We start from the raw sequence: 288,358 nt of genomic DNA, 5'->3' as shown, positions 1-288,358 counted from the left end.
GAGATGTGAGACGACCAAGCATCTGGCGCGAAGGCGATGGCTTGTCAGGGAATCGTCTTCTGAACAGTCGTTCTGCCTGAACAGCATTTCGTCCACCTACAACAGGGTACAGTACAGGTATGTAGAGTAGGGTAGAAAACAGACATATTAACTTAATAATCATAATGTTCGCTAACAGAACTATCAACAAACGAGCAATCTCATAGCGTATTTCCCGTCAACGTACATTCTCCATAGATCAGCAGCATTTCTACCATATCTTCATGTGTGTGCATTATACTGCACAGTATAAGTTCCACAACACAACGTTTATTCACAGTGTGTACTACCTCCGTGCCGTCACTAGATTACTCTGATGCACGACTACACTGGCAAGCGGTGTACTGCACGCCAAAGCAACAACAAATGGGATGCTCGGAGGGTGGTGGAGTACAGGAGTTTGCATGGGTCGCAAATCATAAACAAGGCGAAGTGGTAACTGTGGCAGTAGTGGGAACTACGTTGGACACTTGACTAGGTAGAGCCAGGCCCTGCACGACAGGCACAATGGGTCATATAATGCATTAGATAAACCTTATTTTGGGTGTGCAGCATAAATAAGACAACCTGACGGGTGTACACCGATCGGTACTGGTTCATGTTGTGTACGTAGATACATAAAACGTGCAAGAGGGAAACCATTATGTGCTTATGAGAGTTGATGGCAGCAGACCGCATTATTCGTTTCGGACCTCTTGATAAGTATGGAGGTGTGATTACACATGTCAACCACATCGCGATTACGGGCAGCATGTGGTTCACGTCTGAGCCTCAGGTCGTGCGCTAGCAGCGCATGTCGGGTGTTTCAAGCGTCAACTTCGCGTCTCAATATCTCGGGATGTAATGGGAATATTGCGATGCAATCAACGCCATTGTGTATGTGCTTTGTCATGCTATGGATTACTGAAGAAAAAATATAGGAGGTCCATTTAAAAAAAACATAAGTTTGTGTTAAAAAACACATATGCTTTCGTTTTAGAATGTTTCCAAATATGTACATTCATGGACCCCAGCCCTACATTGATACCGGTGAAAGTCGTTTTCCAATAGCTGTTATTGTTCCAGAGATATTTTGGGTGGACAAGATAGCTGGGACACCCTGAATATGTAGGCTGCAAAAGATTGCACGTGGACAAATTCGACATCGATGTGCAAAGCGTTTGATATCTTACATTATATTCAATTCAAATAAGCTTTCGATGTATTCTTACTTCGTTTGTATTTTGAGATGATTATGGAGGTTACGGAAAACTATCTCACGTGCTTTATGCTGAATGAGAAACACAGAATCATCCGTTTTGCTTTCCCTACATTGAAATGATGTAGTGTCGGCGTCACAGCCTTCTTCCACGCCAGAAGATGAAACTTGTATCATTCTGGATTAATGATAATTGAATGCCTCAGATGTATCATAGCCCACAAGGCGGCGTCAGAAACTATCAGGGGAGAACTCCGCAAAGAAACCAAACGTGCGAGCGCGTCTCCCCTCTGAAGAACCGTATCTGACGATCACGACAAGCATTTCGCTAAAGAGCTGCCTCGTAAGAGAGCCGAGAATTGGCAGCGTCGTAGCAAGTATTTGCCAGCACAGTGATAGTGCATTTACTTCCGGGTGTAGCCCGGCATTGCCTCGCTAAATTCATTTGGCATTCGTTTTTCACATCGAAGACTCATACGATATAATCCACTGTAAGATGAGACACTTAGAAAGTATATTTAATTTCTGGACACTAAGAACGGCGTTCTTCACATACGTAACATATGTTTGTGTGTTTAATGTTGCGTTTTGAGGCTCAGGCAATATCGCAATGACTATAGTCCGCCTATTGCCGGAAGTGTGTCGTTAGCTCAGTGGTTCCCATACGTGTTGCGGTGCTAGTGCTATATGAGAGGCAGTTCCAACCTCGCTGAAAGCCGCTGAACGCAACCTTATATTTTACATTTTAATTAATGGAGTTGCAAACTGCCAGTAAAAATTCCTTATACGAAATCTGAAGAATGCCTTTACACATAAATCTTCGTGCAATTTCGAATTATGTTAATATCATGGATGTCTGCTTTGCAAATGCCAAGGTGCTTCACTGTAAAATAGTTTCTGGAAAGATTCAAACCGACTGTCAACGATATGAATTTGAGCTTTGTTCGTCATATAGGTCTAACATGTCAGGAGGTTGTTTATGAAGTGAAGTGAACATGTTGAATAATATAGTTCCTCTCTTCTAAATTTTTGCAATAGCATTTAACTGTTGTCGTTTTATGACACCGGCGTTAGCAATTCGTTTCTGTTCTATGAAACGTCAAAAACGATACATTTCTCTGGTTTAAATCTGATGACCTTAACTGTCACTTCCGATCAATGTTAAATATCTTTTGGATCCATACATGGAACTCCAAGTGTTCAGTGTTTCTGCATTGCTACAGAGCATGCATTGCACGGTATTCACACAGTTTATCGCATACACTTACCATGAGGAATGAAACAAAAACTGTAATACACTTTGGGGACTGATGACCTCAGAAGTTAAGTCCCATAGTGCTCAGAGCCATTTTGTAATACACTTTACACCGCAGACGTTCACTCTCGCTTGACGAAAGAATTCAAATATTGGCCAAAATTTGCACAAATAATGGACTTTGAAAGGAAAGGAAGCGAGGTATGAAGCATTTATAAATTCATCGAATGTAGTGAGGTGGTTTGATTTCGTCCCAGTCTAAATTAATTTCGGGCCATACTCAGCTCTTGCCGATTAATGTAATACAGTACCCATCTACTAATCAGGGCGTCTGTCTCCGTTGCCTTCGAGCGAGAATGGAAATCGTAGAAATTTTCTATGGAGCAACATTTAATAATAATAAAGCGTTTTAAATTATCAAAAGCGAGGAGTGGTAGCAGGCGCCTTCGATGAAGAACGGGGGAGCGCAGCGCCGCTGCTCTCGCCACGGCCGCTGCCGGTAGCCAGCAAGTGGATCCCGGAGCTTTGCCGCAATACGGCGTCCAGAGGAGGACAGTCTGCAAGAAATGTGCCGCAAAATGGTTACTGGATAAAATTTGTTATCGGTGTGTCAGAAAGTGAAATAGAGTGAATCTGTGTTACCATTACATTCACGTCTTCAGCATTCAGAGAGAAGAGGCTATAAAAAAATTTTGCGCCAGCTGGTCTCGATCCACAGACATAGTAGACAGACACAATGCGCGCTACCGCTTTTTTTTTTCATTTTGTTCGTTACTGATCGTTGGGTTTGGTCGTTGCGGACGTCGCAAGACATCCTGTTCAAGTTCGGTGGTTGATCCTTCCACTCAGTTTTTTATTACAGAGGCCATAGACAAGACTTCCGCCAGGCAGTGCCGCAGTCTACAGTGTTGCCAGATTGTGCAGAAAGAAATAGCGAGTTGATCAGTTTATTTGTCCCATGTCGCGATCGGCGCGGACTTAGCCTCTGCAGCGGCCGGCCGCCGGTCGAGTTTTATGTCAAAGAGTGTACATGCACGCCTCGTGGAAGGCTCCCAGGACCGGCGGTAGAGGAGGGTTAACGTTCGAATGTGGTTCCGCCGCGAGTTATATCGGGAGCAGTGTTCAGATGCGGATCCACAATACGCTGCGCACGGGGTAATGTTTGAAGGTGGATCCGCCTCGCGCAAGATAGGAAGCTGTATTCGAATGCAGATCCACAGTATACAATACCCGAGTTAGCGTTCGAGCGTGGATCTGCTGCGTACTATATATCCGGAGCTGTGTCCCGGAGGTGGATCCAACGCACGAAGCATCTGTGATAGGGTTCGCAGGTGGACCAAGCACGCGTTACGTCCGGACAAGTACTCTATGCTCGAAGTTTGGTCCACCAGCCGATGGGACCGGGTCCTGGGAGCCGTTCGCGAGGTGTGCATGTACATAGAGATACAGAAAACAGAGCACGCACTCTCCCAATGTGGAGGTGACTGGATACGCCTTGGTTACATTTACAGGAAATTTTAGAACACAGAACGATAGCTCACGTCATGGTCGCAAGGATGGATCTGACATAAAATCGAAAGAAATGCGAAAACTGATTAGCGCATAGGTATAAACTAGCCTAATATACACCGAAATGCGGTGAAAATGAGAACGTACTTGCTTATCTTCTGTTTCGCAGGGGTGAATTTGTACATGGAGTCAAGTATGCGGCAACAAGAGGAATGTAGGAATACGATGACATCGAAGCGAGCGGAATAAGGAAGGTAGTCAATTTTTTCTCATTGAGTTCGTATTATAGCGTATGTCTACTGAGGTAGCAGTGATACACCCGAGTTGAACACTGTATTTGATGCTTTTCAGGACGAAAGAGAATCATTCACGTTCTTAACTTACTCACATCTGTGTTAAATGATAACAGAGAGTGTACGGGATGATCGATTGAGACAGAGCTGCAACTAGGTACGATTCAAACGTTGACTCATTTATTCTAGAGAACGATAAGTTGCTGAAGGTCGATTTTTTTTCCAGTGTTCTATTTGGATGCTTTAGTCACGTGATAGAGCCTGCGTTCTAGTTGTATGTGGCTACGTGTTCCGTATGCGGTTTAAAGCACTGTCTACATGTGATCGTTAACGGTGAACCCGTCGGTCATCAGAGGACTTCCATCTCATGTGTGATGAAAGTTGACACATTCCTCTAAACGCACTTTAATTTACGGGATACCCACGCTGTCGCATGCTTGGTGTAAAATCGAGACTTCAGCGTCATAACTAAGTAAGCTGCGGGTATTTGTGAGGGTCTGTAATCACTGTGTACACTCTTACCCGACAGATGGGTGTTTACAGAGCTGCTAATAACTATCATTTTTATATAGACTTGATGGAGTAATAGTATAATTTCTCAGTCGTGATCGGATGTGATTATTCGACACTAGGCGTGTCCGCAGGGCTATATTGGGCTCGTATCATAGAAAGGAAAAGTTTTACGATTGGGGAACAGATAGCTCAGCGTAGGGGAACCAGGGAGAAGGATGTATGTCTAACAGGACGGAAAAGTAAGCGATCTAAGGTTATCACCCGTTTTTAAGTGCGGAACGTTCTAGTCTTAGGAGTGTGTGTGTTTATGTTCTCTCTCTCTCTCTCTCACTCTCTCTCTCTCTCTCTCTCTCTCTCTCTCTCCTACTGGAACCTTCAATGCACCGATCATGGACTCTAGAACAATACTTTACACATGATAGATTGGATGATTTGCTTAAAAATCTATCAAGCTACGTTGTGTATAAATATCGCTCCGTTCTTGTTCTTCTTAACTGTATAGTATTAAATTAAGGCATTTTGAGATCTGTTGCTATAAATCGATATTGTGTGCTAAGCTCCAAGACTTGGTTACATTTAGAGAAATGTGGTGCACTTGGAGGGGTTAGGACTAGGAAAGCTCTATTCAGTCAAGAGAGGTGGAGTGTAGCTGTATTCGTCTGCTCAGTTGAGGAATAATTGGGTAGGGATGTTGCGGGGTAGGTTGGTCAATGTGAAGGTGAGGATGGTCTTTTAACGTAAGAAGGCGAGATAGCTCTGTGACCACCAAACGCAGAGAGATTGATCGAGTACTACGCGCGAGGTCTTAGAAATATGTATAGCGTTGTCTGGTATAATTTGATCTTCTTTATGTGTTTCAGAATTAAGTGTGAATGGACGTGCTGAGCAGTCATCTATGAATGTTCGCAATGATACTTGCAAAGTAGATGATGTATGGTTTAGCTATGATACTGAAATTACGAAAACAAGCTGTCACATGATTGGCTAGTGTTGGACTTATTGTAAAATTTTTCGCGATATCAGCTGTGATGGGTAATATTACAGTAGATCGGTGGTGTCTTATCCATCGCATCTGTGCATTGGGTACGACATAATAATTGACTGACAATGCATGCTTGAGTTGGGGGACAAATTTTGGTTGATGGACCGCAACTTCTGGGGTTGCTAGCACCGAAAACGGTGATCCCGTACTTGTGTGCAAAAATGACCAATCACTAGAAACGGAACGCAGAGTTATAAACTATTCCGTCACTGCGACATATGAGTTTAAATGTAGAGGTGGTCAATCACTTTCGAGGGAAGCCGCAACAACGCCACCAGGCTCTTCTAGTTTCGTTGTGTTGTGGCTGTCCTTTATTAAAAATCATTCAATGCTATGCTATCGACTGTAGAAATATGATTTACAAGGTGCAAGGTATAGTTTCCTGTGAGAGGCCGTGCATCAGTCTGTGTTAATGTCTGTTTAGAATCAGACAATGACTTCGAAGTCGTGGCAGAAAGACGAAATCCTCGGCAGTGTGCAACAGAGTGTTAGAAAACACTGTTCGAACAAGGGCCAGAGGCAGCTTCTCATTCGCTTAGAGTGTGGGTGATCAAACTTTAATGCGGTCTCTGCAGCGTGTGTATATTCGATATGATCTTGTTCATAAAGGCATCTGTACTTTGAGGTGTCGGACTTCACGAGCTGTTAGGATTTCTTGGATGGTCGCAATCTGAGTTATTCGGGGAGAGTATTGTGAATTCCATTTGTCTGTTCTGGAGGGGGATCGCATTGGTGCCTTTGTGACTTTTTCACTCTTTGATGGTAGAGAATAAAGATGATATGATGTTGAGGATCTGTTTTACTTGTACCTAATTTGAGGCGTACAACATTGCGCACATTTCCAGCGAATGGTCAAAACAAGGTCCTGTTACAGTAACTGAGGTCGTCCTGTTTCTTTACAGGTTGCAGAAGGTAATACACTCCTGGAAATGGAAAAAAGAACACATTGACACCGGTGTGTCAGACCCACCATACTTGCTCCGGACACTGCGAGAGGGCTGTACAAGCAATGATCACACGCACGGCACAGCGGACACACCAGGAACCGCGGTGTTGGCCGTCGAATGGCGCTAGCTGCGCAGCATTTGTGCACCGCCGCCGTCAGTGTCAGCCAGTTTGCCGTGGCATACGGAGCTCCATCGCAGTCTTTAACACTGGTAGCATGCCGCGACAGCGTGGACGTGAACCGTATGTGCAGTTGACGGACTTTGAGCGAGGGCGTATAGTGGGCATGCGGGAGGCCGGGTGGACGTACCGCCGAATTGCTCAACACGTGGGGCGTGAGGTCTCCACAGTACATCGATGTTGTCGCCAGTGGTCGGCGGAAGGTGCACGTGCCCGTCGACCTGGGACCGGACCGCAGCGACGCACGGATGCACGCCAAGACCGTAGGATCCTACGCAGTGCCGTAGGGGACCGCACCGCCACTTCCCAGCAAATTAGGGACACTGTTGCTCCTGGGGTATCGGCGAGGACCATTCGCAACCGTCTCCATGAAGCTGGGCTACGGTCCCGCACACCGTTAGGCCGTCTTCCGCTCACGCCCCAACATCGTGCAGCCCGCCTCCAGTGATGTCGCGACAGGCGTGAATGGAGGGACGAATGGAGACGTGTCGTCTTCAGTAATGAGAGTCGCTTCTGCCTTGGTGCCAATGATGGTTGTATGCGTGTTTGGCGCCGTGCAGGTGAGCGCCACAATCAGGACTGCATACGACCGAGGCACACAGGGCCAACACCCGGCATCATGGTGTGGGGAGCGATCTCCTACACTGGCCGTACACCACTGGTGATCGTCGAGGGGACACTGAATAGTGCACGGTACATCCAAACCGTCATCGAACCCATCGTTCTACCATTCCTAGACCGGCAAGGGAACTTGCTGTTCCAACAGGACAATGCACGTCCGCATGTATCCCGTGCCACCCAACGTGCTCTAGAAGGTGTAAGTCAACTACCCTGGCCAGCAAGATCTCCGGATCTGTCCCCCATTGAGCATGTTCGGGACTGGATGAAGCGTCGTCTCACGCGGTCTGCACGTCCAGCACGAACGCTGGTCCAACTGAGGCGCCAGGTGGAAATGGCATGGCAAGCCGTTCCACAGGAATACATCCAGCATCTCTACGATCGTCTCCATGGGAGAATAGCAGCCTGCATTGCTGCGAAAGGTGGATATACACTGTACTAGTGCCGACATTGTGCATGCTCTGTTGCCTGTGTCTATGTGCCTGTGGTTCTGTCAGTGTGATCATGTGATGTATCTGACCCCAGGAATGTGTCAATAAAGTTTCCCCTTCCTGGGACAATGAATTCACGGTGTTCTTATTTCAATTTCCAGGAGTGTAGATATGTCTTTCTCCAACTTAAATTGCACAGATCAAATGGGTGAAGATAAATGCATAATCATCTATGCTTAGAAAGGGAGAATGCTTTTTTATTATTAAGTGAGTTTTGGCAGGAGTGAATATGTTTTTATATATGTGAGTGTTTAAGATTTGTGAGTGGAAATTGCCAGCGAAGAGTGAATCACGTCGGGTTCGCTGGCTGCGGGAGACACTGTTTACATGTCCTGTTGGAGATGCAAAGGGGAGATAGAGATATGTGCTATTCAGGAATCCATTTCTGCACTGTATGTCGCTAGACAATAGCTGGAGAGCAAGAGCGGAAAAATAGGTACAAATCGAGCGCTGGCAGAATGTTGCGGCAATGGTAATAATATTTCATTCAAGGTGGAGGTGGTAAATATCGACCAGGCTTTGAATATTGGTGTGAGTGTCGTATGTGCTTGATGCTCTGTATAAAAGTTTGAGTCTTTAATTGCGTTTGGTATTTCTGGGTGTGTGTAAAATTAATTTTACTGTTAAAAGTGCATGAAAGATGAGTTGATTGGTGTTAAGATAGAGGCTACATTTGTAATTCTAAGAGAGCGGATGAGAATGGTAAATTGATTGATGGACATTTTTTTTTAAATGTTGTAAAGTAACAATAATATTGAGAAGGTTTTAGATGGCTGGTCAAGCAACGAGGTGAGAGTAGGGATGTGTAATTACGTTTAGTTAAAGGGCCGTGTAATATCGTGTCAGGAGCAATGCGCAGTGTGTCAGAGGAGGTAAAGACATGTGCTGCTAAGATGTGTCTAGCGTATGGACGCTGCGCTTTGGAATTATGCTACGTTGATATAAAGTTGACTTTCACCCGTGTTCGGTGGTCGCGGCTGGGGATTGTGACGGATCGCGGTCCTGGACGGACGTATGTGTGTGCTTTGACCGCTGATGAGCGCGTTGACCGCGCCAACTCACGCTTGTGGAAGCCGAGCAGGGGCTGTGCGAGGCCTGAAATCAGACGGCTAGGTGACTTCAAGATCCTGTGGGCAGGGTGCGGAGGGGGGGTACCTGCACACGTCTGCTGAGTTATTTTGCGAGCGGATCTGCAGGCTCTGCTATGCGTTATTAGGATAGTTTACGAGTAGTGAGCGTATCTACACATATGTGTGAGGAATTATTTAGTGGCAGTTTGCTATAGTGTGTACTGAAATTATGACTGGGTGCGTGTCTGTGGGCTGTGTAACATGGCCCAGGGTGATTGTGTGATAGATATACTGCATGGTTAAATAAGTTGTTTGAAAAAATAAATAGAGTGTTGTCATTCATTACACCGAAGCGGCGTTATTCGTGTGTGTCGACGAGCTATGCACTATTCTGACAATAGGCGTGAAAGCAGGTCCAGACCTGAGACGCCTGTGGTAAACATTAGAAGAACAATGCAGCTTTCACGTGTGTCAGATGAGAGTGCCCTTTCTGGTCGGCTGTCACGAGCGCTCAGAAGCTGAACTTGAGTGAAAGTTCTGGAACGCCCTCCCCCAGCCGACCGCACGCACGCACGCGCGCTTGCTGGGCCTGCCTTGGAGCGTAATCTAAGTCGCATAGGCGATATCAATTTGTCCGGTGTTAGGCACGAATGCGACTGTGTTGAGATCATGTTTGGGGGAGGCCGAGCAGAGGCTTTTGGTCGGTTTGGAAGCTGTGGGTGTTTGGGCGCGTCTGTTGCACTATTTTGCGAGCGTGTCTGTGCACTGTGCTGTGCGTTATTGGAGAGTTTAAGAGTACAGAGCTCGTCTGCTGATTTTGTGTACTGCATTATTTAAGAGCTGTTTGCTATTGTGTGGTGAAATTAGGAGCTGTTTACGTGTTTGTGGGGTGTGTCAGATGACCACAGTCGGATCAGTGCGGGTGTTTTGTGACAAATATACTCCATTACTAAATAAAAGGGCTTGAAATAAATAGAGTGCAGTCCTTCCTTACTTCCCCGAGCAGCACAGCGCAGTCTGAGCTGTTTTTGCACAATAACGGCAATCTGGTCAGACTGTGAGTGAGTCGACAAATAACTAGACAAATTTATCTGCAGAGGAGTTACAGGTCTGGATTGGAATGAATATCTTGATGGGTGTGGTTGTGTTGCCAAGTGTAGTGCACTACTGGAGTTCAGAACATGCCTGAGGTCAGCCTTACATATCTAAACCTATGAGAAGTAAAAGTTTCAAAAAGATATGTCACAAATACATAAAATACACTCGTTCCTCCTTCCATCAGCCTATGCACTGAAATTATTTCCGAAAATTAGCAGTTGTTTGGCTACTTGGACGTAAATGTTTTACATTATTTACGAGCGGTTCGCATGTCTGTAGGTTGTGCTATGAGTTATTCTTAACTGTTTAGAATTAGCAAGCGTGTGTCTAGAGCATTATAAATGAGTTATGTAGGAGTGATTTGGAGGTCTGTATGGTGTGGAACAAGTCGGTGTGATACATATACTACATTCCTAAATAAAGTAAATTGGTTCCTCCATCCATGGGCCTAGTGCAGGGTGAGTCCTTTTACCCGAAAAGTGTACGAAGAGGTTGAGTGCTGGTGGCTTAGTTTAGCGGCGATGAGCTTGGTTTGCAACAATTTTCTTAGGTTGGTGACAGGAGCGCCAGTGAGCTTTGTTTAATGGCAGATTTCAAACTTGGCGCTGGTTCCTAGGAGGACGTGGCGGTCGGGTGGCTGAGGTTAGTACAAGTGCCCTTTATTTGCAACAATTTTGTAGGTTGGTAGAGAAAGCAGAAGTGACCTTTCTTTACTGCCAGAATTCAAACTCGGCGCTGGTTCCTAGGAAGAGGTGGCTGTCTGGTCCTCGAAAATTAGTTGAAATTAGGTAGTTGAACACCTTTGCATACGTATATGAAATTGTAAATTGAATTATTTAATATGATTAAAAACTAAATGGAACTAAGTACTTAGGTATTTACAGAAGACTATGTCCGTCACGTGTATGGAGGGCGTGTGACGTAAGCGGGGCGGCGGCGCAGCGATTGTACAGTTATTACGCGCGCGCCAGAGAGAGTCAATTAGCGAGCGTCCTAGTGCAGACCAAACGCGCTGTTATATAGTCATGGCGGATTCCAGTGTAGAGCAAACTTTGCCGCCAAAATTGTAGCACTGCGTTCTCGCTCGCACGAGGACACGTGGTGGACCATGAGTGTTCGGCATCGACAGGTTTGAACGTGCCCAGGAAAACAACTTTGGCGCCAAAAGTGTGGCAGGGAACGGCCGACCGTTGTGTGATTCAGCTCCGAGGCAAACAATTTTGGCGGGAAACGTGTGGAGGCGACGAATACACGTGGTGAGCGGACAAGAGACCACTGTGACGTCAAACTCGGCAAGTTCCAGCGTGTCCAGCGAAAACATGTTTACGACATGGGAGCGATCACTGGGCTCACCCCACAGTGTACCGGCAGTGCAGCGCAGGCGGCTGCGTCACGTGACAGGCGTCGGCAGTGTCTCTGCGCGCTGGCCAGGAGGTGGCGAGGATTTGAGCTAATTCAGTTGGAGCGCGGACGTCGTGGCGACTGCACTCCGATATCAAAGATGTGTGTGCTGACTTTTCAAAATGGTTCAAATGGCTCTGAGCACTATGGGACTTAACAGCTATGGTCATCAGTCCCCTAGAACTTAGAACTACTTAAACCTAACTAACCTAAGGACATCACACAACACCCAGTCATCACGAGGCAGAGAAAATCCCTGACCCCACCGGGAATCGAACACGGGAACCCGGGTGCGGGAAGCGAGAACGCTACCGCACGACCACAAGCTGCGGACTGTGCTGACTGTGTTGGAGAACAAGTGATGACCATACTGCTTGAAATAAAGTCTTCAGTCCTTTCCCCCTTGCAAAATGAAAGGACGTGAATTACGTTACTATAAGTGCAGTTTATTATTTGACGCAATTATGATAGGCTACCACTGAAAATAGATGAGTGACGGAGAAAGTTCATACGTGTGATCAATTAAGGTGTTGGGATTTGAACTTGTGATAGATTTTTGTTATGGATGTAAGGAAAACGGCTTTCTCACCGAGAAAATCGGACATCTTGAAAAAATAATAAATGATAATAATAAATAGAAGTACAGGTTTCGAGACATTATTGTGTTGGAATTTGGCGCAATTTTCTAGTGGAGATAGGCCTATAATAATAAATGATAATGAATAATAATAAATGATAATGAATGATAATAAATGGCAACGAATGATAATGAATGTTAATATCTGATAATGAATAATAGTAAACAAAAGTAAGGTTTTGCAGCCATTATCGTGTTGGAATTTGAATTTGGAGGGGATTTTCTAGTGGAGGCAGGTATATAATAATAAATGATAATAAATAATAATAAATGATAATGTATGTTAATAAATGATAATCAACAACAATAATAAAGACAAGTACGGTTTTGCATGCATTATCCTGTTCGAAATCAAACTTCCAGCCATTTTTTTCTTCTGGAGGCTTTGGTTAGTGGACATCGCACAATTGGGCTATTTTCCCGCCAAAATTCAAAATTGCCGCCATGTTTTATGGAGGTTAGGTTAGTGGACATAGCACAATTGGTCTATTTTCCCGCCAAAATCCGCCATCTTGGATGACGTCATGCGCTGTTGCCAAGTCTACATGCCGCCGCCATCTTGGATGACGTCATCCCCGCCATCTTGAATATATTTGGCAACAATGCAGTGGGGTGACACCCCCCTTGCTCTACTACTTTTGTTGGCCTTCATAATTTCTTTATTGACACACAAATCATTTTTGAGATCATGTTTATGCAGTATTCCAATGATGACCATTATTTTGCTCTGATTGGTATCCAGTATTACCTTCAATTTTTCGACAGCACTCGACAATTTGTATTTATAAACATCGTTGGCTACCCTCACTATTACTGTGCATTCTTTGGATTTGAAGAGGTTTTGGCTATTATGGTTTTTGGAATTTTGTTCGTAGATGTCTTGTACTGTTGAGAGCCAAGGGACGTCAGGCAGTAGTAGCTGACCGAGACAGACGCAGTAATAGGGAAGTAACCGCTTATATGTCATTTACGAGTTCCTAACCAGTAGCGAATTTTATTGTGTCATCTGTGTGCTTTAATAGTTTAGTTTCTTGAGTTTCTGTGTGTAAATTTAAAATCTAATAGCCACAATTCTCGCGTCTTTGTTTGCGTCGGAAAGTAAACCGATTTTGTGACATATTACAAGTTCCTAATCAGGGGCAAATTATTTAGTTTCACCTGCTTTGGTAGTTAGGTTTTTGAATATCTGCGTGTTACTAGACACAGTTTGTGCGTTTTCGTCAGGGTACACAGTAGAGTTGCACAGCACATGCCGATAGTCCATTTATCTGCATAGTTTAGTTTCCCACGGTCTTTAGTATTGACAGGGACTGAGGTTGTTGTGTGCAGATGCCAGCCGAGTTGGTGACACTTCGCTCTCAGCTTCAGGCTGTGATGGCTTTGGTTAGTCCGCAGGTCGTGGTCGTGCGGTAGCGTTCTCGATTCCCACGCCCGGTTTCCCGGGTTCGATTCCCGGCGGGGTCAGGAATTTTCTCTGCCTCGTGATGACTGGGTGTTGTGTGATGTCCTTAGGATAGTTAGGTTTAAGTAGTTCTAAGTTCTAGGGGACTGATGACCATAAATGTTAAGTCCCATAGTGCTCAGAGCCATTTGAGCCATTTTTGGCTTTGGTTACACAGCTTGAGGCTGCAGTGGATGGGCACCATTGTTGTGGGCCGGCCGTGGGTATCCAACTGACGTCCAGCAGGTCAGTGTCTTCCGATCGGTCCTCACCAGTGGCCAACCCAGTTGCTGCTCGTACTGAGGCTGACCCCTCACCAGTGGTCGAGTGGGAGGTCGCCCCGGGGTGAAGCAGGCGGCGAAAGACTTCCCAGGCGGCCGCACGTAAGGCCTCCCCGTTTTGTCTGACAAACAGTTTCCAGGTGCTATCTGTGGCTGACACTGTCACTGCATCACATGCTGTCGCCTGTCCTGTTTCAGAGGAAACCACTCAGCCTGCAAGATCTGGGCAATGGCACAAGGTGGGATTATTGTTAGTTGAGAGCTCCAACGTTAGGCGCGTTATGGGGCCCCTTAGGGACTTGGCTGACAAGAAGGATAAGAAAACCAATGTGCACCCCATATGTGTACCGGGTGGAGTCATTCCATAAGTGGAAAGGGTCCTCCCGGATGCCATGAAGAGCACAGGGTGCAGCCAACTGCAGTTGGTTGCTCACGTCGGTACCAATGATGTGTGTCACTTTGGATCAGAAGAGATTCTCTCTGGTTTCGAGCGGCTAACAGAAGTGGTAAAGGCTGTCAGTGTTGCTTGCAAGATGAAAGCAGAGCAGACCATTTGCAGTATAGTCGACAGGACCGATTGCGGACCTCTGGTACAGAGACGAGTGGAGGGTCTGAATCAGAGGCTCAGACGGTTCTGCGACCGTGTAGGCTGCAGATTCCTCGACTTGCGTCAAAGAGTGGTTGGGTTTCTGGTTCCGCTGAATAGGTCAGGTGACCACTATATGCAGGAGTCGGCTCCAGGGGTAGCTGGAGCTGTGTGACGTGGACTGGGCGGTTTTGTAGGTTAGAGGGTCTCGGGAAAACACAAGGAGGGCTTCACTCACAAAGGGTGCAGGCTGAACACAGGAAGAACGTAGATGCAGGAACCATTGGTATAATAGCTGTAAATTGACGTAGCTGTGTTGGGAAAATACCAGAGCTCCAAGCGCTAATAGAAAGCACTGATGCTCAAATTGTTATAGGCACTGAAAGCTGGCTAAAGCTGGATATAAACTCAGCCGAAATTTTTGCGAAGAACCTAACGGTGTTCCGAAAGGATAGGTTAAAAACGGTTGGCGGTGTTGTGTTTATAGCTGTTAGAAGTAGCTTACCTTGTCGCGAAATTGAAGTAGATATTTCCTGTGAGTTACTATGGGCAGAGGTCATTGTTGGAAACAGGAATAAAATAATAATTGGATCCTTTTACCGACCTCCCAATTCAGATGATACAGTTGTTGAAAGGTTCAAAGAAAACTTGAGTTTGATTTCAAACACGTAACCGACTCATACGATAATAGTTGGTGGTGACTTTAATTTACCCTCGATATGTTGGCGAAAATACATGATTCATCCCCGAGGTACGCATAAAATATCATCCGAAATTGTGCTAAACGCATTCTCTGAAAATTATTTCGAGCAGTTAGTTCGTGAGCCCACACGAATAGCAAACGGTTGTGAAAACACACTTGACCTCTTAGCAACAAATAATCCTCAGTTAATAACCAGCATCAAAACCCTTATAGGGATTAGTGAACACAGGGTTGTCGTAGCGAGACTGAATATCGTAATCCCCAAATCCTCGAAAAATAATCAAAAAATATACCTATTCAAAAAAGCAGGTAAAAATTCTCTTGACGCCTTCCTGAGAGAACCTCCACCCATTCCAAATTAATAATATAAGTGTAGACCAGATGTGGCTTACATTGAAAGAAATTGTATCGGCAACAATTGAGAGGTTTATACCAAATAAACTAACAAACTACGGAGCTGATCCTCCTTGGCACACAAAACAGGTTAGAACAGTATTGCAGAAACAACGAAACAAACATGCCAAATATAAATAGACGCAAAATCCCCAAGACTGGCGATACTTTACAGAAGCTCGAAACTTAGCGCGGAGTTCAGTGTGAGACGCCTATAACAGTTTCCACAATGAAACTTTCTCTAGAAACCTGGCAGAAAATCCAGAAAGATGTGAAGTATGTTAGTGGCAAGAAACAATCAATGCCTTCTCTGCGCCATAACAATGAACATACTATCGAAGACAGTGCTGCCAAAGCAGATTTACTAAACAGGGCCTTCCGAAATGCCTTCACAAAAGACGACGAAGTAAATATTCCATAATTCGAATCGAGAACAGTTGCCAACATGAGTAACGTAGAAGTAAATATCCTCGTAGTAGTGAAACATCTTAGGTCACTTAATAAAAGGAAGTCTTCTGGTGCAGACTGTATATCAATTATGTTCCTTTCGGAGTATGCTGATGCATTAGCTTCATACTTAAGAATCATATACAACCGTTCGCTCGACGAAAGATCCGTACCCAAAGACTGGAAAGTTGCACAGGTCACACCAATATTCAAGAAAGGTAGTAGGAGTAATCCACTAAATTACAGGCCCATATCGTTAACGTAGATATGCAGCAGAATTTTTGAACATATATTGTGTTCGAACATTATGAATTACTTCGAAGAAAACGGTCTATTGACACACAGTCAACATGGGTTTAGAAAACATTGTTCCTGTGAAACACAACTAGCTCTTTATTCACATGAAGTGTTGAGTGCTATTGACAAGGGATTTCAGATAGATTCCGTATTTCTGGATTTCCGGAAGGCTTTTGGCGCTGTACCACACAAGCGGCTAGTAGTGAAATTGCGTGCTTATGGGATATCGTCTCAGTTATGTGACTGGATTTGTGATTTCCTGTCAGAGAGGTCACAGTTCGTAGTAACTGAAGGACAGTCATCGAGTAAAACAGAAGTGATTTCTGGCGTTCCCCAAGGTAGTGTTATAGGCCCTTTGCTGTTCCTTATCTATATAAACGATTTGGGAGACAATCTGAGCAGCCGTCTTCGATTATTTGCAGATGACGCTGACGTTTATCGACTAATAAAGTCATTAGCAGATCAAAACAAATTTCAAAACGATTTAGAAAAAATATCTGACTGGTGCGAAAATTTGCAGTTGACCCTAAATAACGAAAAGTCTGAGGCAATCCATATGAGTATTAAAAGGAATTTGTTAAACTTCGGTTACACGATAAATCAGTCTAATCTAAATGCCGTAAATTCAACTAAATACCTAGGTATTACAATTACGTGGCCGAGCGGTTCTAGCCGCTATAGTCTGGAACCGCGCGACCGCTACGGTCCCAGGTTCGAATCCTGCCTCGGGCATTGATGTGTGTGATGTCCTTAGGTTAGTTAGGTTTAAGTAGTTCTAAGTTCTAGGGGACTGATGACCTCAGAAGTTAAGTCCAATAGTGCTCAGAGCCATTTATTACAATTACGAATAATTTAAATTGGAAGTAACACACAGAAAATGATGGGGGAAGGCTAAGCAAAGACTGCGTTTTATTGGCAGGACACTTAGAAAATGTAACAGACCTACTAAGGAGACTGCCTACATTACGCTTGTCCGTCCTCTTTTAGAATACTGCTGTGCGGAGTAGGAATTTCACCACATAGGACTGACGGAGAACATCGAAAAAGTTCAAAGAAAGGCAGCACGTTTTGTATTATCGCGAAATATGGGAGAGAGTGTCACTGAAATGATACAAGATTTGGGCTGGAAATCATTAAAAGAAAGGCGTTTTTCGTTGTGACGGAGCTCTCACGAAATTCCAATCACCAACTTTCTCCTCAGAATGCGAAAATATTTTGTTGACACCGACCTACATAGGGAGAAACGATCATCACGAAATAATAAGGGAAATCAGAGCTCGTACGGAAACATACAGGTGTTCGTTCTTTCCACGCGCTATACGAGATTGGAATAATAGAGAATTGTGAAGGTGGTTCGATGAACCTTCTGCCAGGCACTTGAATGTGATTTGCAGAATATCCATGTAGATGTAGACATGAAGGGAGAACAAGCCGAGATTAGGTAGTGCAGTTTTGGCAACGTGCTTGCCATCACAAGATGCGTTGACAGTGCCATCTGTTGGCCACCATAAGAACTACTAGCATTGCCAAATGCCGCAGCATCCACGAAAGTAAAAGCAGAGAAAGAGATTGGGCCGTAACAATTGCTTACAAGATTCGTGATATCGTAATTGATAGTATCATTTGCAACACATTGTTATAAAATATATAATAATTATAAAACACATAATAATTACAAAACCACTCTGAATCTGTGTTATTGAATTCCTCATTTGTGCAAGAGTTGCTGCTATTACCGCTACCATCCAATTCGGCAGGATCGATAATGAATTCGAATATAGTGGGTTCCACAACACCGTCACAGTTTCAGTAATCGTCTTCCAGTTGCTGTACTTTCCTGCAGTATGCTTCCCAGTCTTCAGAAATTATTGCCTAGAGGGATTCGTGGCACTCTTAAACAAACTTTCGTTTGACATATCGCCACAAGTATTTCCATCCCTAAACAATCTCTTTCCACCGCATTTAAGTCACAGTTATATTGAGGCAGCGGACAACCATGTGGCTTATTTTTTTGCCATTTCGTCGACCAAATACGACTTCTTCACAGGTTTACTTTCTTGACTTAAAGAGAATAGGGCCTGCTTTCTCATGCTGTCATTACACTCAGCATTCCTCTTCTGAAACCATTACAAACCCTGGTTTCTTTGTGCATTGTTTGTCCACCTGTCTGTTGTGGTATGGAGTGTTGTCCATCATAATTACTGAGTTAGGGGGAAGATTTGGGATGACCATATTCATGAACCATCTCTCAAAGTTTTGTGAGTTCATCTGACCATGGTAGTCACCTGTGGATGAAATTGCCCAAGATTTTAGTTCGGCTTCCCTGATGGACACCTGCTTAGAACAAACACTTACAACAATAAATTTTTTTAGAGAAGGTTCTCTATTTCATCATCCTTTTGCCAACATTTCCAATTGTCATTGTGCTGCCAATCCATGTCTCATCAAGATAAAATATTTCACTCCCTGCTTCCCTAATATGTTTCATTTCTACAATGAAAAGTCACTGCCATCTATAATGTCTCCACATTCTGACAATAAAGTCCTCTTACTTTGCACCTCTTTCCAAGCAAATCCCATCAACAACAAAATGTTCCTTGTCATGAGGTAAAAATCTTCTATCGTTTTTCTCACAAAACCCCTGTCAAAATCATGCAACTGGATTTTTCCAGTCGATATTGGTCTAAAGGACATATAAATGAAAAAAATACGTCAGAAAGTAGGGCTGCGTTCTACTCAAAGTGTATAGATGCAATTAACAAGGATGTTCCCCTGGGCTGGGATCAACTTCTTGAAACAACATTTGTGGTTGTGTGACACTCCACATAGCTACAAACAACTGAATTAAAGTAATAATGACAGTCTATAAAAGAAACTGCTTGCGGCAGGATTCGTACCCACCATCCTTCGAAGTTTCACTTGTTATTGCAGCTGTAGTCCGCCAGCGGCTCACAGGCCTTTTTTGTTTCTCGCAAAAACGAGGGATCATTGACGTAATGACTGTAACGTGTGATACAATACCCAGGGACATAACCTCCACAACTGTGTGTATACAGAAGTTCGAAAAAGTCTATCTCTCCCCTTGGGACACTATAGGAACATTGGCAAAAAACGTTCAGAATGTGAAAAACTGAACATTTATAGTGAAGGAAAGTGTGTTACATGTCATATGATAGCAAACATATCAGAAGAATGAATGGGGAAATCAACAAATTTCCTTAACACAATCGCAAGTATAGCGTCCACATCGTTTTCTGATCAACCTCGTGGTGAACGTTATTATAATATGTACTCAGACGAGTGGTACTGCAACAAGCAAGCGGCGAAAAGTACTGTGTATTATAAACGCAAAACTTTGCACGCACCATTACAGTTGTGTAAGTGCCAATCCTAAACAAAAATTTTGAATTTTTCGGAAATGTTTTGAAGACGACACTGAAAAAAAAAACTTATCATTGCAGAATGCGAGAGTGAAGTGATAACAATGTTGCCAAATGAAATGGGTATTTTAAAAAGAAAATATTACGCCTTAACACAAGAAACCTATTGTCTGACGTCTTAAAATATAGAAACGAACTGCAGGATGCAAAAACAATGATAAGTACGTTAACTAATGAACTACAAAGACAGGATACACATAGAAAACACTCTGAGACTGATGCGTTTCAACAGAAAATGCATACGGCGGATCGGCACCCAAGTGAACTATTTGTCTCCAAGAAAAAATAAGAAGCCCTTAGGAAATTTCACTGAGCTAAATATCTACTCAGACAGCCGCGGACGCGGACTGGTGGAAGTAATCCGAAATCATTACGATCTGAAAGTATACAGTCCTGTGCAATCAGGAGCATCAACGTGGGAAATTATCACTGGCGTTTTATTGGACAAACAAAAAAACAAAGATCATCGTGTTGTATTGACTGGAGGAGCAAATGACGTGTATTGTAACGAGTTAGCGAACGCTATTCTCAGTCTAAAAAGTGCTCTGAGTTCGGTAGAGAACCAAAAAGGAACTGTTATTGGTATACGACATAGATGTGACATCATATCTGCTTCAAGTGTGAACGCCGACATTAAGGAAGTAAATAACCATATACAAACAGTATACAAAGTGTGCCCAAACACAAGATTTCTTTGCACCGATTTCCTGGAGATACATAACTTTGGCACGAACTTGAATAGAGATAGCAAGTCATTGCTGCTCAAAGCATTTTATGAAATGTTAGAAACATATGAAAATCAGAATATCTATAAGTCAGTACCGGCCATTGTAATGAATCACCAATACGTTGCTGGAAACAACCATACAAGAAGTGACTCTGTCTTGGACGCATCAACTATAGCAGCTGCAGAGCTACAAATGGCTACAGCATCACGATCAAATTCTATAACGTCTGCAGAACCAGCAACATCTGAACCAGCTCACACAAAAGGGCGAATAAAACTTGCAGCACAAGCAACAGAAGCAGAGGTGGTATGAACAACAAATGTAGAAATTCTATTATAGCCACTGGCAGAAAAGATGAAAGAATCAACAGTGAGTACTGAATCATCACATCCATTCCATGCTAAAATGTTGTCAAGTGACTCCACCCAGTCTGCCCACATAAATTATGTAGCATGTGAAACAAACAGGAACCTTGAGAAACAAGCAACAAAAATATCACTTCCATTAGCAATAAGAAGGCAGCAACCTCAGTAAGTACCGTACCATCTCCATCCCACAGTGAAGTTTTACCTAGTGAAACATATCAGCCACCCCACATTAATGTGTTAAGAGATGTATGAAATTACCCATGCCAGATAAATTATGCAGGAAGTGCAATAAAAAAGGCTGCCATCCGAGCCTCAAACAGGACCAAAAATTACCACAGAGAAATAATGATTTTGTATAGCTTGCCTCAAGAAAGTCCAGTTATTACCGAAACATAACACCATCACTGCACCAAACATGACGCCCAGTAAAAGGCAAACCACCGACAGTGCATCCAAACAGGCCCAGGACATCATGCATCTTCCCTCTTGCAGTGAAAAATCAATTTTATTTATGCACATAAGTATTAGACCTCTGAAATATGAAGCTGATGAACTTGGTGTTAGTCGGCCGCGGTGGTCTAGCGGTTCTAGGCACTCAGTCCGGAACCGCGTGACTGCTACGGTCGCAGGTTCGAATCCTGCCTCGGGCGTGGATGTGTGTGATGTCCTTAGGTTAGTTAGGTTTAAGTAGTTCTAAGTTCTAGGGGACTGATGACCACAGATGTTAAGTCCCATAGTGCTCAGAGCCATTTTTGAACTTGGTGTCATACATAATGGGAACAAAAGAATAGTTTATGTGTTGATGAGCACTGGTTAAGAGAAGAAGAGATAAAATTGTATGTACCACCATGATTTAATTACAGACCCAATGTACGTTATTGGGTTTCATCAATATATACAGGGTGGAGAAAAATTGTGTCACGAAATTTCGTGACACAGCTTTTCTCAGTATTAGGGCAAAGAGGGTCCCACGCCAAAGTAACGTTATCCAAGATGGCTTCGATGACGTCATCCAAAACGGTGGGTGTGAAGTTTGAATTTTGGCTGGAATATAGGTCACCTGCGCTATCTTCACTAACCTAAGAAAATAGTGGGAAAGAAGGGGCAGTTGGGCTACCCCCACTAACCTACGTCATCTGACTGCCAACTCTTCGTAGGAACTGGTGCCAAGTTTGAATTTTGGTGGTAAAGAAAGGTCACTTGGGCTATCTCTACTAACCTAAGAAAATGGAGAGAAAGAAAGGACAGTTGGGCACCCTCCACTAACCTAAGTCATCTGATCGCCACCTCTTCCTAGCGATTGGTGGGGAGAGTACTCACCTGTGCTTGACATTAGTCTTTATTATTTTGCATGCACCATTTTATTTATACATTTAGAGGCACTACCATCATCCAGTGTGGTTGCCAAGAGGTCCAGACATCAATTGACCTAGTACACAGTACCACCACCACAGGGTGCTGTCATCTCTCGTGTGACATAATCCAAGATGGTTAGGGGAACCGTGACATAATCCAAGATGACGGTCTGGGGTGGGGGAAATGGCAAGAAAAGGACTCTGCCTGTGCTGGAAATAAGTCTTTATTTTGCAGGCAGTGTCTCCACCACGAGATCTTGAGTCCAACTGACCTAGTAAGCAGTACTGCAACCAGAGGGTACTGTCATCCATCCTGTGACATAATCCAAGATTGTGGTCAAGAGGGGAAAATGACGCAAAAATGACTCAGCCTGGACTGGGATGCTGGAGAGGGTAAGGAAGGAGTGTACTTTATTTATTTTGGAACAATTGATTTAGGGATGGATTTTGAAACATAGTATATTTATCACACTGATACAAAACACATACTCTGACATGTTTGGGGTCACGCCACAGAGCCCACAGACCTGTAAACTACTCCTAAATAAGGCTCTGCAGACACGCAAACAACTCCTAAATTACCGAAATAATTTTAGTACAGACACGCAAACTCCTCCTGAATAATGCAATAGACTGATGTGTAACACGCTCAGTACTCGTATACTGTCCATATAACGGATAGTGCAGCCTACAGATCTGCTCACAAAATAGTGCAACAGACACGCGCCAGCACCACCCACTTCCCCCTGTCCACTGGACGACACAGGAGGCTAGCAGCAGCCCCCGCAAAGTGATGCACAGCCACGCGGGATTATCCGAGTGGTCTAAGACTCTGCAGTCATGGACTGTGCGGCTGGTCCTCGTAGAGGTTCGAGTCCTCCCTTGGGCATGGGTGTGTGTGTTTGTCCTTAGGATAATTTAGGTTAAGTAGTATGTAAGCTTAGGGACTGATGACCTTAGCAGTTAAGTCTCATAAGATTTCACACACATTTGAACATTTTCGAAGTGATGCATAGGTGCCCATTCGGGTTCCGCAAGCAGGCATTGGCGACATCCCTTTCATACTTGGTACCTGAGAAATTCCTATCGAAATATATGTTCACCTAGGCACCGCTGCTGACGCAACCAGATGAGAACGAAGACCTATTTGCAGAGCGCGCCGCCACCGCCAAGTGCCACCGCTGGACCCAAGCCAGTGTGAGCCATTGCTCTCACTGTTGCTGCCTACAGCGACCGAGTGAAACTTGCTTCTATTTTCTAGTATAAAGTTAGAGTTCCTTGACTGTTATACTAACATCACAGAAATACAACACACGCTCACGCCAGTCCCATACGTGAGACACCTCTGGGCAGCATGTGTGTTTTACAATTGCTGATGTGATACCTGGGGATACTGAAGTCACTGAATAGCACAGGGCCGGCCGAAGTGGCCATGCGGTTAAAGGCGCTGCAGTCTGGAACCGCAAGACCGCTACGGTCGCAGGTTCGAATCCTGCCTCGGGCATGGATGTTTGTGATGTCCTTAGGTTAGTTAGGTTTAACTAGTTCTAAGTTCTAGGGGACTAATGACCTCAGCAGTTGAGTCCCATAGTGCTCAGAGCCATTTGAGCCATTTGAATAGCACAGGGTGCACTGTTCCTAGCACGACATGCAAGACGCATCTAATGGTGCTTACTGTGCAGCTGATCCCGGCGGAGGTTCGAGTCCTCCCTCAGGCATGGGTGTGTGTGTTTGTCCTTAGGATAATTTAGGTTAAGTAGTGTGTAAGCCTAGGGACTGATGACCTTAGCAGTGAAGCCCCATAAGATTTCACATGCATTTGAACATTATCTAATCGTGCTTAACTGACCAACGTGACTGAAGCAAAACCACGAAGTGCGTGCATCTAGCTACAAACCATCGCAAGCACATCTGACAAGGATGTAACTCTTATACTGATGTCACATGGCTATGCAAAATAAGAGCAAAGTCGACCTCTCGGAAATTGTATAACGTCCGGGAAATAGTTAACATTCCCTTTCTTGATGTCTCAGTTAGTATGCACCTAAATTCTTGCCCTAACAGAATCTGTTTATGAAAATAGCGCAGAATAAATTTGAATGCAGTCTTCCTCCAGGTCCTAATGTGGCACCCCATCCATCAGGTGTTACCCTTCCTGCTCTAAACATACGCAATCATTCTCACTGCTATGTAGAGACTCCTATACCCCAGCACAAAGGATGCCTAGTGAATGAATCGAACATTATGATTGGCTCTTATCGAACTTACCGTCCAATTACTGATGCCATTGGTGTGGAAGCAATGTCCGCCTTTGCTTTCTTTCTGCAGACGGGACTTTCAGAGGTAAAAAACTGTTTTACACAGAGCGCCATATTGCACCAACAATTAAATCTTACAAACTATCCTACATATTGTCAAATACGGAAAGACTCTTACTCAATTACACTGCTCTCGCACTGAGGCAGGAGCTTGAATATTAGAGCGTGAAACCAATCTCCGCCCTAGCAATATATCACAGCCTACCGTCTCGATGCAGTAAACATACAATTCATATCCCGCGCCATACAAAATCATCCATTTTACATCACTCGTACATATACTGCTAAGACAGAGAGCGTCATATATACCCCTTGCAGCACAAGATAGTTACCACGGGGTCGGGTGAGCATCCACCCCTAACGCATGACCAGAGCACCCTCAGCAGATTGAAGTCACTCTCAGAACTGTTCTACAAATCTTGCTCACTTCCCCTGAGCACAAACGCATTACTGTTTCTGTTCCAGACCTGATTGCTTGCTTGCGTTTCTACACCTATCTCCGGACTCTGGTATTACAAGAACAGATGTATTTTCGTATGGTAATATTATACCATTTTCGCGGTACGTCTCGATATCAAGCACACAGCAACATCCTACCGATCGCTTGTGCAACATAATTCCCAAGATATAGACTGGAAATTATTTCTCTACAAACCCTAAACTTTATTGAGGTTGAATGAGCTGTAGATCACTGAGTAACTAGAAACTTATCTTGTGTGCGAGGACATTTACGTGAAAAAAACTCGACAAAAGAAAAATAGAGGAAACTGATATTTCCACTAGCTAATACCGATGTCAGTTGTGTAACAGATTCCAAATCATCCCTATAATTTACAAAGTCAAATAACGTGTTTCTCATGCCTAGAGAACCAGCAAACGTGTCTTCACCTGCTAGATGCACACACCACAATTCATGTTCCCTCAACTAAATAAAGGCGCGAAATGTGCAGAAGCAATGAACCGAACCATTTATATAAGCAGGAATAATGGCCCACTGCAGACACACGTCCATATTGAATCTTCTCAAATTTCCACGCAATCACGAAAGCTATCCAACACATACTAAGTATTAGTTCGCTATTCTGACGTCTAGAGGACGACAAAGTTAACTCAGCTACATTCCTACGATCCAACAGGCGTCTCTATTCAGACAGATCCTACCGTTAATGGGAAACGTGAATCAGACCCACCACAGACCACGCATTGGCAGAATCACCCTAGAAAACAGGTCACGAATATATTTTATTGCTATACTTACAACTAAATGTTACGATCGCGGTCTCAATTCAACGACATTCGACAATGAGCGAAGTGTCGGAAATACATGCTGCTGACTGCTGTGGCTCTGGAAATAGAAATATCCGTACCATTCTTATGACTTGACATACTCTTCCCTCTGCTATCACAGTATTGCACAGTCATCTCCTTTGCACATATCGGAACACAAACACATACTTTATACGTCTGATGCTCAAGGTGAAGCTATCACGCATCCCTTGCTACTACTAAGTATAGTAGTTGGCTAACAAATGATTCCATATGATACACACCATTGCTTAAGCCCGGTCCACACGCAACGATCTGTCTGCGCAGACATCGGTGCAGATGTCTGTACATGCAAAAGATCGCTGCAAATGTGGTGTGTTCACACGACACAAACCCCAATCTACTACTCGCTCGCCATCTGTCGGTGTAGAAAAGAAATATCAGTGGCAAGCGACTACGCTCCCCGTAAACGTCAAACATTTAATTCAGTTATTTTGAAATATAGAAATGGAGGAAGTTCTGTTGTGGTCTGTGTTCGCAACTTGTGTTGCAAAAAACATTCCAACCAACCGCAGGAAACAGAGAAAGCGGGCAAAATGGTGTAGACAGTGGCTGCTAAAGCGAAAGCAGTTTTCTCACGTAAATTTACTGAGAGAGTTGCAGGACGAACCTAACGACTGGCGAAATTATTTGCGGATGGATGTCGAAACTTATAATTATCTCTTAAAGGTTGTAACCCTTCATATTATGAGGAAAAATACTTGTATGAGAAGGGCAATTTCTCCTCATGAACGGCTGGCGGTAACATTGACACTCCAATTTCATCTTCAATTGCACTCCTGCTTGGTCTTGGTGTTTCTTGATCACTAAGAAAGCCAAGCAGATCAAAATACCATAACGTTGGCTGGTATACTTGATCTACTCCTACACCAGATCTAGATTTCTGAACTTTGGATAACTCAATTAGAGCATTGTATGCTGCAATCTTTTTGTCTCGGGCACTATATTCTTTACTTTTAATCTTCCACAAACATGGGTGGTTTCTACAAATTCAATGAATTCACTTACAAACTCTCGAGAACACTGACGAGTATCAGCCAATTTAATGCCCTGTGCGCACAAATACAAACACTAGACTGAGCAAACAGCTGTTTCGCGTCAGATTTGCGGCGATCTCCTGTCCACACGCTCCAACTTGTCTGCGCAGATGTGGTTTGAACCCACAGATTTGAGAGGTTTCGCTCAAACCTCCAACTCCAACTTCCAGGTTTGCACACACCTCAGGTTGGTGCAAATCTTCTGTCCACACGCAACGATCTGTCTGCGCAGATGTGATGTGTGCAGACATTTGCGCAGACAGATCGTAACGTGTGGACGGGCCTTTAGAGAAAATCGGCTATGGGTAGACATGTATCATGAGTTTTTCTTGCGGGTGTTACAACTGTGTCTTAGAAAGAGAGGTGTAATCGGCCAGATGTTAAAAAAGCCGATCGCTACAACTACTGTATATTACTGTCACAAGCAGTCTTGGTTCTACAGGTGCACACACTTATCCATGTTAAAAGCTATACTGGCTTTATAAATCGAGGTATGTCATTACCCCCGAATGAATTGGTTTTTCCATACAAATACCGAGAATGTGATCGTAGGAGTGTGTATTATCAGACCAGCAGTCCGCTTACATATAACCCACGATGCAACCTCATCATAAAGTCGCGAAATTTTGGACGTGTTTTGGCCAAAGAACGTGGTATGAAACCGCTATCTGCAACCCCCTCACGCCACTAGATATTTGTCCAGTATGTTCATCGTATTCTGTCTCGATACCATGTCAGAGGTTCTGTGATATATCCACTGAGTTATAGGCGATGACTGATTGAGAAGGATCACAAACAGTAGTAGATGGTGTGGTGATTTATAGCGTAAGAAATGTACACAGACATACAGAAAATAGTGGAATTGCTCTCCAAATGTGAAGGTGGCTGTATACCATCGAGTACAATGCTATACTACACCCCACGATCTGTGCATCTGGGCAGGGGGTTGGTAGCTGTGCTACATTTACAAGCAATTTTAGAACACGGAACGAGAGGGTATGTCATGATCATATGGATAGAACTGCGAAAAATGACAGGGAATAGATATAAATTGACCGAATATACACCAAAATGTGGGGAAATTGAGGATTTACTTGCATATCTTCTGGTTCACATAGAACAATTTGTACATGGGAACAAGTATGTGGCATCAAGAGGAATCTGAGAAAACGTCGACATGGAAGCAAAGGGAGTCAGGGAAGCAGACAATTTTTTTTCCATTGAGGTAGCATTATACTGTATGTCTGTTGAGGTACGAGTGATACACGTGAGTTGACTACTATATTTGATGCTTTTCAGGAAGACAGAGAACCATCCACCTCTAAACTTACTTGCGTCTATGTTAAAGGATAACAGAGAGTGGACGGAGTGATCGATTGAGATGGAGCTGTAACGAGGTACGATTTGATGGTGGACTGATGATGCATTCTAGACAGGGGCAAGTTGCTGCAGGATAATTTTTCCACTGTTCTGTCAGGATGCATCAGTCACGTGACATCGCCTGTGTTCGACTCGTATACAGCCACGTGTTCTGTATGTGATTTCAAGCACTGTCTACTTGCGATCGTTAACGGTAAACCTGTCGTTCATCAGAGGACTTCCATCTCATGTGTGATGAAGCATGACACATTCCTCTAAACGAACTTTCATATGTACGATGTACTCCCCCCCCCCTCCCCCCTGTCGCATCTTGGGTGTAAAATCGAGACTTCAGCTTCATAACTAAGTTAGCAATAGATGCTTATGAGGCACTGCAATCCCCGTGTATACATTTGTATGACGTATGTGCTGTTTACAAAGTTAGTGATGGAATGACTTGTAATTTTCACATGTCGGACACTGCTGCTATGCGTTTATCTGTTTCCAGGAAGAGGTATTCGCCGTTACTAACGATCATTTTATATAGGGCTGATACAGGCATAATATAATTTCCGAACTGTGATCAGATGTGAACAATGGGCGCTATACATCTCCAGAAAGCTGTATTGTACTCGTATCACACAGAGCCAATGTTTTAAGGAAGTAGTGTTTTCGTTTTACCGTTCGATGACATAGATTATCATAGAGAAACTGGGAATAAGGATTTATGTCATCCGCTTGAAATATGTTTCTTACATTGGAATATTCACAGAGCCACATTCCATGACACTGATAGGTCGGAAACGCAAGCGAACTAACATTATAGCCCGTTTTAAGTGCAGAACGTTGTAGCCTTAGGAGTGCGTGTTTTTATGTTTTCTCTTACCAATACCTTCCAGGTACTGATCCTAGACTCTAGAACAATACTTTAGAGTTGATAGCTTGATTGCTTTAGTGTAGTAACTTACTTCAGGCCGGTTGCAGAATAAATCGGTAACGGTGTTGCAGGGTGGTTTGGTCAATGACAGAGTGAGGAGAGTCTTTCACTCTCTAATTTTACCCAAAGACAGCGAGAATGCACTGTGACTCCCATATGCGGAGAGATAGATCGTAAATTAAGCACTATGCTCGAGGTGTTAGAAATATGTAGAGCGCTGTCTGATATACTTTGATGGTTTATGTGTTCGAGAATTAACAATGAACGGACGTACTGCACAGTCATCTATCCAAAATTGACAATCTTGCTCGCAAAGTGGAAAATTGGTGGTTTAGGTATGATACTGAAATTGGGAAACGTGCTGTCGCACCATTAGTCGGTGTTGAAATTACTATAAAATTGCTAAAATTGCTCGCACTATCAACATGTAATGCTTAATAGTAGAGTACATCGATGGTGTCATTTACATGCCATCCGTCCACTGGAATGCTGTTGGTTACCACATAATGATTGACTGACATCGCTTGTTTGAGTTGGAGAAAGAGTTTTGGTGAATGGACAACACCTTCTGGGGTGGAAAGCTTCGAAACACTGATCACGTACATGACTGCAATATGATGAATCAGTCGAAATGGAACGTAGAGTCATCAGCTATTCCATGTCAATGACAGATGAGTTTAAATGTAGAGCTCATGAATCACTTTCGGACTGTAGTTTGGAAACCATCCACAACGCCACAAAACTCTCCCAATCTGCTTATGTTGTAACTCTCTTTTATTTAAAATCGTCAAGTGTTTGTGGCGTGTTATAGTAGCCACAGTAACAATATGATTTACATTGTGCGATGTGTAGTTTTCTATGAGGGACCATGAGTCAGAACGTCTTAATGCCACTTTAGGACCTGACACAGACCTCGAAGTCGTGGCAGAAAAAGAAAATGTATGGCAGTGTACAAAGCGTGTTAGAAAACAATGTTTCAAACAACAATACAAAGTCACTGGGAGCGTCACTTGCGACTTACAGTATAGTCTGTGGGATACAGTCATCCTCCTACAGTACGGGTGATGAAACCTTAAACTGCCCTCTGCAATGGATCAAAAGCTGTATATTTAATAGGATTGTACCACGTCAGCAGCAGCAGCAGTTTGACAGGTAAATTCGATGACAGATGGAGTGTCCCATTAGGAATGCTCTTCTGGGAAACATCGCAACAACTCTCTCTCTCTGCACCAGATCCACATCGCAGCTATGCATCATCACGTTTGCAACGGCACCTAGGTGAGTTCTATATCAGATGAAGTTAGTGGAGCTTTTATAGTTCGTAATTTTTCTCTGTTGGATGGTATAGAATAACGATGACAGCATGTTGGGCTGATAGATGTGAATGGACGCGGATCTGATTTGGACTGTAGTCTCTGTATCTACACTTACGCTCATAAATTAAGGATAATGTTGATACATGGTGAAACAACGCTCTGGTGGACGGTTTGCGGGTTTAAATCACCTCAGGGTATCACCATGCGGTGCATTCTACCTGCAGTCGTCAGAGGTGTGTTGGTCGAAGCCAGAGTACGGTGCAGCGAGTAACTGTGCAGACGTTTTCAGACTTGCTAATGGTGACAGTGTGTTGATAATGGCTCAAAGAACGCATATTGATGACGTTATGAAGGGTAGAATACTAGGGCGACTGGAGGCTGGTCAAACACAGCAGGTCGTAGCACGAGCCCTACATGTGCCACAAAGTGTGATCTCAAGATTATGGCAACGATTCCACCAGACAGGAAACATGTCCAGGCATTACAGTACGGGATGTCCACAGCGTACAACAACACAAGAAGACCATTATCTCACCATCAGTGCCCGCAGATGGCCACAGAGTACTGCAGGTAGCCTTGCTCTGGATCTTACCGCAGCCACTGGAACAGTTGTCTCCAGACACACAGTCTACAGACGACTGAACAGACATGGTTTATTCGCCTGGAGACCTGCAAGGTGTATTCCACCGACCCCTGGTCACAGGAGAGCCCATAAAGCCTGGTGTCAAGAACTCAGTACATGGTCATTGGAACAGTGGTCCCAGGAACAGTGGTTCACGGACGAGTCCAGGTATAGTTTTAAGAGTGATTCTCGTCGGATTTTCATCTGGCGTGAACCAGGAACCAGATACCAACCCCTTAATGTCCTTGAAAGGGACCTGTATGTAGGTCGTGGTTTGATGGTGTGGGGTGGGATTATAATTGGTGCACATATACCCCTGCATGTCTTTCACACAGGAACTGTAGCGGGTCAGGTGTCTCGGGACATCATTTTGCACCAGTATGTCCATCTTTTCACGGGTGCAGTGGGTCCCACCTTCCTCCTGATAGATGATAACGCATGACCCCACCGAGGTGCCATTGTGGAGGAGTACCTTGAAACAGAAGATACCAGGCGAATGGAGTGGCCTGCCTCTTCTCCAGACGTAAACCCCATCGAGCACATCTGGGATGCTCTCAGTCGACGTATCGCTGCGTGTCTTCAAACCCCTAGGACACTTCAGGAGCTCCGACAGGCACTGGTGAAAGAATGGGAGGCTATACCACAGCAGCTTCTCGATACCCCTGATCCACAGTATGCCAACCCATTGTGCAGCCTGTGTACGTCTGCATGGTGATCATATCCCACATTGATGTCGAGGTACATGCGCAGGAAACAGTGGCGTTTTGTAGCACATGTGTTTTGTGATGGTTTTCTCAACTTATTACCAATACCGTAGACTTATAGATCTGTGTCGTGTGTGTTCCATACGTGACTATGCTTTTAGCGCCAGTTTTGTGTAGTGCCACGTTGTGTGGCACCACATTCTGCAATTATCCTTAATTTATGAGCATGAGCGTATTTTGGAGATGTACCACAATGCTCGCATTTCCACTGAATGGTAAAAACATTGTCCTGTTGCACTAACTCAGGCTGATCTGTTCCTACACGGGATGCAGAAGGTGCTGGATATGGCTTTCTCCGACTTCTGCTTAGTTCCAACTTAAATGTCAACGATCACATGCGCAAAGCTGCAGAAATTGCAGCAGTTGCAGGATGCGTAGGGACAGACTAAAACCATGAAAGAATATTACTGTAGCAGATAGGTTCGAGAAAGGTGACTCGTTTCGAGTTATGAGAGTGATAGAAATATGATTCACTTGTGGCAGTGGTCCTGCGCAGATATGTGGCTGAATGGAAGGACTTGATTTCAAATCATAGATATCATTTCTAGCGGATAGCGTAACACTATAGATCTGAAAAGCTAGTATACATTTCGTACGACCTCAATCAGCACACCTTCTACTATGTTTGTGATCCTTCTCAATCAGTCATCGCCTATTACTCAGTGGATATATCACAGAACCTCTGACATGGTATCGAGACAGAATACGATGAACATACTGGACAAATATCTAGTGGCGTGAGGGAGTTGCAGATAGCGGTTTCATACCACGTTCTTTGGCCAAAACACGTCCAAAATTGCGCGACTTTATGATGAGGTTGCATCGTGGGTTACGTGTAAGCGGACTACTGGTCTGATAATACACACTCCTACGATCACAGTCTCGGTACTTGTCTGGAAAAACCAATTCATTCGGGGGTAATGGCATACCTCGATTTATAAAGCCAGTATAGCTTTTAACATGGCTATGTGTGTGCACCTGTAGAACCAAGACTGCTTGTGACAGTAATATACAGTAGTTGTAGCGAACGGCTTTTTTAGCATCTAGCCGATTACAACTCTCTTTCTAAGGCACAGTTGTAACACCCGCAAGAAAAACTTATGAGACACGTCCACCCATAGCCGATTTTCTCTAAGTAATGCTTTGTATCATATGGAATCATTTATTAGCCAACTACTATACTTAGTAGTAGTAAGGGATGCGTGATAGCTTCACCTTGAGCATCAGACTTATAAAGTACAGGGTGTTTCAAAAATGACCGGTATATTTGAAACGGCAATAAAAACTAAACGAGCAGCGATAGAAATACACCGTTTGTTGCAATATGCTTGGGACAACAGTACATTTGCAGGCAGACAAACTTTCGAAATTACAGTAGTTACAATTTTCAACAACAGATGGCGCTGCAAGTGATGTGAAAGATATAGAAGACAACGCAGTCTGTGGGTGCGCCATTCTGTACGTCGTCTTACTGCTGTAAGCGTGTGCTGTTCACAACGTGCAAGTGTGCTGTAGACAACATGGTTTATTCCTTAGAACAGAGGATTTTTCTGGTGTTGGAATTCCACCGCCTAGAACACAGTGTTGTTGCAACAAGACGAAGTTTTCAACGGAGGTTTAATGTAACCAAAGGACCGAAAAGCGATACAATAAAGGATCTGTTTGAAAAATTTCAACGGACTGGGAATGTGACGGATGAACGTGCTGGACAGGTAGGGCGACCGCGTACGGCAACCACAGAGGGCAACGCGCAGCTAGTGCAGCAGGTGATCCAACAGCGGCCTCGGGTTTCCGTTCGCCGTGTTGCAGCTGTGGTCCAAATGACGCCAACGTCCACGTATCGTCTCATGCGCCAGAGTTTACACCTCTATCCATACAAAATTCAAACGCGGCAACCCCTCAGCGCCGCTACCATTGCTGCAAGAGAGACATTCGCTAACGATATAGTGCACAGGATTGATGACGGCGATATGCATGTGGGCAGCATTTGGTTTACTGACGAAGCTTATTTTTACCTGGACGGCTTCGTCAATAAACAGAACTGGCGCATATGGGGAACCAAAAAGCCCCATGTTGCAGTCCCATCGTCCCTGCATCCTCAAAAAGTACTGGTCTGGGCCGCCATGTCTTCCAAAGGAATCATTGGCCCATTTTTCAGATCCGAAACGATTACTGCATCACGCTATCTGGACATTCTTCGTGAATTTGTGGCGGTACAAACTGCCTTAGACGACACTGCGAACACCTCGTGGTTTATGCAAGATGGTGCCCGGCCACATCGCACGGCCGACGTCTTTAATTTCCTGAATGAATATTTCGATGATCGTGTGATTGCTTTGGGCTATCCGAAACATACAGGAGGCGGCGTGGATTGGCCTCCCTATTCGCCAGACATGAACCCCTGTGACTTCTTTCTGTGGGGACACTTGAAAGACCAGGTGTACCGCCAGAATCCAGAAACAATTGAACAGCTGAAGCAGTACATCTCATCTGCATGTGAAGCCATTCCGCCAGACACGTTGTCAAAGGTTTCGGGTAATTTCATTCAGAGACTACGCCATATTATTGCTACGCATGGTGGATATGTGGAAAATATCGTACTATAGAGTTCTCCAGACCGCAGCGCCATCTGTTGTTGCAAATTGTAACTACTGTAATTTCGAAAGTTTGTCTGCCTGAAAATGTACTGTTGTCCCAAGCATATTGCGACAAACGGTGTATTTCTATCGCTGCTCGTTTAGTTTTTATTGCCGTTTCAAATATACCGGTCATTTTTGAAACACCCTGTATGTGTTTGTGTTCCGATATGTGCAAAGGAGATGACTGTGCAATACTGTGATAGCAGAGGGAAGAGTATGTCAAGTCATAAGAATGGTACAGATATTTCTATTTCCAGAGCCACAGCCGTCAGCAGCATGTATTTCCGACACTTCGCTCATTGTCGAATGTCGTTGAATTGAGACCGCGATCGTAACACTTAGTTGTAAGTATAGCAATAAAATATATTCGTGACCTGTTTTCTAGGGTGATTCTGAAAATGCGTGGTCTGTGGTGGGTCTGATTCACGTTTCCCATTAACGGTAGGATCTGTCTGAATAGAGACACCTGTTGGATCGTAGGAATGTTGCTGAGTTAACTTTGTCGTCCTCTAGACGTCAGAATAGCGAACTAATACTTAGTATGTGTTGGATAGCTTTCGTGATTGCGTGGAAATTTGAGAAGATTCAATATGGACGTGTGTCTGCAGTGGGCCATTATTCCTGCTTATATAAATGGTTCGGTTCATTGCTTCTGCACATTTCGCGCCTTTATTTAGTTGAGGGAACATGAATTGTGGTGTGTGCATCTAGCAGGTGAAGACACGTTTACTGGTTCTCTAGGCATGAGAAACACGTTATTTGACTTTGTAAATTATAGGGATGATTTGGAATCTGTTACACAACTGACATCGGTATTAGCTAGTGGAAATATCAGTTTCCTCTCTTTACTTTTGTCGAGTTTTTTTCACGTAAATGTCCTCGCACACAAGATAAGTTTCTAGTTACTCAGTGATCTACAGCACATTCAACCTCACTAAAGTTTAGGGTTTGTAGAGAAATAATTTCCAGTCTATATCTTGGGAATTATGTTGCACAAGCGATCGGTAGGATGTTGCTGTGTGCTTGATATCGAGACGTACCGCGAAAATGGTATAATATTACCATACGAAAATACATCTATTCTTGTAATACCAGAGTCCGGAGATAGGTGTAGAAAAGCAAGCAAGCGATCAGGTCCGGAACAGAAACAGTAATGCGTTTGTGCTCAGGGGAAGTGAGCAAGATTTGTAGAACAGTTCTGAGAGTGACTTCAATCTGCTGAGGGTGCTCTGGTCATGCGTTAGGGGAGGATGCCCACCCGACCCCATGGTAACTATCTTGTGCTGCAAGTGGTATATATGACGCTTTCTGTCTTAGCAGTATATGTACGAGTGATGTAAAAGGGATGATTTTGTATGGCGCGGGATATGAATTGTATGTTTACTGCATCGAGACAGTAGGCTGTGATATATTTCTGGGTTGGAGATTGGTTTCACGCTCTAATATTCAAGCTCCTGCCTCAGTGTGAGAGCAGTGTAATTGAGTAAGAGTCTTTCCGTATTTGACAATATGTAGGATAGTTTGTAAGATTTAATTGTTGGTGCAATATGGCGATCTGTGTAAAACAGTTTTTTACCTCTGAAAGTCCTGTCTGCAGAAAGAAAGCAAAGGTGGACATTGCTTCCACACCAATGGCATCAGTAATCGGAGGGTAAGTTCGATAAGAGCCAATCATAATGTTCGATTCATTCACAAGACTTCCTTTCTGCTAGGATTTAGGGGTCTCTTCATAGTGGTTAGAACGTTTGCATATCTTGTGAGCAGGAAAGGTAACATAAGATGGATGGGGTGCCACTATAGGTCCCTGAGGACAATTGCATTCCGCATTACCCTACGCTATTTTCGTAAACAGATTCTGTTAGGGCACGAATTTCTGTGCATACAAGCTGAGTCATCAAGAAAGCGAACGTTAACTATTTCTGGGACACTACACAATTTGCGAGAGGTCGACTTTGCTCTTATTTTGCATAGTCATGTGACATCAGTATAAGATTGAGAACCTCGTTAGATGCCGTTGTGATGGTTTGTAGCTATCCACACACACTTCACGGCATTGGGTCAATCACACTGGGCGGTTAAGCACGGTTAGATGTGTCTCTCATGTCGGTTAGGAACAATGCACCCTGTGTTATTCAGTGACATCAGTATCCCCAGGTATCGCATCAGCAATGGTAAAACACATGTGCTGCCCAGAGGTGTCTAGCATATGGGACCGGCGTGAGTACACGTTGGAGTGCTGTGACGTTAGTATCACAATCGAGGAACTCTAACTTTATACCAGAGAATAGAAGCAAGTTTCACTCAGTCGCTGTAGGCAGCAACAGTGTGACAGCGATGGCTTACACTGGCTTGGGTCCGGCGGTGGCTCTTGGTGGTGGCGGCACGCTCTGCAAGTAGGTCTTCGTTCTCATCAGGTTGCGTCAGCAGCAGTGCCTAGGTGAACATGTATTTTGAGATGAATTTCTCAGGTACCAAGTATGAAAGGGATGTCACCAATGCATGCTTGCGGAACCCAAATGGGCACCTGTGCATCACTTCTCGAGGGCTGCTGCTAGCCTCCTGTGTGGTCCAGTGGACAGGGGGAAGTGGGCGGTGCTTGCGCGTGTCTGTTGCACTATTTTGTGAGCAGATCTGTAGGCTGCTCTATCCGTTATATGGACAGTATACGAGTACTGAGCGTGTTACACATCAGTCTATTGCATTATTCAGGACGAGTTTGCGTGTCTGTACTAAAATTATTTCGGTAATTTAGGAGTTGTTTGCGTGTCTGCAGAGCCTTATTTAGGAGTAGTTTACAGGTCTGTGGGCTCTCTGGCGTGACCCCAAACATGTCAGAGCATGTGTTTTGTATCAATGTGATAAATATACTATGTTTCAAATCCATCCCTAAATCAGTTGTTCCAAAATAAATAAAGTGCACTCCTTCCTTATTCTCTCCAGCATCCCAGTGCAGGTTGAGTCATTTTCGCGCCATTTTCCCCCTCCAGACCGCAATCTTGGGTTATGTCACAGGAGGGATGACAGTACCCTCTGGTGGGTGTACTGTTTACTAGGTCAGTTGGACTCAAGATCTCGTGGTGGAGACACTGCCTGCAAAATAAAGACTTATTTCCAGCACAGACAGAGTCCTTTTCTTGCCATTTCCCCCACCCAGGACCGTCATCTTGGATTACGTTATGGAATGGATGACAATGCTCTCTGGTGGTGGTACTGTGCACGAGGCCCTGACCTCATGGCGAACACATTGTTTCCCGTCATCTTGGATAATGGTACTTGCATCATGAGCTGACGTCATGGCAGCAATCTTGGATTACATCACGGATGAGAGCGCCCTCTGGCAGTTGTAGTGTGTACTATGTCAGTTGGAGTTTGGACCCCATGGTGAACACTCTGTTTCCCGCCATTTCCCCCCACCACGTTGGATTATGTCACAGGAGGGATGACAGCACCCTCTGGTGGTAGTACTGTGTACTAGGTCAGTTGGAGTCCAGACCCCTTGGCGACCACACTGAATGGTGTTAGTGCCTCTAATTGTATAAAAAAATAGTGCATACAAAATAATAAAGCCTAATGTCAAGCAAAGGTCGAGTCATCTCCCCGCCAATGCCTAGGAAGAGGTGGATATCGGGTGACTTAGGTTAGTGGAGGTAGCCCAACTGCCCTATCTTTCCCGCCATTTTCGTATGTTATGGGAGACAGCCCAAGTGACCTTTCTTTACCACAAAAATTCAAACTTGTCGCCAGTTCCTAGGAAGAGGTGGCTATCAGGTGACTTAGGTTAGTGGAGGGTGTCCAGCTGTCCTTTCTTTCCCGCTATTTTCTTAGGTTAGTAGAGACAGCGCAAGTGATCTATCTTCCAGCCAAAATTCAAACTTCCCACCAATCCCTAGGAAGAGGTGGTGGTTGGATGATTTAGGTTAATGGAGGTAGTCCAAGTGACCTTTCTTTCGCGCCATTTTCTTAGGTTGGTAGAGGATGCATCGTCCAGATGGAATGTGAACTGGGGGCTGGGAGGTGAGGGGGTGGGGTTAGGTTAGTGGCTGTAGCCGAATTGACCTATCTTTTCATAAAAATTCAAACTTACCGGCAAAATCCACCATATTGGATGACTTTGGCATGGGACCTCCTTGCCCCAATACTTTCCTCCACCCTCTATAAGTGATAATCCAGGGTTAAGGTATACTGCGCTTGATATTAGTCACTTAGTGTTAAAGGTATTCTTGGAGCAGCTGTCATGCTACTACCAAATCAAAACTCACAGCTTTTCTGTATACCATTCTCCTGATAGTGATGTTGAGTAATTTCTTCGAACAGAAAAAATACCAAACACAGTACAGTAATTTTAGGAGATTTAAATTTTGATGTAAGGAAAATTATACCAAAAAATGCCAATTTGCTACGATCTCACAATCTCTTCTGTGCAAATTACAGTCCTGCAAGACAATTTTCTTGTGTTGAAAATTTTATTACAAATTTTCATAAACGTGATTTTGAATTCGGACAGATCACAATGGTATAGAGGTAAAACTACCAATTAATGAACCAAAGGGGGATTTTGAATCAACTCATTATTTCAGTATTTCAGGCTATTAAATGATAAAATCATAAATAGCATCATGGATAAGCTGAAGGAATGAAACTGGAATAATGTAGTATATGTTTCCAACAATGTTGAAGACGCTTGTAGCGGTTTGTTAGTACTCTATCTGAAATTTTCAAAACCTCCTGTCCAATGGAGGAAACTCCAATAATAAATTTAAGGCTGCATGGAGGGTCATAAAGCAAAATTAGATACATGTAGCCATTGTGTAAAAGTTACAACCAATTTAATGTCACTCCAGATGAATTTAACCTCTTTTTTATCAATGCTGCGAATCCAAATTCCTTATCTCCTCATAAGAAAGAGTTCGCAATCTAATTCACAATCTACTTGTACAAACCAGTTTTTCCAAAACTTTGCTGATACCATGCCAACTTGTCATTGGGGAAAAGTGGAAGTATGTGATTGCATTAACTCAGTAACATTTAAGTTGCTCCAGATAACAAAATATTTACGGTCTTTCAAATTTTGTGATTAAAAAAAAATAATCGACTTGATATCATTCCCTCCCTGCACTCTCATAAACTGGATATTTGTCAGTGGTACTTCTCCCAAATGTCTAAAAAAGACAGTAATCATTCCATTACACAAAAAGGGTGATAAATCCTGCACTAATAATTTCCATTCAATTTCTCTGACACCCATTTTCTCAAAGATAATTGAATATTGTATATATATAAAAAATTTGCATGCATTTGTCAAGAAACAATAAATTGACTAAGTCTCAGTATGGTTTCATGTCCCAATTATCAACAATAGAAGCTGTTGAAAATGTTGTTTCAATTGCGAAATCCTCTTTTGAATCCAAATTATCTGCTGAGGCCACAGTGGTGGACTTGACCAAGACATTTGATTCAGTAAATCACAAAGTATTGCTGGAAAAATTATGGTGGTATAGCATTACAGCTCTGGAACTCTCCCTCGTTAACTCACATCTCAGTAATAGGAAACAAATCGTAAGCTACAATTATCAAAAGTCACAGTTCGTGCATGTTCTTCACCTACATCTACATCTACTTGATTACTCTGCAGTTCACAATTAAGTGTGTGGTAGAGGGTTTACAAACCACCTTCAAGCTATTTCTCTATGGTTCCACTCTCTTACAGCGAGCGGGAAAAACGAGCACTTAAATCTTTCCTTGCAAGCTCTGATTTCTCTTATTTTATCATGATCATCATATCTCGCTATGTAGGTGGGAGCCAACAGAATATTTCAACATTCGGAGGAGAGAGCTGGTGACTGAAACTTCACAAGAAGATCTCGCTGCAACGAAAAACGCCTTTGTTTTAATGGTTGCCATCCTAATTCATGCATCATGTCCGTTGCACTCTCTCCCCTGTTTTGTAATAATACAAAACGATCTGCCCGTCTTTGAACTTTTTCGATGTCCTCTGTCAGTCCCATCAGTTGAGGACCCCACATCACACAGCAGTACTCCAGAAGAGGGCGGACAAATGTGGTGTTTGCACTCCCTTTAGTCGATCTGTTGCATTTTATAAGTGTCTACCACTAAATCACAGTCTTTGGTTTGCTTTACCTACAACATTATATGTGTGATCGTTCCAATTAAAGTTATTTGTAATTGTAATCCCTAAGTATTAGGGTGAATATACAGCCTTTAGATTGTGTGATAAGAGGGCTGCTCAGATTGTCTCCTATGTTGTTTATGTAGATCAGGAACAGCAGAAGGCCTATAACACTTCCTTGGGAAACGCAAGGTATTACTTCTCTTTTACTGGATGACTTTCCTTCAATTACTATGAACTGTGACCTACCTGACAGGAACTCACGAATCCAGTCACACAACTGAGACGGTACTCCATAGGCACGCAGTTTGATTAGAAGAAGCTTGTGAGGAACAGTGTCGAAAGCCTTCTGTAAATCTAAATATACAGAATCAATTTGACAACCCCTGTCGATAACATTCATTACTTCGTGAGAATAGAAAGCTAGTTGTGTCAAACAAGAACGATTTTTCCTGAATCGGTGCTAACTGTTAGTCAATAAATCGTTTTCTAAGGGATAATTCATTATGTTCCAATACAGAATATGTTTCAAAATCCTACTGCAACTCGATGTTAGCGACATGGTTCTATAACCCATCGGATTACTCCTGTTTCCTTTTTTGGGTATTGGTGTGACTTTCCCAGTCTTTAGCTACAGATTTTTCGATGAGCGAGAGGTTGTATATGATTCTTAGATATTGAGCTACTATATCAGCATAAGTTTCTAGCACTTGTGGACTTAGAGAAAGCTTATGACAATGTAGATTGGAAACTCTCTTAGAAATTCTGAAGGTGGTGGGGTAAAATACAGCGAGCGAAAGGCTATTTACAATTTGTACAGAAACCAGATGGCAGTTATCAGTTGAGGGGCATGAAGAAGGAAGCAGTGATTGAGAAGGGAGTAAGACAGGGCTGTAGCCTATCTCTGATGTTATTCAATCTGTATATTGAGCAGGCAGTAAAGGAAACAAAAGAAAAATTTGGAAAAGGAATGTCAATGGAGAAGAAGTAAAAACTGTAAGGTTTGACGATGACATTGTAATTATGTCAGAGACAGCAAAGGACCTGTAAGAGCAATTGAACGGAATGGACACAGTCTTGAAAGGAGGATATAAGATGAACATCAACAAAAGTAAAACGAGGATAATGGAATGTAGTGGAATCAAATGTGGTGATGCTGAGGAAATTGGATCACTAAATGAGACACTTAAAGTAGTAGATGAGTGTTGCTATTTGAGGAGCAAAATAATATGACTGTCGAAGTAGAGAGGATATAAATAAGATGTAGACTGTTTATGGCAAGGAGAGCGTTTCTGACTAATAGAAACTTGTTAACATCGAATATAGATTGAAGTGTCAGGAAGCCTTTTCTGAAAGTATTTTTATGGAGTGTAGCCCTGTGTGGAAGTGAAACATGGACATAAATAGTCTAGACAAGAAGAGAATAGGAACTTTCGTAATGTGGTGCTACAGAAGAATGCTGAAGATTAGGTGGATATATCACGTAACTAATGAGGAGGCACTGATGGAAATAGGATAAGAGGAATTTGTGGAATAATCTGACTAAAAGAAGGGATCAGTTGGTAGGACAAATTCTAAGGCATCAAGGTATTACCAATTTAGTATTGGAGGGAAGTGTGGAGGGTAAAAATCGTAGAGGGAGACCAAGAGATGAATACACTAAGCAGATTCAGATGGATGTAGGTTGCAGTAGTTACTAGATAGAGTAGCATGGAGAGCTGCATCAAACCAGACTCTGGACCACAACAACAACAACAACATCAGTATATTCTGAAAGGAACCTGAATGGTAATCAATCTGGACTGGAAGCCTTGCCTTTATTAAGTGATTTAAGCTGCTTCACTACACCAAGGATATCTATTTCTAAGTTACTTGTGTTGGCAGATGTTCTAGATTCGAATCCTGGAATGTCTGCTACGTCCTCTTCGGTGAACAATTTTCAGAAAACTCTGTTTTGGTGCCACTGTCATCAGTGACATAGCCATTGTTATCACACAATGAAGCAATTGATTGCGTCTTACCGCTGATGTACTTTTCATATGACCTGATTCTCTTAGGGTTTTCTGCTAGGTGTCGAGTGAGAGTTTCGTTTTGGAAACTATTAAAAGCATCTCGCACTGAAGTAGGCGCTAAATTTCGAGTTTATGTAAAATTTCGCCAATCTTGTGGACATTTATTTCTTTTAAATTTTGAATGCTTTTTTCATTGCTTCGGCAAGAGTGTTCTTGACCCTTTTAGTGTACCAGGGGGGATCAGTACCATCGCTTATTAATTTATGTGGTACATATCTCTCAATTGTCCTCGATACTATTTCTTTGAATTCAAACCACATCTGATCTACCCTTACATAGTCAGATTTGAAGGAGTGGAGACAGTCTCTTAGATAAGCGTCTAGCGCATTTATATCTGCTTTTTAAAATAGATGTACTTTGCGTTAATTTTTGGTGGGTTTGGATGTTACGATATTCAGTCTCGCTACAACTGCCTTGTGGTCACTAAACCCTGTATTTGTCTTGAAGCTCTCTATTTGATCAGGGTTATTTGTTGCTAATAGGTCAAGTATTTTTTCACAACCATTTACACTTCCAGTTGGCTCCTCAACAAACTGTTCAAAATAATTTTCTGAGAAAACATTAAGTACAATTTCGCACGACGTTTTATGCCTACCGCCAGCTTTAAACATGTATTGTTCCCAACATGTCAAGGGCATATTGAAGTTCAAAAATGGTTCAAATGGCTCTGAGCACTATGGGACTCAACTGCTGTGGTCATAAGTCCCCTAGAACTTAGAACTACTTAAACCTAACTAACCTAAGGACAGCACACAACACCCAGCCATCACGAGGCAGAGAAAAATCCCTGACCCCGCCGGGAATCGAACCCGGGAACCCGGGCGTGGGAAGCGAGAACGCTACCGCACGACCACGAGATCATATTGAAGTCATAACCAACTAAAATTGTACGAAATGGGTACCTATTTGAAATGAGTCTCAAATTTTCTTTGAACTTTTCAGCAACTGCGTCATCTGAGTTGGAGGGAGGGGGGGTCGGCAAAATGAACCACTTATCAATTTATTCCAGTTGTCAAGTACAACCTCAACGCATATTAACTCACAGGAACTCTCTGCTTCAATTTCACTACACGGTAAATTACTTCTGATAGCAATAAACACTCAACCACCGACTGTATTTAATCAGGCCTTTCTGAACACGATTAGGTCCTTTGAATAAATTTCGGCTGAACTTATATCTGGCTTTAGCCAACCTTCCGTACCCCTAACGATTTGAGTTTCAGTTCGTTCTATTAGCGTTTGGAGCTGTGTTTTTTTCCAACACAGCTACAGCAATTTACAACAACAATATCAATTTTTCCTATATCTACCTTGCTGTGTTTGCCCTCCGCCATTTTAGACTGGCACACTTTCTGTAGTTTCTCGAGACCCTCCAAACTAAAACATCGCCCAGTCCCCTACACACAGCCCCCACGACCCATGTAGCTGCTTCCTGTGTGCAGTGGACTCTTGATCTACTGAGCAGAACCTTGATACCCATCACCCAATGGCACAAGTTGAGGAATCTGTAGTCTACACAGTTGTAGATCTGGCTGACCCTCTGATTCAGACCATCCACTCGTCTCTCTACCAAATGACCACAGTAGCTCCTGTCAACGATGCTGTAGATGGTGAGCTCTGCCTTCATCTCACAAGCAAGACTGATAGTCCTTATGACTTCAGCTAACCAGCCGAAACCAGAGAGAACCTCTTTTCATCCAAATAAATACACATTGTTGGTACCGACGTAAACCACCACCAGCAGCTGGCTGCACCCTGTGCCCTTCATGGCATTTGGAAGCACCCTTTCCACATATGGAATGATTCCACCCAGTATGCACACAAAGTGCACACTGGACTCCTTCCCCTCCTTTGCAACCATGTCCCTAAAGGGCCCCTTTACGCGTTTAACATTGGAACTCCCAACTACTAGCAAACCCACCTCCCCTCTGTGAAAGCCCAGACCTTGTGTTCAAGAGGCTTCCTCTGGAACTGGGAGAGCATCTGCATCTGGCTCAGGGATATCGTCAGCCACAGACAGCACCTGAAACATGTTCATCAGACAAACTGGGGCGACCTTCCAATTGGCCGCATGGAAAGTCTTTCGTCACCTGCCAGACTCTAGAACGACCATGGATGAGGGGTTAGCCTCAGTGCAAGCAGCAACTGGGGTGGCCACAGCTGTGGACCAAATGGGGGACATTTGGGATGTACTCGACATCCCTCAGGTCGCCACATCCGATCCTCCACAGTGGTGCCCATTGGCAGCAGCTTCAAGCTGTGTGACAAAAGCCAACACAAAATCTGTAAACAGCAATCACAGTCCCTATCCATACTAAAAAGGGCGAAAGATATACACAAGACCATTAACAAAGGCAGAACTGTTCCTGGTAAATAAACACGCACGAAATTAACGACTTTAAACTAAAGATCACTCAAACACGCAAGAAATTACAAAAGTAAACTAGCAACTACACAAATATCTGAAAATAAGTCGCTCTTGTTTGTAGCTCACAGAAATATGTAACAAACGAATGGTGTACTCGCCTTATTAGCAGCTGGAACTGAGGTACTGTCTCACTGAACGGTCTGACACTGAGCTATGCACTGTTCCACAACGATCAGTGCTTGGGCCATTACTGTTTATAGTATTTGTACATGACCTGCCCCATAATATGCCATCCAAATCTGTCATTTATGCAGATGATACAACTTTTATTAATTCAGGGAAGGACATAAATAAACTAAAGCAGCAAAGTAAAGATTTCTTCAGATTATCCAATATGTGATTTGAAGCCAATGAGTTAGCTAGTAACTATGAAAACACTGTTAATATTTCTTTCAGTTTATCCAATGTTGATGCTGAGTACATTTCTACCAAACTTCTTGGCATATACCTAGAGATAAAATTAAGTTGTGAGAGTCACATGGACTATATATCTCAAAAGCATTCACAAGTTATCTGTTTACTAAATTATGCATCTCTGATTCTGAAAAATTGCCAGTTATTTCCTATTATGCCTTATTTTATTCCTATATATGTTGTGGTATTCTCCGATGGGGTAATTCTCCATGGGCCAGGAAAATTTTTATTTGGCAGAAGAAAGCCATCAGGACCAGTTTTGAGATTACCAAAAATTAACATACAATATAGGCCTTATTTCAAAGAATTACAGATAATAACAGTCCCTTCATCCAACATTAAACCTACAACTCGACTCAAAAATACGTGAGACAGTTTCGGGTGCATTGACATAAGCCTTTTCGACACATTACCTCTGCAGACATGGCATCTCTCTTAATATCTTTAAAAATAAGACTCAAAAATGGCTGAAAGACAAAGGCTTTTATACTCTTAAGGAATCTGAAAACTCTTAAAAAATAGACCTGATTTACTAAACAATTCATAATACTGTTTGTCTGTACCTCTTCCAACACGTTTTTGTCTCTTCTGATATTTTGTTCCATATGTATAATGAATATGCAAGGGGTAAATAATGTTCAGATCATATTTCACTCTTAATTGTGCAGAGAATTTTTTGCATATGCCCTCTGTTCTTTTATTATGCAAAATTTAGTAAGTAATTGAACAATCTTCAGTCCTATGCTTAACTGTTAATAATATGGAGAAACCTTTATGAATCAACTATATTGTTTTATTATGTATGTTCTTTTACCAGATGTACTTTAGTTATGGGTGATACAATAGCTCTTAACATGTCAATCATACTTTATAGAAAGCTCTTGTACTTTACTCATGACGACATCAATTGCATGCAGACGCGTGAAGATGGTTGAAAAAAATTAACATTTTAAACTAATTCAAACGAAGTGGAAAGCAGTTTCAGAACGCTGTCGAATTGTAATTTGAACTGAACTGCAATGATATCTGTCTCTTTTCAACGAGCGTTTATGGTGATTTGCCAGGATTATCTTGTCAAAATATTCGAAATCTACCAATAGTGCTTTAATATACTCCTGTGTATGCCCAAGCTCGTTTCATCACCTGTGAGATGGGTGGAGCAACTCTTTAATTTTGTTCTCCTGCTCGCAGCATTCAGTGATGTTGTTAATTGATCTGGCCTCACTCCGTAACGTACTACCACTTACCCTCCGAGAAATGGATCAGACAGGAAGCACTCGGTCACTCATCATGGACGGTATTTCTTTGTGACGCAACGCAACACGGACAACAATCACTGAGCAAGCCTATATACTCAGCGTTCTGTACTGGACCGTTGTGATTGGCAGCGGCCGGAAACAAGACACTCGTGGCTGGAAGTCAAACGACTTCTGCCTCTTCAGAACAAGGGAGCCCGCAATTCTTCTCATTGCAAACAAGAAATGAATTTAATAAACCGTCCTTTTGTACAATTGTGATTGGGATAACTAAGTTTTCTATCACTTACTGTATTACGATTTACTACATCGGAAATTTCACTGTGTTTGACTAGACAAAAATCTTTGTTTTTACATGTTAAAGCACTCCCACTTCGCAAATGTTGAACGTATCTAACCAAAATTGTATCCTTTTATTCTGTGAAAGTATCAGTGATAAGATTGTTCTAAATTAATTATTCAGCAAACCTGCATCTGAGTGTGTCTGTGAACTTGTTTCTTGCACTCCTCCATTTTGCCAGAAATGCAAAAAAAAAAAAAAAAAAAAAGTTCAAATGGCTCTGAGCACTATGGGACTTAACTGCTGAGCTCATCAGTCCCCTAGAACTTAGAACTACTTAAACCTAACTAACCTAAGGACATCACCCACATCCATGCCCAAGGCAGGATTCGAACCTGCGACCGTAGCTGTCGCGCGGTTCCAGACTGTAGTGCCTAGAACCACTTGGCCACTCCAGCAGGCAGAAATGCAACATGTATTTGACTCAGCAATAAAATTTAAGAGAATAATGCCATTTGTGCAATGGCATTAAGATGGTACTGGAAAATTAACTTTTGGCCCTGATGTTTACTTGGTTCTTTCATTGGTGGGTAACTGTACTCTACTACTCATTTTCATATTCAATTTAAGCAAAGGATTTGGATTATGATTCAGGCTCTTCGATTGAGACACATTGTTGATCTCAATATATATATATATATATATATATATATATATATATATATATATATATATATATAAATTTTAAGTCATTCGCAAAACCTACATTTCCAACATTTTTGTAGCACGAAACAATCTTACAAAAAATTTTACCAAACGCTTACTGTGTCAAACCTAGGACATACAAATCCTAACTATGAATATTATCTAACAAAACCAATTTGAAATCATTATATATCTTCTCTCATTTACGTGCTAAGGTTTGGTCTGGAGCAGCGAGTGCGACCTACCTTACAGCTGTCACCACATGTCTGCTTCCTCTGGGCACCTATCTGCGACTCCTGCCTTAAAGCTGTCTGCACACGTGTGCTTTCTCTGGGCACCTACCTGCGACCTCTCGGTTTCTTACTGCACATGCCCTGCTCTCTTAACCATCAAAGAACCTCCTACTCAAAGATATTATACTCATTCCACCTTGCGGTTTGCAACTACCGACTATTTTCTGGAGCTACCCTGATCAGACCTTAGCACATACCTTTCAACGTTTTTGGTTTAAATAGTTTTATGTGTTACCGTTACTTTAGACTCTGTTTCTCCACAAGTTTTGGATAAACGTTGTACCACGTAATTTAGCGTTTTGACATATGTTGTAATGCCAAGCGAGGCCCTGTTGCAGCTCGTCTATCTTGTTGACTTCCAAACTGTTCCCACAGTTTTGCACTGCTGTAGGGATGAGCAAGAAATCGCGTATCTGTTACAAATCGTAGTGATTATCAAGTCACAATTATCACAATAACAACTTTACACAATCTGGCTGCGATGTCAGTCACAACTGTAGTCCAATCCACAAACGATGGCAGTTCGCAACTGTCGAGGCACAGATGACGATTGCATTGTTGACGATTCCGAACGACATTTGTGGTTCACACATGTGCGTGCTTTCCTCTTCAAGAAATTGTATATCCTGCAAATTATGTCTCTTGCTTGCCACTGCAGAATTTATCACTTACCACACCATCAGTGATGACAACTCTCAACAAATGGAATAGAAATTCAATAAACAACTCACTACGATCACATTAGCTATGGCATTACCAGCAGAGCTCTCACAATGTTGCTGAAGGCCCATTGGCTTTCGGAGAACGCGTGATGTAGGTGCACAGAACAAGCCTAAACTCGACCGCTGTCGTTCGTGACTCCTTTTATAGGAGTCGCAAGTAGCATTTAAAATACAACGCCGTGCCATCTGTTGGCCGAATTTCGTTCTTCTTTCTGTGCACCTTGTGTCATGCAACCGAGTCTAGCTGCGATTTCAGTGACAAGTTGCAAGTAGCAGGCAAAAGAGAGCGTTAACATTCAGTGCCGTGTGCCATTTGATGGCCGAAGTTCGTACTACTGTTTTTCTTTGCGGCAGGATATCGAGCCTAACTGCGATTTCTGTGACATGTCGCAATTGGGAGTCGTTAGCAGTGACTAAAAAGCGCAGTTGACGTAAAATTCTGTGTGCAATCTGCTGACCTCCATCCATACTGTACTACATTTTAAGAACCTTGTGTCTCACGATATGATTGTACTACATGCTTATGATCGAAGAAATGAACTGAGAAGCTAATTTTATCTGAGAAAAATTTTATTCTCAGTTGAGAATTAGGTAGCTGACAAATGTGAATGCTGAATAAAGGTTGTGCTAATAGGTTGACCCATAGGGTAGCCTGGAATTTTCGTGAATATTTAACGGGAGCCGGAATGATGAAAATGACAAAATTAATATTTTTTGTTTTTTGTTTTTTTCATTATAAAATTATTTGGAGCTTTCTGAATAAAACAAATCAAGTTTCACCTTTATAAGTAAATTCTAAGTGTGTTTTTTATCGCTGCAAAGTTGAAGCGCCGCGTATACGGTTGTAGCGACTTGGTGTGCCACCTCTGATGGCGCCGCTCGCTGGCTGCAAGCAGGGTATCTTTGCGGAATTAGACAGTGTTTTGTTTTCCAACGTTGTATGGCTTTATCTCTATGACAAGTGACTGTTCATATCGGTAAATATAAATGCTGTATTGTGTGTGTTGATTTGTGGAGCTTGCTTTGTGTTGTTCAGCTGTTCAATTTTGCGTATTTGACGAATTTTGCTTGTACCTGTTTTACGTATCTGGTTTGTGGATATCAAAATGCCCCGTTTCAGCAATTAAGTGTTTAAGAAAAGCCACAATGAGTGGAAGAAGAAATCTTTTGTTGTTTTGAAGGAAGATGCTGCTCAGACTGCTTCACCGACTACTCCAAATGAATGTGATAGAACTTCTTCAAGCAAGAAACTTTGTGACACCAAAAAAAATTTGAAAACTATCAAAGTGACAGTGATGATGTGAATGAAATAATTAATATTTCCTTGCTCTCTAATATTCTGAAACATAAGGTATTATGCCAAGTTTGCAAAGAAAGAGGACTGGAATTGAAAATAACTTCACGCATTGGTTTGGCATGTAAAATGTTATTGAAGTGTAACAAATGTGCTGCAGAAGTTTCGTTTTCTAATTCTAACAGTATTCCTCGTAGTGGTAATAGTGGAAAGAAGGTGTATGATATAGATGTTAGGCTAGTGTATGGCTTGTGTTGGATTGGCAAGGGGCGTGCTGCAGGGACAATGGTATGTAGAATTATGAATTTGACAAAACCACCAACCAAGTTTGGATTTTATAATGAATTGGTGGGATCTTCTGCTGAGGATATTGCTCAAGCAAAAATGAAGAAAGCAGTTGAACAAGCTGTGACAGATAATGGGAATTGTAGAGATTTAACTGTTGCTTTAGATGGATCATGGCAACGTAGAGGTCATAAATCTCTATATGGAGTTGTGACAGCTACCAGTGGAGACAGTTGCAAAGTAACTGATGTTGCTATTCTCTCAAAACATTGTAGATGTAAGGGCAATACCAAGGACAAACATAGTAAAAGTTGTGAAGCAAAATTTCACGGCACAAGTGGTGCGATGGAAGTAGAGGGAGTGAAAGCAATTTTTTCCAGATCACAAGAGTGGTATGATGTAAGATACTAACTATCTAGGGGATGATGTTTCTAAGGGATATAAAGCTGTAGAGGAACTCAAACCTTATGTCAATGAAATTCACATTAAAAAAACAGGAGTGCATTAGACATGTGCAGAAGTGCATGGGGGCTCGCTTCCGCAAACTAAAGCAGACATTAGGATCCCAGATGCTTAGTGATGGTAAGACTCTTGGAGGAAGAGGAAGATTGACAGGTGAAGCAATTGATAGAATGCAGAGGTATTATGGGTGTGCAATTAGGTAAAATATAAGAAGCATTGAGCATATGAGGAGAGACGTATGGGCATTATTATAATACTGCATCAACAAAACAACACCCATAACATGCACTGTGTCCCACTCATGGTGTAAGTACCAATCAGGAAAGGAATATGCCCATAAAAACAGTTTGCCAAATAATCTAACTGACGTAATTAAGCCCATATTCAGAGATGTATCACAGCCAAGTTCATTTGAAAAGTGTTTACATGGGAAAACACAAAATCCAAATGAAAGTGTAAATAATTTAATTTGGATTAGGATTCCCAAAAGAGTGTCTGTACAGATAAAAACATTGCATTTTGGAGTGTATGATGCAGTGGTAACACACAATGAAGGAAACATTATCAATTGTGATGTGCTGAGCGTTTAGGTTTCCAACCAGGACACAATACCATTTCCAAAATGCACCCAATTGATGAAGAAAGACTAAGAGGTGGAGGAAGAAGAGACAAAAGCCTACAACATGCAGCAAAAGGGAAGCAAAGACCAGTGAAAAAAAACTAACACTGCAAAAAGAAGAGGATGCTGATAATCCATCATATGTGGAAGGAATGTATTAAAAAACTTTGAAAGTCATTTCCTATAACTTTAAAATTTTCATTTTTGAGGAACATTTGCTCAAAAACTGCTTACAGTGTATCAATGAAATTTATACACAATATTGTTTACTTCTTTTCCTTCATTTTTATAACAAATCGTAAAAAATATTGTATAATTCAAGAGCTATATAAGAAAAAGTGAAAAATTTTAGAGAAAAAATAAGCATCTGTTTAAAAAAATTGTAAAACAGAAACCAATAAATATTTCTTAACATGGCAGTATAACGTTGTAGAAAAATATTCACTGAACATGTAGTCCAAATTTCTGAGCAATATGTTTAATGGTTTCAGAAAAAATGTTCCTTCTATTTGCTAAAATAAACATGGAGGAGATGGATTGTTTCAGCTCCCCTTAAACACATTTTATCATTAAAGCTTAAACTGCAGGGTAATTTCAGAAAACATATTAGATGATGGACAAGGCTCTGATAAATATTATGATTTGTATTACGTACATACATCATACATAAACAACCAAAAATGCAATCTTGAGTCTACTATGTAACTCTTACCAAATGTTTAACAACTGTATTCACAAGACAGATATTTTTTCCAACAGTACAACACACAGTTAAACTTCTGCTCGTATTTTCAAATAATGTGTTAATACTATTCACGATGGCAACTTTTAATTGTAAGATCAGTAATTTCCACTGTTTTCACTTTCACGTCATCAACCTTACAACATATAACCTTTCAAACTAATCTAGACCTCTGGCTACACTACAGGTCAGTATGTCATCACAACAAACAGTTCATGGCAGGAGGGATGGATGGCCCGATATCACACTCTAGTGAGACTTTATCACTAATCACATGGCAGAAAATTTTGGGGTACGATATGACTTAAACAAGGTGAGAATGGAATTTTGCTTATTCCCTCATAGTGTAGTTCACAATTATTTACCATCTCTTTAAAATCACATAATAACTTCAATGACACACTGTACCAATACTCATTCTGCAAACTTATGTTATCAATTATGGCTCTTTTAAGCTGCGAGTTGTTCAAGAGTCATGTTGAATCTTCACGATTATCTCATCTAAATGTGGGTGGGTACATAGAGCAGCCAGTAATCGAAATGGAACTGCATTTGGAAGATCACAAGGATTATTTAACTTTTATACTGTTACTAATTACTTTGCAATATAATTCACATTCAACAACTGCTAATATTCCTGGTACTAGAAGAAATTGAGTGGGGGGAGGCTTCACACTTTGTAGATGTCACTAAGTTCATTCGCAAACTTAGAAAATAACCTTCTTCTGACGAAAACCGTGTCAGACGCTGTGGCAACTTCTCCAGTTCTGCAGTGAATGATATTTTGAATTACCTCTGTATCGAGTGACTGAAAATGTGCTTTGGATACCTGTGAATGTAACAGCTCGGTTAGAATCTCTATTCTAAATGTGAACTCTTAAACTACTTTGTAGTGGTTTGTGTTATCATACGCATCATAATACTACGATATTTTCACATTTTTTCCATTAACAAAAATTAAAGCCAAAGGAAGAACATAAGTAAAACCCACTACGGACTGTATTGATGAGATGAAATTTTCTCTGTGGACAAGCATATGTTTCGTATATCATGCAGCAACTGAGGAAGAATAGATAGAAATATTAGTTATACCATTTCCCTTATTTTTTGTCAGTTGGGTTACTGAAGCGGTCCTGACAAGGAATCGCTTATACAGGCAAGAACATATGTCTTGCTTGTATTTCCACAGTTCTCTTCTTGTTTATTTAGATCCCATATATCCAATACTGCGAGATGTTCGCATTGATGTAGGATGTGTCAGATTATTACAAACTATATAAAAGGAACACATAAAAATTCCTCTTGCAAGAGGAGATACAGGTATAAGACAAAATACACATCAACAGGCATACACAAAATTATTATTAAAAAAATTGAAATGAAGGCAGATCGTAATAGGTACATAAAAGAAATAGTAATATTAACAATGATTACAACTATCGTAATGTATAAGAGTACAATAGATTTGCGATTAATGACAGTGTAACATCCACAGTGATAAATCGCATGAAGTCAGAAAAGGCAGAAATCGCAGAAGCAGCAAAAATCGTAGAACGTGCAGAAATAGATTTGGTGGAGAGCAAAGGGACAGTGATTTCTGTGAACGCTACTTTTCGGTAACTTTAATCGCAGTTAACGAAAAGCAGCATTCACAGAAATCATTGATATCGGAAAATCGCAGTTTAGCCTATCCCCACGTGACTGCTGCCTCTTGACCGGTACAATATTTTTCAGTCACATGAAAAGTTCTTTAGTACCAGTTGAGGGAAACAGCATGTATGAAACCATCTGTGGGTTGCTGAACATAGCCTAATACCTTTAGATACAATATCACCACACTAAAGATTTTTCGATTGACGCTAAATAGTCTCATATTTTGTAGAGAAATGTCCTGAACCTCCGTTTCTCGTCGCCATCTTATGTTCAGTTTTTCGTAGTGTGTCAATTTCTACTTTAATACACCAATTCATGTATGGTATTTGCGGATTTTGTACAGCAGCTTCTTCTTCTCCTTTCGTAATATATTATTTTGCACTCAAATACCATTTGTAGATTCTGTTCGATGGTAACAAATGGGACATTTCTTGATTTCTTATATCCTCAGTAACTGATCGGGCATTGTAGACGCTACACATATGGTCTCTGTTGCATTTTTTATCCTGTTTATGTAGGTTTCTTCCATTGGTTCGTTATAATAGTAAAGGGAAAACACTTCCTATGATACTTAACATTAAATTTCACACAAAGTGATCACTTTTACTTCATGAAACTCACAAGCTTCTACTTCGTTCTTTGTATTTTGTGAATGCATAATGTCTTGTTTACTCCATGCTGATAAGGTAATTTTAGTGGGAAAAGCTTTTTGTGGCCAATACATACAAACATTAATCCTTGCTCCATACCTAGCTTGGTGGCGCAGTGGTTAGCACACTAGACTCGCATTTGGGAGGACGACAGTTGAAACCCATGTCCGGCCATCCTGATTTAAGTTTTCCATGATTTCCGTAAATCGCTTCAGGCAAATTCCGACATAGTTCCTTTGAAAGGGCACACCCAATTTCCTTCCCTAATCCGAGCTTGTGCGCCATTTCTAATGACCTTGTTGTCGACAGGACGTTAAACACCAATCCCCTCCTCCTCCTACTTGTACCATAAATCATAAAAATGATGTTTTGTAATGATGTGGAACATGTCACTTTAACATAAGTTTTCTTTACACAAAATAAATAATTATTTTTTTTAAGGTACTACTTCATATCTAAAAATTTATCTATTGAGTAGAAGGAGTTGTCATTCAAAAATTGTTTTAAATGCTTTTTAGCAAATTACCAAAGATTTTTGAGGCAGCATTATTCACCCCTCTCGGTGACAAAGTGAGATTTTATACAGAATAGTGAAGATCGTCCATTCTTCTAGTGTTATAGCTATGAAATTCGCTGGTATTTTTAAATTGGGATGAGTTATTAATAACAAATTTCATAAGTGAATGTATGTATTACGAAGATACTATGAATATCCCCAGTTACTTAAATAAATGTCTGCAAGGTTGTCTGGGGTGACTCCAGCTATTATTCTGATTACATGCCTTTGTGCAATGAATACTTTCTCTCTTAATGATGAATTGCCCCAAAATATGATACCAATGTGGAAGCAGTGAATGAAAATAGGCATAGTACACAAATGTACTGATATGTTTATCAACAAAATTTGCAGTAGCTGAACCTAACCGTTTCAGCATATCATTGACGTGTTTCTTACAATTCATTTTTTCATCAGTGCACACACCCAAAAAGTAGAGGGACAAGGTTCACATCACCCCACTCTCCATTGTTGCCAAATTTATTCAAGATCGCGGCGATGACGTCATCCAAGATGGCGGCATGTAGACTTGGCAACATCGCATGAGGTCATCCAAGATGGAGGATTTCGGCGGGAAAATAGTCCAATTATGCTACGTCCACTAACCTAACGTCAAGAAAAAATGGCGGGAAGTTTGAATTTTGGCGGGAAAATAGCCCAACTGTGCTACGTCCACTAACCTAAGCCTCTAAAAGACAAAATGGCGGTAAGTTTGAATTCCAACAGGGAAATGCATGCAAAGACCGTACTTGTCTTTCTATTATTATTGATTATCATTCATTAACTTTCATTATTATTTATTATCATTTATTATTATTTATTATTATTGACCTGCCTCCACTACAAAATTCCCTCCAAATTCAAATTCCAACACGATAATGGATGCAAAACCTTACTTTTGTTTATTATTATTCATTATTATTTATTAACATTAATTATCATTCATTGTCATTTATTATCATTCGCCGGCCGAAGTGGCCGTGCGGTTAAAGGCGCTACAGTCTGGAACCGCAAGACCGCTACGGTCGCAGGTTCGAATCCTGCCTCGGGCATGGATGTTTGTGATGTCCTTAGGTTAGTTAGGTTTAACTAGTTCTAAGTTCTAGGGGACTAATGACCTCAGCAGTTGAGTCCCATAGTGCTCAGAGCCATTTGAACCATTTTTATTATCATTCATTATCATTTATTATCAATCATTATTATTTATTATTATAGGCCTACATCCACTAGAAAATTGCGCCAAATTCAAATTCCAAAACTATAATATCTCGAAAACTGTACTTCTATGTATTATTATCATTTATTATTTATTCAAGATGTCCGGTTTTCTCAGCGAAAAACCATTTTCCTTACAACCATAACAAAAATCTATCACACGTTCAAATCCCAACACCATAATTGATCACATGTACGAACTTTCTCCCTGACTTATCTTTTTTCACTGGTAGCCTATCATAATCGCATCAAATAATAAACTGCACTTACAGTAACGTAATTCACGTCCTTTGATTTTGCAGGGGGCAAGGGACTGAAGACTTTATTTCAAGCAGTACGGTCATCACTTGTTCTCCTACACAGTCAGCACACACATCTTTGATATCGCAGTGCAGTCACCACGACGTCCGCGCTCCAACTGAATTAGTTCAAATCCTCGCCACCCCCAAGCCAACGCGCGGAGACACTGCCTACGCCTGTCACGTGAGGCGGCCGGCCACTAGCGTGAGCGTCGAGCCCAGCGATCGCTCCCACGTCGTAAACATGTTTTCGCTGGACACGCTGGAACTTGTCGAGTTTGATGTCACAGCGGCCCCTTGTCCGCTCACCACGTGTATTCGTCGCCTCCGCACGTTTCCCGCAAAAATTGTGTAATCAGCCATGACTATATAACAGCACGTTTGGACCGCACTAGAACGCCCGCTAATTGACTCGTTCTCGCGGGCGCGTAATAACTGTACAATCGCGGCGCCGCCGCCCCGCTTACGTCACACACCCTCCATACACGCGACGGACATAGCCTTCTATAAATACCTGGAAAATGACTTTATTTCAGACATTACGGTCATGCAGGTGTGTCCCAACCGACTTCTCCATGCTCACACAGCGAAACTCCAGAGTGCAGCTGACGTACGCGCGGCCGGCTGAGCCCGCTCCATCGGCAGCTCCCTGGCCGGCTGACGTCGAGCGACCAGCGGTCCCTACCACAAACGGTCAGCCGCGCTAGCCTCAGAGTCCGACTACGTAAACATCTTTCCGCGCCTGCAAGGACTTAACGCTGAACAGGATGGAACCTGTCGACCTCGTGCCAGGCAAAGGATACAATTGGCACCAGAGTTTGACCGACAGCGGAATCCACCATGACTGTGTAACAGCGCGTTTGCTCGTCGTGAGAACGCTCGCTAATTCACTCTCACTACCCCGCTATATTAAATAATTCAATTTACAATTTCATATACGTATGCAAACGTGTTCAACTCCCTAATTTCAACTACTTTTCGAGGACCAGACCGCCACCTCCTCCGACTAGGAACCAGCGCCAAGTTTGAAATCTGCCAGTAAACAAAACTCACTTGCGCTTCCGCCACCAACCTAAGAAAATTCTATCAAACTAAGCCACCAGCACTCAACCTCTTCCTACACGTTTCTGTAAAACGGACTCACCCTGCACTAGGTCCATGGACCGAGGAAAGAATTTACTTTATTTAGGAATGGAGTATATGTATCACACCGACATGTCCCACATCATACAGACCTGCAAAACACACCTACATAACTCATTTATAATGTTCTAGACACACGCTTGCTAATTGTAAACAGTTAAAAATAACTCATACCACAGCCTACAGACATGCGAACCGCTCGTAAATAATGCAAAACATTTAGCTCCAAATAGCCAAACAACTGCTAATTTTCGGAAATAATTTCAGTCCATAGGCTGATGGAAGGAATAATGAGTGTACTTTATTTATTTGCGACATATCTTTTTGAAAAAGTGAAATGAAATGTCGTGTGGCTAGGGCCTCCCGTCGGGTAGACCGTTCGCCTTGTGCAAGTCTTTCGATTTGACGCCACTTCGGCGACTTGCGCGTCGATGGGGATGAAATGAGGATCATTAGGACAACACAACACCCAGCCCCTGACCGGAGAAAATCTCCGACCCAGCCGGGAATCGAGCCCAGGCCCTTAGGACTGACTTTCTGTTGCGCTGACCACTCAGCTACCGGGGGCGGACTATCTTTTTGAAACTTTTACTTCTCATAGGTTTCGATACGTAAGGCTGACATAAGGCAGTTTCTGAACTCCAGTAGTGCACTACACTTCGCAACACAACCACACCCATCAAGATATTCATTCCAATACAGACCTGTAACTCCTCTACAGATAAATTTGTCCAGTTATTTGTCTACTCACTGGCATTCTGACCAGATTGCCGTTATTGCGCATTAACAGCTCAGACTGCTCTGTGCTGCTCAGGGAAGTAAGGAAGGGCTGCAATCTATTTATTTGGAGCCCTTTTATTTAGTCGTGGAGTATATTTGTCACAAAACACCCGCACTGATCCGACTGTGGTCATCTGACACAGGCCACAAACACGTAAACAACTCCTAATTTCACCACACAATAGCAAACAGCTCTTAAATAATGCAGCACACAATATCAGCAGACGAGATCTGAACTCTTAAACTCTCCAAATGAAGCACCAAACAGTGCACAGACATGCTCGCAAAATAGTGCGACAGACGCGCCCAAACACCACCAGCTGCCAAACCGACCAAAAGTCTCTGCTCGGCCTCCCCCAAACATGACCTCAACACAGTCGCATTCGCACCTATCACCGGAGAAATTGATACCGCCTATGCGCCTTAGATTACGCTCCAAGGCAGGACGCGCGCGCGTGCCGTCGGCGGGGAAAGGGATTCCAGAGTCTCCGGCCAAGTTCAGCTTCCGAGCGGTCGTAACAGCCGACACATTTCAAAGCTTCATTATTCTTCTCATGTATACTGCCGGCGTCTCAGGTCTGAACCTGCCTTCACGCCTATTGGCAGAATAGCTCATAGCTCGTTGACACACTCGATTTACGCGGCCGGGAAAACATTTACTACTCGCATGCAACCGAGATGGTGACGGAAAACCAATCACTCTGATCTGCGCTGCAGGTGCCTGTAGTCATTGAGAACACTCTATTTGTTTTTTTCGTACAACTTATTTAACCATACAGTATATCTATCACGCTATCACAAAACACCAATCCCAGATGTGCGCTGGGCCATGTTGCACAGCCAACAGACACGCACCCAATCATAATTTCAGTACACACTATAGCAAACTGCTACTAAATAATACATCACACAGATGTGTAGATACGCTCAGTAGCCGGCCGGAGTGGCCGAGCGGTTCTAGGCGCTACAGTCTGGAACCGCACGACCGCTACGGTCGCAGGTTCGAATCCTGCCTCGGGCGTGGATGTGTGTGATGTCCTTAGGTTAGTTAGGTTTAACTAGTTCCAAGTTCTAGGGGACTTATGACCTCAGATGTTGAGTCACATAGTGCTCAGAGCCATTTTGAACCATACGCTGAGTACTCGTAAACTATCCTAATAACGCATAGCAGCGCCTGCAGATCCGCTCGCAAAATAACTCAGCAGACGTGCGCAGGTACCCCCACTCTGCACCCTGCCCACAGGATCGTGAAGTCGTATGCGGCTACGTGTTCGGTATGTGGTTTAAAGCGCTGTCTACTTGCGATCGTTAACGGTGAACCCGTCGGTCATCAAAGGACTTCCATCTCATGTGTAATGAAGGTTGACACATTCCTCTATATGCACTTTGATTTACGCGATCTCCACCCTGTCGCATGCTTGGTGTAAAATCGAGACTTCAGCGTCATAACTAAGTTAGCTGTGGGTATTTGTGAGGATCTGTAATCATTGTGTACACACTTACCCGACACATGTTGGAGGCTGCTGTTATGGGTACCTGTTTGCTAGTAGGATGTACCGGCTGCTAATAACTATCATTTTTATATAGACCTGATGGAGTAATAGTACAATTTCTGACTCGTGATCGGATGTGATCATTGGACACTAGACGTGTCCGCAGGGCTATATTGGGCTCGTATCATAGAAAGGAAAAGTTTTACGATTGGGGGAGAGAGAGCTCAGTGTAGGTAAACCGGGAAGAAGGATGTATGTCTCACAGGACGGAAAAGTAAGCGATCTAAGGTTATCACCCGTTTTTAAGTGCTGAACGTTCTAGTCTTAGGAGTGTGTGTGTGTTTATGTTCTCTCTCTCTCTCTCTCTCTCTCTCTCCTACTGGAACCTTCAATGTACCGATCATGGACTCTAGAACAATACTTTACACATGATAGATTGGATGATTTGCTTAAAAATCTATCAAGCTACGTTGTGTATAAATATCGCTCCGTTCTTGTTCTTCTTAACTGTATAGTATTAAATTAAGGCATTTTGAGATCTGTTGCTATAGATCGATATGGTGTGCTGAGCTCCAAGACGTGGTTACATTTCGAGAAATGTGGTGCACTTGGATGGATTAGGGCTAGGAAAGCTCTATTCAGTCAAGAGATGTGGAGTGTAGCTGTATTCGTCTGCTCGGTTGAGGAATAATTGGGTAATGATGTTGCGGGGAGGTAGGTCAATGCTGAGGTAAGGTTGCTCTTTTAACGTAAGAGCACTAGATAGCTCTGTGACCACCATAAGCAGAGAGATTGATCGAGTACTTTGCGCGAGGTCTTAGTATTATGTATAGCGTTGTCTGGTATAATTTGATCTTCTTTATGTGTTTCAGAATTAAGTGTGAATGGACGTGCTGAGCAGTCATCTATGAATGGTCGCAATGATACTTGCAAAGTAGAGGATGTATGGTTTAGCTATGATACTGAAATTAAGAAAACAAGCTGTCACATGATTGGCCAGTGTTGGACTTACTGTAAAATTTTTCGCGGTATCAGCTGTGATGGATAATATTACAGTAGATCGCTGGTGTCTTATCCATTGCATCTGTGCATTGGGTACGATGTAATGATTGACTGACAATGCTTGCTTGAGTTGGGGGGTAATTTTGGTTGATGGACCGCAACTTCCAGGGTTGCTAGTACCGAAACGGTGATCCTGTACTTGTGTGCAAAAATGACCAATCACTAGAAATTGAATGCAGAGTTATAAACTGTTCGGTAACTGCGACATATGAGTTTAAATGTAGAGGTGGGAAGTGGCTACAACGCCAGCAGGCTCTTCTATTTTCCTTGTGTTGTGGCTGTCCTTTATTTAAAATCATTCAATGTTATGCTATCGACTGCAAGAATATGATTTATAAGGTGCAAGGTATAGTTTCCTGCGAGAGACCATGCATTAGTCTGTGTTAATGTCTGTTTAGAATCAGACAATGACTTCGAATTCGCAGCAGAAAGACGAAATGCTTGGCAGTGTACAAAAGCGTGTTAGAAAACACTGTTTGAACAAGGGCCAGAGGCAGCTTCTCATTCGCTTAGAGTATGGGTGATCAAACTTTAAAGGGGTCTCTGCAGCATGTGTGTATATTTAATATGATCTTGTTCATATAGGCATTTGTAGTTTGAGGTGTTGGATTTGGTGAGAAGTTAGGAATTCTTGGATAGTTGCACTCTGAGTTATTCGGGGAGAGTATTGTGAATTCCGTTTGTCCACACTGGAGGTGAATCGCATTGGTGCCTTCGTGACTTTTTCACTGTTTTATGGTAGAGGATAAAGATGATACGGTATTGAGGATCTGTTGTACTTGTACCTAGTTTGAGGCGTACAACATTGCGCGCATTTCCGGCGAATGGTCAAAACAAGGTCTTGTTGTAGTAACTGAGATCGTTCTGTTTATAGACAGGTTGCAGAAGGTAATAGATATGTCTTTCTCCGACTTAAATTGCAGAGATCAGATGGGTGAAGATAAATGCATACTCATCTATGCTTAGAAAGGGAGAATGCTTTTTTATTATTAAGTGAGTTTTGGCAGGAGTGAATATGGTTTTATATATGCGAGTGGAAATTATTAGCGAAGGGTGAATGACGTCGGGTTCGCTGGCTGGGGGAGACACCGTTTACATGTCCTGTTGGAGATGCAAGGGGGAGATAGAGATCTGCGCTATTCAGGAATCCATTTGTGCACTGTATGTCGTTCAATAGCTGGAGAGCAGGTATAGGGAGAGCCCACTTCAGCATTCTGGTCCTGGGGGCTGAGTGGACGGCTGTTTAGATGGACAGCTATGTGGCTTTGACATGCCGCCGGCGGCGCTCGGACACTCGCTTTGTAAGGCGCTATGGGATTAGTTTGAGCATTTAGTACTTGTTTCGGTGGCTATTGGATTAAGAACTGTAATATTGAAGGTCATGTCCTCAGTGAGACCGCTGTGTAATTGATTAAGTGTGTTTACGTATTTGAAGATATGTTTCGTGAATGGTGATGGTTAGTTGATGGCGCAGGTTAGATACCACTGTAAAAAAATAGCTGTCTGCTGCTGAAAGAAGGAAAGAAAGAAAGAAAGGGATGACCTTGCCCCCAGACCTGATGGATGAGTTATTAGATAAGAGCAAGTGGTAGTTGAATGATGCTATGTGTTCGGATATAGGAGTCTCTAAACGGCGGGGCCAGATTTTTTTATGTGGAAATTTAGCAATCTATAGATAGTAATATTCGACCGCTAGTGACAACAGTTAAGAGTGGAAAAATAGGTACAAATCGAGCGCTGGTAGAGTGTTGCGTCAATGGTAATAATATTTAATTGAAGGTGGAGGTGGTAAATATCGACCAGGCTTTGAATATTGGTGTGAGTGTCGTATGTGCTTGATGCTCTGTATAAAAGTTTGAGTCTTTAATTGCGTTTGGTATTTCTGGGTGTGTGTAAAATTAATTTTACTGTTGAAAGTGCGAGAAAGATGAGTTGATTGGTGTTTAGATAGAGGCTATGATTGTAATTCGAAAAGAGGGGATGAGAATGGTAAATTGATTGATGGGCATGGTTTGTGGGGTGATATATGAGTGTCAAGATAGGGTGGATGACGTTTGTGTATGTTGATGGTGAGACAGGTGTGAGGTTAGGTGCGGTGGGAGGTGTAAATTAGATCTTATTTTTTAAAAAAATGTTGTAAAGTAACAATAATATTGAGAAGGTTTTTAGATGGCTGTTCACGCGACGATGCGAGAGCAGGGATGTGTAGTTATGTTTAGTTAAAGGGCCATGTAATGTCGTGTGAGGAGCAATGCGCAGTGTGCTACAGTGTCATAGGAGGTAAAGACATGTGCTGCTATGATGTGTCTAGCGTATGGAGGCTGCGCTTTGGAATTATGTTACGTTGATATAAAGTTGACTTTCACCCGCGTTCGGTGGTCGCGGCTCGGTATCGCGGTCCCGGACGGACATATGTGTGGCTTTGACCACTGACGAGCGCGTTGACCGCGCCAACTCGCGCTTGCGGAAGCGAGCAGGGGCTGTGCGAGGTCTGAAATCAGACGGATGGGTGACTTCACGATCCTGTGGGCAGGGTGCGGAGGGGGGTACCTGCGCACGTCTGCTGAGTTATTTTGCGAGCGGATCTGCAGGCTCTGCTATGCGCTATTAGAATAGTTTACGAGTACTCAGCGTATGGTTCAAAATGGCTCTGAGCACTATGGGACTCAACATCTGAGCTCATAAGTCCCCTAGAACTTGGAACTAGTTAAACCTAACTAACCTAAGGACATCACACACATCCACGCCCGAGGCAGGATTCGTACCTGCGACCGTAGCGGTCGCGATGTTCCAGACTGTAGCGCCTAGAACCGCTCGGCCACTCCGGCCGGCTACTGAGCATATCTACACATCTGTGTGATGTATTATTTAGTAGCAGTTTGCTATAGTGTGTACTGAAATTATGATTGGGTGCGTGTCTGTTGGCTGTGCAACATGGCCCAGCGCACATCTGGGATTGGTGTTTTGTGATAGCGTGATAGATATACTGTATGGTTAAATAAGTTGTACGAAAAAAACAAATAGAGTGTTCTCAATGACTACAGGCACCTGCAGCGCAGATCAGAGTGATTGGTTTTCCTTCACCATCTCGGTTGCATGCGAGTAGTGGTTCAAATGGCTCTGAGCACTATGTGACTTAACATCTGTGGTCATCAGTCCCCTAGAACTTAGAACTACTTAAACCTAACTAACCTAAGGACATCACACACATCCATGCCCGAGGCAGGATTCGAACCTGCGACCGTAGCAGTCGCGCAGTTCCGGCATGCGAGTAGTAAATGTTTTCCCGACCGCGGTTATCGAGAGTGTCAACGAGCTATGACCTATTCTGCCAATAGACGTGAAGGCAGGTTCAGACCTGAGACGTCGGCGGTATACATGAGAAGAACAATGAAGCTTTAAAATGTGTCGGCTGTTACGAGCGCTCGGAAGCTGAACTTGGCCGGAGGCTCTGGAATCCCCTTCCCCGCCGACGGCACTCGCGCGCGTCCTGCCTTGGAGCGTAATCTAAGGCGCATAGGCGATATCAATTTCTCCGGTGATAGGTGCGAATGCGACTGTGTTGAGGTCATGTTTGGGGGAGGCCGAGCAGAGACTTTGGTCGGATTGGCAGCTGGTGGTGTTTGGGCGCGTCTGTTGCACTATTTTGCGAGCATGTCTGTGCACTGTGCGGTGCTTTATTTGGAGAGTTTAAGAGTACAGATCTCGTCTGCTGATATTGTGTACTGCATTATTTAAGAGCTGTTTGCTATTTTGTGGTGAAATTAGGAGTTGTTTACGAGTTGTGGCCTGTGTCAGATGACAACAGTCGGATCAGTGCGGGTGTTTTGTGACAAATATACTCCACGACTAAATAAAAGGGCTCCAAATAAATAGAGTTCTGCCCTTCCTTACTTTCCCGAGCAGCACAGCGCAGTCTTAGCTGTTTTTGCGCAATAACGGCAATCTGGTCAGAATGCGAATGAGTAGACAAATAACTGGACAAATTTATCTGTAGAGGAGTTACAGGTCTGTATTGGAATGAATATCTTGATGGGTGTGGTTGTGTTGCGAAGTGTAGTGCACTACTGGAGTTCAGAAACTGCCTTATGTCAGCCTTACATATCGAAACCTATGAGAAGTAAAAGTTTCAAAAAGTTATGTCGCAAATAAATAAAGTACACTCATTATTCCTTCCATCAGCCTATGGACTGAAATTATTTCCGAAAATTAGCAGTTGTTTGGCTATTTGGAGCTAAATGTTTTGCATTATTTACGAGTGGTTCACATGTCAGTAGGCTGTGCTATGAGTTATTTTTAACTGTTTTCAATTAGCATGTGTGTGTCTAGAACATTATAAATGAGTTATGTAGGAGTGTTTTGCAGGTCTGTATGGGGTGAGTCCATTTACCAGAAACGTGTAGGAAGAGGTTGAGTGCTGGTGGCTTAGTTTGAAAGAATTTTCTTAGGTTGGTGGCGGAAGCGCAAGTGAGCTTTGTTTACTGGCAGATTTCAAACTCCCTAGGAGGAGGAGGTGGCGGACTTGTCCTCGAAAAGTAGTTGAAATTAGGGAGTTGAACACGTTTCCATACGTATATGAAATTGTAAATTGAATTATTTAATATAGCGGGGTGGTGAGAGTGAATTAGCGAGCGTTCTCACGACGAGCAAACGCGCTGTTATACGGTCATGGTGGATTCCACTGTCGGTCAAACTCTGGCAACAAACGTATCCTTTGTCCGGCGCACGGTCGACAGGTTCCATCCTGTCCAGCGTTAAGTGCTCGCCTGCGTGGAAAGATGTTTACGTAGTCGGACTCTGAGGCTAGCGCGGCTGAACGTTTGTGGTGGGGACCGCTGGTCGCTTGACGTCAGCCAACCAGAGAGCTGCCGATGGAGCGGGCTCAGCCGGCCGCGCGTACGTCAGCTGCACTCTGGAGTTTCGCTGTGTGAGCATGGAGAAGTCGGTTGGGACACACCTGCACGACCGTAATGTCTGAAATAAAGAGTCATTTTCCAGGTATTTACAGAAGGCTATGTCCGTCGCGTGTATGGAGGGTGTGTGACGTAAACGGGGCGGCGGTGCCGCGATTGTACAGTTATTACGCGCCCGCGAGAGCGAGTCAATTAGCGGGCGTTCTAGTGCAGTCCAAACGTGCTGTTATATAGTCATGGCGGATTCCACTGTCGAGCAAACTTTTCTGCCAAAAGTGTAGCACTGCGTTCTCGCTCGCACAGGGACACGTGGTGGACGGTGAGCGGTCAGCATCGACGGGTTTAAACGTGGCGCCTAAAGTGTGGCAGCGAACGGTCGACCGTTGTGTGATTCAGCTCCGAGGAAGACAATTTTTGCGGGAAACATGCGGAGGCGACGAATACACGTGGTGAGCGGACAAGGGGCCGCTGTGACGTGAAACTCGACAAGTTCCAGCGTGTCCAGCGAAAACATGTTTACGACGTGGTGTGGGGCGGCGAGTGTTGAATTTTGGGAAAATATGCTTGCTGTTCAAATGTTTGAATGTTGAATCAGTTTCTGGTTTTTAGAATGTGGTTAATGCTGTCTTTCGCCGTTCTCAACACTGGCTCTCTATTTACTTTTTAGCACCCAGAAAGTGATTTAACAAAACGTGAAGCCTGTAATTAGAGTTCCTAGTGCCCACTTCATCTGAGAATACAATTATAGCTGCAGCTTATAGTTCTGAGGAATTAGGAGATTGTCCGGGATTTCTAATCAAAAACGATTTTCCAAAACAGTTGAGTATATTCTCAAAGTCACAGATAAAAAAAACACAAGTATCCCTACAACCTAACTATCAGAGCAGTTCAGAGTCTAATGCGGTGATGCAACTATAAATGTCCGAATTAAATGTTGAAATGAATGCTCGCCATAATTTGATGATTAGTTTCATCAAACGCCACGCTAAATTATTGGTAGAATGTCTGTCCCGCGACGGCACGTGAAAATACGACAATACACAAACTGAAGCTAGATAATGAAAATCATCCCAGAATTAACACTTCACTTGAAATGATTTCATGGTTACGCGTATCTCTAGTAACTGAATACGGCATCTGAGGCTGTTAGTAGCAGTGATACCGACGCGACGCGACTCCCGCCACAGATGGCGTGTTATTCAGCGTCTGGAGAGAACTGGGGCCTTGCTTCCTCGCGCAGCGTTCTTATACACTCCTGGAAATGGAAAAAAGAACACATTGACACCGGTGTGTCAGACCCACCATACTTGCTCCGGACACTGCGAGAGGGCTGTACAAGCAATGATCACACGCACGGCACAGCGGACACACCAGGAACCGCGGTGTTGGCCGTCGAATGGCGCTAGCTGCGCAGCATTTGTGCACCGCCGCCGTCAGTGTCAGCCAGTTTGCCGTAGACCCATCGCAGTCTTTAACACTGGTAGCATGCCGCGACAGCGTGGACGTGAACCATATGTGCAGTTGACGGACTTTGAGCGAGGGCGTATAGTGGGAATGCGGGAGGCCGGGTGGACGTACCGCCGAATTGCTCAACACGTGGGGCGTGAGGTCTCCACAGTACATCGATGTTGTCGCCAGTGGTCGGCGGAAGGTGCACGTGCCCGTCGACCTGGGACCGGACCGCAGCGACGCACGGATGCACGCCAAGACCGTAGGATCCTACGCAGTGCCGTAGGGGACCGCACCGCCACTTCCCAGCAAATTAGGGACACTGTTGCTCCTGGGGTATCGGCGAGGACCATTCGCAACCGTCTCCATGAAGCTGGGCTACGGTCCCGCACACCGTTAGGCCGTCTTCCGCTCACGCCCCAACATCGTGCAGCCCGCCTCCAGTGGTGTCGCGACGGGCGTGAATGGAGGGACGAATGGAGACGTGTCGTCTTCAGCGATGAGAGTCGCTTCTGCCTTGGTGCCAATGATGGTCGTATGCGTGTTTGGCGCCGTGCAGGTGAGCGCCACAATCAGGACTGCATACGACCGAGGCACACAGGGCCAACACCCGGCATCATGGTGTGGGGAGCGATCTCCTACACTGGCCGTACACCGCTGGTGATCGTCGAGGGGACACTGAATAGTGCACGGTACATCCAAACCGTCATCGAACCCATCGTTCTACCATTCCTAGACCGGCAAGGGAACTTGCTGTTCCAACAGGACAATGCACGTCCGCATGTATCCCGTGCCACCCAACGTGCTCTAGAAGGTGTAAGTCAACTACCCTGGCCAGCAAGATCTCCGGATCTGTCCCCCATTGAGCATGATTGGGACTGGATGAAGCGTCGTCTCACGCGGTCTGCACGTCCAGCACAAACGCTGGTCTAACTGAGGCGCGAGGTGGAAATGGCATGGCAAGCCGTTCCACAGGACTACATCCAGCATCTCTACGATCGTCTCCATGGGAGAATAGCAGCCTGCATTGCTGCGAAAGGTGGATATACACTGTACTAGTGCCGACATTGTGCATGCTCTGTTGCCTGTGTCTATGTGCCTGTGGTTCTGTCAGTGTGATCATGTGATGTATCTGACCCCAGGAATGTGTCAATAAAGTTTCCCCTTCCTGGGACAATGAATTCACGGTGTTCTTATTTCAATTTCCAGGAGTGTATATAAAGCCGCGGTGCGGACGGCTAAGGGAACGCCTGATCAAATCGGCTCTCCCGACTAGCCGCTGGGCTAGTAACGCACCACTTCAAGTTACATAATAAATTATAGCTTCTTTTGCTGATGGCCGATGAAGCTCTTAATTTAAATGTGCATTCAGCACGCAGGTAAGTATTGATAATAAATTTTTGACGTGGCTAAGTTAAATATTTTGGGCGAGAGAATTAATTAAATTACACTGCACGCAGTAGATGAGCTCTGAACTGGCCCTTTTGAGATCTGCTATCGCTATAATTTTATAGGTATTCAAAAGAAACTTTTCACATCTTCATAGTCGTAGCGGACCTCCAACCTATTTAAATCTAAACATCCTAGCCTTATTTATTAGCCTACTTAATCTATCTTGCTTCCTTCAGTTTTGAGACGAAAACCACAAAATCATGAATTTCCACTAAAATCTTAATTCGTGAAATCCAAAGTACTGTTTTTATTAAATCATTATGAAAGATGAATCTAAATATAAATTTTGAAGTCTCTAGCTCTTTTCCGTTGCGCCAATGATTTTTTTAGAAAAACGTCCAAATTTCGAAAATGGCTGAAGTTATCGAACTGATATTTAACACATATTAATTTAGTATTACTTCTGACATGCCAGAAAAGTTTTAGGTTATTTGCTTCATTTTTAAAGTACTGCGCAACATTTATGACGTCAGAGCTAGTTACAGCGGACTGGCTGGCACACAATAGAAAGACTGATGTGAATTTACTACAGCGTGAGTAGGCTGCTTCCCTACATCACCCTCTACTTAAATTTTTTTGTTTTTGAATGTTAATGAATGAAAAAAAATTTAATTACAAAAAGGGAAACAAGAGTACAGCGTAACTTCCTATGAAAAATTGAAAAGTAAACATATAGAAATATTAAAGGAAAACTGATTACCTACATTAATTATTTAAATTGGGGGCATGTTCACTGCCTCTTAAGCAACATTATTACGCAAAATTCAAGCAAAATCAATGAAACACTTTGGCATACATATTGCCTTAGACAACAACATAAAATTATGTAAAATTATGAAAATCTTAAATCCATTAAATACATTTTTACATACACAAATTCAAAGAAAATAACATGATACATAAACAGATGATTATCTCTTAGCAGTCTTTTCTAAACCTGAAAGAAAATTTCACAACTAAATTTTACACACGTGGTTGTAGCCGCTTTGGCTGGCGTCCTACACTTCCATTCACAAGGGTAGAGCAGGGAAGTTGCCATGGTGTACGTCCTTCTCGTTCACTCTAAATTACATGGGGAAAGGGGAGGGGTCACTGTGAGTTGTGTCCAAGTCACTCCACGCTTTCACGCAGCTACCAGGCTGCCATTATCTGGTTTGTCCTGTAGAACAAACAAAAAGAGTGCCTCAGACTCTGTTCACTTAATATCTAAGGGTGGGTCACAATGAAATGGGGATATATACATTTTATCCTTCAATATTTTTCTGGAACAAAGTTAACAGAACTTTTTCAGTTTTACTCTTACGGTTACTTAACTGTCATAAAATCGGTAAACAAATGGCTCAAAACGCCGTTAGTCACGTACTAGAGAAAATTAATGCTCTTAAGGCATACAATCATAAATCCTATTTAATCTGAATTTATTATTTCTGGGCCGGAACACTGAACCAATGCTCGGTACATTCCTGACAAATCTGTATTTTATTCACTTAGCTGACTCATCTTTGATTACCTTATTCTTAGAGATAGTATGAGTATATTTGATTAGTAGTTGTTTCTCAGCTTCTTTGTACATGTGAGTAACTTTTGGTAATAGTACAGTTGTGAGTGTTCAAAACACACTACGTTTAGTTGACTACAAAATCCACTTATTGGTCCTCTGCTGTTGTGTCAGTTCCACATCTGCATTCATTTACTTACTTACTTTGAAGTGTATTTATGCTGAGCTAAAATAATGTTTCACGTCTGTCATTATGTTATTCAATTATGTTGCTAGTGTATGTACTTATTTAACACTCACTCTATTAATATTTAAAGCATAGGATAGCACATTTATTTCATATCTCTAGTGTATTGCAGCTGATCAGTTTGCTCACGTGGCAATCCATTTCCACTCGATCGGACGCTGTAACCACAGGTAGTCTCTCTCGACCTATCACTGAAGTGCATCAAGTAATTATGGACGTGTGTAATGCTAAATTCCTTAAACCTATAGGACACCATGAGCTGCTCTGTCTCATTTAACATAAGGGTACCTATGGTCGCATTCACGCCTCCAACTCATAACCTCAATACGTGTAGGTGTATCCTGTCACACACTACACCAAATAACGGCCAGCTCCAACCTTATAAATACTTCAGGGACGTGTCCTTCACGTCTCAACCACAAACATTGCTCAAATCTATTACACTGCCTTCCCTTGATACACCAGGTGAGTTTATTCTTACAAATTATCTGCATAATTTTCATAACACTAAGCAATCTCTTTCTTACTATTTATTAGTTAGCTCTACAGCATACAATAGGTTTCACTGCCACTTCAGATCCTGCTTGAACACGAAATTGTACATCTTTTTAAAATATTATTGTGGGACCATTTCCACTAAAACAACACTTTGTACTTACAATATTACCAGGGTTCTATACATAATTGTTACTCAAATACAATTTTATTCTTAATTACGTCATACTTCTCTATTGTTTGTCGCTATTAGGTTTGTCACATTAGGTATTTTTCTTCACTAATCGGTGGATAGAATGGTTACAGAACTCATGGCTTGATAGCCATGACGGCAAATTTTTGTGTTGAAAAGAAGAGACCAAAATTTTTGTAGACAGGAAAGATGAAGAATGAGTGAGACCTGAAATGGAAAGAAGATCTCACACAGCTGGGACTGCACAGCTGCCACACTGTGTAGAGGTTACAGAACAACCTCCTCCCTACAGCATTCATTGGTTTCAGAAATTTTTCGTAATGGAAAGAAGGGGTCGAAATTTTTGTAGATAGGAAAGATGAAGAATGAGTGAGACCTGAAAGGGAAAGAAGATCTCACACAGCTGGGACTGCACAGCTGCCACACTGTGTAGAGGTTACAGAACAACCTCCTCCCTACAGCATTCATTGGTTTCAGAAATTTTTCGTAATGGAAAGAAGGGGTCGAAATTTTTGTAGATAGGAAAGATGAAGAATGAGTGAGACCTGAAAGGGAAAGAAGATCTCACACAGCTGGGACTGCACAGCTGCCACACTGTGTAGAGGTTACAGAACAACCTCCTCCCTACAGCATTCATTCATAACCTTTGACCACGCCACGTCGATCTGAAAATACTTTATGATGCCTTTTTAGAACCTGTCTCAGTTCTTCCTTCTGATTGGCTGAAATTCTATCGATTTCCTGCAATTTAGCTTCTATTTTGTCCACAATAATTGCTTCTTCTTCCGTGTTTAGCTTACTGTTACTAAGATTAACACTTTCGTCCCAATACCTCCTATTTTTCAGAACTCGTATAGGCAGCTCCCAAGTGTCATCATCAGTTACTACATGTTTATCACTAAAAGGTACTGTAATTACTCCGGTTATTGGCAAGACCAATTTTAACTGGCTCCTTTCAAAGTCAACAACACTCTGATATTTTGACAAGAAATCTATGCCAATTAAAACCTCAATACTGAGATTATTTACAATTAAACATGGATGATCAATTAAATTACCATTAATGTTAAAGGGCAGTAAAGCTTCTTGCTTTACCGTTTTTGACACCTTGCCAGTAGCACCAATTATTCTTAGTCCTGATACCCTCATTACTGTAAGCTTGTCTTTACCAGGTAATGTATCAAAGAACGACTGAGATATTGCACTCACCTCACTTCCACTGTCTAAGAGACAACGTACATTGATACCCAACATATTCACTATTATTATAGGGTGGCTTATTCTAGGTTGTACAGGTGGTTCCTCAAATTCATCTAATAGTTCCTTTTGGATTTGTCTCCAACTAAAGTGATCGACATCTGTCTTCATTACATTTAGGTCACAGTGTGTAGGGGTTTCCTGAATTACATTTTCAACTGCCTTTTCCAGTCGGTCTATTAATTTTAAATCGAAACACCGCACGACTTCATTACATTTAGTTTGCTGAACATAACCCAAATTATTGTAGTCTGGGCGATTCTGCGCCTCCAGACCGGGCATAATACTAGTTACAGCTAAACCACTTTCACCATTATCGTCGGTTTTCTTCTCAAGTGACAACTGGTCACAGCTACTGGGTTCATCGACCCCCAACAGCCTACCCTCTACATTCTCACTTATCTCCTGTCCTAAATATATTAGTACATTATCAACATCCTGCACATGCACTTTAGATAAGAGCACATCATCTTCATCGTAAATACAAGCATGAATTTCTTCTGCTTCTTCACCTGTCACTTCAGTATTTTGTAGCTCCTCCCTATCATTACACTGCTGCGCCTTCTCTTTCTCTTCCCACTTAGAAAGCGTCTCTAACACGGTATCTATCAAATACTGTGAGTGATCTAATATTTCTGTTGTATCCTTAGATGCTACCGACACTTCATCCACATGTTCAGTTTGAGTATTCTGATCTGTCTTACCAATTCCCTTAACTACTGGCTTAGGAAAAGTAACCGCCTGGTGAGCGCCATTGTCCTCATAGACGGGAACTAGTTTTCCTGCCTCGGCCTACTACTGTTTGCTTTACTTCCATTATAATTAACTGGCACAGCATTGCCTTCCGCACTGTTGTTTACCTGCATAATTTTGTATGGAACAACATTACTGTCATTTGGATGCCATTGTTGGTTCTGATAATTAGTTCCCCAATTCCTACCTCTCTTAGGATGGCGAACACCTACTGTTCTGATGTTTACATTGTCATTTTGCTCGTTCCGACAATTACTACTATTATTATTAGCATTTCTGTTATTACGTGCTTGCTCCTCATTGGCAGCAACACGTTCTACACGTTCCAAATACTCAATGAAACGATCCAGATTGTCTCTAGGGGCAGATATAATTCTAGTTTGCCAATACCATGGCAGTTTGGCTTCAAGACCTAGTATAATCATTTCAGGTTTCAGCTTTTCGTCCAAATGTGACAAACGTGAAATCCATGACCTAGCAAACTCTTTAATGGATTCCTTGCCTGCATTGAAGCGTTTTCCGCTCCAAAATTCTCTCAACACTTCATTTTGCTTATTGCTAGACCAATACTCATTAATGAAAGCTGTTTTAAACTCCGCTAATGTTTTACACTTCAACATAACATCAGCTGACCAACGCATGGCGTCACCTGCTAAATGGCTTCTAATAAATGAGATTTTCTCTCGTTCAGACCAAGTTGGTGGAATCACATCTTCAAAATCGTTCCAGAAATCTAGCGGGTGGATATTTTTATCTGGATCAAACCGCAAGAACTGCCGACACCCGATAAAAGCGGCGTTTGCAGCTACAACCTGTTGTATACTACCATTACCAGAAGTTACTGAAGCTACTTTACTTTCAATGTTAGCAATGTTAGTACTAATATTTTCTACTTTCATTTCAACATTATCTACTCTTTGTACAATATGAGTTATCTCAGCACAGATCAGCTTCCGCCTCGATCTTTTCTGTTAACTTGTGCTCCAGCTTCGCATCTTCCATTTGGAAGTCTTTGCGAACCTCAGCAACTTCGGATTTTACTGTTTTATACATTTCAGAAAACTGTTGAGCAACCTTTTTCTTTATATCCTCATGATTGTAATCAATTTTATAATTCAAACTGTCCAGATCCTCTTTCAACTTATTGCAACCAGCCTTGAAGGTATCGTCCATTACCTCCAATCGTTTATTAAAACTAGTTTGGCTGGCCACAATCTCATACTTTAATTCAGCATTATTGGATTCTAATTTATTGTCCATTGCCTCAAACCGTTTATTAAAATTTGTTTGGCTGGCCACAATTTCAGATTTTAATTCAGCATTACTGCTTTTGACCTGTTCACTTATTTCAGACTTTAATTCAGCTGTCATTTTTGCATTACTGGCAGCCATTGCTTGTAATATAACATTTAAATCAACAGCCCCAGTATCTTTGGGTTGCTCACTAGCTGGCTTTTTATCACACTCAGGTGACGAAGAACTAGCTCCAACACCAGAATCATCAAAACTAAATGAAACTTCTGATTGATTAGTCATATCTAACTGCTCCTTCTTAAACTCTACCGTCTCTGATGACTGTTTCATTTTTAATTCATCAGAAGAACTGTCATCCAATAAACTAACAATTTCTGCTTTCTGCTTAACTACAGGGGTCTCTATTATTGAATCATTGCCCCTTTTTAAACTACTGTCAGGAGACAATATTTCATATTTCACCTTAACATTACTACATTCATACATATTTACACATGAATCATTGTCTGAATTTACAGTTCCCTCAACAGACATAGGTTCTAATTTAAGTTTAAACTCGGTTTCTTTTGGCGGTTCCATCGCCGACAGTCTTTTAGTGCAGGTTAGTAAAATTTTTAACAGCTTTTCACTTAACTTAGTTCCTTCTGCACGACGTATGGCGTTGCCGGCGCGGCGTACCAGGATTACTGATGCGAAGTGGCACGTTGAACTGCAGACGGCACTCCGACGGCTGTTGTGTGTTTGCGTGGCCTCTAACTGCAGGCGCGGCTCCGGCTGCTGCGGCTGACGACTGCGGTGAGGTGAAACTGGCTTCTCCCGATGCCGGCAGCGCCGCTAGACTCAGTGCCAGCTCCGTCAATCCAGAGGCGTTGTTAATCCAATTGCGTCGTCCACATACACACGTAACACATTCACTGTTCTATACTCAGCTGCGTGTCGCATTCCACTCGCGAATCCGAATAGTTAAAAATCACTTTCACTTAGTTGATTTCCCGGCCGATGCACCATATGTGGGGGCGGCGAGTGTTGAATTTTGGGAAAATATGCTTGCTGTTCAAATGTTTGAATGTTGAATCAGTTTCTGGCTTTTAGAATGTGGTTAATGCTGTCTTTCGCCGTTCTCAACACTGGCTCTCTATTTACTTTTTAGCACCCAGAAAGTGATTTAACAAAACGTTAAGCCTGTAATTAGAGTTCCTAGTGCCCACTTCATCTGAGAATACAATTATAGCTGCAGCTTATAGCTCTGAGGAATTAGGAGATTGTCCGGGATTTCTAATCAAAAACGATTTTCCAAAATAGTTGAGTATATTCTCAAAGTCACAGATAAAAAAAAAAAAACACAAGTATCCCTACAACCTAACTATCAGAGCAGTTCAGAGTCTAATGCGGTGATGCAACTATAAATGTCCGAATTAAATGTTGAAATGAATGCTCGCCATAATTTGATGATTAGTTTCATCAAACGCCACGCTAAATTATTGGTAGAATGTCTGTCCCGCGACGGCACGTGAAAATACGACAATACGCAAACTGAAGCTAGATAATGAAAATCATCCCAGAATTAACACTTCACTTGAAATGATTTCATGGTTACGCGTATCTCTAGTAACTGAATACGGCATCCGAGGCTGTTAGTAGCAGTGATACCGACGCAACGCGACTCCCGACACAGATGGCGTGTTATTCAGCGTCTGGAGAGAACTGGGGCCTTGCTTCCTCGCGCAGCGTTCTTATATATAAAGCCGCGGTGCGGACGGCTAAGGGAACGCCTGATCAAATCGGCTCTCCCGACTAGCCGCTGGGCTAGTAACGCACCACTTCAAGTTACATAATAAATTATAGCTTCTTTTGCTGATGGCCGATGAAGCTCTTAATTTAAATGTGCATTCAGCACGCAGGTAAGTATTGATAATAAATTTTTGACGTGGCTAAGTTAAATATTTTGGGCGAGAGAATTAATTAAATTACACTGCACGCAGTAGATGAGCTCTGAACTGGCCCTTTTGAGATCCGCTATCGCTATAATTTTATAGGTATTCAAAAGAAACTTTTCACATCTTCATAGTCGTAGCGGACCTCCAACCTATTTAAATCCAAACATCCTAGCCTTATTTATTAGCCTACTTAATCTATCTTGCTTCCTTCAGTTTTGAGACGAAAACCACAAAATCATGAATTTCCACTAAAATCTTAATTCGTGAAATCCAAAGTACTGTTTTTATTAAATCATTATGAAAGATGAATCTAAATATAAATTTTGAAGTCTCTAGCTCTTTTCTGTTGCGCCAATGATTTTTTTAGAAAAACGTCCAAATTTCGAAAATGGCTGAAGTTATCGAACTGATATTTAACACATATTAATTTAGTATTACTTCTGACATGCCAGAAAAGTTTTAGGTTATTTGCTTCATTTTTAAAGTACTGCGCAACATTTATGACGTCAGAGCTAGTTACAGCGGACTGGCTGGCACACAATAGAAAGACTGATGTGAATTTACTACAGCGTGAGTAGGCTGCTTCCCTACAGTGGGAGCGATCGCTGGGCTCGACCCCCACGCTAGTGGCCAGCCGCCTCACGTGACAGGCGTAGGCAGTGTCTCCGCGCGCTGGCCTGGGGGTGGCGAGGATTTGAACTACTTCAGTTGGAGCGCGGACGTCGTGGTGACTGCACTGCGATATCAAAGATGTGTGTGCTGACTGTGTTGGAGAACAAGTGATGACCGAGTGGAGACAGGTCAATAATAATAAATAATAATAAATGATAATAAATAATAATAATGATAATAAATAATAATGAAAGTTAATGAATGATAATCAATAATAATAGAAAGACAAGTACGGTCTTTGCATGCATTACCCTGTTGGAATTCAAACTTCCCACCATTTTTTCTTTTGGAGGCTTAGGTTAGTGGACGTAGCAGAATTGGCCTATTTTCCCGCCAAAATTCAAACTTCCCGCCATTTTTTCTTGACGTTAGGTTAGTGGACGTAGCATAATTGGACTATTTTCCCGCCGAAATCCGCCATCTTGGATGACGTCATGCGATGTTGCCAAGTCTACATGCCGCCATGTTGGATGACGTCATCGCCGCCGTCTTGAATAAATTTGGCAACAATCGAGAGTGGGGTCATGCGAACCTTTTTCGTCTACTCCAGAAATGTTGAATATTCTGTCTTACAAGGGCCACCCGATTCGGCTCAGATTTGGCAGGTCCCTTGTGTACAACCTAAAACTAAGGAATCTAAGATATTTTGGGTCAATGCCCCCGCGTTTTTGAGAATATCACCCCTAAACGTTATGACGAGCAATCGACTCAAAATTGGCGGGATCGATAAATATTGTAAATAGAGCATTTTTCATCATCAGGTATGGGGTCCGAAAACGCATACTTTACCAGAAATCGAGGTATAAAACTTTTACAACCGCCGCTTCAGTACCCACATGGTGAACAATTTTCAATGGCAGCACCGATAGCGCAACGGCCAAGATAACTTGCTGGGAATCGGAACACCCAGGTTCGAATCTCGAAGAAACCTCACGTATGTTCTTTTTTTTGTTTGTATTTTTCCATATCTCAGTTGATAGGGATATGAGGGTTAAAAAATGGTTCAAATGGCTCTGAGCACTATGGGACACAACTGCTGTGGTCATTAGTCCCCTAGAACTTAGAACTACTTAAACCTAACTAACCTAAGGACATCACAAACATCAATGCCCGAGGCAGGATTCGAACCTGCGACCGTAGCAGTCGCACGGTTCCGGACTGCGCGCCTAGAACCGCGAGACCACCGCGGCCGGCTAGGAGGGTTAATAAGGTAAGTAAATCAATAAGGAATGATAATAATAAGGTAGGCAAACCAATTTCCCAAACGCCATGAGTTAGTAAAGTATTAAACTTTTAAGCCTTGTCACATGAAAACAACTCCAAGTAAGAGTACTGCGAAATCCTCACGATGGATCACAGATAGCCAACCGCGTGATGCTTGTTTAAAGCGAGACACGGGACAGAATGCGCGCAGGGAGAGTTATGTTCTCCCGGTTGCCTCTTGGTCTTATCATTGTTGAGAACGTGCGAAGAGTGAAGGTGTCCAGCACGAGCCTTATAGAAGCCAATCGGAAAGTGTTGTTTTCTGTCATTAGGCTGCAGCGAACCTCACCAATACATGTAGTGATTTTTCCATCGTTAATGCGTCGAATGAAATACGTTTTGTGAATGAATAGTATCCTTCCGTAAGTAACGTATGACGAGTACTGTATGTAGTTTGTAGTAATTAGCTCGTCTGTTTATGCCGTAGTAACAGGTTATTGTTTGTTGTGTCATATCTTTCAGGTGCATAATCTGAATAATGGAGGATGTACACCCTTCGACTAGCGCTGTAATATATACTAGGTGCATTCAAGTTCTAAGGCCTCCGATTTTTTTTCTCTGGACTGGAAAGAGATAGAAACATGCACATTGTTTTAAAATGAAGCCGCGTTCATTGTCAATATGTCCCAGAGATGGCAGCACCGTATGGCAGATGGAATTTTACCGCCAGCGGCGAGAATGAGAACTGTTTTAAATACTTAAAATGGCGACGTTTTCCTTACTTGAACAGTGTGCAATCATTCGTTTTCTTAATTTGCGTGGTGTGAAACCAATTGAAATTCATCGACAGTTGAAGGAGACATGTGGTGATGGAGTTATGGATGTGTCGAAAGTGCGTTCGTGTGTGTGACAGTTTAATGAAGGCAGAACATCGTGTGACAACAAACCGAAACAACCTCGGGCTTGCACAAGCCGGTCTGACGACATGATCGAGAAAGTGGAGAGAATTGTTTTGGGGGATCGCCGAATGACTGTTGAACAGATCGCCTCCATAGTTGGCATTTCTGTGGGTTCTGTGCACACAATCCTGCATGACGACCTGAAAATGCGAAAAGTGTCATCCAGGTGGGTGCCACGACTGCTGACGGACGACCACATGGCTGCCCGTGTGGCATGTTGCCAAGCAATGTTGACGCACAACGACAGCATGAATGGGACTTTCTTTTCGTCGGTTGTGACAATGGATGAGACGTGGATGCCATTTTTCACTCCAGAAACAAAGCGCCAGTCAGCTCAATGGAAGCACACAGATTCACCGCCACCAAAAAAATTTCGGGTAACCGCCAGTGCTGAAAAAATTATGGTGTCCATGCTCTGGGACAGCGAGGGCGTAATCCTTACCCATTGCGTTCCAAAGGGCACTACGGTAACAGGTGCATCCTACGAAAATGTTTTGAAAAACAAATTCCTTCCTGCACTGCAACAAAAACGTCCGGGAAGGGATGTGCGTGTGCTGTTTCACAAAGACAACGCACCCGCACATCGAGCTAACGTTACGCAACAGTTTCTTCGTGATAACAACTTTGAAGTGATTCCTCATGCTCCCTGCTCACCTGACCTGGCTTCTAGTGACTTTTGACTTTTTCCAACAATGAAAGACACTCTCCGTGGCCGCACATTCACCAGCCGTGCTGCTATTGCCTCAGCGATTTTCCAGTGGTCAAAACAGACTCCTAAAGAAGCCTTAGCCGCAGCCATGGAATCATGGCGTCAGCATTGTGAAAAATGTGTACGTCTGCAGGGCGATTATGTCGAGAAGTAACGCCAGTTTCATCGATTTCGGGTGACTAGTTAATTAGAAAAAAGATCGGAGGCCTTACAACTTGAATGCACCTCGTAGTTGGGAGACTGTCACAGACGATGGTAAGCAGGAAGTTACCGACGCTGTGTTTTGGTTTGTAAAAGTGTTGCAAGACAGATGCATTATCAATGCACTACCGGAAGCAGGCAGTTCTGTTTCAAAAATGGTTCAAATAGATCGCAGCACTATGGGACTTAACTTCTGAGGTCACCAGTCCCCTAGAACTTAGAACTACTTAAACCTAACTAACCTAAGGACATCACACACATCCATGCCCGAGGCAGGATTCGAACCTGTGACCGTAGCGGACGCGCGGTTCCAGACTGAAGCGCCTCGAACCACTCGGCCACTCCGGCCGGCCTGCAGTTCTGTTTCTTGGGGTTCCAGATTAATAGGAGCGGCTATCGTCGAGCGATTTTTGAAGCTGACGAAGGAAATGACTTTTGTTGATTCTGAAGTACGAAACCATGAAGACGAAGCAGAAAGTGATTCAGTGGAAGATACCCAAACTAGTTAATCGCAAAATGGTCATAACACTTTGGAAATCTCCACGACACTGGGAATATGTGCTTCATCTGTTCCCGATGAGTATTACGAACCGGTTACTAAACGATTGAACTACGGCGCTATACCCCTTGAAGCAAAAGTATGGGCGGTAGCGCTAGCCAGGAATCATCCAAATTGGAACTTACAAACACTGCAAAAGACTGGAGCAACAACAGCCTTGAAAAGGAAGAAGGACTTAAAATTGTGGGAAGGTGGTATCGTTAAAGGAGGGACAAGATACGACAAATAAAAAAACTAACTCCGTCTACAGGCCGCAAGCGACCCATCGGGACCATCCGACCGCCGTATCATCCTCAGGTGAGGATGCGGATAGGAGGGGCATGGGGTCAGCACACCGCTCTCCCGGTCGTTATGACGGTTTTCTTTGACCGGAGCCGCTACTATTCGGTCGAGTAGCTCCTCAATTGGCATCACGAGGCTGAGTGCACCCCGAAAAATGGCAACAGCACGTGGCGGCGGGATGGTGACCCATCCAAGCGCCGGCCACGCCCGACAGCGCTTAACTTCGGTGATCTCACGGGAACCGGTGTATCCACTGTGGCAAGGCCGTTGCCAAGATACGACAAATACCAGGCGATAAATAAGTGGACATAAGTGGACATACCACCGATTTGTTGAACCTCGTTTTCTTAACGAGAATGTAACAACGAGAATACTTCAGGCATAGGCCAACAAGGATTTTACGTTCGCTGCATCATTATCTTGGGCAAGAAATTTCAAATCGGAGTATGAAATTCGTCAATGGCACGTCACTAAATACGTCTCTCATAAGGAGGTACAAAATATAGAAGATATGCAGAAAGTGGCGGCTCTTTTCAGCACGCAAACGGCGTCACTTATGACCGGTTTTAATCATGATTACGTAATCAACGCCGATCAAACAGGATTCGAGTATCGGGTTAACATTCGTCGCACGTTATCACATAAGGGAGAAAAACGAACCCTTGTCGCAATTGGTATGAAAACAAACTAACTCATTCGTACACGCTGCTATATGCCATCACGGCCTCTGGAAAAGTGTTGCCTAAGGTTTTCATGTGTTTACAACAAACGAATGTTACATTTGGTCCTCGGGTTGTACAAGAGGTCAATCGTTTAACCGACTCTTTGAAAAATGTTTACATTACCTGCTCCAAATCCCGGAAACTGACGAATGCGATTTACAGAACATTTCTTGAGAATGTTTTAAAACCATACGTTTCTGATAACAAGTTTTGTCTAATATTGGATTCCTGGAGTGGACAAATTAATACTACAATAAATGGCACAATGTTTATAGATGGCGAGGGTCAGCCGACGTGCACAGTAAAAGTAATACCGCCAAACTGCACACCTGTGTGCCAGCCGTGTGATATTTATTTCTATCGCCAGGTTAAAAACTTTATTTCCATTCTTCAGAATTGCAGTGTGCTTCTGGAAACCGAGCTGGAATTGCACAACCGCACGGATGCAATAACTATTCACAGCATACTAAATAACCAACTTTCAGCTCCGCTTTTTTAGGCAATGATATCGTATGCGTGGTATGCATCAAAATTAATTTCCGAAAAAGACATATTTTTAAATGCAAACCAAGTTTGTTTTCCGCCGACTCTTCGGAAGGAACAGTGTAACTGTCGAAAGATTGCATTCATTAGATGTTCTTGGTGCCGTGAGTATATTTGTTTCGAATGTTTGTATGACAAGTACCGTCCATCTAGTTGTTCGAAGAAAAGTGAGGACACGTAACAGTGACTGGAAGAGCCATTGTAAAGTGACCTGGAGTAACAGTTTAGTTGTTTGCTATCCCAAGAGGTTGGAGAAATTTATTTGCCTGCCCTATTATTATCATTCCTTGTTGATTTACTTACCTTATTAACTCTCCTATCCCTATCAATTGAGATATGGAAAAATACAAACGAAAAGAACACCCGCCAGGTTCCTTCGAGATTCGAACCTTGGTTCTCCAATTCACAGCTAGTTACCTTGGACGTTGTGCTATCGGTGCTTTCATCGAAAGTCGTTCACCATCTGGGTACAGACGAGGCAGTTGTAAAAATGTTTTTTATCTCGATTTCTGGTAAAGTATGCCTTTTCGGACCCCATACCTGATGATGAAAAATGCTCTATTTACAATTATCTATCGATCCCACCAATTTGGAGTCGATTGCTCGTCATAACATTTAGGGGTGGTTTTCTCAAAAACGCGGGGGTGTGACCCAAAATATCTTAGATTCCTTCGTTTTAGGTTGTACACAAGCGACCTGCCAAATCTGAGCTGAATCGGTTGGCCGTGTCTGAGGCCTTCCCCTTGTTAGCAACAGACTTCTGTTCATCGTCTATATTTATCAATGGTCTTATTTCATTTACTGTACAGAATTGTATAAAATGTGTTTTCTCAAAGTTTAGTGAGAGTCCATTTGCAGAGAACCACTTCATAATTATCTGAAAGACATTATTTACAATTTCCTCAGCTGATTCTTGCTTGTTGGGTGCGATTAGGATGCTTGTATCATCAGCAAAAAGAACTAACTTTGCATCTTTATGAATATAGTGTGGCAAGTCATTAATATATATTAATAACAATAAGGAACCCAAGACTGAACTCTGGGACACCATTCTTGATACCTCTCCAGTTAGAGGACTCTGCTAATTTTTGCAGACTATCTGTACTGTTACCTTCTGCAGTTTTCCAGTTAAATATGAGTGAAACAATTTGTGTTCTGTCAAACTCATACCACAAAACTTAAGCTTATCTAGAAGAATTTCATGATTCACACAGTCAAAAGCCATTGAGAGATCACAAAATATCCCAATGGGTGATGTTTGGTTATTCAAAGCATTTAATATTTGATCAGTGAAAGCATATATATCATTTTCTGTTGAAAAACCTTTCTGAAAACCAAACTGACATTGTGTTAGTACTTAAGTTTTGCAAATATGTGATGCTACACTCGAATACATTACTTTTTCAAGAATTTTGGATAAAGCTGTCAGAAGTGCGATTGGGCAATAGTTGTTAGCATCAGACCTATTCCCTTTTTTGTACAATGGTTTAACAATAGCGTATTTCAGTCTATCTGCAAAAATGCCCTGTTTCAGTGATCTACTACATATGTGGCTGAGAATCCAACTTATTTGTTGGGAACAAGCTTTTAGGACTGTTTTAAATGCCATCAATTCCATATGAGCTTTTACATTTCAGTGAATTTATTATTTTCCTTATTTCAGTAGAAGAGGTGGGTCGTATTTCAAATGGCTCTGAGCACTCTGGGACTCAACTTCTGAGGTCATTAGTCCCCTAGAACTTAGAACTAGTTAAACCTAACTAACCTAAGGACATCACACACATCCATGCCCGAGGCAGGATTTGAACCTGCGACTGTAGCAGTCTCGCGGTTCCAGACTGCAGCGCCTAGAACTGCACGGCCACTTTGGCCGGCTGGTCGTATTTCAGCTTTATCAAATTGCCTTGCATTTTGTAATGAATAACTCGTTCCTATTTTCTCTACAACACCTAAAAATGATTATTAAAGATGTTTTCTACTTCTGACTTCTTGTTAACAAATTTTTCATTGAGTTTGATAGAAATACAGTCTTCCTGTACTCTTGGTTGCCCTGTTTCCCTTTTAACAATATTCCAAATTGTTTTAATTTTACTATCAGATGTGCTAATCTCAGACATAATGCACATACTTCTGTACTTTTTAATAAATTTTCTTAATACAGTGTAGTAATTTTTATAATGTATCACTGTTTTGGGATCATTACTCCTCCTAGCTATAAGATACATTTCTCTTTTCTGTTTAAATGATATTTTTTTCACTTTAGTAAGTCATGGGTTTTACATGGTTTCTGACAATTATATGTCACTGTTTTCTTAGGGAAACTGTTTTCAAATATACTCACAAAGGTATCATGAAATAGGTTAAATTTTAAATTAGCATCAGGTGTCCTGTACACCTCATCCCAGTCTAACTGTTGCAAGGTTTCCCTAAAATTTTCAATTGTTAAATTGTTAATTGAAAGCACTATTTTGGAGATCTGTTTTGTAGTACTGTATGGAGCTATATCACATACTGTAACTAGCTTTGTATCATGATCAGACAGACCATTCTTAACAGGAAAAGCTGACCAAAGTTGCCTGAAAAAGGGACAAAGTAAACCCCAGATTATGGTACCGGAAAAAATACACTAATTATTCCACATTATGATCATTTTAGCACAAAAGTGGATGGACAATGCTGCCAGCAAAGTTTTTATCACATATTTTCCAATGATATACAAAAGCATGACACACACAACGTTGTGGTTCAGAAGCACTCGGAAATGACGTGAATGCAAACATGCTGCACACTTGTCGACTGATCGAGATCCTTGGTCGAATCAAGTTGGAATGAAAAGCATCTGCTATTTTCTTCAGGAAGTCTACAGGCGCGTTTACACTGAGCTCAGAACATGTTTTTGTTCGCAACATTGTGTGCAACTTGTTCCATCAACATGTTGGTAACATTGTTCATTGTTCGCATTCCTGTTTACACTAGCGACTAACATTTTTACATATTCGCATAGTCTGCTATGGTGAACTGATACGAACATTTTTACTTTGTGTATTCACATCAAGAGATATGGTATGTCAAGTGAAGAGGAAGAATTAATGAAATTTAGTGCTGTATTAGTAATACTTAATTAAATGAACAGATGAAGAAAACGACATAGCTGTCGTTGGTGGACCAAAACGTACAATAGAAGACATGGTGGGAATGACATCCTTTCTGAGCTGAATTTGGAAGACGTTTCTGGCTTTCGTAACTTCGCTAGGATGTCGCTGTCAGATTCTAAAATAGTGTTGAATATTATAGGACCAGTTGTTTCAAAGAAAGACACAAATTTCAGAAAAGCAATTCCTGTAAAGCGAAGGCTTGCTGTTACTCTTCGTTTTCTGGCATCAGGAGACCCCTATCAAAGCCTTAAATATTTATTCTGTCATTTCAAGGCCAGCCATATCTCAAATAGTTCTGGAAGTTTCTGAAGCTTTGGTTGAAGGATTATGTAAAGGTATTAAGTTATGTTAACAGCACTCAAGCACATACCCCAGCAAGAGAAGTGACACAACTCGAAAATGGCAGTTTTGAGTTTATGTCAGTGAAAAATATGGATACAATTACAGTATTACTTTTGAATGTAATATAACAAAATATACTGCCATTAAATACTTACTTGAAATCTAAAAGAAGCTTATACTCCTTCACTATAAGTATCATATAATTCTTTAAAAGTATTTTCTCAAATATTGCATTTTTGAGTAGTGTCACTGTTCTTGCCAGGTTGCAACGTATTTAATCGATTAGATGTTTATTTTGTATATTATTATTTACATATTAGCATTATTCCATGAAGACAATTTCTTCAGAATCCAAATCAGATATGCTGCAAATGAATGTAACAGGGGAATCTGCAGTTGAAGTTCAAGCTGATGATCACGCTGCATCTTTGTTTATTACTGTATGCTGCTTCTTCCTCAGAGCATTCAGTTCGAAGAGCGTGAAAATGTGAAATCTTATGAGACTTAACTGCTAAGGTCATCAGTCCCTCGAAGAGCACATCACATATTTGTTTTGTAGCCACCGCCCTTTCATAGGGCGGAGACTCTTTCAACTTATTGACAACAAATTTTTCGAAGTCTGTTGCCGAGTCCTGTTGTTGACTGTGTTGATGTTGCCGCTGCATAATATTACGCAACATTTCGGCTGCATTAAGTATGGGATCGCTTCTTCCCCCCCCCCTGCTGTTGACTTATTTTTATGGAGGTGATGTGCTGTTCTCTTCATCTATCTCTGCAGGTTCCTCTGTTTCAGCCGCTGCATGCTGAAGCAGCTCTTGCGAAACCTCAAACCAAACTGACTTGTTTCATATGTACAGCTACTGTAGACGAACGGCGTTCAAAATAAAGTGTGTTCCGCCAGGCACTCCACTTTTCACATTGCGTGGGAGCAACTGATGGCAAGCACATTGCTCTACAGTGCCCTGTTGCTAGTGGGAGCGAGTTTTATAACTATAAGGGATCGTTTAGCATTGTGTTGCTTGCTGTAGTTGACACCAACTAAACTTTTTATATACTGACGTTGGCTGCCAAGGGTGGTTTTCTGATGGAACTGTTTTAAAGAATGCCTCCATAAGTGAACTCATACACAAAAATAAACTGAACTTACCACCTCACGAGTGTTTACTTGGAGGGACAAAGCCACTACCATATGTATTCACGGCACATGACGCTTTTCCAGTACAGGAAAACATCCAGGCTCAAAAGAGAGAGTCTGTAACTACTGATTGTTAAGGGCAAGGATGAGTGTGGAAAACACATTTGGTATTATGCCATCAGTGTTTCGTGTCTTCTGCAAACTGATGCTATTACAACCACAAAAGTCACAAACCATCAAATGGACAGCAGTGTGTCTGCACAATTTTTTAAGAAGAAATTAGGCGTCAATGAGTTATTACAGCCCACCAGGAAGCGTCGATTCTTTTTGTCCAAAATCAGGTGAAGTCATCCCAGAGTCATGTAGACGAGCTTCTAATGCATCCTCTATTACTGCACTCCCAAACATACCATGGAGAATTTGTCAAACACCCAAGGAAATTCGCGACGAATTTGCCAACTATTTTGTGAACCTACAAGGAGCGAAATAATTACAGTTAAAATTGTTGTAGAAGAGAAGAAAATTAATCGTATGCAAGCATAACCTTGTTTACCTCTTCAATTGTTTCTCAGGCCTCCTTTGGTTCCTGGATATCATCCAGGAAACGTAGATATTTAAATCCAAACCACTTCGTTTCGTAAAGTGTGTCAGTACCACATCTAGATTTTTTACTTTCCGTTATTTTTCTTTTATCTCGTCGGTACTGAGACAAGAGAGATTTAATTTTTTTGTCCACATCACTGCTGCTTTTGTAATGAATCACGTTTGATTTTATTATTTTTTTGTAACCTGCGCAACGTACATTCCACAGGCACTCCTCTTCCTCATAGAGCGACATCAACTGGAAAATTTTGTCTCGTGACCACTCGATTTCAAATAAAAACGAAGGAAAATAAAATAAACACATTACTACACTCACAGCAAAACAAACACCAAAACACTCACTCAGAGGAAACAATTAACAAACACTAGCGCTGCGTAGCGGAATTTAGTGGTAGCAGGCCTCGAACAATGTTTCCTTGATCTGTCTATATATGAAGATGGTATTTGTTTTTTCCGACACGTTCGAAAGAACAGATTCCATCTGAACTTACCACCTCACGAGTGTTTACTTGGAGGGACAAAGCCACTACCATATGTATTCACGGCACATGACGCTTTTCCAGTACAGGAAAACATCCAGGCTCAAAAGAGAGAGTCTGTAACTACTGATTGTTAAGGGCAAGGATGAGTGTGGAAAACACATTTGGTATTATGCCATCAGTGTTTCGTGTCTTCTGCAAACTGATGCTATTACAACCACAAAAGTCACAAACCATCAAATGGACAGCAGTGTGTCTGCACAATTTTTTAAGAAGAAATTAGGCGTCAATGAGTTATTACAGCCCACCAGGAAGCGTCGATTCTTTTTGTCCAAAATCAGGTGAAGTCATCCCAGAGTCATGTAGACGAGCTTCTAATGCATCCTCTATTACTGCACTCCCAAACATACCATGGAGAATTTGTCAAACACCCAAGGAAATTCGCGACGAATTTGCCAACTATTTTGTGAACCTACAAGGAGCGAAATAATTACAGTTAAAATTGTTGTAGAAGAGAAGAAAATTAATCGTATGCAAGCATAACCTTGTTTACCTCTTCAATTGTTTCTCAGGCCTCCTTTGGTTCCTGGATATCATCCAGGAAACGTAGATATTTAAATCCAAACCACTTCGTTTCGTAAAGTGTGTCAGTACCACATCTAGATTTTTTACTTTCCGTTATTTTTCTTTTATCTCGTCGGTACTGAGACAAGAGAGATTTAATTTTTTTGTCCACATCACTGCTGCTTTTGTAATGAATCACGTTTGATTTTATTATTTTTTTGTAACCTGCGCAACGTACATTCCACAGGCACTCCTCTTCCTCATAGAGCGACATCAACTGGGAAATTTTGTCTCGTGACCACTCGATTTCAAATAAAAACGAAGGAAAATAAAATAAACACATTACTACACTCACAGCAAAACAAACACCAAAACACTCACTCAGAGGAAACAATTAACAAACACTAGCGCTGCGTAGCGGAATTTAGTGGTAGCAGGCCTCGAACAATGTTTCCTTGATCTGTCTATATATGAAGATGGTATTTGTTTTTTCCGACACGTTCGAAAGAACAGATTCCATCTTCACATATATAGTTAAGGCTCACCGGCCATTTGACCATCTTCTGTGCGGGTGCACAAACATTGCCCTAACTCTTACAGGTATCGGTAAAGCCGTGAGTAATGAGTGCAATGGGCAGGGGCAATACGAATATAGTGCGGGACAATAAGCTGGGAATGTGGTTGGTTGGTTGGTTTGGGGAAGGAGACCAGACAGCGTGGTCAGCGGTCTCATCGGATTAGGGAAGGATGGGGAAGGAAGTCGGCCGTGCCCTTTCAGAGGAACCATCTCGGCATTTGCCTGGAGTGATTTAGGGAAATCACGGAAAACCTAAATCAGGATGGCCGGACGCGGGATTGAACCGTCGTCCTCCCGAATGCGAGTCCAGTGTCTAACCACTGCGCCACCTCGCTCGGTTGGGAATGTGGGTCTCGCGGGAGGCGTGCCAGAGATAAGTCCCTGCAGTCGCACTATCCTCTGTGTCCTCGGTGGCTCAGATGGAGCCGGCACGGTGTCGGTGTCTCAAAAAAAAAAAAAAAAAAAAAAAAAAAAAAAAAAAAAAAAAAAAAAAAAAAAAAAAAAACCCGAGTGAAAAAAATCAACAACGAGCTACGACGGATGTCATGTGACGCCCGCTACGACGAAATACAACGAACCATAACGAACAAAATGCAAAAAAAGAGAAGATGGATAGAGCGTCTGCCATGTAAGCCGGAGATCCCAGGTTCGAGTCCCGGTCGGGGCACACATTTTAAACTGTCCACGTTGACATATATCAACACCTGAATATGTCTTTGATCTCTACCGACGCAGGCGTGGAACACTGACTTTGTGTTGCGAACATTGGTAGACCATCACTAGCCGCGGACGATGTTGCGAACAAAGTTGCGAAATCAATGTAAATGCGCCTTACACACAGAACTTTGTAGTCCACAACCAGTCGGAAGTGACGTCAAAATAAGATGCCGGAAGGACGGCAAAGTTAAATTTGAAAATTAACTGAAGAAGTTCCTCCTCGATAATGCCTTTTTTCTGTAGAAGAATTTCTATTTTTATATCATGTAGAAGGTGGTGAGTAGGAATTACTAATTCAAATACCTATTTTAAAAAAAAATAAAAAAAAACTTGTAAATGGTCAGTATGTAACCATATATATTATGTGTATGTTTGTAAATCTTCTCGTTCCACATTGCTGGAATTCATTGGACAAATGGTGCTTGGAACACGAAACCGTAGCATATCATTTTGAAATCTGAATGATCGTAGATTATTATCTTTGATATAGACGCTTCATTTGTATCTATGATTCGTTAAAGCTCCGCTAAACAAATGACAGTGAGTCGACAGACGCTGTTGTGGGCAGGAGCAAGCATAAGTAAAAAATGGAGAAATACAGGAGGAAGACCGTAAGAATTCTGCCATATGCACATTAAGTAGACTGCACTTTGTCGTTGACATATAGCATAGACGAAGAAAGTGAATTGTTGTGACTCTTTTATTTGCAAAGAATCATACACTTGGTTATCTGTATTTTTGTTGATTACTGTGTTTTTGTTTTGAACGTAGTCGTGTTTACTTGATGTTTTGGTTGACATAAGATGCGATTTTCATTTTTTCTTTCATTTTTTTTATTTGAAAGTGTTTATGATTAACTGCTGTGATGTACCACAGCCCCGGTTTTTGTTTTCTTGTAGATGCGTACTTGCATACAACACGTCTATTACAATTCTGTGCTGCTACGCAGGAAGAATGGGAAGTAGAACACTGTACGGCAGGTTTAATCTAAATGTCATTTTTTGCTAGCACCAAAAATGTTCTTTCATCGAAGCGGCCAATTCTTTTGACCTGTCCCGTTAAAAATGAGCTAATGCTAGGTTTCTACACACTTCGAGGTTACGTTAAATCCTAACGAAAATAAACATTTTGTCAGCCCTGCGAAAAATATGCAGTTACAAACACATTACAGCCAGATATAATAGCAGGGAGTTTGTTCCCACTGTGGTATCCCATTGAACTCCGACTATCGCCCAGTGATCACGAATATTTATCAGCGCAACCTGCAAATTGAGATGAACTGTGGGATGGTTCCTTATAGCACTGAGAGGCCAATTCCAGCTACTTCCTTGTCTATTTATATATAATGCTTAGTACACAGTGATGTCGATGCTGTCATTATTGAATTCGAAACTTCCTTCTTAAAGTGTGTCAAATGAACTGTAGTTTAAGTAGATCATGTACTGAGAGTTCAGTGTTAATCACCTCAAAGACCATAATAATTTCAACTAATTCCACCCTGTGGACATGCTACACATTATTGGTAATGATTGCTTTCAGAAAGAATATGTAGGGCTTATTTATTTTTGTGTTTACTGTAGTAGAGAAGTTGAGTGGCTTCAGGAACTAGATGGTACATTTACAGGACATGACTATCACAATTTGGAATTAATCAGAACTAAGTTATACATCATTGATGTGAGCTAAGACTTTTACAGATGAGAAAATTGTATACAAACAAGAATTCTTTTCCTCTAATCCCATAAATGAATTTTATAAATTAGGAAGGGTCTGCACACCAAAAAAATAAAAAAAAAAAAACGAGAAAAGTTGATAGGCCTACATGTTTTATTTCAATGCAAGGTTAGTAGCAAGAAAATGAAATAAGTTATGTAACAGATATCCTTCATATGACTGTTTTGTGTAAGAAAATAATCAAGAAAGTTCACTGTTTCAGTAGGAAAAAAAAACGTATCTGAAAACTGGTATTTGAAAAAGGGTGCATGTACCATTTTGACTAACATAATCGAAGGTTTATATCCAAACACGTATTACTGATTTCTATCTTTTCCGAGTATGTGACACAACTTAATTCATAAAATACTGGAGTCTGCTTTGTTGCTTATGTTCATTTAATAAGTGAGGAATCATTTTTGTAAAATCATGTTTCTTTTCCACTGTGAGGCAATTATTGCATTCTAGTGGTTTTAGTTCCATATTGCGTAGGTCTTCTGATCACCTTCCCTTCGTTATAGTGTTGCATGTTGTCCAGGGGCAATGTCAGAGACCAATGTTTTTGCTTGTACACAGGCAGGATTCTCCTTCGTTGACTTTGTTGGATTAAATCTGGGGTATATTAAATTTTTGTGTGTTCCCATAGCTATCTGCAGCTTTTTGTAAATCCTCGATCATTCCCCTCCATGTTTACAAAAATATAAGGATGTTTTGGTCTACTAGGTGTTATTAATGTTGCCAGATCGTGTGGTACAACCATCTTACTGACACGTTTCCTCTTCTCAACCTTAGCAGTCGCGGTCTCTAGGAAGAAACAAATGACCGCTAACAAGAAACATGTGACTGATGTCATCAAAGCAACCTTTTGCAGTGAGATGCAGAAGAGCAACAACCATCATCTTATTTTTATTTTGTCTGATGCAATTAGCAGTCCAAATTACCAGCTTTCTCATACTATAGGATTTTTTGGAATGTTATTTTGTATTCCAGTATTATAGTTTGGGTATCAGTTGGCAAAATCAATGAATGTAACTGGAGGAATATTGGCTGAGGTGACGGACTGATTTGTGGTGTAGCCTGATTGCAGTGCACAGTGGAAGTGCCGTCAACATCGTGAGTGAACTTTTACCGAAATGTTAAAAGTTCTAGGGTTTCAAGTAAGATATATCACTCCTTTGGATATGTGTCATACATTTCTGACTTTTTCTTTTTTTTTTCTTGGGTGTCAGTATAAGTGTTATATTACTAGACCCATCCCCCCTCAAAAATGCATATCATATTAGTTACTTGAAATAACTATAAGACTGAATTTCCCTTGTGTTTCTCAATGGAAATGGTATGTATTACAAATGCAGAGATACTCAATTTACTTGATTGGCAATTCGTCATTGTCTTTGGTAAAGGCGGTTGACCCCTTGAACATAGTGACTTTCTTCAGATTGAGGTACTTCTTCTCTCTCTCTCTCTCTCTCTCTCTCTCTCTCTCTCTCTCTCTCTCTCTCTCTGTCTGGTATTCAATTTATTTTAGATGAGCTTGTCCACAAAAGATGTAGACTTCAAAGTTTGGCACATTTGTGGAAATGTAATTTGAGAATGTTGGCTACAGTTGTAAAAATTTCATTTAGTACAATCTGTGCCTTTTAGCAAAGTGTCTTGCTTCTTCAACAACAAAAAGAAACAGAATGAGAAATATTGCTAATATTTATGAAAATACTTGCTTCAGTTTTCAGCTCAGTACTGTTTATCTTGTAGATAAAATAACTAGTACTCATCTTCTACAACTGGGTTGAAGTTGCTAAATACAATTAATCATTAATCCTGTCTGGAAGATGAACAACATTGGCTGGTGAAGGGTGCTTACCTGAACAGCCTGAATCCCAGGAGTGACTTGTCCAGTTTTTAGTTAGCTTATATTTACAAATGTAATAAAGAAACTATTCATGTATGGGGCAGTGAGGCTTTTTTCATTGCAAGGGAAATGATAAAGAACAATCTGTTTCCAAGTTTCTTCCTTTTATACGATATGATGGTTTAGAAGTGAAAATATGCCAAAATGCAAATAAAAAAGCAGATAGTAAACATAGTGTATGTATGAAACTGCCTTGCAGATTAAAACTGTGTGCCAGTATGAGGCTCTCAACTCTGGACCTTTGCATTTTGCGGGCAAGCGCTCTACCAACGTAGCTTCCCAAGCACAACTCTCAACCTGTCTTCACAGCTTTACTTCCATCAGTACCTTGTCTCCAAAATTCACAGAAGTTCTGGAAAACTTCTGGGACTAGCAGTCCTGGGGTAAGTATCAGTCTGGCATGCAGTTTTAACCTGCCAGGAAGTTTCATATCAGCATACACTCAGCTGCATAGTGAAAATTTCATTCTGGACAGTATACATAAATCTTTAACTATTGGTTGAAGAGATGGCATTAAGTTTTTTCCACCCTGTGATGTTTCATTCATGGAATTGCTGATATTTTTTCTGTGGCAGCCTTAAAAAAGTAGATTTATAAGTTTTTGAATGACAAGCTGCCCCCAGGAGCTATCGTAACTTGGAATAGAATCTCCTTTTGCCTTTTCTTTTTCACTGCTGCACAGTTTTGGCTGAATAGCCAATTTCTCTGTGGTATAACCCATCAAATGGACATATTTGCGCTATACTTGAAATATATGTTGATCATACATTGTTAAAATCCAGTAGGATGGCTGGTCTTTAAAATAACCACATGACACAGCAGCTTTGCAACATACCGCATGCAAATATAATGATAATTTAAAGTAAATGAAATGTCCTCTCCCAAAAACTGGTATATCCTCTTGTAAGAAGGGAATATGAATTCACGGTTGGTATTGTCGTTTGTTTATTTTGAAGCCTAGCCACCAGAATGCATTTTAAGAATATGCGACTAACACACAGATCTGACGAAGCAAAATATGTCTGATGAGTTATAACATACACTTAAAATTGTTAAACAGCCAAAACTATGCAGTAATGAAAAAGACAAAATAAGAGAATGATTTTTTCAAAGTTAAGGCAGCCAGTCTGCCAGATGTCATTCTAACAATTTTGCTTTGGCTGTGGACCCCATTGCAACTAATGTTATATCTGTAATTCTTTTACTTTGTGTTTGTAAAATACTTCCTCCGAGTAAGAATAATTGGAAATCAGTGGTAATATTAAAGTTTTATTTGAAATGCATGTACAAATAATCCAGTAAATCTTAAAGTTGTGTAGGTTAAACCCATGTGATGAAATGATCACATAGTAGAGGATGAAGATTGTGAAGTAGTGTTGGAATCAGTGTTTCAGATATAATCTGTATTAATAGCGGGAGATATGTAATGGAAAATGGTTTTGTAATCGTAAATAAACTGTATGACACAGTCAGTTTTCAAATATCACTAATGTGGCTGAAATGGAGCATGATTTCTGTATACAATTGTGTAAAAGCCAGTTAAAAATAAACTATAGAGACAATATGCAAGGCATTTCACAGCGATATATATATATAATTTTTTTTCCATTAGGCATGTCACATTGACGTTTCTTACCATTGCTTGTGCTGTTTAATAATTGTTATGTACCTTTCAATTTATAAATAATTATAGCATGTACCTTTCAATTTATAAATAATTATAGCAACTAATATAGTTTGGACAATCACTAATGACAAGTAAAAATTTTGTTTTTGTGTGTAAAATAAATTAGTTTACTTCTGTTAAACATGTGACAGAGAAAAAGGCATGGAAAATAATTATTTTGGTAATTCGAGAAAATCTTACGGAATTTAGTTACATATTTGATGTATATTATTTTACTGGTAGCCAGAACCTTTCATTATGCTTGCATTGTAATGATACGTTATTTCTATTTTTCTACTACTTGTTATCTATTATTATAGAAACTTGGTGTGTGTTAGGCACGCGACACTTTGTCCATAATAAATTAATTGCCGTAGAGCTTAACAGGATTGAAACATATACCACAAGAAAACTATAAAACAAGAGTAAAGGCTCATTTAGTCTTTGAACTAGTAAGAAAACCACCTGATGGTACCTATACTTCATGAAAAGATGTTGAGTGAGGTCCACAATTACTCTACCAGGCTACGCTCATAAACAGGCATTTAATATCAAATGACACATTCATAAACAGACATTAAATATCAAATAAAACAACACTATACTTAAACAAATTATCCCTCCTGCCAGCTGTTGGTTCAGATAAAACAGACACTATGTGGATACCATCAGTCAAAACCTGTTCATCCTTGTCATCTGGTTAAACAAAGATGGTTGTTGGTTTTTGCAAAATTAGTCTCCTCAGTCTCATCATTTACAGTTGACGTTACAAGTAAGATATTGTGTAGGCCTATATTGGACTGAGAATTTCTAATTGCTAATATCACAGATATAGAAAGCCTTAATCACATCACAGATATCATGTGCAACGTTATCAGATTTCTTGAATGATGTTTCACTAAAAACTAGGGTGGTTTTTGTTGGTGACAATTAGCAATGAATCTGCTGTAGTACCACTAGCCTGTTTACTGGGTGACTTTGCCAATGCGTTCTTAACTCTGTGGACTGATTTTTCCCGATGCTTGAGGAGAAATTTTATGAACATTTGTTTCTCGTTGCTGCCTTGTAAATTTTTCTCATTCTCACTGGCAGTGTTTCATTTCTGCAGCCCTGTTGCATTACTATTCATGGTCTGCCAATGTTGCACTATCGTCTTCTTTTGGTGATACACTCTGCTTATCTCTTACTGCTTCACTTTAGAATGTTTTTCTTATTCACCTGCTGGCCTATTCCTCCAATTTTTCCAGCTTACTTTCCCAGGTGTAGGAAACATAACCACTAGATTTAGCCAATATTTTGGAATAAGAACAGGCTTGTCACACACCTAACAAAATGAAACTTGCAGAATGCTAACAGTCATATTTCAGGAACAAACAAAATTAGTTGAGAATTGAGTGTTCATTTAGACTAACTTGATGATGAAATTAGAGCATACAAGTTCTCAACATAGAAGGCACTTTTTCACAATTTAAGCACAGAAAAATTATCTTAGATTGTTAGCCTCATAACTAGAACTGCATGTCGAAACATCGTTGGCGGCCATTTTTAATAATTTGGGCAATATCTCCAGATATGATTTATGGAGGCTAGGTGCAACTATCAGTGATACCAATTTTGGAAAATGCTTTCCTGTTGCTTTCGGAAGAAAAGTCGTATGCCTAACAGGATCTTTACAATTCCATCTTTACTGTTATACCACTCTTGATACATAAATTACTGATGGTTAATTTTGTTATATTTGGAAAATACATATAATTCATATGCTACTTTCATTAGTTTCTTGAAACCTCAAGTAGACATATCTTGTCTAAAAATATTGTGGAGGGTGCTATCTGTATCATTTAAGAGCAGCAACAATCTTGCATTGAGTAGGTACTGAGCCAGAACTAACATTCTTAATTTATCAATTTTGCATTATTTGCCAGAAGCTGTGCATGGCCACAGGAGAGAACGCAAGATAGCAATGTATATTTGCATCTTTTTTGTTAGAATGTAGTCTAATGGCTGAGTAGCCATTCAGTACTGTATATCAGGAGCATTTGTGTCAAATTTATATATAGTGTACCCCAATTTTCATAGAAATTTGTGTTCCAGGCAGAGGACCTTATCAAACTGCTCGTACCACCTAAACCGTCAAGACGATCGTCAGGCAGGCCAGTGGCACCAGCTGGAGCCAGTGTGTTATCTTATCAGGAGGGCAACTGTATCCTTATATCTATACCTGAGAGCTCATGTTTCAGTAATAGTTACATAAATTTTGTTGAAACTTTGTGATTTTATTTATGTAAATAATTTTCTTAGATATGACTGTTCATATTCTGCTTGTGCACTTTACCTGTTTATTAAAAAAAGTGTGTATTGCTTGTTCTATTCATATGACTTAAATGAGAAGTTTTTATTTTGCTTGATTGTTAAAAAAGTTCTACCTTCAGAAATACCCAATATTTCAGTTCAAACCACGTTCACAATTGATACAGTGACAGATATTAATCTAGTGTATGTTAATGGAAAGTGCTTTGTGGAATAATGCAAGGTGTAAAGGTAACAACTCTGTGTGTAATTTAGGCATTGAATGGTTGATAGGCAGAGACAAGAGACTGAAGATTTTGCTAAGCTTTCAAATGAGGTCCTTCAGATCTAACTGGCCCCTGCCTGACAAAAAAAGTTAAGAACCCTTACGAAACTTCACAGATTGAGAAGGCATGCAATATTTCAGTGATTCAGCTAAACTTGAAAGTGTGAGGCCACTTATCACTGTGACTTTGCACCCGTCTGAACTGGATGCAGGCACTGTTTCATTTGGGAGAGGGTCCCATAAAGCTGTTGTAGTCTCTCCTGAGGCAAGCAGGCCACAACTGTTTAACTGGTCTCTGATACTGGTGTTAGGACAGAGTTGACATCCGAGCTGGTTCCACATGTATTATCTGGGCCAGGTCTGGGGATCTTGCTGGGTATGGGGTTACCTCAGTGTCACACACAGTTCATAGATGCATACAGGAACATGATGAGTCAGTCAACTGAAATTGGTTGCATAAATAAAGATTTTATCTTAATTGTGACTTTTTAAAATATCCATAAGCTTGGGGGCCTCCTGACAATATTTCATGACGATTCATGCAGTATGTGGAAATCATAAAAAATGACACCACGATACTGTCGCACAAGAGATACCACGAGTGTGTGCAAGATGTCTGAGATGTACCGTTTGGCCATGGATGTTCCCTCAGTCAGTAACAGCTGTGTCATGAAGTCGTACCTTGTGGTTCCCCACACTACGACACTAGAAGTAACACTGATGTGCCTCTCCAAAACATTGGTTGGTTAGTTAGCTACATGTTTGATAGACCGTTTGAACAATTCTTTTATGTCAGCATTAGTTTGCCAGGTATGGGCTTGGCAACCCCGGGGTCCCTGAACTGGGGACTGGCAAGCACCACCAGTCCTGTGTCACCGTTAGCTCAGGGCACATATTGCCCCGACACAGCTCCTGGGCCAGATTGGATCCAAAGTCACTTGAGCAAACATCTCTAGTCAGACTACAAGTGACATCTCCTTGTTATCTTCAACCGGATCTGGTGCGATGGCGTCTTTCCATTGCTGTGGCGGGGGAGCACCATCATTTCAGTGCTCAAACCTGGTAAAAACCCGCTTGATGTGGATAGCTATTGGCCAATCAGCCTCACCAATGTTATTTGTAAGCTGTTAGAACATATGGTAAGTCAGTAGTTGTGTTGGGTCCTGGAGTCACGTGGTCTACTGGCTCCATGCCAGGGTGGTTTCCACCAGAGTCACTTTACCATAATCTAGTTTCCCTCGACCCTGCCATCCGAACAGCCTTTTCCAGACACCAACACCTGGTTGCCGTCTCTCTTTATTTACGAAAAACTTAAGACACGACCTGGTGACATCATATCGTTGCCACAATATATGAGTAAGGTCTCCGGGACCCACTCCAGATTTTTATCCAAGATTTCCTATTGTTCCGTACTTTCCATGTCCAAGTTGGTGCCTCCCATAGTGCCCCTCCATATCCAGGAGAATGGGGTCCCGCATGGCTCTGTATTGAGTGTATATTTTTAGTGGCTGTTAATGGTCTAGTAGCACCTTCTCTGTATGTAGACGATTTCTGCATTTTGTACTGCTCCTTCAGTACTGGTGTTGCTGAGTGGCACGTACAGGAAACCATCCACAAGGCGCAGTCATGGGCTCTAGTCCACGGCTTCCAGTTTTCAGCCGCAGTCATGTGTTGTGCGCTTCTGTCACTGTCAGCATCGTACCATTCATCCAGAACTAGAACTTTACCTTAATGACAATCCACTCACGGTTGTGGAGAAATATCAGTTTTTAGGACTGGTTTCTGACACCCAATAGACATGGCTTCCTCGTCTTTGTCAGCTGCAGCGGAAGTGCTGGCAGCACTCAATGCCCTCCGCTGCCTGAGCAACACCAACTGGGGTGCAGATCGCTCTATGCTGCTGCAGCTCTACAGAGCCCTTGTTCAATCATGCCTTGACTATGGGAGTTTGGTTTATGGTTCGGCAGCGCCCTCAGCATTACGTTTACTTGACCCAGTGCACCACCGTGGCATTCGTCTGGTAATAGGAGCTTTTAGGACAAGGCCCATGTCAGGGCTTAAAATTGTGGTTTGCGTCTGATCTCTTCTGTCTGAAGTGGAGTCATTGCCTTCATCACCTATACTTGAGGTCCATTCACATATACCTTCATGGTGTACACCTAGGCCAAAGCTTCACCTGGACCTTTCACATGGTCCTAAGGACTCAGTTAACCCCGTGGCTCTCTGCTGTCACTTCCTCTCGATTCTTGACATGTACCAGGACTATGAAGTGGTTTACACTGACGGATCGATGGCTGATGGTGGTGTTGGCTTCGCATATGTTCATGGACGACATATTGAACAACACTCCTTGCAAATGGCTGCAGTGTTTTCACTGCAGAGCTGGGAGCCATTTCTCGTGCTCTTGAGCGCATCCGCTCATGCCCGGGTGAGTTTTTTCTCCTCTGTACTGACTCTTTGAGCAGCCTGAAAGCTATCGACCAGTGCTACCCCCGCCATCCTTTGGCAGCGACCATCCAGGAGTCCATCTATGCCCTGGAATGGTCCAGTTGTTCAGTGGTGTTTGTGTGGACCCCAGGTCACGTCGGAATCCCAGGAAATGAACTTGCCAACAGGCTGGCCAAACAGGCTACATGGAAACTGCTTCTGGAGATCGGCATCCCCCATAACTGACTTGCGATCATTATTGTGCCACAAGGTTCTTCAGCTTTGGGAGACAGAAGGCATAATCTGAGTACGCACAACAAACTGCCTGCCATTAAGGAGACTATGAATGTGTGAATGTCTTCCATGCAGGCCTCTCGCAAGGACTCTGTGGTTCTCTGCCGGCTCCACATTGGCCATATGTGGCTAACACATGGTTACCTCCTCTGTCGTGAGCATCCACCTTGGTGTCACTCTGGCTCACATGTGACTGTCGTCCACATCTTATTGGACTGCCCACTTTCAGCCCTTCTGCGGCGGAGTTTTAACCTTCCCAGCACCCTACCTTCGGTGTTGGGCGACAATGCCTCAACAGCAGATTTAGTTTTGTTTTATTCATGAGGGGTTTTTTTTTATCGTACCATCTAAGGTTGGGCATTTAGCCTTCTGAGGTCACCACCCTCCCTCCATTTTACCTCTGTCGCACTTTCTTTGCATTTGTTTGTCTTGGTGGTCATCTTTATCCTGCATGTGTTCATCTCGCCTTGTCTTTTTCGGTTGGACATTTTAATGTGTTGCAGAGTGGCTGACATCCTCTTTTATTATTGTCATCATCCAGCCCAGACCATATGATGGTTTTAATACCTCCTTCTACTTTTCATTGTGGTGTATGTTTCCTCATTTTTTGTTCATTCCATTTGTTTTCTTTTTAGGGGAGGTGTTGTGGGTGTTTTTGTACCTTGAGCCTGGCTTGCGTCAGGAAGAAGGGACTGATGACCCTGTAGCCAGCCACGTTGGCCGAGCACAGCCACGTTGGCCGAGCAGTTCTAGGCACTTCAGTCCGGAACCGCGTGACTGCTACCGTTGCAGGTTCGAATCCTGCCTCGGGCATGGATGTATGTTGTGTCCTTAGGTTAGTTAGGTTTAAGTAGTTCTAAGTTCTAGGGGACTGATGACCTCAGAAGTTAAGTCCCATAGTGCCCAGAGCCATTTGAACCCTGTAGTCTGGTCCCTTTTATACCCCAAACTAACCAACCAACTCCCTCCAGTGACCTACCAAGGCCTCAGTGCTTCCATGCTGTGATATGCTGCCACTGTTATCCATGCCAAAGGTGGATGTACTGGCTATTAGGTAGGTGGTCATAATTATTCTGGATGATTGGTGCAAGAAGTAATACATAACTCAAATGTTGAAAAAATTGGACATGACCTGCATTTTTACTCAAGTGTCCAAATGTGCTGATAGCCCAGATCTTGCCTGTCTGGCACTTACTAGACTCCAGCATAGAGCCATATAAGATATGATTTCCGTCTTGTTACATGCCAAACTATTCCATACATTGTCCTGCCCTCAGATGTGTCTCCAACACGGTCACTATTTCAACTTCAGTTGTTCGTAAGTTGTTATAAATGTGCACTTATGTATTTTGAAATAAAGTGCCATGATGAGGGACACTTGTACGTCAAAAGCTGGAGTGCTGTTCTTCATAGCTATCATCATTTGTTATGGTTGCACGAAGTTACTTTTGTTTAGCTGGAATCGTGTAGTAGGGATGATGCCACACTTAGCAGGTTAAGATATGCCCATAAAATGTACAACATTCTGTGGGCATTGAGTGAAAGTTATTGTGTGGCTATTGGTGTGAATATGTTCTTTACACTTTCTTTCATACAAGCTTCTAAAAGCAGTTCAGTGTAGTTCAGTATCACTATTGGCTACTATTTTCTCGACCCCCCCCTCTCTCCCCCCCCTCTCTCTCCCCCCTATCCCCCTCTCTTCCCCCCCTCTTCCCCCCCTCTTCCCCCCTCTATCTCTCTCCCCCTCTATCTCTCTCCCCCTCTATCTCTCTCCCCCTCTATCTCTCTCCCCCTCTATCTCTCTCCCCCCTCTATCTCTCTCCCCCCTCTATCTCTCTCCCCCCTCTATCTCTCTCCCCCCTCTATCTCTCTCCCCCCTCTATCTCTCTCCCCCCTCTATCTCTCTCCCCCCTCTATCTCTCTCCCCCCTCTATCTCTCTCCCCCCTCTATCTCTCTCCCCCCTCTATCTCTCTCCCCCCTCTATCTCTCTCCCCCCTCTATCTCTCTCCCCCCTCTATCTCTCTCCCCCCTCTATCTCTCTCCCCCCTCTATCTCTCTCCCCCCTCTATCTCTCTCCCCCCTCTATCTCTCTCCCCCCTCTATCTCTCTCCCCCCTCTATCTCTCTCCCCCCTCTATCTCTCTCCCCCCTCTATCTCTCTCCCCCCTCTATCTCTCTCCCCCCTCTATCTCTCTCCCCCCTCTATCTCTCTCCCCCCTCTATCTCTCTCCCCCCTCTATCTCTCTCCCCCCTCTATCTCTCTCCCCCCTCTATCTCTCTCCCCCCTCTATCTCTCTCCCCCCTCTATCTCTCTCCCCCCTCTATCTCTCTCCCCCCTCTATCTCTCTCCCCCCTCTATCTCTCTCCCCCCTCTATCTCTCTCCCCCCTCTATCTCTCTCCCCCCTCTATCTCTCTCCCCCCTCTATCTCTCTCCCCCCTCTATCTCTCTCCCCCCTCTATCTCTCTCCCCCCTCTATCTCTCTCCCCCCTCTATCTCTCTCCCCCCTCTATCTCTCTCCCCCCTCTATCTCTCTCCCCCCTCTATCTCTCTCCCCCCTCTATCTCTCTCCCCCCTCTATCTCTCTCCCCCCTCTATCTCTCTCCCCCCTCTATCTCTCTCCCCCCTCTATCTCTCTCCCCCCTCTATCTCTCTCCCCCCTCTATCTCTCTCCCCCCTCTATCTCTCTCCCCCCTCTATCTCTCTCCCCCCTCTATCTCTCTCCCCCCTCTATCTCTCTCCCCCCCCTCTATCTCTCTCCCCCCCCTCTATCTCTCTCCCCCCCCTCTATCTCTCTCCCCCCCCTCTATCTCTCTCCCCCCCCTCTATCTCTCTCCCCCCCCTCTATCTCTCTCCCCCCCCTCTATCTCTCTCCCCCCCCTCTATCTCTCTCCCCCCCCTCTATCTCTCTCCCCCCCCTCTATCTCTCTCCCCCCCTCTATCTCTCTCCCCCCCCTCTATCTCTCTCCCCCCCCTCTATCTCTCTCCCCCCCCTCTATCTCTCTCCCCCCCCTCTATCTCTCTCCCCCCCTCTATCTCTCTCCCCCCCCTCTATCTCTCTCCCCCCCTCTATCTCTCCCCCCCCCTCTCTCACCCTCTCTCCACCCTCTCTCCCCCCTCCCCCCTCTCTCCCCTCTCTCTCCCCCCCCTCTCTCTCTCCCCCCCTCTCCCTCCTTTACACACACACACACACACACACACACACACACACACACACACACACACCTCACCAATTGGTGTTGGTGCTTCAGTACATTGCTTCCATAATGGAAAATTTATTTGAAAACTGTAGAAGTTATATAACTATTTCATTGACTTCAAAGTAGAAATTGTGCTAACTTCTTAGTTTACATTTGTTCTTCAAAATCATAATATAATTGAGACTTTCCTACAGTAATTGACAAGTGTTTGAAATTGCTATCCTTAACGTAATATTAGCCAAGCGCCTGAGTACATTGTACGATCCCAACTGTGCGGATTCATACTTTTATCAGTGCTTCTCTAATCCATTAAAAATTGGAGAAGGCTCATATGGTATTGTATACAAAGTGATAAGCAAAGAGGATGGTGCGACATATGCTGTGAAGAAGTTCAAGAATAAGATAAATAGTGAGTCTCAGTGGTGAGTAATCTTCCAAACAATCATATTTACATTTCATAAAAGTGTTTAAATATCAGGTTTTGTTTATTTGTTGACACCTCCATACAGTGGCTCTTTTTGTAAGATTCCTGTTTTTATATGCGCAGTATAGCACAGGTCATAAATGTTAGTTATATGTGTGTGTTTATATCAAGTTCGTGCATTGCTATAGTACCAATCAACCTGTCAAATACTGTTTTGGTTGTGTCACTGCTTGGAACCTCTGATAAACAATGAACATACAGAAAGATGGGGAATCTTAACTGCCAGTTTGTTTACTAAACATTAAAATGCAGTTTTACACTGAATGTTGCTGTATAATATTATGGGTAAGAAAATCCACATTCATGTGAGAAAAACCTATTAATACATTGTTGAAACATGCTTTTCTTAGAACAAATAATTTGATTCACTCATTTCTTGCAGAGAACTAGTAATTTCCATGTAAACTAGAGGTGTTACAAAAATACACATTTTACATAATATTCCAAACTGCCTGTTTGTCTAAATGTGATGGGATTTCCAGATATTTGTTCAGTGATTTATGTGGGCAGAAGTTAAGGAGCTCAAAATCAAGGTGGTAGAAAATACGTGGAAGAATTATTCCTTATTTTCTCTGTAGTATGTGTATTTTGATGTTTTGCAGTCATACACTATGTTGAAGGAGACTTCTGTCAATTGCTGTATGAACAATGTTGATAATTCCAAAATTGTCATTTAATTACTTCCCTTTTATAACTGCTGCAGATGGAAGGTTGCCTCAGCACTCCAACAGAAATGAGAAGGCAAGGTTAATTTTGTGGTTTACTGTATGATGCGCAATAATAGTGTATTCTGGAGTAACTGTGCATTTGTGTAAGCCCATAAATTAGCTATCACAACAATCTTTTGTATCAGTTCATTAAACTATACTAGTTATCACTGTTAGCATTCGACCGCGATTCTTATACATATTTTAACAACGCGTTTCAAGAGACAATGCTCTCATCATCAGGTTGTAAAATCTATGTCATGAAATTAAACGGACTAAAAGACAAAATACCATCACCAATAGTTGGGAAGTCCATAGAGTAAAACAGAATTAAAAGTATATTTTACTGTGGGTCCTCGTCTTACATTGAAGTTGTTGACACAAGTCAATGGCCGTCCCATAGCTACCAAATATGCTGTCGACTGCGCCGGCTCGGGAGCTGTTGTGGACTGACGTGCCTAGGTGTTGTGGCGTGGTTACAGCCGTGTGCTTGACGGTAACGCTATGCTATTGGGCGCCTCATTTCCTTATTGCATTGGTCTGCCATCGTTAGCCTCTCGCAACTCCGTCATTGACATGCTACCAGTTTAAAGTCGCATGCCTGCCCTAAAATAATTCTAAAAACCCGCTAAAAAATCTCATTTCTTTAAAGTTATCTTGTACATTTAGGATATTGCTTTGTTTCTTTTCATGGATAGCTATCTCGAATTCCTCTAGTAAATCAAGTTTCCTCCCTTTCTTTTCTGCATGCAATATTTCTACGTTGTCTTCTATGCTATTAAGGGGATGGCCTGTTTCATGTATATGGTTCGCAACAGCTGATTTGTCATAATTTCCTAACCTGAACGCATCTTTATGTTCTTTATACCGGATCGCGAATGGCCTTCCTGTCTGCCCTATATATTTTGCATCACAAGTTCTGCACTGAATCTTATAAACTCCCGATCTTTCAAACTTATTCCTCTTCTCGCCAATATCGTGCTTAAGGCTATACCTCACTAGGTTATTAGTCTGAAAAGCTATTTTGACAGCGTATGGCTTAAAAATATTTGCTATCTTTTGTGAGACTTTTCCGTAGTATGGCATCGTGATAATTTTCACTTTCTCTCCATCAGGTTTATTCTTTTTGCACTTATTACTTTTCCGTAACAGTTTTTTAAGCAAATCTATTCTGTAACCGTTATTCATCGCTATTTTCTTAACGGTATTAATTTCAGTCTCCCTATCTTTTTCACTCATAGGTATATTGACTGCCCTATGCATGAGACTACGGAAAGCAGCTTCTTTATAAGCCTGCGGATGGCATGAATCATTCGGGATCACGGCATCAGTCGTAGTTTGTTTTCTATAAATGGACAATGCATGTTTGTTGCCCTGCTTTTTTATATTCAGGTCCAGGAACTGTAAACAATTGTCAGTTTCATACTCCACAGTAAATTTTATTTTATTATGTGCGTCGTTGAACTTTTTTACTATTTCCTCAATGTCCTCACGGGAACCATCGACAAGTAACAGAGTGTCTTCTACATAACGTTTGTAATAAACAATTTTATCCATAATGTTATCGTCAGAATTTAGAACTTTATCTTCAAGGTCATTGATAAAAATGTCTGCCGTAGTTCCTGAAATACTGGACCCCATGGCTAACCCATCGTCCTGAATATAAAATTTGTTATTAAACGAAAATGTTGGACCAAATTCTGAAAAAGACTTACGTGTATAATAATAATTATTCGGTGCGTGGTAGTATGACCATGATAGGTGAAATTAAAGATACGCCAGTCACTGACACTTCCCGTTTGGTTTTGTTGGATGTTAAGAACTTATACTCCAGTGTTCCGGTTAACGAAACTATAGAAATCATTAAGAGAAATTTCCTGAAATACGGTAAAATTTCAACGCAAGAGACAATTGAATTTATTGAACTCCTACAGCTCATTACAAGTTTTAATTATTTTACGTTTAATAACAAATTTTATATTCAGGACGATGGGTTAGCCATGGGGTCCAGTATTTCAGGAACTATGGCGGACATTTTTATCAATGACCTTGAAGATAAAGTTCTAAATTCTGACGATAACATTATGGATAAAATTGTTTATTACAAACGTCATGTAGACGACACTCTGTTACTTGTCGATGGTTCCCGTGAGGACATTGTGGAAATAGTAAAAAAGTTCAACGACGCACATAATAAAATAAAATTTACCGTGGAGTATGAAACTGACAATTGTATACAGTTCCTGGACCTGAATATAAAAAAGCAGGGCAACAAACATGCATTGTCCATTTATAGAAAACAAACTACGACTGATGCCGTGATCCCGAATGATTCATGCCATCCGCAGGCTTATAAAGAAGCTGCTTTCCGTAGTCTCATGCATAGGGCAGTCAATATACCTATGAGTGAAAAAGATAGGGAGACTGAAATTAATACCGTTAAGAGAATAGCGATGAATAACGGTTACAGAATAGATTTGCTTAAAAAACTGTTACGGAAAAGTAATAAGTGCAAAAAGAATAAACCTGATGGAGAGAAAGTGAAAATTATCACGATGCCATACTACGGAAAAGTCTCACAAAAGTTAGCAAATATTTTTAAGCCATTCGCTGTCAAAATAGCTTTTCAGACTAACAACCTAGTGAGGTATAGCCTTAAGCACGATATTGGCGAGAAGAGGAATAAGTTTGAAAGATCGGGAGTTTATAAGATTCAGTGCAGAACTTGTGATGCAAAATATATAGGGCAGACAGGAAGGCCATTCGCGATCCGGTATAAAGAACATAAAGATGCGTTCAGGTTAGGAAATTATGACAAATCAGCTGTTGCGAACCATATACATGAAACAGGCCATCCCCTTAATAGCATAGAAGACAACGTAGAAATATTGCATGCAGAAAAGAAAGGGAGGAAACATGATTTACTAGAGGAATTCGAGATAGCTATCCATGAAAAGAAACAAAGCAATATCCTAAATGTACAAGATAACTTTAAAGAAATGAGATTTTTTAGCGGGTTTTTAGAATTATTTTAGGGCAGGCATGCGACTTTAAACTGGTAGCATGTCAATGACGGAGTTGCGAGAGGCTAACGATGGCAGACCAATGCAATAAGGAAATGAGGCGCCCAATAGCATAGCGTTACCGTCAAGAACACGGCTGTAACCACGCCACAACACCTAGGCACGTCAGTCCACAACAGCTCCCGAGCCGGCGCAGTCGACAGCATATTTGGTAGCTATGGGACGGCCATTGACTTGTGTCAACAACTTCAATGTAAGACGAGGACCCACAGTAAAATATACTTTTAATTCTGTTTTACTCTATGGACTTCCCAACTATTGGTGATGGTATTTTGTCTTTTAGTCCGTTTAATTTCATGACATAGATTTTACAACCTGATGATGAGAGCGTTGTCTCTTGAAACGCGTTGTTAAAATATGTATAAGAATCGCGGTCGAATGCTAACAGTGATAACCAGTATAACGACAAGTGCTACCTCGACTCCATAATGGATTATATCAAATCGTTAGTGTCAGGCGAGACATTGAGGTTAGTGTATAAATACAAAAATTTAAGACGTAAGTCATTAAAAAGTGCCGCAAACATAAACTTTAATAAAGAATGTGGTAAGAATCATGTTATCCCGAATTATGTGAAGTTGAAACTTTGTGATTGCAAGTCATGGGCGGGACGACTAGCTGTTGAAAAAGCAAAAAAGTTTTGGATACGCGCAGAAATTAAACATCTGTATAAAAAGAAAGACTTAATTAAAAAACAAATAGTTCAAGCAGAGACTAAGGTCAGGGAAATATTACTGATGAACGTATGGGAAGAGGTTACATGTAGACTTCACAAAATACTACAGAAGGAGTTTATAAAGAAAAAAGAAAAACAAGATAAAAAACTTCGTAAATTAAATAATAACACGCACGAAGACGAAAAAGATCAACAACAAAGCCTTTCGTCTTTAGACTTTTACCCAGGGGTGGTTAACAAAACGGATATTGTATTTGATAATACAGAAGTAGAAATGTTAAATAAGGCATTAAAGTTTAATATTGAGCCGTCATTTAACAAGAAGGTCGCGAAAGAAGTAATTGCCCTCACTAAAATGACAACAGAAATTGCTAAATTAAATAATAATGAAACAGGGCATGTCGGTCATAAGCTACATAAAATAGTAAAAAATGAACTAAATAAGAGAAATAGTGTTAATCATAAGACTAGAGCAGACCGACTAACTGTCGATTCTATAAATAAAAAGCTTAATGTAGTGAAAGCTATTGCCACGAAAGCGGATAAGGGGAATACGGTCGTAATATTAAAAGAGGAGGAGTACGTTTCGAAGACCTTAGCGTTTTTTGTTGAAAATAGCATTACGGAAATTCCTAAAGACATAACAGCCAATTTCCAAATTAAACTAAAAAATGTTCTTAAACGCACGCACTTCCTGCTGACAGAAGCCGAAAAAAGATGATGTGTTATCATGAATCAAACGGCCCCCAAATTAAGATCACAGGTGAAGATACATAAAGATCTGCATCCGGTTCGTCCGATTGTTAACGGTCGAAATAGTCCAGCATATAAAATAACGAAAATGTTGGACCAAATTCTGAAAAAGACTTACGTGTATAATAATAATTATTCGGTGCGTGGTAGTATGACCATGATAGGTGAAATTAAAGATACGCCAGTCACTGACACTTCCCGTTTGGTTTCGTTGGATGTTAAGAACTTATACTCCAGTGTTCCGGTTAATGAAACTATAGAAATCATTAAGAGAAATTTCCTGAAATACGGTAAAATTTCAACGCAAGAGACAATTGAATTTATTGAACTCCTACAGCTCATTACAAGTTTTAATTATTTTACGTTTAATAACAAATTTTATATTCAGGACGATGGGTTAGCCATGGGGTCCAGTATTTCAGAAACTATGGCGGACATTTTTATCAATGACCTTGAAGATAAAGTTCTAAATTCTGACGATAACATTATGGATAAAATTGTTTATTACAAACGTTATGTAGACGACACTCTGTTACTTGTCGATGGTTCCCGTGAGGACATTGTGGAAATAGTAAAAAAGTTCAACGACGCACATAATAAAATAAAATTTACCGTGGAGTATGCTACCAAATCCGTTTGCATCAAGTTCTGGCAGTACAAGGCATTTCTTCCACCATCCTTGCGACTGGGCTGAACTGCTCTCCCATTTGTGGATGCAATGAAGCTCTTAGGGCTTACATTAGATAGGAAACTCAGTTGGTCTCCCCACGTGTGCTACCTGGCTGCACGCTGCACCTGGTCCGTCAATGTCCTTCGTGTTTTGAGTGGTACCTCTTGGGGACCTGACTGGACTGTCCTCCTCTGCCTCTATCGATCTCTTGTCCGCTCTAAGTTGGATTATGGATGCATTGTCTACTCCTCTGCATGGCTGTCTATCTTACGCCATCTAAATACAATACACCATTTCGGGATCCGTCTCGCCACTGGTGCCTTCCGTACTAGCCCAGTTGAGAGTGTCTCTGCAGAAGCCAGTGAACTACCACTGTCATACGGCGCGACATCCTGTTCAGTAGGTATGCATGTCGGCTTTCTTCCATGCCAGGCCACCCAACCTTTGACCCTTTTTTTGATGACATTCTTGACCACCAATACAAGATGTACGTTTCTTCTCTGTGGCCTCCCGGCGTCGGCTTTCGTCACCTGCTTCAGCAGCTGCAGTTCACACTTCCTGCCACTTTCCGAATGGGTGAGAGCCTTTCACCACCTTGGCTTCAGGCACAGGTTTGTGTTCATTTTGACCTCGGCTCGTTCCCGAAGGATTAGACTCCCGACCTGACCTATCGCTGCAAATTTCTTGAACTTCACTCACAACTTGCCGATAGCATTTTTTTGTACACTGATGGTTCCAAGTCCGCCGACACTGTTGGCTGTGCTTTTGTCATTGGGGATGATAAGTTTCAATACTGGCTTCTCAACCAGTGCACTGTTTTTACCGCAGAGCTTTTCGCCCTCTATCAGGCTGTTCACTACGTCCGAAGACACCAGCTCACTCGCTGTGTGATATGCTCTCACTCCCTCAGTGCCCTTCAGAGAGTGGATGACCCAGATAATTGCAATCTGAGAGACTTTTTGTGCTGATTTGTGACAGTTGGTGAAATCTGGATCCATAATTACATACCAGAGTCAATATAGCAGTTGAAACAATGGACAAAGGCTGGTGAAAGTGCACCAAAGGAGGCAAAGACCATTTTGTCAGCAGGTAAGGTGATGACAAACTGTTTTTTGGGATTCCCAAGGAATAATCTTTGTTGATTACTTGGAAAGAGGCAGAACCGTAACTGGACACTATTGGGCTTCATTGTTGGATCATTTGAAACTTCTGTTGGCTGAAAAAAAGATCAGGTTTGGCATACAATGAAGTGCTCTTTCATAAAAATAATGCACCATTCCACACATCAGTAATAACAATGGAGAAAGTGCATGAATTAGGCTTTGAATTGGTTACTCATCCACCCTCTTCACCAAACTTAGTTCCATGTGACATTTTCCTATTCAGTATGTTGAAACTTTATCTTGCTGGGAAGAAATTTTTATCAGATGAGGAAGCGATAATTGCAGTCAACAAGTATATTGCAGAGTTTGACAGAACCTATTTTACCGGTGGGATGAAAAAGCTGGAGGATTGCAGTAGGCGAGTTGTTTGTTTCATAAACTTTTTTCTATCCTTTTTAACCAGACTTACTAAGCCAGCTTCGTACTTCAGAAGTGGCCCTCACAATACAGTCGATGAAATGCAAGGACTTTCCAGAGGTTTTGTCCATTTAAAGTTTTCCTCAAGGACATGCCTGAGAAATATGCTATACTTGCTATAATTCTCAGTAGTGCAATAGAATGGTATGTAATGAACATGTAAGTGTATGCTGGAAAAGCAGTAGACCTGCCTGTGAATGAGGTCCCTTTGAGATTTTGGAGAGACTGGCGAAGCCAGTAAGGTATACAGGCTTCAACATCAAAACTGACCATTTCTAGACTTCTATGGACACTCTGTATGCAGGTTACAAATTTACCTTGGTGGGAACTGAAATCCAACAGAAAACACATACCGCAAGAACTTAAGATGACAGCAGCAGGAGAGTTGTATTCCTCCAAGTTTGCATTCGCAGATTCGACTAAGAATCCTCCATTAACTGTTGTCTTTTACCCCACAAAGGAAAAAACAAAGAAACATCTGTTAATATTGTCTACACAATATTGTGATGTAAGACTAGAAGTTGATGCACCAAAAAAGAAAATCCACGTAAACTTAAAATTCCACTAAGGGAAGAGGGGAAACCATAGACATAATGACTAAGACATACTCTGTACAAAGAGGTATGAGGATATGGCCGCTGTAAGTGTTCTGTAGCCTACTTGATATACACTACTGGCCATTAAAATTTCTACACCAAGAAGAAATGCAGATGATAAATGGGTATTCATCGGACAAATATATTGTACTAGAACTGACATGTGATTACATTTTCACGCAATTTGGGTGTAAAGATCCTGAGAAATCAGGACCCGGAACAACCACCTCTGGCCGTAATAACTGCCTTGATACGCCTAGGTATTCAGTCAAACATAGCTTGGATGGCATGTAGAGTTATAGCTGCCCATGCAGCTTCAACACAATACCACAGTTCGTCAAGTGTAGTGACTGGTGTATTGTGACGAGCCAGTTGCTCGGCCACCATTGACCAGACGTTTTCAATTGGTGAGAGATCTGGAGAATGTGCTTGCCAGCGGAGCAGTCAAACATTTTCTGTATCCAGAAAGGCCCGTACAAGACCTGCAACATGCGGTCGTGCATTATCCTGCTGAAATGTAGGGTTTTGCAGGGATCGAATAAAGGGTAGAGCCACGGGTCGTAACACATCTGAAATGTGCCGTCCACTGTTCAAAGTGCCGTCAATGCGAACAAGAGGTGACCGAGACGTGTAACCAATGGCACGCCATACCATCACGCCCGATAATACACCAGTATGGCGATGACGAATACACGCTTCTAGTGTGCGTTCACCGCGATGTCTCCAAGCATGGATGAGACCATCATGATGATGTAAACAAAACCGGGATTCATTCGAAAAAACGACTTTTTGCCATTCGTGCACCCAGGTTTGTCGTTGAGTACACCATTCCAGGCACTCCTGTCTGTGATACAGTGTCAAGAGTAACCGCAGCCATGGTCTCCGAGCTGATGGTCCATACTGCTGCAAACATCGTCGAACTGTTTGTGCAGATGGTTGTTGTCTTGCAAACATCCCCATCTGTTGACTCAGGGTTCGAGACGTGGCTGCACGATCCGTTACAGCCATGTGGATGAGATGCCTGTCATCTCGACTGCTAGTGATACGAGGCTGTTGGGATCCAGCACGGCGTTCCGTATTACCGTCCTGCACCCACCAATTCCATATTCTGCTAACAGTCATTCGATGTCGACCAACGAGAGCAGCAAGTCGCGCTACGATAAACCGCAATCACGCTAGGCTACAATCCGACTTTATTAAAGTCGGAAACATGATGGTACGATTTCTCCTCCTTACATGAGGCATCACAACAACGTTTCACCAGGCAACGCTGGTCAACTGCTGTTTGTGTATGTGAAATCTGTTGGAAACTATCCTCATATCAGCACGTTGTAGGTGTCGCCACTGGCGCAAACCTTGTGTGAATTCTCTGAAAAGCTAATCATTTGCATATCACAGCGTCTTATTCCTGTCCATTAAATTTCGCGTCTGTAGCATGTCATCTTCGTGGTGTAGCAATTTCAATGGCCAGTAGTGTAGCTAAGATGTTAAAGATGAATTTGCCTAAGTGGAATGGAGGGAAATAAAACCTCAGAAAGTTGTATCTGCACGAATTAGACCTCAAACTTTTGAAACCATTTGTAGAAGACTTAAGCTGCCTATCATTTACACTGTGGGAGACATCCTTGGAAAGAAATTAGAGATAACTGGAAGTACTCCAAATGAAGAACCAGCTCGGAAAGCAAGATGCAACATGTGTGTAGGATATAACTAACAAGAGAGCCAGAGACAACAAAGTTAACCTGTTTTAACTGTAGTCACCATCTGTGTAAGTGTCATTCAGAGTCAAATCATTCTGTGTGCAGGCAATAAATGTCATCTGTAAATGGCAGTATTATTTCTAACTGAATTGTATATTTTGAAATTTTCCAATATACCATAACCTATATTTGTGCAAGGGTTTTTATTTGTGTTTTTTAAACATTTTTGTCGAGGTCAGGAGTTTGTACAAACTTTCCTTGTCGAAATTTCGACAAGGGGTAACTTGCACATTTTTGGACGCCTTGTATGTTCCAAACATTACAGTTTTAGTTATAGTGCCTCTGAGCCCTTTTAAACTGATTTCACATTAGAAACACCATCACTTAAAATAAATAAATATTGCAAGATTTATAGTCTGTTGTAACACGGGCAAATTTTGCCCTTGGTTACAAAACGTTAGTGCTCCTGGGATTAAGGGAGATGAAAATTTAATTGTGATGGTGGCTGCAAGTTGATAATAGGAAACGGAAGGGTAGTAGGTGAATGTGGACTACAGGAAAGAAATGAAAGAGGAAACCACATGGTAGAATTGTGCACAGAGCGTAATTTAATCATCACTAACACTTGGTTTAAGAATAGTGAAAGAAGCTTGTCTACGTAGAGGAGATCTGAAGATAACAAAAGGTTTCAAATCAACTGTATAATAGTGTGACAGCTTTTGGAACCAGATTTGAAACTGTAAGACATTTCCAGGGGCAGATGTGGACTCTACAAGTTAGTGGTCATGAACTGTAGGTTAGAACTGAAGAAATTGCAAAATAGGAAATTAAGGGGATGCGACGTGAATAATTTGAAAGGAGAGGTTTTTGTGAGTTTCAGAGGGAGCATTAGTCAACTATTGACCAGAACAGGGGAAAGGAATACGGTAAAAGACTAATGGGTAGCTTGGAGAGATGAAATAGCAAATGCAGCATAGGATCAAATAGGTAAAAAGACAAGGCCTAGTAGAACTCTTTCGCTATCATGGGAGATACTGAATTTAATTAATGTAAAGAAAATTTAAAACTGCAGCAACTGAAGTACTCTAAAGGGAATAAAAATGTGTACAAAATGAGATTGACAGGAGATGCAAAATGGTTAAGGAGGAATGGCTAGATGACAAGCATAAGGATTTAGAAGCATATATCACTATGGGAAAGTTAGAGATTGCCTACAGGAAATTAAAGAAGCCCTTGGAGAAAAGAGAAGCAACTGTGTGGATACTGAGAGCTCAAATGGAAACTTAGTCCTAAACAAAGAAGGGAAAACTGAAAGGTGGAAGGATTGTGTCAAGGTCTGTGCAAGGGAGATGAACTTGATGACAGTATTATAGAAAGGGATGAGGATGTAGATGAAGGTAAGATGGGAAATATGATACTGCGAGAAGAATTTTAGAGTAGTGAAAGACTTAGCCTAAACAAGGCCCTGAGAGTAGATGACATTCCATCATAACTGTTTAAAGCATTGGGAGAGCCAGCCAGGACAAAACGCTTCCATGTGATGTGCAAGATGTATGAGGCAGGCAAAGTACCCTCAGACTTAGAGAAGAATATGATAATTCAAATTCCAAAGAAAGCAGGTGCTAATGTGTGAATATCACCAAACTATCGGTTTAATAAATCATGGTTGCAGAATTCTAACATGAATTCTTTATAGAAAAATGGATAAACTGAAGCCAACCTCAGAGAAAATAAATTTGGATTCCAGAGAAATATAGGAACACATAAGGCAATACTGACCCTAAAACTTACTTAACAAGATAGGTTAAGGAAAGTAAAACCTATGTTTATTGCTTTTGTAGACTTTGAGAAAGCATTTGACGATGTTGACTGGAATACTCTCCTCAAAATTATGAAGCTAGCAGGGGTAAAATGCAGGGAGTGAAAGGCTACCTAAGACTTGTACAGAAACCAGATGGTGATTAAGAGTCATGGGCCATGAAAGGGAAGCAGTGGTTGAAAAGGGAGGGAAACAGGTTTGTAGTGTATCCCCAATGTTATTCAATCTGTTCATTGAATGAGCAGTAAAGGAAACAAAAGAAAAATTTGGAATACGAATTAAAGTTGAAGGAGAAGAAATAAAAACTTTTGGGTTTGCTGATGACGTTATAATTCTGTCAGAGACAACAAAGGAATTGGAGGAGCAGACATTGTCTTGGAAGGAGGATATAAAATGAACATCAACAAAAACAAAACAAGGATAATGGAATATAGTCTTATTAAATCAGGTGATGCTGGGGGAATTAGATTAGGAAATGGGACACTTACAGTAGTAAAAGAGTTTTGTTACTTATGCAGCAAAATAATTGAGGATGGCTGTAGTAGAGAGGATATAAAATGTAGACTGGCAATGGCAAGAAAACTGTTTGTGAATAAGAAAAATTTCGTAACGTGGACTGGATTTAAGTATTGCAAAGTCTTCTCTGGAAATATTTTTCTGGAGTGTAGCTGTGTATGAAAGTGAAACATGGATGATAAAGAGTTTAGACAAGAAGAAAACACGCTTTGGAAATGTGGTGCTACAAGAACGCTGAGGATTAGGTGGGTAGATCACATAACTAATGAGGACGTACGGGATAGAATTGGGGAGAAAAGAAATTTGAGCAAAAAGAAGGGAGCAGTTGATAGGACACATTCTGAAATATCAACAGATAACCAGTTTAGCAATGGAGGAAAGTGGGAGGGGATAAAATCGTAGAGGGGGACTAAGAGATTACATTAAGCAGATACAAAAGGATGTAGGTTGCTGTAGTTATTCGGAGATTAAGAGGCTTGCACTGGGTGGACTAGCATGAGAGGTGCATCATAAAAATGATTCCTTAACCATTAAACTGCAAATAATATATTCTCGAACTCACAGTATGGATTTGTAAAGTGTTCAAGTACTGAAAAGGCCGTTTACACATAAACCAGGAATGTACTTCATTCTTTAGACAATAAATCACAGGTTACTTGTATAAACTGTGATCTGTCAAAGGCAATTGTTGGTAAATCACAAAATTCTTTTAAATAAATTAAAATATCATGATGTAATAGAAAATGCACTAGAATGGCTTAGATTACCACGTTTTCTAATAGGGAAAAATTGGCCCAGAGCAAGTAGGACTCGTGCTCTGAGGGTTCCATACATATGTAATTAGGTGTATAGGTAGTCTATCCATCCTGGGAATCAAGACTCTCGACAGTTTTTGCTTGTTATTAATATTGATGTTTACAGACAGACAGTCGGATACAAACGACAATTTTTGTGTTATAAATACAATTAATAATTTTAGGATTTATGCTTCTACTTGTATTTTGAATCTGTGCTTCTTGCCAAATATCATTATTCTATGTCAGTGGGAAGTACCATATAAGTTTTGGTGAGAGCGTTTGGGAGTATTAAAATATGTGACATAAATGGCTGTATCTTTTGAATACATTGACCTAGAAGCTTAACTTCTTCACACTGCTAGGGGACCATAGACCTTAGCATGTGACACAAATTTCAACTTGATACCTCTACCCATTCTTGAGAAAAAGGGGTCTAGACAGATGGACAGACAACAAAGTTATCCTATAAGGGATCCGTTTTTTCCAATTGAGGTACGGAACCCTAAAAAAAGGGTGTCAACAGGAAAGAGTGCTGTGTTAAGTGGTCAGTCATCATGCAGTTGGGAGTGGATTTCATGAGATGTTCCACTTTGTTCCACCCTGTGGCTCTTACTTTTCCTTGTTTATATGACTGACCTTTCATCAGCAACATCAGCAGGTACGTCCCCCCTGATACAGACATTGCAATACATAGCAAATAGAATATAAATTTAGAAAGAATGGTTAATAACATTTTCATGGACATTAATGAATGACTCCCACCCAGTTCTTTATTCGGGAGGACGACGGTTCAATCCCGCGTCCGGCCATCCTGATTTAGGTTTTCTGTGATTTCCCTAAATCACTCCAGGCAAATGCTGGGATGGTTCCTCTGAAAGGGCACGGCCGACTTCCTTCCCCATCCTGCCCTAATCCAATGAGACCGATGACCTCGCTGCCTGGTCTCCTTCCCCGAAACCAACCAACCAACCACCTAGTTCTTTGTTAAAAAAACTTTCAAGAGACACAATATGTAGTTCATAACTTCCAAGAGGTAGCCTTCCAGTTGCATGCCTAAAATATGACAAGCAGAATGATGTTAAAATTTTGGGATTACAACTTGATAATAAATTCCAGTGGGAGGAGCTTAACACAGAGCTGCTGAATTGCATAAACAAATATTTATTGGCAATACGAATGTTTTCAGATGTGATTGAAGTGGTAGGGGCCGAAGGAGTTGCTAGCATACTTTACTTACTTTAACTTTCATTCCATAATGTCATAGGGATCATTTTTAGGGCAACTTATCAAGTCAAGCTGAGGTTTCCATAGTCCAAAACTGTGTACTGTGAATTATTTGTTGTGTGAACTCAGACTGTTCTGCAGAAGCTTCTGTAAGGAACTGGGGGGCCGCTAACTACTGCTTCCCTATATATTTATTCTTGAATGAAATTTGCCATAAATAATCTTTCTTTCTCTTTCCCTTACCCTTTCTCTTTCTTTCTTTCAAACCAATGTGGAATCAGCACTAGAACAAGAATAATGTACATAGAAAATCACTTACTTTGATGTAAAAAGGTGACCATTATTCAGGAACACACATTTTCAGTAATTTGCCAGCACCCTTTGTATTATTGACTTTGCACACCCTTTTAGCTGCTAATAAAATTCACAGATAACAGATCTATTTGTTAACCCCAGAAAAAAAAAACTTCATCACTGATATTAAAGACACCCCTAGAACAATGAGTAAGCTTTACGAAAACATGTCAGGAGATCCAAAACCATAAAATACTTTAGAGAGTGGATCTTGGTGAAATAATAGCTCTCGAACAAAGGTAAATTGAGCTCGGTAGGACATAGTTTGTTTGCAGAAAGATGTAAGTCTTGAAACGTCTACCAATCAGTATCAAAATAAAGACACCAAAACACAATAGTCAGACTGTAGGTTCTCTGTGCAGCAGAGTACCTATCCCTAACCAAGAAGATCCCAATAAGTCATATGCATAAAGGATTTATTGGTGGTCAATTCCTCAGACTCCATTAACTACTTTCTTCATACAACCAATTAATTAATTAATTAATTATTACTAATAACATAAAATAACTTGATGCTAAAAAAAAGTCTGACTTCTTGCACATCTTAGGTGCAGTTACATGATCAAAGTAAATAAGTGTTGCAAACTGCTGCCTGTTTAATGTTGATTGGCTGTAATAGTCTAAGAATTATGTTATGCGCCTCATTGTATGAGGATCATTCCAAAAGTAATGCCTCCTATTTTTATTCATGCAAACTAGAGAAGATACATAAATCACAACAGCACAGCTAAATAGAGCAATATTTCAGCTACATAATGTCATTTTTCCACATAGTCACCACCATCTGGTATGCACTTATGCCGACGATGAACCAGAGCCTGCATGCTGCGCTTGTGAAAATCGGAACCAGCAGACGTTAACCAGTTCCTTACATCTTTGACAACAGTGTCCAAGTCTTGAAAATGTTTGCCACATAGTCAATCTTTCAGAGGCCCAAAGAGGTGGGAGTCTGAAGGTGCTAAATCTGGACTGTAGGTGGATGTGGTAAGACAGTCCAGCTGAATTTTGTGCAATGTGTTGTGTGGTCACAAAACTGGTGTGGGTCTGGCGTCGTCATGTTGCAGGTGAACGTTGTTCTTCTTCTTTGGCCTTATCCTGGAAATTTGGGCTTTCAGCTTAGTCAGTTTCATCTTGTAGCATGCTGAATTGACGGTTTCTCCAGGCTCCAGGATATCCAGAAGAACCACACCAGAAGACTGTGCACATAACTTTACCTGCAGACAGCTGTGTCTTGAATATCTTCTTTGATGGATAATTTGCATGTCGCCACTTCATGGACTGTATTTTTGGGTTCTGGCTTGAAGTGGTGATACCACGTGTCATCTCTGGTAATGATGCTATTCAGAAAATTGTCATCTTCAGCTTTATATTGGTCCAGCAGGTCCCAACAAATTCCCATTAGATGAGTTTTGTTGTTCTTATGTAAGCATTCGTGGGACCCATATCATACAGACTTTGCAATAACTGAGATGTTCCAACATTTTTTCCAAGGCATTACAGCCGACATTCAGCTTTACACACAATTCTGTCGTCATTATCTGCCAATCAGCATGGGTGAGTTGATGAAGATGCTCTTCATTGCAAGAGATGACAGCTGTGCAGGGTTGACTGGGCCATGGCTTATCATGCACACCCTTTTCACCATCTTGAAAATACTGTACCTATTGCTCAGATCTATTGCATCATCTCCGTACAGCTTTAACAAGAGTATATGGATTTCAATTGGAGCAGTTTCTTCAGCAGTGAGGAAGTCAATCACACATTGCTGTTTTGTATGTGCATCCATATCAGACTCCATTTTGGAACACTCCTCTGTTGGCGCCAACTGCTGCAGAAAAATGGCACCCTGCAAATGAAAGAGAAAGGTTCAAGCATTAGCACTAGACCAGCAACATTGTCATGCACATCCAAAGTCGCCACAAAAAAATAGGAGACATTACTCTTGGAATGACCCTTGTATGTTAATTTTCTTGTTTTGGCCCTTGTATATCCATTTTCATGTTTGTGGCGAGTTTATTATTTCGTAAATGAAACTGTCCCCCCCCCCCCCCCCCACTTCTGTGAGGACTGTTTCACTTACAATGTGTGAAAACAACATTAGCATGTCTTTTATGTAAATATTTATTATGTATTCTTGTTTTATGATCCACGTCCTTGAAGATTTCCTTAGCTTGACTCACATGTAATAGAATAGCTGTGGTATATCAAAAGTGAGTCGTTTAATGCATGGAAAGTTAGGAAAAACACATAATGCAATATTATACATACTGTGTTTAAATTTAAAGAATATTAGAAGTAAAACGTTTCAGAAACTGCCAAATAGGGTACAGCAAGTAGGCAAACTTCACCCAGTCAGCAACTAAACACCAACACAAGTTTCAGTACTGTATATTAAGTATGCTGTCAAATAGAGTATGATGATTTAAAAAATTGCTTGCAAGCTACAGTATGTCATTATTCTACTGCTTTAAAGACGTTACTTAGCTTTATTTGTAGGGTCATTTCACACAGTTTCTTAGCGTATTGTTTTATGCTTATCAGGTGCAACAGCTCAATTGGGTTTAGTTCGGTTCACTTTTGTCACTCCATCCACATAATCACTTAATTTACATTATACAATATTTCATGTGTACTGGAAACTCTTTTTCAGCTTCATCATCCTCATCCTCGACAGCTTTGCTATTCTTATTTCAAATAGCATCAATAATGTCCTTCTGATCTGTGATATACAAAATTGATTCTTTGTTGTCCACGACTACCCAACAGTTAAAGATCAGTATTGCACTATAGAACATGAGATGCAGACTGAATGTCACTGCTGTTGAAATCTATGTCACTACAATGTTCATATGTTGCATTTTCTTCAGTGGAACACTTTTCCAGCAATTCTTAATAGAGGCCCCTACAGAACAAGCAACAATCTTAAATTTGCAGATTTCAAGAGCATTTCCATTTTCTCATCTGAATTCACTATTGAAGTGAGCAATTCAGGCGATAATGTGCCTTAAATGCTTGTGTAATACCCTGATCCAGCTGCTGAATTGATGCCCTCGTGTTATTTTGCAAAAGCAAAGTTTTTATTTTTCCATCTTCTTTTTGCAGTGCATCAGCAAGTGGACGAGCTGAACAGTGATTGTTAGTAGAGCTTCTTCTCTCAGCTTAAGTGGCCATATATGCTTTCACACTGATGTAACAAACTCTTCTGGAAACTAATTGGTGAAAAGTCACATGTCATCAAAGCAGTCTTTGAATGCCTGTTAGTAAATTGTAATAATGACATGTTCACATGCTTGAAACATCTCTCACATTTACTTTTGCCTGTTCAAAGAGGTTTCAACTTATGGCTGTGCAATTTATTTGTGGCAAAAAGGAGAGTTATTTTGCCTATATTCATTTTCAAACATGTCTTATTTCCGGAACTTCTTTTTTGACAGTCCTGCTTTGAAGCAATCAATAATAAGACCATTACTTGTGTAGAGTTTCAAGAAACGGTGAAGCAGATTTACTGTCGCAAGATGTTGCTGCTGCTTCTTCTTCTTCTTCCGTCGTTGTTTGGCGAAGTCCATGGTGCCATTTTCATTCTGAAAACCATCTGTCGGAAGCTATAAAATCTTTGTTGTGATGTAAATCAAAGCTGAAATTTTTCAGCTTGTGCTGTAATAATTGGCTTGGAAAGTGGCATACCTTCTTCTCTTTATACCCTCAAAGGTATTCGTAGAGTTCATTTTCTTTTCCTAGTTTAGTCTTTTTGCTGGCTCATTCCCACATCACTTTTAGCTATGTTTACAAAACTTCTTAGTTTATTCTTTTTACTCATTCTCTGATTGTTCCTTCAGGTCCACTGCACTCTCATGATAAATTTGCTTTAGTTTCACTATTCTTCACACAGTCAAATAATTTTTAGTTTATCACACACAGAATACACTTTCCATTTCTGTGACATTGTAACAAGCACGTGGAATCTAGACAATGGGTGAATGATTTATGATCCACATGACGCTTATGCTCATTTCAGTTATTGCCAATCACTGTTGTAGTCACTTTGATGACTGCACCACAGTGTTGACCATGAGATGTGTATTCAAAGGTTCTGTCCAGCAACAATCGTGTTATGGTGATCAGACAAATCAAAGGCTGAGTTAAATTACATCCATCAGTTTTGATTATTGTTTAGAGAGCTTGGAGGTCACAGCAGTAAATTATACTGCAGAAAGGCTACATGCAGACTGTAATAAGGTTTTATCAAGTTTATAAAATATACTAAGAGTGCAAAAATCGTTCATAAATGATATCTAATTTTGGGGGACCTACCTTATATCTTGTTATATCCAAATCTGCTGTGTATCAGGCTTCTACTGTCTTTTTTTCTTTGCATGCTCAGTTGATATATATCTATTAGTTATGCCAAGTGTCAACATTTTCTACATTATTTTACGTTTCATCTTGAATCAGAAACGTGTTCATCTTTGAAACAGTCATTACATATATTGTAATCATATGACGTAGGCTTTTTTCTGCACAGAAACTTTTTGGAAGAAATGTATCTGCAATTGCGAATAAGATTAGACTTCAGTTACACAATTTATTTGTGACATGCAAAACTTTGCAGTGGACCCAGGTTTCCCACTTCACGCGAATGGTCGTCTTAACCAGCTCGGCTATCCGAGCACACCTCCCAAGCCGAACCAAACCCCCACGTTATCGTGTGTTCACATCTTGTACTCGCACAGTTGCTTTGATTCCGAAAAAGGAGATCGGGTCAGACCAGGAGGCATACTCAGGTAGCCAAAGTGGTTAAGGTGACTGCTTGGGTGAAGTGGGAGAGCTAGGTTTGAGTCCTGGTCTGGCACAAATTTTCATGTGTCACCAATAAATTGTTCAGCCAAAGTCTAATCATATTCACAATTGTGAATACATTTCTTCTGTTTCATACGGCTGTAGATCACGGCAGTGTCTGAAGGACATTGGATAGTAAAACTCAGTTTCAGATAAAGCACAGTTTAAACAGAGCTTGAAAGACATATTGGTAAGCAACTGTTCCTACTCTATAGATGAATATCTTAATAGGGACTGTCAAACCAACTTAAGTAAAAATGTCTGTTACATTTCAGTTTTGACACCGCTTGGTCACAACAATCAACATTAGGTATTCTGTGTATGATAAATTTATTAAAAGTGCATAAATATGTTTCATTCTGATGGTGTATTAATTGTGTGAATGTTCGCAGTTCCAGTTTAATGTATTCACATATTTTGACAATCCCCTTACAAATGATCAGGGAAGTGAATATTACATTCAAATAGTCTTATGTTTTTTGCGTTATACTTTCTGACATGGTTCCCACCCAAGAGAATCATCTCATTTGTGGGTCTGTGGGACAAGATCTGAATCTAATCTAATCTACACAGTAAAACACAAGAGACTGCAATACAGAAATTCTCCGTTTTCACATAATTACTTTTTGGGCATTTTGTACATTTTTCTTTCTTTCTTCATTCATCATCCACATTTCTGTTAGCAATCCCTGGTCTTTCTGCCGAAGATCCTTGGTTTTCTTCTTCTTATGTTATCTTCAGGGCCACTTTGTTTGATTTGGGTAGAGATGGCATTGGTGCTCTCTTGCACTTAAGTGGCTGTATTAGCTCGATTCATAATTAACATTGGAACAATCCTCTGCCTATATTATCAGCCTCATTATTTCTGGTAAATGTTGTTTGAGCATTTATTCCAGCACTATCCAAGTATGGAAAAATTTTTCTTGATGTGGAGTTAGTGGTGCACTTTTTCATCCGGTATATTGGTGCCTCTTTTTGTGGAATTGTTCATTGTGATAATTTCAAGCTTCTTTTTCTCCCATGTGCTGTCATCTATTTTATTGTCAAAATGTGTAGATGAAAGAAGTATCATGTTCTTGTTCTTTCTTGACACTCAAGAGAGAGCTGTCAAATCGTTTTGAAATCCAAATAAGCTACTATTTACTTCATGTTGATTAGCATTAACAAATTCAGGAGAAAGTTCAGGTTTAGTTTTAAGGAACGTTTCCAACTAAAGAAAGTTTTTTCTTCAGCAGTTCCTTACACAAACAACAACTAGTAAACCAGTTGTCTGCCAGTAACCTCGGCCATCATCAGATGAATTCCCACCTCTTGCAGTGAGTCTGAAACTTCACTGTTTTCTGACATGTCTCCTATGCCAGGGCTTACAAAACTCTGGCATCATAGTGTGTTAGAATCTTCAGACTGTACTTTGGTGGCTTGCTTGGTACATACTGGTGAAAACTACATTTTACTATGAAAGTGACTAACAATTCACCCACTGTAGTATATTCAGATGCTGTGTAGTTCTTGTGTTTTCCTGGGACAGTTCAAATAGTTCCCTAATAGGTGCAAGGGTATCTATTTTGTTTCATTCATGCCTGGTTTGAATGTCGTCACACTGTTTGCATCTGACCAGGAATAGGAACCGATACTACCTTACCGCAGTGTGAAATTGTCTCGGATCTGAAACCATTTGTGTTCTACGCATCCTGTAGGTTTGCGTGTCCAGAGCAGTAAAAACTGGATAAAATAAGTAACCCAACAAAAGCCTTAAATTCAATTACATCTGTGTCATTTTGATTCCAGACAAAATTGCTCAAAATGCTTCTTATGTACACATTAGTATATCCACATATTTTTTCATCAAAAACCAAAAGGAATCACTCTAAGATTGATTTTGCAATTCTGGCTGCACTGCTCACACCTGGTGGATGAGTTATAGTATTTTGATATTGTGTGCATACATTTCCTAGTGGAGAGTTCATCATCCATTTAGTTGATTTGTCTCTTCCCAAGTAGAAATTGCTATTTTCAGAACTTTTCATTTTCATCAATATCCATCTCTGTATCAGTTTCATGTTCCAGTTATTTCTACTCACCAGGTGGTTCTGAATCTAATTTATCATACATTACTTCTACTTCAACTACTTCAATTAATCTCTGTTTATTTTTCTTTTTCTTCATATGTACGCATACTGCAGATTGAGTTGTTGCAATACAGTGACAGAAAGCAGATGGACTCAGACTTTTATTTCACTTGGAAAACAGAATACTGTTATTAGACAACAATAGATTCACTTAATTTTGTTAGGCCAGGTATGGGGTGTCCTTAACATCCCACTGTCTGTTTTTGGCAGTTAAACAATAATGGTGACTGAAATTTAGTGTATTGTAATTTAATTATTTATGCAACTTGTTAGGTAGAAAGCTAACAGGAGTTTCAGACAATTAAGAAAATTTAAACTAATAATATGAGCTGTTTTAATTTGTGGGATATTTTCAGAACCTCGTTGCCAGCACTAGAGAGGTGAAATATTGGTATTTATTTGCACACTTCCGTGTTTAATACCACAGGGGGTTATTAAATCTAGCGAGCTTGCAAAACTTGACTTCATTTTGTGTATTGTTTTGTTGAGCAGAAAAATTATTGTACATTGCTTCTTTTGTTTGTGGGTAATTATATTATAATTTAATTTTTAATAAATAAACATGTGTAATATTTTGTTTACAGGAAGAAATATGCAAGAGAAATAAGGAACCATGAACTGATTCCATGCCATGAAAACATTGTTAAGCTGTATGTTGCTTGGCAAGAGGCAGATTATATATATATGCAGATGGAATGGTGCCAAGAAACTCTAGAACATTTTGGTGTCAGATGCTTCCCTATTCCAGGGGAAACACTTTGGAGTATTCTGTTGGATGTAACACTGGTAATTTCATATTTATGTCATTCACTCACCTGAAGCTTCACAGTTTAACTGCAGTTTGTCAAAGACCAATTTAAGATTTTGCAGATAATGAATTTTTATTTTAGTTTTTACCTTTTGAAGAATGGTAAAAAATTATGAATCAGAAAAATATTGTTTTTCAAATAATGGTGAATTATTCAGGAATAAAGGATTTGACTCATCGAAAGGCAGAAGCTCTGTGAATAAACTTCATGTTTCAAGCTTGTAGGTAAACACACACACACACACACACACACACACACACACACACACATACGTACATCTCCCCTACGTTGTGTTCAGTCTACTGCCAGCTCATTCCTGGCCCATGGTGAGTGTACTGGGATGAGGTGAGTGTGCAGGTTGGAGTGGGGTGTAGGGAGGCCTTTGTGAGGCCTTCAGCATACTGGGCAAGGGAGTTCTCATCCCTACAGATCCGTCTACCATGGGTGGCAAATCTGTGTGGGAGCGATTTTTTGTTGTGGAAGGGGTGGCAGCTGTCAAAGTGCAGGTACTGTTGGTGGGTTTGATATGGACCAAGGTGTGGATGGAGCCATCTGAGAGGGGGATATAGACATCTAGGAAAGTGGTGTCAGGTGGAGGAGGACCATGCGAAGTGGATGGGAGATGATGATGTTGAGCTTGTGGAGGAAAGATAAGGTGTCATCAATAAACCAGAACCAGACCAAGAGCTTGGGGTTTTGGGAAGCTAGAAATGTTTCCTCTAGGTGGCCCATGAAGAGGTTGGCATAGGAGGGTGCCATGCGATTGCCCATGGCTGTGCCACGATTTTGTTTGTATACCTTTCCTTCAAAGGTGAAGTAGTTACAGGTTAGGATGTAGTTGGTTAGGTGTACAAGGTATGAAGGGGTCTGTTTGGAACCTGCAGGGTTTTGGGAGACAGTGTTCAATCATGGTAAGGCCATGGCCATGTGGGATGTTGGTGCATAAGGAGGGCAACAGTGATGAGTAGGGATCCGGGAGGTAAGGGTGTGCTGATGGTGGGAAACAGGCTCAGAAAGTGGTTGGTGTCTTCAATGTGGGAGGCTGGGTTTTGGACAATTGGTTGCAGATGTTGGCCAACAAGGGCCTGGATTCTTCTTATGGGAGCACTGTACCCAGCCACAATGGGGCACCCAGGATTATTAGGTTTGTGGATTTTGGGGAGCCTGTAGAGGGTGGGTGTGCAGGCTGTTCAGGAGAGAGGTTCTGGGTGGGGCCTGAGGACTTCAGTGGGGACTGGAGGTCATGGTTGACTTCTGGGATGGGGTCACCTTGGCAGCACTTGTAGGTGGAGGTGTCGGGCAACTGGCGGAGGCCCTCTGCCAGGTTGTCACTGCGCTTCATCCCCCCAGGGGGCTTGCCACTTTTTGGCAGGTTCGTACTCGGCTACCGTGGGACCACAGCCTTTGCAGCACTTTCTCCCTTCCGTGCTGCATGTCTATACTCTTGCTATTCTTTTTCCCCTCCCTTGGGTTATTATTGGGAATGCCCTACATTCTGTCACTGATGTGCAAACAGTCTCAACTTTGATGTAACTCTTCAGGCTTTCCCGGCGATCTAATGACGTCTTGGGTTGTCGGGTGTTCTGCCGGATATCAGCGTCGTACTTGCACGATATTTCAGTCACGTAGCTCATAACCTTCATCAGGTGCGACCTGAGACTGCTCCTCGAGTGGACCTGGTCCAGTATTTATGCCTATGGCCTTCCCCCTCCACCAACGGCTGCAGGCGCTTCCTCAGTGGTCCGCGCCCATTCCCTGCGACCTGCTGGAGCGTTGCTGCTCCGTTTTCCGTCCGCTGCGGTTCTAGGTGTTCCCTCTGCGGTCCGTGCCCACCAAACCCGCTCCTGGGGGTTTCATCTACGGTCTGGGGTACCAAGCATTCACCCTGCGGTCCGCGCCCGCTCACCACGACCTGTTGGAGCGTTGCTGCTCCGTTTTTCGTCCGCTGCGGCTCTGGATGTTCCCTCTGCGGTCCACGCCCACCAGTCCCACTTCTGGGTGTTCCATCTTTGGTCTGGTGCGCCTGGCAGTCTGTCAGGGCCTCGTTTTCCATCTCCATGTCTCTGGTTCTTCTGTTTGTGTAGTGTTGCAGCTGGCCCCGTTGCTCCTTTAACAATTCCAGAGCCGGATCCCAGGCTCTGCTTAGCTGGTACCCTGTGTCACGGTTCATAAGATCGTCAGCCATTTTAATTTCTATCGATTCTCTTATAACACTGTCCCAAAATCTGGGTGTTTGTGCTAGAATCTTGGTATCCTCATACTTCATGGCATGATCTAGTTCTAGACAGTGTTCAGCAATGGCTGACTTAGTCACCTGTCTTAATCTAGTGTGCCTCTGATGTTCTTTGCACCTGATCTCCACAGTTCTTGTCTGGCCAATGTAGGCCATGCCACATTGACAAGGTATATTGTAAATCCCTGGTTTTCGTAACCCCAGGTTGTCTTTGACACTCCCCAGTAGTCCCCCGATCGTGTTGGATGGACAGAAAACACACTTGATATTGTGTTTACGGAGGATCCTACTGATTCTGGCAGAAATAGAGCCAGCATAGGGCAGATATGCCACCTTCTTTGCTTCATCTTGGTCTTCTTCAGGAACCTGTGGTATAGTGGCTGGTTGGAGTGCCCTCTCAATTTGTCTGTCCGTGTATCCATTCTTGGAGAAAACTGTTTTGAGATGTTCTATCTCTATAGGTAGATTCTCTTGGTCTGACAGGGCACGTGCTCTGTGGACCAAAGTCTTCAGAACCCCATTCTTCTGTGCAGGGTGGTGACAGCTGCTGGCCTGCAGATATAAATCAGTGTGTGTTGGTTTTCGGTACACACTGTGGCCAATTGATCCATCTGCTTTCCTCTGGACTAGTACATCCAAAAATGGCAGCTGGCCATTCTTCTCCAGTTCCATGGTGAACTTGATATTAGGGTGACATGAGTTAAGATGTTCAAGAAACTCATTGAGCCTGTCCATCCCATGTGGCCAGATCACGAAGGTGTCATCCGCATACCTAAAGAAGCATGTGGGTTTAAATGTGGCTGTCTCCAATGCCCTCTCCTCAAAACTCTCCATAAACATGTTGGCAACCACAGGGGACAGTGGGCTGCGCATAGCTACACCTTCAGTTTGCTCGAAATATTGGTTTCTGTACAGGAAATACGTGGATGTCAGTGTATGACTGAACAGGTCCAACAGAGCACCGTCAAATTTCTCTGCAATCAGTTCTAGTGAGTGCTTCAGTGGGACCCTGGTGAACAGCGATACCACATCAAAACTAACCATGATATCCGAATCTGTGATGTGCAGTTGCTTGAGGCGTTGCAGGAAATCTTCTGAGTTGCGGATGTGGTGAATACATTTCCCCACATATGGAGACCTTTCAAGTACTTGGCTGTTGTGTACGTAGGTGCCCCAATAGGACTGGTGGGCGCGGACTGCAGAGGGAACATCCAGAGCCGCAGCGGACGAAAAACGGAGCAGCAACGCTCCAACAGGTCGTGGTGAGCGGGCGCGGACCGCAGGGGGAACGCTTGGTACCCCAGACCGTAGATGAAACCCCCAGGAGCGGGTTTGGTGGGCGTGGACCGCAGAGGGAACACCTAGAACCGCAGCGGACGGAAAACGGAGCAGCAACGCTCCAGCAGGTCGCAGGAAATGGGAGCGGACCACAGAGGAAGTGCCTGCAGCCGTTGGTGGAGGGGGAAGGCCATAGGCATAAATACTGGACCAGGTCCACTCGAGGAGCAGTCTCCGGTCGCACCTGATGAAGGTTACGAGCTACGTGACCGAAATATCGTGCAAGTACAACGCTGATATCCGGCAGAACATCCGACAACCCAAGATGTCAGTCTCAACTTTGTTTTTGGCTCCCTTTGCCTTTCTTTTTTTCCCTTCTCCTCTCATTCCTCTGCTTCAGCATTTGAGGATCCTCTTCTTCTTCTTCTTCTTCTTCTTCTTCTTCTTCTTCCCTGTGCACTCCTGAAGGCTGGCACACGCGTCTGGCGCATAACAGGTGACTGGGTAACACACAATTCCCTGCCCCAGGTCAACAGGTGGGGTTCGCATGTAGCCCGCGGTACAAACCAGGCCCAGGGAGGGATGATTACCGGAGCTGTAACCTTCCCTAATTGCTGATTTGGCCCTCCATCAGGCATTCGGGAGGTGTGACCTGATGTGGGAACAATCACCTAAGATGGGTGCGCCCCTTTGTGAAGGGGAGGCCCCCACAGTTGGAAGGAGCATGCCACTGGAGACATTGGCAATCATGGGGATTTCCTCACGATGAGTCAATTGTCCTCTCCATTGACGTCTGTGGAACGTAAACGTAATGAGGCTACCGATTTGAAGACCCTTCCTGCTGCACCGCGGTTTGTTGTGGTCTCACCTACTGGCGAGTCAGACCCTCGCCACGGTCATTCTGTTCATTATCCAGAAAGGGTGATGGAATTGCTTGCCCTGTGAAAGCCTGCCTTGTTTACAAAATAGCACTTTGCTTTTGGAGACTGCTTCTGATTCTCAAACACAACTACTGCTTGCTGTCTCACTTCTCCACGACTATCCGTTCAGGTTGAGGCGCATCCCACTTTAAATTCTTCCCATGGTGTAATTTACACCAGGCTGCTTGATGGTCTAACTGAGGCCGAAATACAATCTCAGCCCTCTGATCAGGGTGTCATTGCCATCCATCGTGTAATGAAAAAGGTCAGTTTCTCCTTGGTGCCCACCTGCACTCTTTTTCTCACCTTTGATAGGGTGGTGCTGCCGTCCAAGATCAAAGCAGGCTATGAAATTATCACAGTCCGTCCATACATTCGGAATCCGATGTGCTGCTACCAGTGTCATCGTTTCAATCACACTCACACATCGTGTCGACACCCAGCCAAATGCGTAACCTGTGGCAGGGATGCAAATGAGGGCGAATGTCTGCCTCGTCCCCCCTGCTGTATCAACTGCAATGGTGGCCATGCCACTTCCTCTCGGGATTTTCCCATGTATTTGGATGAGCAGGTTGTTCAAAAGATATGGGTAAAGGAAAAAGTGCCTTACCCAGTAGCTCGCTAGTTACTGGCTAGTCACTAACCCTGTGTTCTCCTGTCTGGCACAAATAGTTCTGTTCTTGTTACCCCTCGCTCCATTAAGGACATGCCCACACAGACATGCGACCTTGGATTCAGCTCTGAGGTTGTGAAATTGCCCAGTGTCAAGGTAGCATACCTCCTTCCCACTGTGCAACAAACCATCAAACTCTCGCCTCAAGGGACGAAGCCACCCACTACACAACCAGCAGACAGGAAAGGATGGAAGGAGTACTCCCATGAAGACTTCATACGTCCCTCCCGCCAAACACTACCCAAGTCTTCCTCTAACCAGAAGGGCTCGAAGAAGTCCCCTAAAGACAAACGGTCTTCTCCTTCACCAACTCGAAGATCCTGCTCGACGATGTCACCACGTGGTCCCTTAGCCTGGCTGGCATCTGTTTTGCCGGTATGCACCACCAACAGTTTTTCAGCGTTGGACTCCACAGACCGACCGCACAAGCACGCCGATGCTTCTGTGGACCCCATGGAGCAGGATCCTCCTGCTTTTGTGCCCTGTAGTAACAACTCTACAGCGGCTGTCACTCGGCGGCCGCTGAGTTGAAACCTCTACATCTCTTCCTCATCATGACCATCCTTCACTTGAACATTCGAGGCCTTTGGTCCCACAAAGAATTTTTATGGCTGCTTTTAGCATTGCAGCATCCTCTTGTTCTCTGCCTTCAGAAAACGAAATTACGGACTCATGACTGCTTTGAGCTTTCACATTACTTACCAATTCGTTTTGACCTTCCCCCTGACATCGGCATTCCATCTCATGGGGGCATCGTGCTACTCATACGGGATGACCTTCATAGTCAACCCATCTCCCTGACTACCTATCTTCAAGCTGTTGCAGTTCGCCTTTTCCTTCCCTGCCTGACTTTTTCCATCTGTACCATTTATGTCCTTCCGTCATTTGCTGTAACCAGGGCAGACTTTCTTCAGCTTATTTGGCAGCTACCTCCCCCGTTTTTGCTACTCAGTGACTTTAATGCACATGATCCCCTTTGGGGTTCTCCCATGACCTGTCAAGAGAGGTGCCCTCTTGGCTGACCTTCTTAACCACCTTAACCTCTTCTGCCTTAACACTGGAGCACCCACTTTACTTTCCAACTCCTTTGCTCACCTATTCCCTTATGGACCTATCCTTTTGCACTCCCCAACTTGCCCATTGTCTTCACCGGTCTGTTCTTTCTGACACCTACTACTCAAGTGACAATTTCCGGTGTGCTCTCCGTCTGCTGACTCCTAACCCACCCACATGCACGCCCAAATGGCATCTTACTAAGGCTGACTGGCAGCTTTACTCCTCCCTTGTGATCTTTGAAGAACAAGATTTCCCCAGTTGTGATGACCAGGTGGACTACCTCACCAATGTTATCCTTATTGCTGCAGAATGTTCCATTCCTTGCACTTTCTCTTTGCCACATCATGTCCCAGTCTCGTGGTGCACTGAGGTATGCCACAACACAATTCGCGCATGGAGATGTGCTCAGTGCATTTTTAACCGCCACCCTATGCTGGAAAACTGAATTCATTATAAACATGTGCGTACGAAGTGTCGTTGAATTCTTTGGGATAGCAAAAGAGCTAGCTCGATTTCATTCACTAGTTCTTTCAACAGTTCTACACCTTCCTCTGTAGTGTGGGCCAACCTCCGACGGCTCTCTGGAACCAAGATCCATTCACCAATTTCCAGCCTGACAGTAGCTGATGATATCATCGTGGACCCTATTGCTATCTCCAACATCTTGGGCTACCATTTTGCAGAAGTTTCGAGCTCTTCCCACTATCACCCCACCTTCATCCATCGGAAACAGGTGGAGGAGGCTCGGGTAATACCCTTCTCTTTTCAGAATCACGAGTGCTACAATGCCGCCTTTACTATGAGTGAGGTAGATAATGCTCTCAGTTCATCTCAGTCTTCCGTCCCAGGGCCAGACACCATCCAAATTCAGATATTGTAGCACCTCTCTCTTGCGGGCAAGCATTTTCTGCTTAACATGTGCAACCACATCTGGGCTGAGGGCACATTTCCTGGATGCTGCAGTGAAGTCACTGTCATACCCGTACCTAAGCCCAGCAAGGACAAAAACCTTCCTTCTAGCTACCGCCACATCTCTCTTACCACCTGCGTGTGCAAGGTGATGGAACATATGATTCATGCCCGGCTGGTGTGGTGGCTCGAGTCTCATTCTGCAGTTGACCATCTCGTTACTTTGTCCACCCGTGTCATGAATGGTTTTCTGTTGAAATCCTAGACTGGCCGTGTTTTTGGATTTGGAGAAGACCTAGGACACCTGCTGGACAACTAGTATCCTCCGTACTCTTTACACGTAGGGCTTCCGTGGGCACCTGCCCTTTTTTCTTTGGGCATTTTTACAAGACTGAGTTTTCAAGGTACATGTGGGTACTGCCTTGTTGGACACCTTTATCCAGGGTTCTGTCCTGAGCATTGTCCTCTTTGCTATCGCCATTAATCCTATAATGGCCTGTCTCCCACCGTGCATCTCCGGCTCCCTTTTTGTCGATGATTTTGCCATCTGTTGCAGTTCTCCACGGACCTGTCACACTGAGCAGTGTCTTCAGTGCTGTCTTGATTGTCTTCACTCCTGGAGCATCGACAATGGCTTTGTCTTTTCATCTGACAAAACTGTCTGTATGAATTTGTGGCGGCGCAAATGGTTTCTCCCACCATCTCTCCATCTTGGGTCTGTTGCCATTTCATTTGTTGACACTCCGAAATTCCTGGGGCTCCTGCTTGATAGGAAACACTCTTGATCCTCCCATGTATCGCACCTGGCAGCCAGCTGCACGCTGTCACTCAATGTCCTACGTGTACTCAGTGGTAGTTCCTGGGGTGCCGATAGAACCACCCTCCTCCATTTGTACCAGTCCCTTGTCCTTTCGAAACTCGACAATGGATGCTTTTTTTTTATGCATCTGCACACCCCATCCCTTTTACGCCGTCTCAACACTATCGATCATGATGGCACCTGTTTGGTCACAGGCACCTTTTACAACAGCCCGGTTGAGGGTCCGAATGCTGAAGCTGCTGAACTACCACTGTCCTACCACCACGACTTTCTCCTCAGCAGGTATGCATGCCGTTTGTGTGCCATGTGTGGCAACCCTTTCTCTGCCTCCATCTTTGATGATTACTTTGATTATTGGTATGGGGCTCGTCCGTCTTCTGTTACCTCCTGGAGTCCACCTTTGCTACTTGGTGCGGCGGCTTAACTTCATGCTACCTGCGTCCTCCCCAGTGTGTGTGAATCCTTCACCACCTTGGCCTCGTGAAGTGGCCCATGTTAACCTTGGCCTTCACTCGCATCCTAAGGACACTACTCCAGCCTCGGTCTATTGCCTTCAGTTTCACGACCTTCGCATGGAACTTCGTGGTAGTACCTTTGTATACACTGATTGTTCTCAGACTGACCTTGGGGTTGGGTGTGCCTTCGTCATTGGCACCCGTGTCTTCCAGCATTACCCAGTATTTACAGCCGAGCTTTTCACCTTGTATCAGGCCTCAGAGTACATCTGGTGACACAGCTTTCCCAGTTGTGTCCTCTGCTCAAAGTCTCTGTGTGCCGTACACTGCTCATCCCTTAGTGCAGCGGGTCCAGGAAAACTGTCACTTGCTCATTCTTGGTGGAGCCAGTGTGTTGTTTCTGTGGGTCCCTGGTCGAGTTGGTCTTCCAGGAAACGAGGCTGCTGACGCTGCTGCCAAGGCTGCAGTCCTCATACCTCAGCCCACAAGTTCCCTCCGATGATCTCTGCGTTGCCATCTGTCAGGAGGTGGTGTCCCTTTGTCATCGCCAATTGTCCTCCCTTCACGGGAATAAGTTTAGGTTTATTAAGCCTCTCTCGGTGCCTTGGTTGACCTCCTCCCGGCAGGAGGGCCGGGAGGAGATTATTTTAACTCGGCTTTGTATTGGGCACTACCTTTTTAGCCATCATCATTTGCTCTGCTCAATGTCACTACCCTGCCACTTTGTACGCATTGTGCCCAAATTTTAACTTTCCCCCACTTCCTGCTGGAATGCCCTTTTTTAAGAATTTATATTTCAGCTTGGGTTTGCCATCTGATTTATCAGCAGTTTTATCGAATGACGCATGGGCTTTCAACCGTGTTTTACTTTTTATCTGCCGAAGCAATATGGCAAAGGCCATTTAATTTTTAGTTTTGGACCTCCATTTTTGTAAGGTTTTTTTTAAGCTGTCTCCTATTCTGTCCATTGTTTTTAGGTTTTGTAGTGCAGTCATTTCTTCTGCTGAAAGGTTTATGTTCTTAGGGAGAGACCTGGAGAAGGATGGTGAGGTCAGGTTGGAAATTAGAAATTCCTTCAAGGAGACTGGGGGGTGGTTAGGTGTGGATTTCTTGGAGTGTTGGTTGAGGGTTTTGGAGGATGTGGTAGGTTGAAAAGGTCAGCAAGGCAGGGTCTGGTTGCTATGAGGGGTTGACAAGGAGTAACTCTGTGGGTAGGATGGGAGATGGATAGTTGTGTCCCAAGGCAGGAGTAGGATGTCAGCAGGCTGGATAACTTGCGGGTTTTGTTTGAAATGTTATTCTAGTTGATGGAGTGTCAGGATTTCTATTTTGGGTGATTAGGTGTAGGTAGTGGGGATTGCATAGTAACTATTTTGTGAAGGGAGTTGAAGTGGTTCAGGGATGCCTGTGAGTGGAAGTCATTCAGGGGTGCCTGTGCCAGGGAGACATGTTTTTGTAGAACAAGGTTTGGAGCAGAAAGGGACTGGTGGAATATGAAAAGGTGAAAGTCTTTGTGGAAGGAGGGATGGGCTCCAGAAGTAAGGTGGTTTGTGGTTAGGCCATGGGGGGGGGGATTCTATGGCTTGGGCAGAATTTAAGGAACAGGATATGGGGCAGGGTTTTTGCTTTGGCTAGGGAAAATTTCTGAACTGGTGCAGATAAAAGATAAATAGATGAATGAGAGGAATGGTTCATTGTGGAGGAAGGGGGGGGGGGGGGGGGGGGCACGGGCGCGGAGATGGCACTGGGGAAAGAAGTTGGTGAATAAAGTGGCGAGTAAAGGTGTCAGTTTCTCATAGCGGGAGTTGAATAACATTGTTGGGTGTAAAGAGTGAAAGGAGTTCTGTTGAGAGCAGGGGGTAGTATTGTGACTAAGGTACATCTGATCGCACATGATAGATAGTCAGTCACACGAATTGAATTCGATTGCCCTCCTATGGCAACCTCTTCAAGGGCCACGCAGAGGAAACATTCCTAGCTGCCCAAAACCCCAAACCCCTGGTCTGGTTCAGGTTTACTGATGACATCTTTATAATCTGGACCCAATGCCAGGACACCTAATTCACAAAGAGATCTCCCATGCCATATCCTCACATACACCTGATCCTCGTGGTCCTCGCATCCATATGAGGCACCAACCAGAAAGAAACAACCCCCCACCACCCCACCCTACCCACCCATTACCAACCAGAACTGGAACGACTGAACCATGTCCTTTGTCAGGGCTTTGATTATCTATCATCACAGAAGTGCGAGGTGTGGATTTAAGCACATTCACATATAACTGTATTTTGTGTGGCAAAGTCTGAAGCATTCTGGCATTCAGAGAGGTGTTACAGTCAGGGCAATACCATCTTGTTTCCTTCCTGCTTGCTTTGCCAGTTTTGTTTGGTCCAAACCAACCTTGGATACCCTTGTTGATTGTTGCTTCTTCTCAGTTGCAGCAATTTTCTCAGGGAAGTGTCGTTCTACAAGCCTATTGCTGATGGTTGCACTAGGGGCAGTTTCTTTAGCCACAATTGAACCTTTCTGGAAGAGTCCTTTGCCAATGTGGCACAAAAAGGTGGAAAATGACAGTTTTTCTTCTCATTAGGGTTTCTAGTCTCAAGACACAGAACAAAAGCATTCATTCATTGCAGCCATTATGAGCAAGTGAGAAAATAGTTTCCACCACTTCATTTGTTTCCTCTAGAAAGGATAATAGGAGATCATCTGATCACTTCTATCAGCCCGTTTTGTTCGTATTATGATCAAGAATAGCAACAGGTTTTGACTTGATCTTGACACCATCCTTCATACAAACAGAAATTTTAGAGGTTGTCATTTTGTGTTTAGAGGAAAGGCATAAGACATCCGTAATGTCCTTCCGCTTCAAACAAAGCTGGTGGTTTCTCCTCATTGACACCAACTGATTCCTTATGAGTTTCTTCAAAACATTATTTTCTTTTGGCAGTTCCTTTCGGTTAGCCATACATGTGCATACAGATTTCGTTTTATTTTTCCATAAAAAATAAAAAAAACTACTGGCAAATTGTAAAATCTGTCCATATAAACAGTGTGACTCTGAAAGAGTGGTATTATGGAATTGTGTTTCAATCCTTTACCATTGTATACTTCAAATCCCAGAATGTAACCATTCCTTGAATCACAAACAGTAAACACTTTTATTCCATACTTGTCTGGTTTATTTTTTATGTAGACACGAAAGACCACTCGCTTACGAAATCCACGCATGCCTTCATCAGTTTTGAGGTTTTCATAGGGATAAAATGATTTCTTACATTCCCATAATAGATGATTGAGAGCTGGTCTGATTTTATGCATAGCATCATGCTTTGGTTGACCTCTGGGAATCTAGGTACAATTGTCATTCAAATGTAAATTTGGAAGTATGGCCTTGAACTTACTTCTGCTCATTATAGATCCTGGGAAAGGGGTTGAAATAATACTATTGACAGACCAGTAGCCTCCCAATTTTGGCTTCTTCACGAGGCAAATATGAATAATTACGGCAAAAACCAATACATTTTGTGAAGCTTCACTCCAACCCACGATGCCAAACACTCTGTGGCTTTAGTTTGGACCTGCTTTCAGTTTACCATTAACACTCTTTGCCTACCTCTTCATTTCTGATTTTGTGTGTTTCATCATAGAAAGAAAATAGAAAACACGTCAAGTGGAGTGGATCTTTCGTCAACTGCAGCTCTTACTCCAGTTATGTAAGAGAACTATGGCAAAGGAGACTGTAGGTCTTTGAATCTCCAACCTAAATCAGTATCTGTTGATTTCGTTTGTGAAGACTGCTACCTCCTCCGTGATGGTGCAGAAGATTGTGTTGCAGCAGAACAACATTGTCGCTTGGAAGTTGTGTGAACAGCGGCATATTTGTCATCAGATTCGTCTGTAAAAAAGAAAAGAAAGACGAGATGAAGACAAATAAAACATAACTTACTTGTAATTGCAGTGCCAGTAACTGAAGCAGCAGCCCTAGAGATGACAAGTTGTATCAGTCTGTAGCTTACCTGAATTTGAATCTTCTTCAGACTGTTCCCACTCAGATATTTCTCCCTCCAATCCAGAATCAATCAATTCTTCTTCCAGTGCCTCTAAAATTTCTTGATGACTCAATAAACGTGACTTGTTGGTAGCAGGATCACAAACAGTGATAAAACCTAACGAAACCGCGTGCAAATATAACGTCAGCACACACAGGCTCAGTCAGACACGACGGCAGTGCTAAAGTTCGTTACTGCTTCCTTCCAAGTAATGCTAGAGCCTGACAAGAGGGCAGCACCAGTCAAGGGACAGCCAGCCAGGCGTCTTTACAATGTTCTCACTTGTAATGAGTCGTTTTCGAGTGACTGGAGGCTTGCACAACGTGAAACATTGCGGCCCAAACTACACTCTGGCATGGTCCATTGAGCTCAGTCCTGTGGCCCGAGCTACACTTAGGCTTGGTCGCCAAAGTGTTAAGGCAAATGCTAGGATGGTTCCTTCAAAAGGACATGGCCACTTTCCTTCTGCATCCTTTCCTAATCTGACCTTGTGCTCTGTCTTTAATGACCACATTGTTGATAGGACGTTAAACAGTAACCTCCTCCTCCTCCTCCTCCTCCTCCCTCTAATCCTATAGTGAACCAGAGTTGAGGTGATGTAAAAATTTATCTTCTCCAGGAGGCCACACTATGAAAGTATCGCACTCGTACCCCCTAAAAAGTCATCCATAAAAAGCTTGGCCACCAGGGCAGACAGAGGACTACTCGTGGTGATGCCTTTAGTATTTTCAAAATATTTATTGTTGAACATAAAATAGGTTGGGGGAAGTGTGTGTCGAAACAGAGCAGTGACGTCCACATGAAATTTATTACCAGTTAGTGCCAGAGAATCTGTGAGGGAGACCTTTGCATAAAGAGATACTGCATAAAGCTGACTAAGTATTCCAAACTATTTAGACAGAGAGCCCTCAGTCCGTTGATAAAATCAGCCGAGTTTGTATATGATGTGAGCATTTGTCCACCAGTGGACTCAGCAAGAGAGCAATGTGTTGTCTAAATCATATGTGTGTGCACCAGTGCTGCGTATTATTGGCTGTAAAGGAAGGCCTTCTTTATGAACTTTAGGAAGGCTGTAAAGTTGTGGTGGTACACAACCATTTGGACTTATCGTCTTGATGGTCTGATGGGAAGAATTTAGGAGTGGCACACATCCTATACAACTGTAATCAATCTTTCTATGTGTAGAATCACTTAGTAGACCATGCACCTCATTAACATACAACCTAAGAAGTAACACTACTGTTAAATTACTTTTATCGGTCTTCAATACCAATATGTCAGGATGCTCTCGGAAATTTTGTAGTGCAGCCCTTTCTGCAGAGATTAAGTTACTTTGTTGAGGAGGAGTTTACCGAAGAGAATGGCTCTTCTTCTGTTCTTATTTCTTCTGCTGTATCCAAAGGAAGGAGTTGTATGGCTTCTTAGGCACAAATCACGAAACTTAGAAAGAGATGGTGCTTTATGTGTTGGTGCAAAATTGAGTCCTTTGCCTAAAATAGACATCACCACATCATTTATATTTTTCTTCATGAAGTTAGCAATGGACTGTTGAGCAGTTGTTGTCAACACAAGGCAAACAGGTTTTGACATCTGCTGAGAACTTTCATCCCAGTGGATCCAGTCAGACTTGGCCGAAGTCACTCCATCAACCCAATTCCATGATACAAGTGAGAGATGTGCTGCAACCTTCAGATGTATGTGGAACAAACTTCATAAAATGAGTCTCTGAAACAATACACTCGCTAAAATCCAGAATCTAAAATCAGTTCCTAGCAAAAGTTGTTCTTGACTGTTGTGGTTGCCTCCTTGTCAATCTAATATGAATCTATCACTGCAACTGTGAGCAGAACACGTATATGAATCCTCTAAAACCACATCACCTACCTAATTAGGATCCTGGCTAATGCACGATGGTTATTTCTTTTTAGATAGTTTTTTTGAGGCTGGAAAAGCTCATCACTCTTGCTTGATTTTCACACCTGAAATATTTTTAGAACATTCCAATTTCATGTACAAAGTGTCTCGAGAAATACAGTTAAAAGAAAGGAAAGAAAAGAAGTATGCACAATATCATTCTAGTTTTATACAAAGTCATTAAGTGGGCTTCTCCATACATTATTATCTAATGGAGTTTGTGGTATCTAAATGTACCTACCCCTTCTTTCATGTACAATCGAAACATATCATTCATATTACATGCATGTGGATGACTATGCGAGTATGTTGATAGGTAATGTGAAGATGTGGAACGGATGGGATGATGTTTGTCACTTATCATTGTGTAGAAATTGGATAGTGTGCTGTGGATTTAGAGCATTTAGGGGGGTGCAAACTATTGTACATGTTTTACAGACGCGATGTATGTAATAAGCATGTAGACTAACCTATGATAACCTCTTAACTTAGAGTGACACATACACCCTACATCCTCAGTTATTCGTTGGGTGTATCCCAATCTCTGTCTGCCTGTATATTTTTACTTTTTAGAGCTCTTTCTAGTACCATGGAGGTTATCCCCTGATGTCTTACACGTGTCCAATCATCCTGTTCCTTCTTCTTGTCAGTGTTTTCCAGATGTTTGTTTCTTTGTGCCGATTCTGTGAGAACTTCATCATTCTTTATCTTATCAATCCACCTAATTTTCAACATTCTTATATAGCACTTCAATTGTAATCTGTTCCAGTTTTCACACTCGCTGTAATTTAATACAATTACAGTGCAATGATCCATACGTACATTCTCAGAAATTTCTTCCTCAAGTCAAGTCCTATGCTTGCTACCTGTAGACTTACCTTGGCCAGGAATACCCTCTTTGCCTGTGCTAGTCTGCTTTTCCTCTGTGTTTCGTCCATCATGGTCCCCCCCCCCCCCCCCCCTTCCACCATAGCAGAATTCCTTAACTTCATGTACTTCGTGATCACCAATTCTGATAAGTTTCTCGCTATTCTTGTTTCCGCTACTTCTCATTACTTTGGTCTTTTTCTGTTTTACTATCAATCCATATTCTGTACTCATTAGGCTGTTCATTCCATTCAGCATACCCTGTAATTCTTAATTTTCATTGAGGATAGCAATGTTATCAGAAAATATTATCAATAATATCCTTTCATGATGAGTCTTAACCCCACTTTCGAACCTCCTATTATTTCTGTCATTGCTTCTTTGATGTACAGATTGAACCATAGGGGCGAAACACTGTGTCTCTGTCTTATACTCTTTTTATTTTGAACACTTTGTTTTTGGGTTTTTAATCTCATTGTGCTTAACCTATCATGATTCTGGTTGATCAAGCAAAAAAAGGACAAACATTGCAACATCTTTGGAAAAAAGTGCTTTCATTGTGTGTGTTTCTAACAAAAAGAAATTTTGTAATGGTTGGTTGTTGTATTATCAAAAAATTAATTAATTATTACAAACTAATAAACCAAAAATTATTAAATTCGGGATTTCTGTCATTTAAAATATGAGCTATTGAATTATAAAAAAAAACATACATAAATTCCAGATCGGTGGTTATTTCATAACATAGCATTAAATGTGAAGGACGCACAGGTGCACACAGTGTGGTGACTCTTTAGCAGTGTACGGAAAGATCAGACTTGCTTCCCCTCACCACAGAGAGAGTGGGGATCATGCACAGAAGTGACGGAACACTCCAACAGCTTCCAAAATTAATGTTTCACTCTGCAGTTGAGTGCGCACAGATTTGAAACTCCTGTCAGATTAGAATTAATTGGGTCTTAACAACTCCTTGGTCGACTGAGCTATCTGGGTACAATTTGCATCCCACCCTCACAGCATATCTGCAACTAGTTTGGAAGGAAAGAAAGAGGAATTGATGGAAGTAAAGCTGTGAGAGTGGCTCATGAGTCGTGTCTGGATAACGCAGTTTGTAGAGGATTTGACTGTGAGAGGCAAAGATTTTGGCTTGAAGTCCCAGTTCAGCACACAATTTCGATCTGCCATGACACATCAAAGCCAATAATCTTGGTACTTCATGTGAGAGTAAAGTCTTGAGAATTAACTTCTGGCAGGTGCTATGGTACAGGGGGTCTGAGCATATTCTGTTGCAGGATAGTGCTTGGGGAGAGTCAGAAGCCACTTGGAAGCTGATAATCCTTTCATTAGATCCAGTAGTTTGTAATATGTCTCAGGTTCACATCAGGTAGTGATGGAAGGTGCTGCTGCTGCTGCTGCTGCTGCTGCGCTTAGCATGATTTTGTATGGTAGACAGTCTCAATTGTGGCCGAGCGACGTCAGGACTGATGCAGCAGGCTGACAGCTCAGTGTGTGACACACTGAGCGACAGCCCGTCTGTGACAAGTGATGGGTTTAGACACCCAGGGAGTGAACCCAACACAGTTTGTTGGCTGGTGGCATCTGGTGATGCCAAGTGCCTAGTAGCTTGGTGGCTAAGAGGGCCTATCAGGTGGCAGCTGAACACCCTTGGCAGGCAACCTCACAGCAGAGGTCAACACTAAGACACTTGGTGACTTAATGACTTCCTACTTTGATGTATGTCTAGTCTGGCTGGACAGCCAGTATTTGTGTCCATATGGGTTTATTGTGCTGTTGCGGCTGCAGGAGTCATGGTTGCCATACGCCCAAGTATCCTTGGTCACTGTAACTGACGGGGCACTGACCAGCAGGCAGATGATAATGCCCCGTGGGTGCAACACTGTGTCAACATATAGCCATAAGTGGCCTGAGTTTTGGCATTGAGCCCATCTGGTTAGACTTGTGTTAGTACCATCTTCTCCTCTTTGTGGAATTCAACCGACCTAATTCTCACTGTTGCTGCACTTGGGGTAACTAATTAACTGTGCACAGTTCATTGTAGCTACATCTAGTTAACCTTGGCGAACAACATCTAAGAGTGTCCATGTGTGATGTTTCAACAGCTTAGATAGATACCCAGAAACATTTGAAATTTGTCCACAACTTACATGGTTCCAATCACTGGCTGTCCCTGAAAACTAGCACTGGTACTGAGAACAACGAACAGAGAGATGTCACACTAGCACCACACGAGCTTATGTTCCTTGTCGTAGTTCACTCACTGCTTCCTGCAGCACTCTCCAAGCTGTATCACTGAGGAGTCCATAACTATAATATTGGGCAGCTATGTCAGACCATTTCTTAGGAATAGGGATGTGGGAATATGGTAGGTATCTTACAACAGGACTCGTGCGAACATTACAAACCTTTGTGTCCACCCTTTTCAATTTATTACCTTCCTTAACTCTATACTTACTGAACAATGGACCACTCATCTTGTTCAACCTAGTTATTCCGTCCTTCATGTGACATTCTATACTAACAGCCTATTATGCTTTATCACTGCATCTTGAAAATAAGCACACAAGTACAGAAAGAAGAGGTTAGCATGAACTATTTGCAAAAGGAAGTCCATAATAAAGTCACTGCAGGTGCATTTCTGATCAAAATGACCAGAGAACTATTGCTTAAACTCTCATCCCCAAGGTATCTGTCCAGCGTATCATGCTTAGTGTCCTGTGATACTACTGACATATTTAACTGCAGGCACAACCTGTGCCCCTTACTACAACTCTATAATATTCCATAAATCTCTTCTCGGCATAATTCCCTGATACTCAATCTGTCTCCTTTTATGCTGCACACTGGATTTTCTGCAATCGTGCCCTCTGAACTTTGGAGTACTATAATGATAACATCATGGGTAATGACCCATCTCGCATCCATGTTACCTCTGCACCTTGTTAAACTGCTTTGTGTCAGCATCACATAATGAAAATGCAAAATTTTCAAACTGTAATACACAGGGTGTCCCAGAATGAATGGTCAGTGTTCAGGGATATGATAGGCATGATCATGTGAAGTAAAAACCTTCATATGGAAATTCTGAATGATTTGCAAGATAGAACACATTTAATATAAATTGAGTAATAAAGACAATTAGTTAACATTACAGTATGCATTTTACAAATTATCAGTTGAAAAATACATACTTTAGTGCGTTCACCTTTAAGCATTATCATAAAAGTCGCATGACGAATGTTGTGCGGATCGCAATAGACGTTCAGTTGTCCCATTGTCAACTTTGTTGTGTTCGTGCACTCTTCACAGAACATGTGTTGTTTGCATGGGCGCCTCTGCACATTCTCTAATGAGGGTAGCAACAGCATCCATGATGCAACCAAGTGGTTTATCTCGCATATTCACCTTTCATTTATACACCTCAGACTTCATACAACATGATAAATAAAAAATCTAATGGTGTAAGGTCTTGCGATCTTGGTGGCCAGTTAATTGTACTACCATGACCAATCCAGCTAATACAATAAATATGGTTCAGATGTTCCTTCACACCTCTGGTAAAAGGTGGAGAGTGAAGAGGCCCTGTCATGCTGGAGGTACATTACAGTCTGCATGGCCAAAGGAACAGCCTCAAGGTGTTCAACAAATGAATGAAAGTAATTCTGTCATGTCATTTGCTCTTCTGAAACGACTGTTCCTGTCAACATGTCATGCTGCATTAAACGTTGATTGATTTTCCAGCAACCATCGGTAACTGTTATGTGTGGTGTTGATTCTATTATGTGTAAATGTGGCTTCATCAGTGAATAGTATTAATAGTAGCAAAAATGCAGTGACAAGATTGGAGTTGTGTGGCATTATTATCAGTGAGAAGATTGTAGACACACTGCACGTGAAATGCGTAAAAGTTTTCCCCATATAATGTTCATCATGTGTGTGTTCATGGGACATTTATACACTGAAGCGCCACAGAAACTGGTATAGGCATGCGTATTCAAATACAGATATATGTAAACAGGCAGAGTACGGTGCTGTGATTGGCAATGCCTATATAAGACAACAAGTGTCTGTCACAGTTGTTAGATCGGTTACTGCTGCTGCAATGGCAGGTTAGCAAAATTTCTCGGAGTTTGAATATGGTGTTACAGTTAGAGATGAGCGATGGGACACAGCATCTCAGAGATAGCAATGAAGTGGGGTTTCTCATACGACTATTTCACAAGTGTACAAATCCCTGACATCGCTACGGCCAGAAAAAGACCCTGCAAGAATGGGACCGATGATGACTGAAGAGAATCTTTCAATATGACAGAAGTGAAACACTTCCACAAATTGCTGCATATTTCAGTGCTGGTCCATCAACAAGTGTCAGCGTGCAACCCATTCAATGGAACATCATTGATATGGACTTTCGGAGCCAAAGGCCCGTTCGTGTATCCTTGATGACTGCACGATACAAAGCTTTACGCCTCGCCTGGGCCAATCAACACCAACATTGGACTGTTGATGACTGGAAACATGTCGCATGTCGGACGAGTCTTGTTTCAAATTGTACTGAGCGGATGCACGTGTACGGGTATGAAGACAACCTCATGAATCCATGGACCCTGCATGTCAGCAGAGGACTGTTCAAACTGGTGGGGCCTCTGTAATGGTGTGGGGCACGTGCTGTTGGCGTGATACGGGAACTCTGATACGTCTAGATGTCACTCTGGCAGGTTACATATACATAAGCATCCTGTCTGATCACCTGCATCTATTCATGTCCATTGTGCATTCCGACAGACTTGGGCATTTCCAGCAGGACAGCGTGACACCCCACGCATCTAGAATTGCTACAGAGTGGCTCCAGGGACACTCTTCTGAGTTTAAACACTTCTGCTGACCACCAAACTCCCAGACATGAACATTATGGAGCACACCTGGGATGCCTCGCAACGTCTCCACCCTCTTGTAGTCTAATGGATTTGTGGGCTGCACTGCAGGATTCATGGCGTCAGTTCCCTCCAGCATTGCTTCAGACATTAGTGGAGTCCATGCCACGTTGTGTTGCACCACTTCTGTGTGCCTGGGGGGGGGGGGGGGGTGGGGGCCTGCACAATACTAGGCAGGTGTACCAGTTTCTTTGGCTCTTCAGTGTATGTTACTGTTCCTACACAGATTGTTGAGCTACACATTCAGAAGAAAAATGGGAACTTGAAAGAGTACCTGTTTCAGGTAAACACTCTATGATTAGAAATTCAACATATCTGAAAGTGCCGGCAGTATTCTCACTCACAACACACCATACACAATTGTGCATTCAAAGGGCTACTTTAATGGCAGAAAGACATCCCAAGCAAAGAGGTTGAAAGCAGTGATGTAGTTTGGACTAGAGTAACACCAAAGAGGTTGGATGGGTGAGACACACACATGTGCACCACCAACACACAAACATATGTATATTAAACATGTTGTATCTCAGAAACTATTTGGAATAGGGCATATGTCCATATGAAGTTTCTTGCTTCAAATGAGTGTTACTGTTATATTCCTGAATATTGACCATTGCTTCTGGGACACCCTGTACTGTTGCAGCATTGACATATGTTTTGCTTCATCAGCACTCTACTGCAGTTTACAACTACCTCACTATATAACAGAACAAACAAAGAGTATGATGCAGAAATGAAAAAGAAGAAAAAAAAAGCTGCACACACAATCCAATTCTGTGGTTGTCAAACCATATAACTGCTAGCATGGGCCTTTGGAGAACTATTTCATTTATAATTCACATATGCTGCGTGCGGGACACTGAATCCAGCTTAGCTGTAGCAAGTGACTGCCAAAGATACCGAGGGAGTGAACCCTGGACAAGTGGCTAGCTGGCTGTAACTGGTGTTGGCAAGTGGCTTGGTGGTTAGGAGGACCTCAGTTCAACTTAGGCTCATCAGGTGGCAGCTGAAAATCTTTGGCAGGTGGTTCTGTCAGGAGGGTGGCACAGTGGGGGCAATCTTGCAACAGAGACTGACACTAAGACAGTTGGCCAGCCCATATTTATTTGTGCTGAAATGGATTTGTAGTCATGTTACGCTTGCAGAAGTCATGTACACCAAATGCAAAAGTGTTCCTGGTTACAGTAGCCATCGGGGCACTGATTGAAAGGTGGATGGTGACACTTGGCAAGTTCCATGGTGTAATGCTGTGGCAACGTATAGCTGTAAGTGGCTCACTTTAAAGCTGCAAGCCCATCTGCCTAGGCTTGTGTTGTTACCTTGGGGTGCTGAAATTTGAAAATTGTTGAGATACAGAAATGGATGTGCGTTCTACATTTCATCAGGAACCCAAAGTGACTTGCAAATTGTTGAGTAAATTACAAAAGCGGTTCAAAATATTGCCCTCGCAATTAATTTGAGCACATACACTGTCTAGTCATATTAATGTGACCACCTGTGGAAAGCCTGAAAAACCACATTTTGCAGTGTGGACCACTAAGAGACATGCAGGAGAGAGTCAGTGAAGTTCTGGAAGGTACCAACAGGGATGTTGAGCCATGCTGACTCCAGTGCTGTGGCCATTTGCCCTAGGTTAGTCAGTTTAGGATCCATGGTGGGAACAGCCCAGTTGAGGTAGTCCCACAGATTCTCAGTTGGGTTTAAATCTTTGGAGTTTAGTGGCCAGGGGAGTGCAGTAAACCAATCCTGGTTCTCTTCGAACTATGCACTTGCACTGAGAGTTGTGTAACACATTGCCTTCCTCTGCTAGTAGCTGCCGTCGTGCCGAGGAAAAACAAACTGCATGTAGAGGTGGACATGGTCCCCAAGGATAGATGCATACTTGTGTTGATCCATTGTGTCTTCCAGAATTACGAAACAACCCACAAAAACATTCTCAGACCATTTTACCTCTCTCCTCCAGCTTGGACCCTTCCTACAGTTGTTGCAGTGTGTTTGCTTCCAGATGTTTCGCACCGATGGAGCATAAAACGTGATTCACCTTCATCGCCGATGAACAGCAGTCAGCATAGTTGCATGTACCAGGTGCCTGTTGTGGAGGCCCATACAAAGCAAGATTCGCTAAACGGTCCTTGAGGAGACATTATTGGTAGCCCCGTGGTTCATCTGGGCAGTCAGTTGCTCAACAGTTGTACATGTATTTGGCTGCACAAATCTCTGCATCTGTTTTTTGCCCCTCTCATCTATGGCCATTGGTGCACCACAGGTTCCTTGGCATCAGTTTTCATATTTGCAATTTGGCCATGCAGGGCATACTTTAACCGAGTGACGTGTGAACAGTTTACAGACTTCACCATTTCAAAAATGCTTCCACCCTTGACCCAAAATCCAATCATCGTGCACTTTTGGAAGTCAGAAACATCACTCTGCTTCTCCGTTACAACAATGAATGCACTGTTTTCCATGTCCCTCCCCCCAACATGTTTTGTATATCCTCCACTGTTGGCACTGTCACCTGCCATCTGTAGGTGGTTATTGCACTTTGATGTCGAACTTAGGTGGTGGTCACATTGCTGTTACTAGACCATGTATTAGTATACCAGATTGTCAAATAATTTCAGGTATTTACCAGTATTTCATTTCCTGCATGTATTTATTTGTAAAGGCATCCTTAGTTGATATAATGGTAGAGCATTATCAGGTTCTCTTTACTATCCCACAGATGCTGTGGTCACAGAGCCACAGAATCGGCGTACTCTACCAATAAAATTAATCTGTTGGGACAAATACCATCGACATAATGTTCTCCCTTCCCTCCCAACTGTGCCTGTCAGAGTTTAATGCAACTATTTTGTGTTACCTGACAAACCACCAATGGCACCACATTCAGTACAATAAGCAAAACATTTCTTAGAAACAGTAGATTGTTCAATCCATTAGACAACTGATAAGCCCAGTAATGTTGTCAGTGGTTATCCTAGCCTGTAACACTGTACCTGTACCTGTGTCTGTGGTGTATGATCATATGTGAACTTGGAAACATTTTAGTGACTTTGGATACCACCATTTTAAAATTTTGACACCCCATAGTATCTAAACCTTGCATTTCTGGACAAAGGTTCTCCACTTGAAAAGTGTTGAATTTGTCAACTGGTACAAGATACTAAATATGGTCATTGTTGATTTGATGCACATTGCATGTATATAGAATATTATACCACACCATTATAATAGTGAGACAGTTGCAGAAAAAATGTTTTCTCTCTTTTTAAAGTTTCTGTTCTGTGATTGCCATCAAATATTTTTCTGATCTTATGTGAGGGGGGGATCTTCTCAGTCTTACAATATGTTGTGTCCTCTAGTATGTTGTTGTACAACATCTTTCTGTAGACATTTCTTGGAAGCAAAAAGCGTCGACTGACATTTGTGCAAAGTTTTGGAATATTGCTATTTTCTGTTGCTGGAAGTCAGTGTTAAGTGCACTACCTCCATGGGTTTCATGTTAACATAAGAAACTAAGACACCTAAATTCTTCCTTTCCTACACCATTTTGCACATTTTCTCAAAAATGGCACACTTCTGTGCAAAATAATATGTTTTGAATATCTGAGTTTTGCTTTATGTAGTGTTGTATACTGTGTGCCGATTATTAATGCCAAAAAGCAATGAACACAGCATTATCATCTTATGTTCTCTTCCATTCCATGTAATGTAATTGGCTATTCAGATACAACCAGATGGTTGTGCAAACTAGCGACTAATCTGTGAATGCTCATCCACTTGTGTTTGCTTCTATTTGCTCCAATGTAAAGAGGACTTTACTAGACCCTATTCCCATTCCATAGTCCGATCTTGTCTTCATGATCCCTTAGGGAGTGATGCATATGGGGTTGTAGTATATTCCTACAGGGTTATCCCTGAAGTTTTTAGCAGAAATTCAGAAATTTGTTTTTATTTGCAATATTGCTGTTACACATTTCAAAATACTCTCAACAAGCATTTATACAATGTCTGTTCAAAAACATCCGGAACATTTGTTATTTCACACCAATGGTGTGTTGGAGCAAAATGCGGTTGGTATCCCTGCACACTCCTGTGTTTAACGTGTAACTGTCTGGAGTTTGTGTTGTATGCCTGTTAGTTATTGTTCGGTGCTGTATTGAGTAGCACACCATATGATGCAAGAGGTTTACGGTAAAGAGTGCTTAAACTGTACTCAGTGTTATGAATGTTTAACATGGTTTAAAATTGGCTGACAGAAGTTAAAAATGACCTTTGTTCAGAATGCTCTTCATCGTCTACAGATGATGATCATGTCAGAAACGTCAGTGAAATTATGTGTACCAGTCGAAGACTGACTGTCCGAGAGATTGCAGAACAACATTTTAGTTGGATTTGGTTATAAAATGTTGACACAGCCTCTTGGAATGCATCATGTTGCCGCCAAGTTCGTCCCAGAGCTCATGAGTCAAGACGAGAAAGGCCTTCGCCTCACAGACTGTGAAGAGCTTTTGGGTTGCGCAGATAAAGACATGTTCCTTAAGAGAATCATAACTGGTGATGAAATGTCGGTCTATGGTTATGATGTTGATATCAAGGTTCAATCTTCACAATGCGCCAGGAAAAGTTCTCCAAGACCAAGTCAGGTCAGATCAAATGTCAAAGCTATGCGGATAGTTTCCTTTGACTTTGAATGATTAGTTCACCCTGAATTCATGTCACAGGGACAAACTGTTAATCGCTGGTACTATCAGCATATGTTGCGACGCCTGCGAAAAAATGTGAGAAGGAAATGGCCTGAAATGTGGCAAGACAATTCGCGATAATGCACCCACACATTCATTCATCCCTGTTGGTGCATGACTATTGCACAAAAAATGAAGTCACTGTGCTGCCTCATCCCCCATACTCTCCAGGCCTAGCCACTGCAGACTTTTTTTTGTTTACAAAGTTGAAAATCCCATTGAAAGGATGAAGATTTGCAATGATAGACGAGGTAAAAGAAAATTCACAGACAACACTTTGCGCAATCCAGCAAGAGGTGTACTGAGACTTCTCCCGGAAATGGAAATGGTGCTGGGAGTGTTGTATCAATTGTGAAGGAGAGTATTTTGAAGGATACCATGCATAATAAGTAAAAGTTAAGTGTAGAAAAATTTTGTGGACAAAGTTCTCAAGTTTTTCGAACAAATGTAAATTTTTCCATCCTTTGAAACCACTTCAAAAATGGCTCAGTCTAATATTCTTTATTGACTCCTTAGAGAAGTCACTTAGGGCACTGTTGTATGAATTAATAGCCTCTTCATCGGAAGGAAAATGCTGGCCACGGATTCTTTCCTTTGTCTGTGGTATCAGGAAGAAGTCGCACCAAGCCAGGTCAGGTGAATACATTTTGTGCTGTAACACTCGCACATCTTCCTTCCCCAAGATGTCCATTGCTCTGGCATTTTCATGATGCAGAAGAAGGTGCTCACACTTTGACTTTGGATGCTGTGACCTATATGTGGCAATGACTTTTTTTCAGACACTGTCACATACCACTGACTGTGCAGCCAGTGTCCAAGGTCGTAGAGGTGAGATGACCCACCTTGGTTAAGAAAGTGGCCACCATCTTCTTTCCAGAGCTCCGAACTTTCATAGGTGGCTCCTTACCCTGAAAGCACCATACTGAAGATTGCCTCTTATCAGTATCTTAATGGTACACCCGTGTTTCATCACCTATGACAATATTGTAAATGTCTTTGGACCACCCTTTTTCAAATTTTTCAAGCATAAAGTGACACTAATCCAGTCTTAACATATTTTTGGGTTTCTATCAGGGAGTGTGGCACCCAAAGGTCACATCTTTCAGTTAGGCATAAATGATTGTGACTGATGTCTCTTCCACGGTCAGTCCAATATTTAATGCCCCTATAATGTCACATAATGTGAAATGAGGATCGTCTTTGATCATTTTCTTCAGTGTCAATGTTTTCTTGGGTCACTGCTGTTGCTGGGCAATTGGCACAGGTTTCATCTTCAAGAGACCGCAAACCCCGTGGAAATTCACAAAAGCAGTTTGCAACAGTGACCCTAGAAAGGACAGCAAAAACCAGAGAAGAATACCATTCTTCTGCAGTTAACTTCTTTTTATAGTCACAATAAATTGTGGCACAAAAATCGTGGCACGACAGATCCACCTTGCACTATGTTGGGCTCTGCATTGCCAGCGTCATCACTCACTGTTCGCATCGTGGTTTGAAATCCAATGATGGGGGCACTGGTGTGCACACACTCTAAGGTTAAAAAATAATGCTCTTTCAAACTGAAACAACCCAATTGCCATCAGACTTCCAGGTTAAGAGCAGCTAAAAGTTTTTGTCACAGCTCTCTTAGATTTCACACTTAAAGCTGGTTCTTGAAATTCTGCCAGTAGATTTCCACAGGATAATGTGTATTCACCTTAAAGATTTTGTCAGTTTATATTCTTCAGTGAAATTTCCTGGCAGATTAAAACTGTGTGCCGGACCGAGACTTGAACTCGGGACGTTTGCCTTTTGCGGCAAGTGCTCTACCGACTGAGCTACCCAAGCACGACTCACGCCTCGTCGTCACAGCTTTACTTCCGCCAGTACCTCATCTCCTACCTTCCAAACTTTACAGAAGCTCTCCTGCGAACCTTGCAGGAATAGCACTCCTGAAAGAAAGGATGTTGTGGAGACATGGCCTAGCCACAGCCTGGGGGATGTTTCCAGGTTGAGATTTTCACTCTGCAACGGAGTGTGAGCTGATATGAAATTTCTCGGTCCGGCACACAGTTTTAATCTCCCAGGAAGTTTCATATCAGCGCACACTCCACTGCAGAGTGAAAATATCATTCTCATATTCTTCAGTATCTCTGTTATGCGGGTCTAGCAAACATGTGACCATACTTACTGCCCTTCTTTGAATACATTCAGTATCTGTTGTTAGTTCTGTTTGGTTTGGGTCCCACGCACTTGAACAATATTCTGGGATGCGTCACACAGATATTTCGTAAGCATTCTCTCTTGTATACTGATTATATTTTCCTAATACCCTATCAGTGTACTGGAGTCTGCCAGTTGCTTCACCTGTGACTGAGCATATACGATAATTCATTTCATATCCTTACAAATTGGTAGACCCAATACATCTCAGCAGAAAGATCAGTATGCACCAACTAGTATAGCACTGACAAAAAAAGGATGCAGAAGCTTTTGTAACATACTGTTTTACAAGATGTGTCAAAATTCTCCTCCAAATAAACTTGGGGGAGGACGGGTTGTCTGCTGCACGATGGTGAGCGACTGACCCACTGGTTCTTGAGTCAGTGACCATGTACGTCAATATGGATTACTGTGTAACAGTTATGGTGGAAAGTGTGTGTGAGTGAGAGTGTGTGTGTGTGTGTGTGGGGGGGGGGGGCATCCAGTAGTATTTGTCAAAGATACTTCTTTTTTCAATTTTTTTCTTTTTTCCAAAATTAACATCAGCCTACAAATATTTGTGATTTCAGTTGTGACTTTGAAACCTTATCAAATTCTGACTGAATATTTGTGCTGCTTTTGTCAGACAGTACTTCATTATAGGTAACTCCATTATCTGCAACAAATCTGACATTACTATTGATGATAACAGCCAGGTCACATGAGCTGCACTTCCCTAGGAACCACATAGTTAAGTCTACATATATCAATGACTTTCCATTGAAGATAATATGCTGCATTCTCCCGACCAAGAAGTGCACCATGAAGTTGCAAATTTCACTTGTTCATCAAAATCCACTACGGGCTGAGATAGTGGTCATGTGTGTGTGAGGAGTGCTTGCTTGTGTGTGTGTGTGTGTGTGTGTGTGTGTGTGTGTGTGTGTGTGTGTGTGTTTTCTTTCCTGAAGAAGGCTTTGGCTGAAAGCAGAATGTGTAACAGCCTTCTCGTTGTGCCTGTTTGCAACTCAACATGCCATCTTTATGGTGAGTAGCAATCTGTCCTTTTCGTAATACTGTTGATATTCCAACCAGGTTTTCGAACTAAACTGAAATAAACAACTTCCAAAATTTACATGATAAAGGTGCACATATTCCATGAACATCATATTTTCATTTGAAAAGCAACAGGTAGACATTCTCTGTCAACCTGAAATAATAATAGTGATGTATTTATAGTTGCCCAAATTGAGTATTCCCAAAAAAGAGACAAATTGTCTGGTAGATTGCCTGCTTCATTATCTGCAGAAAGTATTTCTTTCTCGTATGTAAGGTACATGTAAGATTTCTTTGAAATTGGAAAAAGGCACTCTATTTATTTAAGTGCAATTCCACAAAACTGCTTCCTTTACACTACTTTTTCTGCAAAAACTGTACCAAAATGCAGCATTGTATCATATTTGTAGGCTGATGTTAATTTTGGAAAAAAGAAAAAAATTGAAAAAAGAAGTATCTTTGACAAATACTACTGGATGCCCCCCCCCCCCACACACACACACACACACTCTCACTCACACACACTTTCCACCATAACTGTTACACAGTAATCCATATTGACGTACATGGTCACTGACTCAAGAACCAGTGGGTCAGTCGCTCACCATCGTGCAGCAGACAACCCGTCCTCCCCCAAGTTTATTTGGAGGAGAATTTTGACACATCTTGTAAAACAGTATGTTACAAAAGCTTCTGCATCCTTTTTTTGTCAGTGCTATACTAGTTGGTGCATACTGATCTTTCTGCTGAGATGTATGAAACGTGTTCAAAGTATGAGAAATGTCTGAAGAGTGCCGATTTGCAAAGGAGTAATTAATTAGATAAGAAGCCCAGCAAATTTATTTGTATGAAAGCTGTTCGTGATAAACTCTTATGCAAATGATTCTGGTTCATTTGAACTGGATGGCTGAAGTTCAATCAGACCCTCCTAGTGCCTTCTCTAAAATACTTAATCTTGCAAATTGTTTCTGTTGGCTGATTTGTAACCTCTTAGGAGAATTCCTCTAAACATTATTCTTTTGTCACATAATGAACACAAGTATGACATTACACATTAGCTGTGAAAAAAGTTAGTTATGGATGGTTCACAAAATACATCTGGCATGTATGTAGACTCCTGACCCTCATTGATTCAATGTCCTAAAATCACTTATTCTCCAAAAATAAATAAGTTTAAGGTGAACATTGTAGTTGATTACTGCAAAGGGTTTTGTGTTATATTTGTGAGAATAGTATCTTTTGTCTACATTACTAATGTGCGTTCCATTACAGGGTTTGAAACACCTGCATGACAATGATTTACTGCACATAGACATCAAACTTGAAAATATAATGAGAAGTTCTACAGGATGTTGGAAAATAGGCGATTTTGGCCATCTTATTGACTTATCCCAGGTATTTATACCGTATTATAATATTTATGTACCCCAGATTCAGTAAAATTGTACAGAATTTCTTTGGAAGCACTTCTTGGGTTCCTCAACTTCGAGATACATAATGACATTTTAAATATCGTGATCATTCTATACTAAAGTGCAGAGTACAAATGCAATTCACTGTGTTCCTTCATAAACCCTGACTTGGTTTCCTCTGCCGTAGATATGTTTCACATCCCTTAATTTTTGGTGATTTTAAAGACTGTAATAGCATTTCAGCTGCTGCAGTTAATTTTCTCTCACGCGTTCCTCCTCCTTTCAAACTACATTTTCCAAGCAGGTAGAAATATTGTGATATCAAGTGACATGAACAATAGAAATCTCACCATTGTGTATATCAAGTGTTCAGCTTAATCACTTTAATATAAGCAGACTTTCTGACCATCTCAGTTTCATTTTAAAATGATTACGTGCCAGTAGCAAGGTGTACGATCATGTCTTCTTGGGGCTCATCTGCATATTACCTGATACACATGAGACTGTTTCAGACATACAACTCTGTTACTTTAGATTGAGTTCAGACCATGATTACAGTAATTATACGTAAACTTATTGCTCGACTTTTTCAGGTTCATAAAAATTATATTTTTATCTGTTATTGCCTTTATGTTGTAATTTCATGTAACAACAGGTTCCATGACATTGGAGATTTGCTCCTCAATTTGGTCCTACAGAACTTGACGTGCAAATAAAATATACATTATCACAGTGCACTTCCCATTATCTGCTTAGTCACAGTAGTTCATGAGGTGAACTTTGACCTCTCCAGAACCTTCTCCCCATGATTCCAGTAGATGCAGGATGTGGATTTTTCCTTCCAATTATGAATTCACTATAAATTACAAAATTGTTTGAGTGCCTTGCAGCCTTCTGAGTGCAATGTCACAATTAAGCATACAACTACCGGAAATTAATGTAGGCAAAGACCTCACAGCTCACCATAGAGCATTGCAGGGTAAATTTGAAAAGTTTGGCTCAGAAGATTGGCCATCTGGGAATTATGCACTGAAGACTATTACCAGGGTGTATGCGACCCGGGACAACCGGGAGATCTGGGAAAAACCTGGGAATTTTTTAGAATTTCGGGCATTTTTTATTTTTTTAGTTTTCAGTTAAATTTTCATAATTTTGATTGGTAAGAACCAATACTCTATCAAAGGATATTACTGTATCTCACTACTGAAGAATAATACTGAAGCAATAAAACATGAATGAGAGAAAAAAAGGAAAATAAAATTAAGTTGCAAAGGAAAGTCAAAGGCTTTACGAAGACTATGCAATGCTTCATAATAACAAATTGCCTCTGATGAGCATGACGTCACAACTCCAGTTGCGTTTGAGCAGTTGCGAGCGAGCTCATGCTCATGCGCTGTAGCGTCACATATGAGTAGTACCTTCTCCCGCTTCTAGCTACAGAAGTATGGCAGTTAGCTGTATTAAGCAATAGCAGCAAGCAGCCAGATGCTCTACCTGGAAAAATTTTACTGGCACGTCTAAGCTGCCAGATTCACGCATGGGCAGCAGGCCCAGATCTAGGAATGAGGGGGGGGGGGGGGGCATGCAAGCCGGAGTATGTTCCCTGGGCGGCAATTTCAGGGGGGGGGGGGCGTTGTGGGTGGGGGCGCTAAATTCATATTGCTGAGGAAAATGACCTTGTTTCACAAAATGCCTAGCATCCAGCGCACTATCTAGTATTGCTCCGGTTCGGAAATATCGTAGATCCGGGGCTGATGCACAGAGCAGTCTGAGTTGTAGCGTGGAGGCGGGTAGTCTCTACGTGACTCGTGTTTACATTTAGTGATTTTGCTGTTTCCTCTTTGTTTATTGCTCTCACGTCAAATGAAAACAAAACGGATTCCTGTGACCGGAGCTATCAAGTGAATTAAAATACATTCACGTAATTACGGAAGGCTAAACTAAGTTATTAGTTTCAGATTTTATTTTATTTCCACCTTTCCATAACCATTCAAAGGACTGATAAATTTTATAGTTCTGAGGAAAAGTATACTGTCACTTAACATGGAAAAAGTGTATTTTCATCAGGGAGAAAGTTTTTTTAACTGGGAAAAATCCGGGATTTATCCCCCCCCCCCCTCCCCTCGTCCGCATATACACACTGATTACTGAAACTCATTTATACTTTCTCAGTGATTATTTTATCTTACATTATGCTCATGAAATTTTTGTCCTTTTTCTCAAATGACCTTTTTTTGCGTACCATCATCAGTTTGTCATTGTCTCAACTCTTCATCCTTACTCCATCAGTTTTCCTGTGTCTTCATCTTGCACTTTGCTCAACATCACGACTCACATGTGCATGGTATGACCTAGTGTTGTTATGGCCTTGTATATTGGCAGCAAAATCTCAAGTTTCGAAACACATTAATTAATAATTGAATGACACTCACCTTTCATGATTGGGGCAGGAAATGGGGCAAATGATAGTGATACCCAAAGTACCCTCCATCACTTACTGTAAGGTGGCTTGCGGAGTATAGTTGTAGATAACTACCATTTGACTTTTATTTTTCTACATTGACATTTATAATGCAATTTTTAATGATACACAATTTCAAAAAATTACCATTGGGAATATGTATTTTTAGCTACCACACTATCTCCTTTATTTTCTTCACTACAATGTTGCTTTTAGAACATTTTCGTCTTCCCCCCCCCCCCCCTCAATTGTGTCTCGTTGTCATGGTCGTCATTGTCTTTAGTCTGAAGACCAGTTTGATGCATATCTCTATGCTACTCTATCATGTGCAATCTCCAGTCTCCAAATAACTACTGCAACTTTCATCCTTCTTAATCTGCTTACTGTATTCATCTCTTGGTCTCCCTCTACAATTTTTACCCCCTCAAACTTCCCTCCAGTAGTAAATTTTACTGTTATATCACTGAAATTTGGAAATATTTGAAAATTTTAAAACATACCAATAACTTGATAAAATGATTGAGGTAATTGCCAGTTTTAAATGTATGTTTGGTTTACTTTTTTACTCATATGAAATCTGTATTTACTTTTCTTTTGTTGTTTTTCATATCAGACAGAATTGATTCAGTATTATTCTATGATTGTTACTTTCTTTAAATTTTTAATTTTCTATCTCCATAACATTAACATAAGCTTGTGTGGTGGTATACAACTTGGAGTAGCATGTTTGATTTTATATTTTTTTCGTCATTAGTATTTGGCTGGCTTTTGGAGTAGAGGTACTGCCATGAAGTTTGAAATTCTCAGACTTCGTACCAGCATTCCTGGTTAAATTCCAAACCTCTGCATAGTGTCTTGTGGACCCAGAGGATGTTAACTCTTTGACTGCTATAGACATGCTTGCTGCATACCATGGTTAGCACTGGTTTTTTGTTGCCCTATAGTGTGACCTATGATGAGAGGCTAGAGTTCCGATCACTACTTGTGTACTGGTTGGTTGGTTGTTGGTTTCATGTTCCATGGATCATTTTGCACTATAAACTGTAATTGTGTGGAGTGAGTCATTTTACATTCACATTGCAAATTAATTTGGAAGTATGGCTATGTGCTGAACATTTATAAGTTTTTTAATATACAGATGTGAATTAGTAATACCTTCCCACCACCTTTTACACATTGCAGTTATAGAAATTCTTCTATGGGAAAGGAGGAGTTGTTAAAGAGAACCTTTCTCAGTTTGTTTTGAAATTTTACTATTCTGTCAGTCAGACAATTTATATCACTGGGTAAGTGATAAAAGATTTTTGTTGTGGCATTGTGCACACCCCCTTTCTGAGCTAAAGACAACCTTAATGTGGAGTAATGAATGTCATTTTTCCTTCTGGTATCATAATTATGTACATCATTGTTTCTTTAGAACTGCAGTGGATTATTTACAACAAATTTAATGAGGGATAAATACAGGGTGTGCATAAAGTCCGGGAACACTCAATTATTTATTGCACAAGAACTAAACATTGTACAGATGTCATACACGTTGCATTTTGAAGAGAAACTCTGGAAGTTGTTTTTTTTTTTCTTTTAATACAAACATTTGATACGCGGACCATGAGTAACCTGGCAGATGTCAATACGGTAATCTAATTGGCTGTCGCTTTCTGTATTCTCTCCTGGAGCTCTGCTACGTCACATGGTAGAGGCGGTACATAACACCAGATCTTTAATGTGTCCCCACAGAAAAAAGTCACATGGAGTGAGATCTGGTGATCGTGGAGGCCATTTCATGAAACAGCTGTCCCCATCTGTAGCACAGCCGATCCATTGATGTGGCAGCTCCGGGTTCAGGTACCCACGAACTTCACGAAGAAAATGGGGTGGAGCCCCATCCTGCTGAAAGATGAATGGAGAGTCCGATTGCATTTGAGGCATCAGTTATTGTGGCAACATGTCCAAGTAGGAATATCCAGTGATAGTGCTCTCGGCAAAGAAGAATGGTTCATACGGTTTTCGACGTGACAAGGTACAAAAAAACATTTACCTTTGGGAATCGCGTTCAAATTCAGTGCATTCGCGTGGATGCTTTGTACCCCAGATTCGACAATTATGCCTGTTCACTTTCTCATTAGTGTAAAAAGTGGCTTCGTCGCTAAAAATTTAGCGATCAACAATGCAATCCCCATCCTCAACCAGTTGTTGCAACTCTGAACAAAACTCAAAACGCTTCTCTTTGTCGTCGTTGAGCTCCTGCTGTAGCTCCAGTTAGAATGGTTTCATAGGCAGCTTCTGTCGCAAGAGTTTCCACACTATCATCGGAGCCATTTAGAGTTCACAGGATGCATGATGTACCGATTTCTTTGGACTCCTTATGAATGTCTCTTGTACGTGCTCCATATTCACTTCACTCACACTAGGACATCCGCTTCTCTTTGTCGGGCGCAAGCAAACCATCATAATAAATTTGTTGTGCCAGTGGTAAATGGCCTTCCTTGTTGATGGCTGCTTACTGTACTTGGTTCTAAACATCCGTTGAACAGCTGTAGCACACTCGTTTTTGTCGAACTCCAACACACAGAAAGCTCGCTCTGCACCTGAACTCGCCGTGTTTGCGACTAGTGCTGACTATTGGCCAATTACCAAACTATGCTGTGGTGGTATACATGAAAAAAAGAAATAACTTTCAGGGTTTCTCTTCAGAATGACATATGCATGATATCTATACAATGTTTGGTTCTTGTGCAATAAATAATTGAAAGTGTTCCCGGACTTTATGTACACCCTGTATACTGTGAAGCAATAGTTACAATGCCCAACTCCTTAAACAGATATCTATGAGATGATCATGGGTGAGCACCACGTATTATTCTTACAGCACATTTTTGAGCAATGAAGACTTTCTTTCTTAAAAATAAGTTACCCCAGAACATTATTCCATGTGACATTGTTTAATGAAAATATGCAAAAATTTCAACCTACTGATTTTTGATTTGTCTCTACTCAAGATATGCAATGATAATAAATGGAAATGTGGCTGAACTAAGTAGGTTTAGGACTTCCAAACTGTGCTTTTTGCAGTTTAAATGCTCAGAAATATGACTGCTTAAGAATTTTTAAATTTCCACCCTATTTATTGTTTCCTCTAGATGCACAAAACTAAATATATTGTGCCTTTTTAAAATTAAGGCTGAGACCATTTTCTTAAAACCTGTCACTGATGCTTTTAGCTTTAGCATTTCTTCTGTTTCTGTATACATGCTTGGATTAATTACAATACTAGTGTGATCTGCAAAAATAACTAGTTCTGCTTGTTGTATATTAGATGGAAGATCGTTTACATATATGAGGAACAATAGTGGACTTAAGATGGAGTCTTGGGAAACCCCATACATGATTTCTCCCCAGCCAAAATTATGTCTCCGGTGTGTATAGGTTGAATTACTGAGTAAAACTTGCTCCATTCTTTTAGTTAGATATGCATCCATTGGTTGATTGTATAGCCAATCTCATAAAATTTCAATTTATTTAGGAGAATACTGTGATTCACTCAGTTACGTGCGTTAGGTAGGTTGCAGAAAATACCAGCTGATACGTTTTTATTATTTAATGCTTGTGAAGTGCCACAACCCAGTCTTCTGTCAGAAAATTCAGTATTTAACAAAAGTAAGGGAATGTAGTACAGGAGCTCCCTACAGTGTTGCGACAACAGCCGTGGGTCAGAAGCCGCCAGTGTCATGACGTGTGGGGTCACAACATGGGGGGAGGATGACAATATCGGTGGCACCCTTTAATACAGCTATATCAGTTAAAGGGTTAATGGTCATTTATGATTGGTCTATCCATACAGTTGCGTGTAACTCAGTAGCATGCTTTGTGCTATTGAAGATTTATATGCCAGCACCATGTTTCACTCTCTCCTTTCTCCTGTCATGTACAGCTACATCCATAGTCTGCAAACTGCTCTGATGTACGTAACAGAAAGCACTTCCCTCGGTATCATACACACATGTGAACTGCAGCAAGAATGACTACTTAAACGCCTCTGTGTATTCATTTATTAGTGTAATCTTTTGTCTGCAGTCCATACAGGAGCAGTACATAGGAAAATGTAGTATATTGCTAGATTCCTCACTTAAAACTGGTTCTTGAAATTTTGGAAGTAGGCTTTTGTTGGATAGTTGCCATGTGTATTTAAGCGTCTGCCAGTTCAGGTTTTTTGGCATCTCCACAATGCTCTTTTATGTGTCAACCAAACCTCTGATGATCCATGGTGCCATTCATTGCATACATTCAGTATCTCCTATTAGATGTATTTGGTATGGTTCTAATCACTTGAGGAATATGTTAGGATGGATGTCACAACTGTTTTGTGAGCAATTCCCTCAGTAGACTGCATTTTCACAATGCCCAACCAACAAATGGAAGCCTGCCGCCTGTTTTATCTGTGACTAAGCTAATATGATTGTACCATTTCATATCCCCAAAACTTGTTACACCCAGTTATTTCTGGGAGTTGACAGATTTCAATTGACTAGCTGATACTGTAGTAACCATGAACAATACCACATGCAATATGAACAAATTGGTATTGTAGTCATCTGAACTACACAGTTTACCTTGACACACAAGATGCCAAAATTGTGAAAACAATCAAGTCTTGCATCAGGACTAGTCATAAATATAGAGTAAAATTTCTCTTTTACTGAACGTTGTCGAAAATTAGGTGTCTGCTTGTGTGATACCTGCCAATTTAATTATTTCATGGTTCATTACATGGTTTGAATAAAATCCCTTTGGTCATTAGCCCTTCAACTCGAAACAGAAAAGCCACTTTAAAACAAGTTTTGCCCATCCTTGCGGAGGTCCTCTCCAGGGTGACTAAACGCCGGTTTCTGGTGATGCTTCTCCCTAGGTACCAGAAATGTCGGAATGTGATTGAACTGTCAAAGCCGAAATGCATTTGGAGGGGTGGCAAGGAATGTTGATGGCACATGCGAGGTCTCTTGTGGGTACTTTATGTTGATGAACCTGGGTCTCATGAAACTGCTATGTGGCAAACACATGCAGACTTCTAGGCAACTTGTAGTCATACTAGTACCTATTAATGCTGTTTAGGCATTTAATTATTTCATTAGCCACTCTTTTTGTCTACTGCTGTATCTATGACTGCCGGGCAAGCAAGTGGCCTTCCTGGAAATCGATGGGTCAGCTACAGTCCAGTTGGTGTTCAGCTATTGCTAATTTTCTGTTTCCCCAGTGCCACACAATGCCCCGCTCTGACATCAGACTGCTAGTCGGTGTCGCAGTTTTGCTGATGTCAACACCATCACAATCGCACCTGCAAGATTTGACCGAAAAGTTTCAAAAATAAAATTCTCTGGCAAACCGTAAGGGGTACACCACCACAGTTTTCAGTTGGAGCAGTGGTGAGGAGTCTCAGCTAACAAATGCAACTCGGCTCTGTTGCCTCTGGATAGGGACAGAGTGAGGACGTATTTTGTGACTCTGTGTTTCGGTGACATATTTGAGATGCAGTGGTTAATAGAGCAGTGATACTCAATGCATTATATATGTAAAATTGGGCTCTGACCCGACGGATCCAATATGGGGAAACCTTCCGGGAGGAATCTGCGCGCCAGTCGAGAACTTGAGACGAGCACGAGATGTTCTGGGAGGGCCAACAAAACATGGACGACGACGAGCATTTTAGGCGTCTGTTGAAGTTGCAGATACACAAAAAGGTGAGGAAAGTGCTAGATGTTTTGAATGGGGATCAACAACTGTGTGTAAGAATGATAGCAGAGGATTGCAGTGTGCTGAAATTGAATGTTCATTACATTTCAAGAGACAGATTAGGGATGAGAAAGGAGAGTACAGAGATGGTCCAAAAAGTGCTGATAGATGAGCAGGAGGGAGTATGTGTGCAAATCATCATGCTGAAGTGTCACAAGTTGTTGGAGTGTTGCAAAACTGACCCTGATTTTTTGAGAGATTGGTGGTGAATAATGAGAAGTGGATTTTCTTGTACAGTATCCAATCAAGTAGTGGCACACACAAAACTCCCCTCACCTCACCTCACCTCAAGGAGGTTAAGGAAATGCTCATTGTCTTTTCTTACTCTAAACATGTGATTCACATAGAATTTGTGCCTAAAGGACAAGTCCTCACCCAGATGTGGAACAGGATGAAACTGGTCAGGAAAGACACTGAATGACAGTGCACCAAACCGTACTGCCCTCGTCGAGTGAGTTTCTTGCCGGGAATGGTGTGGCGACGTTACCTCGGTAACTGTACAGCCCTGACTTGGTACCACAGGAATAGTTTTTCTTTTTCAAAGCTAAAAGAAGCATTAAGAGAGACTGTGATGGATTCTCAGAGGAGGTACAAGAGGCTTTGACGCGCCACCTCGAGATGGTTAGAGATGACACCTTCTGGGAAGCCAGTGCAGACTGGGCAGAGTGGTGGCTGCAATGTGTGGTACAGAAGGAATGTACTTGGAAGATTTTTAAGATTTTCTGCATTGAAAAACAATAAATAACTTCAAAAAATATTTCTTGAAACTTTTGACACAAACCCTGTTAGTTTGTAAACACCGGCAGCATTATGAGCATCTGTGGCATTCTTTGTGGACATCAGTAGATTTCAGTAACTTTGAAATATCAGCTAGATTTTTCTCAGCACAGCACCTTAATCAGGTATCAGGTAGTCACTGACACCTTTCGTGTAAGGTAAGGGAGCGACAGTGTGTTGTTTTCCTGTTCCTGTATGTGCCTTAGCATTGCTGAACTTCATAGCTCTTGATAGGTTTTTATTGCAGTATCCATTTATTGGAGATAATGTCCCCAGTTCATTTAATTTATGTTGGAAGTTACAAGCATCACTTACCCAGTGAGCTCAAGCTGTTGGTGTACATAGCACAGTGTTCTTTTTGTATAGGATAATTTTAAGACACAGCATGCTGGTATCTGTTGGTGTGCAAGTGCTACCAACATATATTGTCTATAGACATGAAATCGGTAAACTGTTCAAAAATAGTGAGACTGTTTTAGATAATGTTGAGAGACTATGTTGCTGCTGGTGGAAATAAATCTTACATTTATCTGCTGTGTTCAGTAAAGTAAAGAAACACTGCTATTCAGTATGCACTGTACTAATACAAATTAATTATGACATTATCATGATAATGTTATGGAAAAAATCTTAAGAAATTAATGTATCCCAAATTGTCATGAATTTACAGGTCAGTAAGCACTTAAAGCATCAGAACAGTCTGTCACTATGTTCAGTCCACAGTAATAATGAGGCAGCATTACAGGACTACCACAAAAATATGCAAATGTGGCAGTACTGGTAGATATATAATAAAATCCAGTTACCCAATCATTCAGTGGCACAATTAAGTCAATACAATTAACAGAAGCAGAAAAAGCAGGCACAAACAAGTGTGCACTGCAGCAAGTTTTTCACATTTAGCTCTACAGGGTACAGAATCAAGGTAGTGACAAAACTTATGGGGGAGAAGTTATCTTAGGATTTCTTTACTGACTGTCAATCTTCCTGGTAGTGGCTCTTTCACAGAAGATTTAAAAATCTTTGTCTCCTGCAAGATTAGAACTGAAAACTAATGCCCTTTTCAACTTGAAGGGCAAATATTTTACCGCTACACTAGCATACAGCTGTGTCAAACGGCTCTCTTTTTGCCCCATTGATGGCTAAGATGGAGAATTCACAACATAAATGACGAAGTAAGCTGTAGTTTCTGTTGGAATGAGCTTTCTGTACTCAAAACCATAAATTTTCTTCCGCTTTCTCATCCCTTAAGTAAGAATGATTCAGACTATTTAATCTAACAAGGGAACCTCCCCATTGCACCCCCCTCAGATTTAGTTATAAGTTGGCACAGTGGATAGGCCTTGAAAAACTGAACACAGATCAATCGAGGAAAACAGGAAGAAGTTGTGTGGAACTATGAAAAAAATAAACAAAATATACAAACTGAGTAATCAATGCAAAGATAGGCAACATCAAGGATACTATAAACGCAGAAGCGCCGTGGTCCCGTGGTTAGCGTGAGCAGCTGTGGAACGAGAGGTCCTTGGTTCAAGTCTTCCCTCGAGTGAAAAGTTTAATTTTTTTAATTTTCAGACAATTATTATCTGTCCGTCCTTCCGTCCGATGCGAGGTAACTGCGCCGTAGTACGGGCACGCTACACCTAAACAAACATCGAAACAAAACATATGTTTTGACAGAGCACAGGGAAAACTGTGTGACTGTGAAACTGTCGCATTCATTTGTTGCAATTTATGCGACAAACTCTTGTGTTTTCATCACTTTTTTTGGGAGTGATTATCACATCCACAAGAAAACCTAAGTCGGGCAAGGTAGAAGAATCTTTTTACCCATTCGCCAAGTGTACAAGTTAGATGAGTCGACAACATATTCCTGTCATGTGACGCACATGCGTATAGAATATATCAGACGTGTTTTCTTGTGGAGGAATCGGTTGACCTATGACCTTGCGATCAAATGTTTTCGGTTACCATTGGAGAGGCACGTCCTTTCGTCTACTAATCGCACGGTGCTGCGGTGCAGTCGCAAAACACAGACACTAAACTTATTACAGTGAACAGAGACGTCAATGAATGAACAGACAGATCATAACTTTGCAAAAATAAAGAAAGTAAACTTCTTACTCGAGGGAAGACTTGAACCAAGGACCTCTCGTTCCGCAGCTGCTCACGCTAACCACGGGACCACAGCACTCCTGAACTCACATTGTCCTTGATGTTGCCTATCTTCGTATGGAGTAGTCAGTTTGTATATTTTGCTTATTTTTTTCACAGTTCCACACAACTTCTCCCTGTTTTCTCAATTGATCTGTGTTCGGTTTTTCAAGGCCTATCCACTGTGCCAACTTATAACTAAATCTGAGGGGGGTGCAATGGTGAGGTTCCCTTGTAAGTGACAAGAAGATATTAGGAATTTACCAAGTTAATTCTTACCCAAACCAGGAATCAAATTGACACTCAGAGTTGCCGAGTGTATGCTGCAGTGTTGCCAGTTCTCCATTAGAATAGCGACAAGCAAACTAAATTTGCTCAGGTCATGTGTTTCTTGATCTGGCTGACCCTGGGGAAGCCCACTCTTCAAAAACACGTCATCACTGATTGCAAACATTTACTAGGAGCGGAACTACCTAGTATAGGGCAGTGAGTTTTATTCGCATTTCTGTAACTATCATTTGGGTTTAAAATATAGTTCCGATGAGTCTTCAGATGACCAACTGCAACTTGTACATCATAAATAAATGATAAACTGTGAACTACGGGTGAAGGGCAACAGGTAGTCCATATCCCTAGATTTCTGAAAAGTACTCGACACTGTACCCCACTGCAGACTGTTAAAGGAGGTACATGCATATGGAATAGGCTCCCAGATATGTGACTGACTCGAGGACTTCTTAAGTAATAGAATCCAGTATGTCGTCCTCGACTGTGAGTGTTCATCAGAGACAGGTGTAACATCAGAAGTGCCCCTGAGAAATGTGATAGGACCATTGCTGTTTTCTATATACATAAATGATTGGGCAGACAGGGTGGGCAGCAATCTGTGGTTGTTGACTGATGATACTGCGGTGTACAGGAAGGTGTCAAAGATAAGTGACTGTAAGTTGACACAAGATGACCTAGACAAAATTTGTAGTTGGTGTGATGAATGGCAACAGGTTCTTAATGTGGAAAAATGATGTAAGTTAATGCAGATGAGTAGGAAAAACAAACCCGTAATGTTTGGACACAGCATTAGTAGTGTTCTGCTTGACACAGTCACATTGTTTAAATATCTTGGCGTAACAATGCGAAGCGATGTGAAATGAAACAAGCATGTGAGTGTTGTGTTAGGGAAGGTGAATGGTGGACTTTGTTTTATATGTATAGTTGAAGAATTTTAGAAAAGTGTGATTCATCTGCACCAAGTTGGATTAAAGGTAGACATGGAAGAAATGTAGAGGCGGGCTGCTAGATTTGTTACCGGTAGGTTGTCAGCATGCAAGTGGTATGAATGTGCTTCAGGAGCTCAGGTGGGAATCCCTGGAGGGAAGAAGACATTCATTTCAAAGAACACTACTAAGGAAGTTTATAGAATCAGTATTTGAAGCGGACTGCAGAACTATCCTAGTGCCACCAACATACACTTCACATAGGAACCACGAAGATAATGTTAGGGCTCATTCAGAGGAATATAGATAGTCTTCTTTTTCCCCTTCCTCTGTCTGTGAGTGGAACAGGAAAGGAAACAACTAGTTGTGATACAGGGCACCCTCTACATGGCAGCTTCGGGGGTATGGATGTAGATGTAGATTTGGATGTAGATGTAGAAGTAATAATTATTTCGGTGGTTCACCTCTTCCGTCACTGTCATCAGTTTTTTTTTCCCCCTAACCAACTGCAAACTAAAAACTGCAGTCAGTGAAAGTGATACGGTTTTTTAACATCACCAGATACTATAAACATTATGAATAAATACCATTCAGTTTAATATTATATACTTGAAAGCAGTTTTTATTATAAATGCTTGCATTGGGACCAGCTTTAATGCATAACACAAATGAAAAGGCAACATAACACTGCTCATGGATGTTCACATTTTGTAATAAATTACATATGCTGTGAATAACGTAGTTTCAGATCACAAAAGTGAACTGTGCAAGGGAATTTTTCACAATTACTGAAAAATAGGACTCAAACGCCGCTATGATAAACAAGTGAATGGTTGCAATTCAAGTTTGATTCCAGCTTTTGATAACATGAAAGGGGTGGCACTTGTGATGAGAACGTGAAACAAGAAACAAAGTGTGTCATCAGTTATGTGTCAAGTATGTCACTGTCATTCATTCTAAGAAACCCCCAAAGATGAAAAGTATTATCTACTCTTAATGATTATTACTGCTAGTGATTTTTTGTCAATATTATTTTGTTGTTTCACTCTAGTGACCCCTCCAGGCTATCACAATATGCATATGTGAATTATCGAGGTGTACTTGTTGTCTTATACTGAGCGAGTTCAGAGCATAGTGGCTAACAGCACAAATTCTAATTTTTGCGCTCCATGTTGAAATCCAGTCTTATGTTGTTATTTATTTCCTTTGGTTGTCATGGAAGTATGTTACAGCAATATTGTCATGACAAATGCATTGAATTATTCACAAAATAAATAAGAGTTTTAATTTAGATTTTGTCATCACAAAACCTATATAACTTTATGTAACTAACAGTAATTGATAATGAAAATATATAAATTCTAGTACTTCAAGAGAATTAGTGTATTCCACAGGGTGATACCCTGTATCTATCATTTAAAAAATAAATAAAAATCAAACCACTACCAGCAACAAGTGAAGGCACATGTTACATTCACAGTCTTTAATGTGATTACCATTACGAAAAGCAACTTCATTAACATTCTAAATATGTTGTGATCTGGCAAAAATTTCATGGTAAACCAAGCTTAGCAAAGTATTTTATTGAAAGCTGTAGCCTGCAGTTGATTACGGATCCCGGTGAATATTTTCTTAATTTCATCACTTCTACTTTGATATCTGTTTGCGGTGCAATGAGAATAGGGCACTTTTGTAATGGACAAATGTTATCCTTCACCTGTCAGTATAGGTATACATTGTAGGGTGGATAGAACGGCATACACTTTGGCAGAATTACTTTTAATAAACATGATATTTAGATTTCATCATCAACAAGGGCCATCGTATAAGGAGGAATAACCTTTGACCATCCTACAAGATTTCATCGTCAGTCAGCCCATTGTATAAGGAGGAATACCTTTTGACCACCCCATGAGTCAATAATGTTCAGAAACAACCCCATTATCATGTAAGGTCACAAAACTTTGTCTAAAAACTGATGTAGCTGTAGCATACACATTATGATACTGTCACATTGGCTGGTTTACATCTTGTTGGACTTGAGGACCTAATTTACTACTCACTTGTTGGAGACAAACAAAAATGGTTATTAACAGTTTTTGGAAAGTGTTAATCTGTACTGGGTGTGTATGAGTACATCAGCTCACAAGTACAAAACAGCTATCACAGTGGAGAGCCGAAGTGACAAGTGGGTGATTGAAGGAAAAAATAAAATGGTTATTTGTGTGTTTTCAATCTTTCTACAGGTCATCTGGTTACTACATGAACATGTGATCCTAATAAGGGTTTTGTTTTTACCGATTGAGGTACAGAACCCTAAAAATAAAGTCATTTCTGTACATTATTGACTCGTGAGATATGCAAAGCTTATCTCTCCTTATACGACACTTTGGTTGCCGATGAAATCAGAATGTCGAAGTTTTCATTAAAAGTGATTTTTCCAAAGTGTACGCCAATCTGTTAACCTTAAGACATACAGGGTGTTACAAAAAGGTACGGCCAAACTTTCAGGAAACATTCCTCACACACAAATAAAGAAAAGATGTTATGTGGACATGTGTCCGGAAACGCTTAATTTCCATGTTAGGGCTCATTTTAGTTTCGTCCACTTACGCTCAGTGGAGCACGTTATCATGATTTCATACGGGATACTCTACCTGTGCTGCTAGAACATGTGCCTTTACAAGTAAGACACAACATGTGGTTCATGCGCGATGGAGCTCCTGTTCATTTCAGTCGAAGTGTTCCTACGCTTCTCAACAACAGATTCGGTGACCGATGGATTGGTAGAGGCGGACCAATTCCGTGACCTCCACGCTCTCCTGACCTCAACCCTCTTAACTTTCATTTATGGGGGCATTTGAAAGCTCTTGTCTATGCAACCCCAGTACCAAATGTAGAGACTCTTCGTGCTCGTATTGTGGACGGCTGTGATACAATACGCCATTCTCCAGGGCTGCATTAGCGCATCAGGGATTCCATGCGACGGAGGGTGGATGCATGTATCCTTGCTAACGGAGGACATTTTGAACATTTCCTGTAACAAAGTGTTTGAAGTCACGCTGGTACGTTCTGTTGCTGTGTGTTTCCATTCCATGATTAACATGATTTGAAGAGAAGTAATAAAATGAGCTCTGACATGGAAACATATTTTCTTTCTTTGTGTGTGAGGAATGTTTCCTGAAAGTTTGGTCGTACCTTTTTGTAACACCCTGTATATTGATACTGGCAGGTGAAGAATTAAATTCGCCCATTACAAAAGTGCCTGTTCTCATTACACAGCAAACAGAAATCAAAAGTAGTAGCAATGAAATTGATAAAATATATGCCTGGATCCATAATTAATCGCAGGCTCTGGCTTTTGAGAAAATGCTTGGTTTGCCTTGAAATTATTGCTGGTTTGTATTTAGAATGTTAATGAGTTGCTTTTTCTAATCATAATCACATTAAAGGATGTGATGGTGGCATATGTACCTTCACACATTGCTGGTGGTGCTTTGATTATTTATGCTCTGAATGTTTTTATGACAGATATCACCCTGCAGAAAACACTGGTTATCTTGAAGTGTTAAAATAAAAATCTAAGCAAAAGTAGATGCACTGGAGTTTGTTTCCATTTTCAATTACTGTTAGTTACATCAGGTTATGTAAGGGTTGTGATAATAAAATCTAATTCAAAATCCTTTTTTATTTTGTAAATAATTCAACTGAATTTCTTGATGTCACAAAAATATTGATGTAACATAGTTCTGTCACAACCACAGGAAATAAATAAATAACAACATAAGACAGGATTTGAAAATGGAGTGCAAAAATTAGAATGTGTGCAGTTAGCCACTATGCTACAAACTCACTCTGTATAGCACTGTGTGTGGTAACTGACACAGTATTATCAAATCTTTGACTTTCATTTTCTCGGAACCTGTTGAGTGTTGGCAACTAAGACATAAAAATGTTTGTTTGTTTTTGCCCTTCTTTCACAAGTGGATTTTCAACTATGTCAGAGAGTTATCTATTGCGGCTTCTCCTTGTAAGAAATAGTTTTAGGAAATTGAACATAGAACATGGAGTTCTGGCACTACTTCCGCACCAGAAACATAACTTGGCCGATCTGTATGGGCCCCAAATGTTGATACTGAGAAAGTAATAAATTATTAAAATTAAGCATCACATTCTGCATATCTCAGGACTACTGTGTAGTAATTAGGCATGTTAAAGTGAGATAAAACCATATTGATCCTGTGGACACTGACATACTTCATTTCCTGTGATTTGCGGACTTTATTCTCTCTCTCTCTCTCTCTCTCTCTCTCTCTCTCTGTGTGTGTGTGTGTGTGTGTGTGTGTGTGTGTGTGTGTGTGTGTTCATGAATTATATCATTGCATCGCCCTGGGACTGGAATGGTGACAGTATCAGGTGGCGGACACTCCCCATTGCGGCCGCGAGCTAATAATGTATTTCAGACAACATGAAGAGATCAGTTACACATATTTGGCATTTTTAAGCTGTTTAGAGATGATTTAAAAACAGAAATACTTATGGAACATGTGATTTAGGAACGACGTCAAGGTTGTGCGAGTGTAGGAGTATACAAAATGACTTGGGAAAAATTTCTAGTGCATGTTGATGAATGGCAATGAGCTTTAAGTGTAAGAAAAATGTAAGTTAATGTGGATGAATAGGAAAAACAAACCCATATTGTTTGGATACAGCATTAGTAGTGTCCTGCTAGAGACAGTCATGTCCTTCAAATATCTAGGCATAATGTTGCAAAGCGGTATGAAATGGAACGAGCGTGTAAAAATTGTGATAGGGAAGGCAAGTGGTCAACTTCGGTTTATCGGGAGAATTTTGGGAAATTGTGGTTCATCTGTAAAGGAGACTACTCGTGTGACCCATTCTTGAGTACACTCAAGTGTTTGATATCTGCACCAGGTTGGATTAAAGGTAGATGTGGAAGCAATTCAGAGGCAGGCTGCTAGATTTGTTACCAGTAGGTTTGAACAACATGGAAGTATTATGTAAAAACTTTGGGAACTCAAATGGGAATCCCTGGAGGGAAGGCAACATTCTTTCTGAGGAACACTATTGAGAAAATTTAGAGAACCAGCTTGTGAAGCTGACTGCTGAATGACTCTACTGCAGTCAGCATAATTTCACATACAGACCACAAAGATAAGATATGAGAAATTAGGGCTCACAAAATGAAACATGAAATGAATGGCTAGAAATGGTACAGGGTATCCTCCACTACTCACCATATGGTGGCTTGCAAAGTATGTATGTAAATGTAGATGTAGACCTTGAAATGTGTAATTAGTTTCATCAACCTCATTTCTTCTAAATTTGTTGCCTTTTCAGTACTTAAATTTTTCAAGTTATTCCTCAGTGATGCAAAGAGTGAGCTGTGTAGTCTCCATGTGTATTTGTCCTTCTAGTTTAATCCTGTTTATGTAACCCTCAGCTTCTTAGTTAAGTAAGAGCCAATTAACAATTGCCTCAGGAGACAAGTCGATGTGTGGGGTGATTACCTTGAAATAGAACTTCCTGGCAGACTAAAATGGTGTGCTGGACCAAGACTCGAACTCTAGTTCCTGAGTCCGAGTCTCGGTCCAGCACACGGTTTCAGTTTGCCAGGAAGTTTCATATCAGCGCACACTCCGCTGTGGAGTGTAAATCTCATTCTGGCTCTATCTTGAAATCGTTGCTAGGCCTCTCAAAGATGAAATTCAATTAGTGTTGTCCACCGAGTCAGATCCGGCCTCAAGTGGTGTAATATCTAAAATAGCAGTCTGTTTTAACCATTACACCTTGATGATTGATGAAGATTGTGATACACTCACTGCATAGAAATTCTGTTCCATGCTCTCCTAGGGTAACCTCTTCTTGTTACTTTGGTCCCTCTGTGTTGTAAGCTGTCTGAAAATTGAGAAGCTCATTCATCATGCGCTTTTCACTGTTATTGACAAAGCATCACAAGCAGTTATGGTACATTGTAATTCTTAAGATTAAATGATACTTTTTGTCTCTTTGGTATTTATAGAATGAATACCTGTTTTGCTTAAGAATGACATACTTGACCCACAGTTGGTGACACTTCTTGTTCCTTGTTTCAGTCTCATAACAACTGCTTGTCCTTTCATGTCATCAGAAGCTGGAATCGAACTTGCACTGCAGTGATTCACTTGTTTAATTATCTTCGCAGATTTTGAGACCAATTTTTTGGTCACTGCAGAAAATTCCCTTGAACAGTTTGATTTTGTGATTTGAAAGTATGTTATTTGTAATATTGGAGAATTTTACACATTGACAATGTAGTCATTTGCCGAGAAGAATTTGATTGACAGTGATATGTTTTATTTGTATTATTATGTATTAGAGGTGGTGCTAAAGCAAGTATTGGTAAGGAAAGCTGCTTGCAAGAATATAATACTAAAATGAATATTGCTTATCCGTAATGTTGACAGCACTCATGATGTTAAAATAGTCTCTCTATTGTGTGTGTGTGTGTGTGTGTGTGTGTGTGTGTGTGTGTGTGTGTGTGTGTGTGTGTGTGTGTGTGCGCATTGCACAGTTTTTTTAAAAAAATTTCCTTCTTTTTTTTATGTTTGCACTTCACCATGTACATTGCGAATTCTCTGCCTTAGACGTCATTGGGATGACAGGGGAGTACTGTTTGACACAGTTGTATACTAGCTTTGCGGTAAAGTGTTCACCATTCGAGTGGAAGATTGCATTAGTTTTCAGTTCCAATCTCGCTGGAGACAAGATATACTTCTGTCTCCTTCTCAGGTTGTTCAAGGTTCCTCCCTATAAGTTTCAGGTTGGCCAGCTCTGAAATCCTTATATGTTTCCTGTGTCCTCATTCTCTGCCGGTTCCACCCCTCTTCTCGGCCTTCATCCTTTGTATCCATGTTTGCCCTCACCACTCTCATCTTTTCGTCCACCTATGTCAAATACCTTGTTTTGTGTTTCTGGCATCTTGTTTACCAGCTTGTGCTGCACAAACATTCTTTTTTGTGCTATCATTTCTACACCCTTGTCCACTTCATAAGTGAGGATCTTGCATACTTAATACACACTTAAAAGTGCTATCAGTATCCTTATTGCTGGTCCTCCTTCAACTGTTGTCACATCAGCCCACGCAGTTTTCATCTGTTGTATCCACGTCTGATGTTCAAATTCAAGAGAACACATTTTTTCTTATTTTCTTTACATTTCATATTGTGAACACAATGTCTGTCCATGTCATTCCACATGATGCATATTTGTGCCTTAACTTCTGTAAATCATCACACACATTCATTTGCACTGCATCCAAAAGCTGCTTCCACATCATCTGTTTGTAGTTAAGACACAACACAATTTTATTCACTTTTTCTCACACAGTTTGTGTTGGAAACATACTGGTTGTCATGGCTTTCGTCACAATGTTTACTGGGATGTTAACTTTTGTAACTTGTTTGTTATAATCTTCCACTGGCTGGCTAACTAAGAATTGGTAGTTGGTTGGCTGATCGAGATGTGCTACTCTCTCTCTCTCTCTCTCTCACACACACACACACACACACACACACACACACACACACACACCTTCCTTGAATTTGTAGTTTATTTCCATGGGTCTTGGTTTCTTCTTGATCTATTTCTTGCAATATCTCTTCAGTAGCTAATAATTGTTTTCCACGTTCTTGCATTGTCTGTTGCATTCCCTGTCCATCTAGATTTTTGTTGTCTGCTTCTTGTTCCACCTGAGTTACTTCTTCCACTATCTTTTCTAACTGTTGTTAGAGATTTTCCTTGATTTCCATTTTCCCTTGTTAAGCATTATCTCATCCATCCTTTCCTCCCATGTTTTCAACATTTCCTTGATATTCCCTTTAATCTCTTCCTTTTGTTCCTTCCGCATTTCCTCTTAGATCTTAGATATTTCTTTAATATTTCGTTCCCACACTTCCTCTTGTTTTTGGGGAATTTACCTAAATACTTCCATTAATTGATTTATATGGACCTGGCATACCCATATCTTTGTTCGATACTTCAGTTTCTCGCCCTTGTTTTATGGGAGTGGTCATGCTTCTCGCCTTTATCACTTGGGGTGTGGCTAAGTTTCCCGCGCTTACCTGTGCTATACTATTCTCAAAGGAAATTTCATTCTGGTCACTGCTCAGGTCTTCATCCTCACTATCCTCTTTTTTTCCTGTTTAATTTCACTTTCTGATAAAAGTTCTTCCTCTCCATCTACATTCAACTGATAACCATCGTCATCTGAGACAGTCTCTTTTGTTTATCTTATCTGTTTGTAATTTGTGCTCCATTTTTTTCAATTTTAAGTTTACTATTATGTTTCCTGAATATTATGTGATTTCCATCAATGTTAAAATGTCTGAAATATCACTTTTCGTCACACACAGTTTTAATGACTTCTTTGCCTGTGCTGCACTGTTAAACTATTTCTACATCAATAATTTTTTTTAATGGCGCATAGCAACTTGTGACACTTACATTCTATGTTTTCTGCTGTTACTGGCTGCTGTTCTGTGGTCCAGCTCCTTGTGCTTTCTTGTAGCAGTTGTTCTGTTGTATCCAAATGTTTGAAAACTATTTGCGCACTCATTCCACTCTTCATGTGGTCTTCTCCAAAGAGTGAACAATTCGAAACTGTTTTGGTGTCATATTTATCTCCCCCACACCAGTATCCAAAGATTTAAACTGTTCAGCATTGTCACACATTGCTAAATGTAATTCTCCCTACCATTTGTTTGCTTTTATAGTTCATTATTCTTTGCTATAGTCTTACCGGTTTGAAAATACGGCATCGGACATTACTAAGTAACCACTTATAGAGGGCAAACTTACTCCCAGGTACATGCACCAGTAACTCAAGTCATCACCATGAGCCTACGATGCTCGCTGTATCTAATCTCCCACACTGTTCTGTGATTCTGTTCCTTCCAAAATATTCTATAAATAATGAAGAGGTTGTAATATGTGGACACTTTTGTTTGACACAGTTTATTTAACTGTGCTTTAAATTCATATAACACGTCTCTACTCGTTCTTATTGCACTCACTGTACAAATGCAGTCACTCATTTTTCATGAGTCTGTACAAGTTTACCATTGCCATTTCATTACTATATGAATGCCTTTCATTACATAACTCCTCCAGATATTAAATATAATTCTGAACTTCAACATTATAACTCTGCTCTCTCGAACATGCATTCTACTCGCGTTTTAACTTTGATGTGATTATCCTTATAATCTTTCCACAGAAATAACAGAAATACTTCAAATTTATGTGTGAGAAGTGCAGGCACTCGGGATCTGCCCTGCAAGCATGCTCCAGCTCGACTATCTATACTCCGCAGCAATGCATGCTACGCACAGAGCACAATCTCCCAGGACCTAGCCTGCAGGCTTGCTCAGGCTCGACTGACTGTTCTCTTAAAACTTTACTCACTACAAAAATATAAAAAAAGGGTTTAATTTTGAGCTTGAAAACCAGCTCATAGAGACATTAATACTCACCATACTCGACTACGGGGATGTCATTCTCAAAAGAGTTTCGTACGAAACCTCGTGCAGGCCGTAACTGGTGATGCGTGATTGTATACCGTATGTTTGTGATGTATGCTTCTTGACCATATCACACTAGCCTACAAACAATTTTGACCATGTGCCAATAAGCATAGAGACTATCATTCTCCATGTTTGCTTTATCTTTTTCTCAGCCATTGCACTCTGTCTTATTTGTATTCAACTCTTAGCACTCTATCTGAACAGCACACAAGAAATATTCATTATCAAGAACATAAAATTCTTTCTGTGCAATCACATACCACTGCCATGTTTTCTAAGTCATGTTCTGTGTCAGGAACCTGACTTTGTTCAATCTTCCTCAAAATCTCAGATACATCAAATTCCTTTCAAATTTCAAAAGACAGCTAATAATCCACCTTCTATCACAATGGCCATCTCTCGTACATTCTAATCATTTCCCTTCCCCCAGAACTTCTCCCTACCCCTTGTTGGCAGAGTTCTCTATTTATATTCTGTTCTTTCCAAACTGTCGCTGTCATTTCAGTCTTTTCTTCCTTTATGCATTCCACTTCTGATAATACTAAACATGACTTCAACAATGCTAAGCTAATCTTTCTCATTCTGAATGCCATATACTACTATTACTACTACTATGAAAGCTTTGTAATATCTTTGGTATATGTTGCTCCTTGTCAGATGTAAGAGAGGGCCTTACGGCCCTAATCAGGCCAGACTACTAAATAAGCAATAAAGAAATTAATTAATTGTGTTTGAAAATAGTTTTCCTACATGCAGGATGGTTCATTTGTGTAAGTGATCAGAAAGTATTCTGGAAGCGTGGCTTGTACCTTGTAACATAAGTAAAATTCAGTACTGTTGTTGTTATTATTTTTATTTTATTATTTTTTGTGCAGCTCTCTCTCTCTCTCTCTCTCTCTCTCTCTCTCTCTCTCTGTCTGTCTGTCTGTCTGTCTGTCTGTCTGTGTGTGTGTGTGTGTGTGTGTGTGTGTGTGTGAAAGTAACTGCTGCTATCAGTATTAGACAGGCATACATTTCATTAGGGACTAAATTTATTGTAAAGCTTTTGTTAGCATCTCAAACTGCTTAAAGAAATGGCTTCAGATAACACAGTAAAGCCCCTTTTTTAATTAATCTATCGGGACTCAAACTATTTTACTTAAATGGGGATTTTTCACTGAAGGAGCGACCACAATGTAAATTGAGTCACATAAATACTCGCTAATGACAAGCTCATCATTTGCTGGAAATTAAAATAAAGGCTAGCATCAACACAGGTTATCACTTTTAAATTACACGTAAATTCACCAAGTGGCATAATTAATGTGAGGAAAGCATCCTGAATAAAAGACATTGTTTTTGTGAATTTTATAATTTTTCTGGTGAATTGAATGTTCAGTCTCTAATCGAGCACCTGAAAATGGCTTGCAGGTGCCCAGTCAAAATATCGTGGGATGAATAAAAGTTTGGACATTGTTTTTATTAAAATATTGTTTTGTAAAACGATGGCACAAGATGAAGAGAATACGGAGGAAAGTTAAGGAAATTTTCTTGTGTTTTATTCTGTGGTGGAATTAATTTAAAAAATCTACTTTGCTTCTTCCTTTTGGCATAATGCAGTGACAAGAATTGTCATTTCAGCTGATGAATGCTGCAAGAATAAACTGAACTGGTGACAAACAGCTCTTATTAGTATCAGGCCCTTGCACAGCAACACCAAAACCTGTACGTGAATCTCCCTTAGCACCACCACCACCACCACCACCACCACTACTACTATAGCCATGTTGTTGTTGTTGTTGTTGTGGTCTTCAGTCCAGAGGCTGGTTTGATGCAACTCTCCATGCTACTCTACCCTGTGCAAGCATATTCATCTCCCAGTACCTACTGCAACCTACATCCTTCTGAATCTGCTTAGTGTATTCATCTCTTGGTCTCCCTCTGATTTTTACCGTCTACACTGCCCTCCAATACTAAATTGGTGATCCCTTGATGCCTCAGAACATGTCGCACTAACTGATCCACCACTAGTATCTATTTTACCATATTCTTTCAAAAGTGAATCACACAGCTTGCTAACATCCATCTGGAGGTATGAAATTCGGGCTGTTCTCACAGGAAACTCTCTAGAAGTGGCTTACTCGCTAAAACATGGGTGAAGAATGGAACATCATCTTCTTTAAAGAAGTCTGATTTTACAGGAAGTGATATTGCTGTACCACAGCCAACCTTTTCAAAACACTTTAGTCCTGTCTATTAAGTCACAGTGATTGAAACAGGAACAAACCTGTGTAGCCTGTAAAATGTTGGTTCATTAATAACGCCTTTCTACATCTGCATCTGCTTACACACTCCCCAAGCCACTGTGTGGTGCATTGTGGGGGGTGCCATGTACTACTACCAGTCATTTCCTTTCCTGTTACACTTCAAAATAGCGTGAGGGGAAAAAAGACTGACTGAAAGCCTCTGTACGAACCATAATTTCTTGCATCTTATCTTCGTGGTCCTTACACAAAATACATTGGTGGCAGTAGAATCGGCCTCAAATATATGTTCCCTAAATTTCTGCAATAGTGTCTTGTTGAAAGAGCATTGTCTGCCCCCCAGGGATTCCCATTTGAATTTGTGAAGCATTTCCACAATACTTGCATGCTGATGGAACCTACCGGTAACAAATATAGAAGCATGCCTCTGAATTGCTGTGAACTCTTCCATTAATATGACCTGGGTGCCTATTCTGAATCTTTTTGCCATTGTGCCGATAGTTTTGGTACTCAAGAGCACCGAACGGTCTAGTACTCAAATTAGAGCCCCTGCGTTATTCAGTATGCATTTCGGAAGCAATACCGTTCAGGTCTAGAAAACCGAAGCACTGTTGGTGGTTAGCGCCGCGCAAGCCAATCAAACGCAAGCGGCTGCAGATCCGTGCATGCGCACTGCAGTGCGCACAGCGCCACAAACACAAAGCGGCTAGCAAATGACACAGGCGCGCTATTCTTCTAAGTACCGAAAATTGCGTTTACGTTGCCATAATGCATGACACCGCATTCCATCGAGCTGACGTGCCCGCCTTCAATGCTCTTGCCTCCTCCTTAACAGGATCAGGCGCAGTATATCCATTTCCATGATTCTCAGCTGAAATGCATAGAAATTTTTACAGTTTCCCTGACTGCATATTTCCATGTATGCATAATAACGATAGCGTATTTGACTGTATTCTGCAGTTTGTCGTAAATGCTGCATTATGACATCTTATTCTCATTCACACTGACATTGTGTCTTGGATTTTATGTTTCGGAAATGAGTTAGGAATAGTGTGTACTACCACATTGTACTAATACATCTATAAAAACGCCCAAAACATTGATTCTGAGAGTTTCAAAGAATACGAAGATAAACAGAGTGTGATTATAACTCACTCCTACAGATCCAAATGATTAAGTAGCCCACTTCCCTATATGATATGTCAACGGTTTGGATCTTAAAAACAATTGAAAAAACGCATTTTCGAGAGCTCTTGCAGTTCGTCGAAGTTTATAACATGCATCTCGTGGATGAAAATGTTTCGTATATGGTGCTACAGTCTAAAAATATAACGGGAGAGATCTTTCATCTCTGTCTACTGTTGCTGAGGATTCAATCGCAGATAAATACTTGTGACAAGCAAGATTATGAAGATGACTGCTTCTAGTTACATTCCGAGTAATGTAAGTTGTGCTCTTAGATTCCTGTCTAACTGCATACTTGGAAATCGCTACATATTCAGAAAAAAATTGTGAATTATTTCTGTCAAGAAAAAATATGAAGCTCACTGTCGGTTGTTTCACTCACAGCAATTTCATATTTTGTTTTTTCAACACACAGAAATCACGAAATCATTACTGAGGAAGTGCGCAACTACACATAAGTAATAACGAATATTGCAGAAAAATCTTAACTTACACGAATAACAATGTCTCAGAATGTGTTGGATACATGAAGAGGAAAAAATATCTTTTTTTACCCATCTGTACGTGAACCTGTGTCCTTTCGTATTGCATTCCCACACGCTAACCACTTAGCCACGCAAAATAAGGAGAATGTAATGCTCAATTCTTGTACTGTGTAGATTGTAGAGGAATGTAGGCTGACTTCGTTGCCAAACGGTGCTGCTTAAGTCATAAATGCGTGATAGTTTGGAAGGTTTCCAATATCAGGCTTCACATAATTGCTTTCCATTGTTACTTGAAAGTTGTAAACACGTTTCTATAATTAATAACTAATCCATTTGTGGGAAACAGTACACAAAGTCACTAGTAATATCAGTTCACACTCATGTAATATATGTAAGCAGAGCCGATGTCTTGATATTTAAACTCCTATTTGCATAAAAGTAACACGTATTTTGAGAGAATATTGACCAAAAACGTTTATGTAACCAGGTTTCTAACAAAGGAAAATAGTGTATTATGAACACACTTTCCAACTGGATGCCTCCTCCGGTGATTCTTTACTAACACAATCACTAAATCCAAAGCTAAAACCGCTAAATATGTTTAAAAATAACAAATTATAGGTGTACATAAACCACAGCTCACCGATCAACAGAGCCACACCGAAATCCAAAACCTCTCGGTACAATTGTCGTAAAATCGGTGGGAGGACCATTCGGTAACAGATCTCAGAAGCTTACTGAATAGGATATTTTGACAAAGAACCCAAAATGACATCACTACCGAGACTAACTTACTACACCAATTGGTATGAATGATACAGAATAGGGCCCCTGGTGGGGATATGAAACATTCAAACAGTACTTGAGAATGGGCCACACTAGTGTTCTCTATGCCGTCTCCTTTATGGAGGAGCTACATTTTCCCAGAATTCTCGTAATAAAATGAAGTCCACCATTACCCCCCCCCCCCCTCCCCGGGTCCAGGCAACTAAAAGGAGTCTCTCACATTTTGGCCTTTATCTTTATGTCATGGTCCCTTGTAGGGTTTGATCTCCATTTTTCAAAATTTTCCTGAAGTGCGATCCAATTGGGAAAGGATGCCTTACATGGTGCATAGTGTCCATCATGCGCTGAGACCTCTCGCATCCTTCGCCGACATGGATCTGCACTTCTGCTCATTCTCCAGCTGTTGGGTGAGGTCACCCTCCTGGGTGCATTTTCCTCCATCCTCTGTGCAGTTTTGCTTTCTGCACTGTCGATGATAAGAGTTCTTAGCTCGTTTGTGCCTCATACGCAGCATGGTAGCCAGTCCGTTGTGGTGGGGCCGCCATGTACCCTGTTGGTTGTAGCCCCCTGACCACACAGGGATCACTCTGCTGATGCCTGCACCGTTAACTCCCCATGTATGCCAAGGAGTAGATGCCCGTCACCCTGGGGCATCGGGACTCCTGACAATGGCCATCCTGCCAGGTGGCCTCTGCTGCGACTGGGTTGCGCTCGTGGGGAGGGCCCTTGGTCGGAGTGGGTGGCATCAGGGCAGATGACAAGCCATGAAGCATAGTATTTCATCTCTTGCTTGTTGTCAAACACCAGCAGTCTCTAAGCAGTGAAGGGCTAACTTCAATGCTAAGAAATGACCCCAAATCGTTGTCCCCCCCGGCCACACCTTGTGAGGAATACCAGGCTAAGGATGGCAGCGAAGCTTATTCACCTTGGTACCTCGTATGTACAAGAGTTGTATTGTCAATGAAACCTCACTTTTTTGTGGAGTCTATAAGAGGACAAGTTTGGGGAGGTGGAGGGCTTGTCCAAAATACAGTCAGGGTCAGTCTTGATCAAAACAGCATCCTCTGCCCAGTCACGGGCGCTACTCGCCTGTGACAAGCTGGGGGATGTTTCTGTTTCCATCACGCCCCCTAGGAGCTTAAATATGGTCCAGGGTATCATATTTGACAGGGACCTTCTTCTGCAGTATGATGATGAGCTGGACGCCAACTTTGAGCGGCGAGGTGTCCACTTCGTCCGGCGCGTCCACTGGGGTCTGAGGGATAATCAGGTTGCCACCGGTGCCTTCATATTGGCCTCCAAGGGTGACACATTACTGCTGTGATGCAAAGCCTTCCCCGATACGGTGCTTTAAGTGCTGGAAGTTCGGCCATATGTCTTCCCACTGTACTTCGAGCATCACCTGTCGGGATTGTGGATGTCCTTCATATCCCAATACTCCATGTGCTCCACCTCCCATCTGTGTCAACTGCAGAGAGCACCATTTGCCTTGCTCGCCAGACTGCAGGATTCTCCGGAAAGAAAGAAAGAAAAATGATGGGATACAAGACCCTGGACCGACTGACCCACTCTGAGGCTAAGAGAAGATATGAGGGGCTACATCCTGTGCATATGATGTCAACCTACAACAACAGTTCTACCATCTTTTGTTCCACCGCGTGCAGTTGGCTCTCAGAGCTGTCAGACTCCACCTTCCCCCTTGATGGTGGGGGGCAATTCCCTCCCTGTTGCTCCTGCACAACCTACTTCATGAGCAACCGCCTCCTCTCCCCCCAACCATTGGGGTCATCAGTCCCCACTTCTCAGCCAGAGAAGGGTAAGTCGTCTTCAGTTCCTGTTGCCAGAAAGGGATCCTGTGGAACACTCCCATCCCAGGTTCCTACCCCTGGTAAAGCTGACACCCACCAGTGTGTGAAGCAACCTTAGGTAGCTGATTGTAGGGCTTCAGTACTTCTCAATCACTGAGACTGAACCAGTGAAGCCTTCCTAGCTGGACAAACCTAAGGGAAAGTGAGAGAAACCTAAAAAGAGCCCCAAGAACCAAGGCACTGTGGTGGCAGCATCACCACCACTACCTACAAGTTCTGTGTCTGAGGATGAGGTGGAGATTCTGACATCTGCTGAGGACCTACATCTCGCTGGGCCCTCAGACACAGTGGATGTGAATCGCACAGGTACTCATCTGGTGGCAGCAGGTGACCCTGAGGCGTAGTCTGCCTCATAGAGTGTTTCAAACCTTCCCAGTCTCAGGATCACATAATCCTCCAGTGGAATTGCGGCAGTTTTTTCCACCACCTGGCTGAGCTATGGCAACTGTTAAGCTTTACACCTGCTTTCTGCTTTGCCCACCTGGAAACCTGGTTCCTGGCAATGCGGACCCCTGCCCTCTGCAGCTATAAGGGATATTACAGGAACCGTAGCGACTATAATAGTGTCAGGTGGAGTTTGTGTCTATAGTGAACTATGTATGTAGTGAACCTGTGCCCCCCTTCAAACCGCTCTTGAAGCTGTGGCTGTCAGAATAAGGACGACGTAGAAAATAACTGTCTGCAATGTATATCTTCCTCCAGATGGTGCAATACACCTGAATGTATTCGCTGCACTGATGGATCAACTCCCTAAACCTTTCCTACTTTTCAGAGATTTTAACGCCCTTAACCCCTTGTGGGGTGGTGCCATGCTTACTGGCCAAGGTAGGGAGGTCGAAAATTTACTGTCGCAAGTTGACTTCTGTCTCTTAAATACAGACGCCCCCACACATTTCAATGTGGCACATGGCACATATACAGCCATTGATCTCTTAGCTTGCAGTCCTGGCCTTCTCGCATCTATCCACTGAAGGGCACATGAGAACCTGTGTGGTAGTGACCATTTCCCCATCTTCCTGTCACTGCCTCGACGTCTGGCCCAGGGATGCCTGCCCAGTTGGGCATTAACAAGGCAGACTGTGAAACTTTAATCTCTGCGATCACTGATGAATCTCCCCCACATGGTAACATTGATGTGATGGTTGAGCAGGCGACTACAACAATCTTTTCTGTGGGAGAAAAGGCAATGCCTCACTCTTTAGGGTGCCCCCCGCGAAAGGCAGTCCCTTGGTCGTCGCCGGAAGTCGCTGAAGCAATGAAGGAGCATCGGCGAGCTCTACAGTAGCATTAGTGGCACCCTTCCCTGGAGCACCTCATAGCCTTTAAACGGCTCCGTGCCCGTGTTCGCCTATTTATCGAACAACGGAAGCAGGAGTGTTGGGAGAGACATGTCTTCACCTTTGGGGGCCATACGTCACCTCCCAAGTCTGGACAAAGTACCAGACCCCAACAGGTGTTCCTGGTGTTAACATAAGTGGCGTGTTATCTACCGATGCTATTGATTGCTGAGCACTTTGCCGAGCACTATGCTCGAGCCTCTGTGTCGGAGAATCAACCCCCCCCCCCTCCCCCCAGCCTTTCACACTCTCAAATGACAACTGGAAGGGAAAGTACTCTTGTTCACTACATGCCATGGTGAATCCTATACTGCCCGATTTACAGAGTGGGAGCTCCTCTGTGCCCTTGCACATTGCCCCGACACAGATCTTGGGTCAAATCGGATCCACAATCAGATGATTAAACATCTCTCATCTGACTACAAGCGACATCTCCTCATCACCTTCAATCGGATCTGGTGCGATAGCATCTTTCCTCCGCAATGGCGAGAGAGCACCATCATTCCAGTGCTCAGACCTGGTCAAAACCCGCTTGATGTGGATAACTATCGACCAATCAGCCTGACTAACATTCTTTGCTAGCTGATGGAACATACGGTGTGTCGGCGGTTGGGTTGGGTCCTGGACTCATGTGGCCTACTGGCTCCATGTCAGGGCGGCTTCCACCAGGGTCACTTTACCACTGATAATCTTGTGTCTCTCGAGTCTGCTATATAAACAGACTTTCCCAGATGCCAACACTTGGTTGCTGTCTTTTCGATTTACGAAAAGCATATGACACAACCTGGCGACATCATATCCTTGCCACATTATACAAGTGGGGTCTCTGAAGCCTGCTCCCGATTTTTATCCGAAATTTCCTGTCGCTTCGTACTTTCTGTGCCCAAGTTGGTGCCTCCCATAGTTCTCCCCCCCCCCCCCCCCCCCATTTCCAGGAGAATGGGGTCCCACAGGGCTCTGTATTGAGTGTATCTCTATTTTTAGTGGCCATTAATGGTTTAGCAGCAGCTGAAGGGCCGTCCGTCTCATGTTCTCTGTATGCGGACGACTTCTTCATTTTCTACTGCTCCACCAGTACTTGTGTTGCTCAACGACACCTACAGGGAGCCATTCACAGGGCGCAGTTATGGGCTCAAGCCCACGGCTTCCAGTTTTCAGCTGCAAGTCATGTGCCGTGCATTTCTGTCGGTGTTGCACTGTTCATCCAGAATCAGAACTTTACCTTAATGACGATCCATTCACTGTAGTGGAGACATAGCGATTCTTAGGACTGGTTTTCGACACCTTATTGACTTGGCTACCTCACCTTCACCAGATTAAGAGGAAGTGCTGGCAGCACTTCAGTGCCCTCTGCTGCCTGAGCAACACCAACTGGGGTGCAGATCGCTCTACACTGCTGCAGCTCTACAGAGCCCTTGTTCAATTCCACCTTGACTATGGGAGTCTGGTTTATGGCTCAGTGGTGCCCTCAGAGTTGCATTTACTCGACCCAGTGCGCCACTGTGGCGTTCACCTAGCGACGGGAGCTTTTAGAATGAGTCCGGTGACCAGTTTCCTGGTGGAGGCCGGAGTCCCTCCATTGAAGGTTAGGCGTGCACAACTGCTCGCCAGTTACGTTGCACACATTTGCAGTTCTCCTGCGCATCCAAATTACCATCGACTTTTCTCAACCAAGGCAGTTCATCTCTCGCATCGTCAGTTCGCGTCCAGTCCCTTCTGTTTGAACTGGAGTCCTTCCTGTTACCACCTATCCTCAAGGGCCATTCACGTACACCTCCATGGTGTGCACCTAGGCTGCAAATTCTTCTGGGCCTTTTGCACGGCCCTAAGGACTCTGTTGACCCTGCGGCTCTCTGCTATCACTTCCTCTCTAGTACTAGGGCCATGAAGTGATTTACACCAATGGCTCAATGGCTGATGGTCACGTAGGCTCTGTGTATGTTCATGGAGGACATACTGAACAGCATTCCTCACCAGATGGCTGCAGTGTTTTCACTGCAGAGCTGGCAGCCATATCTTGGTGCTCTTGAGCACATCCGCTGATGCCAAGGCAAGTCATTTCTCCTGTGTACTGACTCCTTGAGCAGCTTACAAGCTGTCGGCCAGTGTTACCCTCTCCATCCTTTGGTAACGTCCATTCAGGATTTCATCTATGGCCTCAAATGGTCCTGTTATTCAGTAGGGTTTGTATGAAGCCCAGGACACGTCGGAATCCCAGGCAACGAACCTGCCGACAGGCTACGTGGAAACCGATTCAGGAGATGGGCATCTCCGAAACTGACCTGCATTCTGTCTTACGCCGCAGCATTTTTTGGCTTTGGGAGACAGAGTGGCATAACACTATGCAAAACAAACTGCGTGTCATTAAGGAGACTACAGATGTGTAGAAGTCTTCCATGTGGTCCACTCACAGGGAATCAGACGTCCTCTGCTGACTCCAAATTGGCCATATGTGGCTGACATTGTTACCTCCTCCATCTCAAGGACGCACCTTGGCGTCGCTGTGTCTCACAAATTATGGTCGTCCACCTCTTGCTGGACTGCCCACTTTCTGCCACTCTGTGACGGACTTTTAACTTTTCCAGCACCCTACCTTCGTTGTATGCCTCAACAGCAGCTTTAGTTTTACGTTTTACAGGTGAGGATGGGTTTTATCCTTTGATCTTTTAGGGTGGAGGTTTTAATGTGTTGCAGAGTGGCTGGCTTCTCCTTTTTCTTCTCATGATCAGCCAACCATGGTAATCTGCTGTCTTGTTTTGATCTCTTCATTTTTTCTTGTGCCTCTCTATGGTTTTCTTGTCCAATTTTGTCCATTTTAGTGTTTGTAGCCCTTCTGTCATTCTTCTGGTTATCTCCTTTCTTCCAGTTGTGTTTTGTATCTCTCAATTATTTTATTCCCACCCTTGTGGAATTTTTTTAATTGGTATGAGGAACCAATGACCTAGCAGTTTGGTCCCTCGCCCCCCTCTTTTAAACCAAATCAAGCAACCAACAAAGTCCAACATTCACATTTGCTACTACTAACCTCTATGTGTCATTCAATTTCATATCGTTTTTCAACCTTATGCCTAGACATTTAATTGATGTGACTATTTTGAGCAGGACCCTACTAATGCTGTATTCGAATATTACATGATTGTTTTTCCTACTCATCTGCATTAGCTACCTTTTTTATATTTAGAGCAAGCTGCCATTTATCACACCAACTAGATATTCTGACAAAGGAAACTCCAGGTAGGAATATCAGCAATGATGTAGAAAAAGATAGATTGCTACTTACCATAAAGAAGACACATTAAGTTGCAGACAGGCACAATTAAGACACTTGCATAAAGACTTCAGCCATAGCCTTCATCAACGAGAGAGAAACACTAGCGAGCAGAGAGAGAGAGACACGCACGCGCGCGCGCGCACACACACACACACACACACACACACACACACACACACACACACACACACACAAATTGCCAATGCTACCCACTCCGGTTATGTGTATATGTGGTGTGCTTGCTAGTGTGTGTGAGATCGGTGTGTTTCTCTTTTGCCGATGATGGCTGTTGCTGAAAGCTTTATGTAAGTGTGTTTTAATTGTGCCTGTCTGCAATTTAAAGTGTCTTCATTATGGTAAGTAGCAATTTATTTTTTACTACTACTAGAAATTCTGTATTGACAAGGAGAGGTCCCCAGTGGTGGGATCGACTTACTGTGAACATCTATACCAGTGGTGCCCAACCTTTCTTAGACCATTACCCCTGAGTGCTAGCACCCCCGCCCTCCCCTCGCTATCTGTTGCCGCCCCCCCCCCCCCCCCCCCACATTATCACCAACTTCAGCACCTAACTAAACTGTAGAATGAAAGACTTTTCTTGAACACTTTAATTTTCAAAACGACGAAATATGAATGCTGCCTAGCACACGCACACGTGTGGGTGTGGGTTCATTGGAATGAATGATGGAGGAATTCGTGGTGCATCACAAGTGCTACCCACGACTTCTCAGATAAGAAAGCTAACTATCCACTGTGAGGGGAGACACTTGCAACAAAACTTACTTCCCCTGCATGTATCCTCTCCATTGTGGCACTTTCTTGGCCTGCACACTGCAATCCCATTTAAAAGCAAACTAGTTCAGATGTGTGCACTGTATTTACTGTTTGTGAATCACTTGATTGCTGGTCACCTTACTGCTAAACTGGCACAAATTGGATGGCTTTGGGCTGTTAATGCTGTGTTTCTAAGCCATCTAACAATAATCTTAATAATGCTGTGTACAGCCTTATGTTGTTACTGCTGTGTTGTGCTGTCAATTAATTTGTTTATCTGTTTTGAAGTGAGTAATGAAGCAATTTTGGATGACTAGGTACTACCTATAATTTGGAGAAGACATTTTCTTGAGATATTTAGCATTTGCCACATATATGTCTCGCTTTTATCATCAGCATTGTACAGTGCAAAGTACGACGTGTGTAGTGGGTGGTCTATATGAGGATCGTGTAACCTCCTCCGGATTAATGCTACTAATAAAGGAAAAAGTAATTATTGGTAACTTACATAATCAGTGTTAGTCTTACAAAATTTTGATTATAGTAGTGATCTTTTGAAAGTAGTTTCACGACTTAAACAGAATGAAAACGTTTAGTTTTCACCCCTCAAACAATTTCATTTTACCTGTCAGGGGTCTTTACCCCCAGGTTGGGAACCACTGTTCTGTACGGTGGTGCAGGTTAAGATTCGCAGTATCACATCCTTCAGCCATTCACCGTGCTGTGACGTTGTTTGCGAGTAATCAATGAAAAAAAATTTAGGAAATCATGTGATGCTCTACAGCTTTTAAAATAATAAAGCTAATCATACTGTTGCAATAGTGTAACAGTTATTGTGCGATCTTCACATGGAGACGGTTGTGGGTTCGAATCTCATCAGGTGCATTGAAACATTCATTGTTTAAATATTTATGTAAATTACTTTGATTTTGATTTTTATTCAGTTAACAGGTTTAAATTAATTTTATTTCTATTCCTTTGTCACCTCATTTTAATCGGTGTATTAACTGTTTCAGTTGCTGTATAATTTCTTCGTATTATTCTTCTTGTGCTTGTGAATTTAATTATTATTATTTATCTATCATAACATTTAAACATCTGAAAATGCCGATTTATTGCTTAAAAACTAAAAGATAGTAATGAGGATAATGGGCAAGGGGCACTACATTAATAGTGTGTGGATAAGTTGAGAGTTCGGGTCTGATAGGAGGCTTGCTAGGTATTCCGTGCAATTGCGATGGCCACTGTGTCCGAATAGCTTAATGGTCAGAGCAATCCTAGTAAGCAGGAGACTCAGTTTCAAATCCCAGTCTGGCACAAATTTTCAACTTTCCCCATTGATTTCAATCAGTACTTGCTCACAGCCAAAGTCTGTAATTGCGTTGTGCCTTAATCTATTCATATTGACTGTGCAGTGTTGTCGAAAATGTATTTTTCATCAGAAGATGCACATTTCTCTGGATGACAATCATCATATAAATGTCTGAAACATAAATTCTTATTGCACTGTGCCCAAAGTAACGGAGAGAAAGATTTAAATGAAGGACAGGATTGTAAGTAAAATAATATTCCAGCAAAATGGACAATAAAAATAATGAATGCAATAACATGGATGAGAATGTGATGATAAAACAGAAAAAAATTAAATCGAAATCTATAAATGACAAATAAATACGCATGAACAAAAATTCCAAAATGGAGAAAGAATGATGGGAAGAAAAATGAGCAATTCAGTTAATACACTGCTTAAAATGACATGACAAAGGAATATAAATAAAAAAGTTGCATTTAAACCAGTTAATTCACTAAAAACAATAACCAGTCATTTCAATAAAGATTAAAAGAAAAAAATTCGAAGCACTTAATGAAATTAGAGTCCACAACCTCTACTGTGTGAGGACCACACGATAACCATTACTTACGGCAACAGTTTGATTAACGCTGCTGTTTCAAAGCTCTCTAGGATTAATTTTTTTTTAATTGCTCACAAACAAGTGCCCACCAGGGTGAATGGCTGCAGGGTGTGATAACTTGGACCTTAACCTACAGCACTGTACAAATGGTTTCAAAAAGTCGATCCCACTGTTGTGGACCTCTCCTTGTAAGTTATCTTTTATACTCCTACAATTACTCAATGGTGACATCTTCCCATTCAGCACAGTGTCATCAGCAAATAGCCCTGAATTGCTGCTCACCTTGTTTGTCAGATCATTATATAGAGAGAGAAAAAGAGCAGTCCAACCACCGCACTCGTGATGGGTACCCCTCTATCTGATGAAGACTCACTGTCAAGGACAACATACTGTGTTCTATTACTTAAAAAGTTTTCGAATTACTTGCATACCTGGGAACCTAAACCATATGCTTGGACTTTCACCAACAGTCTGTAGAGGGCATCATGTCAAATGCTTTCCAGAAGTCTAGGAATATGCAATCTCCTTTGGCTCTTCATCTATGGTTCACAAGGTATCATGTTAAAAAGAAGGGCATGCTGAGTTTCACATGAGCCTTGCTTTTCAAAAAAATGCTTATTTGTAGACAGAAGCCTTTCCGTCTCAAGGAAATTTGTTATATTCAAACTCAGAATGAGTTAAAGATTTCTGCAGCTAACCGATGTTAAGGGCCAGCCGGTGTGGCCGAGCGGTTCTAGGCACTTCAGTCTGGAACCGCGTGACCGCTACGGTCGCAGGTTCGAATCCTGCCTCGGGCATGGATGTCTGTGATGTCCTTAGGTTAGTTAGGTTTAAGTAGTTCTAAGTTCTAGAGGACTGATAACCTCAGGTGTTAAGTCCCATAGTGCTCAGAGCCATTTGAACCAATGTTAAGGGTATTGGTCTATAATTATGTGGGTCTGTTCTTTTACCTTTTTTTCCAGTTGCATGGGACTTTGCGCGCTGCATGAGAGATTTACAGTGAATGAAAGCCAAGTAAGGGGCCTTTGCCACAGAGTAAACAAGTTGGGATTTCATCTGGACCAGAATCGGGGTGACTAGTACAAATGTCTGATAATTTGTTCACCTAGGCCTGGTACTTGTGTTCAGATAACTTCATAGTCAAGTTCAATTTCAACCTGAATGAACACAATATTTTGGCATAACTCCAGTTTCAACTCCAGCTGTCTTCCTTTGCATCAAAAAATTTTTGTCCACAGCAGTTAACACTCCCCCTCGTATGGCATCTAATCTGCTTTTTCAATATATGTTCCATGCCTTGCTAGATATTCCAGAGTTTTCTACTTCAGGTTTCAGGCAGTTCTCAGCTCCAAGTATAATTTGAGCGAGATAACATTCCTGAAGGGCAGTAAGTTCAGGAACTTTATTAAAATTTTGACAGTAAAACGTCAAAGAATTTGTAATAATCGAAGTGTCTCTACTTTGTACATGATCTGATTTTACTCTATGAGTATCAACTGGTGAGCATTTATCATAGGACCTCAGATTACTGCCTAGCCTAAATAACCCCCGTGTGCACTCCACAGGTACATTACTAGTTAAGTAGCTGCTTATTTTTTGCAGTGCACCTGTGACCTATCAGGAGTCCTACACCTCTCCACTCCATAATGCAGGTCCAGAAATCTGCATCTGTCACTATCACAGAATCAATGGAGCCTCTGGTTGAAACTCCCCACTTGGTGAGAGGGGCCAGTGGTCTTCACCAGTTGCACCAGCCACCCGTAGGAGCTGAGGATGCCCTCGGAGACCGAGTAACTTGAAACATTGGTGCCGACTCAATCAGCAATGTGGAGATTACTGCAACCTCCATCATAGATAGCCACAGGGAGGGCTGCCTCAACACCTCGGATGAGGCCCTCTGGTGAAGACACATAGTGCACTTTGGAATTCTTTCTGGCCCAGATCATTAGTTCCCTTAACAGCTCCATAACATATCGAAGATTGGAGCTCCCAATAACTAGTAAACGACCCCCCCCCCCCCATATGGGCCTACTTGGACCGCTGCTGAGTGAGCGGCCACCTGCCCACTCACGGGGTGCGTGGGCCAACCTCGATGGTCAGCCTCTGTATTAATTCTCCCCCTCGATTGGCACGATAGTGTAACAACCCCCCACTCGTCCTGCAGTGAACACGGATCCCCCACATCTGGTATGCTGGAAGGTGCCTGACAACAAAGCCTGTGCACGAAGCAAGCAACTCGTGAGGTGTCCCATGCAGCATGCCAGTTTCTCCACTGTTGCCCAACCCCAAGGCAGCACTTGTAGGTAATGGACTGTGTCCATAAGCATATTCAGCTGTGCGTGAACTCTGGTGAGCTCTTCCTGCATCTGTCCAAAGCACGAGCACACACTCTCCATCCTGTTACTACTAACTTGAGAACTAAGCAATGAAAACAGAGAAGACGCTAAATACCTGAATCATTTCCTCTCTAGGGACGAAGTTTACCTCTGTGTACCACCCACGATTTTGTTTTGCTTCACAAATTGAGTTATCTACAAGTTGAGAGGTGCAGCTGACAAGGAGAGTTAGCTGGAAAATCGTACACTTGCAGAAGGAAAAAAAAGGAGAGAAGAAAAAGTCATAACACGAAAAAGGGTTGTGTGACATCAACAAAAGTTATTACTGGAAGATGGTACCTACTAAAATTTTGCACCAGTTGCACGAGTGTGGTGCTAGTAGTGCCATTGTGTGGGTGCAAATCAGGTTTGCTATAAATACACGCTGTAATGGTCACAAGTATTACCTGTGAGTCTGGACGTGGTGAGTCAACAAAGCCTTTAAGGCAAAAAGATGCCACTAACAACACCACACTGAGTTTATACATAATCATGTAATAGGACTAAGAGAAGCTGGATGTTCCTTCTGCAATATCTCAGAAAGACTTGGCAGGAATGTAGCTACAGTACATGATTGCTGGCAGCAGTGTTCATGGAAAGGTACAATCACAAGATCACACTCCAGATGGGCAAATGGCACCACCGAGAGGGAAGACCGTCGTGTTCAGCATGCGACTCTGCTGCATCTTACTACATCTGCAGCAACAATTCAAGCAAAAATTGGCACCACAGTGACACAACAAACTGTTACAAATTGGTTACTGCAAGAACAGCTCTTGAGCCAGATGCCCTGTGGCGTACATTCCGCTAACCCCAAACTGCCGCCATCTGCAAATGATGATGATGATGATGATTTCATTGTTGACATGAAAAAGCTTGCTACTGCAAGTGATGATTTTTGTTTAATTTCACTTTAGCTATGCAGTGCGAGTGATGCATTCAAAGAAATTAACTCAAGTTTTTGAGAATGCTTTTATTACATTATGGCACATTAAATGTCATGTTACTGTGTGAGCTGCTCCATGTTTCTGGAAACTTTACTATGATGTAAACATGCAAAAAATTTATCAGCTCTGATACTTATTACCCTGCAAATACTGGAAAATGTGACAGAATAAAATGAGAAGTTTCAATAGCCATAAATTTTTGCTTGTTTGTGCAACAGCGAAGTTTCCATATGAGTTTCATGGTTCACAAATGGGAAGAATTTAATTAGCAGCACATTGTAATGGACAACACACTTAAAATGAGCATTATCTATTGAAACACATTGTTTGCAAGATATATTAAATAAACATTGAACGTGCCAGTAGCAAAAGAAAACCACTGTTTATAATTGTAGCTTCAAAATCTATAAAATAAATAAAATATCTTCTGTGCATCTCAAGGAAACTTCTGTGATGTCAGATCACATAACCTGTGTCACAGAGTGCATTTTGAACCTGTGTCACAGAGTGCATTTTGATCAGAAATTATTACTTAAGTCCACGCATTCTAGTCGTTTATTACAAACTTTGTCTTTTTGTATTCAGAAGTTGTGTACATTAGGTCACCAAATGAGCTACAAGTGTAAACATTTATCTCCCTGATTATTATGCACCTATTTGATGTGGTATTGTCTTCATACAGACATTTGCTAAATGTGTGAGTTCACTAGAATGTAGTATGGCATTATTTACCCAAAAACCTACTTATCCACCTAAAGGATCAGTTACAAAAATAAAAACACTACTGTGACCTATTTGAAAATGGAGTGGGTAGGGGGGTTGTGGATAGAACTCTCTCATGTTAGAAATGTTGTCAGAATTTTTAACTGTCAGATTTCTTTACTGAAAAGTGAACTTTCTGTGAAGTTTGGGGTTTCATTACAAACAAATTTCATGTATGTTGTTATTAGGTAAATGCAATGTGGCCTATGGAAATCTTTGGTGAATGTGGAATTACTTAAAGCTGGATTGTTTACTACTATTTGCGCACACACAGTAAAACCCCATAAATATTATTCTTATTTAATGCTTATGTGAAGAAAGATTTATTCATTTTCATGGTTATTCATGGAATATGTATGACTCTATACATTGAATATTTAATAAGCTCGAGAAATTGTGTGCAGTAGTGAAGACCGACCTATTTTTAATTCCAAAAGAAATTTGAACCCATTCAATTTCTTTGATACGATTATCTTCTTCTGTTTTTGATGCCTTTGTACTTGTGCCTTTTGTTTATTACAAAATTACGTTCCAGGTGTTCATATAGGTTAATAATGTAAACACTGTGTTACTGTTTAAAATATTACAGGGACCAATTAAAGATGTAACAGAAGGTGATGCAAAATACCTTGCGCCTGAATTGTTACTTAATAACTGTCCTGTAACAAAGGCCGCCGACATATTCAGCTTAGGAATATGTTTCCTCGAGTTGTCATGCAATATATTGCTACCATCACAAGGCGACTTATGGCATGAGCTCAGAGAAGGCATATTTCCTGTCGAAGAAGCTAAACGTTAGTACTCAGAATTTTACATCTCTAATTTAAGTTTTCCTGTAGTGTCTCTGATTCATTTTTAATTTTACTCGTGTACATTTTGTCCAAAAGTTGTGTGTATATTGTTGTGTATTTCAATTAGAAACATACAAAGTGTGTACATTTTTAATTTTTTCTCACAGATTTGACTGCTGAATTATATTGCCTAATAAAATCAATGATGCATCCAAATTTCAAAGAGCGTCCTAGTGTGAATGATATTTTGCGTGCACCGAACCTGAGGAAGTTGTACGAGATGAAGACACCACCTCCAACAGTGAGTGCAGTAAGTGGCTTCCTTTCACATGCTATGGTTGCTTTCAGCAAATTCTCTCTTACCCCTCTGCTTTGACCACAGTCGTACATAACCTATTTTATGCTGTAAAACAGTCCTGTTATTTATTTTATAGCTGTAAAACTATAATTATTTTCAACAAGATTAGAATTCCAGGCGTGTGACCCCATCATTATGTTATATAGACAAATGTTTTGAACACAGTTGCAAATCGCCTTCATTAGAGTGATATATTCACTCAGTACTGACGAAATACACATCTCTGATAAAGTTGCTAGCTACAGTGACAAAATACGAGTTTACATAACAAGAAAGTTTTGTTGAGGATACTGGTTATAAAAACGTATTCTCACGTATATAGATATTTTACTATGAACATTTAGAAGTCAGTATTATCTTTCACTGTGGAAGAGACTTACAAATGCTATCCCATACTCACCCCATCTTTATTATTCTTCCCCAGAACCTTGCCAAACTCCTTTGAGGAAATGGGACATAGCTATTGCTTTACTTTCTTCTTCTAACATCTTCTCTCCCCCCACTCTGCCCCCCAAATTCAACCCCCCCCACGTTACTCGCCCCCCCACGTTACTCCCCCCCCCCACGTTACTCCCCCCCCCACGTTACTCCCCCCCCACGTTACTCCCCCCCCCACGTTACTCCCCCCCCCCACGTTACTCCCCCCCCCACGTTACTCCCCCCCCACGTTACTCCCCCCCACGTTACTCCCCCCCACGTTACTCCCCCCCACGTTACTCCCCCCCACGTTACTCCCCCCCACGTTACTCCCCCCCACGTTACTCCCCCCCCCACATTACTCCCCCCCCCACGTTACTCCCCCCCACGTTACTCCCCCCCCACGTTACTCCCCCCCCACGTTACTCCCCCCCCACGTTACTCCCCCCCCACGTTACTCCCCCCCCACGTTACTCCCCCCCCACGTTACTCCCCCCCACGTTACTCCCCCCCCACGTTACTCCCCCCCCACGTTACTCCCCCCCACGTTACTCCCCCCCCACGTTACTCCCCCCCCACGTTACTCCCCCCCCACGTTACACCCCCCAAGTTACATCCCCCATGTAACCCCCCCCCCACGTTACCACCCCACGTCAGCCCCCCCACGTCACCCCCCCACGGTACCCCCCACATTACACCCCCCAATGTTACACTCCCCACGTTACCCGCGCCACGTTACCCCCCCCCATGTCACCCCCCCATGTCACACCCCCACGTTACCCCCCATGTCACACCCCCACGTTACCCCCCACGTTACCCCCCACGTTACCCCCCCCACCGGTACCCCCCCAAGTTACCCCGCCCCCCCGCACCACGTTACCCCCCCGCCCCACGTTACCCCCACACCACGTTACCCCCACACCACGCTACCCCCACACCACGCTACCCCCACACCACGCTACCCCCACACCACGCTACCCCCACACCACGCTACCCTCCCCCCACACGTTACCCCCGCCCCCCACACGTTACCCCCGCCCCCCACACGTTACCCCCGCCCCCCACACGTTACCCCCGCCCCACACGTTACCCCCGACGCCTTACCCCCCCACCCCACGTAATCCCCCCACGTTAATCACCGCCCCCACTTCACGCCCCCCACACGTTACCCCCCACACGTTACCCCCCACACGTTACCCCCCACACGTTACCCCCCACACGTTACCCCCCACACGTTACCCCCCACACGTTACCCCCCACACGTTACCCCCCACACGTTACCCCCCACACGTTACCCCCCACACGTTACCCCCCACACGTTACCCCCCACACGTTACCCCCCACACGTTACGCCCCCCCCCCCCCGTAAGTCCACCCACCCACCCACCCACACACACACACACACACACACACACACACATTAACCACCCCCCACACACATTTACCCCCCACACACACACACACATTTAGCCCCCACACATTGCCCCCTCCCCCCACACGTTGCCCCCTCCCCCACACGTTGCCCCCTCCCCCCACACGTTGCCCCCTCCCCCCACACGTTGCCCCCTCCCCCCACACGTTGCCCCCTCCCCCCACACGTTGCCCCCTCCCCCCACACGTTGCCCCCTCCCCCCACACGTTGCCCCCTCCCCCCACACGTTGCCCCCTCCCCCCACACGTTGCCCCCTCCCCCCACACGTTGCCCCCTCCCCCCACACGTTGCCCCCTCCCCCCACACTCAACCCCACCACATTCCCCCCCACCTTCCCGCCCCCGACCTTCCCGCCCCCGACCTTCCCGCCCCGACCTTCCCGCCCCCGACCTTCCCGCCCCCGACCTTCCCGCCCCCGACCTTCCCGCCCCCGACCTTCCCGCCCCCGACCTTCCCGCCCCCGACCTTCCCGCCCCCCCTGACGTTCCCCCCACCCCACCCGACATTTCCCCACCCCACCCGACATTTCCCCACCCCACCCAACATTTCCCCACCCCACCCGACGTTCCCCCCTTCCCCACATCCCGCCCCCCCGACGTTTCCCCCCCCACCCTGACGTTTCCCCCCCGCCCCCGACGTTTTCCCCCCGCCCCCGACGTTTTCCCCCCGCCCCACGACGTTTTCCCCCGGACGTCCCCCCCTATGTTACCCCCTCCCGATGTTCCCCACCCCCCCATGTTCCCCATCCCCCGACATCCCCCCCCCACCCGACGTTCCCCCCACCCGACGTTCCCCCCCACCCGACGTCCCCCCCACCCGACGCCCTCCCCCTCACCGACGTTGCCCCCCTCCCCGAGACCCCCTCCACTCGTTTTCCCCCACACGCACATCGTTTCCCCCCCTCACCCCTCGTTCCGCCCCCCCTCTCCCCTCGTTCCGCCCCCCCTCCCCGACGTCCCCCCCCCTCCCCGACGTCCCCCCCCTCCCCGACGTTTCCCCCCCTCCCCACGACTCCCCACGACGTTTCCCCCCCTCCCCACGACGTTTCCCCCCCCTCCCCACGACGTTTCCCCCCCTCCCCACGACGTTTCCCCCCCCTCCCCACGACGTTTCCCCCCCCTCCCCACGACGTTTCCCCCCCCCCTCCCCACGACGTTTCCCCCCCCTCCCCACGACGTTTCCCCCCCCCCTCCCCACGACGTTTCCCCCCCCCCCTCCCCACGACGTTCCCCCCCCTCCCCACGTCGTTTCCCCCCCCTCCCCACGACGTTTCCCCCCCCTCCCCACGACGTTTCCCCCCCTCCCCACGTTTCCCCCCCCCCTCCCACCGAGCGAGGTGGCGCAGTGGTTAGCACACTGGACTCGCATTCGGGAGGACGACGGTTCAATCCCGCGTCCGGCCATCCTGATTTAGGTTTTCCGTGATTTCCCTAAATCGCTCCAGGCAAATGCCGGGATGGTTCCTCTGAAAGGGCACGGCCGCCTTCCTTCCCTAATCCGATGAGACCGATGACCTCGCTGTTTGGTCTCTTTCCCCAAAACCAACCAACCCCCCCTCCCCACGACGTTTCCCCCCCCCCTCCCCACGACGTTTCCCCCCCCCTCCCCACGGCGTTTCCCCCCCCCTCCCCACGGCGTTCCCCCCCCTCCCCACGGCGTTTCCCCCCCTCCCCACGGCGTTTCCCCCCCTCCCCACGGCGTTTCCCCCCCTCCCCACGGCGTTTCCCCCCCTCCCCACGGCGTTTCCCCCCTCCCCACGGCGTTTCCCCCCCTCCCCACGGCGTTTCCCCCCCTCCCCACGGCGTTTCCCCCCCTCCCCACGGCGTTTCCCCCCCTCCCCACGGCGTTTCCCCCCCTCCCCACGGCGTTTCCCCCCCTCCCCACGGCGTTTCCCCCCCTCCCCACGGCGTTTCCCCCCCTCCCCACGGCGTTTCCCCCCCTCCCCACGGCGTTTCCCCCCCTCCCCACGGCGTTTCCCCCCCTCCCCACGGCGTTTCCCCCCTCCCCACGGCGTTTCCCCCCTCCCCACGGCGTTTCCCCCCTCCCCACGGCGTTTCCCCCCTCCCCACGGCGTTTCCCCCCCTCCCCACGGCGTTTCCCCCCTCCCCACGGCGTTTCCCCCCCTCCCCACGGCGTTTCCCCCCCTCCCCACGGCGTTTCCCCCCCTCCCCACGACGTTTCCCCCCCCTCCCCGACGTTTCCCCCCCTCCCCGACGTTTCCCCCCCTCCCCGACGTTTCCCCCCCTCCCCGACGTTTCCCCCCCTCCCCGACGTTTCCCCCCCACGACGTTCCCCCCCTCCTCCCCGACGTCCCACCCCCTCCCCGACGTTCCCCCCCTCCCCGACGTTTCTCACCACCGCCTCCCCCCGAAGTTTCTCCCCCCGTCTCTCCCGACGTTTCTGCCCCCTCCACGACGTTTCTCCCCCCCTTCAATAGATCACTGGGGCAACAAAGGATACTTAGCGACGTAAAATCACACGTCATTACAGTTTTCAAGAAGAGCCATAGCACAGATGTGCATAATTATAAGCCTATATTGGTGACATGAGTCTGTGGTAGAATTATGGAACAATTTATGGGGTCAAAAATAATGAGGTTTTTGGAGGAAAAAAATCTCTTATGTGAAAATCAACATGGATTCCACAGAGTTCTTGGGAAATGTAGTTTCCTCTGGTCCTCTGAGATTCATTGTGCTGTACATAGCGGCTCTCTTATTGATGCAGTATTCCTTAAATTCAGGAAGGCATTTGACACTATCCCGCAATGCTGGTTAGTGAAAACTGTATGAGCTTATTGAGTATTGGAACAGATTTGCAACTGGAGAAAGTTCTTCAAGACTGGTTGCAGATGATGCGTTTGTCTCTAAGGAAGTAGCAGTGCCATAAGACAGTACTGGTTTGCAGATTGGCCTGTAGAAGATCTATGATTGGTACAAGCTCTGGCATTTGACCTTGAATGTAAATAACTGTAACACATTGCGCATATGTAGGAAAAGAAATCCACAACTGTACTATTGATGACAAACTGCTGTAATCTATTGTGAAATGCCTATGAGTAACTATCCAGAGTGACCTAAACTGGAATAACCACGTAAGACAAATAGTACAAAAAGTGGATGCCAGACTGAGATTCATAGAAAAAATCTTAAGGAAATGTTACTCATATATGAAGGAAGTGGCTTATAAGGCGCTCGTTCTGTCGATTATTGACAATTGTTCATCACTATGGGATCCCTACCAGGTAGGACTCAGAGGAGGGTTCTTCCATGTATATCTTGTGAAATGACCATGATAAGAAAAGTAGAGAAACTAGAGCTAATACAGAGGCTTATCAACAATTATTCTTCCCACACACTATTTGTGATTGGAACAAGGTAGTGCAGATCAGTTAGTGGTACCATAACTTTCTTCACCACAAACCATTAGGAGGTTTGTGGAGTGTGATGTAGATGTAGAAATCTGCAGGGGCGACGTCGATGTATATAGCAAAAGTCCATAATGCAGGGGAAACTGTTGAAGAAACCTTTATCCAGTGGTGAGTATCAATGTGGTGATGACAGCGACACTGACACTGAATATATTTACGTATTTGCAGAAAGCAAAATTGTTAGTGCTGCTGATAAAAGCGCTTACAGTTCTAACCCTAGTTTTTGAAACTTATTTTTTCCTTCTTCAGGGAGGGAAGATGGATTGGTTGGAAAGTTAAAGTAAGTAACTCAGTGTTCCCATTGTAAAACCTGCCCCAAGCTAGGGATGGGAACAACAAAGCAGTTAAACCAATACCAATGTTTTAGTTCTGAATAACAGGTGTTTTTCAGCATTTCTTTGCTTTTTATTAATAACTGTGGAAATAACCAGCATATCAATTTGACATAGCGGCAGTGCTAAGATTTTTAATTTTAAAATACTTTTTTTAGAATTGTAGTTGAAGCCTGACAGAGAAACAAAAATTAAATGAAGCCAAAATTAGGAGAATATCGTATAAATCATTAAACAAATTCAAAAGTAAAATTCTGTCTACCGACTTGTCAGGAAATTCTAAGAAGTTTTAGCCTTCCGTTAAATTAGTAAATGGATAGAAACTATCTGTGAGCTGTGACCATAGTGATAGTGGAACAGAGGCTGTCACAGAAAAGGGCGAAATACTAAACGCCTTTTTCCAAAAATGTCTCACAGTGGAAGATCACACTGTAGTGCCTCTTAAATGGCTGATATCAAAATAAGTGACCATGGGAGAGAGAAAAAAAAAAAAAACTGAAATCACTCAACAGAGGGAAGGACAATGGACCTGACAAAATACCGGTACAGTTCTACATAGAGCAGGGCTTCACAACATGCGTGCTCGCGGATCAAGCTGTGAGCAGCAAGGCGCGAGCACCGAGCAGCGCGAGCACGCTACCCCCACTACCGGACCAGAGCGGAGAGCGGAGAGTGGGGAGAGTCACGTGGGGCACACAATAGCTGCCGCCAGTCAATGTAAATCCGCGGCCACCTGCAGGCATATCACTCACGAATTATTACTGCAACAAATGAAACAAATAAAGGAGAATCTACACGTGCCACATAATTTTATTAGCTTAGTGTATGCCCCTACATTCGTATTAATTTGTGAACTGTTACACAATAAAAGGTGCCACTGAAGTGTGGGATTCTCGGTTATCTTGTACTTTTTGCCCTTTACAGTTGCGTCTATGTTTGGAGTAATTGTTCTCGTGCATTGTAGGCCCAGCGTGCAGTTTAAATTTTGATCAGACAATGCGTTTCTCAGGCGCGTCTTGTTACATTTCATTGCAGAGAACAGTTGTTCACAAACATACGTGGAACCGAACATTGATATTATTGTAGCCGCTAGTTTGTGCAAACGAGGAAATCTATCCTGAAGGAAGTGTCTGTAGAATTCCAAAAAGTTTTTCTTGTTCTGAAATTTGTCTCTGTATTCTCTGTCACACTGCAGGTCAATAATTTCTAGTTGCAGCCCAGGACGAATTTCTTCTATATTCGCTGAATACGGAGAGGAGAACAGATCAAAATCACTATCTAGTGCTGTCAGATCTTGAAAGAGTTGATCAAATCCTTCCTTAAGATTCAAAATGGTTCAAATGGCTCTGAGCACTATGGGACTTAACATCTACGGTCATCAGTCCCCTAGAACTTAGAACTACTTAAACCTAACTAACCTAAGGACATCACAAAACACCCAGGCATCACGAGGCAGAGAAAATCCCTGACCCCGCCGGGAATCGAACCCGGGCGTGGGAAGCGAGAACGTTACCGCACGACCACGAGCTGGCAGACTTCCTTAATGGCAACTAAACTATGTGAATAAGGTTCACAGTCTTTGTGAACATCTTGCATGGATGATAATTGAGGAAAATGAGCTAGAGTTCCTGTTTCCAGCTGACTCACACAAAGTGTCAATTTCATTTTAAAAGCTCGTATTCGATCTATGAAATGAGTAATTAGCAGATCTTTACCTTGTAGTGAAATGTTCAAAGCATTCAGATGGCTAGTTAAATCTGGTAAGAACGCGAGATCACATTTCCATGAAGGCTTTTTCAATTCAGGAACACACATGTTATTTATTTCCATGAACATATTTATCTAATCTAATAGGCAAAAAAATCGATTTAATAATTCACCACGACTAAGCCAGCGGACCTCGCTCTAATAAGGCAGGCTACCATACTGACTTTCTACATCCTCAAGAAAGCTTTTAAATTGCTTGTGTTGTATATATATATATATATAATTGGTTGTATATATATATATAATTGGTTGTACGAACAACAACACTTATCACATTTTTTAGAGTGATACTCTTTGCACATAAGTTTTCCTGATGGATCACGCACTGAACGCCCCTTATTTCATTCGGCACGGTCAGTTTTTGCATTTTCTCCTTCAACAGCGCAACAAAATCTGATTTTTTTTCCCTGTCATCGCTGGTGCACCGTCTGTAGACACTGAAACTAAAGAATTCCACGACAATTCTATATTTTCAACACTACTTAAAATATCACCTCCGGTTGTAGTGTTCTTCATGGCTACTACATTGAGGAGCTCCTCCCTCACCTGAAGATCTCTATTAACACCTCTAATAAATATGGCAAGCTGCGCTGTTCCAGTGATATCAACACTTTCGTCCAGAGCTAGAGAATACACCATAAAATCTTTACAGATATTTGCAAACTGTTCAACTTGAGATGGACACAAATGTTCCGCTGCAACTACGCAACATTTTTTATTAAATCGCCACCAGTGAAGGGGCGCAGGGATTTTGCTAAAAGCAAAGCAATTTTGTAACTCACTCTGAGAGCTGCCTCTGTTGATTTTTGTTCGTCGTCCATATCTTCTTCGGATAGCTACCTTTTAAGTTTAATAACTTCCTGTGCACGATTTTCCACTTCCGTAGTCTTTCGCGTGGTACGACATATAATATCGCTGCAAATTAAATTTCCTAAAAGAATTCAGCGTTTTGTGACATACTAAACATTTTGCAACACCATCTTTTTCTGTAAACAGATACAATTCCTCCCAATGGGGGTTAAACTGCGAAAGTATGGTTGGAGTTACACAACGGCGACTTGACATGATTCTTAACCAGCGAAGTGACTGTTAGAGGTGATTGTAGTACTTTAAACGTTACACAGTTGGCGCGAATTCAATAGGCCCTATTCAAACGTGCGCGCGCATTTCCCCTCCCTCCCCTCCCTACCTACTCTGCGACCTTGCACCTGCTCGCGAGCACGTGCTTGAGCAGACGCGAGTACTCGCGCTCAAAACCGGCCAGTTGTTAAGACCTGACATAGAGTATGCAAAAGAATTTTCCCCTCTTCTTGAAGCAGTGTATTGTACGTAGGTCTTTGGAGGAGGAAAGTGTTCCTGTTGATTAAAAAATAGCACAGGTCATTGGGGTTTCAAGAAGGGTCAACGAACAAACCCATAACTATTGCCCTACATCTCTAATGTTGCTCAGTTGTAGAATTTTGGAAGATGTTTTATGCTCGTGTATTAAGACATTTCTGGAGGCCGAAAATCTCCACTGTAGGGACCAACATGTGTTCCGAAAAACAACAGTCTTGTAAAAGCCAGCTCTGCCTGTCAGCCCATGAGACCCAGAAATGAGTAGCCCAAGCAGGTGCTGTGTTCCTTGACTTCTGGAAGCCATTTGATAGTTCCACACTCTCGCCTATTGCACAAACTATGTGCATACGACATATGGGACACAGCCTGTCATTCTGAACAGAGAGAAGTCTTCAGACCCAAAAGTAGCTCCAGATGTGCCACAATAGAGGGTAATAACAGTGGGTAATGACAGTGGCACGTAAAGTGCCATCCGCCACACACCGTTGGGTGGCTTGCGGTGTATAAATGTAGATGTAGAATAGGACCATTACTTTTCACAGTTCATATAACTGACATAGTAGGTAATGTCAGAAGTTCCATAAGGCTTTTCGATGATGATGCTAGTGTATACAGAGAAATTGCAATTGTACAAAATTGTTGCAAAATGTAGAAAGTCCTGCAGAGGATCGATGTTTGTTGCAGGTAATCACAATTGACAGTGGTACACAAAATACTGTCCGCCACATACTGCAAAGTTACTTATAGTGTATAGATATAGATGTTATATTTGCTTGTCAATAAATATAACATACTGCGAATACATAGATAGAAAAACACATTATTGTATGATTACACAATTTAAGAACAACCTTTGGAAGCAGATACTGTCATAAAATATCTAGGTATATGCATACCAAGCCATTTTAAATGGAATGACCACATTAAATTAATCACGCATGTGGCAGGTGCCAGAGAGATTCATTGGAAGCATCCTAAGGAAATGTAGTCCATCAGCAAAGGAAGTAGCTTACAAAACATTCATTCGACCAGTACTTGAGTATTGCTTGTCAGTATGGGATCTGTAGTAGACAGGGCTGACACAGGAGATATATAAGATCCAAAGAAAAGCAGCACGTTTTGTTATAGGTACATTCAGTAAGCACGGAAATGTCACAGAAGCGTTAAACCAACTCCAGTGGCAGATACTGCAGTTGTGTTGTGCATCATGGTGTGGTTTATTGTTAAAGTTCCAAGAGCGTCACTGGACTCGCATGTGGGAGGACAATGGTTCAAACCCACATCCGGCCATCCTGATATAGGTTTTCTGTGATTTCCCTAAATCACTTTAGGCAAATGCCATATGGTTTCTTTGAAAGGCCATGGCCCCTTTCCTTCCCCATCCTTTACTAATCCGAGCTTGGGCTCCGCCTCTAATGACCTTGTTGTCAATGGGACGTTAAACACGAATCTCCTCCTCCTCCTCCTCCTCCTACTCCTACTTCTACTCAAAGTGCGTACATTCCTAGCAGAGTCAACAAATACATTGCTTCCTCCTCTGTATATTTCGCAAAAAGACCATGAAGATAAAATTAGAGAGATTCGAGCCAATGTGATGGCTTACAGTGAATCATTCATCCCGCGGATTATTCGCAACTAGAACAGGAAAGAGGGGAAGGGACAGTGGTTCACAAAATACTGTCCGCGACATACTGCAAAGTTACTTATAGTGTATAGATATATATGTTATATTTGCTTGTAAAGTTTCCATTGCTTTGAAATATTAAATTATTATAGAAATTGGGAAGAAAAATCAACACTATTTTAATGATGACGCCTACAGTTTCAAATTAGCGATAAACACATGACATAAGAATTGGTACAAACACTCCAGAGAAACTGCTGTACCTATAATAAAAATATACAGACTGAAGCAACTAATGAAAATATGTACTGAGGTCGGAATTTGAACCCAGGTGCTCACTATGCAGTTGTGCTAAACACACCACCACCCTTGCTCATTGGTTTTGCATAGTTGCTCTAACTGCTCTAGCACACTTCCCTCCTCAACCCAAATTCCATTCATGCCTCAGTCCCCTTGATGTTTCTCCTAAACTCGCATAGCATTGCAGAGGCTCTTCAACTGTACTGTAATAGCCCCTCAGCATCGAATGAAACAGGGTGTCTTACCTGAAACCCAGGCATAGGTGCTTTCATTCAAATGAAACTACATGGTTCCAGTGTCAATAAAATATCTGGGCTGTTGACCGCATTGTCAATATATAAAATTGTCAGTTTCGGCCACTATAACAAGTTAGAATTATATTAATACCTTCAGCTGCTCACGAGCGTTGATATATATCAACGGGGACAGGGGAAAATATGTGCCCCAACTGGGACTTGAACCCGGGATCTCCTTCTTACATGGAAGACGCTCTTCCATGTAAGCAAGTGATCCTGGATTCAAGTCCCGGTCGGGGCACACATTTTCACCTGTCCCCGTTGATATATATCAACACCCGTGAGCAGCTGACAGTATTAATATAATTCTAATTTCATTCTAGACGGCTGCAGGTCATCAATGGTGTCTGTTCTTTCGGACATGTCCAAAAGAACAGACACCATATCCATATCACTATAACAAGTGGTCTTCTTCAGTCAGGGCTGTGCTGTGCTGTGCTGTGCTGACTGTCAGCAGAATGATACCATCACTAGTGAAACGAGGGACTTAAGGAAGGCAGGAAAAGTTGCGAACGGGGCCTATTCAGTTACCATTGGTTGCACGGTAAACACGTACACTTAATTTAAGGCAATAATTTTTTAAAAACAATCTTTTTTTTTTTTTTTTAAATTGACTATAACACAAACTACACTGACGGCTGAAGGCCTTGTTAAGAAGAATTCAAATTATTTGTCGGCTGAAGGCCACAAGCAAGAGGAATGATTTAAACAAAATATTGTTTTTAAACAATTGACACAATCAGACCAAATAAAGAAGGGAGTGATCCACAGACAGTGCTCCGAGGACCGACCTGAGAAAAGTCCCTACAGCTGCGTAAGCAGTGAGACAGGTAACCAAGCATTATGGTCTCATAACAGGATGGCAACTCAAACTAGGGACAGTTTAAACGCCGACCAACCCTCTTACCAAATCCACCTAACATCTGATAACCAGTACAACCATGGAATAATTCAGGCGGGGCTGAAGTGACAGACAGCACTGCGTCTGCAGAATCCGGCTTTTGAAACACCGAAAGGCAGAAGGAACCCCTCCACCAATGCAGTACGCAGACAGCGTTAAAATAACTGCTCATTCAAACACACTAGATACATACAGATCCGCGAAAACAATTCCAACAACAACTCAAACAATACTAAAACCAATCGCTGTGCACCAACAAGCACGAACCACAAGTCGACACAAACACAGAGGGCCCAGAAGCGGTCGGAAGACCAAATACAAATCTTGCAACGAGCCGGCCGAACGACGAACGAACGAACGAACCACCAACCAACGGTCGTCCCTGCTCAAGTCAGGCAAAGGAAAGGTGCTAGAATCCGGACCTCGACGTGGTCGTGCACTCTCGCGACCACATCCTTCCATCGGGCAGTGTATGTATTGCCAGCTGTCCCGGTGAGTACTGGTGCTGTCTGACCTCATTGCTGCTCCGTCCCAACTCAGCTCAATTCAGAAACACCACAACCCGGAAATACTAGAGGTTGCTCCAAAGATAGTACCACAGTATTCGCTATCGATAAATGCTGCTGCTGCCACTCACGGACAGACAAAGTGAGCAAACATAGTGGCGCCAGTTAACGCACTAAGAAAATGAGAGGTCACAATCTGAATACACGACGCTAACCTGTCAACGGCACAAACACGAGCTGGATCAGGGCTCAACCTCCCCCCTCAAATAGCAACCTGGGGGTCACATCCTAAAATGAAATCGAAACTTCCTGGCAGATTAAAACTGTGTGCTGGACTGAGACTCGAACTCGGACCTTTGCCTTCCACGGGCAAGTGCTCTACCAACTGAGCTACCCAAGCACGACTCACGCCCTGTCCTCACAGCTTTACTTATGCCAGTACCTTGTCTCCTACCTTCCACACTTTACAGAAGATTTGCAGGAGAGCTTCTGCATTTATGAAGTGTGCTACCTGCACTTACTGTGCTGCTGTACTTCATAGGACAGAGGTAACAATAACACTTGATGCGCAGTGCGAGAACAATCCCTTTGTAATGTAAAGATTGACTCAATCAATATGTGGAATGAAGATGTATCTTCTACCATAGACTGAGTTATACAGTGGAGCTGTACTGCTCAATGGGACAATTCATGGAGCATCTTTGGTGTAAGGACTGAATGTGAAGAAGGTAGTATTGCTACATCTTTAAACACAGATTTCATGTTTGGAAAAATTGAAATGACTACATTTGACAGATACCACCATCTAATATAGTATGCTTGTGAGATAATAAGTAAAAAAGTTACTCATAATTTTAACTAGATACAGATTCATACTAGGATACTTTTGTTCTTTTTTTTTTTTTTCTTATTGGGGAACCATGTTTTCTTAAAGGGCTACCATTTGAGCCATCTTTATCGCCAGCAGGGGTGGCTGCTGGGTGTAGTGATGGCCCACAAAGTTCAGCAGTTCTATGTGGTAGATGTCAATTGGGACCAGCTGATCCGTCATTCCTGTCTGTTGCAGCCACGACTTGTTGACCCTTTGACGCAACGGTCTCCAAGCCAGCCTGGTGACAGGGTCAGTCGCAGCGTTTTTCCAGTGGGAAGCTCCCAATTGTGGCAATGTGCTCATCTGCTCCCATCCACTCCATGCTATCTGCCATCCTACTTGCAACAGTGAAATAGGAGGTCAGCAGGGCTAATCCGTGCGCTTACCACTACAGAGTCCATGGAAGTTGAACCAGTGCCCTCTTTTCTGTGCTTGCCAGTGGCAGTCTCTTCACCCACACCATTACTGGTGGACATACTGTTACCCCAGCCTCCCCAATCTTATGCCCCTGTGGCAGAGCCAACTGTGTCATCATCCTCTCCTTCAGTGATCAATCCACAATCTCACACCGTCTCCAGTCTTGCGATGGAGGTCATGACACAAACCCGGACATTTTCTTCTCGACATCTATCTCATGTTGTTGTTTCCTCTGAGCTCAATGTCTACATGGTGTTTGGACACTCTGCTCCTCTTTAGAGTGACTTACATATCAAATTTTGTTCTTTCTTTTGGGCTATAGCTCCTGGCTTGTTATTGGGCCGCCATCGGTTCAAATAGTTTACATTCGTACTGACACTGACAATTCATGGCATTTTCATGTCTTGTATGACTGCTATATTTTATTGGTACATAGTGTAATCTTATATTGTAATGCACAGCTATGTATGGAGACACATTTATTGTAAATAGTTAGGATAATTAATGACTTGAGAACAAAAAAAAAAATAAAGATAATTTACTAGAGGTGCTCTGGGACAAACTTTATAAGAAATGAGATGTCGTGTTGTATTTAATACATTCCATTATAAGTTCCTGCTATTTGGCAAGGCCTTTTGCAGTAAAGGTATTAAAGAGCACGCAAAAAAAATGTAAAAGTTAATGGATCACATGGGAGATTAGTGTGTACTGTGAACAGATGGGGAATATGGTTTGTGTTAGCAAGAATGAGTCAAGTTCTGCTCTAATGTCATACTGTAAAGATTTCTGACTTTGTGTCAGAAATTTGTGTTTGGGGCAAACGTATTAAATCTAAATGGCATAAAGCAAGAAACAGGACAATAGCCACAGACATGATAGAATTATTATTGATCTCAGTTGAAAATTTGTAAATGGTTATCTATTGGGAGTGGGTATTTTAATATTGACTTCCCAAAATATATTAAATACTATTGTAATACTAAAGTAACTCAAACAAAGTGTGTAGACATGCACTGCTATAATAAAAGCTATTGTAGCTTTATACAATACAATGAAAAATCTATAGCTACAACTGAATTCTGGGTCATTCCATGTGAAATGTTCTAGGGCTCCCAGTTGAACCATCTTCAATTTTGATGAACTTTGTACAGTATGTACCTGAGGGGCCCTACATGAACTTATGCCAAGTTTCAGGCTCGCCTGTAACTTGGTTGAGGTGCTAGAGCCACTTTTGTGAAGACAACTTTTACTGGGACCAAAAAGTTGCGAAGAAATTTGCAAGTTTGACATTCCAATTTTCCTAATGTAAAAGAGCTAGACTCTTGCTTCTGAGTATAGTAGTAATACTTTTTTGTGCTCTACACACAAATGATGGAAGTAGAGTTCAGAAAGCAAAGTGGGCAGCAAATCATGTCGTGAGTAATTTGTCCCATACCTTAATGAGGTATAAGTAGTAGAGAAAGTGTGCTATGGACCTGGTCTTTCGCCAGACTCCTGTCTGTCTGGATGTTTAGTATATCACAAATTTGCGCCTGGCTTGTGTGTTTAATTACTGTGCTACCATCCTGTAAATTTGCTACAAAACATGAATGTATCAGAATATACCCGTGTTCAAAGTCATGTCTCTTAGGGCACATACTTCATTACATTCATTAACACCATTCAACAGAGCGCATTTCATTCTACTAGGTCCACAACTTTGCTTCCGCCATTTTTTCTTGAAATTTGGGGCTTCATTGTGAAAAAATTATGATTCCTAGTATTGCCCATCGCTGGCCACTACATTCTCCCATCTTTCGTATAGCATACGAATCCCCTGGCAGAAGAATTGGACGTCTTTTGTGGGGATCCATGAATCGATTCAATTTTGCACTTCATATGATCGAAAGTGCTGGTCATCCAGACTGTACGCCACTGACTGAAAAAGGTGGTAGTCAAAGGTGGAGAATACGGCGCGAGGGATAGGACTTCTCATTCCAACATTTCCATATATATTTTGATAGGTTTTGTGATATGGGGTTGAGCACTGACATCCTGCAAAATTGCCTTTACATGTCTATTGCTGTATTGTGGTCGTTTATGTTTCAGTGCTGGGCTCTAATGCATCAATTGCTTTTGATAATGATGTCCTGTGACTCTTTTTGTCTGTTTCAGTAGCTACGAAAACATTCTGTCTTCCACCACCATGCCGGTCTTAGACACCAAAATCACCATTCTTAAGGCATTGAAAACATTCTCTGCACGTTCTTCCACTAATACTTCCCTCACCATTGGTCTTACCCAGCATTTTAAGAGCCACAGCTGCAGATTTCTTCATGTTAAAGCAGAAAATGAAATCTTCCCACAAATGGCGAGAAATGGTTTCTTAAGTTGACGAACTTAATCGAGAATAACGGTATGGTGCAATCACAAATCGACTAATATTTTTATGGCATTATGTTTACAGATGCCTAAGCTTATTCTATTACACCTATGACCAAACACCCAAACCCCACTTGCTGCTGCTGCCACCTATTGCAAAATGACTGAAGCAAAGTTGTAGACCTAATATTAGAAAAACTTATTTTCATTTCGGCGTCCCTTTGGGTAAGGTGCAAAAATTTCAACTAAACTGTTGAATTTTTTTGTAATTCGAGAAAAATCCTTGCATTGGTCCATGGTGGATATGCCACTACCAGTCTCAGTGACTGGTAGCCCCACCGCCGAGGGGTCACACCCGATAGCCATGCCACGGGTGGGTTCTTTACTGCAGGTTCCCAAGCCTGAATGTGGGCATTCAACAGGTTCCCAAGCCTTGTTTGGGTCTCTTTGTGGTTTCCAAGCCATAATGCAGAATTCTTCAGTTGTTAAATGCTTTAAATCCGTTGCTGATGTCCAAAACTATTGCTTCGGGCAAACTCTATTGCCGCCCCATCATTGAAGCAGCTGGAATTGGTATGACTGCAGTTATCTGTTGTTCTGGAATCCAGCATATCTCTTATCTAGCTAACCAGTGAAATGATTGAGCAGCTCCATGAGGATGCATGGAATTAATTGAGGCATTGTTTTCTTCAAATGAAAGTTCAGAGATATTTCCTATCCACCCAGGCTGTAGCTCAGTAATGGCAACATGTTTGGTAGCATATCAGTTAACATTTGCTATGAAGGACACTGTATCATTTGATACTCTATGAATCTGAAGTTGCTTTTCATCAGTTGGCACAAAATGGTGATGGTCTCTTGTACTAGGCACTGTACATCCATCCTTGGAATGTTTTTCTTGATCAATTTTTGTATCTTCAATAATTTATTTTTTAATAAAGATAAATTCATGCCATACACATTTTTTTTTGCAACATTCAAACAGATCAGTTGGTGTTACGATTTGGTTGTCAGTTGGACGCTGAAGGCTAGCTTCTGCAGCTAAATGCTTAACTGTGCCCCCAATTCTGTCACATGGTGATTTCCCATGGCTTGTTCCGAAAAAATTCCTTTCTGCGGTAATGCCAAAATCTTTTTTATGATGGCAAAGATTTAGGAAGCTCTTAATTTTTGTACTGTGCGGCAGAACCGTAACTAAAATAATGAATATGCTTAATTTCTTTAAAAATGCACTTCAGGAATTTGATCAGTTATGTTAAAAACACATGCACTGCAACTGTTTCATGTCAGAGGCAATCACTGATTATGCAGTAGCTGACGCTTTTTAGTTCATCATTATCTTTGTAGTAAATGACAAGTGGATGGGATGTATTGTAGCTTTACTATTTTCCCACTGGAATCCTTGAACTGCATCTTGGACAATAAAGGAGTAATTTTCAGTGAAATCCACTAATGTAATCAATTCTCCTGGTTTGAGACATCCTTTGGTGAACTGCAAATGCTTGCTCTGATGCTTTGCAGTGCATTGTGAATAGAAGGGGCCAGAAGTTTTGTATGTAGTAGTTCAATGAATTCTTCAAATGTCATTTCTCTGGTTTCAAGTGTCTCTCTGTCAGTGTGAGTCCTTTGCTTGAATTAAATTGTATCCTCCAGATCAATATCTACAAAAGCACTTTCCAAATATTCCTTTAGAGTGCCTGTTCCTGGACATACTTCACAGCAATGAAGCATGCAATCTTTTGTTACCAAATTACAGACAGTTTTTCTTAGTAGCATTTCGTAATCTTCTTTATTGGGCTATGTGCCAACAATAGTTTCACATTTTGATGTATTGTGCAGACACAAACTGAATGTGAACCAGCTGTGCATATAGTCACACACCACTTTGGCCTTAATTCACAAAATTTGGAAAATTGAATTTTTGGCCCATTTTTATTGTGGTACACAACAAACATTTCTTTTAAGTTGCTCAGTAATAAGTTTTTTGTTTTTGATCCTTTTCTCCATCAATCCAAACAGTAATACAGTCCTTTTTTCTTGGACAAATCCAACTAAACTCTTCATCATAAAAATGTTCTGACTCTTGCCTTCACAGCCTCAGAAAACTTTTTCCCACATTTACCTTTGGGCTGTGCCAATATTCCCTGTTCAGCTTTTAACTTTCTAGCCTTCTTTACCATTCTTTCTGAAACACAAAATTCTTCTGTAGTGTTTTTTTTTAGACCAGCTTTGGGGAATAAGGCCAAAATTTGAATTTTCTCATTTTGATTTGATATATGTAATTTTTCTTTCAATTCTTGGATCAACTGACTGTAATCTGAACAAGTCAAGCATTGCTTGCTTGTGGATGGTTGCTCCAGTTCACTGGGATCAGGTCCTCTCACTCCTGCAATTTTCTTAATAATTGCATGTTCAACTTGATGTATTTTGCACTTTGCGTATCCTTTTGTATCCCTTGCACCAATTTGTTGAAATTTTAATGCTGACGTCCCAACAGCTGTTAAGCTTGTATTCAAATTCTGAGCAACATTAGTCTCATCATCTTTATCTGACTGAGATGCAACTTCCATTTTTGAACATTTCAGTGTATCAAATTCTTTTCTACAGGAAGGGCACATTTTTTGGTCTGGTTTAATATCAGACACTGTTATCCTTTTTAGTATGTCAGCTGTTTCTGTGTTGATTGAGCAAAAACTTTTCCGTTCAGTATGGTTTTTCTTACCAAATGGGTTTCAGCACGATCTTTGCAAAAATTCAAATCTTTGTAGGAGTAAAGCTTCATGGCGGAAGTATAGTTGAGCATTTTCAGTAGTGTGTTGTTCTTCTAAGGAAAGTTCCTTTATAGCTTTTAGTGCTTTTAAGGCACTGTATGTCACTAAATGGCATGGGGAATCAGTATCTCCAAAACTGCACACATTAACTTGATCTTGTTTTCCCATTTTAACAACAACTTGATACGCTTCAGGCACTAAAATCAAATTGTAGAGTCCTAAATAAAGAAAAGAAATAAAATTAATAAGCATTCAGCTTCACAAAAATTATGTAGCAGTCTCCAGTACAGTTAAATGGTTAATTTTAGCAATGAACCTGTCACAAACAGGTTTAAAATCACCAAATAAACAGCAAAATAAATATTTAAACACTGCAGACATAATCAACAAAATTTCAAATTTAAGCCACAATTTTTTGCAACTTACCCAAAGAGACACCAAATTGAAAATAAGTTTTTGTAATAGAATGAAATGTGCTCTGGTGAATGGTGTTAATGACTGTAGTGTGGTAGGTGTCGATTTTGAGACACATGACTTTGAATACAGGTGTATTTTGATACATTCATGTTTTGTAACAAATTTGCTGGATGGTAGCACAGTAATTAAACGCACAAGCCAGGCCCAAATTTGTAGTGTACTAAACACCCAGTCAGACAGTAGTTTGGCAAAGGACTAGGTCCATAGCGCACTTTCTCCACTATTTGTACCTCATTAAGGTATGGGACAAATTTCTCACGACATGATTTGCTGCCCACTTTGAACTGAGATTATGCAAAATGCATTGCTTTCTGAACTATACTTCCATCATTTGTGTGTAGAACACAAAAAGTTTTGCTACTATACCCAGAAGCAAGGGAACAGTGGAATGCCAAACTTGAAATTTTCTTCATGACTTTTCGGTGTTGGTAAAGTAAAAGTGGTCTTCACGAAAGTGGCTCTAGTTCCTCAACCAAGGTACAGGCAAGCCTGAAACTAGGCATAAGTTCATGTAGGACCCTCAGGTACATACTGTATAAATTTCATCAAAATTGAAGAATGTCAAGTTGGGAGCCCTTCTTTAATAAGTCCTAGTAAACTGATCCAGTGGACAATGCTTTCTCCTTGGGGATATTGAAATTTTTATAATGTTGCCTTTGAATAATTTATACTAATAAATGCCATCTTATCTTAATTATCTTGCAAATACCAGTTATGAAAGGAAACAAACAATGCACATAGCAAGAAAAAGTTGTGAAATCCATGAGCAGAAACAGGATGTAGATAGACTCACATTTTTACCACACGAGTACCTGCTTGTATAATGATTGTTTGTTGTTCTGCTGCGATTGTGCAATGGTCTTCTGTTTTCTTTCTTGTTGTCATTTCTGTTAGTGCTGCTAGTTTTGTTTTTGTTTCAGACTCGAGGTATGTCATCGTGTCGTTTACAGAAGAAATTGAGGTAGGACTCGTTTATGTTCTTCTTCAGTCACATATGAAAAGCTTTGAAAGTAATATTACAAAAAATTCTACATGTGTAGGGGTAATGGAAGTAATGAAAATTTCAGCATGGTTGTTTTAGTGATAAACTGAATGTTAATTGGACATGCAGCATTGTAACATATGATGGGAGGGATTATGCTACATTGTGGATGTAGACAGCCGTAAGGCATCTGTCTGATGAACTCGTACATGCAGCCTTCTTCTGTAAGGCAGCAGATCTTTACATTGATTGGAATCCTTGATTATTTACAATTGTTTTCGTCAAATGCTTAGGTAATTGTGTAGATATTTGAACTGGGTTTGTGTGTTGAATTACAAATAGAACAGCAGATGGCACTGATAGATTTCCATCTGGTAAAAAGTTCATTCCCTGAAAAAGTGTGTGTGTGTGTGTGTGTGTGTGTGTGTGTGTGTGTGTGTGTGTGTTGCTAAACATACCTGTAATGCTATCACGCTTACCAAATAACCCTGTGATGAAACGCGCCGCTCTTCTTTGGATCTTCTCTATCTCCTCTGTCAACCCGACCTGGTATGGATCTCTCAAATGTTCCTCCCTTGCTCCCCACCCTCAAATTCAGCTCCTCTCACAATCTGTTCTTTATTTTTCAGTTAAGTCACAGAATGCTTATTTGCATTTGGACGAGAAAGGGCAATTTTGCTTATAGTTAGTATTTTATTGATATCATGAATAGACCATCACTTGAATGGTAGTTAAATATGCAAGAAATTGAAGTATCTTAGACAGTATGGTGTTTTACTCATATTATGTGCTCCAAGGCCCCACCTCAGTTAGGGAAAATGTTTCTTATAATTCTTGCAAGTTGTTACCACATTAAATCATCTGCTGTCAAAGTTATTACCTCTGCATTCCAAGAAAACCAAAGGTCAGCTGGGACATGCTGATTGTACATGCTACTCATTTTTGAAATTGGAGACGGAAAACAGCTATGTGCCCATATGGCTCTCTTGTTCCTGTATGCCATTGCGTGGTAAAAGTCTTTCCCTTTTAGTGTGTACGTGAATATTTGATATTCTGCATGTGTTACTAAAATTTTAAACTACAGGCAAGAGTCTTCATACGAAAAAGCTGATGCTAAAGCATCCCTGCAGAGCAGTCCAGATGTGTGAAGACTACTGATAATATTGAGCTATGGTACTTAGAGTTCATTACATAAATCTATTTCTTGGATTGAATATTGTAAATATTCATGTAAAGGCTGTTTTCTCTAGGTTTCAAAGACTAAGGAAAGTTTTTGAATTCTTTGTTTCCTTTAGTATGCTGCCATTTACTTTATGGTTGAAATGGTCAAAATTGTGGGATTTTTATTGGTTCAAGGTAAAATATGTGAAAATTTATGAAAAAGAAAGCATAATGATATGTATAAAATGCATGTTTGAACCATCATCTGCTTTTATTTTAAACTCAAATATCTACTGGTTTCAATCTTGGACCATCTTCATGGATAAGTGTTAAAATGATTTACTTCACCATATTACATTAGACATTACTTAACAACAAATTAATTGTTGGTAAGGCAGGTGCCAGGTTGAGATTCATTGGGAGAGTCCTTAGAAAATGTAGTCCATCAACAAAGGAGGTGGCTTAAAAAACACTCGTTCGACCTATACTTCAGTATTGCTCATCAGTGTGGGATCCATACCAGGTCGGGTTGACAGAGGAGATAGAGAAGATCCAAAGAAGAGCGGCGCGTTTCATCACAGGGTTATTTGGTAAGCGTGATAGCATTACAGATATGTTTAGCAAACTCAAGTGGCAGACTCTGCAAGAGAGGCACTCTGCATCGCGGTGCAGCTTGCTGTCCAGGTTTCGAGAGGGTGCTTTTCTGGATGAGGTATCGAATATATTGCTTCCCCCTACTTATACCTCCCAAGGAGATCACGAATGTAAAATTAGAGAGATAGAGCATGCACGGAGGCTTTCCGGCAGTCGTTCTTCCCACGAACCATACGCGACTGGAACAGAAAAGGGAGGTAATGACAGTGGCACGTAAAATGCCCTCCGCCACACGCCGTTGGGTGGTTTGTGGAGTATGAGTGAATGTGGATGTAGATGTAGAAAATGTGTACTGCATGCCATGAATGTCAATATACAACCCAGGACTTTAGAGGCAAACATGTGAATACTAAATGTACACAGAGCAGTACTGTAGGGAAGATCAGGACTTCCTTATCTTCTCTTCAGATCTGTGAAGATGGTCCAAGACTGAAACTGGTAGATATTTGGGTTTAAAATAAAAGCAGCTGATGGTACAAATAAGCATTTTATACATTACTTAGCGGCTGTTGACAATCGCCTTCCAAAAATGCATAATGATAATGTGCCTAGGGGTATGTGTCCAGTAGAAGGACCACACAAAACTAATTGTAGGTAAGATAGGTGTCAGACAGAGATTAATTGTAAGAATCCTGAGGAAATATTTATTCTCCCTGCAAGAAGTAGCTTACAGTACTCTTGTCTGAGTAGACAAGTCTACCTTGCCATGTAGGGTGGACAAAGTGCAGATAAATATTTGCATTTTGTCACAGGTTAATTACTCAGTACAAGAGCTCAATGGAGATGCTCATCCCAAATCTGGTGGTAGCTTTTACAAGGAAGGCCTTGTTCTTGATGAAGAAGCTTACTGCAAAAACTGCAAGAGTGCACAATCCAAGAATGGCCCTCCCATGATTATCTAACAAGATAATCATAATTACAAAATCAGAGGGAGTCGAGTTTATACAGCTGCTTTTTAACAGTTGTTCTTCCAGTGCACAATTCACAAATTTGGAAAGCAGTAATATTATAATACTTCCGCCACACACTGTAAGGTGGTATGTAAGGTACAAATGTAAATGCATATTTGTTTTCCTGTATGTTTTTATATCTGATATCATGATTTTAATTCCCCACTAAACAAATGTCCATTTTCGTGAGGTTCATACAAATAAGGTTCATATCTTACAGTCATACGTTAAAACCACAGTACAAAATTTTATAGGAATTTACTTTTGAAGCAGACATTCAAATTTCCCAATGAATTTGAATCAATTTTCGTTCTCTTGTGTCCATACACTAAGTTCCCTGGTGCTCAAGAACATTATTACTCAAACACAGTTGTATTATATTACAAGACTACGTCTTGCGCTAGTCACATATTTTAAATAAATAAGTCTGATACTAACAAGGGAACATTCCCAAATGTCAGTTAATGATCGTGATGAAACTTGGCAGGTGTGTAAAGGGGAAAAGGAATGCAATACACATGTTTTTGTTTGTGCCTACTTTCACTTTTTAGGGGTGAAACACTACTAAAACGGTAATTTGGCATATTAACTTTGGAGGGAATATTTTTGAAACGATGGTGTATAAAAATGTGTTTCTCATATAAAAGTTGATATGTAATTGAAATTCTTGAGAACTGTATAATCAAATTTTGTAATAATTTGAAATTTTACAAAATACCCCACCACAATTAATTAACATTTTTGGAAGGTGAATATTAACAGTCATCATGTAATGTATAAAATGCATGTTTGACTATCAGCTGCTTCTTTTAACCCAAATGTCGACTGGTTTCCGTCGGATGCCACCTTCACGGATCAGGATTAAAACAATTTAAGCCACATCATCACATCTGTCAGTACATAAATAATTGCCATGTCTCATATGTAGAGCATGTCATGAATTCCAGTATAACACCAGGACTCTGGAGGGCAACCATATACTACTAATGTGTGTAAACAGAGCAGTACTGTACTTTTGTACACAATTAATTAATTTTAAAAGATAACAACTTTTGTTACAACATAAAGAAGCTTTCACACTACATTCAACCTTGTGTAATAAAGCTGGTTTCTGAAATATCATTTTTGGAAAATATACTGTATTCAGTGTGCTGTCAAAGCATTGTTAGCATACCTAATTAAAACATATAACATACGTTATTGGTCTAGTTATTTATTTTACTTACATTTATTTAATGTTTTAAATTGTGATTTTACATGTTTTTTACGTACATGTATTATGTTAATGGGAAATAAGTGACTCAGTATTATGATACAAAATCATTACGATAATAATAATAATAATCATCGGTAAATAAAGGCTTAAGACATAACATTATCTTACACAATTCACGTAAAATGAATGAAATTTCTTGACATAATATACACAAGTGAGAACTCAATATAAAACAAAATTCTGCAGGATTTCAGTATGACTTGGGCGATCCTCTAAAAATCCTGATTTGTATCAGTTATCTTTCAAGTCCATTGGTAAGCTACGGTAAAAAGAATTGATTATGTAGTGGTGAATGTAGCTTAATTATATTGTTTCTCATTTGGAGACGACATCAAAATCATTCAATTGAACAAGGTCTGACAACCTTCTCACAAAATTCTTGCGACGTTGAAAGCTATGTACACAACCACATGTGTACTTGTGCCATAAAGTCCTTTGGAATCACCAGATGAACAAGTTTCTTGTCCTCAGGTATGATGGTGGAAATGGTTTTTTCACACTGACCACGCTCAGATTCATAGTTTTAAAAGAAACTAATGATGAGTTTGGACCGAGAATTAGAGACACTCTTTCTGAAGCCCCAAATGTCCTTGACACCTTAGAAATCTGGTAAATAAATGTCTGGCTACGTCAAAAGATATTTGAAAGATGTTCTCTTTCCCAGTGAGGGCTCCCCCTGCAGTTTCGGGGGTAAGAATAGGCCCGCGGTATTCCTGCCTGTCTTAAGAGGCGACTAAAAGGAGTCTCAAACATTTCGGCCTTATGTGATGGTCCCCTGTCAGGTTTGACCTCCATATCTCCAAATTTTTCCGAAGAGTGAGCCGATTGGGGAAGGGCGCCTTACTTGGTGCATTGTGTCCATCTTGCGTTGCGAACTTTCGCCAGCTTATTCGCCGTTGCGTTGCAGTCCTGCCCGCTCTACATCTCTTGGGCATGGATACGCTCCTGTGTGCACTTTCTGCCAAGCAATGTGCAGGGCCACTTTCTGCACTGGCAGCGACCATGGACCACATGTCACCTAACATCCAGCACGGTAGCCAGTCCGTTGTGGTGGGGCCGCCATGTACCCTGTTGGTTGTAGCCCCCTGACAACACAGGGATCGCTCTACTGATGCCTGCGCCGTTAACTCCCCACGTATGCCAAGGAGTAGATGCCCATCTCCCTGGGGCATCAGGACTCCCGGCAATGGCCATCCTGCCAGGTGGCCTTTGCTGTGGCTGGGTGGCGCCCGTGGGGAGGGCCCTTGGTCGGAGTAGGTGGCATCAGGGTGGATGACACGCAATGAAGCGTGGCACATCTTCTCTTGCTGGTGGCCAGCCACCAGCAGTCTCTAAGCGTTCGAGGGCCCATTTTAAAGGTAACGTTTATGACCCCAAATCGTTCCCCTCCCTCGCCACACCATGGGAGGAACGAAAGGCATTGAATGAAAGTGAGACGTATTCGCCCAGATATCTTGTCTGTACCAGAGCTGATGGGGAATCTTTTATATCCGTGAAGCCTCAGTTGTTTGTAGAGCATTTAGAGGACAAGTTTGGGGAGGTGGAGGGCTTGTCCAAGATGCGGTCCGGATCGGTGTTGATAAAAACGGTCTCCTCCGCCCAGTCGCGGGCCTTGCTCGCTTGTACTAAGCTGGGGATGTCTCCGTAACTATCACGCCCCATAAAAGTCTGAATATGGTCCAGGGCATTATCTTCCACAGGGATCTCCTTTTACAGTCCGATGACGAGCTGCACGCCAACTTGGAGCGTCGAGGTGTCCATTTCGTCCGGCGCGTCCACCGGGGTCCGAGGGATCGTCAAGTTGCCACCGGTGCCTTCATCTTGGCCTTCGAGGGTGACACGTTACCTGAGAAGGTCAAGGTGATGGTGTACCATTGTGATGTCAAGCCATATATCCCTCCCCCGATGTGGTGCTTCAAGTGTTGGAAGTTCGGCCATATGTCTTCATGCTGTGCTTCCGACCTCGTCTGTCGCGATTGCAGTCGACCATCCCATCCTAATCATCCCTGTGCCCTGCCTCCAATCTGTGTGAACTGTGGTGCGCACCATCCGCCTTGCTCGCCGGACTGTCCGATTCTGCAGAAGGAGCGGAAGATCATGGAAATCAAGACTCTCGACCGCCTGACGTACACTGAGGCGAAGCGGAAATATGATCGGCTTCATCCAGTGTGCATGACATCTTCTTATGCCGCAACTGTCACTCCTGCTACAGTTCCAACCGCTCCAGTCAGCTCTGAGTCGAAGGCCCACACCTGCCCCCTTGATGGTGGGGGGCACTAAACTCCCTGTTGCTCCTGCTCCATCTACTTCAGGAGCAACATCCCCCCAACCATCGGGGACATCAGTTCCCCCTTCCCAGCCGGAGAAGCGTAAGTCTTCTTCGGCTCCTCTCGCCAGGAAGGGATCCCTTGGGGATCTCCCTTCGCAAGTTCCGACCGGTACAAAAGCAGACAGCCGCAAGTGGCTCAAACAACCACCAGTCCCTGGTCGTAGGGCCTCACGGTCGTCGTCTGTCCCCGAGACTGACCCAGTGAAGCCCTCCCAGCCTGACCCACCGAAGGCACAGCGAGAGAAACAGAAGAAGAAGAAAGTCCCCACGGCTAACGACGTTGCGGTGGCATCCATCCCACCGCTTCCTACACGCTCTGCGTCTGAGGACGAGGTGGAGATTCTGGCTTCTGCTGAGGACCTCGATCTCGCCGGTCCCTCGGACGCCTTGGATAGCGCTAGCACCGGTGCTAAATTGGAGGCAGCAGGTGACCCAGCGGCGTAATCTGCCTTCCAAGTCCCGTCACGCCTTTCTCAGACATGGACAATACCATCCTCCAGTGGAACTGCAGCGGTTTTTTCCACCATCTAGCTGAGCTCCGACAACTTATCAGCCTTCACCCTTTCTTCTGCATTGCTCTTCAGGAAACTTGGTTTCCAGCAATGCGAACCCCCGCCCTCCGTTGCTATCGGGGTTATTATAAGAACCGGGCAGCTTATGAAAGGGTGTCTGGTGGCATCTGCATATATGTCCTTAACTCTCTTCACAGCGAGTTTGTACCTCTACAAACTGCTTTAGAGGCTGTCGCTGTTAGGGTGTGGACGCCACAGGCTATTACGGTCTGCAGTCTTTACCTTCCACCGGATGGTGATGTCGCGCAGCATGAGCTGGCTGCGCTGCTGGCCCAATTGCTGCCACCTTTCTTGTTACTGGGCGATTTCAATGCCCACAACCCTCTATGGGGTGGGACTGTCGTCGATGACCGTGGTCGTGCCGTGGAGCATTTGTTGTCTCAGCTCGACCTTAGCCTCTTGAACACCGGTGCTCCCACGCATTTCAGTGTGGCCCATGGCTCGTTCTCGGCCATCGATCTCTCTCTTTGCAGCCCCGGACTTGTCCCGTCCCTCCACTGGAGAGTGCATCCTGACCTGTGTGGTAGTGACCATTTTCCCATCTATTTGTCACTGCCCCGGTGTCATTCATCTGGTCGCCTGCCCCGCTGGGCTCTCCACAGGACTGACTGGCCGGCTTTTACTTCCGCTGCAACCATTGAGTCTCCCCCACAGGGTGGTCCGTGTCTTAACAATGTCCATCATTTCGGCGGCCGAGGCTGCCATCCCCCGCTCTTCTGGACTCCCTCGGAGGAAGGCTGTACCCTGGTGGTCGCTGGAGATTGCTGAGGCTATTCGCGACCGTCGGCGGGCTCTCCAGCGCCATAGGCAGCACCCGTCTCTCGAGATCCTCATCGCCTTTAAGAGGCTCCGTGCCTTGGCCCGTCGTCTTATTGCATGGCGTAAGCAGGAGTGCTGGGAGAGGTATGTCTCCTCCTTGGGCTCCCGTGTCTGCCCCTCACTCGTGTGGTCCCGGATCCGGCAGATTTACGGATACCAGACCCCTATGGGTGTCCCTGGGATCTCCTTGGACGGCGCTGTCTGCACGGACGCTGCCGCCATTGCTGAACACCTTGCTGCGCACTTTGCTAAGAGCTCTGCGACTGCAACTTATCCCCCCCCCCCCCCCCCCCCCGCCTTTCGCTCTCTAAAGGAGCGAGCCGAGCAGATGCCATTATCATTCCACACGCGTCGTTCTGAAAAATACAATGCTCCTTTCAGCGAGAGGGAATTCCTCTCTGCCCTTGCCAATTGCCCTGATACAGCACCAGGACCAGACTGCATCCACGCACATTTGCTGAAGCATCTCTCCAGGGACTGCCAGAGACACATCCTCACCATCTTTAACCGCATTTGGAGCGTGGGCGTGTTCCCGTCGCAATGGCGAGAGGGTCTTATTGTCCCCATCTTGAAACCCGGTGCGGACCCACTGACGGTGGACAGCTATTGTCCCATTACCCTCACCAACATTTTGTGCAAATTGCTCGAACGTATGGTGGGGCGGCGTTTCTGTTGGGTCCTTGAGTCGCGCGGTCTCCTCGCTCCATCCCAGGGTGGCTTCCGTCGGGGCCGGTCTGCAGCGGACAATTTGGTGCGGCTGGAATCTGCTATCCGTACTGCCTTTGCCCGACGTCAGCATCTCGTTGCTGTCTTTTTTGATCTGCGGAAGGCGTATGACACCACATGGAGGCATCACATCCTTGCTACGTTGCATGAGTGGGGTCTTCGTGGTCAGCTCCCGGCTTTTCTTCAAACCTTTTTATTGCGCCGCTCTTTCCGGGTGCAAGTGGGTGCCGCCTCTAGTTCATCTTATATACAGGAAAATGGGGTCCCGCAGGGCTCGGTGTTGAGAGTCTCCTTATTTCTAGTGGCCATTAATGGTCTGGCTGCAGCCGTGGGGTCGTCGGTGTCTCCTTCTTTGTATGCCGACGACTTCTGCATCTCATTTGGCTCCACGACTACGGGAGTCGCCGAACGCAGGCTGCAAGTAGCCATTCGCAATGCAGCATCATGGGCTCTGACTCATGGTTTTCAGTTCTCTGCAGCCAAGACTCGAGTTACGCACTTCTGCAGGCGTCGGACGGTCCACCCTCATCCTGAACTTTACCTCGACGGCCACCTGCTTGACGTCGTGGACACTTGCCGCTTCTTAGGACTCGTCTTTGATGCCCGGCTCACATGGGTTCCTCATATTACTCAGCTGAAGCAAAAGTGCTGGCGGCACCTCAACGCCCTCCGCTGCCTGAGCCACACATCTTGGGGTGCGGATCGCTGCACGCTGTTGCGATTATACAGAGCCCTTGTGCAGTCCAGGCTTGATTATGGGAGCCTGGCCTATGGGTCTGCATCACCCTCAGTGTTGAACTTGTTAGACCCCATACACCACTGTGGGGTTCGGATTGCAACTGGCGCTTTTCGTACGAGCCCCGTGGATAGTCTACTGGTGGAGGCCGGGGTTCCCCCGCTGCGGATTCGCCACCATCGACTGCTCGCCGACTATGCTGTCCACGTGCATTGCTCGCCAGGCCATCCCAATCATCGCCTGCTTTTCCCTGCCATGGTCCTCCATAGCTGTCCGCGTCCAGTCCCTGCTGTCGGAACTGGGGTCATTCCCTCTTCTGCCTCCCTTCCGGGTCCGTGCACCTACGCCTCCCTGGTGTTTGCCCCGGCCGTCCGTCCGTCTGGACTTGGCACAGGGACCCAAGGACTCGGTTCCGCCTGTGGCCCTCCGTCGCCGTTTTCTTGCGCTCCTCGCCTCATTTTCGGGCTGTGAGACTGTCTACACTGATGGTTCCCTGGTTGATGGTCGCACTGCCTACACTTTTGCTCACGCTGCCCATGTTGAGCAGTGCTCCTTGCCGGATGGCTGCAGTATTTTTACTGCAGAGCTGGTGGCCATCTTGCGTGCTCTTGAGCATATGCGTTTCTGCTCAGGGACGTCCATCGTAGTCTGCAGTGACTCCCTGAGCAGCCTTCAGGCCATTGACCGCTGCTATCCCTCTTCTCCTCTGGTGTCCTCTATTCAGGAGTCTGTTTCCGCCATTAACTGTTCTGGTCCTTCAGTGGTCTTTGTTTGGACGCCAGGTCACGTTGGCATCCCGGGGAATGAACGTGTTGACAGGCTGGCCAAAGGGGCGATCGACGCCCCAGCTTTGGAGATCGGCCTCACGGCTCGCGATCAGGAGCTGGTGTTGCGCCGTAAGGTGCTTGGGATGTGGTCTGTTGAGTGGTGTGGCATGACAGCCCCGAATAAACTGCGGGCTGTCAAGGAGATGACCGATGTGTGGCGCTCCTCCCTGCGGGCTTCTCGCAGGGACTCTGTCATCCTGTGTCAGCTCCGCATCGGCCATACCTACCTGACGCACGGCCATCTTTTGTGTCAGGAGGATCCCCCCCTGTGTCTGTGTGGGTCCCGGCTGACGGTAGCCCACATTCTGTTGGAGTGTCCCCGACTGCGCACCCTCCGGCAGTCTTTTAATCTGCCGGGCACTTTGCCTTTGGTTTTATGCGACGATGCCTCCATGGCTGATGACGTTTTAAATTTATCCGTTGTAGTCCTTTTTATGGTTCTATTTAGGGAGGTCCTGCACCTTTCCCTTTCTGTGTCTTTTGCCCTCGCGTCTCTCCTAATTTGTTGCTGTTTTGGTGTATAGTCGGATGGTTGACTCTTTCCCTTTTTTTGTTCTCGTGGTCAGTCAACCAGTCTCCGGCCATCTTCTTTTCTTCTGTTTCTTTCTGTCTGGTGTTCATGTGTAATCTTCTTCTTTGTAGTGTTTGTTACTGCATTTGTGTTCTTTTAGTGCCTGGGGGGGAGTCTCCTCCCCCCTTTGGTTTTTACCTGCTCCGCACATTTTCGGCTCGCCTGTTTTTGGAATGGGGGACTGATGACCTCTGTTGTTTAGCCCCCCTTAAACATCCCAACGATCACCACCACCAGTGAGGGCACGGATACAGACATAGTACATGTACAACTTTCAATGTTGGAAGGACCTTGTGAGAAGGTTTTCGGATCTAGTTCAGTTGATTGATGATTTTGATGTCAGTCTGCATGTGAGAAGCAATATAATTAAGCTGCAGTCGCTAGTACATAATCAGTTCTTTTCACCACAGCTTACCGATGCACTGAAATATGCCTGATATAAATCAGGGTATTTAGATGTTCACTTGCAACAGTTAGAAATCCTGCTGAATTTTGTTTTATATTGTTCACTGTCATGTATGTTATGTGAAGAAATTTTGTACATTCTATATGCATGGTGTAAGAAAATGTTATGTTTTTAAGCATTTATTTACAGGTTATCATCACTGTAATGATTTTGTATCTTTATAAGTTTAAATTAACAAAATAAACATGTGTGAGAGAAAAAAGGATGTAAAATGTAAAATAACAATTTAAAACATGAAACAAATGCAAGTAAAATAAATAACTAAAAAATTAACGAATGTTTAGATCTAGAATGAAACTTTCACTCTACAGCAGAGTGTGCACTGATATGAATCTTCCTGGCAGATTAAAACTGTGTGCCAGACCGAGACTCGAACTCGGGACCTTTGCCTTTTGCGGGCAAGTGATCTACTGACTGAGCTACCCAAGCACGACTCACACCCCGTCCTCACAGCTTTACTTCTGCCAGTACCTCGTCTCCTACCTTCCAAACTTTACAGAAGCTCTCCTGCGAACCGTGCAGAACTAGCACTCCTGAAAGAAAGGATATTGCAGAGACATATCCTTTCTTTCAGGAGTGCTAGTTCTGCAAGGTTCGCAGGAGAGCTTCTGTAAAGTTTGGAAGGTGGGAGACGAGGTACTGGCAGAAGTAAAGCTGTGAGGACGGGGTGTGAGTCGTGCTTGGGTAGCTCAGTCGGTAGAGCACTTGCCCGCGAAAGGCAAAGGTCCCAAGTTCGAGTCTCGGTCCGGCACACAGTTTTAATCTGCCGAATGTTTAGATATTAGAATTCGCTATGTTGAAAACACTCTGACAGCACATTGTGTACAGTGTATTTTCGAAAGATAATTCAGAAACCAGCTTTAGTACACATGGATTGATGTAGCTTGAATGCTTCTGTAATTTATGTTGTAATAAAAGTTTTTGATTTTTAAAAATTAATTAATGGTGGTGAGGTATTTTACAAAATCTCAAATTATTACAAAATTTGATCATACAGAGTTCGAGAACATCAATTATATATTAACGTTTATATAACAAACATTTTTTATATGTCATTGTTTTGAAGATATTCACTACAAAGCTAATATGCCAAATTATCTTTTGGCATGTCTGTTACCCCTCAAAAGTGAAATTGGGCACAAACAATAAAAAAAGTGCATATTGCCCCTTCTACAAACCCATCAAGTTTCATTAAGATCATTTATTGACACTTGGTAATGTTTCCTTGTAAGAAGCAAAATGAAGTGTGTTTATTATGTAAAATTGACATTTGGAAATATGACCGTAAGACTTAAATTTGTTGAAAGGGTTTTGGACATGTCCAGTAAGTCTGCAAAGGGAATAGCATACAACACACAATGGTAAAAAGACGATGCAGTTCTCAAAAAACCCTGTTGCATAAAATTAGAGAACCTATATTTGAAGAACACTGTGATAATTCTGCCACCACCATTGCATATCTCTTGTAGGGATCATGAGAATAAGATAAGAGAGGTTGGGGCACATACAGAGGCATATAAACAGTCATCTTGGTCGGTATATGAATTGTATAGGACAGAAAACTGCTAATAGTGATACGAAGTATAATCAGCCATTCACTGTATGCTGGCTTTTGTAGTATATATTCAGATGTAGTTGCATCATTATTAATCTTAATTGTTGTCATCTCAGCATAACTGAAGCTACATTGCATCACCAAATCGTATCGCAACGAATCATCAACCCCCTTCACCCTTTGTTGCTAGTGGCAGACTAGAGTTGATCCCGTAGCCAATGACTAAGGGCTTTTCCCTCATCATTACTGTTGTGGTTCTTCCTTTTCTTAATCCATGTTTGTCATTCACTGCAGTACATGAATCCAAGGTCCATTTACTGTTCTTTCTTGTCGAAACTGTTGTCATGTTAGTCGATTTGGCTGTATAATTGGAAAACATATATTTCTTTTATACTCTCACTAGTGAAAATAGGAACTTTTGAGTCATGAAGTAAGATTGTTAGGTCTTAATATATGCAACATCAATGAGTATAATACAGGGAAACATTCCATGTGGGAAAAATATATAAAAAACAAAGATGCTGTGACTTACCCAATGAGAAAGCACTGGTAGATAGACACAATAAATAACACACAAACACAAATTTCAAGCTTTCGCAACCCAAGGTTGCTTCATCAGGAAAGAGGGAAGGAGAGGGGAAAGACGAAAGGATGTGGGTTTTTAGGGAGAGGGTAAGGAGTCTTCCGATCCCGGGAGCGGAAAGACTTACCTTAGGGGGGGGGGGAAAAAGGACAAAAGGGACAGGTATACACTCTCATACACACACATATACAAACACAGGCAGACATATGTAAATGCAACCTCTTTGCGTTTACTTTTGTCTGTATATGTGCAGATGTGTGTGTGTGTGTGTGTGTGTGTGTGTGTGTGTGTGTGTGTGTGTGTGTGTTTTTTTTTATTGTGTCTATCTACCAGCGCTTTCTCGTTGGGTAAGTCTCAGCATCTTTGTTTTTTATATATATTTTTCCAACATCAGTGAGTGTTTGAAGAGTGGATTATAGAGTGGGAGGAGGGGGGGTGGAGAGAGAGAGGGGGGGGGGGGGGGGCGGCTGGCTGGCTGAGACTGCAAGACACTGCAAAGAGGTTTGGTACTTAACCCAAGTTATTGATACACAGTCATTTCTCAATTGACAGCTAAAATTGGCAGATAAAAAAAAACTGCCACCATAATTTAAACTAGACAATTGTAGATTGTAGGTAGTGTGCTTAATCTGTCACAGGAGCCAGTAGTGTACACACGTGAATTAGAACTTGAGTTCTGTGACTGAATCCTACCTTGATTTTGACTGCTATTATGGCAGTTTTTCTTCTACAGGTTGTTATCTCTTTAAATTAGCCAAAATGTGCTAGGCACTTGAATGAAAGGATGCAGGCCAGAACAGTATGTACAGTACTGTACATCACACACATCACTAAATGTATCTGGCATATGGGACCTTGAGGAACTGGCAATCAACCCAGTAACATCCAGCTATAAATTAAATGAAAACTGTGGTGGATGTCCAGGAACATATGGTTGTTGTTTTTATTTGATCCACAGCCGAGGAAAGAGCTGCTATGTGTGTGTGGATAGCAGCTCTTTCTTCGGCTTGCATTAGCTTCGAAGAAATACTGGTTTGGTGTCAAAATTATTATTTTCTAATTTTCATCTGTATGCAACATAAAAATAGGAAAACCTAAGTGTACTTTTAACTAAATTTCGTACATATTGCTCATGTATAAGAACTATCAGCTTTTAACACCACTCTCTCTTCTCTCAGACATGTACACATGCCGAATAAAATAGAAAATTCAATTAAGAAGGTCGTTGAAATGGCAAAAAGTCAAAAAGGCGTCCTTGAGAAGGTACATTCCAGGCGCTGCCAGCACAAAAATCTCAAGTAGAACACCAAACTCCAATCTTTCAGAACAGTGCAAAGAGTAAAAAGGAATTGGATGCATGGTGGAAAGGGGAGATTCGTGCTTGTTGTTTTGCTATATTTTAATTGCTTTGACTGGGTTGGTGCACAGGTTCATATCATTTTTGTCAAAGTTTAATAAACACAACAGATAGACATAACAGAGTCTTTTGACATCAGTTAACATTCTCCTTCACTATTTACAACACTCTGCCAACACTGGGGTAACTTTTTTATTTCGCGACTGTAGAAATGGTGTGGTTTTGAGTTGAAGCACTTGTCTAGCAGTGTTCAGAGTGCATTTTCATCTAGAAAGTAAGATCCGTGAAGATTGTCCGATAGGTAGCAGAAAAGACAAAAATCTGAAGGTGCAAGATCAGGTGAATAAGGTGGATGTGGAATGACTTCTCAAATCAACTCCTCTATAGTGTTTTTGTTGGTCTAGCAGAATGCAAGCAGGCATTATTGTGGAGTAGCATCACTTCACACAGTCTTCCTGGTCTTTGTTCTTCGATTGTAATGCAAGACATACCAATTGTTGACAGTTTCAGTAGTGAAGGTTACAATGCAGGAAAGTGGTTTGCTGTACACTGCACCACCGCTGTTCCACCAGATGCACAACATTATCTTTTGTGAATGTGTGCAGGTCTTTGTATGGGGAGTTGCTGCTCTTTGATGGGGCTCAACCATTCCTATATTTTCCTTATGTTAGCATAAAGACACCATTTCTTGTCACCAGTAGCAATACAGGATGGGAATGGTTGGAGATGTTCACGAGTCACTTGATGATGAACAAGCAGATATGTACATATGGTGGCTACCCATTGTATTGTGTGGTTTTAGCTTAGAGCAAGCAGTACCATACACCCAATCTTTGAGCCTTCACCAGTGCATTCAAATGTCGCACAGGTGTGGAATGATCAGAGTTCATCACATGTGGCAGTTCTCAAGTACACTGATATAGATTATTGTGGATTAATGCATTTAAACTATCTTAATCAAACCTTGAAGGTCTTCCAGAACTTGAAGAGTCACTAATATCAAAATGGTTCTCCTCAAAATGAGAGAATCATTTTCTTGCTATGCTCTGTCCAATGGTTTTATTCCCATACAAGGGGCAAATGTTCCTGGGTGCCTCTGCTGCCGTCATCCCTCTAACTGAAGTCAAACAGAAGAATATGTTGGAATCGTCCAGATTTCTCCACTTGGCATGCCATTTTGTAGTGTCCACAGCTCCACACCCTATTGCAAAATGACAGTATGTTAACTCCAATAGCAACAGTGTACTACAAATAAAAAAGACAATCAATAAATAAATCACTAGCAACTGGAATACAAACATGCAAAATAACTTGTATACCAATCTAATATTTTGCAGGATTGGACATTCACTCTTCTGCTAATAACCAGCCAACTACAGTTTGATGAGCCTCTACCCTCTTTAAATACCAATTTCTGAAAATATTATATAACTGGGTAGTGTTTCCTTCTCATCCTGTCCTGCAAGTGTCCCCTGTTCGGGGTTCTGGGTTACATTTCTCCAACTCTCCCCATTTCCGAAACCTCACCAGGTTGTTTCCTTCATCCCTCTTCAACCTATCTGCTAGAAGAAGCAGACATTGGCTCCAAAAGCTTGCACATTTGCTTAATCCTTTTGTGTGTGTGTGGGGGGGGGGGGGGGGGCGTGTGGGCGCTCCTGTCACCGCTTGCTTGGTGAGTAGATCTATCCAAAATATTCAGTTACGTTAGTTGTGTCATCTTATCTGTAATTATTCACTTTAATGGGAATATTGTCTTCATGCCCCTACCTTACGAACGTTCATTTAATGTAGCCTTCATTGTCAAGACACTAAAACAAAAGAAATAATATGGTAAGAACTTATAGTGAGGCAGTTCCCTTCCTTCCCTTACGTAAAAAGAAATATCGCAACCCTGTGTGACAATGAGTCATTATTCTCTCTCTCTCTCTCTCTCTCTCTCTCTCTCTCTCTCTCTCTCCCTCCCCCCCTCCTCCTCCTCCTCCTCCTCCTCCTTCTTCTTCTTCTTCCTTTTCTTAATGGGTTCGGTCTTGTGGATCTTAAATATTTTCATATGTAAACCAAAGCTGATATTTATTTGTTCACAAATGAAAGTCTGTTTTACAGTGGAGTCAGCAAGTGGATAATAGATCTGGAAAAACAGTGCCCAGTTCTTACAAACTGCTTCCAGGTGTTTTTAGGTAGATTGTACTGGAGGCACGTCAACCAAGTTGGGTGAATGTAGATGCTCAAGCATTTTAAAATTATGTAGAATACTCAGAAAATTAAATTTGAGTGTAACTTTTCCTATGGGCATATGCATTACCCTACTAAAGTAAACAAATATTTGAAAAGTGAATGCAGTTGTGAAAATAGTGGCTATGTGCTCGTCTGTAGTGACCCGTATTGATAGGCCCCTATAATCTGTTGGTGATTCAGCAAATACAAATGTGTCCTAGAGGGGCTCACACATTCTGGTTACAGGCACCACAAGAGTGACTTTGAGCATCTTGGAATGGAATGGTGTACTTCAAAATTTTTTGGAAGGCAGGGCCCAAGAAGAGTCATGAAGTATTACTTCCTGTCATGTACATCATTAAAAAAAAATGAGTGACTGTATAATCAGAGTTCATAGAGCTCATACAGAGGCTTACAGTTGGTCATTTTTCCCATACACCATTTCATTAATGGAATGGGCAGGACAGAAATGATAGTGGCACACAAAGAACCCTCCACAACACACTATAGGTTCTCATGTAAGCTTGTGTACAGCCTTTCATTACCTGGTTGTTGGTGATACATTAAATCCCATTTTTCTGTCATTCTATGAACCGTAATGTATTCACAATGATACAGGAAAGGTTGGTGTCCAAACTTTTGTCACAGTGTGAAGTGTGCCTGTGTCTAAAAAGGTTTTTATAAAAGTTTGATACTGTTAAAAATTAATGATCCCATACCAAACTGGGACAGATGGGTACAGACCATCACAGCTTCTTCTCCAACTGTGACTGTCATCATAACTACTTCGCTAGAGACTTCGAAAGTACTTGGAGAGTATGATTCTTGTGAGCAAAGGAACTAAATTACACTCAGATTCACCATGAAATTCTTGTGTTATGTGCACCAAATGTGATGTTGCAACCAGCTGTTGTGAAATGGTGCCAACAGTTTGACTGAGGTCACTGAGGTGTAGGTGTTTATGTTTGGAAATGAAGACCCTTCAAATTGACCACAGATAACAGTATCCAGTCAATCGAGAAACCAATTTGTACCTATCACAGATTTTCCAACAATGAGGACATTCACACAGCAGTTCACAACTATCTCAGTAGTTGAGGAATGGATTTTTGTTGTTGAAGAATGGAACGATTGGTAAAAAACTTCACTGTTGTTTACTGAGACTTGGTGATTGTTGAAAAGTAGTCTCTCGTGTCTGCGTCATTTTGAAGAATAGTGCAGCATTCCAGAAAAGTTACTTGGTGTGCCATAATAATGCGAAACTTAATTTTTAAAATCCCTTTTATTTAAATTCACCGAGGAGGTTAACAAATAATGAAAAGCTTACTTACTGCTCATATGCCGTATAGCAAGAATAATAAATGATTATATTTGCAGGCAACATGGAGATGTACAGGGTGCAAAATTTAGTACAGAGAGCTGCCATTTCTGGCCACAGCAGTAACTTTAACGTGGCTGAACATAAAGTTGAGATGAGCTCGGATGACAGATATGTGTACACCATTCTGTGCTACTACAGTTCTTTGCCAGAATTTATTAATTGTTGGAGTCGGTGAGTGGTGGCGTGCCAGTCTCTCGGCTACTTGGGACGAGATGTATCCCCAGTGGGTGAGAGTTCTGGAAAAGTGTTGGCCAGGGCAACAGTCAAACAAACTCTGTATCGAGTTAGATCAGGACAGTAAAAGTAAATTGTGATCTTGTGTTACCCTGTTGAAACATAACATTCTTTAGACCTCGAATATAGGGCACACCCACTGACCTTAACATATCATAATTGTAGCTCCTGCTGTCCAAATTGTGGGCATTTTAACCAGATAAGAGTGTTTTGTGTACACAGTGGCACACCATACCATATGCCAGGCGCTAGGCTGACAAATGACATCTGGCTACGTTCACTGTTCTCAGAACCTCTACACAAGACATGTCCATTGTAATATTGTGTACGGAACCAAGACTAGTCTTAAGACAGTGTGGCACCACTCCTGTCCGTGCCACATTCTTTGTATGCTACCACACTGATCGCCCTGCTGACTGTCTGTGGTGCTCCAGACACCACAGCACAGCCTGTGTGGATATTTATCTTGCTTCAGTCATATTTCCTGTTGCAAGGTATGTGATGTGGCTGTACAAAACTGCACAGTCAACCAACCAGTATAGTTATTTTTGTACCTTTTGTTGTAAAAGTTCAAAGTACGTGAGTGAAGATCCCAGGTTGCATTTAAGTGCACCTTTATTACAGAATCACAACAAAGCTCACTTCAACAGAAAACGGAATAAAAATCCAGATAATGGTCCTTCATCAGATACGAGTAACAGAATAAATTTGTTTACTTAGTGATTGCTTTATGCGCCACCAGGGGCACCACCAGTACGTGCAGCAGCAATGGCAGCTCTGAAATTGAGGGAACTAGCTCACATCCTCGAGTCTATTGTCCATTGAGTTCCTGATGGCACCTGTCATTGATCAATTTGCAAACAGGTTATTGACAGTACTGGTTCCAAACATGTGATGCACTAGCAAGGCACGTAAACAGTATCCACAGGAGAAGCACATGCAGCTGTGGAGCAGACTACCTGAGATAGTTGTGGGCATTGTGATTGAAGAAGTGGTTGATGAACAGCTTGATACTAGACCTCCCTTTCTTCTTAAGGAATAGATCACAGAGCCATCTTGACACTATGTGGAAGATCCTTCAAACTGTCCCTTGGGCTGAGGATGGCTGGGCCAACTGAAGGAGGAGATCCCAGGCACGGTGTGTGTTCGTCAGAAGGGGTGCCTCCCCTAGGTTGATGCAGGGAATATCAAGTGATGAGGGTAGCTCTTGGTAGCTGTGACCCTGTCCCCCAAGAACCCAGGACCCAGTGTTGGGAAGTCATGTCCGCAGAGCTGGTGGGTAGATTGAGCCAGGCTGCGAAGGATGTGGTGCAGAACAAGCACAATATGAAAAAATAATGCAGGAGAGCTGTGGCCCCCAAGGTGCAGACATGTCAGCTGGTGGAGCAGCCATGGAAGGATCAACTGTAGGGCCAGAGACAACCAGCTGGTAGTCCACGGAAGCAACCCCGGTGACCAGCTGGAGCCAATTAGTGAGGTGCATGTACACTACTTGAAACAAATGAGGAAAGCGATTGTAATGGTCAGTGGAGGATACTGAGGATACTGGGAAACAGTGTTCAACCAGTACGGCTGCTGGCGCAATGTGTAATGGAAACGGCACAGTGTTGGCAGTTGCCAGTGGCACTGGAAGACAGAACTTAATGACATGGCACCAACAAAGCCAGTGGGGCAGTGATCATCAGAAAAGAAACATACAGAAACAGTGGGCAGTGGTGAAAGGAGATGTCCAGAGGGCAGAGGTGGGGTTTGGCGGTGGGCGCACCGTGGATGCGGAGAATGACAATTGTTGAAAGGTTCAAAAATGTGAAAAAAATCCAAAGAACGATGATTGAGATTGAGCGTGCATGATGCCCGGAAGGTGGACAATACAGTGTGTGTAGGAGTACTGGAATGGAGAAGAGAGGTAGAGAAAAGAAATAGAAGAAATGTGGAAAACACCACAAACGAGAAACTGACACAGGGGTGTGAGAAAAAACCCCTACCTTTGTCCTGAAGAAAAGGAAAAGATGATCCACATAGGAGCACGAGGAGGATTTCCTTCACACAAACAAAATGCAACAAAAGAAGCATTTGCAAGAGCACGAGAAAGACCTACACTTCAGGAATGGAAAGAAGAAGAAATGATGAAGCACAAAGGGAGTAGAGTAACGCAAGAAATTATTGTAAGTTACCCAGAAGAAAAGATGCGAGGTGTTGTGCCACATTCACAAGGAAGCCGACTGTGGGTGTTGCCTCTTGAAGTGAATGGGGGAAGCATCGGGCTGAGTCGGAGGGCAGTGAATAAATAGGACATGGCGGGAGCCTCGTCAGAGTGCTGTGATGGCAGGTGACTATTGGGAGAATCTGTCTTTATTCTTTCACCAACTTTTCTATCCTTCATTGTAAAGGTTGCACGCACATGAGATATGATCCTAGGTTGAATTTAATTGCTCTTTTAGTGCAGCATTACAACAAAGCAGGTTTCAACGTAAAACAGAATAACATCTCAAATGATCATCCTTGATTAGATGTGAGGAACAGAATCAGTCCATAGTAACCTCAGACCATTGATCACACTAGCACAAGTACACAGTCAATGTTTCACAGTAACAGTACAGGTACTGTGGCACTGTTTCCTAGGAAGGCCAGGCAGTGGGGGGTTCTGATAAAGATTGCAAGCTGTTCAATGTGGAGTGTCTGTCTCTGTAACTGCCGCAGCAGTGTCGTGGTGCGGCACGTACTCAGTGAAGAGATGGGCCTTCGGACGTGGTCAGTGCTCGGCCCGGAGCTGATTGGAGAATTGCCTGCTGGAGATTGAGCCACACCTTAAATACACAACAGGTAGAGGAGTATCCACATGTTCTTGATGGACACGTGACCCCACAGATGCAAACTAGTTCCCTTGATTGCAGCACTGCCGTTGGTGGTGTGTGTGTTGCATACAAACAGTGATGCTGCCCCTGGTGGCACCTGTTAGCAATTGATGTGTAAAGATATTGTTTGTTGACAGTAGAGTTTCTGAGCATACAGTGTCTTAGTGACGTGCTTACATGGTCTCCAAAGGAGGAGCGCGTATGGCTCTGGAGCAGACTAACTGCTGATCTCAGCTGTTGTGCTGGAAGTGAGAGTGGGGCCATTAAGATGCTGCACAATGGAGAGTATGGCCTGTCTGAACTGATGGAATCCATATTTGCACGGCAGTCATGGGACTGTGACCAATGAGAGCAGCAATATTGCTGAAAAATAAATCACAGACTTGATAGGCTACGATTCTACTGCTGTCAAATTCTGACAAGTGCTGCAGAAGTTACTTCTCGTTGTGCAAGGTATTCTCACAAACAACATTCAAATATTATTTCTGATACAGAAGCTTAGTGTACAATCTTTCTTTATGTACTGAAGACAGCAGCAGGCTCCTACTATGTTGAGACTTGTTTGTTGTTCCACAGTATTGTTGCATGAAATGGCCAGTATCGCATAACTAGTGTGTATATAGAATTGAGGAGTTTAGGATGGCCTTCGTCTGTCGTGGAGCATCTTGTTGGTGCCACATAACTAGCACCCAAGAAGACATATTGTACACTCCGATGTGCACATTGTACACCCATATAATTTATCTGGAGTTGGGGCATGGGCTTGTTTGGAGTAAAACAAGTATCCACAAAAACAATGCAAAGACATCTGTAGCGCTGCAAACAGTTAGCATGGCAGCCATTGACATTGTAGAAGAGAGGCAGGACAACAATGGTGTGCCTAATGACAACACTGCACAAAGGAGTGGCAGGCACTACATTTTCTTTCCAGACAGAGTTTTGGTTCTGCATACAGCATCATAATGGACATATCCGTTGATGGAGACTCTGAGAAGAATGATTGAACATGATCAGATTGCGCATGTCATTGTCACATGCACCAAGTGCCTGGCCTGATGGTATAGGGTGCCACTGGGTAGACAACACTGTTCTCTCTGTTCAGTACAGCCTGTAATTTGAACAGCAGCTGTTACATTTCTAACAAGCCATATCTTCAAGGTAACACAAGACAGGAGCAAAGAACGATGTACTCGTATGTATCAGCCGAGCTCAGTTCAACTCGATACCCAGCTGGGAAAAGCCACTGTTGCTGCCAGATGTAGCAGCTGCGTGTACTAAATTCCCCACCCCTCTGTAACCCCCACATTGCCTACGTATTTAATCAGGTATTCTTCCCACTATACTTGACATACATAATAAATAAAATACCATTATTTGCTGTCCTTCCTGGTGTTTAGAATTTAATGGCCGGCAGTGAGGTCACAGAATGCTGTAACATGTGGGTCCCCGAAAATTGTACCCTGTTAAACTTTAACACTTCTCTCCATTGCCTAGGTGACGGAAGGTGTATCTATAGATGTGAGGCAAAGTGCCTGTAACTATATAAATTATGTGGCTCTAATGTAACAAAGACCTTGTTCATTGGGGTATGCAGAGAATTTAGCTTCTGTGATGTATTTTAATGCTAGCTTCACCCCTGTTTGCTGTATTTTCCCCTGCTCATCTGGATTCTGATGAAGTTTATTTATATTTCATGGAGTTTTCTTCTCTCTGTTGACAATTCTTTGTTGTTGTCTTTATTCTGAAGACAGGTTTGATGCAGTTCTTCATGCCAGCATATCTTGTGCAAACCCTGTGGTGGGCCGGAGCTGCTGTGAGCTGCCTGACTTGCCTTCCACGCACACTTCATTTTGGCGCATTCTGATTGGTGTCAGTGGCCGTAATCATAAGTATGTGAGCAGGAAATAGTGCCAGCTGTGGCAGTCACTAGTTTCACTCCTGACAATGACGGCAGAGCTAGCAACCGAAAGCGCGAGAATTTCATTGAAATTGACGTGGCTTGAAAGCCAAGCAGATTTTATCCAGTCGTGCCACCGCAAGAGACTCTGAGGACACAGTCGAGCCTTTGGCTCCGAATATGATTTTTACCACTACCTCCCAAACATTTCCATCCATAATAAAATTAACTGTTCTCTGATGCATCAGATTTTCACCTATGAGCCAGTCCCCCCTTTGTCATGTTGCTTTATAAATTTCTTTTCTCACCAGTTTATGACTCAGTACCACCTCATTATTTTCCAGTGTACCCATCTAATCCTCCTTATTCTTCTATAGCACTATTTTAAATGTGTGCATTCCATCTTGTCTGTATTGTTTATCATCAGTGTTTCACTAAAGTCTACACTTAAGACAAATAATTTCAGAAATGACTTTCTAGCATTTAAATGTACAAGGTACATCTGAAGAGTTCGGTGGATGGTCTCAGAAAAAAAAGGAAACAAAAGTAACAAATAAAATATCCTTACTGGCCTTCAAAGTAATCACCATTAGCTATAACGTACTTCTGACGTCAGTTTTAAAGCTGTTCAAAACTGTCTGCAAATGCTTGTTGTGGAATCATTTGAAGCACGGTGATCACCCAATGTTGAATATCCCCAACATCTGTGAATGTTCGTGAGCAGTAGTGCTTACACTGTCTTTGCTTATCTTCAACTCTTTAGCTCTCACTCATGCAATGTTATCTTGGATCGTGTGTTTTGATCTCGATGCGGTTCAACCTCAAAACCTTCCATTCTCTCTCTAAGGCATTTAAACCACACAAATACACATTTATTATGCACGGCTTCAACACAATACACTTGCAGTAACATTCCGTGAGTCTGTCACCATTTTCCCTTATTTGAAGCAAAACTTCATGTTAATTCAATGCTCTATTTTTCAAAGACACAAGTGCGACAGATGGTTGCAGGTGATCGGCTTCTGTCTTTGAGAATGAGAGCAGAAGAGTTGAAGACAAGCAAAGACAATGTAAGTACTATTGTTTTCACGAACATTCACAGATGTTGCTGATATTCAACAACACGTGACCACAGTGCCTCGAGTGATTCGCCAAAAACAGTTTGCTGACAGTTTCCGGCAGCTTTACAACAGACGCCAGAAGTGTGTGTAGCTAATGGTGATTCCTTTGAAGGCCAGGAAAGGTATTTTATTTGTAACTCTTGTTTCCTTTATTTCCTGAGGCCATTCATTGAACTTTTCAGATGCACCTTATAAATTAGATTTTAAAATGTCCCTGTCTTCAGGAAACCTTTCCTTGCTATTGCAAGTCTGCAATCTATATCGTTTGTAAATTGGGCATTGTGTGCTATTGTGCTTTGTGGATTGCAAGTCTCATCTGTTTCATTCAATCTCTCATTTTTTAATCTAATTCCCTCAACATAGTCTGATCTAGTTAAACTACACCCCATTACTCTTGTTTCACTTTTGTCGATTTTTGTCTTCTAAACTCTTGTCCATTTGTGATTTGTCTCTAACAAAATTAGTGTCATTGGCAAACCTACGTCTCCTCTCTGAACATTAATTCCCTTTTAAAATTTCTTCTTGTTTTCTCTATTATTACATGCTAAAGTACAGGGTGAATAAAATGGGAGATAAGGCACAAACCTGTCACACACCCTTCTCAATGACTGCCCATTATAATTATTTCTAGCTATCCTGAAACTGTAACTCATCCGTCAACTATTTTTTACAAAATTCTCTGTCCAAATATTTTCCAACATCAAGGAGTGTGGTGATGATAGTTATGCTCCCGTCTACTTATTTTTTAAAGATAGAGTTAACAACTCCCATGGTTGATGATCTTATTTTCTTTCACCATGAGAGGGTACTTTGCATAGCCATTTCATAATTTTTTTAAATTATTAGTAGTATCTAGTTTCGTGCTGTGCTGTCTGCCAGGTTAGCTACGGAGGTTCTTTGGTCCTAGTGTTAACCTTGCTGTGTGTGTCACTGATGTTGGCATTTACAATTACTGAAGTAGGTAATTTCCAACCTGATTTTTCCATGGAATTTAATTTGGCTTCAGGTGTAATGCAGTAATGTTTCCTTTTTAATTTATTGTACTACATTTGATGGCTTTAATTTCTTTGGTAGTCATCACGTAAGTTTATAGGTATCTCTCAACCGTAATTTTTTTCCATTTGTATTGGGTTGGTGTCAAGTTCATTGCATGTTTCCATAGGTTTAATGAACACAACAGATACACATAACGGAATATTTAGACATCAATTATATAGTCTCCTTCACTATTTATAACAGTCTGCCAACATTGGGGTAACTTTTTTATTCCATAAATGTAGAATTCACATGGTTTTGAGGTGAAGAACTTGTTGAGCTGTATTAAGAATGAATTTTCATCCAGAAAGTAAGATCCTTGAAGGTTGTTAGATAGGTAGCAGAAAAGGTGAAAATCTGCAGGCGCAGAATCAGATGAACAAGGTGAATGTGGAATGACTTCCCAACCCAAGTCCTGTATAGTGTTTTTGTTGGTCTAGCAGATTGCAAGCAGGCGTTATCATAGAGTAGCATCACGTCACACAGTTTTCCTAGTCTTTGTTCTTGGATTGCATCTGCTGCAAGATGTCTCTGTTGTTGACAATAAACGTCAGCAGTGATGGTTATACCTTGGGAAAGCACCATCACTGTTCCCCCAGATGCATAACATTATCTTTTGTGAACGCACACAGGTTGCATTATCCCCATATATGATTTAAATATTCCTGGCTGCCTCCATTGTTGTCAACCCACTATTGACCTTGGATTGAAGAATATGTCAGAAATGTTCAGATTTCTCCACTTGGCACTCAATTTTCTAGCGTTCAGCATCTCCAAATGACAGTATTTAAACTCTAATAGCAACAGTGAACTACAAATAAAAAAGGACAATTGATAAATGAACCAAAAGCAACTGGAATACCAATATGCAAAACAAAAATGCTGTGAAGTTATGCACCAGCCTAATTTAGTTGTCGTACAGATTTTGTTCCTACATTCTTGTTCCTTTGCTGCTGCTGTGAAATTTTGTGGAACGTTGTTTTAGGAAAAACAGCAGTCTTTATAATATAAACTTATTTCACTACACACAGTCATGATCACATTTAAGTGGTTTATTTTTATTTTCAGATGACTGGTTTCAATCTTCTAGGAGATCGTCATCTCTTAAAACATTGAAACTGGTCATCTGAAAATAGCCGGCCGCGGTGGTGGCGCGGTCCTAGGCACTTCAGTCCGGAACCGCGTGACTGCTACGGTCGCAGGTTCAAATCCTGCCTCGGGCATGGATGTGTGTGATGTCCTTAGGTTAGTTAGGTTTAAGTAGTTCTAACTTCTAGGGGACTGATGACCTCAAATGTTGAGTCCCATAGTGCTCAGAGCGATCTGAAAATAAAAATAAACAGTTTAAATGTAATCGTGATTCTGTGTGTTGATATTGGCTATAATACTGCCTTGCTTTGTGTTTTGTTTTCTTTTGCAATTTATCTTCCTCTCTAGTGCGTTTTCCTTTTGCTGAATGAATTATATTTGATATTTCATATTCTCTCTGCATAGCACTTATCTTTACACAGATATCTTCTACTACTGATAAGAGTTAAATTAGTCTCCAGTTTTTTATCCCTGTTTTCTCATTTTTGTGTATTTGATGTGTATTTTCTGTTGGTCCTATTCTTTTGCAGTTTCTTGTGTAATATCCGTGTCTCAATTTTTGGCAATTACTTTTGGTTGATCTTATGAACATGACCTGACACATACTTGTGACTAGGAAAGAATGCCGAGGAATATCAGCAACATAATTTTGAAAAACATGTATCTGGACCCTGTATTCACTAAATTGCACAAGAAAATTCTGGGTACTGCTTAAAGTCCTGTTTATCTATCTATCTATCTATCTATCTAACAAGAAAGGAAGATTATCAATAGAAAAGAGTGTGGTATTAAGTAATTAGTCTCCATTGGATTAGGAACTAATCACATGCGGTATGCCACAAATTTCCCTCTTAAGACCTTATTTTAGCTTGAGTGTGTTAGTTACCTTCCAACTGTAACATTACCAGATTATAAGTTTGTTTTGTTTGCAATGATATCAACATGACAATAAATACGAAGTCATATGCAATTTCAGAAAGGATTGTAAATGGAAATTTCATGGATAGTAATAAATGGCATCAAGCCAGTTCAGCCACGAAACTTTGAAAACGCTATCTACAGTTGAGAACCTGCAAGGGGGTTTCCATCCAACATGTATGTCTAAAACATGAGGACATGTATAAGGTGGGGCAAATAAAAGTGGCCCAGACAAGTGGATACAATTGGATGTGAACTTAGAACCACACACTGTGATGCCCACACCAAGTGTAAACCTGCCACATGAGCCACACTGCTTCAGAGTGTAGTGTAGACTATGTCAGTGTGAGTGGAGCAGTGCAAATGGGGCAATGGTACTCACAGTGGAGCAACAGCTGTTCATTGTGGAAAGTTACGTGACAACAGAGTCGTGGAAATGGTGTGATCAGTTGTTTGTTGAGAAGTTTAATGGTAGCAAAGAATGCCAGGCAACGCTGGGCCCAAAAATGGTATCAGACAAGATCTGTTTCAAACAAGTCAAAAACATTCCAAAACATGCCCGCACACCAGAAAATGTGGCTGCAGTTCACCAGAAAATGCTTTGGAGTCCCACAAAATCAACCTGATGCCTTTTGCAAGCGACCTGTATATCACTTTCTTCTCTTGCCCAACCCTATAAATACAAGAGGTTAACAGTGAAGTTCTTCAGATTGAAATTTGATTAAAACTTCAGTCAGGAGGAATGTAGAATAAAACTGCTGAAACACCTAAACAAATATTCTGCAGTGCAAATCTCATTGTATAAACATAATGTAAAATTAAAGAAGCTGGCACACTTTACTTACTGGAGTAACTTATTAAGTCAAGTTAAGAGTCCAGTCCCAGAAGTGTGTAATATAAATTGTGTGGTGTACATTCAAGAACATTTTGATGCAGCGTACTTCAATAACTAGGCATACTACTGCTTCTTGGTATATTTCTTCCTTAATGAAATTTTGTGATAAATAATACAGGGTGAGTCACCTAACGTTACCGCTGGATGTATTTCGTAAACCACATCAAATACTGACGAATCGATTCCACAGACCGAACGTGAGGAGAGGGGCTAGTGTAATTGGTTACTACAAACCATAAAAAAATGCACGGAAGTATGTTTTTTAACACAAACCTACGTTTTTTTTTTTTTTTTTTAATGGAACCACGTTAGTTTTGTTAGCACATCTGAACATATAAACAAGTAAGTAATCAGTGCCATTTGTTGCATTGTAAAATGTTAATTACATCCGGAGATATTGTAACCTAAAGTTGACGCTTGAGTACCACTCCTCCGCTGTTCGATCGTGTGTATCGGAGAGCACCGAATTACTTAGGTATCCAAAGGGAACGGTGATGGGCCTTAGCATGTGGATGTAATGTGCTGTTCCAGTCTCTTCTGTACCTAACACCTTTTTATTGGTTCAAAAAGTGGTTCAAATGGCTTTGAGCACTGTGGGACTTAACATCTATGGTCATCAGTCCCCTAGAACTTGGAACTACTTAAACCTAACTAACCTAAGGACATCACACAACACCCAGTTATCACGAGGCAGAGAAAATCCCTGACCCCGCCGGGAATCGAACCCGGGAACCCGGGCGTGGGAAGCGAGAACGCTACCGCACGACCACGAGCTGCGGACGACATTTTATTGGTCTTTTTCACTGCCGCACATGTAAATTACGATGAGGGGTAAGGTACACGTACACACATGCTTTCCATTTTCAATTACGGAGTGGAATAGAGTGTGTCCCGACATGTCAGGCCAATAGATGTTCAACGTGGTGGCCATCATTTGCTGCACACAATTGCAATCTCTGGCATAATGAATGTCGTACACGCCACAGTACATCTGGTGTAATGTCGCCGAAGGCTGCCACAATACGTTGTTTCATATCCTCTGGGGTGGTAGGCACATCACGGTACATATTCTCTTTCAACGTACCCCACAGAAAGAAGTCCAGAGGTGTAAGATCAGGAGAACAGGCTGGCCAACTTATGCATCCTCCACGTCCTATGAAATGCCCGTCAAACGTGTACCTCACCCCTCATGGTAATGTACATGTGCGTCAGTTAAAAAGACCAATAAAAAGGTGTTAGCATGTGGACGTTATGTGCTCTTCCGGTCTCTTCTGTACCTAAGGTCCATCACCGTTACCTTTGTATCCCTAAGTAATTCGGTGCTCTCCGATACACACGATCGAACAGCGGAGGAGTGGTACTCAAGCGTCAACTTTAGGTTACAATACCTCCGGATGTAATTAACATTTTACAATGCAACAAACAGCACTGATTACATATTTGTTTATATGTTCAGATGTGCTAACAAAACTAACGGGGTTCCATTAAGAAAAAAGTCATTACTTCGAATACCTTCTGTAAATGGACGTTCATGCCACCTTTTTGACCTTCACTGACCTTCAAAGACCTTACTGTTCCACATCATTGGATTCGTCTCGATAGCCGCTACCAGAAAATAAGTACCAAACTATAGCATCCCATTTAAAAAAAACAAAGTTGACTTTCATAACTCTGATGTGACCCCACCTAGCAACAAAAAACCGTCATATTATGGCCACTGTTGTCTCATGCAACATTTTTCCCACAAACTTTTCAGCTACAATCACACTTTCGGAGTTATTCTAGGTGGCAATAGTTAGTGCCTCACCCTGCATTCGTCCACGAGACTCAGAGGGCCATAGATATGGGTTCCCAGGTAGATGCCGTGTTTCTTGACTTTCGCAAGGTGTTTGATACAATTCCCCACAGTCGTTTAATGAACAAAGTAAGAGCATGTGGATTATCAGACCAATTGTGTGATTGGATTGAAGAGTTCCTAGATAACAGAACGCAGAATGTCATTCTCAATGGAGAGAAGTCTTCCGAAGTAAGAGTGATTTCAGGTGTACTGCAGGGGAGTGTCATAGGACTGTTGCTATTTACAATATACATAAATGACCTTGTGGATAACATTGGAAGTTCACTGAGGCTTTTTGTGGATGATGCTGTAGTATATCGAGAGTTTGTAACAATGGAAAATTGTATTGAAATGCAGGAGAATCTGCAACGAATTGACACATGGTGCAGGGAATGGCAATTGAATCTCAATGTAGACAAGTGTAATGTGCTGCAAATACATAGAAAGAAAGATCCTTTATCATTTAGCTACAATATAGCAGGTCAGAAACTGGAAGCGGTTAATTCCATTAATTATCTGGGAGTAGGTATTAACAGTGATTTAAAAAGAAATGACTATATAAAATTAATCGTCGGTAAAGCAGATGTCACACTGAGATTCACTGGAATAATCCTAAGGAAATGCAGTCCAAAAGCAAAGGAAGTAGGTTACAGTACACTTGTTCGCCCACTGCTTGAATACTGCTCACCGGTGTGGGATCCGTACCAGATAGGGTTGATAGAAGAGAGAGAGAAGATCCAACAGAGAGCAGCGCACTTCGTTTCAGGATCATTTAGTAATCGCGAAGGCATTACGGAAATGATAGATAAACTCCAGTGGAAGACGCTGCAGGAGAGACGCTCAGTAGCTCGGTACGGGCTTTTGTTGAAGTTTCGAGAACATACCTTCACCGAGGAGTCAAGCAGTATATTGCTCCCTCCTACGTATATCTGGCGAAGAGACCATGAGGATAAAATCAGAGAGATTAGAGCCCACACAGAGGCATACCGACAATCTTTCCTTCCACGAACAATACGAGACTGGAATGGAAGGGAGAACCAATACTGGTACTCAAAGTACCCTCCGCCATGCACAGTCAGGTGCCTTGCGGAGTATGAATGTAGATGTAGATATAATAAAATTTTGTAATAATTTGAGATTTCACAAAAACCTCATCACCATTAATTAATTTTGTGAAATGAAAACTTTTATTACAACATAAATTAAAGAAGCTTTCAAGCTACATACATCCATGTGTAATAAAGCTGGTTTCTAAGATACAATATTTGGAAAATATGTTGTATACAGTAGGGGGCCAGAGTATTGTCAACACGCTGAATTAAAATATGTAACATTCATTATTAGTCTAGTTATTTATTTTATGTATTAAATTGTTATTTTACATTCATTTTTTTTATTTTTCTGCTTACCGTTTCATATACATGTATTTTGTTAGTTGAAAACAGTAAGCCACACATTATTATGATACAAGAACATTACAGAGATAATAATCTGTAAATAAATTTTTAAAACATAAAATTTTCTTTTACCACGCACATAAAATGAACCTTCACATTATATGTACATGACAGGGAGTACAATGTAAAACAAAGTTCTGCAGGATTTCAAATGGAGGGAACTCATTCAGCTGAATTAGATCTGAAAACCTTGTTATAAGATTCGCCCTACAGCGAAAGCCATTGACATACCAAATCTTTACCTGTGCCATCAAGCCCTTTGGGATTGTCAAATGACCAAGTTTCTTTTCCTTGGGTACAATGGTAAAAAAGTTTTTTTTGACAATGACCACTCGCGTTTTCATAGTTTTAAAAGAAACTAGTGGTGAGTTTGGACTGAGAATTAGAGAATCTCTTTTTTTTGAAGCCCCAAAGGTCCTTGTGACACTGTGGAAATCTGGTAAACAAATGTCTGACCAGATTAAAAGTTTTGTGAAAGATGTTTTCTTCCCCAGTGAGGTAGAAAAAATATTATTATTATTATTATTATTATTATAGGACAAGGAACTTGCATTATCTGGTAATATCACAGGGCTCAATGGCACAGGTACAATCATGAAATGTATACGGCTTTTGATGTTCTAAGAACCTTGTGAGAAGATTTTGAATTAAAGTTCAGTTGAATGATTTTGATTTCAATCTCCACTTGAGAAACAATGTAATTAAGCTGCAGTTGCTAGTACATAATCAGTTCTTTTCAGCATGGCTTACCAATGTACTGAAATATGCCTGATACAAATCTGGGTATTTAGAGGGTCACCTGCGACAATTTGAAATCCTGCAGAATTTTGTTTTATATTGTGTTCTCTGTGGTGTATATAATGTGAATAAATTTTGTTCATTTTAGATAGATGGTGTTAGAAAAGTTAAGTTTCAAGCATTTATTTACTCATTAGCATTATCATGATGATTTTGTATAATAATAATAATAATAATAATAATAATAATGGGTTACTTTTTTTCAGTTAACAAAATACCTCTATCCAAAAAAAGTAGAATGTAAAATAACAATTTAAAATATAAAACAAATATAATTCATAACTAAACTAATAATGAATGTTTAGCTATTTTGATTAGTCATGTTGAAAATACTTGACTGCACATTATGAACAGCTTATTTTCTAAAACTAGTAGTTCAGAAAGCAGCTTCATTACACATGGATATATGTAGCTTAAAAGCTTCATTAATTTATGTTGTAACAAATGTTATCATCTTTCAGAAATAATTACTTGTGGTGTGATTTTTTTGCAAAATTTCAATAAACGTGAAATAGGGCACAAACAAAAAAAAAATACGTATTGCGTTATTGTGCCCCCTGTACACAGCCACCAAATTTTATCAAGATCGTTTATTGACACTTTGAAATATTCCTTTGTTAGTACAAACAATTTAAATTTTCCTCACAAAAGCAGAATCATTGGGAAGAAAGACATAATAATCTCTAATGACATACACATCATTCAATTTCATTGTGTGTTCTGATTAACCCTTATCGGTTTTATAATTATTACATGAAAAGGACAGCATTAATATAATTTTGCGACAATCATTTCCATTCTCCGGTACTTAAATGCATGTAATAGACTGTGAACTCTTATTTATGGCTGCTCTACATGTAGAGTTGTTGAAAGCCTCACATGTTTGGAAGTCTTGAATATGAAACAAAATGCAGACTTCGACAATATTACAGGGTTGTATTGTCCACATGATACTATTTCCTTTTTCCATTACTGTAATATGGACTCAACTCAGTACAAGGATGACAGGGCACCAGTAAGCAATAGGTTGTGAATAAAGATCAGCCTATCAGACTGAGCAGTCCCCAAAAAGGAGTTGGTGGAATTTACAAGTAACACAGTAGACAATAAGCTTTCATTTGTAATATGTTATTCATATCTCTCTCACTATTGTTTGTGTTTCATTGATTCTTTAGTTTCTTTCGTTTATAAATTTTGTATTCGACTCTTTGTATGCTATTGTCTTGTTCCATGATCAAGGAACTTTGGCTCACATGGTCCTTGGAACCTGATAAATAAATGAACAAACAGATAAATTAGTTTTTCCTCCATGTAACTGTACTTGCATGCAGAGATTTTTCCAGAATTCAGTGGACTGTGTGTTAGGCAAGAGACTATTGTCCCTGAGGATAGTACTTTGTTTGGTCATCTATGTGGTTGTTGATGTTGTTCACATGGTGTGTGTCGGAAGATTCCATTCCAATACTCCTCATTCAGAAACTAGTTTTCTTTTTTCTTCCATCTTCACAGTAACGCCTTTCAATTAGAAGTGGTGTTTGGTAAATTGAATGTGTGTTAAGAATACATGGGTTTTATATTTTAATTTACATAACTAGTTTGTTTGTGTATTGATGTTATTCACCCTCTTTGTGCTTTTAACCTACTATAGTTGATGACATACACAATCTGTAATTGTAGTGCTGCCATCAGTTACCTAGGACCTTCTATTTGATTAAGATTGTAGCCCTTGTGATAAGGAGTTTGTAGACAATTTTTTAAGGTATTAAATGTCTTCAAATGACATGTCTTAGGGAATGAATAGTGCACATTTGTTTCAGCTGAACATTGATGTTTTGTATGTTGTTCCATAAAGATTGAACCCAAGATATTGAACTATTAACAGTGACACAATGATTCATTGTGACAGTGAAGTTACCTGGTCACATATAACAGTCCTAGGTGAACTCAAGTTAATTATTGGATGTTTATACTGGCCAACTGATTGTGCCATAACAGTTATAGAATTATTCAAAGAACGTCTTCAGTCAGTAGTGCATAAATACCCAGATCATGCAGTGTTAGTTGGAGGCTACTTTAACCTACCAAGTGTAGACTGGAATGTCTATGGGTGCATTGCAGGGGGTACAGACAGATGTCTTGTGAAGTACTTTTGAATATAGTTTTCCTAAAACTGTGTTGTGCAGCTAGTTCGGCAGCCCTCACACAATCGAAATATTTTAGACATCGTAGCTACAAACAGGCCAGACTTTATCGACTGTGTCGCTACAAAAACAGTGGTTAATGATTATGATGTAATCATGGCTTTTGCGGTTACTAAAGTTTATAAATTGTCACGAAAGCTAGGAGTGTGTTTCAGCAAGAAATATCAGTTAAGTAGTTGTTAGCAGCTCACTTAGACAATGAAATCATTCAGTTTCAGTATGATTTACACAGAGGAATTGTGGCCAAAGTTTAAACAAACTGTAAATTGTGCTCTGGAGAACTATGTGACTAGTAATTGGATTAAGGACAGAAAAGACCCACTGTGGCTTAACAATAGAATTGGGAAAGTGCTGAGGAAGCGAAGGCTGTTTTACTCTTGGTTGAAACGAGAATGTGCTAGTGATGACAGGCATAGGTTACCACAGATTCGTGCATCTGTAAAAAGATTTATGCATGATGCGTACAACTGCCACTGTCGAACCATAGCAAAAGAAGTGGCCAGAAACATGAGAAAATTCCGGTCCTATGTAAAATTGCTAAGTGGGTCTAAGGCTTCCATCCACTCACTTGCCGACAAGTCTTGTATTGCTAAGTGGGTCTAAGGCTTCCATCCACTCACTTGCTGACAAGTCTTGTATTGCAGGAGGAGATAGTAAAAGGAATGCTAAAGTTCTAAGTTTCACATTCAAGAAATAGTTCACACAGGAGAATCGTACGAACATACCATAATTTGATCATCACACAGCCTTCCGTATGGACGACATAGTAATAAGCATTAGTGGTATAGAAAAACAACTGAAAAAGTTGAAAACAAATGAGTTGCCATGTCTGGATGGAATTTCACTTCAGTTTCACAAAGAGCACTCTGTGGAATTGGCCCCTTATTTAACTTTCATCTGTCTATTGACCAGTGCAGAGTCACAAGCAACTGGAAACAACCACAAGTGACTGCTGTATATAAGAAGAGTAAAGGAACGTACCTGAAAAATTACAGACCAATATCCTTAACATCGGTTTGCTACAGTATTCTTGACATATTCTGTATTAATAAATTTCCTTGAGAGTGAAGAACTAATGTCCACAAATCAGCACAGTTTTAGAGTGTGTTGCTCGTTTGAAACTCTTCCCCTTTTTTCACATGGTATACTGCAAATTATGGATGAAGGGCAACAAGCAGATTCCATATACCCAGATTTCCAAAAAGCATTTGACACTGTGCGCCGCTGCAGACTGTTCATGAAGATACGAGCTAATGGAACAGATCCCCCAGCATGTGAGTGGCTTGAAGACTTCTTAAGTGATAGAACCCAGTATGTTGTCCTCAATGGTGAATGTTCATGAGAGAGAGAGAGAGAGAGAGAGAGAGAGAGAGAGAGAGAGAGAGAGAGGGGGGGGGGTATTATCAGGAATGCCCCAGGAGTGTGTAATAAGACCACTATTATTTTCTGTGTTCATAAATGATCTGGTGGTCAGGGTGTGCAGCAATCTGTGGTTGTTTGCTAATGATCTGTGGCGTATAGAAAGATGTCGTCGTGGAGTAACTGTAGGATGATACAAGATGGAATAGACAAAATTTCTAGTTGGTGTGGTGAACAGCTGCTAGCTCTAAATGTAGAAAAATGTAAGTTAATAAAGGTGAGTAGGAGAAACAAATGTGTAATGTTCAGATACACCATTAATAGGGTCCTGCTCGACACAGTCACGTCACTTGACTATGTGGACCCAAAGCGAAATGAAATGGAACAAGCATGTGAGAATTGTGGTAGGGGAAGGCAAATGAAATGGATGACTTTGGTTTATTGAGAGATTTTTGGGAAAGTGTGTTTCATCCGTAAAGGAGTTTGCATGTAGGAGACTGGTGTGACCTACTCTGGATTACTGCTAGTGTGTTTGAGATCCGTACCAGGTTGTCTTAAAGGAAGGCGTTGAAGCAGTTCAGAGGCAGGCTGCTAGATTTGTTACCAGTGAGTTTGAAGTACACACAAGTATTATGGAGATGCTTTGGGAACTCAAATGGGAATACCTGGAGGGAAAGTAACATTCTTTTTGAGGAACACTATTGAGAAAATGTAGAGAAGTGGAATTTGCAGCTGACTGCAAAATGATTCTACTGCCACCGATATACATTTTGCGTAAGGACCACAAGAGGAAAAATTAAGTCTTACATGGACATATATAGACAGTCCTTTTTCCCTTGCTCATTTTGCGAGTGGAACAGGAAAGGAAACGAAATGGCTAGTAATGATACAGGGTACCCTCTGCTACGCACTGTATGGTGGCTTGCGGAGTATATTTGTAGGTATAGATGTATAATTCCTACTTTGGAAACCAAAGTTTTGTTACTGATTTTTTTTGGAATAGTGGAAAGACCGTTATTAAAATCATATTTATGGAATGTACTATGATGAATAGGCAATGCCAGTATTTGTAGATAGCTTTACCCAGTGGGAATACTGCATTGGTGGAATAAATTTTAAACCATTTTTTATTGTTGCATGTTGATTTCAATCACAAAGTGATCGTCTTCAGTGCTAAAATAAAATAAAAATGCACACCCTGAAACCTGAATGATCAGTGCACAAACATATTTGTCAGTTTTCAATTGGTAAACTGTACAAACAAATACTCTGTATCATAAATGTATTCAATAAAGAGAGCGCTGATGACATCTTCCACAAATGTGGATTTAGCTGTGCAGGGTTTTGTAAACAGCTGGCTCAGTTTGAATCTTACCTGCTGATTGGCATGTTCTTCACTATGAACACCTATGTTCAAAGTTATATTTTGTGCATGGTTATAGGAGTCCACTGGACTTAGTCTCGATATGTGTTTTGTCTTGTAAGACTCAATGTTCTCTATTGCAAATTGACACGTTTCTGCACTGATCGTTCAGGTTTGACTTTGTGTGTTTTTATTTTAGTTTATTGCTTAAGATGATCATGTTGTGATCGAAATCAATATGCAATAATAAAAAAGGTTTCAAATTTATGCAACTAGTGCCAGAGTTTTCCTCATTTGCATTACTTGCCGTGCGGTCATAGCGCAGTGTGGTCATGGTGCACAAATTTCCTAATGGAATCCTATGTCAGTTTGACTATGTCATCTGTTATCGCTTCAGATAATACGGTTACTATAACCACCTCATTGAGTTTTGTCACGGTATAAAGAAAATAAGTTGGGAGATAAGGCCTTTGAGAGACAAATGTACCTGTTTACTATTCCTTGTGCTTCACCTCCTGTATTTGAGAAAATGTTAGGTATGAGTGAAAGAAAGAGTAGTTGAAAATGGAGGAGAATAGCCTGCAAGTGATGGCACCCAGCAGGGCGCAGTAGTACACTGTCATTCCAAACTGCCTTGTGCTTGAATGTCACTAAATCATGACAAGCAAATAAGAGGATAGTTCTCTCATCAAGACCATTGCCGATTGAATGATGAAATCTAATCTTCCACTAACAGAAATGTTCTTTGTGACACTCAGTGGTACTGCCCACTGCATGTTATATTTCACACCTTGCCTTGTCCTCTCCACCTGCCTTCCCATCTCCCACCTACTGACCCGACAGCCATTCACAGTTTACCAATTGACGAACCCACAGTTATCGTTGAAAATTAGACAGCTGTCATATGTATTATAATTTTCTATAATACCTATATCTCAATTTAAAAACGTGATTGTGGAAAGGTTTAATATTTAGTAGAGTGACTTAACTCATTTGTACAAAGTGCGGCGTCCATGCCCTCTTTTTGATAATCGACCTCTAAATATGTGTCCCGAGTCAATTTGTGCATTTGTTCATTAACAGAGGGAAATAGCCATCAAAAATTAACCAAATTGACTGTGTTAACAGTTACTTATAATTAATCTACTGTACTCTGTTTGGAGTTGCACAACTGTAAATTAATCTAACAAAATTAACAGAAAAGTCAGTGTTTAAAGTAAAAGCTCCTGCATCCCTAGTTACACAAAGTGGCTGCTATTTAGCTATAACTGCTTGCATAGTACATGAGTACATTCATAGTTATCAGAGAAAACACTCGTCTGAATGCTTTAAAAATAGCAGACTGTTTACAATGAACATATGCCTGTCGCCTGTCATCCCAAAAAAAAAAAAAAAAAAAAAGAAAAAGAAAAAAGAACAAAAAAGGCACCATGAAAGAATTATCTGAATGGGATGGAAAGCAGTAGATCTTATGAACATGTGCTGACAAACAAATGATAACAATTTCAGAAAAACTGGATGATTTATTTGAGAGAACAAGCTTCAAAAATTAAAGTCAGTAATGCCTTGGTCCATGTCTGGCCATTATGCGAGCGGTTATTCAGCTTGGCATTGATTGGCAGAGTTACCAGATGCATTCCTAAGGGATATCGTGCCAAATTCTGTGTGTTTGGTGTGTTGGATTGTCAGAATCCAGAGAGGTTTTCAGGGCTCTGCCCATAATGCTCCAAAAATTCTCTATTGGGGGAGAGCCAGTTACCTTTGTGGCCAACTTAGGGTTTGGCAAGTACAAAGTCAAGTAGTAGAAACTTGCCGTGTGTGGGAGGGCATTATCTTGCAGAAATGTAACCCAGCATGGCTTGCCATGAAGGGCAACAAAACGGGGCATAGATTATCATTGACCTACTGCTGTGCTGTAGGGGTGCCACGGATGACATCCAAATGGGTCATGTTATGAAGAAAAATGTCACTCCAGGCAATCACTCCTGGTTGTATGGCGGGTGATGGTCAGGTTGGTATCCTACCATTGTCTGTGGCATCTTTATACACATCTTCAGCTGAGAATCTCATCGACAGTTAGTTACATGCTACATTGATCAATCTCATGGTAACCATCATGATATGGAACACGTCAAGTGCACAAGAAATGCACACGTGAATCAAGGTGGTGGTTTTTTTTTATAGAATTGCCTTCAGTGATGAGTCCTACTTCAAACTGAGTCCCAATGGTCAGCAAAGAGATATCTCTCGATATGTCCCAGACAGTGGTTAGATACCATAATAAACTGCAAACTATGGATGAAGGCCAACAGCCACATTTGATATTTCTAGATTTCAGAAAAACATTTGACACCATGCCCCACTGCAGGCTGTTAACCCCCACCCCAAGGGGGCTTACAGTCCTTTTATGAGTACGCACGTGGCAAGCATGGGGCCCCAAGCTATTGCAGCCTTCCTTCTTTCCCGGGCTGCATTTCCTTTCGCTTCCCATCCTTTCCTTTGCTCCTTCCCCTCCGCCCTCTCCTTTCCCTCTCTCGGTACCCTTGTTTATGTTAGCCCCTCTATCCTCCTGGTTATGTTGGCTTTGCGATTTGGTTTTCTTGCAAACTTTCCTCATCCTTTTGGAATTCTCTGGTCCCCCTCTAGGGTCTGACCTCAGTTACTGAATTTCTATTCCGTAGTGTGAGCCATTTGGGGGAAGAGCACCTTACCTAGTGTCTCCGGCATGTGCCCTCCTAGTTCCTTCCATCTTTTCCTTCACGTCGTTTGATGCTAGGGTACATAGCCAGCACGGTAGCCACCCCGTGTGGTGGAGTTGCTATGTACCCTTTTGGTTGAACCTGCTGAAAACACAGGGATCATACTTCTGATACCTGAGCTTTGACCTCCTCATGTAAGCCTAGGATAGGTTGCTTGTCATCTTGGAGCATCGGAACCATGCCAACGGGCCTTGCTGTGGCTGGGTGGCGCCCATGAGGAGAGCCCCTGATCAGAGTGGGTGGTATCAGGGCGGACGCTATGCAATTGAAACGCATACGGGTTCTGAACTCAGGCCGTTCTTCTGCTGACATCTCTTTGAATGGAAATGATTTTTTTAGTGCTGCTTCTTCTGCTCCTTCAGCCTTCCCTTCCATGGCTACCCCCTGGGAGGTGGGTCAGGCTCGTCAGCTAGGGGCAAACATTTCCGCCGCTATCTGGATTGCACCAGGACTGATGGGGATACTTTCACCAATAACAAACCTTTGTTTTTTGTGGAACATATTGAAGACAAGTTTTGGCGAAGTGGACACTGAGCGAGATTCGGTCGGGTTCATTGTTGATCAAAGCTGCCCAGTCTGCAGCCCTTCGTGCTTGTGACCATCTTGGCACAATTCCTGTGTCCATTAACCCCCCCCCCCCCCACTAGTCTTTGAATATGGTTCAAGGTGTAATTTTTCACAGGGACCTCATCCTTCGAACTGATGAGGAACTTAGGGACAATCTAGGATGGCGGTGTGTTCACTTTTTTGGTGTGTTCAGAAGGGCCCGAAGGACAGTCGAAGGACAGTTGCATTGATACTGGTGCCTTTATCCTGGCCTTTGAAGGGGATGCCATTCCCGAGAAGGTCAAGATATGGTTTATTGATGTGACATGAAGCCGTACATCCCACCACCTATGCGATGTTTTAAGTGCTTGCGTTTTGGACACAGGTCTTCCCACTGTTCGCAGACCCCTCTCTGTGGTGACTGTGACCGTCCACTCCGTGATGGGAGTTCCTGAGTTCCCCCTCCTGTGTGTGTTAATTGTCATGGCAATCATTCTCCACGTTCACCGGAATTCCCGGCCTATAAGAAAGAAAAGAAGATACAGCAGTGTAAGTCCCTTGATCGTCTAACCTACATTGAGGCTCATAAGAAGTATGCACGTCTTCATCCTGTATTAATGACGTCGAGCTATGCTCTAGTTACATCTTCACCCCTTCCTCCCCCTTCCTTACCCCAGTCCTCGAATCCCTCTCCTCTCCTCCCCCTCACCTGCAGTTCCCACACCCTCCCCTCCGCGGGCACCGCTCCTCCCCCTCGGCTGGAGAAATGTCCCACTTCTTATGGTGTATGCCGGTCAAGGGCGCCCCTCCCAGGACCCCCCCCTTCCTGGCACCTTCCAGGCCAGAGGTCTGCTGCCACAAGACGACCACGAGAACCACGGTCTGTGGGCCCCCAGGTCGCCCGCTCTCCTTCTGTTCGAGATCTTGCTGCAGCTGGCTCCTTTTTGCAGCACAACTCTTCCACAAATTGCTGCCGATTTCAATGCTGGGCCATCAACAAGTGTCAACATGTGAACCATTCAATGAAACATCATCAATATGGGATTTCGGAGCCGAAGGCCTATTCATGTACCCTTGATGACAGCACAACAGAAAGCTTTACACCTAGCCTGGGCCCGTCAACACCAACATTGGACTGTTGATGACTGGAAACATGTTGCCTGGTCGGACGAGTCTCATTTCAAATTGTATAGAGCAGATGGACATGTATGGGTATAGAGACAACCTCATGAATCCATGGACCCTACATGTCAGCAGGAGACAGTTCAAGCTGGTGGAGGCTCTGTAATGATGTGGGGCGTGCGCAGTTAGAGTGATGTGGGACCCCTGATATGTCTAGATATGACTGACAGGTGACACATACGTAAGTTTCCTGTCTGATCACCTGCATCCATTCATGTCTGTTGTGCTTTCCAAGAGACTTGGGCAATTCCAGAAGGACAATGCGACACCCCACACATCCAGAATTGCTACAGAATGGTGGCCGTTGGAACTGTTTAAACTCAGAAGTGTGTTGCTGGAGCCAAACTCCTCAGACAAGAACATTATTGAGCATATCTGGGATGCCTTTCAATGTGCTGTTCAGAAGAGATCTCCACCCCTTCATACTCTTACAGATTTATGGACAGCTCTGCAGGATTCATAGTGTCACTTCTCTCCAACACTGCTTCAGACATTAGTCGTGTCCATGCCACATCGTGTTGCAGCACTTCTGCATGCTTGTGGGGGCCCTACACTATATTAGGCAGGTGTACACATTTCTTTGGCTCTTCATTGTATATATATGAATTATTTGTCTCTCTCTTCCTGTCGTCGTGTAAATTATAGATTCCCTGAAATTTATATTTATTTACAGTGTGTACTGCTAAGGAGTATATTTACTGACAGTATGTCTTAAATTATTGTAGCCATTTCCAAATGCTTTTTTTTTTTTTCATCATGTGCTTTCTTTCTTTAGTACCTTCCATGGCAATTTAAGAGAGACCATCCTAGCATTATCATGAAGCAGTTAGACCACAGAAAACCTAACTCAGGTTGGCTGAACTAGACGTGATTCACTGTCTTCATGAATTAGTCTATTGCCAATTCAGTCAGTCTACCTAGTTTTTATTTTATTTCATTTACTTTTGCCATTGCAATCATCTTTTATTTTCAAATAGATTGTGAATAAAAACAAATATAATATTTATTTCAATTTGGGGCTCTTGCAGTGTGATGAAATAGTATGACAGTTCAGAGAAAGAGAGGGGGGGGGGTTGTTCTATTAAAACATAGTGATTCTTTGTACATGTGATTTGTTTTGTTCATGGTCACTAATGAACTGTTTCCTCCTGCAGGACGTATGCTTCCTGTGATTCCATCACTCGTAACGAAGCAAGTGAGGTAATTATGAATGATTAAGTTAGTTGAAATAGGATAATTAATAGTTTGTATATTGAATTAATGAATATAATCTGTGATACCAGTAAATTAATGTTTTATCATGGGAACTCTTCTTTTTGGAGTCTGATAGTTCTGTGTAGTAGCACTTACTATCATTTCAGTCACGTTCAGTCCTCAATTAAATGAGTTCACAGTTCATTTTTGTAGCTGGCATTACAGCACCAGAAAATTGCACATACTCAGTTAGCATGAATGATACAAGGTTTGAATCTGTTATCTGTAAAAGTTAAAACAGAGCAACCATCACTGGGCATATCCTAGACAAAGGGCACTCTTTTAACTTTTAAAGGACCAGGTTATAGAGCAAAGTGTAAGATTTGTGCATCAGTTTACTGAAGTAAACAATATAAATTCTAATTAAGTGAGATAGAGATAATGAACTGAATTCAGCACAGGACCCAATACTGGTAACTAAAAACACGTCCTATCAAGAGACGTGCACTCAGGAAGCAGATCAAAATGAGATTGACAATGCTAAGACATGAATATGGCTGCTCTTTCCAATAGCTTGTATGGGACCTTGTAATGGGAGACTGTGCCACAGTGTAACATTGTGCCATTTTGATCATCTCACTTGCCTGGAAATGTGATAATTTTATATAAATTAAAAATGTGTATCACATCAGAGGTGGGACCAGTTGATGGGTATATGGGTTGTAGTCCCAGTCAGGCACACAATTTCAACTTTTCATATCAAACAGGAAATTTGTCAGCTGGTGTAACAGTATGCTGTCCAAGTTAAGCTTTCTCATGATAAGGTTGGGATCAGCCAAGACAAGTTTCATATTAATTGATTCTAAAGAATGTTCATTGTCAAAGACACTTTGCGAATTGGTTGCTTAGGGCCATACGAAATAAACACTTGTTGGCTTTCATTTTAGCCCAATGTTCTGTCGTGGACAACTAGTGTGTGTGTTTCTGTTGCTACAGCTATGTATGTTGTTTGATCCTTTCTTCTTCCTGAAAATCCCATGTTTGCGAGACTTTCCTGATTGCTTATTGGACAGTACATTTTCCAGTCCTTATTCTTTTAAGGTCTTTTTACCAGTTGTTTGTAGTAGTTTTATTTTTTCAAGAAAATTTGAATCTGATGGAGTAACCTGTGTGAGCCAATTCTTTCTGTGTGTGTCCTATGAACTGGATTCTTTGCATTCACATTGCAACTCAGATTTTATGGTTTTGGTGTGGATTTCATCATTTTTTTAGGATGTATGTGATGTTGATACTTAGATGACACAGAATACTTTATTGCCAATTTTGAGCTTAGCTTGTGCAGTTGTTACATTGCTCATGAATTTTGTTTTACAATATGACATTTGTAGTACAGTTTTCCTTGCTTGTTCCTCCAACATTTCAAGTTGTTTTTGTGCATCATTCTTTGGCAATTAGTGCTAAGCAATCTGCAAATACTGCACAATCTAATTCTACAATTATGGGTTTAAGTCCTATCTAGTTAGTGTATTGGTGCACCTGCTCTTCTCCATTGTGTTAGATTTTTTTTCGAGGACACACTTGATTGGTAATGGACATTAACCTTTGCTGTGTCCTTTTTGCATATTTCAAATTCATTGCTCAGTTCTCTCATGAATTTTACTTTTTATTTCTCTGTGAATGCCTACTTTATGATGATTGTTGCCTTTACATCTTAATACAATTGTAACTAGTATTCGAAAGAGAGTGTCTTGGTCAGTGATGATATACACTTTCTTTGTAAATTGACAGATATTGAAAACCCTTTATACCCTTTGTTTGCTGTGTTGCAGAATTTGTTCTGTGCACAGTCACCTGGCATTCACAAAGTTAACTGTTCCATGTGTTATATAAATCTAGTTTTGTGAATTATCGTTTTCCAAAAGTAATGTACATGCTATTTCCACATGAAAATAATAGATGGAAAATTTGTATTTGGTATTGGCAGCAAATTTCAGTCTTTTGCACCATAATTACCACTAAGTTACTCATTATAATAATGAATATTGCAGGATGGAAACAATGAATGAAAATAAAGAAATGCACCCGCCTGCCAGGGCGTATGCGATTGGTTCCCTGTAGACATATGTAATAGTGCAGAAAATGTAACTAGTTCGGTCTACTCTTTAGTACTAGTCCAGTATATGCCTTGTGGGTATTTTATCAGCAATCTTTTCCATAGACAGACTGCCATTCCCAGCATCCTATCAATAAATTGAACCTTCTCGTTTACTTTTACCACAGCTGAGTATGTGATTGTTCCACTTCTGATCTCTAAACATTGTTCCTACCACGTATTTGTACAACAGGTTTCATTCATTCATTCATTCATTCATGAGTAACTTCCTTTGTGATTAATCAAGCATGTATTCAATTCTTAAATTTCAGGAAATGTAAAATTTTATTTTCAAGAGACGGTTATCCTTGTTTGTACCTAGCTGGTAATTTGTGAAGAACTGGCTGAAAATTACTAAAATTTGTGTTGGGCAAATCCTCCTTATAGTTAATAGCATTGTCTAAGAAAAGACTGAGAATGTAGAAAATACTTTGCACTGACTCATTAATGTGTAACGTGAATACCAGTTCTATTCTTACACTTTCTAGAGTACACCAAGTGTTGCTTATGTGTCTTATAAATAAGACACTTTCCAGGGTCATATGCTGTGTCCTGTCTGTTAACACTTTGGAGCCTAGGAAACAGGCCATTTGTGCCATTATGTGAAGCATTACTGGCACATATGTAAGCAATGTATATTCAAGAGTAATAAATCCTAAAAAAAGGACTGGGCTTCAAGATTTAATTTCATATTCACTTTAGTTCTTGGGTGATAGATCACAAATTTTAAAATAATGATGACTGAAAGTATAATTATTCTCCCAAGAAAAAAGTCCAGTGTGAGTTATTGAGCAATTTCTTCCTCTTGAGCTTCCAAAATTTTTTGCTCATGCAACAAACATTGAGTATTTGTTGCAGAATGACAGCAAACTGTGAAACCTAATGAGTGCATGCACGAAATTGTCAGTGTGACTGTATTGGCTCAGCTATTTGCAATAGCAGCTGTTATGTTTGCTAATGTTTCTTTCAAAATAATTCTTAAGATTAACAACAGGAGGCAGCACCAGTCAAGGAATAAGTAGTGAGATGTCCGTGCATTGTTCTGATCTTAAATGAGTCCAGTTTTTGACAAGTAGGTGGCTCATGCATTGAGAGAATTTCTGCCCGGGCAGTACTCCAGTGCAGTCTTTTTAACACAAAGTTGTGGCTCGATCTATACTCGGGTTTGGTCTCCAAATTGTTGGGAATTACTCAGTCCAATCATAATGAAATCTCTCACTGAACATATCTTATTTATTATATGACAGTGTAACACAGAGAAAAATGTTTTTGGGGACTAAGAAAACTGAATTGACCTGTTCAGCTGTATCCATGGTGTGGGAAGAAGAGCGGTTTTAATTTATGCTAATTTTGATGAATATGTCATTCTATTACAAGCAGAAATGACGGACACAGATTAGTATTTGTGTGAATTGTGATTTGGTAGCTCTGTGAGTCAGTGTAACTACCAGCCAAAAAGGTTCAATTCCTAGCCATTCCTAGGATTTTTCTTGCCACTTAGGACTTTGCCATCATTAGCAATATTTTGTGTATTTGAGAAAGGTCAAGTTCCACCATTAGCTTTGAGTCCATGTAAAATTGAAGGTGCACCTAAAATGGGCTCAGTAAGACAGTTCAAAGGTTGGAGGAATGCTCTAGTATATACCACCTCAAACAGGACCAGTAAAGTGCTGTAGTTGGTGTTCAAATCCATCTTTGAGTTGAGGACAGCTGTATATTGAGTGTTAACCACTTCTACTTCTAAGTGCTATCTTTCCAGTTCCAGTAAACAGTTTTTACTCAAGTGATCTGTAGTAAATTGTAGTCAAGACAACTGGTTATCTTCTCATTTGGCTACTTATTCCACTTGAAATTTTCAGTATGAAATAGGCATAAGTGTTAAAAATGAGCTATTTTAATTTGCTTTTAGTGACTTCAGTATTCTGTAACACTTGAATGTATCGATAAACAGTTTGTTTTCACATTTGCTTTGTTATCATATGAGAGAATGTTTAGAAAGCTGCCTTGATATTTAGTATGGGAGGATGTTGATGATAAATAGGGAACAGGTTTAGTTGAGAAATGTGTTAAAAATCTGTGAAATATTACGACGCTGTGTCAGTCTACATGAACTCCAAAGTAGGGAACCTTACAGATATTATGTCTGTCTGTGCTACAACTATATTCCTCTTCTTTGTGCCACATACGCTCTCCAGTGAAAATATGGCTTCTGTGTGAGAAGAAACTATGTACCATAGAAAGTTAACCAGTAACTTAAGTACTGTTCCAGAAAAAAATATTCAATTTTGGGAAGAATTTGAATTGAAATAAATATTTTTCTTTGCTAATTTTGGGAGATTGAGTCTGTCCTATGCAAACCATTTTTAATTCTTTACCCCATTATGGATCCAGTACCCAAGAAAACTTGCATGTAATTTCACGAGAAATTGTGTGTGTAAATACAAATACTCAAAAAATTTTTAGGTCAGATGATCTCAGAAAATCTCAGACAAGGATACAGTCCCAAATGGAGCAGATATAGCAAACACATCAGCCTCGTAGTTGCAAATTGTTGCAGCTGTGTTGGAAAAGAACTAATCTCAAAGGGCTCATGGAAATTTCAGCCAAAATTTTTACCAAGGACCAAATGGTGTACAGAAAGGATAGACTAAGTTTGGTTGGTGGGGACATGTTTGTTGCTGCTGTTAGTAGTAGTTTATCTTGTCGTGAAATTGAAATAGATAATTGCTGAGAGTTAGTAAGGGTAGCGGTTACACCCAACAACCAGAGTAAATTAATAATTGGCTTCTTTATTGCTCCCTCTCCCTGACTCAGATGATAGTTGCTGGAAGGTTCAAAGAATACTTTGTCTCATTTCGAATAAGTATCAGACTGATAGAATTATAATTGGTGGCGACTTCAACTTACTTGATATGTCCGTGAAAATATATTACTTAAATTCGATGGTAGGAGTGAAACATTGCCCGAAAGTCTACTACATGCTTTCTCTGAAAATTACTGTGAGCAATTAATTCAGGAGCCCACACAAAGTGTGAATGAGTACAGTAACATACTAGACTTTTTAGTGACAGTCAGTCCTGAGCAAGTAGTGTCATGATGGATGATACAGGAATTGGTGACCACAAAGTTGTTACAGTGAGATAGAGCACCATAACACCCATCTCTATGTAAAATATATCTATGTAAAAAAAAAAGCAGATACAAATTTGCTTTAGTACCTTCCTCAGAGACGGGCCCCATTGTTTCCATACTAACTATACAAGCATTGTCTAAATGTGGGCCACATTCAAAGAAATATTGCGGACAGCAGTTGAGAGCTTTGTACTAAGAAATTGATAAGAGATGGGACAGATCCTTTATGATACATGTCAGGCCTCTGTTGCAGAAGCAACGAAAACAGCATGGCAAATTTTAAAAAATTCAATATCTTGTGAAGATTGATGACAATTCAGGGTGGACTTCAGTACAAGATTCTTTTAATGGTATCCACAACAGAAACTGTCAAGAAATCTGTGTGGGAGCAATGATAACATTACTGATGATAGCACTACTAAAGTGGAATTACTAAACGAAAGTTTTCAAGAATTCTGTCGGCAAAGAATATGGAGTAAATATTCCAGAATCCAATCAAGACCAGCTGGTAATATGAGTAACTTGAAAGTAGATACTTGTGGTATAGCAAAGCATTTTAAATCACTTAAAAAAGGCAAGACTTTCAGTCCAGATTGTATACCGAATAGGTACCTGTCAGAGTATGCTGATGAAATAGCTCAATTTTTAGCAATCATATACAACTACTTGCTCGACAAAAGATCTGTATGTAAAGACTGAAAAGTTGCACTGGCCACACCAATAAATGAGAAAGGAAATACGAATAACCCACTGAATTAGTGATCTATATCATTGAGGTCTATTTGTTCTAGGATTGTGGGACATATTCTATTTCCTAATATTATGAAATACCTTGAAGAAAACAATCGACAGGAAGTCATCTAGTGAAAGCAAAGTGATACCTGGAGTTCCCCAAAGAAGTGTTGGAGCTCATCATTCTTCTTAAATTATATAAATGATCTTGGGAGACATATATTATTTACTGCTGATGTCATTGTTTACTGTTCACAAATGTGCTACGAAATGGAGCTGCTGAAGTCATAAACCACACTCTTGTGTGGTCAATTTTACAGAAGCCTCACTTACTGTGAGACCACAAGCCTGATTGCAGTTCTGCCATTGGGGTCTTCAGTCAAGCACTAAAAATCTGCTGCTCACAACTTGCATTTTATTAACAATAAGGTGGAAGATACACAAAATGTGATGATAAATTATCACACTAACCACATATGGCCAGATGGAGACCATCAAACATTCGTGGAATCAAGGCATTAGATTTGCTTTAGTATTGGTGTGTGGGCAGGAGAGTGGGCAACACACTCACAGGGCTATACAGTTTACTAGAGCATTACACAAATGCATGGTGAAAATCTGCAACAAAGAACTACCAAAACATTAGATTACAGCCATTATTATTATTATTATTATTATTATTATTATTATTATTACTATTACTATTATTATCTTACATCCGATATACAAAAAGGAGAAAAAACAAATCCAGATAACAACAGAAGCAGTTATTATTGCCTGTTCCTACACAACAAATTACACGATATCAGAGAATCTTACCTTTGCATAAAGACAACAGATGTCACATATGGATGACGGAGCACCATCCAATTTTCTATGACTTGTACAACTACACCTGACACAAACATTTAATGAACAATGAATTGGGTAGGGAGGTCCTATAGTAAGGCCTCCCCATTCGCCTGACCTTGATCCTTTGATTTCTGGCTATGGGGTCATTTAAAGGCACTGGAGCATTTTACTGGTATCGACAATGTGCACATGGTACAGAGGTGTGTTTCCTATGCATATGACCACATATGAGAGCAGGAAGGTGTGTTCACACAAATTCATGATTCTTTGAGGTGGGACTGAAGCATGTGGGGGAGTGAATAACAACCACATTGAGCACCTCCTGTAGTGTGAACATGCAGATGCTATCATAGGACAGAATGACCCATATCTCAACCATTGTGGTTTTTTTTTCCACTCGTATGCATATTTGACCTTCGTTTCTAATTTTGACCAGTACTGTTCCTGTAAGAATATGGAATACTTTTCAGACATCCTGTATTTGCAGGCAGTGTTCCACTATCGACTCAATTGTAGAATACAGAAGACATCTGGAATTGAAATTGGTTATGGGTACTGTGCCTTAAATGTGATTCATGTTGACGTAGAGTGGAAAGTATGTCTAGCCTTGAAAACATAACTTGAGTGGACTACTCATAAACAAAAGATAGCTTGACGCATAAATTTTCTCTTGGGCTATTCCTACTTACAACTGAGTCATCAAAATAAAATATGGAAGGCAGATTTAGTTTGTATCTCCAACAAAACTGTTCCCATGTGTAAGATGTGTAAATATGAAATTTCAGGAGGAAAGAAAATTAAACCAACATAAGTGAAATTAAAGTGAGACATGCAGCAAAGAATACTGGTGTAGCAGAACTTAATAAAAAAAAATAGGAAAAACCACAGAGAAGATATGATCAGTTTTAGGAGCTTTCCAGATCAGACAGCAACAAATACAACAAAAACGATACCAAAATTTTAGTTTGAGACTTTAATGCTCAGTTAAAAACTGAAAAGAGATACAGAGATGCTTTAGGGAAATTGTCTGCAAAAGGAGCAGTGAACAAGAATGGCATAAAGTGGTGGAATTCTGCAGAAACCATGACATGATCTCAGTCAACATACTTCATGAGAAGACTAAACAAACTCAAAACGTCCAGACTGCAAAAAGGGGAATGGTAACTAGATCGTGTTTGCATGGATAAGAACTATCACAGGGAAGTTCACAGCGTGAAAGTCCTGGGAGGAATAGACACTGGTTCAGATTATTACTGGATTAAAATAAAAATCAAGTTCAGCTCAATGGCAAAAGTCCTACTCAAAATAGAAGAGGATCTATGACCCCCTTAAACTAGTAAATAACAAGGAAAATGAATGAACAATGGATATAAATCTATAGATGAACTAGAGGAAATACTTTCCCAGTTAAAACAAATAGCCCAATAAACCCAAGGCACAAACAATAATTGTGGAATAATGAATATGATAAAACTGGAAGATAGCCACCAAGTCTGATTGAGGTCTGAGTAATAAAAAAATCACACTTTGAACTAACAATTCTAGGAAAGATAACTCAAAATATAGTAAGAAGATTTAGATGCCAATAGTCAATACCAAAGTGCTATAATAATAGAAACAAATAGTGAGAAAACAAACTAGGAGATTACTATAAAACATTTAGCAGACAACTCCAAAGATATTATCATCTAAAGATAAAAACAATAAGAGGGCCATGGCAGTAGGGGAAATACAGAAATTTTAGCGGAAATATTTAACTAACTGCTAAACTGTAAAGATCCCCCAGAACTACTTCAAATGCACACAGAAACTGCAATAAAAACACCACCACAAAACACAAATCCATGAAGTCTACAAAGTTTAAAACCTAAAAAGAAAGTGGAGAAAATGTGGAACTGTGGAAAAGTGCAACGTAACCAATGAAGATATCATTATACCAAAGCATGGCGAAAGTTTGGAATGCAGACCAGAATGTTGGACAACAGCTATAATACATCCATACATGTGTTACACAAAAAGGAGAAAAAACAATCGCACAACAAAGGAAGGTTTTCCCTCCTGGTTTGCATTTATAAAGTAGTGTTAAGAATTCTGTACAATCACTGTAAAGATCAACTTGAATGGAATGTAGGAGCTTACCAAGGAGGATTTAAACCCTGGAGAAGCTGCCCTGTACAGATTATCACTTTACAATTAGTAATCGTGTATGAAAGAAGTCACAAACAAGAAATCAGTACCCATGTAGACTTGAAAAAAGCCTATGACTGTATCTACAGATCTTTAATGTTGAATATATTAAGGATTTTTTGACTTCATCGCAAATTAATAAAATAATAAAATTAGCCCCCACAAACACCAGATCAAAAGTAAAATTCATATGAGAACTATCTGAGATGTTTACAGTGAAAACAGGGCTAAGACAGAGTGATCATCCATCACCACTATTCTTAAACTGCTCTAGACTAATTGATAAATGAATGTTACAAGGAAAAGCTTAAAAAACTGTGTTTAAAGTCACCCAAAGAAACAGATTTGACAGAATCCTAAAAGTAGAAAGAGGAATAGTGAGAACATGTATAAATTAAAAGAAAATAGGAGGAACATTGGAAAATAGTGCCAAATGAAGTAGTGTATTTTATATGTAAAGAGAGGATTTTTTTTCTTTTTCTTCTGCATCATGGGGATACCATAAACTAAGAGGGTCAAGAAGACTTTCAGTGAAATTCTGGAATCTGAAGCAAAAAGTCAGATGGGTCAAGCAAATTAGAGTGAATGTAAGAGAATGGGAATAACTCTGGATGATCTGCAAAACAAAACAGAAAATCTCAAGAAACAGAAAAACAAGAAACAAACTAAAAGCAGGCAAATTACACACAATGAAATGGGTAGTTACAGGTAAGGAAAGATGACAAAGATCTGAATGAATGAGGATATATTGAGCAATTCAAAAGGAGCAAAACATTCGCTTATCGAAGAAGGTGACCTGCAAATAATTGACTAAAGTTCTTCATTGAGGCCATAAACGTAAAATAAATAAATAAATGTATGACTAGTATTGAGGAAGGAGGACTGTTTATAAACAAAATGAGTAGTCACAAGCCCTACATTTTAGAGGCAACCTATGCTCAGCAGCTTCGAAAGCAGTTCGTACGTCTGTCCGTTTGTCGTATTCTGTGGACGACTTATAAGCTCAAAGTGTACAGGGGTTTGGAATGAGTTAGGTTATGTGTATTGACAGAGCGGCAGCCATCAGGAACATTGAATTAACAGTGAACCATAAGCTGTTGAATAGAAAGTAATTTATTTGTGCTTTTGTTTCTCACACTACTGGGTTGGCATTAATTATTAGTAAACTAATTCTAAATTCAATGCCTAAAGTTGTGTTTTGTTTTGTTGAAATAGTTATTTTGATTCCACTAATTTACTTTGCCATTTCAGGTGCAACATGACACCTCATATGCAGCAACTGGAAGAAGACCACAGAAAAAGAAGGAAAGTAGCAGCCAAGAATTTGCTGTCCTATTTGAACACAAACTAACAAACTAAAAGCTGAATATTTTAGTACAACATACTAGTGCTGTGGCTGTGATTGAGATACTGAAAGGAAATCTAATTTCTTACTCTTCTGATGTGCAGTATAAGAAACTTTTGTAACATAATATGTTTGGGCAATTTTGCCCATTTTACCATATAAAATGGAAGACTGTTCTGTATATATAAGATGTTTATTATTATTATTATTATTATTATTATTATCAACTTTAATTTCTAAATTTACATTTTTATTAAAAATGTGTTGCTATTGTTAATTTTGCTACTTCAGTTTATCATATTGCCAAACAAAAATAATGTGTTCATAAACTTTGGTGATCTCGTGTGTGTGTGTGTGTGTGTGTGTGTGTGTGTGTGTGTGTGTGTGTTTTTTTTACTGTTATGCTCAGAAATTTTTGTGTGTTTAAGAGGCTCTAATTTGACTTAATTGCCATTTCTCCAAGATGTAGGTTAAGTTGTTCTACTTGTACTTCCTCTCTTTGATAGCTGTTAGTTATAAATGTTGTACCTTCATAGTACATACAGTTTCTGTACCTGTAACATCTAAGTTTCTTGCTTATATCCGTTTTGGTCACTGTACTATTCTTCCAGTGCTCACACACATTCTCTCAATTTTGTACAAATAAAATATTGTTTGTAGTTTGTAACCACAGTGTGCCTTAGTCGGACTTTCACATGTGACACCAGTATGTAAGACTGAATTATATATAACTTGTCTTCCACATATGTCTAAATTATTAAAGTAAATCTGGCAGACATTATATTTGTAGGAAAGGTTTATTTTATATATATATACTCATCTTGGAAAGGGAAGAACTGCTATTTTTAATATTTATGAAACTTTTGCACTCCATTTTATAGTTTCTTGTATTTTAGCTACTTTTTCAAGTGTGTGTTAGGAAAGAAAGGTTTGTAGTAGAATATTTCATATTACTTTATGTACTGAAATTAATATTTGTATTTTTTTTTTTTTTACAGATATGACCTTTTTATATGTTGTTGTTATAGCTCCATAAGACAGAACATGTGTGTTCTTCATTTTATAACTCTGTGCCAGACATGTAAACAGTTTTCCATTTCACTTTTAATACTCTCTTGTGTAATTAACAAGTACTATAAATGATCTGAGTGATGTATGTTTTTATGGAAGTTATGTTTGTTTGTCAGTCTTCATTTTTTTTGTACATGTTACATTATTGTTTTGTTCTTCATTTTTATAAATTTTACATTCAATTTTGCAGTCTAAATTTTTGTAAATGCTACATTTTAATTTCAGTTTACAAGTTACTTGTTTTTTCATCATCTGTGTCTTCTTCTTCTTCTTCTTCTTCTTCTTCTTCTGTTCCTCCTGCTGCTGCTATCACAACAACAACAACAACATACTTCATGCCATTAACAAAGGTTGTTCCTGCCAGCTAGTCAAATCTGCATGTCCATTGTAATGTAATACCTGTTGTAAATTACTTCAATTAAGTGACAGTTTGGCAAGCCATGGAAAATTTTATATGTAGAGCCCCTTCGCTCTATTTTTGTTCTTCTGTAGAAACCATAAGTATTGATCAATAATACTTCTTCAGTTGTTTTAAAATACTAATCTTGCAATTCCATTTGTCCTCTATTTTAAAATGGATGAGGCTTCACAGTTTTCAGTGTTTCAACGTAATTATGACCATCTGCTGCTGCCTTTATATTTTAATTTTTTTTCTTCTGTTCAGCCACTCTGCTGCCTTACTGTCACCTGGTGTTCTGAGAAGTAAGACATTTCAGTCAATAGAATTTTGCTTTTTTTCTGGCTCATATTGAAATTTATATGGCTTTTTGTACATTTATATTTTTGTATGTATGATTTTGATGTGGATTTGTCATAGTTTTTGTTTCATGCATAGAAAGAGACCTTAGTTTTAACTATGTGAAAAAAAAATCATACTGTAGTGATGGTATCTGATTCACAGTATTTTCATGCATTTTTAGTTTGCAGTGCCATAAAATGAGATGTTATGCATGCATTAATTAAATCAGTATTGTGGATCCTATATTGGGGGGGGGGGGATCTCCAATATTATTTTGTTAGTAAGAGTACTGTTGACAGATGAACAAAATTCATTACATGCATCTGTATTGCATTTTTTAAACTTTTATGATTTGTTGTAATGAAACTATGGTTATTTATATTCTTGATTAAGTTTCAATGAATACCGCCATTATTCTACAGTAGCACTTTTTGCAAGTTACGGGCATATTAACAGTAAAATCGGTTTTTTTTTTTGTAAAAATTGACTAATATTATCATACTAATGCTTCTCTTCTTCCATTGTGATTGCTAGTTTTGTACTCATTATGTGATATATTTGCTCAGAAGTATAACAGGCTGCAATGCCATTTTCATATTTGTACTTTTTAGTTCCTGAAAAGCTGATCTCAGCAGGAAGGCTGTGGCTTTAATAGTATTTGATGTGATTGTTGCATTTCAAAAGTTTAATAAACAAATACAATAATTTTGAATGAGTTGTCAATTTAATTTCTTTGCACTGAAATGGTAACTTTGATCTATGTATGATGCAGTTGGACAGAGAAATGAAAGAGATTCCCCATTTCGTTTGTATCCTTGAACCTTTTTTTCCTTGTTCGGGTGTTGTCTCTCATAGTTGCATGTTTTTATTCTGCAGCAATCAAATCAGTACAAGGATCCACTCAGAGTAAATGAGCATATCAATTGAGTCACATTGTGTCAATTTTTATACAACTAAACATTTAATAATGATACTAACATCTCAAGAGATGATTCTCTAATGACTCAACATTTGTGATTTCTCAGTGTATGTAATGCATATACAAATACATACACACGAGCGTTACCCCTCAGTTTCGCTCACATACACATTCAACATGTATATTGCACATACCACTCTTCCTCCCCCCCCCCCCCCCCCCCACCTTTCTGTCCACATCTTTTTCCGCCCACCTCATCCTCCCAGCTCCACCTGTTCACCTCATCCTCCCATCTCCATCTATCTCCTCCGACCCCTCCCTCTGACCATAATAGGGTATTTGACTGTTTCCTGGAAATTGTTTTAAATGGTTAATTGTGTTATTTTACGCTCAGACCATGCTTTCTTTCCCCTTGTATTTCAATATTAAAAAGGAAATGAAGCTCCAATTGAGTTGTGATGCGTGTGACATCACGGGCTAGCTCACTGTTCATACTATTCTAAAGCTCATCCAGTGATATTACTTTTTTTTCTCCTCAAGAAATTACGTGTTTGAAAATAGGTAGTAAATGATGTGTAGTACTACATTGTACAAATACATCCATAGAAACTCTGTGTTATCAAAAAATTCCTGAAAAAATTGTTTTTGACTGTTACAAAGAATTAGATGTGTAAAATGTGGTTGCACTGTACAGGCAAAATGCCACCACATCGATGCACAGGTTCTGTAATTTAATTAAAAATATCAGGAACTCTAGAGTTAATGTTAATTCACCTCTGTTGCAGGGAAGGATAATTCACCTTCAAGATATGCTTTCCCACTGTTGCAAAGGAGGACAGCATCATTCAATAAAATTAAACTCGCAGTGACAATGGGGAGGATTGACTGTCTTTATACAGAAAGTTTCATGCATCGTTCAGTACTGCAGTTGGTATAGCAGTGGTCTGTAGTTGTTTATAAGTAGTTATTCATAGGTCAGTGGTTCAAGTCTGGCCCAAAAGAATATTTTAACCTGTTTGTAAAAGACTCAACAGTCCTCTCATATGAAAACCAAATCACAATTACAAAATTTCACCACACCAATCAGAAACATGGTATTGTTGAGTTTTCCATGCCATTTACATGCGCTTACATTTGCAAAGTCTGCTCACACACATACCACCTTCAAGATGATATCTAGTTTATGTGACCACACACTTTTTAGTTTAATGGAAACGAGTCTTTATTTGGTGAAAACTTTCTGAACTCAAAATCATATTAAAAAAATTCTTCTTGCTGATGTCGCAACATGAGAAATTCAGTCAAATTGTGCCCCTTTTTTTATCTCCGTGGTGGCCAACTAGGATCCTTATTGTTTATACTTTAATCATCTGGCATAAAGATAAAATTTTTCAGGCAATGATGTTAGTTTCTACTCATAAACATCATTAGCTTCCACTCATCATCATAGCTCTTACATCTGTGTTACGCACATGGTTTACATGCTTGATCTCTCTGCGCATACAAAAACTCATCGACTTATGTCTTGTATTGTTGGTGTGTGGTGATACCTTCACCAATAGCAACTCTTTCCAAAAAGTGAACTGTATGTACGTAAATTAAATGCAATTATCCTTGTTGTCCATAGGCCCAACTGAAATTAATGTGAAACTATACATGATACATCCCATCATCAAAACAAATGCCACAAAGATTTCCTGCTAATGCCATGTTCGTATTTCGTGTAATGAGTTTCAAAGAATTATGACCTTGCCAGGATTCAAACCTAAATCCTTGAGTTGTTTTGTCAGATGTGTTATCCTTTGGCCCACAGAAGAGAACAACAGTTGTATCTCTCCTGAGTTGCCTTGTATACGAGGAAATCAGTACTAAGATTTGCCAAGAATTTTACTGTGCTGTGGGTCATAGTGCTTGACTGAAGACAACAATCTACATATAAGAGAATGGACCCAGTTGTAAAAAAAAAAAAAAAAAATATCTATGGTTCCTTAGTTTTGCATGAGTTCAATGACGTTGCAGGGAGCAGGGAAAAGAATGTCCATACTTTCTGTTGTTACTTATAAATTGTAAATGAGTTGTTCGTCACTAAATAGCTAAACTGTTTGCAGAAAAAGTACAAAAAAGCTAGTAACTTCAGCTAATACTCCTACAACACACACACAGGTACACCTTACTTCTAGTCTGTGAAGTGACCAGAGCCTCAGCCAATAACAGAGCGTTTTCTATCACGTGGTCAAGTCTTTAAATGTAATTAAAGCTTCAGCTTTAATTACACAAAAATAACAGATGTCTTGTGAGAATATAGACTGAAAGTTCTATTTGAATGTTGTAATCAATCAGAATAACAACAATCTTAACCATATTTTTAACAAAGAAAAGTAGCCTGTTTTCTTCCTCCCTCTGACCGTAATGGTCTTCTTCCCTTCTAACATAATGGTCCTCCATCTGACCTTAATTATCTTCCTCCTGCTACTGTAACTGTCATCCTCCTCCCCTCCCCCCTTTCTGTCCATCCCCTCCTCCCACTCTCTCCTCTGTCCCACTCCCCCCTCTCTCCTCTGTCCATCCCCTTCTCCCACTCCCTCTCTCCCTGTCCATCTCCTCTGCCCCCTCCCTCTCTCCTTGTCCATCCCCCCTCTCCCCCACACTCTTTCTGTACATCTACGCCCCCTCTCTCTGTCGATCACCACCTCCTCCACCTTTCTCTCTCTCTCTCTCTCTCTCTCTCTCTCTCTCTCTCTCTCTCCCTCTCTCCCTCTCTCTCCCTCTCCCCCCCCTCCCTCTCTCTCCCCCCCTCCCTCCCTCTCTCCCCCTCCCCCTCCTAAGGCATGTCCATCCATATGTGTAGTTCCTACAGGGCATGATGATACCCCACACAACATACCTGTCGCGCAGGAAATGTTCATGTCAGGTGAAAAAAAAAAAACTTTTTTTCTGTATCTCCACTCCTATGGGAGCTAGGAGGTTTGCATATGGCAAGCTGTATGTGTGCCATATTGTGTTGAAATTGATTCAGTGCGTTGGGAGGAGATGCTGCAGATGCAAACACCCCCCCCCCCGTACGTACGTATGTACATACGTACACACACACACACACACACACACACACACACTCCTTTCCCCACACTCCATTTTCCCAACCTTCTCCCTCCCTCAAACATTAATTGCTGTTCCTTACCCTCTTGGTAATATCTTTAAAAGCAAATCTGATTAATATGGAAATGGATTGCTTTTGCTACTAATTATGATACACTACATTTAAAAAATTTGCACTAGAGCACTTCTGGCACACTTATCAACTTGGCACACCCAAGCGGCCACTTGTGTTGCTTGGACCTTAAACTGGCCCTGTCCAATCAGGGAGTAATAATAATATTGGTAACAACAATTATACTTATATCAGTGTTGCGAGTTGTCTGAAAGAATTTATTGCATGTACTTAAATGCAGAACAAACAGAGAACAAATTATGCTGTGTTTGTAGTATATTAGTAGTTGGGTAATTGGTTAAGGGTTTTAATGTAGTTTGCAGTAGTAGGAGTAGCTATAGGCTTTTTTTTAAATCTCTCTTTTTATTTAAAAAAGTTAAGTATCAGAAATGAATAATTAATACATAATGTATAACTATTGAAGGAAATGTGATTTCTATGGCCTGCTTCAGCTTTTCAGATAATAGGCTGTAATTATGAAGAATAAATAAGCGAATAAAATGTACATTACACCCGCCAACAATTGTGCAGTGGGTCATGGTTGATAGCACAGGCCAACGAACTTCTTCTTCTTCTTTAACTTTTTACTTTGATAGACGATTTTTATGAGCTGGAACCAAATCTATCCTTAGTTTTTTTTTTTTTTGTATCCCCCATAGTTTTTCTTATATAGTATAAAAATCCTATGCTGTACGGTAAATGGGGAAATTAATGAAATGCTTTGTTTCAACATAAGCATGGTTTGTATTTACAGTAAGCTACTGAAATCAATGATCAATGATATGTGTTAATGGAGGTTTCACTTATCAGCTGGAATTGGTTTGTATTTTCTTCCTCCTCTTTTTTTTTTTTAAGCTTCTTGTGTAGCTCTTTCTGTGATGATGAGTCGCTTGCTGAACTTCTCGGTGAAGTGAGCAACAGTAGTTCCAGTGGCCTTGGTAGCGTTTTTCCATCACATTAATGTCCTGGCGAAAACGCTCAACACCCCCAGACGGCGGACGGATGGTTCGGGTAGCTTATTACCTCCTTGTTTTTCGAATTATGACCAGTAATGTTAACACTGCAAAAGTAGCAATCATCGAAACGATTTCTTGGCTCCCTCCATATCACAGGAACAGCAAATCTAAAGGCTTTTTTCTCCTTTTTGGACCATTTTTTCAGCTCTTCAACACACCCATAACATACCTTATGCAGGGCCCAAGATTTATCTTGAGCACCAAGTTTAGATCCAACGTATGATACAAATAAACCTTTTTCACAAAGTCTGTAATGTTTATTTGGTGTCTTTTAATCACAAATTCACCACAAATATAACAAAAACTGTCAGCAGAGTTATTACAACCACAATTAGACATTGTACTGAGCACATGTACAGGAAATGGGAAAGTGAGGTTAGATCAACAGTAAACAAAACACCATCTGTTAACACAAAAATAGAATCAACCTTTTTTGTCAGCAAATGTTTTTCAGCAGTGCTACCAACATCTACATTCATTACACCTACTTTTTAAATTATTTTATCTAGATAAAAGCTGTTAAATTATTTAAAAATTCGCATAATTTAATCAATTTAAATGTAAAATGTGAAGAAATGGTGGGGGATACAGTTTTTTTAAGTATCATATTTGGATTTCCCACTCTAAAAAACATAAGATTAAGGTATCTTCAGCAAAAAAGTTTTTCCATCGTTGGCCTGTGTAATCTCCAATCTAGTGACTCCACTCCAAAGCAGTTTCAAAGTGAATGGGGAAAGGTTCTTGTCATTCCAGTTTTTGAGGGGTGGGTGGGCACGGGGGGAGGGAGGGAGGGAGGGGGGGGGGACAAATGCACACAACTGATTGCCTGTGTCACTGATGATGCTAACCTGTTTCCGAAATACTATTGGCATATAATGACCATTCTAAGGACTTCCCTGAAGGAAAAAGCCCAGTGTTCACAAACAGAAATCTCGGGAAGCATAGATCTCGCTGTTTGTATTTTACCTCCAGAAGGCAGGAGATAATGTGGTGCTCAGGTCAGCGTCATGTTCCTAGACTTCTAGAAGGTTTTGCGTACTGTTGTGCAGTGTTACCTGATGAACAAAATATGATCTTAATAGACTACTGGACCAACATTTTTATTGGATTGAGCACTCGGTAACACACACAACTTAGCATGTCATTCTTTGCAGGGGTAAAGCATTAGATATGAACCATTCTTAGTAGAGGTACAGCATTAGGCATGAACATAACTTTGGATGTGTGCCAAGAAAGTTTTATATGGCCATTACAGTTCTCAAATATATAAATGACAAAGTTTTTAGCTCTGTAAGAATGTCCAGCAATGCTACTGTTGTATTGAGAGAATTCACTATACCACAAAATTGTAATGAAATGGAAGACAACCTACAGAGGATCAATGTGTGATGCAAGGACTGGCAAATGACCCTCAAGGTTCTGAAGTATTGTTATCAGCAGAATGAACTAAATTGTTCAACGTCTTTCTGTTGGTTCTATGGAGTCGAGACAGCAACATTATGATCACCGAGATAGTGGTAATAATGGAAAGTTGCTGCAGAGGGGGGGTTGGTGTTGACTTGTGTTTACTCTACCAATGAATTACACAAGCAGTTGGGTTCAGATAGTGTAGTGAGCATGTAGTGCAATGCAACAGCAACGTGACTTACCCGAAGCTATGGCACGGAGAGCCAAAGGACGATTGGAAGTGGGACGGACACAGAGGGAGGTGGCTGCAACTATTGGAGTGTCCAAAAGTGTAATTTCCAGGACCTGGATGCGATTTCAGACAACAGGAACAGTTAAAAGAAGGCCAGGCCGAGGTCGTCCATGGGTAACATCAGCAAGAGATGACCATTATGTCCGGTTAACAACCTGTCGAGAGAGGAGCCTGAATGCAACTCAGCTGCAACGCATCCTCCAGGCAGCAACAGGATGCGCAATACTAACACAAACAGTCCATAATGACCTTCGGGAATGTGGCCTCTACACATGGAGGCGTATGGTGTGTGTGTCCCATTAAAATAATGACACCATTTAGCCCGCAGAAACTGGGCAGAGGAACATCAGGATTGGAGTCATAATGAATGGTGTCAGGTGCTGTTCACAGGTGGGTCAAGATTTTGTGCTCAGCTGGACAGTCGTCATTCCCTCATTTGGAGAAAATGTGGAACTTGGAACAATCCTGCTTATGTGCAGAAAACATCACTATATCATGGCGGTGGACGAATGGTGTGAGGAGGATTCAGTATTGGCAGATGTATGGACCTCTGTGTTCTCCAGAATGGCCCTTTGACTGCTCAGAGGTATAGAGACGAGATCCTGCAACCTTTTGTTATGCCCTATGCTGGTGGCATAGGAGATGAGCTCCTTCTGGTGGGCGATAACACTTGTCTCCACAGAGCTGCACGGGTGGACAACATGCTTGAAGCTGAGGAAGTTGAACAAATGGAGTGGCCAGCTTGTTCATCAGACTTAAACCCGATTGAGCATGTCTGGGATGCCCTTGACAGATGCATTGCAGCCAGACCAGCGCCTCCCACAATGGCTGCAGAGCTGGATATTGCACTCGTGGAAGAATGGCCAAATATCCCTCAAGAGCTGATTGATAACCTCATACTGTCCATGCCTTGCTGGTGTGCAACTGTACTGGTCATCCGAGGTGGTCACACACCATATTAGAGGGCAACGAGAATGACTACTTCACTATTATGGTAGCCACATGGTGCCTCGCTGTACGTAAATGCCATGCAAACCTCAAGTAAAGAGTTGAGACAGCAAAATATCATACTGTATCACACACAAAATACAATTGTAACCAATGTCTGAATAAAATACATTACCATATGTCTATTGTGTATGATATCTCACCTAATCCCTTAATTGTTTTGTGCAGTGTACTTCTAGGAAATGCAGATATAAGATTGAGATTCATTGGAATAATCCTGAGGAAATGTAACTGGAACCTTAAAAAAAAATCTTCATCCTATCAGTTCTCGAGTATTCCTTCTCAGTCTGGTACCCTTAGCAATTAGGATCAATAGACGAAATAGAGAAGATACAAACTGGGACAGTACATTTAATTAAGGATTTATGTAGCAAGTGTGAGGGCATCCAAAGATATTCCTTCAGCTGCATTGGCTGACAGTGGTGAGGCACTGGACTCACATCTAGGAGGGAGGTGATTCCAATCCCCATCTGACCAACCAGACTTTGGTTTTCTGTGGTTTCCCTAAATCATTGAAGACAAAATCCCAGGACATTCCTTTGTAAAGGACACAGTCACAGAGGTACAGTAACAGGAGATGGCACTACAGACTTATGCTACACACTGCTTCGAAGATGCCCCTAAACACTTTCGCAGTGCTTTTATGACTGACACTGTGTGGAAATGCTTTTTCAGATGTTTTTCTGATCTTAAATGCATGTTTGTTCCAGTACAGTTTGATCCAAAGGAGATTTGTTGGGGAAATGATATGTTTAACCTTGGCACAGAGGTAAAAAATTATAGATATGGCAGAATCAGTGTCTGAAAATGACAATCTAAAAGTCAACTTACAAAAAAAACAGATATAATTTCCTTCAGTGTTGGCAATTTGCGAAATTGTATTAGGGGAAAATGTGCAGCGAGTGTAAATTCTCAGGTATACACATACATAGCCAACTTTAATGGACACCACAAATTGGCAATGTTTGTGCAAGACTAACATCTAGCTTATATGTTTTAAGAACAGCATCTCTGTATGTCAACACCAAAATGGTGAGGACAATATATTTCAGTTTAATGCATCCCTTTCTTGAATAGGGTCTTGTATTATGGGGTAGTGCTTCCAAAACTCATGTAGATTGAGTATTTAAACTGCAGAAAGGAACTCTGAGAATATTAAACAAAAAAGATGCTAGAACATCATGCAAGGCATTGTTTATAGATTTTAAAATTATTACTATCCGTTCTATGCATGTGTTTGAAACAATAGTACTAAATGGAGAAATTCATTAACATAACACTAGACAAGTACAAAACTATCATACGGTAAACAGGAGACTGAAAAAAAACTGCAAACAGTCCACACATTATGCCGAAGGAATTGAAGCTTTTAACTGGTGAAAAATTCAAAAAACATGTAAATTAAGGCTTATTGAGCAGTGCAACTATAGTCTAATACAAACTACAATCTAATGTATTGGTATGTAAAACAATTTAGACTATATACTTTACTATCTATTATAAAAGAAATTTAGATTGTATACTGTTGTATGTATTGTACTACAAATTGGTAGGCATGTAATTACATGTTCCACACAAATCAGTTACAAGTTACAAAAATAATATGGTAATATGACACATTTGGCTTTGTTAATGCAACCTTTCTTGTTGTATGTTTTGAATAACCAAGAAGAGAAGTATGTGATGTGATGTGAAAAGGCTACTTTTGTACTTAAGCATTTTCTTTGATACGGACTGACGAAACTGATGTTCGGTCTATGTGCTCTTCCTGGATACTGAGAACATATTTCCTTCTCACAATGTTCACGCAGAGAACTTCCCTAACTGCAGTGATATGAAACCTGAAGTCAACTGAAAGAAAAAGACTACTACAGTAAAAGCAGACAGCCCAACCAAAATTTGTGTATATAAAAGAAAATGTCTCTTGAAAGCATCTACTTTCAAATGAAATGTGATTCTTCTACACATATGACTATATTCAGAATGACTTGTACACCTGTAAATGATGAAAGCTGGCATTTTTTTTTTTTTTATAAAAAACACTTCAACGGCTCCACACAGTCAAAGCACCAGATGCTAATGTTTGGGGCAAGTGACATGGCAGATGTCAGCGTCAAGTTTGGGATGTCATGAGAACTCTTTGGACACGGCCGATTTCGTATCCTACCCTCCCAGAATCTGGGGGTGTGCTGTATCTCTAACAACTTCAGTGTCAACTGGCCAGTGAACCTTAACTTGTCCTTTTCCTTCCTTTCCAGTGACAAATTGTGCAAGAGAGGCATCATACATTAAGGAGAGGTTCACTGCTAACCCTGGGAATACACATTCCAAGAAAATGTGAGCAACATAATGTGTTCTTACATGTATGCCTTGCAAAATGAACGTAACCAGAGAACCTTGAGTTAATGCAGAGGTTCACCAAAAGTCTTTCTTACAACTCACAATTCAAAAATAAAACAGGGAATGAATCAAATGATATTGATACTCTAGGAGATATAAGATAATGGTTTTTATGCCCTGTTGACGACTTGGTCATTAGAGATGGAGTACGTGCTCAGATTGAGTAAAAAACGGGTAAGGAAATCAGTTGCGTTCTTTCAGAGGCCCTGTCCTCACATACACCGTAAGTGATTTAGGGAAATCCACAAAACCCAAATTGGGATTGTCAAACACGGATTTGAACTGCTGCATATAAATGCAGGGTCTTACCAGTGAGCCGCCTTACTCATTAGTGATACTTGAAGTACCCTCTGCCACTGCAGTGTGTAGAAGTTCATGGAGAATTGGGAGGTGCCCTATAACTGATGACTTGGCCACCACAGTGTGTATGGTCAAATGCTGCCTTGTGTGACTCGTGGAATCCAGACCATTCCCTGGTTATTTTCAGTGAAGATTGTGGAAATATCATTCCACTATTTATAAAATGGCCTTTTTTGGATTATTTCCAGTGTTAAGAATGCCTGTTACATAATTGCATTCTGCTTAATTATTGGAACCTTACCATCATTATACTGTTGTCCTTATCCTGAGATTAATTTTTAGATATTGAATCAGTGATGACCTATCTGATCACCTGAAAGAGGATAATGGTGTCCCATAGGAAGGAAACAAGATGATCTGGTTTTATGCCCCTCAATATGTGCTCCTTAGATAGTGGTTGAATTGTGACTATTTGCATTCCCAGTTAATGGTGCACAGCAGTGAGTCCAATTTGTTGCTCCTTATTCATGACTGATTTAGCTGTTTTGTGCTATTCCCTCTGTCTCACAAAAGTCATACACAAATTATACAGGGTGGTCAGAAATAGTCTGAAAATCTTTTAAGGGTGTTGCAGGGCAGGTTGTACTGAGATATAATCGTTAAGGAAAAAATTCAATGTCTTGCACAATTTCTCAATTGATTACTGATCACGTCACTGCACGTGCAAATCCAAGTGGCCCGCCAGATACAATTAGAGTCAGTTGTTCTCAGAGTGTAAATTATAGAGCACGAGATTGTTTAGCCTTTGCCTCGGGTTTGATCCTCACTACCATCCTATGTCCAATTTTTGTATTGCTCTCTTATTCAGTTTAAGGAAACCAAACAAAGAACACATTTGGTGACACTGTCTATGGTGGGACACCTGGATTTGCATGCATAATGGCATTGTTTGCTAACTTCAGTGGGAATTAAGTCGGAAATGGGTTAACATATAGAATTTCTTTCTTAACGATTATTTCTCAGTATAACTTTCCCTGTAACATCCTTAAAAGCTTTTCAGGCTGTTTCTGAGCACCCTGAGTGATAATTAGGAGGCTGTAGGAGTAGGCATAAAGATGAATTTCTCAGTTACTAACCAAGAAATTAGTCAGTGTTCTGATTGTGGTTTAATTAGTCTGATAAAAAACACACACAATCTAAATCATTGTCAAAATTTGGTAAAATTTCACCTTACATAGAACAGCTGATGTTAATAACAGTATCCTAATAATAATACAATTTTTATTATATACAGTGTGGTCCACTGATCATGACTGGGCCAAATATCTCACAAAATAAGCGTCAAACAAAAAAACTATAACAAACGAAACTTGTCTAGCTTGAAGGGGTAAACCAGATGGTGCTATGGTTGGCCAACTAGATGGCACTGCCATAGGTCAAACAGATATCAAGTGCACTTTTTAAAATAGGAGCCCCCATTTTTTATTACATATTCATGTAGTACGTAAATAAATATGAATGTTTTCGTTGGACCACTTTTTTCGCTTTGTGATAGATGGCGCTGTAATAGTCACAAACGTATGGCTCAGAATTTTAGAGAAACAGTTGGTAACAGGTAGGTTTTTTAAATTAAATTACAGAACGTAGGTATGTTTGAACATTTCATTTCGGTTGTTCCAATGTGATACATGTACCTTTGTGAACTTATCATTTCTGAGAATGCATGCTGTTCCGGCGTGATTACCTGTAAATACCACATTAATGCAATAAAGGCTCAAAATGATGTCCGTCAACCTCAATGCATTTGGAAGTACGTGTAACGATATTCCTCTCAACAGCGAGTAGTTCGCCTTCCGTAATGTTCGCACATGCATTGACAATGTGCTGACGCATGTTGTCAGGCGTTGTCAGTGGATCACGATAGCAAATATCCTTCAACTTTCCCCACATAAAGAAATCCGGGGACGTCAGATCCAGTGAACGTGCCAGCCATGGTATGGTGCTTCAACGACCAATCCACCTGCCATGAAATATGCTATTCAATACCGCTTCAACCGCACGCAAGCTATGTGCCGGACATCCATCATGTTGGAAGTACATCGCCATTCCGTCATGCAGAGAAACATCTTGTAGTAACATCAGTAGAACATTATGTAGGAAATCAGCATACATTGCACCATTTAGATTGCCATCGATAAAATGGAAGCCAATTATCCTTCCTCCCATAATGCCGCATCCTACATTAACCCACCAAGGTTGCTGATGTTCCACTTGTCGCAGCCTTCATGGATTTTCCATTGCTCAATAGTGCATATTATGCTGGTTTACGTTACCGCTGTTGGTGAATCATGCTTATCACTAAATAGAACGCGTGCAAAAAATCTGTCATTGTCCCATAATTTCTCTTGTGCCCAGTGGCAGAACTGTGCATGACATTTAAAGTCATCGCCATGCAATTCCTGGTGCATTGAAATACGGTATGGGTGCAATCGATGTTGATGTAGCATTCTCAACAGCGAAGTTTTTGAGATTCCCGATTCTCACGCAATTTGTGTGCTACTGATGTGCGGATTAGCCGCGGTAGCAGCTCAAACACCTATTTGTTGCAGGTCATGGTTGACGTTTCACGTGTGGCTGAACACTTCCTGTTTCCTTAAATAACGTAACTATCTGGCGAACGGTCCAGACACTTGGATGATGATGTCCAGGATACCAAGCAGCGTACATAGCACACACCTGTCGGGCATTTTGATCGCAATAGCCATACATCGACACGATATCGACCTTTTCCGCAATTGGTAAATGGTAATGCATCACAAAGCAAATGCCGTCCGCACTGGCGGAATGTTACGTGATACCATGTACCTGTACGTCTGTGACTATTACAGCACCATCTATCACAAAGTGAAAAAAGTGGTCCAACTAAAACATTCATATTTCTTTATGTACTACACGAATATGTAATAAAAAATGGGGGTTCCTATTTAAAAAACCACAGTTGATATCCGTTTGACCTATGGCAGCGCCATCTTGCGGGCCAGCCATAGCGCCATCTGGTGTCCCCTTTCAAGCTAGACAAGTTTCGTTCTTTGTAGTTTTTTTGTTTGATGCTTATTTCGCGAGATATTTGGCCCCGTCACTATCAATGGACCACCCTGTATACATACAGTAAAGAATATCTAACACTAAATTATCCTTTTCTCAAATTATTATTTCATCCTTTATGTATTATTCTACTGAGTAGTAGCATCTCTACCACAGAACCTGCTGTGGCCTTATTTTTAGAATACCTGGCTTTGTATTAAATGTGATTTTGCCCATAATTTTGTTATATATTGTCATGCCCGAATACTATGGAGTCTGTGAATAAAATTGTAAATGGTGTGTGGGTAGCATAATTTTTTTATCTGTCTTCTTGTATGTGTGGTTAAAATGATACTCCTTAAATAATTTTTGTCTGCTATGTAGCTTACCTGCATTCTTATTTTTTTTATTCATTATTAAACCTACTCCTGCATTGCCCCTATTTAATTTTGTATTTTTAACTCTATATTCACCTAACCACAATTCGTGTCCCTCCAGCGACCAAACTTCACTAATTCCCACTATGTCTAACTTCAACCTATCTATTTCCCTTTTCAAATTTTCTAATCTACCCACCCGATTAAGAGGTCCGACATTCCACTCTCTGACAGGTAGAACACCAGTTTTGTTTCTTCTAATGACAACATCCTCCTGAGCACTCCCTGCCCAGAAAACCATATGGGAAACTACTTTACCTCTGGATTATTTTGCCCAAGAGGATGACATAATCATTTAACTACACAGTAGAGTGGCATACCCTGGGGAAAAATTAGGGTCGTAATTTCCCATTGCTTTCAATTGTTCACAGAATTAGCTCAGCAAGGTTGCCATTTTGGTTGATTTTACAAGGTCTGATCAGTCAGTCATCCAGACTTGTCCCTACAATAGTGAAAAGGCTGCTGCCCCTCTTCAGGAACTACATGTTTGTCAGGCCTTTCAACAGATATCCTTCATTGTGGTTGCAGCTATGATATGGCTACATCTATCGCTGAGGAACGCAAGCCACCTTACCAATAGCAAGATCCTCGTTTCATAGGGGGTTCAGTGTATTACATAGATATGTTCCTGAAATTTAATTTCTCTACACTAACTATTTCTTGGTGTTGTGATATTATTATTATTTCTTTACTTTCTCAGACTTTTTAGAAGTCTGGTTAAGAATGGAGTGACGCGGACCTTTATCAAGCGTCACTTCCTTTTTGCTGTACGGTATATGTTATATTGCATTTAGGAACTTTCGGGTAATTGAACATGTATCAATAATTACGGATTTCTGTAATTGTATATATATGTTTGGATGTAGCTGTATTGCATTGATGTATTGGTGGATATTGTGTGGTATGACTCCTGTAGTTGATAGTATAATTGGTATGATGTCAACTTTATCCTGATGCCACATGTCTTTGACTTCCTCACCCAGTTGGATGTATTTTTCAATTTTTTCTCCTGTTTTCTTTTGTATATTTGTTGTATTGGGTATGGATATTTCGATTAGTTGTGTTAATTTCTTCTTTTTATTGGTGAGTATGATGTCAGGTTTGTTATGTGGCGTTGTTTTATCTGTTATAATGGTTCTGTTCCAGTATAATTTGTATTCATCATTCTCCAGTACATTTTGTGGTGCATACTTGTATGTAGGAACGTGTTGTTTTATAAGTTTATGTTGTAAGGCAAGCTGTTGATGTATTATTTTTGCGACATTGTCATGTCTTCTGGGGTATTCTGTATTTGCTAGTATTGTACATCCGCTTGTGATGTGATCTACTGTTTCTATTTGTTGTTTACAAAGTCTGCATTTATCTGTTGTGGTATTGGGATCTTTAATAATATGCTTGCTGAAATACCTGGTGTTTATTGTTTGATCCTGTATTGCAATCATGAATCCTTCTGTCTCACTGTATATATTGCCTTTTCTTAGCCATGTGTTGGATGCGTCTTGATCGATGTGTGGCTGTGTTAGATGATATGGGTGCTTGCCATGAAGTGTTTTCTTTTTCCAATTTGCTTTCTTCGTATCTGTTGATGTTATGTGATCTAAAGGGTTGTAGAAGTGGTTATGAAATTGCAGTGGTGTAGCCGATGTATTTATATGAGTGATTGCCTTGTGTATTTTGCTAGTTTCTGCTCGTTCTAGAAAGAATTTTCTTAAATTGTCTACCTGTCCATAATGTAGGTTTTTTATGTCGATAAATCCCCTTCCT

General features: G+C 41.6%; 1 protein-coding gene across 5 annotated transcripts; it reads left to right on the top strand.

Moving 5' to 3' along the window:
• The first annotated feature begins 90,587 nt into the window (after positions 1-90,587).
• On the top strand, positions 90,588-271,701 carry LOC126248806 (membrane-associated tyrosine- and threonine-specific cdc2-inhibitory kinase). Of its 5 annotated transcripts, none has more exons than XM_049950203.1 (10): positions 90,588-90,677; positions 97,449-97,557; positions 104,088-104,271; positions 126,358-126,559; positions 155,966-156,088; positions 196,618-196,822; positions 196,987-197,120; positions 217,335-217,375; positions 260,274-260,319; positions 270,620-271,701. In XM_049950203.1, exons 1-10 carry the CDS (start codon positions 90,654-90,656, stop codon positions 270,725-270,727), a joined length of 1,176 nt encoding a protein of 391 aa, XP_049806160.1. In that variant the 5' UTR covers positions 90,588-90,653; the 3' UTR covers positions 270,728-271,701. The 5 variants fall into 5 exon arrangements, with proteins under 5 accessions (XP_049806160.1, XP_049806159.1, XP_049806164.1 ...); XM_049950202.1 differs by having other exon boundaries at positions 196,987-197,129; XM_049950207.1 differs by lacking the exon at positions 217,335-217,375.
• Positions 271,702-288,358: the final 16,657 nt, after the last annotated feature.

Source organism: Schistocerca nitens, chromosome 3 (assembly GCF_023898315.1).
Source record: "Schistocerca nitens isolate TAMUIC-IGC-003100 chromosome 3, iqSchNite1.1, whole genome shotgun sequence".
Classification (NCBI taxonomy): domain Eukaryota; kingdom Metazoa; phylum Arthropoda; class Insecta; order Orthoptera; family Acrididae; genus Schistocerca; species Schistocerca nitens.
Note: the sequence above shows the minus strand (reverse complement) of the source record. Positions and strands in the feature narration are given on the sequence as shown.

Bases quoted from the DNA above. Each gene is read 5' to 3' on its own strand.
- LOC126248806 (XM_049950202.1), top strand. From the start codon at position 90,654: ATGGAGAAATACAGGAGGAAGACC. The intron at 156,089-196,617 runs GTATTTATACCG...AAAATATTACAG, and splicing joins ATCTTATTGACTTATCCCAG to GGACCAATTAAAGATGTAAC. The intron at 197,130-217,334 runs GTAAGTGGCTTC...TTTTTGTTTCAG, and splicing joins CACCTCCAACAGTGAGTGCA to ACTCGAGGTATGTCATCGTG.